Source organism: Heterodontus francisci, chromosome 38 (assembly GCF_036365525.1).
Source record: "Heterodontus francisci isolate sHetFra1 chromosome 38, sHetFra1.hap1, whole genome shotgun sequence".
Lineage (NCBI taxonomy): Eukaryota > Metazoa > Chordata > Chondrichthyes > Heterodontiformes > Heterodontidae > Heterodontus > Heterodontus francisci.
In genome coordinates this window covers 25320361-25608718 of record NC_090408.1, presented here as the reverse complement: position 1 = coordinate 25608718, position 288358 = coordinate 25320361, and the positions used below count along the sequence as shown (strand labels likewise).

At 43.4% G+C, this 288358-nt stretch overlaps 2 protein-coding genes across 9 annotated transcripts; both read right to left on the bottom strand.

Annotated features, from left to right (window-relative positions):
* Window positions 1-12250: 12250 nt before the first annotated feature.
* On the bottom strand, window positions 12251-80084 carry LOC137352443 (myocardial zonula adherens protein-like). The gene is made up of 14 exons (XM_068017891.1): window positions 79551-80084; window positions 79274-79366; window positions 39629-39712; window positions 38914-39060; window positions 37521-37613; window positions 33209-33244; window positions 31484-31636; window positions 27696-27821; window positions 26041-26169; window positions 23066-23160; window positions 18903-19008; window positions 16038-16121; window positions 14117-14217; window positions 12251-12849 (listed from the first exon to the last, which is right to left on the bottom strand). Exons 1-14 carry the CDS (start codon window positions 79611-79613, stop codon window positions 12765-12767), a joined length of 1395 nt encoding a protein of 464 aa, XP_067873992.1. The 5' UTR covers window positions 79614-80084; the 3' UTR covers window positions 12251-12764.
* A 27239-nt stretch (window positions 80085-107323) lies between these two features.
* On the bottom strand, window positions 107324-257532 carry cgnl1 (cingulin-like 1). Of its 8 annotated transcripts, none has more exons than XM_068017885.1 (20): window positions 257355-257532; window positions 256152-256226; window positions 206487-208174; window positions 201875-201954; window positions 190957-191065; window positions 188379-188498; window positions 188148-188296; window positions 186769-186910; window positions 183318-183530; window positions 155516-155722; window positions 150191-150295; window positions 145238-145390; window positions 143719-143889; window positions 139708-139869; window positions 138969-139058; window positions 117695-117778; window positions 115570-115694; window positions 113200-113308; window positions 112551-112714; window positions 107324-109756 (listed from the first exon to the last, which is right to left on the bottom strand). In XM_068017885.1, exons 3-20 carry the CDS (start codon window positions 208140-208142, stop codon window positions 109633-109635), a joined length of 3963 nt encoding a protein of 1320 aa, XP_067873986.1. In that variant the 5' UTR covers window positions 208143-208174; window positions 256152-256226; window positions 257355-257532; the 3' UTR covers window positions 107324-109632. The 8 variants fall into 8 exon arrangements, with proteins under 8 accessions (XP_067873986.1, XP_067873987.1, XP_067873985.1 ...); XM_068017886.1 differs by lacking the exon at window positions 256152-256226 and adding an exon at window positions 241156-241336; XM_068017884.1 differs by lacking the exon at window positions 256152-256226.
* Window positions 257533-288358: the final 30826 nt, after the last annotated feature.

Below are 288358 nucleotides of genomic sequence, written 5' to 3'. Positions count from 1 at the left end.
TGTTTACATTATAAGAGGTTGAGAGGGGATCTTATTGTGGTATTCAAAATCCTTAAGAGTTTCAGTAAATTGAACCCTGTGGGCACGAGATGAGCTCAGGAGGGATGATTTTTTTTTAATTCTTTCATGGGATGTGAGTGTCGCTGGCAAGGCCAACATTTGTTGCCCATCCCCAATTACTCTTGAACCGCTGCAGTCCTTGGGGCGTAGGTACACCCAGAGTGCTGTTAGAAAGGGAATTCCAGAATTCTGACCCAACAACAGTGAAGGAATGGTGTTATAGTTCCAAGTCAGGATGGTGTGTGGCTTGGAGAGGAACTTGCAGGTCGTGGTGTTCGCACGCATCTGCTGCCCTTGTCCTTATGGGTGGTAGAGGTAGCAGGTTTAGAAAGTGCTGTCGAAGGAGCCTTGGTGAGTTGCGGCATGCATCTTGTAGATGGTACACACTGCTGCAACTGTATGCCCGTGGTGGAGGGAGTGAACGTTGAAGGTAGTGGATGGGGTGCTGATCAAACAGGCTGCTATGTCCTGGATGGTGTTGACCTTCTTGAGTGTTGTTGGAGCTGCACTTGTCCAAGTAAGTGGAGAGTATTCCATCACACTCCCTACTTGTGCCTTGTAAATGGTGGACAGGCTTTGGGGAGTCAGCAGGTGAGGTACTCACCACAGAATTCCCAGCTTTTGTCCTGCTTTTATAGCCACAGTATTTATGTGGCTGTTCCAGTTAAGTTTCTGGTCAATGGTAACCCCCAGGATTTTGATAGTGGGGGATTCAGCGATCGTAATGCCACTGAATTTCGAGAGGAGATGGTTAGATTCTCTCTTGTTAGAGATGGTCATTGCTTGACACTTGTGTGGCGCAAATGTTACTTGCCACTTATCAGCCCAAACCTGGATATTGTCCAGGTCTTGCTGCTTCAGTATCTGAGGAGTTGTGACTGGTACTGAACACTGTGGAATCATCAACAAACATCCCCACTTCTGACCTTATGTTGGAGGGAAGGTCATTGATGAAGCAGCTGAAGATGGTTGAGCCTAGGACACTACCCTGAGGAACTCTGCAGCAATGTCCTGCGGCTGAGATGATTGGCCTCCAACAACCACACCCCTTTGTGCTAGGTACGACTCCAACCAGCGGAGAGTTTTCCCCTTGATTCCCATTGACTTCAATTTTGCTAGGGCTCCTTGATGCGACACTTGGTCAAATGCTGCCTTGCTGTCAAGGGCAGTCATGTCACCCTCATCTCTGAAACTCAGCTATTTTGTCCATGTTTGGACCAAGACTGTAATGCGGTCTGGAGCTGAGTGCCTGTGGTGGGACCCAAACTGAGCGTCAGTGAGCTGGTTATTGCTTGTAAATGCCGCTTGATAGCACAGTCAATGACACCTTCCATTACTTTGCTGATGATTGAGAGTAGACTGATGGGGTGGTAATTGGCCGGATCTGATTTATCTTGCTTTTTGTGGACAGGACATACCTGGGCAATTTTCCACATTGCTGAGTAGATGCCAGTGTTGAAGCTGTACTGGAACAGGTTGGCTAGTGGCGCAGCTAGTTTTGGAGCGTAAGTCTTCAGTACTACAGCCAGAATTATGTCAAGGCTGTATCTTTGCTGTATCCAGTGCCTTCAGCCGTTTCTTGATATCACGCGGAGTGAATCAAATTGGCTGAGGTCTGGCATCTGTGATGCTGGGGACCTCAGGAGGAGGCCGAGATGGATCATCCACTCGGCACTTCTGGCTGAGATGGTTGCAAATGCTTCAGCCTTGTCTTTTGCATTGATGTGCTGGGCGCCCCATTATTGAGGATGGGGATGTTTGTGAAGCCTGCTTCTCTGGTTAATTGTTTAATTGTCCACCACCATTCACGACTGGATGTGGCAGGACTGCAGAGCTTTGATCTGATCAGTTGGTTGTGGGAATGCTGATCTTTGTCTATTGCATGCTGCTTCCGCTGTTGTACCTTCACGAGGTTGGCAGCTGATTTTTAGGTATGCCAGTGCTGCTCCTGTCATGCCCTCCTACACTCCTCATTGAACCTCATTGAAATGGACAGATCAGAAATAACTATTTTACAAAGAGGGTGGAAAATGTTTGGAATGGACTGCCCATGGAAGTGATCAAATGTCCCAGCATCAGTTAATTTAAGAGGGAGTTGGATAAGCTTTCATGTGAAAACCTGTTAAGGAATATAGGTTGTAAGAAAGCTGGGTTTTGGTATCCTGACAAATATATGTCGAACCAGATGAATCCTTAATTGCCTCCTTTCGCTCAAGGGACTCTTGGATTTTACCTCCCACAGTAGGTTTGGGGAGGGGAGAGGGAGGGAGATTTAAAATAAAATAAATACTTACATTTATATAGTACTTTTCAGGACCACTGGATGTCTCAAAGCATTTTATAGCCAATCAAGTACTTTTGAGGTGTAGTCACTGTTTCAGGGAGAGGGATGTATGTATGATTCCTGACTCAGCTTACCAAACTGACTTACACAAACCAGTTTGTATCAAAATTAATTTAACTTACTAACCTCTAAATAGATTACTCTTGAAATGCTGAAAGAGTGAATTAACTCTTTCTTGCCGAATCACCAAAAAGAAGCCAGATCACAAGTTGTGAACCAAACACTATTTATTGTTTATAGATAACTTAAAGCTAAAGTTGGGCACCCTGATACTTAACAGACCTGCATAAATGTAATCAGTTACCTAGCAGTTGAACAGCAAATCAATAATGGACAGAGTTACTTAACTAAATGAGTAGCGAATATTGCTGTCGATCAGCGCTAATGGATGCCGAATCTTAACAAGTAACCAGATTTTGAGGTTATAAATAGGTGATATTACTTTAAGAGTGAATCCTTAGACAAGTTAACAGCTTTGAACACCAGTCTATCAAATAGCTCAAGTCTACACATGTAATTAACAATGTTCAGAGCTTACCCAACCTGATCCTCTTAAGTAGCTTAGTTGGGTCAATTTCCTTTCTTGCCTGCAACGTAGGCATTAGCTTCTGGAGTGTTGGGTCGATGAAATGCTTTGCAGTGGGTTATCTGTCTCATTTGGATCTTGGGTTCTGACTGAATCCACCTTGCACACAAGTGACAATATCTGAGCTGGCTTCCTACTCTTTTTCGACCTCAAGACTACTTGTAATTAAGTGACACTCCTAGCTCTGCCTGTAAGGGGCAGGTAAGGCTACACTTTAGTTTCTAATCACTGATGTTCTGTCCTTGTACTGGTAAAGATACCTCTTACACTTGCATATTGAGAGAGCCTGAAACTGGCTTTCAGGATGGCGTTAGCTGGATCAGGAGTGAAAATGGTGCAGCATGGTTTATCCCTGTAATGTTTGGGACCCTACCATTCTGTTTCTGCCTGATGGAGCCAGTAAGAATCTCCCCTCCAGCATCAAAATGATACTGGTTATTAAAAAAATTGCTTGGAAGATTGTTGATTGTGGACTCATTTTTCAACCAAAAACACATCCAGATAAAGTCACGCATCCTCTTAAAGCCTCAAAACACTGCACTAAATCAGAAACATTCCAAAATTCCTAGTCTCATAACATCAAATTCACAGCACAGAAACAGGTCATATGGCCCAACACAACGTTGCACAGATTCTAAATAGCACAAGCTTATCTTGCATCTAAAAACACTCAGGCATCTTTTTGATCAGCATAACATGATTTGAAAATTATCCCTTTCAGTTTTCAAACACATCCGTGAGTCTGCAGCTTTCTGCCCATGACATCATGTTTTGGGAATTTCCAGTCTCCTACATCAATATGTATTTTGCTGGAATTATAGGTTTATTCTTCTTTCTGTTTGCAAAACTAAATAAACTGTATACTTTGACATATTTTGTACAATGAAGCTGCTTAAATCAAGTAATTTTATATGCTTGCACCCGATATTAAATTACAATTAACAAATTCTAATTGCAGCTTTTAGACTGTTACTTTACAGCACTGTTTTGAATTAGTAAAGGTACTCTGGTGTTTGTCATCATTATATTTGTCATGTATAGTAATTATATCTAGCTACTAGGATGATCATTATGTTTTCAATATGCTTTATATCTGCATTCAAATTTTTGTAATTCTTTCTTGATGGTTGACAGATGTAAGGGCTCAATTGCAAAGAAGATATTCGCTCCAGAGCAAATCTCCATGAAACTGCCTGAAACATAAAATATGAGCTCATCCTACATGGCATTGTGTGGTGTTGTTTAATGTCAGCAGCATTTATTTAAAGTTTAGTGCGGTGACAACATTTTTCAGAAAGCTAAACACATGGATTCACTACTCACCGCCTTAGTAACGATGCAGCGGAGATTTACTCGAATGATATCAGAGATGAAAGATTTCAGTTACATGGAGAGACTAGAGTAACTAAGGTGCATTGAGCAGGGGTGACAGTTCAGGGAAAACATCAAAATGCAGCACAGTTGAACTCAATCCATTCCACCAAGAATCTCACAGATCAATAATATATGAAAAGTAATAAAACTTGCCCAATGTAGATTTTTAAATCCTATTTTCCACAGAATGGTCTCCACTTTCTTCAGTGATAGCGATAGTGTGTTTTTTTAAAAAGCAGCAGTTGAGACATTACAGTTGGCCTCAATACCTCCAGCACAGGCACAAAGGGCCGAATGGCCTCCTTCTGTGCTGCATGATTCTATGATTCCATGAAGGAAAGAAAAAAAATTAGCAGCTTACCCACTGCTGATCATAATCTGGTAACCCTGCCGGACATTGGGTGAGAATGAAAATAGGCTCATCTGCAATGCTCTCCATGGTTGAATAGTGCAGCACTCTACAAACTGTTTTGCATGGAGATAGATCTCCCTAATATTGATTGCCAATAATGACACATTTCTGGGGACCACTATCAGAAATTCTGAAAGACACAGTTATCTAAAGGATAATAGTTTTTTTTTAAGAATTAGTATGCAGAAAATATGAATTGGAGAGAGCTATTGATGTTTGATAATAGTCAGAAATATTGTAACCTCAGGAACCCCTGGAATCCAGCTTGACAACCCATGCATAGCCTTTTTTTTTGGTGGTGACAAGTGCTCACTTTATTTGAATGAAGCTATTTAGTACAAGGCAACAGTAAATAATTACATCTGGATGGTTGTTCCCATTACAAAACATCGGCATCAGTAGTTAAATGAAGCAAAGCACTGACATAATAGTCACTGGTACTATGAGCTAGACCTGTCCAAGTGGGTAAGAGTGACAACTCCAAAAAAGTTTGCCATAGCACGAATCGGAATTACATTAAATCAGTTTTCAATTTTTATTTGACAATTAGAATTAGAACATTACAGCACAGTACAGGCCCTTCGGCCCTCGATGTTGCGCCGACCTGTGAAACCATCTTACCTACACTATTCCATTTTCATCCATATGTCTATCCAATGACCACTTAAATGCCCTTAAAGTTGGCGAGTCTACTACTGCTGCAGGCAGGGCGTTCCACGCCCCTACTACTCTCTGAATAAAGAAACTACCTCTGACATCTGTCCTATATCTATCACCCCTCAACTTAAAGCTATGTCCCCTCGTGTTTGCCATCACCATCCGAGGAAAAAGACTCTCACTATCCACCCTATCTAACCCTCTGATTATCTTATATGTCTCTATTAAGTCACCTCTCCTCCTCCTTCTCTCCAACGAAAACAACCTCAAGTCCCTCAGCCTTTCCTCGTAAGACCTTCCCTCCATACCAGGCAACATCCTAGTAAATCTTTGAATTTTGCTATCTTCATGACAACATACAAACATTAAGAGGAAGAGACACTGGTCAATAGTTGGGCACTTGTAGCAGCCTGCTGACATTATCAGGGATGAAGGTTTACAGTTATGAAGAGAGACTGGAGAGATTAGGGCTTTTTCACCACAGCTGAGAAGTGTGATCTGATGGAAATCTTCTGATAAGATGAAGAGTTCTGATAAGATAATGATAGATTGTTCCCACTGGTCGATACGATGGTAATAAGAGGACAAATAGAATTAAAGGGAAGGCTAGAAACATGTCTTTACCAAATTGGATGGTTAGAATGTGAAATTCTCTTTCAAACTTGTGCAAAAAGAGAGAGGAATAGTAAAGGAATTACAGAAGGAGCAAGGAGGCATGTGTTTGGATTAATTGGCTTATGCGGAAACTCGATGGTATAAATGGCTTATCTGTATCCTGGAGCATTCTTTGATTTTCATTGTCTGGCTCACATGAACAGTAAACCAAAGCTAATGTGTGTTCCATATACCCTCGCAAGAGTCATCCCTTCAGTAGAGGTAGGGAGAAAACTCAAAGGAAAATATTTGCAACCAGATTATATTCATTTCTCTTCCAGGTTTCTCAGCTTTACTTGGGGTGCAGTTCCATAGGTGGCAACACCATTCCAAATCTCACTTACACCAGACCATGAGTGTAATCGTGCTATTTAACCACGGAGACATCACAACTGAGCCCTCACCTGATATTCATGCACTTCCACTTTCCAATTAACAGTCATAGGAGTGGAAATCCTAGCAGATGTTCCCCTCATAGTCCAGTGTCACTGAGAAAAAACTGAAGTGTATTAACTCAAATCAGTTCACACAGTATATACCAAGGATAAAACCAGCTTTCTGCTCTTAATGGCTCAGAAAGGGTTTGAGGTGCTTCTAAAGGGTCCTCAACACTAAAACGAATGATTTAGGAGTTACAATCTCTCAGATTTCTGCCCCCATTAGAGAACTCATGCCCATTAGGACTCACACAGATCCTAGTTTGCTAGTGTAATTGGCAGCCTTTGTTCTCTCCTGGACCTACAGAAGATGGGGAAAAAAACAAAGCACCACACTAGCAATAATTTTAGGGATGTAAACTTAATTAAAGAGTTTATGATAATTTTAACAAATAAAAACACATGCAAGAACAGCACAATCTACACTATGACTAGCTACTAATGCCCAGCCCACTGACAACATTCTCTGCTCCTTCACAAGTTATTAGCACATAGTCTTCTGTACCACCAGTCCATCTCACTTCACCACTAACATCATGACAGTTCCTCAAAACATTGTGTTCTTCTTCCTTTTTATCCTGAAAAGGCTGGCATCATTCAGCTGTCCTAATGTTTCTCGGCACAAGACACACTTGTAAGCTTTCACCTTATACAAAGAAACAAAAATATACAATCAATGCTAGCTTTACTCCCACCTAACTGAATACAGTGACTTGAGCACTGAACCTGTCCTAATACTCAGTATCAAATTTCATTACTGTGCCATTAAGGGAACAAGGATACCTACACACAACTGAAATTCAATGACGGAGAAATTTTTCCACTAAACTATCCAGACCTTGATAGGCATTGCGTAACCATTCTGCTTTTAATGGGAAGATTGAGTCTTCCAATAATTGCTAACATGCTATAATCAGCTGAATTAGAAATGGAGACCCAATTTAACATCAAGGAAATGCTTAATTTCCCCCAAGTAAAACAGATTATTTTCGAATTGTGAACAAGTTGGATTTAAAACCTTCCTGCCATTTAGCTAACACCTGAAAGCACTATTTCTCATCATGAATAAGTTCAGTTCAAAATCTCAATCCACCCATTGATAGGATGCAAACGAGTTCCACATCTTACAATAACATTGTAAATAATTGGTTCAAAGTGGCATGCAATTCAAGGTATAACTTAACAGGTCAGAGTGGTTAGTACTGTAACACTGAAGGCATTTACTGGGGGTATTACTTGCATCATCAAACAGTGAAACCCTCTGGTAAGTGTACTGAACTCAGGAATTAATGTCAGATTCGGACTTGAGATCGAACAGATTTTTGGCCAAATTTAAACTGTTAAAAAAAAATCCTTGATTTGTCTTTGGGCTGATTTCGACTAGATGCAGAATGGAACTGTGAGCAAATTAACTTAATTGATGAAAACTGAAGCTCCTCTTGAATGATTAATTGCAATGGTTGGATGACTGATAAATTTAAGATGAATCCTACTGGCATTTTTTAAAAAGCTGAAAATAAGGGATCTGATATTTCAGAGGCTAGTAATCCTGCGGCGAGTAACTCACCTGACTCCCCAAAGCCTGTCCACTATCTACAAGGCACAAATCAGGAGTGTGATGGAATACTCTCCACTTGCCTGGATGGGTGCAGCTCCAAACAACACTCAAGAAGCTCGACACCATCCAGGACAAAGCAGCCCCCTTGACTGGCACCCCATCTACAAACATTCACTCCCTCCACCACCGATGCACAGTGGCAACAGTGTGTACCATCTACAAGATGCACTGCAGCAACGCACCAAGGCTCCTTTGACAGCACCTTCCAAACCCGTGACCTCTACCAACTAGAAGGACAAGGGCAGCAAATGCATGGGAACACCACCACCTGCAAGTTCCCTTCCAAGTCGCACTCCAATCCTGACTTGGAACTATATCGCTGTTCCTTCACTGTCATTGGGTCAAAATCCTGGAACTCCCTTCCTAACAATACTGTTGGTGTACCCACCTCACAAGGACTGCAACGGTTCAAGAAAACAGCTCACCACCATCTTCTCATGGGCAATTAGGGATGGGCAATAGATGCTGCCCTAGCCAGCAACGCCCACATCCCATGAATGAGTAAAAAAAAAATTTGAACATAAATTAATGATAAAAACAAGTATCAAGTCGATGAAACAAAAAACTAAATGAGATTGTTGCAACTTTTAGTTGAATTTTTCTGTTGTTTTTGAATGTATAAATGTCAAATTTAACAAAAAGTGACAACTATATGAAAAGGTATTAGATTGTGCCTATATTTATTATATTACATTTATTATAATACATTAAAGCAACAGTTTTACATTAGAAATAATGAAAAGTAAAACATTATTACTGAAGATACCTTACAAATTCCAATAGATTTTTATTAATCAGGCTGTAACTTTGGTTTGTATATTTTATAAACTGTTGCTAGCTGTTGGATATAAATATTTACAAACTTTAGAAAATATATAAAAAGTATAGATACAAATTCCCTTCATTGAACACTTTATACTGAACCCAGAATATTTGAACTTATAAATGATGTAACTGTCACTTACAAACCAAGCGCCAATAATTGCAGTCTGTTAATATAAAATACACGCATGATTTGAACGATTGCCTAGCAGTTCTGCAAATGAGCCCAACAAGATAGGCCCAAGCTCTAAAATCTCACGGGAAAACTCTGGCCAACTCCTGGCACTGCTTTGAATGAATCTATCCTCACTCTTACTGGATAATTAGTGCAGATTTATTAACAGTTTGGTGGGAAATTTCAATGTGCACCTGCTCTCTCGTTGCCTAATTAGTACAGATTCATCAGGAATTTGGTGGGAAGTTTCTGCATGTATTCATTTATGAAATGGATGCCTACACACATGTAAATGTGTTGAGATTTCCAGTATTCATTAACAGCTAGTCCACCTGTTTTTAGAAAATATAACAATGTGAACGGTGGAAAGATTTCCTTATTTTCATTACCAGCTCTACAGCTGTAGAATTTGCAATCAGAGCAATGAGGCATGCAGTGTGACGTCAGCATTCAAGCTGGAATAACATGCACAGGATTTGGTTTCTTCCAAGAGTGATACTGCACTCAAATAAAAGGAAATAGCTATGTTGTTTTTTTACATGATCCTTAATGAAGAAAACCGCCTGTTTTAATCTGAAATGGGAAATATCCAGTTTAGCCATACCTACCTATTGGTGTTCCTTTCGGGTTATAAATGTAACCTATTCTACTTTTTAAAGATGATGCTTGATGTACTTTTTTTTAAAAGTTGCTCCTCAACTGTTCACTTCTTTCTCGTGATGCATCAAGTTTGCCAATGATAAATTCTAGATGTATGTGGTCAGCACTATATTGGCAGGATATTGTTCTTGAGGCTGCATTTCACCTTTAAGTGCCTTTATTGAAAAAGTTGAGGCTTCAGCATTCGGAAAAGCCCTAGAGACATACTTTAATTACTGATCATTACCCCTTAATTAGTGAGGTGTCAGCCCTGGCTCTCTGGTAGCATGCTTGCTTCTGAATCCAATCGTGGGTTCAAGCCCCACTCCAGAGACTTGAGCACATAATCCAGGCTGACATTAAACCGAAGCCACGTCTTCCCTCTCAGGTGGATGTAAAAGACCCCATGGCACTTTTTGAAGAAGAGCAGGGGATTTCCCCCAATGTCCTGGAAAATACTTATCCGTCTACTAACATCACTAAAAAATCAGACGATCTGATCATTTGTGGGACCTTGCTGTTTGCAAATTGGCTGCCGTGTTTCCTACATGACAACAATGACTGCACTTCAAAAGTATTTCATTGGCTGCCAAGTATTTTAGGATGTCTTGAGGTGAAAGGTGCACCATAAATGCAAGTCCTTTCCTTTGATCAAACAAAATAAAGGTAGTGTGGTTTTAAACTCAAATAAAACTTAACGTTTTAGTGGCATTGTATATGAACCAAGAGGTCAGTGTGAGGATAGCAGATGGAGAGTCAACTCGACATTGTTGGGAGAGGTGTGCACCAGGGATGCCCATTGTCACGCCTATTATTCAACATTTGTGCAGAGGTGATGGTGAAGGAGTCATCCAAAACAGTGGAGGCAGGACTAAATGTTGGCGGTCATCTAGTACAGGCCATCTGATTTGCAGATGACCGGGCAATAATGACTAGACTATGGAAGGCCTTCAACAGATGATGGATTCCTTAAACAGGGTGGTGAAAGAGTATGGGATGAAGATTATCAAAAAGACAAAAGTGATGAAGGTGGGAAAAAAACATATCAGAGATAGACTTTAAAGTAAATGAACAACAACTGGAACAGTTGTCGGAGTTCAAATACCTTGGTACCATACTGAAAGATGGGAGATGCAAGAGAGAGATAAGATCGAGAATTGCAATGGCAAAGTGTGCACTCAACAGACAAAAGGAGTTGTTAATCAAGGGGCTGAGCATCAACCTGACAGTGAGAATCGTCAAAACGGTTATGTGGAATGTGCTCCTATACGGAGCAGAGACATGAACCCTGTGCATTAAGAAGTTAGAAGCGTGCAAGATGTGGTTCTGGAGACAGATGTTGAAGATCAGCTGGTCAGAGAGGGTGACAAACAATGAAGTGCTCAGAAAGGTCAGAGAGTCGTTCCATCATCAAAACCATCAGAAGAAGGAAAACGAACTGGTTTGGTCACGTCACCAAACATGAAAGCCTGCTGAAAACAGTGATTGAAGGTAGAGTGGAGGGTAAAAGACGAGGAAGAGACTAGCACTGCTAGACATGGTGAAGGAAGGACGATACGAGTATCTAAAGAAAAGGGCCATAGACAGGCAGATGCAAGAATGGGCAAGAACCTGTCGAAAGGCAGAATACCAAAGAAGGGAACCTAATGTATTTTTTAAGCATAATGCTGTGTGGTGAGTCAGTATGGGGCACAGTCTTGCTGCACCATATTAATATTTATTTACATCTATTTTGCTTCACCTTAACCTCAGTCTCAGCAGAGTACCTCAAATGCAGCAATATGCCCATCTCAGTTCAGATCTAGCCTAATCAGGTGGCACGGTGACTTGGTCAAGTTAGTGCCACAGTGATGAGTTTGAGGTTAGTTCTGTCTCATGGCAGTTGTACTGAAACTTCTCAAATGCTCTAAACCCAGTATCTTTAATTTCAATCAAAGATTTGTAACCTTGACCTCTCAAGCAGTCAACCTGATACTGTTGGACAGATGATCATGGGTTCAAACCCCATTACAGACAAGAGTCTGTCTCTATTTCCAGTGGAATATTGCACAAACAGAAAAAGGGTTGAAGACCCAGTGTAACCAATCCTGCCCCAAAACAGCCAAATAGAGCAATTCTTCTACCCCAAGAAGGGAGGAATTTCAGGACTCAGTTCTCTCAACCACAGTTACACAAAAGGCAGTGACATGCAACACTTTGGACGACCAAACCTCTCCTCTTGATCCTTCTTTATGTTTCTTTTCTCTCTTTACCCCTTTGCCAGCAAGCATGCAAAGTGATGAGATTTCAGATAAACTGGTTTCCATGGTGCTGTTCAGACCTAATATTGACAGTCTTTACACATAATTCACTTCTATCCTGTTAATGAAGATTTCATTCGAAATTACATTTCATTTTGGATTATAGACTTTATGGTTCTATGCAGAACTTAAATTCACTTCATTTTCAATATAAGGTTATAACAGGAATGAATCAGAACAATTCTGACATTACTTCGATAGTCACATTCAATTCTAGTGTTAAACAGGAGGCAGTAGCACACAGAACAGTAACATACATTATTTGTCAATACACATTTTTAGCACAACAACAGCTTTTAAACCTTGAGAATGATTTTGTGAAACCCACTTCATGGATTGGTGTTATTTTCCAATTATAAACACGCTATATATGCATTTATAGAATCGGCCGCAGTTCCTAAGTCAATGTAAACAGAGCAGTTGTAATATATACAATATATAAAATATATACAATAATAAATACTGTATTGTCTTTTAACTCACTTGCAAAATAGAGATTTCCTGTTGTGAGTTGATTAGTGCAGAGGCAATTTATCCTTCACTTTTAATGATATTGCACTTGAATAATAAAGAAGTGACCTTCACACCAAACTAGTTCTGAGCAGCACCAAAGTGGCTAAAGACTTCTGCTGTCAGGCAGCTCCACACAGTCAGCTGAACATTGATATTGTATAAAGGCAGCATGTTCAGGGTGTCTGTCTCTCTAGACTTAATTCCATCAGCCTCATGTATGGGGTGGTCACATTTTGGTTGCTTCTTACTGGAGTAGTCCTGTATACCAGCAAAAGATAAAGGATAAACTAGTTAGGTTTTAGACATGTGAGGAGCTCTAAAGCAAGAAGCCGTGATTTTAAATCAGGTTGGGCAGCAAACCCTCCCATCGCAGGTTTCATTGACATGCTCCCTGTTGGTTGAGCCTGAAACCATCAGGAAGCAACAGCTGGACATTGGGCAGGAACATAATATTAGGCAGAAAGCACATCATGGGGAGGGGGTTTCATGAAGGTCTTGCAATCGGGGAGGAGCCTGGGGCAGGGCAGACCAAATCTTCCTTGTGGAAGCACTCCAGTTCTTCCTGGCCCTGGGAAAGTTTTTTAAAAAGTTTAAAAACTTACTTGTTTGGGCCTTTTCTGCTCTGGCTCGCCCTGTGAGGAGGCTTAATAGCAGTATTAAAACCCTTTATGATATTGAACAGAGCAAATAAGGAGCAACTGTTTCCACTGTCAGGAGGTTTCGGGAACCAGAGGACACAGATTTAAGGTAATTGGCAAAAGAACTAGAGGGGAGATGAGAATTTTAAGCAATGAGTTATGATCTGCTATGTACTACCCGGAAGGATGGTGAAAGCAGATTCAATAGTAACTTTCAAAATGGAATTGTATATATATATATATATATATATATATATATATAAAATTGAAAAGGAACAATTTGCAGGGCTATGAGAAAAGTATGGGTTAGTGGGACTAACTAAGTAGCTCTTTCAAAGAGCCATCAGAGACCCATGGGCTGAATGGCCTCCTTCTGTGCTGTATGATTCTATGATTTGCTGTGTTTTTCCAGCATTTTCGGTTTCAGAATTTGCGGTTTTTGCTTTGTAATTAAAATATAATTAACTTCTATATACATTTTGTCAAGTTTTGCATGTTTGCAGCATGTTTACATTTGTAACAATATGTGAAAAGCACAATTCCAGAAATACAGAAAGTTTATTCAGCAAGGCCAGCTCCCCAACCGGCCATTCCCAGTAAGGAGCAATGTTTACAGGGGGCTTTAATCTGGATATGACAGGCCCCCAGAACCCAATTTTCCATCCATTTCAAGGTCTGCCAGCCTGTGATTGTTTGACCAATGTTCTCAGTGAATGCTGCTCCTCACTATGGGCATCCAGCCAGAACCTGGTTGTGCTCAAACTTTTATAATTCTCTTTAGATAAGAACAATCTCGCATGTTAATTTTTAGTTACGTATGGTATGTTGCTTTATGCTGAAACTATGTTCTGAAATGACAGGATATAACAGGAAGGGTTATTTATTACCTGACGGGGATATCATAGGACACCACTTGTTCCCTGGTTTCCACAGTTTTCTGTTGACCCAGCAACATCATATAGTCTAGCTTGTCCTGTAGTTCTTTATTCTAGAGATTAAATGCATCATTAATATATCAGGAAATAAAACTAACATTTATTTTGTATGGACATTTATAGAATTCAGGCATGTACCTAATCTACTATTGAAATCTATTAAATTAAGGTTTTGCAGTAACAAGGCTGTAAACTTGCATGACTGTCCACTTATTTATGTAGTCAACTCAATTTTAATTATGACATGGGAGTTCCATTAGCATATTATAATATGTTACTTAATAATCTTACAGTATAGACCTTTTTGTTTCTATGTTCCACGATGCCACAACAGTATTTAAAGTATAACAAACATATTTGGATGCTGAAATCGTCTGATTAATATTGTATAAGGCACAGGAGCTATTTCTTTGATTTCTGCACACAGTTCCACATTTGGGTGCATTGTTATGTTTGTGCCCTGTGTGTGCACCCTCAACTATTGAGGGGAAAAATATCCCTTCAATTCACATGTGCAGCACAATGCAAGCGATGTAAAACCTGGCAATGATCATTAAAACCTGAAAGACTTTTTTTATTTCCTTTTCACCTCCTCACCGATGAACATGTGAGATGATTGACATATTGAGAATGCAATGGCCTATTCGAAGTGAAAATAGACCTATGTCCCTAGGGATAAGAACATGTCCAATCCATTTTACACCAGCCGTTAAAAACTTTTTCTTGGACTGTAGTTTTGTTTACCAAATATTCACAAAATGTTGACAGATTTTCTTTCTCAGTTCTTGAAGGATTTGGTGCAGGTTGGTGTTTTGTACCAGAAGCCCTGGCACCAGCCATTCCCTTGCCTAGGTAACCATTCTGCATGTCTGAGCAGACCAAGTGTCAATGGATTACTTGGCTCGAGAGGAATCACAGCTGTGCCCAATCCTGTTTTCCCATCCTTCACCCTCAAATAACCTTCAGTTCATCCAAACCTCCGCTGCAGATATCCTATCACGCACCAACTCCTGCTCATCCATCACACCTCATTGACCTACAGTGGCTGCCAGGCCCCAAACACCTGAAACTTAAAATTCTCATGCTCGTGTTTAAATCCTGTCATGACCTTGCCTATCTCTGTAACCTCTTCCGGTCCTAAATACCCACAAAACTCTCTGTTCCTCCAACTCTAGCCTCTTGTGCATTTCTCCCTCCCTTTGCCCGACCATTGGCGACCATGCCTCCAGCCAATTAGGCCTCATGCTCTGGAATCCCTCCCTAAAGCCCTCCACCTGTCCCCCTTTAAGTCCCTTTTTCAAACCCACCTCTTTGGCTAAGACTTTGATCAACCCTCCTAATACCTCTTTGCTTGGCTCAACATCCAGCTTTGTTAATTACGTGGAAATGAAACATCTTGGTACGTTTTTCTTTGTTAAAGGCACCATATAAAGGCAAATTGTTGTTGATTGCTTAACATTCAAACATGTGCTGCTTCCAGCAGGGATCACTGCATAGAAATAAGGAGTTAAAACCCTGACCAGCTCTCCTCTTCCTCATCCAAGGACACCAAGTAGGGTTGCCAACCCTCCAAGATTGCCCAGGGGGCTCCAGGAATTAAGGACTAATTTCCAGGACACTGCTGCAAGCAGTCTAGGAGAAACACCGTAGAGGCAATAAAAAAATAGTATTTTAACAAAATTCTTTGAAGACTTTGGTTATCAGTTATATAAAAAAAAATCTGAGATGGGAAAAAAGCCTGTATAACCGAAGGTCAAAAATCATCCAATCAGATAATGAAGAGACTATTTGCTTTCTGGCTGGTGTGGTCTGCCACAAGTATGGTTGAAAAGAGAATTTGTCTTTGAAATGTGCATGAAAATTAAACCGTTACCTCAGCTTCCAAAAATGAAATCCTTTCCAGCAAGTCTTCAATTGTTACATCTTTCTGTTGAATTTTATTCTTCAGAATTTCAATCTGTACAATTCAAGAAGAAAAAAAAGGATCTTAATGTCTATCAGAATTGTGAACCTTAACACAGTGTTAGCATTGATAACATTACCACCAGTTAAGTAAACCATTGTGTAACTTGGGATTTTAATGATGAGTTGAGCTCATTTTTACTATTTAGAGAGAAAGTGACTTAATTCAGCAGAGGGCGCTGTTCTGAAAGTTGGATCAGCAAACCAAACATTCCTATTGACCCATATCATATCTCAGCTAGAAATGCTCAAGAGTTGTTAATGTACACAATTGCAAAAATGCTTTATTCATTAAAATAATTATCCTTGGTCTTAGAGTGAAGCCAATAATTGATTTGGAGCAGTGCCAGAGCCCATGAATACTTGCAGGCTGATGTAAATGCAATAAGCACAGTCAAGCCTTCCATGCCCAATAAGGAGAAAGGAACATTAAGGCACAGAAACATGGCTCCTCCTTGTGGCCAGTTGGCAACAGCTGTAGTCCCAGGCTCACTAAAGCTTGCATTTGCTCTCAATACAGTTGTAAAACAAAATGTAGTTCAGTAATGTTGAATAAAACTGCATTTTTCACAATTAGCTAAAATAATTCATTATTTTGGCTATTGCATGTGATTGAGGCTTTCTCTGAAGATGAATTATTTGTTTTTAAACAAGCAGCACAGAAGCAGCGCGAATCTGTTTAATAAATAAGATATTCCCTCAGCAGCTTGGAGATACAAATGACATTCGAATTAGCAGTAGGAGTAGGCCATTCGGCCCCTCAAGTCTGCTTATGTAAGATCATGATTTGATTGCTGCCTTAACTCTACTTTCCTGTCTATCTGCTATAATCCTCGACTCCCTTACCAATCAAGAATCTATCTAACTCAGCCTTAAAATATTCAATGACCCTGCCTCCACTGCACTCTGGGGAAGAGAATTCCACAGACGAAAAAACCCTCAGAGAAAAAAAAATTCTCCTCATCTCCGTCTTAAATGGGAGACCCCTAATTTTTAAACTGTGTCCCCTAGTTGTAGTCTTTCCCATAAGGGGAAACATCCTTCAGCATCAACCCCTGTCAAAGTCCCTCCAGGATCTTCTGTTTCAATAGGATCACCTCTCATTCTTCTAAACTCCAACAGACCCAACCTAGAAAACCTTTCCTCATAGGATAACCCCTTCATCCCAGGAATCAGTCTAGTGAACCTTTTCTGAACTGCTTCCAATTGCATTATATCCTTTCTTAAGTAAGGAGACCAAAATTGTGCACTATACACTAAATGTGGGGCTGCATTTTACATTTCTGACATTGAAATTGGCAGCGGACGTAAACAATAGCAGTCTGTCCTCGCGGACTGCACGTCGCGAAGCTGCCACGATATTAACGCGGGGGCTCATTTAAATGGCCGCGGCTGACTGCCCCACCTGATGACGTGGAGGGATCGGGCGGTCAGTCCCCGGCAATGGCATTAGCTGCCTTTGCGCAGGCACTGACGCCATTTTTAAAGGGCTTTGAGCCCTACGTTGCAATTTAAATATTTAACGGAATACTAATTTTAAAAAATTAAATAGTAATCCTGACCCACTCCCACGCGAATTAGTCACCTGCCCTCTCCCCCACCCCCCCAAAATACTTACATTGTGCTCCCAACCTTCCCCCCCCCCTAAAGTTCATAAACTTTACCCCTTCCCACCACCTCCTAGACCAGTGAAATTACTCGGTGCTGCTCCCCAACCCCACTGAAAAACTTACCTGCTCCCCCCTCCCACCAGTGTTCCTGGATGGGGATCCGAAGGCATGTGAGTGTCGGCAACTGGCACCAATATTGCTCTAGGATGGACAGCGGGAGCGGGTAAGTAATCAATTTGTTTATGTAAATAAATTTAAATATTTAAATGGGGCTCCCATCGCCGAGTGGTGGGGATGCTGCCATGAGGCCTCGCCGCCATCGGCAACATCGGGTTGGGCCTTCCCAGCGTTGAGGCTTGTGGTGGGCCTCTGCTGGAGGTATTTTCTGGCCTCCCCCACCACAACACCCAACGTCGGGGGGGGGGGGCTGTAAAATTCAGCCCAGGATCTCACCGACGCCCTGTACAACTGTTGAAAAACTTCCCTACTTTTATATTCCCTACTCCTTTTTTGTAATAAAAATAGTGAGGCCCACATTCTGTACAACTCAGCCCCTATCATGAGCACTCAAAGTGGACTGAACCCTCTGCCTTTTATTTTATAGATTAGATTAGATTAGATTAGATTAGATTAGAGATACAGCACTGAAACAGGCCCTTCGGCCCACCGAGTCTGTGCCGAACATCAACCACCCATTTATACTAATCCTACACTAATCCCATATTCCTACCAAACATCCCCACCTGTCCCTATATTTCCCTACCACCTACACTAGTGACAATTTATAATGGCCAATTTACCTATCAACCTGCAAGTCTTTTGGCTTGTGGGAGGAAACCGGAGCACCCGGAGAAAACCCACGCAGACACAGGGAGAACTTGCAAACTCCACACAGGCAGTACCCGGAATCGAACCCAGGTCCCTGGAGCTGTGAGGCTGCGGTGCTAACCACTGCGCCACTGTGCCGCCCAAATTAAATGGCAAGTGTCTTGTAAATAATTTGATGTAAAAGATACAAAGCATTTCACCCCATGTTCAAACTGTTTACAAAGTTTATATATGTGGGAGAGTTATTTATGTATAATATGGTTATATATCAGTGAGAGTTAAAAGATACCTGTGATGCAGCAATTATTCAAACTGATAAACAGTTGTCTTTTTCTCACCTCTTCAATCATTTGCTTGACTTTCCTCTGTTGACAGTGTACCATGTTGTCCAGGTGTTGAATTCTTTCCCGCAGACTGGCAGCTTCCTCCTCCAGTTTCTGGGACCTGACACAGGCAGGGATTAACAGAAACTGTGTCAAATGCTGCAGACGATTCCACGAGCCCATAAATCTGTCTGCTGGTGAAGCTTGCCCCTGCTCTGCCCCCACATTCCTTACCGTTACTGAAGTGCATCATAGTGTGCAATATGATTGATTTGCCAATAGTGAAACTCAATAGGCAAAATTCCAATTAAATAATTGGAGCAAGGTGTAAGAGGCCTGGAGGGACTTGATTCGGTGAGAGAGAGCGAGAGACTGTGTTCCCTCCAGAGAGAGGGACTCTGTTTCCTTGATAGAGACTATAATCCCGAGAGAGAGAGAGAGAATCTCCCCTCAAGATGGACTGAGTTCCTCCGACGGATACTGTGTTCCTTCAAGAGAGATTGCATTCCCGTGGATAGATTTTTATTCCCTCATGAAGGTTTATATTGCTCGTGGAGAGACTAGATTCCCTGGAGTTGATTTGATTCCCTGGAGGTAACTGGATTACTTAAATATCTGACACAGCTAGCATTCCGTGTTCTATCATTCTGTGAGTTCAAACGCTCTGTGCCACCATCATGATACTTTTTTATCTTTTGTATTTATTCAAGTATCAGAGAATGGTACATATCTCAATTCCATGAGCCAGAACCAGCCCATCTGACCAAATAAATCTCTCCTTTCTCTGCCCTATTAACTATCATTTCAACATTGGAAGAGAACATATTGAATTAATTTATTTTTCTGTTTCTCATTGTCTGCCAACTGTTGCCAAATGATGGCCAACTTTATGCTAAAGGCCCATGTTCTCCAGGAATTGGGTTGAAATACACAAGTAATAAATCACAATATGGCCCTCCCACCCCCACCACCCCAATCTGCCTGTTCAAATGGAAGTAAATGATTGATTTTCTTTGTGTAGTGCCAATGTGTTTTCCTAGGGTCCTGGCCAACATTCTCTCCCAATAAATACCAACACAATCGGATAAACTGATCACGCATCACATTGCTGGTTGTGGGCCATTGTTATGCACATTTTGGCTGCCTCATTTATCCACATAACAGTGACTGCACTTCAAAAGTATTTATTGGCTGAGAAGCACTTTGGAAAGTCTTGAGGATGCAACAAGGTCCTTTGTAATGTGACTTCACTCTTTACAGAACCTCTGTGTTGAACATACTTCACGTCTTCACCCAAGAGAACGAGGATGTACATATGGAACTGAGAGAGAGAGAGACTGTGAGGTTCTTGAGCAAATTGTCATAGGGAGTGACAAGGTATTGGAGGTTTTGGCAGACTTAAAAGTGGACAAATCTCCAGGTCCGGACGATTTGTGTCCCAGGATGTTGTGGGAGGCGAGGGTGGAGATTGCAGGGGCTCTGACCCAAATTTTTACTTCCTCTCTGGCCACGGGGGAGGTGCTAGACGACTGGAGAACAGCTAATGTGGTCCCACTATTTAAGAAAGGTTGTAGAGATAAGCCAGGGAACTACAGACCAGTGAGTCTCACGTCAGTGGTAGAGAAACTATTGGAGAAAATTTTGAAGGAGAGAATCTATCTCCACTTGGAGAGGGAAAATTTGATTAGGAATAGTCAGCATGGCTTTGTCAGAGGAAGGTCATGCCTAACAAATTTGATTGAATTTTTTGAGCATGTGACCATGTGTGTAGATGAGGGTAGTGCAGTTGACGTAGTTTACATGGATTTCAGCAAAGGTTTGACAAGGTCCCACATGGGAGACTTATCAAGAAAGGAAATGCACATGGGATACAGGGTAACTTGATAAGGTGGGTGCAAAATTGGCTTAGCTGTAGAAAACAGAGAGTGATAACAGACGGCTGTTTTAGTGACTGGAAGCCAGTGTCCAGTGGCGTACCACAGGGATCTGTGCCGGGTCCCCTATTGTTTGTCATTTATATAAATGACATAGATGACTATGTGGGGGGTAGGATCAGTAAGTTCACGGATGACACAAAGATTGGCCGAGTGGTTAACAGTGAGGTTGAATGTATTGGGTTACAGGAAGATATAGACGGGATGGTCAAATGGGCAGAAAAGTGGCAGATGGAATTTAACCCTGAAAAGTGTGAGGTGATACACTTTGGAAGGAGTAATATGACAGGGAAGTATTCAATGAATGGCCTGACAATGGGAAGTTCCGAGGAACAAAGGGACCTTGGTGTGTTTGTCCATAGATCTCTGAAGGCAGAAGGGCAGCTTAATAGGGTAGTGAAAAAGGCATATGGGACACTTGCCTTTATCAATCGAGGCATAGATTACAAAAGCAGGGAGGTCATGTTGGAGTTGTATAGAACTTTGGTAAGGCCACAGCTGGAGTACTGTGTGCGATTCTGGTCACCACATTATAGGAAGGATGTGATTGCACTGGAGGGGGTGCAGAGGCAATTCACCAGGATGTTGCCTGGGATGGAACATTTAAGCTATGAAGAGAGGTAGGATAGGCTTGGGTTGTTTTTGCTGGAGCAGAGAAGACTGAGGGGTGACCTGATCGAGGTGTACAAGATTATGAGGGGCATGGACAGGGTGGATAGGGAGCAGCTGTTCCCCTTAGTTGAAGGGTCAGTTATGAGGGGTCACAAGTTTAAGGTGAGGGGCAGGAGGTTTAAGGGGGATTTGAGGAAGAACTTTTTTACCCAGAGGGTGGTGATGGTCTGGAATGCACTGCCTGGGAGGGTGGTAGAGATGGGTTGCCTCACATCCTTTAAAAAGTACCTGGATGAGCACTTGGCACGTCATAACATTCAAGGTTATGGGCCAAGTGCTGACAAATGGGATTAGGTAGACTGGTCAGGTATCTTTAATGCATCAGTGCAGACTCAATGGGCCAAAAGGCCTCTTCTGCACAGTATTATTCTGTGATTCTGTTGACAGCAGAAAGAATTCAAACCCATCACCCAGAGGCAAAAGTATTATGGTTAACCCAGTGCCCAAATCTCTATTCCAAAACTTAGCACTGTTCACAACAAAAAAAGATGGATTGGCAAATGGAATTTAACGCAGACAAGTGCGAAGTGATGCATTTTAGGAAGTTAAAGCAGGGCAGGACATATACAGTGAATGGCAGGGCCCTGAGGAGTGTTGTTGAGCAGAGAGACCTTGGGGTGCAAGTACATAGTTCCCTGAAAGTGGCAACACAGGTAGACAGGGTGGTGAAGAAGGCGTATGGCATGCTTGCCTTCATGGGCTGAGGCATTGAGTACAAGAGTTGGGACGTCATGTTAAAGTTGTACATAACGTTGCTTAGGCTGCATTTGGAGTACTGTGTGCAGTTCTGGTCGCCGCACTACAGGAACAATGTGATTAAGCTAGAGAGGGTGCAGAAAATATTCACAAGGATGTTGCCTGGTTTGGAGGGCTTGAGTTATAAAGAGAGATTGGATGGGCTGGGTCTGTTTCCCCTGGAGCGAAGGAGGCTGAGAGGGGACATGATAGAGGTATATAAAATTATGAGAGGCATTGATAGGGTAGATAGGCAGAGTCTGTTTCCCATGGTAGGGGTGACTAAAACTAGAGGGCATAGATTTAAGGTGAGAGGGAGGAGGTTTAAAGGGGATCAAAGGTGTAAATGTTTCACACAAAGAATAGCGGGTATCTGGAATGAGCTGCCAGAGGAGGTGGTGGAGGCAGGAGCAGTAGCAACATTTAAGAGGCAGCTGGACAGGTACTTGAATGAGAAAGGCATAGAGGGATATGGAATTAATGCAGGCAGGTGGGATTAGTATAGATAGGCATTATGGTCAGCATGGATGCGGTGGGCCGAAGGGCCTGTTTCTGTGCTGTACCACTCAATGACTAAGATACGGTCAATGCTATATTAGCGTTCCTTCATTAGAGAACAACAGTAAGTGTGATGTATTAAATATTACTGTTCATTTGGGGTTTTGCCAGGAGTGACAGAACTTTAGTGGTAATGTATTAGGGATTCATTAATACAGAACCAATTTCATGACTAAATGTGCAAATAAGCAGTCTTTCTTTAAATGTAAAAACAGATATAATGTGAGAATGTATTGCTTATCTGTGAACAATGTAACACCAAGTATTATTTAACGGCACCTTAGTCTGTTTCCTGAGTCTGGTTCGTCTCTCTGTTGGAGCTGCCAGAGCTGCTGCTCTTGTTCCTGCAACCTCTGCTGTAAAAGGTGACGCTCCTGCAACAGGACATCAGACACCGATCCAGTAATCAATTACTTCATTACAGCCAACTACATTGAATACAACCAATAGTGTTTCCATCACACCAAATTAGCCACTTTTAATCAAATAGAATGTAATTTAGTTTCTTGAATAGTTCACTGATTTATATTTAAATATTGAAGTCATTAATGCTCCCAATGTCAACTATCAATGGAGAAATGGAAAAACATTCACTTGTCATTTGCTCCAATTTTCCCCCTCTTCTGCTGATGGCACTGACGCACGCTGAGGTGTGGTTGCACAGGCAGCATTCCCACTCGTATACCTGCTGACCATTAAACATACACCCCACATACACTAAACACAATTTTAACTCAGAGCAAGTTTCAAGCAGGCATCAATCTGAGACATGGGCTATTTTAAAGCCTGGGTCTCATTTACATCCTGAACTGTGTACAATGAGGCAATTTGCTGGCTGCCAAACATTGGATGGCCTGGAAGCCACTTAGATAAGTGGTGGGAAAGTTCAGCCAGGTTTTGTAGATGGGTAGAGAGAGTCTGGTGCTGCAGAGGCCAAGATGTTGGGACTTGGAGAAATGCTGCTGTTCCTCCTAGACCCACTAAAGAAAGTCAAACACACGCCTTACACAACCTCTTTCATTCTGCTGAGCAAATTTCAGTGAGTGAGGTGACTGCAGTCTGATCCCCATTCAGTCTGGGGTTACAATGCCTTCAAGATCCTAATGATACCATTGGACTCCTCCATTTGCATAAATTAATGATCCACCCAAGTCAGGCAGCAGCCTCGGCCACCTACAAAATGTGCCCAGTTAAGGTGGCAGTGGATGAGAATGAGGTAGTAAGTTTGCAGAGTCGATATTTATTTCATAGAAACCCCGCTCCCACTGGGCAGGCTGAGCTAAAGTTGCCCCACTCTTTCCAGCAAGGCCATTGGATTGTGATGAGTAGTGGGAACCCTGGCAGACCTTCCCTCCTTAGCCCAGGATGCTGAAGTCAACTAACTCAGTATAGACTGGGAATCAAACCTATGACATTACTGGTCTGGATGGCTCAGTTCCATACTGGGCAGCACATTTAACAACTGAGCCTCTCTAAAAGCTTCCTAATAAAAAGACAACAGTCATTTGCATAATAAAATGCTGTCATTACTGGGTGGTAGAAGTTTGGAATTCTCTTCCGCAAATGATGCTAGATCCAATTATTAATTTTAAATTTGAGATTGATAGATTTTTGCTATGCAAAGGTATTAAGAGATATGGGGGCAAAGGTGAGTTGATGGAGTTAGGTCACAGATCAGCCATGATCTCACTGAATGGTGGAATAGGCTTGAGGGGTGAAATGGCCTCCTCCTGCTCTTAAGCTCTTATTTCTTTCTATTTCTCCATTAAGACTCAGTTGCAGTATTAATGAATAAATGGTCTCAGTTTACAGTATTTTAAATATGTTGTTTTTCCCTTCAGTTAAAAAAAAATTTTCAATGAAAATGGGCAGAATTTCAAAGACAATCCAGTCCCTTTGTTCTAAATAATGTTTACATTAGAACCTCTGATGTCTTTATGGACGAGTGGTCAGAAAAGCTTGCATTCACTGAGAAAATAATTTTTTTTTAAATTCGCTCATGGGATATGTGAGCGTCACTGGCAAGGCCAGCATTTGTTGTCCATCCCTAATTGCCCTTAAGAAAGTGATGGTGCACCACCTTCTTGAACCACTGCAGTCCATGTGGGGTAGGTACACCCACAGTGCTGTTAGGAAGGGAGTTCCAGGATTTTGACCCAACGATAATAAAGGAACGGCGATATAGATCCAAGTCAGGATGGTGTGTGGCTTGGCGGGGACCTTGCAGGTGGCAGTGGTCCCATGCACCTCCTGCCCTTGCCCTTCTTGGTGGTAGAGGTCACGGGTTTGGAAGGTGCTGTCAAAGGAGTCTTGGCAAGCTGCTGCAGTGCATCTTGTAGCTGGTGCACACTGCTGCCCCTGTGCGCCCGTGGTGGAGGGAGTGAATATGTGGTGGATGGGGTGCCATGATCTCATTGAATGATAGGTAAGGATCAAGGGGCTCCTCCTGTTCCTATGTTCCTATGAATTCTGTGTCACTGCTTTTTTTTTAAACCAAGAACCCACTTCCCCAGTGCCAACGATGCTTTGTGACAAAACTAGGGGAATGTCCTCTTACATTGTTTCAAACTGAGGTCCCCAGGCCCTAGGAGATTCTTGACAAATCTGAGGTTATCAGAGTTCTGTCCTTCTGTGATCAGATTTTAATATTTGTTGACTTACGGACATGGTTTATTTCTGTTGCTGGTTAATGACGTACCCACCTGCTGTATTTTCTATCATCATTGCACTGTTTTTCCCTTGGGCAGTTGTGGATTTTTTTCCCCCTGAAATTCAGGTGTGTCGATATTTGCAAGAATTCCTGTGAATTTGTTAATATTTGCAGGGGATTTGTACACACAAAAGTTTGAAAACCACAGCAGGAAACCATCAGTGGGTTTACTGGAGACAAGTAAGGCAGGGGTTTTGCATTTCGGTACACACACAAAGCATTTGTCACTTGTGCACACACTCACCCTATGCCATGTAAGTGTGCCTAATTCAGCCCTGAGCATCCATTTTTCTAGATGTACACTCCTAAGGGCCAAGAGTTCTTATGGGAAATGGAAACTGTTGAACTGACGGAGGATGAGGTTCTCATCTGCATTGGGGTTTAAGGCACCTCATTGCTGCTTTACTTTGCATCTGCTCATGGTATGCCTGAACTATACTGACACTGGGCAATGAACTGGAAAGGCATCCATTCCTCAACACCTACGTGCCTCATAGTGAGCAGAAAACTCAACAGAAATATAATGCAATAATAATAATAATACCTCCACCATTCGAGCATTGAGCTGCTCCAGCTCCTGAATCCTCTGGTCCCTTTCTGCTATTTTCTGCTCTGCTGCCAAGGCTTTCTTGTTGGCTTCTTCCAGTTCTTTGAGGGCCCGGTTTATTCGAGCCTTTATTTTAAAAAAAAATCAAAACATTATCACTTTTCAGGTTTCCGGTACCCAGTCACAGCACTGTAATGGGGTCAACACAAAGAAATAAAGCTACAGCTGCTGCAGCCAGCCGTGAAACTGCTGAACTTCCTTGGCACTTTGCAGCTCACACGAGTTTAGAAGCAGCTTTGCCTCTGTTGTTATCATATTGGTGTTTAATGTACTTGTATCAAATTCCTCTCCTGACTTTCTGGGTTAGAGTCTGTTGTTTAACTTGTTGAATGAATCTACCTTTAACAAGCTGTAGCATTTTACTTTGCTAGCACACATTGAACCTCCTGATGTCCAATTGGAAAACATTCTCCTCTAAGAACACTGCTGGCTGACAGCTAACGAAGCGTTCCCATTGTTACAGGACCTCAAAAAATCTCCGCGCAGCCGCCTGAACTCTCGTCACCCCAACTGGAACACACCCCACGCCCTACAAACTGAGGCAAGCCCCACCTCTCGAAGGTGCACCTCCTGGTAGACTGCTAACATCACCAAACGCAACTTGGTAACTGACCCGAGTGGTGAAGTCCCAGGTTTCAACCTCCCACGGAAAATCTGATCACCATGTACCCTCGTCCTACTGGATGAGGTGAGTTGAATATTGATAACCTACTTCAAAACAGAGAGTGGCAAATATGAAAATCTGGGCTTGAACCAAGACCTCGAGCTGGATTTTACCAGCCCCCCCGACGTTGGGAGTTGTGGCGGGGGAACCCGGAAAATACCTCCAGGAGGGGCCCGCTACAGGCCTCGAAGCAAGGAAGGCCCTGCCTCTTTTTACCGGTGGCGAGGCCTTGTGGCGGCCCCCCCACCCTGCGCCGCTCGGCAACGGGACCTTTATTAAAATATTTTAATCCATTTAAATTACTGAATTAATATTTACCTTGTCGTGACAGCCGTCCTGCTGCAATATTCTGGCCGGTTGCCGAAACCCCCGTCCCTTCGGATCTTCGTTTGGAGATCCGAGGCAGAACGCTGGTTGAGAGGGGGGAGCAGGTAAGTTTTCAGGGCAGTGGGGAGTAAAACGGGGAAAACCATTGCGATTGGTGGAGGGGATGGTGGGAAAGGGTTGACGGTTAAAGTGAAGAAAGTTCGGGGGGTGGGCGTGGGGGAGGTCGGGATCCTGAGTTTACTTTTTTTGGCGAGGGGGCGGGGGGGAAAGAGGGGATTGAAACGTTTAATAAACTTTTCCTTTTGATTTTGCAGAAATATCGAAATTTAAGTGAAGGGCTGGAAGCCCTTTAGAAATGGTGGCGGCACCTGCACAGTGGCGCCGGACGCTGTTGCTGGGGACGGAGAGCCCGCCCCCTCTATGTTATCGGGGACGGGCAGTCCGGCCCAGACTTGTAAATGAGCCGCTGCACTAAATATCCTGTGCGTGTGCCCCCGCTGCTTTTGAAGCTGTAAAATTTCCAGCCAGCCTGTAAGGAAGATAGTGCTCTTCTCCATCACGTGCTGGGAAACAGGAACACTGCAGGAATACCCATACATACCTGAACGGCTTCCATTTCGGTCTGGTGATGCCTCTCAGCCTCCTTCAGCTTAGCTTCATATTGGTCATAGAGCTTCCTGGTCATATCCCGCATTGCACTGGCATTGGCTTCCTGAGAAGATTCTATCTATAATACAGTGACAAGAAATGAATACAGCAAGGAAGTATTTAACTCTATGAATTACCGTTAGATTCCGAAGTAATGTATATTAATAACATTCTATTTTAAAAACAGGATGAGGGATAGGTGCACGAGGTAGCAGAAATAATGAAACAAGCTCATCCGAGTAGAAAGGAGGTTGAATGTGCTCACACTCTAAGACACAAACTATCTAGTGAAGCTGCTCCGGATTATATTGCTGGTTGGATAATTACACTTAGTTGCCTACTAGCGAGTAGTAAATTGTGTATGCCAGTGCAACCAAACCACTTAGAGGATCCACAAGTGTGTCTGGGTCTTTCTGGAAATAGCTATCAGAAGCTGCTCTTCCAGTTTAGGATTGCCCACTAAATCATTCTAGGAAATCCATTATCATTTATAGAATCACCTGAAGACATTTTTGGTTAAAAGACTTGTTGAGTTGTGACGTGTTGAAGTTTAGTTAAATGTAGATCCTGTCAAAGCTGTCTGGTGCTCAGGGGATTCAACCACTTCAACATAAGCGAACGAAAACTGCGTGCAAGTAAATTGTATGGAAGCCAGCAAGAAGGACAGTGCCAACTCTGCTGCTGCACTCAACACAGAGACAGCCGACTAGAACTTCCTTCCAGTGTAATTGGATGGAATATCTCCAGAGCTCTCCAATCCATGCCGTGCAGCTGTAGAGGGAGGCTTGCCCTTAACAGAATCGGTTGTGCAGTGTTCACTTAAAAGGTTACCTTGTAGAGCATTTGCATTGCTAGCAACTACAATTCTGACATCAGCAGCAAAGTGACAACGTATTGAGGCGGGGCCCGTCCTGAGGGAGGAAACACACGCCATCAAAAGAGGTGGTTTCAGTCCACACCTCCGATGACAGCACAAAAGGAAAGGTTTCTCGGTGCAGGTGGACGGAGTGCCTGAAACATTCAGGTCTACCCTCTCCAGGTCATGATAAATGTAGACAGGCATCCTTAAGATGTGTCTACAGTCTAAGCCAATAATTCAGATGTAACGTGGAGTTTCAGTCAAGTTCCAGTGCAATTGTCGAACCCTGTGTTAAATATTTACGAAGCAGTGACACATATTTACGGGTGTTTGGTGTGCAATTATTGAGCAAATATGAGCTTTGATGACTTCACTTTCACTATTTAGCACCTCTTCCTCATCCATTAGTTAAAAAACAGTGTGCAAGTCCCATTAGCTTGGCAATGTTAAGAATAATCAGTGGAGGAACGTCACTTAAAGCCATAAAGTTCTGCTTCACAGTTCTGACTTTACCTAAAAAGTAAATATTAACTTCAGTTATTTCAACTGCTAGTGCTCCTATATTTTTTTTTAGTTTCGGTCTTAATCAAGGAAAGCAATCTAGCCTCAAGCTTCGGTGCACTTTGAAAATGGCTGCATTTATGGTTCAACTAACAATTATGCCAGGCATTAGCCAGAAGCAAACAACAGCTTACAGCACGAATGTAAACTTCAGGAGAAAAATACTTGTGAGCAACAGGTGTTGTTATTTTAAAAGGTGCCATCATCCTTTTTTTAGGAGAGACTTTTTAAACAGTCCTAAGCTACAGAAAAGGTCAGAGTCTAGTTATCATCAGTTTTGTGCCAAAGGAGTCTGCATAAACTTGTTTACGTCTCTGTCTGATATTTTCAGGGTATTTCCACATACAATTACATTAATTCTTTCTGATTCCTAATTGATCCCAAAAGCTTTTGAAATAGACAGATTATCTATTGGCAATACTGAATAAAAGTCATCACAATCACCACATAAATCTCCCAAAATTACTGTTTTATTTTAGACATTAAGTGTCATAATAAAAAAGCCTGATATATTTTGTCAGAACTTCTTTGCTATGTGGCCAAACCAGCTGTTATGCTACTGCTCTCAGGTTTTGGCACGAAATAGGTAGCATGACCTGAGAGTCAGGTGAGTAATCTGACCCTGGACACACAGTGGAACCAGACTCATTCATTGGGCTGCCTGGGAACTTGAATAAACTTTTAACTTTTTAGTTTTAATCAGAAAAGTGATGCCCTCACCCCCACAGTAAGAAGTGAGCAGCTTATCCTGGATCAACCAGCTTCATATCCGCACTACATAGAAATCGGTCTGTTCCATTAACAGCAGCCTAGGTGGTGGTCATTCAGAACGTTATTGTGATGAGTTTACTGTTATTATTAAAGATTTATGCAAATTACTTATTTGGGATTTTGTTTTCCACTTCTCCCCTGAAAATACTGACTCACTCCTGCACACGGTCCCACAGAAGACATGAGGCTGGAGCTCAGACCCCCCCCCCCCCCCACCTGAAGTGAGATGAGCTATCTCCGATTGGGGACCTGAGATTTTGGCTCAGAGTTCCACCTGACAGTATTGAGGCTGGTTTGTGCGCGTTATTTTTAAGTATGTTTCCTTTGGGTTGCAATGGCTTTTTACTGTGGATTCCAAAAGCCTGAAAGAAAATTCTAGCTCCTACTGGAAATGGGAACTTCTTTTTGGATTATTTATTTGAAACTGTCATGGTGCACAATGCACATCAAAGGACAACTTGACACTAACTGACAACTTGCCACATTCTGTTTTAAAGATGTTTTGTAAGTAAACAACTGAACATGGCTTTTGATGTCACATTTTACGCAAAGTTCACTCCAGTTTATGGACACTTAAGATAAATTTTCTGTGCTTTATTAGAGTTATGCCCAGGTAGTTCACTTGCATCACTTCCTGTAATAGATAATACGTAAACATGCTTCACCTCCATTTTATAGTACGCTGCACCAGCTGATCGCCCAGCCCTGGAGCATGGTTCGGATATTTAGGTGCTAAAGTACCGCTGTGCTTAATCTGGCCTGTCCCTTTAAGGTCACGGCTTAACCCCAATGGGGGGGAAATAGTCTAAATAGGAACAGCAAGATAAATTAAGGTCAAATGATAGGGGAAATTTCTGCCAAAAGACAGCTTTTCCATAAATTCCCAGCTCCTACCCTTGAGGAGAGGTCGGTTACCAAGGACAGAAAAAAAAAAACAGCAAGATGTGACTGGCTTATTTTTTCTTTCTTTATATATTTGGGAAAGTTAAAGTATGATGCATGTGCGATAAATGCAAATTTTTATACATAAGTAATTGCAAACAGACATTGCCATTGATAGGGCCAAATCCAAACACGCTAAATCACACAATTAATGGTGATCTGTTGCTGTACCAGGCAGGTGATGTAAAAGAAAGGTTTCGGATATGCTGAGTTCTTTAGATAGAAAGGAAGATCTGAGAAAAATGCTTGGCTATCTCACTTGCAGGATTGCTGGGTGCAGCAGAAACAACTGTAAGAGTAAAGGGTAAATCATATGAATGTGGGATCCAGTGTGTGAGGCCTCGACAACCAGGGGACATATCAAGAAAAGACACTCCCACAATTTTCCATCCGTCAATGTTAAGGCACAGTGATGCATGTGCAACATCTTATGTTGATTACCCAATATTGTGCACAATTGTTCAGTATTTAACATTAGCTCAGTGAAGCATCCAGTCCAATACTCATATTTCAATAAAATGTTAGTTTCTGTACCCAGTCTGTTGTCAGACTATTTGCTTGTTTAATGCTTCACCACATGAGCAACGATATCTGAATGCATTGTTTACCTTAAGTTTCAGCATCTGATTTTCAGTTTGCGCATCCTGTATCTGCTGATTCTTCTCTTTCATTTGCTCCAGTGATTGGTGATATGACTTTTGGAGTTCTTTCATTTCTTCCCTCCTCTTGTTAGCGTCTATTGTTGAATCTAAGAGAGACCGCTGACAAAACAATGCACCCGGTGACACAATTATAGGAACGTACAGTTAGTTTCTTCATTGCTAACTTACAGAATTTACGATGTTTTGAAAGAATGGTACGGGAGTGTGAGGATCATTGACCATCATCAGGGCACTGTGCCATGGGATGTTTGAAATAATGAAGGTGCAGCCCTATCCTAAGCACATAGATTCCTGTTGATTTAGAAGCTGATCATGAATGATAAATGCAGAAATCTATTTTCGATGTCTCAGTCTACTGAGCCATTCTTGTTATCAACATGGTGCAGTAAAAGCATCATGCTAATCCTATCTGTGCAGCAGATGCAGACCTGACTGGATCAGTGCGTAGAAGTTTGATAACTTCTGGGAGTTCTAAGAGAAACTAAAGCTGCAGATTTTTGCTAATACTGTGAAACAATTGGTGAACATTTGATTCTGTTCATAAAATCATAGAATCACAGAAGGAGGCCATTCAGCCCATCGTGTCCATGCCAGCTCTCTGCAAGAGCAACTCACCTGGTCCCACACCCCCACTTTTTCCCTGTAGCCTTGCAAACTTTTTCTCTTCAGATAATTATCCAATTCCCTCTTAAAAGCCATGATTGAATCTGCCTCCACCACACTCTCAGGCAGTGTAATCCAGATCCTAAACACTCGCAGTGTAAAAATGTTTTTCCTCATGTCGCTGTTGCTTCTTTTGCCAATCACCTTAAATCAGTGTCCTCTGGTTCACAATCCTTCTGCCATCGGGTACAGTTTCTCCCTATCTAGTCTGTCCAGACCTCTCATGATTTCGAACGCCTCTATCAAATCTCCTCTTAATCTTCTCTGCTCAATCTATCCACGAAACCGCCGTTCCTCATTCCTGGAACCATTCTCGTGAATCTTTTCTGCATCCTCTCTAATGCCTTCGGATCCTTTGGTTCTTCCAGGATCTCAAAATTGTGAAACCCGCACATCCCAAATCTTTCCTTCTTATTAAAGATCTACAGTCTTTTAAAACCTGGGATCACTCTCATTGCAGGGTGGAAAGGAAGACTTCGAACTGCAGCTCGTCGGTTCCTTGTAACTTTATGCAATAATGTAAAACAAATGAGAACAAACCATTCAGCCTGTTTTACATCTCTTCTCACATTTATTCCCACTGGAAAAATTGGGAGAGATGAAATTGGGCTGCTGGTTCACTATCAATCACAAAGTCAAAAGCTACCCCACTGGGTTTCTACCCCATGATGCCTCCAGTGGTTTCAAATTTATTCTGAAGAACGTGCTTTGATTTTGCGTGTAAAGCTCCGGGTTGCCTCGAGATAGTAGGACATCCCAGGATTCCGGTAGCACAAATAAAATCATAGGGCTTCACCCCTTGTGTTTCGTGAATCCCTTCAACGTACCACAAGCAACTCCAGCCCTGGGTATCTGTTAAACCATGTCTACACGCCCAGTACAGCATGTGACACTCGGCTACAACAATCAAAGTGAGTGATTAATTTCCACCTGCATGTCAATTGTCAGAGTTGTCAGGGAGCTGTTCATCTGGCTATACTGCTCTAGAGCTGAAGAATTATTCCTCACCTTCTTCTGCAGGGACCCGTGCCGAGTCTCAGAGACCTGAAACAGAACAGATGACAGTTACGCTCCGCCAAGCTCCAGCCCTGCCAAAAAGTTGGATAAGGTTTTTGCAGGTCAATATTTTCTGCAGATTCTGTTTGTGAACATGTTTTGTCAAAACATTTTGAATCCCTAGTTATTTAGGGAGGTAAACAAAATCATGATGAAATTTGCATTGGGTTTAGTTAGACATGAAGAGTGCAAAGATGCACTATGAAGGACAGCAGGTCTAGGATAGGAATACAGGCACAGGAGGAGGCCATTCAGCCCATCAAGCCTGCACCACCACCATTAGATCATGCCTGATCTGTACCTCAACTCCATTTACCTGCTATAGCTCCATATCCCTTGATATCTTACCTAACGAATATCTATTGAACTCGGTCTTGAAAGCTCCAATTGTCCCAGCATCCACAGTCTTTTGGGGAAGAGAACTCCAGCTTTCTTCTTTCATGGGATGTGGGCCGCCTTCCTGAACTGCTGCAGTCCATGTAATGTAGGTACTCCCACACAGTGCTGTCAGGTGGGGAGTTCCAGGATTTTGACCCAGTGACAATGAAGGAACGGCGATATAGTTCCAAGTTAGGATTCTGTGGGACTTGGCGGGTAAGTGGAGGTGGTGGTGTTCCCATGCGCCTTCTGCCCTTGTCCTTCTAGGTGATAGAGGTCATGGGGTTGGGAGGTGAAAAAGTGCTTCCTGATTTCCCTCCTAAATGGCCTCACTCTAATCTTAAGATTATAACTCTTCATAGTGAGTAAATGGTAATTCAGCATCATTACTGTGGGTTTTTTTTCCCAATTTGACGCTCAATCATGAATTAGCTGCAATGTATCGGAGTTCCAGGATGAAGGGGTTATTGGATAAATCTTGTGAGGCTGTACTCCTGGTAGGGAGCCTTTCTCAACAAGAGTGTGGATCAGGAACTTGGGTGCTGAGATTGAGACGCTGCATTCACATCACTGCTGATTTGGTGAGCGAGACTTTGGGCTGGGAACAAAATTTACCTTCAGAATCATAGAAAGTTTACAGCACAGAAAGAGGCCACTTGGTCTATCGTGTCTGTGCCAGCTGAAAAGCTTTCTACCCATTCTAATCCCACCTTCCAACATTTGGTCTGTAGCCCTGCAGATTATGGCATTTGAGGTGCATATCCAGACTCCTTTTGAATGAGTTGAAGGTTTCAGCCTCAACTACCCTTTCAGGCAGTGAGTTCCAGACTCCCACCAACCTGTGGGTGAAAAAAAACCTTCCTCATCTCCCCTCTAATCTTTCTACCAATCACTTTAAATCTATGCCCCGTCATCACTGAACTCTCTGCTAAGGTAAATAGGCCCTTCACCTCCACTCTATCCAGGCCCCTCAAAATTTTGTACATTTCAATCAGATCTCCCCTCAGCCTTCTCTGTTCCAAGGAGAACAACCCCAGCCTATCCAATCTTTCCTCATAGCTGCATTTTTCCAGTCCTGGCAACATCCTCATAAATCTTCTCTGTACCCTCTCTAGTGCAATGACATCCTTTCTGTAATGAGGTGACCAGAACTGCACACAGTACTCAAATTGTGGCCGAACCAATGAGTTATACAGTTCCAGCATAACCTCATTGCTCTTATATTCTATATGTTGGCTAATAAAGGAAAGGATTCCATATGCCCTCTTAACCACCTTATCGACCTGTCCTGTTACTTTCAGGGATCTGTGGACATTCACTCCAAGGTCCCTTACTTCCTCTACACCTCTCAGTATTCTCCCATTAATCATGTATTCCTTTGCCTTGTTTGACCTCCCCAAATGCATCACCTCACACTTCTCCAGGTTGAATTCAATTTGCTATTTTCTGCCCATCTGACCAGGCCATCAATATCTTCCTGCAATCTACAGCTATCCTCCTTGCTATTTACCACATGGCCAATCTTTGTGTCATCTGCAAACTTCCTGATCATGCCCCCTGCATTTACATCCAAATCATTAAGATATACCACAAAAAGCAGGGGACCCAGTACTGAGCCCTGTGAAACGCCAGTGGAAACAGCCTTCCAGCTGCAAAAACACCCGCCAACAATTACCCTTTGTTTCCTGCCACTGAGCCAATTTTGTATCCACCTTGCTGCATTTCCCTGGATCTCATAAGATTTTATTTTTTTAACCAGTCTGGCATGTGGAACCTTGTCAAAAGCCTTGCTAAAAAACCATGTAGACCACATCAACTGCACTTCCCTCATCTATCTTCCTTGTTACTTCTTCAAAAAATTCAATCAAGTTGGTCAAACAAGATCTTCCCTTAACAAATCCATGCTGACTATCCTTGATTGATCTGTGCCTTTCTAAGTGGCAGTTTATCCTGTCTCTCAGAATTGATTCCAATAATTTGGGGGAGTAGTGGTATTGTCACTGGACTAGCAACTCAGAGACCCGGGTATTGCTCTAAGAAACATGGGTTCGAATCCCACCACAGCAGAAGGTGGAATTTGAATTCAATTAATAAATCTGGAATTAAAAGCTAGTCTAATGATGGCCATGAAACCATTGTCGATTGTTGTAAAAACCCATCTGGTTCACTAATGTCCTTTAGGGAAGGAAATCTGCTGTCCTTACCTGGTCTGGCCTACAGGTGACTTCAGATCCACAGCAATATGGTTGACTCTTACATGCCCTCGAAATGGCCTAACAAGCAACTCAGTTCAAGGGCAATTAGGGATGGGAAATAAATGCTGGCCTAGCCTGCAACGCCCACATCCCATGAATGAATAAAAAAAAAAATTTGGCCACTACTGAGGTTAGACTGATTGGCCTGTAATTATTTGGTCTATCCCTCGCTCCCTTTTTAAACAGAGGTCTAATGTTAGCAGTCCTCCAATCCTCCGGCACCACCCCTGTATCCAGTGAGGACTGCAAAATGATGGTCGGACCTTCCGCTATTTCCTCTGTTGCTTCTTTTAACAGCCTAGGGTACATTTCATCTGGCCCTGGTGATTTATCAACTTTCAAGGATGCTAATCCCATTAATACGTCCTCTATCCTTACGTTGATCACATCCAATACTTCACACCCCTTGTCCTCTTCCATAATTATGTTAAAACTGATTGAATTATGACAACTACCACCAAAATGCTCTCCCACTGTCACTCCCTCCACCTGCCAATCTTCATTTCCTAAAACTAAGTCTAAAACTTGCGCCTTATGTGCAAGCCTGCACTAAAAAGCCAGGAGAAAGTCCTATCATTTAACACAGTGTGCAAAAAGCTTCAGCAACAGAAATACCAGTCAAATCCAGCAGGTGGCACTTGTTTTCCATTAAGCTGAGGACCATTGCTAACTGAGGTGCAGTCATGTGATTCACCATTGTAGTCAGTAATCATATTAATGAGGTGCTTCAGTGCTGAGGTGTCTATCACGTCTCTTATATCCTGCAGATATATAGTTTGCTGTCGCTTAACTCTGTGATTGAAAAATAGCTGTGGAAGCTAATGTAAAAGGAATCAGCTTCAATACCATAATTTTTAAAGTAGTAATTACTGTAAATCTTCAAGTAAAATGCTCTCCTGTATATATTCTGACTCACCTGTACAGCAATAGAGTCATTGGTTGCAAGTTCCAGTAGAATGAAGCTAAACTGCAAACCTTCTACATTTGCAGCAGTTCAACAAACATGTCTGTCAGTATTCTTTCTAGTATCCATGAAATAATCGCACATTCTCTTCTGTACAATATTTGTAGGAAGGGAAAGTGCATCTTATACTCAAACATTTACAGTATCTTATCAAATACATTAATATCACAAGTATAACAATGGAACAGACAAGAGTGTGCAGTTACGAGGCTATAAATTGAGACTCATTTCATTACTGATGGAGAAGTTTCGGAACAGATCACCGACTTTTTTTAAACATAATCCAATTCTCCTTAACTGCGGAACTGATTAAAAAATCTGAATATAAGTGTAGCAAAAAATCTCACTCTGGATTTTCTGGGATTGGGCATTGAATCAATGGGGTAAGTTCTGACTTTGTGCAATCGTGTGAAATGGGCGATAGTGAGTTGGCAGCTGGCTTTACATCTCTCCCAATTTATATTTCCATTGAAATCAAATGAGCTACTGATTTGCTGTCACCTGTTCCACACTATCTCACAGTCAATAATCAACCCCAATGTCTTTTTTTCGGGATTAAACTGTTTAATACTCTATACGACATACCGCAGAACTATCAGCTGGTACGTAAATAGTAAAATGATCTAGGCATTATGAGCTAGCAGGCAGTGTAGCGATACTGACTTACCTTCATTTCATTTGTGAGCTCTTCTATTCTCTCCTTCATCCCATTAAACTCACCAAACATTCGTTGTCTGACTTTCTCCAGTGAATGTCTCACCTGAATATAAAGCAAACAAATGATACAAAATGTGACAGAATTCGACCTAAGCTGAGCACCGTGCTCCAAGCCAATCATCCATTCTTCACAGTAACCAGTTTATGTCTGTGATTTTCTCTCAGCCTTTTCCCAAATAAATTTAAGCTCTGATTCTGTGCTGAGAGAGAGCCTGGGTCAGAGCATCAGGATGAGGAAGTTCTAGCTGTATCTTCAGCTCGTACACCCTGTGAGTACAACTTCCTGCTGGGATTGTGGAATCACCCCTAAAAAATCCCTATTAACTGGTGTATGGCCATTCTGATTGGATGGTTCCACACCAATTCACAAACATGCTTCAATGACTCTTTAACCCAGATTTCCAGATACATTGCGCACTGAAAAGAATTCCTCTTTGAGTACGCTGATACTGCCATTTAAGGAAACCCAATAGGAAGGTGTCATAGAATCATAGAAAGTTGACGGCACAGAAGGAGGCCACTTGGCCCATCGTGTCTGCAACAGCCAAAAGAAAAGCCACCCAGCCTAATCCCACTTCCTAACATTTAGTCCGTAGCCCTGCAGGTTACTGCACTTCAGGTGCACATCCAGGCACCTTTTAAATGAGATGAGCTTTTCTGCCTCAACCACACTTTCAGCCATTAAACCTCCTGCAATATACAACATATCTGACATCAGGAGTAAGTCCAACACCACCGAGAACAGATTAACTGACCATTCATTTCATTGCTGTGTGCAAAATGGCCATTGTTGTTCACCAACACAACAATAGTGGCTGTTCTTAAAAGTAATTCATTAAATGTGAAAGTCTTCTCGATAGTTTCTGAGAGAGCTGATGAAGTGCTATATAAATATAAGCTCTTTCATTCTTCTGTAATGGTCATTGTGTAGAATATAGCAGGTGTTTGCCATTTCTTCCCTATACACCTAACTTTCAATAGTTCCATCTCTATTTCAGCCCATCACTAAAGAAAGAAGAAAGAGCTTGTATTTCATATCGCACTTTTCATGACCGCAGGTCATCCCAAAGACAAAGAAGTACTTTTGAAGTGTAGTGACTGTTGTGGTGTAGAAAACGTGGCAACCAATTTGCGCACAGCAAGCTCCCACAAATAGCAGTGAGGTTATCAAAGAGCACCAGGATCAGGAGTAGAATATTATTGTAGATTTTATAGAACTTTCCCTTTACAACAAGTGCAATCTCACTTGAGTCCCTTTTGAAATGTTACAGATTTTACAAACTGAAGAAGAAAGTGCCCAGTCAAGCAAATTGAGTGACGCCAGGGAACATTAACTATCTCACCTCCTTAATGTAGTTCATTTCCTCTTTAAGCTGGTTAACTGACCATTCATACACAACCACCTCTGCCTTATTTGCATCAGCTCGCTGCACCACTCCATACACCCGGCTGTGAGGAGATGCCTCTGAACCCAAGCCATTGGAAAGATGCTGCAAAAATAAACATACCATTTCGTTACTTCAGCATTTTAAGTCATGCTGCAAAAGATTTATTCAGTGTGCAATAATACCATAAACTCACTCTTTCTAAATGTGTCAGTGATTTCCCTACCCAAAGGAAACCTCCCCCATGTCTTGTCACTGCTTGATTACCTGTAGGGGTACATGACCCTGGTAGGGTTCCAAGAGCAAAAGAATAGCAGCAGAGACAAAAGACTTTATGACACCTCAATAATTAGCTAGTGTGGCTTCACAATAACTTACATTACCATAGAACCTCCAAATGTAGCAAAACCTAAGGATCAGAGTACAGCTAGTGCAATACACACACAACCACTTCATGCTTGGTGACCGGTAGAAATATAAGTTTTGCAGAGAACCAGTGATCGACAAAGAGTAGCAGGAAGAGATTTATAATGGCGAACAGGCAGAGATGAGAAATTGGAGAGTTACAGCACATCTACCCAATGCAAGGGAGAGGCAGAGCAAACTGGAGGACATGCCAACATTGTTTTGAACAGAAGGACATGATTGCACTTTATTCACAACAGTCACTAACCAATATTTGTGATTCTGTGCCTTTACTTTCAGAATGGAGAAATCCATTGCGTTTCCTACTGCTTCCTGTGTTTGTTTTCTCCTCCTGGAACAAGAAAGCAGTTTGACTGGGATGTTACACAAATTTGAAAACACATTGGTTAACTTTAAATATCATTTGTCCTTTTCTTCTTTCTAAACTAGATATGAAAGATTCCCAACGTAAAATAACAAATTGGAGCAAAACCATCAAATATTATAACACAAAAGCAAAATACTGCAGATGCTGTTCTGATGAAAGGTCACAGACCTGAAACATTAACTCCATTTCTCTCTCCATAGATGCTGCCAGACATGCTGAGTATTTCCAGCATTTTCTGTTTTTACTGTGTCAAATATTCTAAACAGCATAACTGAAAAAATATTGATCTTTATTATATCTTTAATTCCAAAGAAAAATAACAAATGCATACTTGCTGTTATGCACCAAGAGTCTACTCTAAATTCTCATATTGTGTAACAGGAATTGAATATTTTAGCAAAAGTTTACTGCCCAGTGACTGTGCTTACCTGATTATGTAGGTAATGTCTGCAAAAGGTTCCTGTCAGAAGGGTTAACATTACTCACTTGTAACTATCTCATCTTGTGACACCATCAGTTACAACTATGAACTTCTAAAACCTGATATATAGTTATATTGTAGGGGAGACTGGCATTGGGAACCATGGGATACTTGGCATAACTTAAGTCCCCGTAACTTGAGAAAGCTTGCCTGCTGGACACACAGATTATATGAATACCTAATCAGAAGGTAACGAGGCTAGCAGGGAGACACCCGAATCCTATGAACAGCCTAAGAATCCTATGAATAAGGTAATCAAGAGGTTGATGAGGTGAATAGTATAACCAAGGCAGGATGAGATCAGGGAAGGCAATAGATGGGAGATGATGTAATTAAGAAACAGTTTAAGTAAACCTCCTGTAAAACTAGATAAAATGACTACTGGAACAATGTACTAACAGAGCCCCTACAATCATTCATAAGAGTAGGACTTCTCCTTGCATTCTCGTTAATAAAGATCGCTCGTTTGTACAAAACATCTGACTCTCGAGGCGTTTTTGGGTACCAGGGCAAGCCCTCACCCTTACAATATGTTTCAACCAATGCATGCCCTAATGAAGTCTGGTGGTTGTCAGTTTGTCCTCTTGGTAGGTTAAACCTCAATGATTAAACTATTAGCGCTATTTCTTGTAGAACACAAGTTTATTTTTGCCTTTGCCCCTCCCCAATAAGACACTTCTCACCCTACAAGTTCACAAGGCCCTTGTATTTGATTAAAGGTGACTAGGTGGATCAGGGGAACAGTGAGATCTTTTGAAAAACCCTGCAGACCAACAGCTTCTTTTGTGGACTGATCCACTTTACTAAGCACAGTGTGGTGGTGTTTGAAAATTATGATGGAGTTAGGGGCTCGTTAAGAAGTTGCTTAATCCGTTTGTTTGTTTGATCAGTTTGTTTTGTAATTGTTGCAGGTTCCTGACTGGTAACTTTGGGGGGGAAAAGGAACAATTTGATTGTCAAATTTGTCTGATTATTTGTAATGTTTTACATTTCAACAGATTGGTATATTAATTAAATGGTTAATTGTACCAGTCATATACAAGTGTGATAGGAACATTGTGTGTGTAAAGGAGACAATTTTGCACTTTTGAAAAAATATGTAGGCTTATAGCCTGTGAATTTCTGTTTACTAATTTTAATGGGTTGAAAATCATGGTTCAAGGCACATTTTAGTCGCATTGGCTTTGTCAGGAACGTTGAAAGTAAAAGGCTATTCCGACAGTGCAGCATGTTCTGATGTGAGTTGGGAAGTGAGCTAGCTCAGTACTTTCATCTCCTTATGGTTTTCCTCGGCTCCTGGACACATCTACCACAGTTGGTCTACTGTTCCACAGGCACCTCAGCTAACAGGACATCCTTCACATGTGAATCTGCTCAGTATCAGTTGGCTATTAGACTACAGGGTGCATCGTTGTCTTTCCTTTTAAATTTTACAGTAGGGGTCGCTCAACCACAAGCAGGAACCCTATTATAGATTTTTTTCTATATCCAACCCAAAGGCACTGAGGCTAACTGTGGTGCCCGGACCATCACCCGAGCTGTGATCAGCTAACTCAACAGAAGCAGAAGATCAAATCTGTGATCTACCTGTTCTGCATGGCTTAATCCCACGGTGAACAGTGCACTTCCTAACTGAGTCTTTAGCAGCGTTCCGGGTATAGCTAGCTTTAACTTAGAGGTATGCAGCTGGCATATCAGATTGTTTTCCCATGATGTAACCAGCGGTGACAATGGTAGCTACAGAAATATTTGCATTGCAGATTAACAACCTGAATTTAGCATACAAACCACAGTGAGATAGAGTAATGAAATTCAGGTTGTAGTACCTGACAACGTTAACACTTTCAGTGATGTATTTTAAACTTCAACCTGCAGAAAAGCTGAAAATCAGTTTGAAGACATGACAGAAATTTATGAGCAACAGATGAAGATTTTGTACATATGGGGCAGAATTTTATCAGCTCTCTAGTGATGGGCTAGGAGGAGGGCGGGGCTGTAAAATGGCGAGGGAGGAGTGCCCATTGACTTGCCGACGCTATGGAATTTTATTAGCGGCTGGTAAGTTAGAGGATGGCCTTCCCGCCCCGAGGCTAATTGAGGCCCTTAAGTGGCCCTCGGAAGGCCCCCCCCATGGAAACAACCACCTCTCCACCCCCGCCCTCCGGCCCTCACCAACTCTCCCCACACTCCCCCCAACACCTTGCCAGGGTCTGCCTGATTGACCTCAGTGAATCCTGACTCCACTTACCTTTTTTTTTTATTTTTAAAATAACTTTATTAAAACCAGATAAATAAACAAAAAACTCAAATTAAAATGCCATTCTTGGCGTCGACAATGCACTCCAGTCCCTGCGGTGCCCACCGGTCGCGGAAGGCCTCAAGCGTACTGGCAGACACCGCATGCTCCTTTTCCAGGGACACCCGGGCGCGAACGTAACCGCGGAAGAGGGGCAGGCAATCGGGGAGGACGGACCCCCCGATGGCCCGCAACCTGGACCTGTGAATTGCCACCTTGGCCAGGCCCAGGAGCAGACCGACGAGGAGATCCTCCTCCCGGCCCAAGCCCCTCCGCACCGGGTGCCCAAAGATCAGGAGCGTGGGACTGAAGTGCAGCCAGAATTTGAGGAGCAGCCCCTTCAGATACTCAAATAGGGGCTGCAACCTCGCACACTCCGTATAAATGTGGAACACGGACTCGTCCAGGCCGCAGAAAGTACAGGTGGCCTGGGAGTCCGTGAACCTACTTAAAAGCCTATTGCACGGGACTGCTCTGTGCAACACCCTCCACCCCAGGTCCCCGATGTAAAGGGGGAAGACTCCCGCGTAGAGACACCTCCATCGGGGTTTCCCCTCGCCGCCAGATGGCAACGCGGACCGCCAGGGCGTGTCCGGCCGGCTGACGAGGGCGAGGAAGTGGAGAGTGTGCAGGAGCAGCCTGTACAGGAAACCCCTCCGCGCCGATTGGAATGGCACGGAGGGCATTTCCGAGAGGCGGCTCAGGTTGTGTGGGACCGGCTCCCGAGGAGGGTTTCGGGGCCTGGGTCCGATGAGCAGTTCTGGCCGAGCGGGAGTCAGCTCGGCCGGGATCGCTCCGCACTCCCGAGCCCCCTCGGCACCCGCAGTGAGGGGCGTCCCGGGGGTTTCGGCTACTCCTCCGCCCGCCGGACCGTCCCCGGAGTTGGCCGCCCGGACAGCCGAGGCGCTCTCCTCCGCCGGCGGGGGAGCGCCCTGACTGGAGGCGACCATGTTCCAGACTCGGAAAAGATCCCGGTAAAAGACAGGCAACTCCCTCAGAGAGGCGCGGCTAACGGACTCCACCGGGAGCTGCGTGTCGTCTTGAAGGCAGTGACACTGGCGGAAAAAATACGTCGCCAGCGCACACCATCTGGGAGGACGCTCGACGTACAGGTATCTCTGCAGGGTCCGAAGGCGGAGAGTCGCAGCCTGGGTGCGGACGCACACCAGCGGCTGACCGCCCTCCTCGATCGGGAGACTCAGGACCGTGGCAGAGACCCAGTGTTTCCTCTTGCCCCAGAAGAAATCGACAGGGTGGATCACGATTACCTTTTCGGAACTCTGCACGCTTTCGGACTCGGGCCGCAGTTTGTGGCCCGGGTCCGACTTTTATACGCCGCCGCAGAGTGTCTAGTCAAAGTTAACGGGTCCTTGACGGCGCCCCTTCGATTTGGGAGAGGAGTGCGTCAGGGGTGCCCCATGTCCGGCCAATTGTATACCATCTGCGTGGAGCCCTTCCTGTGCCTGCTTCGCAGGAGGTTGATGGGATTGGCTCTGCGCGAGCCGGCCATGCGGGTCGTCCTCTCGGCTTACGCCGACGACGTGCTCCTCGCAATCACAGATCCCGTTGACTTGCGGAGGATGCGTGACTGCCAGCAGACCTTTTCTGCCGCGTCCTCCGCGAGGATCAATTGGGAGAAATGTTCCGAACTCCTGGTTGGTCAGTGGCGGGTGGACTCCCTGCCGGAGGAGATGGCACCTTTTGCGTGGAGCACCACGCACCTCCTCCATCTGGGAGTCCACCTTAGCCCCGCTGAGGAAGCCTGGCCGGCAAACTGGCAGGAGTTGGAGGCGAAAGTCACCGCTCGGCTGGGGCGCTGGACAGGACTGCTCCGAGTGCTTTCCTACAGGGGCCGAGCGTTGGTCATAAACCAACTGGTGGCCTCCATGCTGTGGTACCGGTTGGTCACTTTGGCCCCGCCCCCTGTATTTGCCACCAAGATCCAGAAGAAACTCGTCGATTTCTTCTGGGGCAAGAGGACCCCACTTACCTTGTGGAGAGGTCACAGCAGTGGCCAACACTCCCAGTGGTGCTGCTGAGACTTTCTTTATATATGTTCTTGGGATGTGCGCATCACTGGCTAGGTCAGCATTTATTGCCCATCCCAAACTTCCCTTGAGAAGGTGTTGGGAGCCACCTTCTTGAACCGCTGCAGCCTATGTGGTGTAGGTACATCCACATCCTTTCTGTAGCATGTTGATACAATTGAGTGGCTTTCTATGCTATTTAGAGGGCAGTTAAGAGTCAACCACATTGTTGTGGGTCTGGAGTCACAGACAAAGAGATTAGATTTCCTCCCCTGAAGGACATTAGTGAAGAAGCTGGGTTTTTACGACAATCCTTTAGTTTAATGTTCATTATTAATGATACTAGCATTTTATTCCAGATTTATTAATTAATTGAATTTAAATTTCTCCAGTTGCCATGGTGGGATTTGAACTCAAATCTCTGGAGCCTTAGTCCAGGACTCTGGATTACTAGTTCAGTAACATTACCACTGTTCCCCTTCCAATTTGCCAGCAGCTGTTGGAGACGGGCTCTCCTCTTTTAAAGGGACTGGAGCTCCGGTGACAGGTAGGTAATTGCCTGAGCACTGAAAAATGTGGGGGTCCCCCAAACAAAATCACAAAAAATATAGTGGAGGGCGGCCCTGCCTCTGCAAATATGGGCACCAGTGCAGCTCAGATAGAAAATAACAGGCCATGCACCCACTGCACACCTCTGGGGTAATGATGAGTCCCTCATTTTCTGCCCAGTTTCCCCTCCCCTCCCATTTCTCCCCCACCTCGATGGAAGGTTTCAACTCTGAGTTCACTAGTGGCTCAGGAATTTCGGTATGGTGTGAGGTGTGGTACTGAACAGGGCAGGAAGACTGTAGATGTGGTCACTGGGCTGTGCCACATTAACTCATCTCACTAATGGTAGCACTCAGCAATCCGATACTGGAACAGGAACAAAAAGCAGCCAGGACCCATGCTCCTGAAAACTACCCAGTAACACCTAGTGGAATATTAGTGTGTGGGTATTAGATAAGAGCAGGACTGTGCTCTGCTTTGATGGTCCCATGAACGAATATCTGGTCAACACTCATTAGGTAAACTCCTATGTAGAGAATGTGCATTGAGACTGACCTCAGGATGAGTCAATGCCTTGTGGAGAACTAGGTAGGGAAAAACACATGGTAATATCTATCCTAGCTTTTATTGAATCTTTTTAAAATGTTTCCTCCATTTCACTTCTTGCTCCTCCTCTGTTATTTCTTGACTGCAACCAGCTGACAATCCCATTCTGCATCTGCTCAAGATAATACAGGTTAAAAATGATTCTTTAAATAAATACATCACTTACCTGGAGAAGCTGATTCACTTGGCGAAGAGTATAAATAGAGAAACCAATAAATTAATCACTGTAATCAATAAACAGAAATGCTTCTTTCTATTTCTAATTTTACCAATCATGTATCACGAAAGTTGTTTTAAGAAGAGTCAACCCATGTATTGTAACCAGCTTCAAACTTTACCTCAAAAGTTACCTCAAACCTACCTCAAAGCTTATTCCATAACTTAGAAACTTACCTCAAACCTCAGCTCATCCCTCACCTCAAACCAGAACTCAGTTTCTGAGGGAAGCTATCTCAAGCCTCACTTCATACCTTACATTGAACCTTATTTCCAACCTCATCTCATACCTGACTTACCATCTTACCTCATACCTTACCTCAAAAGCTATCCTTTACCTTACTTTGAAAGTTACCTCAAACCATACTGTGAACACTACCTCAGACTTGCCCTTGAATGTTCCTGCACCAGCTGCCTTACTTCCAACTATAATCTCATTGTCAATACTGCCTGTATTGGCCCCACCTTGCATTCCTGAATGTCACCTTTACTGTTGCACTGTTAGTGATACTAACAAGAGTAGAGGTTTATACGAGCTAAATGTCCCTCCCCTCAGACTGTAGGGAAGAGTTAAAAAGTGAATAGGCCTTTCTATCGTACATGTGTATTCACACTGGAAAATTTCTTTCCCATTTCCCCACATTGCTGTCTTTTCAAAGGTCAAGTTATCCCACAACAGAGGAAGTGGTTGCTGAGTTTTAGTCTGCCCCCATTATAAGTGGAAATATTTCCAGTACAAACACGCAATGACCTTAAAATGAGACTGCCATATAGATGTACAAACACTTTAAAACATTTGTATGACATTCCTCCACCAGCTATTTTAACAGAGCCAATAACCATTTTTTGTGCAGAAAAACACCTTTGACCACCAATCCATCAGGCAGTGGTCTGCACGGAATGTCCTCAAGGCCCTACGGAAAAAGGAGATGGTGGGTCCGGTCAGATGGTTCCCCAAGCAGACTACCAAAGTCATTTGGCAGAATGCCTCATCACCAGAACTTTCAAACAAGCACCAAGACGTAGCTTGGCTGGTGGTGAGAAGGGCCCTCCCCGTCAGATCCTTCATGCACACCCGAAGTCTCGCCCCCTCCGCACAATGCCCCCACGTTGGCTGTGGTGGGGAAGAGACGGTCGCCCACCTCCTCCTGGAATGTGCCTTTGCAAAGCAGGTGTGGAAAGAGATACAGTGGTTTTTGTCAAGGTTCATCCCAAGCAGCTCTGTAACACAGGAGTATGTGCTCTACGGGCTGTTCCCAGGGACGCACACCGAGACAAACATCAACTGCTGCTGGAGGACTATCAATTCGGTGAAAGACGCCCTTTGGTCTGCCCGAAACTTGCTGGTCTTCCAGCGCAAAGAGTTGTCCACCACCGAATGTTGCAGACTGGCACATTCCAAGGTCCAGGACTACGTGCTGAGGGACGCACTAAAGCTTGGGGCAGCCGCAGCAAAGGCTCAATGGGGAAAGACCACAGTGTAAGGTTCCCCCACCAAGCTGGACTGAGGGGCTGGATCCATGGGAAACCCCTCGAACTGTATCGTTAATATTCTCAATTGCTGTAAATGTAAAACTGTAATTGACATGACAATTGTGAAACGGAAGGGTTGGGAAGAAACTCATGACAGTATTGAAGGAAACTGATCTCCCTTGCAATGTTTGTATTTTTTGGTGCTGTTTGGAAACTGTTTGGCAATGTAATTTTTACAGATTTTTATGAATAAAGTATATTTTGGAAATTAAAAAAAAAATAACAATTTTTTGTGCAGAAAAACACCTTTGACCACCAATCCATCAGGCAGTGGTCTGCACGGAATGTCCTCAAGGCCCTACGGAAAAAGGAGATGGTGGGTCCAGTCAGATGGTTCCCCGAGCAGACTGCCAAAGTCATTTGGCAGAATGCCTCATCACCAGAACTTTCAAACAAGCACCAAGATGTAGCTTGGCTGGTGGTGAGAAAGATCCTCCTCGTCAGATCCTCCCTGCAGACCCAGAATCTCACCGCCTCCACCCGCTGCCCTCGAGGTGGCTGTGGTGGGGAAGAGACTGTTGCCCACCTCCTTCTGGAATGTGTCTTTGCAAAGCAGGTGTGGAAAGAGATGCAGTGGTTTTTGTCGAGGTTTATCGCGAGCAGCTCTGTAACACAGGAGTCTGTGCTCTATGGGCTGTTCCCAGGGACGCACACCGAGATAAACATCAACTGCTGCTGGAGGACCATTAATTCAGTGAAAGACGCTCTTTGGTTTGTCCGAAACTTGCTGGTCTTCCAGTGCACAACAGAGTGTTACAGACTGGCACATTCCAAGGTCCAGGACTACATGCTGAGGGATACACTAAAGCTTGGAGCAGACCCTGCAAAAGCTCAATGGGGAAAGTCCACTGTGTAAGGTCCTCCCGCCATAGTGAACTGAGGGGCTGGACACATGGAAAACCCCTCGGGCTGTGTGCACCAAAATATGGTTTTGCTGTAAAATGTACATTGTATGTAAAATGGAATGGAAGAGTTGTGAGGCAACTCACTTTTGTATTGAAGAAAACTGATTTCCTTTGCACTTTCTGAAATGTCAACTTGGAGCTGTTTTGAACTGTTTTGTAATATAATTTTTATAGATTTTTATGGATAAAGTATATTTTTTTGGAAAAAAATCATTTAAAACATCCCTATGAGGATAGTGAACAAGAAAATGTGACACAAACAATTCAGGTTTTGTGTACTAGTATCACAGAGAGAAATTTCAGGTCTGATAGAGTAACAGGAGGTAATGAGATTGTAGATATAGCAGTTCCAAAGCTGACATGAAAATACATTGTAGCTTCTTCAGACTGGGGTAACTGAAAAAGGGGAAATAAGAAGAATAATTTATGATATAAATATTACAAAATACAAGCGGATCTCTCGTGGCTCTGCCCACTGAAAGTCAAGACAAAGGAAAATTCCCTCAGTGTATTAGTGATGCTGTAGGTATAGGAATGGGAATCTACAGCTCCTGGAGGCTTGATTTGATTTATTTGATTTAGAGATACAGCACTGGAACAGGCCCTTCGGCCCACCAAGTCTGTGCCGACCATTAACCACCCATTTATACTAATCCTACACTAATCCCATATTCCTATCACATCCTCATCTGTCCCTATATTCCCCTATCACCTACCTATACTAGGGGCAATTTATAATGGCCAATTTACCTATCAACCTGCAAGTCTTTTGGCTGTGGGAGGAAACCGGAGCACCCGGAGAAAACCCACGCAGACACGGGGAGAACTTGCAAACTCCACACAGGCAGTACCCAGAATTGAACCGGGGTCGCTGGAGCTGTGAGGCTGCGGTGCTAACCACTGTGCCGCCCAATAAATAGGTTATGTACTGTTATCAGGTGGTAGGCGTGTAAAGCTGCAGGAAAGACCGTGGGGAGGGGGGGGCGAATTTTAAACCTCCTCCCGCTCGCCAACTGAACAGTTGGGAGAGGGTCGAGGGGGCTTACAATCAGAAAATTCGTAAAACCCGACCCCAATCTGCCACAAATGTGCTTGTTTCTATTTTAACTGGAGCAAATTTGGGGGCATCTAAGTGATTATAATATGGAAATGAGGCTCTACTCCTGATACTTTGGCAATAATTTGAGTTTAACTCTGGCCTGCTTTGTTTCACAGGGCTCAGGAAATGTGGCAGCTAAAGGGAAGGGGGGAAGCAGCTGAACACAGTAACTAAGTGCTTTTTATAGCACTGCTTGTGGGCCAGGAGAAGTGTTTCCACTGTCCCTCCTCCACTACCCCACCCCTGCTGGCCCCTCAAGGAAATCTGCTGATTGCCACCCTCCAAACTTCCCCAAACTACCCTTTTTTCCCGGTCTTCCCACTCCCCCCCCACCAACCAACCAACCTGCGACATTGCAGGTTGTCGGGAAGCACACCCACCGGTTTCCAGCTGCACCCTCTACCGCAGGCTTTTCCAGTCAGCCTGTCAATCTGGCCAGCTGCTGGGCAGGGAAGAGAGTAGAAAAATGATACCGAGGTCCTGCCGTTAAATTCAGCAGGCCCTCCGCCTTCCCGGCATTTCTGGGTTTCCCTCCCGCAAACACATTCCCTCCCTGCCTCCTGGTAAACATTGGAGCCAGTGTGTCACAGAATGGCGATGCCAAAGTCATGAGTGTGAGACATACATAATTTAATGTATTATACTACAAAACAGATCAGTGAATGAGGATAAAATAAGTTCTAGTAAGTGGAGAGGTTGTGGTGAAAGTGCTGTTTAGCCTCTGATGGTTCAGCTGCTTCAGTCCAGTGACTGATGAGCCAGAAATAATAGGATGGTCCAAGATCCACCCACTGTCTCTGCTCAGTTTAATGACCTCAATGAGTGCTGTGGTCAGGGGATTGCAATTAATCCCAGCAGCCCCAGATTAGGAAGCAGGAGCTCAACAAGACTCCTGCTCAGTTTGCTTTGGAGAAACCCCTGCTGTAAATCCATGCTGTAGACAGCAGAGGAGGACATGATCGTATGGATTGTGATGTCCCACAAATCGAACAGCTTGCCAAGATTTGCTGTTTAGTGCGAAAGCATTTGGAGGCACATGGAAACCTCCATAACTTGAGCTCATCCAAATTTCTGCTGCCTGTATCCTAAGTCACACACAGTCCTGTTTGCCCATCACCCCTAGCTCCCAGTCCGGCAACACCTCATTTTTCAAATCCCTCGATGATCTCACCCCCTCCCTATCTCTGGAACCCGCTCCAGCCCTCCTGAGTCTGACCTCTTGCGCACCCTGATTTTAAGTGCACCACAACTGGTGGCTGTGGTTTCAGCTGCCTGGGCCATAAGTTCTGGAATCCCTCCCTAAACCTCACCCGCCTCTCTCTCCTCCTTTAAGAGACTTCACAAAATCTATTTCAGACAAAGATTTTGGTCATCTGCCCTATTGGTATTCACAGGGGTGACCGCCCCATGGCCCTTGTGGAGACAGAGTTCCATCTTCACACTGAGGACACCCTCCATCATCTTTGGCACTGCCTCTTGATAACTAGGATAGAATCAGAACAGATCTTTTAGCTTCAAACTGGACATCCACAAGGTGCTGTGGGCCATCAGCAGCAGCAGAATTATATTCTGCCGTAATCTGTAAACTCATGGCCTGGCATATTCCTCACTCTACCATTACCATAAAGCCAGGTGACCAACAAGGAGTGTAAGAGACCATGCCAGGAGCAGCAACAGATGCAAAGCTAGTAAGCTGCAACAGGACTACATGCATGCTAAACAGCAGAAGTAGCATCCTATAGACAAGCGATCCTACAAACAATGGATCAGATCAAAGCACTGCACAGTTGTGAATGGTTGTGGATATTTAAACAACTCGTGGGAGGAGGAGGCTCCATGAACATCTCCATCCTCAAAGATGGGGGAGCCCAGCACAGTGCAAAAGACAAGGCTGAAGCATTTGCAACTATCTGCAGCCAGAAGTGCCGAGTGCATGATCCATCTCGGCCTCCTTCTGAGGTCCCCACCATCACAGAAGCCAGGCTCCAGCCAATTTGATTCACCACATGGTATCAAGAAAAGGCTGAGCGCACTGAGAACATCCTACCTGGAGTGCTGAAGACTTGTGCTCCAGAACTAGCCACACCCCTAAACAAGCTATTCCAGTACAGCTGCAACCCTGGCATCTACCCACCAAAGTGAAAAATCGCTCAGGTATGTCCCAAAAAACAGGACAAGCCTAATCCAAGCAACCAATTACCGATCCATTATTCTACTCTGAATTAGCAAAGTGATGGAAGGTATCATCGACTGTGCTATTGAGTGGCACTTATAACCTGCTCACCGATGCTCAATCTAGATTTCGCCAGGACCACACGGCTCCTGACCTCATTACATCCCTGATCCAAACATACACAAAAGAGCTGAAATCCAGAGGTGAGGTAAGAGTGGCTGCCCTTGACATCAAGACAGCTTTTGACCAACTGTGGCATCAAGGAATCCTGGTAAAATTGAAGTCAATGGAAATCGAGGGAAAGGTCTCCACTGTTTGGAGTCTTACCTAGCGCAAAGGAAGATGGTTGCGGCCACTGGAGGTCAAGACCTCCTCAAGACAGTGTCCTAGGCCCAACCATCTTCAGCTGCTTCATCGATGACCTTCCCTCCATCATAAGTCAGAAGTGGGGATGTTTGCTGATGATTCCACAGTGTTCAGTTCCTTTTGCAACTCCTCAGATAATGAAGCAGTCCGTGCTTCCGTGCGGTAAGACCTGGACAGCATTCAGACCTGGGCTGATAAGTAGCAATTAATATTTATGCCACACAAGTGCCAGGCAATGACCAACTCCAACAAAAGAGAATCTAACCATCTCCTCTTGACTTTCAATGGCATTAACATCGTTGAATCACCCTCCATCAAGATTCTGGGATTACCATTGACGAGAAATTTAATTGGACCAGCCACAAATACAGTGGCTACAAGAGCAGGTCAGAGGCTGGGAATTCAGCAGCAAGTGATTCACCTCCTGACTTTTCCAAAGCCTTCCCACCATCGATAAGGCATAAGTCAGGAGTGTGGTGGACTACACTCCACTTGCCTGGATGGGTACAGCTCCAACAACACTCAAGAAGCTCAATACCATCCAGCACAAAGCAGCCCGCTTGATTGGGTCTCCATCCACCACCGCTCATCGTATCTGCAGCGTACATCATCTACAAGATGCACTGCAACAACTTGGCAAGTTCTTCGACATCAGCTCCCAAACTTGCCAACCCCACCACCTAGAAAGACAAGGGGAGCAGGTACATGGGAACACCACCACCTGCAGGTTCCCCTCCAAGTCACACTTACCTGACTTGGAACAATATCGCCATTCCTTTATCGTCACTGAGTCAAATTCTTGGAACACCCTACCTAACAGCACTATGGGAATACCTTCACGACATGAATTCCAGCGGTTCAAGGCAGCTCACCACCACCTTCTCAAGGGTAATTAGGGATGGGCAATAAGTGCTGACCTTGCCAGTGGTACCCACATCCCATGAAGGAACAAAATATCCCCTTATGTGGCTCGTTGTCAAATTTTGCTTGATGACACTGCTGTGAAGCACCTTGGGATGTTGTACGACATTAAAGGTGCAATAAAACATCATCAAATATCCGGTGACCAAAAGCTTGGTCAAAGAGGTAGGTTTTAAGAAGTGTCTTAAAGGAGGAAAATGAGGTAGAGAGGCGTAGGAAGGGAATTCCAGAGCTTAGGGCCTAAGCAACTGAAGGCACGGCCGTCAATGGTGGAAGGATTAAAATTGGGTCCTCAAGAGGCTGAATTACAGGAGCAGATATCTGAGGGCTGTGGGGATGTAGGAGATGAGAGAGACAGGGAGGGGTGCGGCCATAGATGGATTTGTAAACAAGGAAAGAGAATTTAAGAAATCAAGTTGTTGTTGTTGCTATTTACACACTTGGTAATCCATTATTACCAAACACAAGTCCATCGCTAAACATGTGAGGACATACTGTGGGTGAAACTTATGCCTTCACTAACTATAACCAACACTTTAAAAAGAAGTTGACGTGAATATAAAATATAATGGAGTATCATTCATATTTAAAAGGGACAAACAGCAGCAAGAGGAAGTGATGTTGGGAGAGATTGGAGGTTGAATTGACAATCTGAAAGGATTATCAGGTGCTGGGATATTACAATGCTCTGATACCACAGCCCTCAAATAAATAACGTAACCCATGATCGACAGTCTGTTTCTATTGGTTCACAAATGAACTTGCTATCGACACACATCTCCAAATTTACCCTTCCTTCTCGAACCAAAGATGGTTGTTAGTTCATGGCCCAGATGGACTCATGTTTAATTTATAGCTGCCTGGCAGTAATTCCACTCTTGGCACTGAAAATACACAAAGTTAATGAGTACTTCTACCTCAACTCACTGTACATTCTGCTCATTTGGGAAGGCTTAGTTCCCTTTACATACATATTAGTGTTCCTTTAATTATTCAAATATCTGATAAGGCAGAATCCGAGATTAGGTGGAGTCACCAAATAGGTAATAAAAACATTCTAGAAACTGAGGATCTATCATTAGAAGATAAATTATCTGGCTTTGCAAGTTTCTTTTCTCTTTTCACCCTTTGTTTTAGTTATGGTTGGAAAGTAGGATGATTGTCAATGCTCAAGAAATTGAATCTTGCTTTTCTTATATGTGGTTCTGTCCAGTGATGTAACTGTACTGCACTGGCAAAGCCAGACTAACGCCACTTTTGTTCTGGAGCTTGTTTGGCAGGGATGGGTGTCTGAGCTAGCTCTCATTGTCTATGCCATTAAACCTTCCTTATCTCGATAGCAGGCTCATAGATACATGAAATACTGGGTCTATGACTCTTCCATTGGAATACAGAAGGCAGATTTAGTATTGTAACCCATCGAAACCAGCTCCTGGAAGTCCCAGAATCCAAACTAAAACAGCAAAAGGCTTTTTTAGATCAAATGAAACTGAACAGATTTCAAGCAATTTACAAACTGGGAGGAAATGTACAGAAAAGAAATGGACCAGGAAGCATTTGCACTGGTTTTCAAATACCCCAAAGTATCTCTCAATAATGGGCCTTTGAAAGATGTGTTGATAGTGATTTCTTCAATCTTCTAATCCAGGCCTCTTCTGAGCAATTGAAGGGTTTCAATGTGCAGTTTTAATTCATTCCTGACCTTTAGCTGAGTTGCTAGTATCATATTTCAAGCTTAGTTATGCGTTTGCTCCTATTTTTAAACTTGAATGTACAATAGATGAATTTACTCATTGGGGCACATTCTTCCAAAGATGATTTCATCCAACTGCCAGAGGCCCTTCCTGATGTGACACAGAAGAATACATCAGAAATTGAGCTGTAATCATGTCCATCATTAGATCACTGAAGGAAAACAAAGAACTTGAATAGTTACGGCACCTTATCATTCCCTCAGCACATTCCAAGCACTTGACAACCCAAGAGATTTACTTTCAAGGTGTAGTCACTATTGTTAAGCAGACAAGTACGGCAGCCAATTTGCACACAGCTCTGAAAAGCTGGCCTCCATGTAATTTTTAACCAATTAACTATCCTGTTTCAGTGGATGTTCACGATCCTGATTGCTTGAAGAGCAGGAAGTTCCTCTGTTGTCCTGACCAACGCCAAGAGCAGGTTAACCAGACATTGCTGTTTCTAGGAGCTGGTGTGCAAATGAAACTTGCCACATTTGCCTAAGTAACAACAGTAGCCGCACTTTGGACTATTTCTGAAACAGACGCAGTGCCCCAGAGGTGAGAAGGAAGAAGTGTGCTGAATTTTCCTGGCTTGGGCTGGGATGGGGAAGCAGAAGTGACAGTGCTGCTGCAGACCCGCTGAATGGCAACCATAAAGACCCCAAGCTCTGAAGATCATTTGGAAAGAATATTTAAAGTGTGTTCGGTTGTCCCTTGCCCCCTGGTTTCTTCTGAGTACCCTGAAGACTCCAATCTGCAGAGGGTTGTGGCACAAGTCCCACTGCCAGGTGTCTTGAGAAGCTCTTCAATGGTGATAGCAAGAGGAAAGTGCCTGGGAGGATTGAGGACTCCCCCTCCTGCCTCATTAACATGCATACGCTGGGACCACTCCTACTGCAGACTCATGCCCAGTAGCAATGATCCGGGAAATCCAGGAGCGGTGCCATACATAACAGTCTCCAGCCACATTTTCTTTTCGTTACGAGGGAACGGAACATTCCCCAGACACAAAGAGGAAAATGGATCCCATTATTTTCAACCTCTCCAAAACCGCAACATCACCAACTCTTCTCATGACTTCCAAATAATGAGCTCACAAATCTTCAGCAGACACCTATAGCACTGTAACTCAAACACCTCCAATCTTCAAGGTGCAATTTTTTTATACTTGTACAATATGGTTATCACATTTCGCACTTCACTCTCACCATTGAACCAAAGATGTTCACTGCAATTACAGGAGGCCATTCAGTCCATCATGTCTGTGTTAATACTGTACTGGAGCAATCCAAAAGTAATCCCTCTGTCCTGCTCTCTCCACAGACCTGGATTGTCCTTTGCTGCAAAACAATGATCACTTTACCCATAAAAGATGAAATGGTCTTTACCTCAACCACTCCCTGTCACAATGGATTCCAAGCTCCACCTTTTTTTTATTTGTTTCATGGGACGTGAGCATTGCTGGCAAAGGCAGCTTTGTTGCCCATCCCTAATTACCCTTGAGAAGGTGGTGGTGAGCTGCCTTCTTGAACTGCTGCAGTCTATCTGATGTGGGTACACCCACAGTGCTGTTAGGGAGAGAGTTCCAGGTTTTGATCCAGCGACAGTGAAGGAATGGCGATATATTTCCAAGTCAGGATAGTGTGTGGCTTGGAGGGGAACTTGCCGATAGTGGTGTTCCCATGCATCTGCTGCCCTAGTCCTTCTAGGTGGAAGAGGTCACGGGTTTGCAAGGTTCTGTCGAAAGAGGCGTGATGAGTTGCTGCAGTGCATCTTGTATATGGTACATACTGCTGTCATTGTGCATTGGTGGTTGGAGGAGTGAATGTTTAAGTTGGTGGATGGGGGTGCCGATCAAGCAGGCTGCATTGTCCTGGGTGGTGTCGAGCTTCCTGAGTGCTGTAGATGGCGGACAAGCTTTGGGGAGTCAGGAGGTGGGTTTATCACCACAGAATTCCCAGCCTCTGACCTGCTCTTGTAGTCACAGTATTTAGTGGCTGCCCAGTTTCTGGTCAATGGTAGCCCCCAGAACGTTGATAGTTGGGGATTCAGCAATGGTAATGCCATTGAATATCAAGGGGAGATGGTTGGATTCTCTCTTGTTGGAGATGGTCATTGCCTGGCACCTACTTGTGTGCGCAAATATTACTTGCCACTTATCAGTCCAAGCCTGAATGTTGTCCAGGTCTTGATGCATTTGGAAATAGACTGCTTCAGTATCTGAGGAGTTGCAAATGGTGCATCGTACAATCTTACAATCATCAACGAACATCTACACTTCTGACCATCTGACGGATGGTCACTGATAAAGCAGCTGAAGATGGTTGGGCTTAGGACCTACCACCTACCCTCCAAGTAAAGGAATTTCTTCTCACATTTTCATTCACTCTTCTGGTGACAGTTTTAAAGTAATAATACCTCATCACTGACTTCCCAAACAGAAGGAATAGTCTTCCTCTATTCATCCTGTGGAAACACTTCATAATTTTAAAAACCTCTATGAAATCTCCTTTTCAACTTCTCCGCTCCACTCTTACCTGCTTGATTTTGTAGTTGTACAGAAATCCCTCTATATTGCTAAATGTCTCTTAGGCAATTGAAGTCCTCCATTTAACTTCAACCATGTAAACTATCCAGTTAAAATATGTTATCAACATTCCCATATTCTTCACTCTGAGATCAATATTTTGATAGTCCTCTTTTTTGCGAAGGCTCAGTCTTCGTCACAGACACCGGATTGCACGCATCAAATTATTCCTGATTAACTTGTGATATAATAAAAAAATCAGTCCAACAAAAAGAATCCTGTTTAAAATCTATAGAACATATTAATGTAACTGTTGTATTTTACCTTCTTGTGTATCTTAAATGAAAATGAACAGTTTGGTTCAAATAGACCAAAATGTCCTGACGAGTTGTTATGGTGTCCATCTTATGTAGAATAGAGCAAGGGGACTCGGATATTGATCGAAGCTGAATTTTGCCATTGTCTCGCAGCTTTGTACATACTTGCTTGCAGTGCACAGTCCATACATGCTTTGCAAATAGCAGGCTGGTCCTCTCAAATTTGATGATTGATAAAAGTTTTAATAGTCACATGTGTTACTCCTCTCCCATGTGACAGGGGTGATGACCTTATTTTACAGCACAATCTCTCCTATAGCGAGAGAAGAGAATGTTGGGACTCCAGTTAGGAGTTTATTGTTTCGGTCAAAGCAACGTCACTCACCAATCCCCCTCAAGTGTTGTAAATCTGCACTTCCCCCACAAACAAAAGCCATCATTCTTTTTACTACAGACTGTGGCAAACTTCCAAGATTCACCTTGTCCACTGACTTGAAACAAAGGCCTTTCTGTTCATTGGGTTTAGGACGTGTTGTCTCCTTTGTATGAATGTCACGGTTTTGCAAGATCCTGCTGAGAATTTACTTTTCAGAGAAGGTGCATTTCATAGAACAGTTTGAAGGTTCTTTTGTTTTTACGTTTTTAATGTCGCTCAGACAGTAGAATGAAAGAATTGTGCAGGGGGAGAGTATTTATAAAGTCATTTAATAAAGAAAACAGTTACCTTCTTTGAATATGTACACAAATGAGTAAACCCTTGCTAACAATAATGTTACAATTACATAGTGTCAGGATTAAGACACAAAGGGTAGCTCTTGTACCCTTTCTCTTATACCTCCACAGCTCAAGTACACAGGCCCATAAGTCCACACAGTACAGAACAGTGATGGTTTTTCTTCAATTACTATTCTTTATTTCCAATCATCTTTCCCATCTTTTCCTTCCTCTTCGGAAGGCACTGACCCCCTCTCAGGTACCGTTCCACAGATAATGGTTGCTCTCTAGTATTTAGCCCAAGTGTCAACCTAGACAGGTTTATTTGAATGGCCACTTAAGTGAGGAACTTGAGGGCAGCTATAGTCTGGGAGACTCAGTCAGATCTCAGCCCCGACTGGTCAGTCTCAATGCATTCAGGTGACTCCTGGCGGTGAGTCTGCCAATAGTGGCCAGATTATTAGAGAGATCAAGGAAAAGAGACTGGAAACCTACATAAGGACACGGGGCAGAAGAAAATAAAAGGAAAAAATAAGAAAATAAAGCATATAAGACATATGTTGGAGAATATAATGAAACATGGTGTTCAGAAATTAATTCTTAAAACTACTGTTAAGTAGGCAAATGCAGCAGTGATGTGCACATTGGATCCTGCAAACAGCAATGAGGTGAATGCCCTGTTAACTTGTTCTTGGTGGTGTTGAGTGTTCTCTGCTTTTCAAATAATGCCACAGGACCTTTAACATCTACTTAACTGGGCAGACATCAAATTGCTTTAATATCTCATCTTGAGGACAGCACCTCTGGCAACACAGCAGCTCAGGTCTTGTGGTGAAGTCACTAAGTGACTCAAGCTGACAGATGAGAAGTCTTCCCACATCTTAGAACCACAAAGCCACAATCCCGCTCTGCGGCCTTGACTGTGGCACAGTGGGAATTGTGTTCTGCTGTTTACCAGCACAAAAAGCACAAAGAGCAAAAAAAAACAAGGCTGCACTATCCAAGCTTCCTATTCAGTGTGCAAAGGCAAAGCAGCTCTATGCTTAAACAATTGCAGAACCAGTGACTGCCAGTATCACAAGGGTGGGCCCTGGATCACACACTTCCAGTGAAAGTTAACTTAACAATGACACTGACACATTTAAGGGGCAGAAGTGAACTGAGGGATATGGGCATTCGGGGCAGGGACAGAGTGGGAAGAGGAATTTGAGTTAAAATAGTGTACAGCTGCCAAGCTTCAGCACCATGGAAACACCAGCAACAAGGAATGGAAAGGGGCGCTGTCATTGTGGTTAACTCAACCAACCAATCAGGATAACTACTCCAGGCCAGCAGAAAAAAAAAGACTAACCAATAACAACAGGGGGCATCATGGCAAAGGACAAGCAGCATCCAGCCGTACTCTGGATGGAGAGCAAGGGGCAGGTCTGTTGTATCTTATTGTGGAAGTCAGCATTCTCAGCAATCACTCCAATGAAATGAAAGAACCACTGACTGTTGCTGGGACAAACACCCTAGAAGCTGTACTAAGATATGCTGCATCTGATAAATTCTTGCCAGAGTTCCAAACTCTGGTGAAAGAGGAAGAGTGCAGAGTTTCGCACCAAATGGTGGTAGATGTTTGTTAACTAAACATACACATGTCATTCATTGACCTGTACTGAATGCAAGGAATTTTCTAAAATTAGTGCATGAGGCTAAAATGGTGCTGCCATAGCTATGACAGTGGATAGTCAGTGATTTCTATTGGACAACACTGTTCCACTTTAATGCTTTCAACACTGATTGGCAGCTGCCAATCAGATAGCAATGAGTGTGAGGTTTACCTTTCAGATCTGGTGGTCCTGGCTGGGAGGATTTTGTCAGCGTACGGTTTATTCAATGGAGAGTATTAGAATTAGAATTAGAATTAGAACATTACAGCGCAGTACAGGCCCTTTGGCCCTCGATGTTGCGCCGACCTGTGGAACCATCTGACCTACACTATTCCATTTTCATCCATATGTCTATCCAATGACCACTTAAATGCCCTTAAAGTTGGCGAGTCTACTACTGTTGCAGGCAGGGCGTTCCACGCCCCTACTACTCTCTGAGTAAAGAAACTACCTCTAACATCTGTCCTATATCTATCACCCCTCAACTTAAAGCTATGTCCCCTCGTGTTTGCCATCATCATCCGAGGAAAAAGACTCTCACTATCCACCCTATCTAACCCACTGATTATCTTATATGTCTCTATTAAGTCACCTCTCCTCCTCCTTCTCTCCAACGAAAACAACCTCAAGTCCCTCAGCCTTTCCTCGTAAGACCTTCCCTCCATACCAGGCAACATCCTAGTAAATCTCCTCTGCACCCTTTCCAAAGCTTCCACATCCTTCCTATAATGCGGTGACCAGAACTGCACGCAATACTCCAGGTGCGGTCTCACCAGAGTTTTGTACAGCTGCAGCATGACCTCGTGGCTCCGAAACTCGATCCCCCTACTAATAAAAGCTAACACACCATAGGCCTTCTTAACAGCCCTATTAACCTGGGTAGCAACCTTCAGGGATTTATGTACCTGGACACCAAGATCTCTCTGTTCATCTACACTACCAAGAATCTTCCCATTAGCCCAGTACTCTGCATTCCTGTTACTCCTTCCAAAGTGAATCACCTCACACTTTTCCGCATTAAACTCCATTTGCCATCTCTCAGCCCAGCTCTGCAGCCTATCTATATCCCTCTGTAACCTACAACATCCTTCGGCACTATCCACAACTCCACCGACCTTCGTGTCATCCGCAAATTTACTAACCCACCCTCCTACACCCTCTTCCAGCTCATTTATAAAAATGACAAACAGCAGTGGCCCCAAAACAGATCCTTGCGGTACACCACTAGAAACTAAACTCCAGGATGAACATTTGCCATCAACCACCACCCTCTGTCTTCTTTCAGCTAGCCAATTTCTGATCCAAAGCTCTAAATCACCTTCAACCCCATACTTCCGTATTTTCTGCAATAGCCTACCGTGGGGAACCTTATCAAACGCCTTACTGAAATCCATATACACCACATCCACTGCTTTACCCTCATCCACCTGTTTGGTCACCTTCTCGAAAAACTCAATAAGGTTTGTGAGGCACGACCTACCCTTCACAAAACCGTGCTGACTATCGCTAATGAACTTATTCCTTTCAAGATGATTATAAATCCTGTCTCTTATAACCTTTTCCAACATTTTACCCACAACCGAAGTAAGGCTCACAGGTCTATAATTACCAGGGCTGTCTCTACTCCCCTTCTTGAACAAGGGGACAACGTTTGCTATCCTCCAGTCTTCCGGCACTATTCCTGTCGACAATGACGACATAAAGATCAAGGACAAAGGCTCTGCAATCTCCTCCCTAACTTCCCAGAGAATCCTAGGATAAATCCCATCTGGCCCAGGGGACTTATCTATTTTCACACTTTCCAAAATTGCTAACACCTCCTCCTTGTGAACCTCAATCCCATCTAGCCTAGTAGTCTGAATCTCAGTATTCTCCTCGACAACATTTTCTTTCTCTACTGTAAATACTGACGAAAAATATTCATTTAACGCTTCCCCTATCTCCTCTGATTCCACACACAACTTCCCACTACTATCCTTGATTGGCCCTAATCTAACTCTAGTCATTCTTTTATTCCTGATATACCTATAGAAAGCCTTAGGGTTTTCCCTGATCCTATCCGCCAATGACTTCTCGTGTCATCTCCTTGCTCTTCTTAGCTCTCCCTTTAGATCCTTCCTGGCTAGCTTGTAACTCTCAAGCGCCCTAACTGAGCCTTCATGCCTCATCCTAACATAAGCCTTCTTCTTCCTCTTGACAAGCGCATTGGGGAGGGATTCTTTGTTCTCAATGTTTATGGGAATCAGTATAAAGGGTAGAAGCCTGCTCAGGTCGGGAAAAAGGAACCTGACCCGAACCCAACCAAACTGCAGCGGACCTGAGCCCGACCCCCTCTGATTTAGCCCCGGGCCCAAAACGACCCGAACCTGCCCTGACTCGACCCAACCCGACCCGACTCGACTTGACCTGGACTAGGCCCAAACCGACCCGACTCGACCTGGACTCGGCCCAACCCGACCCGACTCGACCTGGACTCGGCCCAACCCGAGCCGACTCGACCTGGACTCGGCCCAACCCGACCCGGACTCGGCCCAATCCGACCCGACTCGACCTGGACTCGGCCCAACCCAACCCAACCCAAGCCGACCCGACTCGACCTGGACTCGGCCCAACCCGACCCGACTCGACCTGGACTCGGCCCAACCCGACCCGACTCGACCTGGACTCGGCCCAACCCGACCCGACTCGACCTGGACTCGGCCCAACCCGACCCGACTCGACCTGGACTCGGCCCAACCCGACCCGACTCGACTAGGCCCAAACCGACCCGACTCGACCTGGACTCGGCCCAACCCGAGCCGACTCGACCTGGACTTGGCCCAACCCGACCCGACTCGACCTGGACTCGGCCCAATCCGACCCGACTCGACCTGGACTCGGCCCAACCCAACCCAACCCAACCCGACCTGACTCGACCTGGACTCGGCCCAACCCGACTTGACCCAACCCGACCCGACCTGGACTCGGCCCAACCCAACCCGACTCGACCTGGACTCGGCCCAACCCGACTCGACCCAACCCGACCCGACTTGACCTGGACTCGGCCCAATCCGACCCGACTCGACCTGGACTCGGCCCAACCCGACCCGACGACCTGGACTCAGCCCAACCCGACCTGACTCGACCTGGACTCGGCCCAACCCGACTCGGCCCGACCTGGACTCGGCACAACCCGACCCGACTCGACCTGGACTCGGCCCAACCCGACCCGACTCGACCTGGACTCGGCCCAACCCGACCCGACTCGACCTGGACTCGGCCCAACCCGACTCGACCCGACCCAACCCGACTCGACCTGGACTCGGCCCAACCCGACCCGACTCGACCTGGACTCGGCCCATCCCGACTCGACCTGGACTCGGCCCAATCCGACACGACTCGACCTGGACTCGGCCCAACCCGACCCGACTCGTCCTGGACTCGGCCCAACCCGACCCGACTCGACCTGGACTCGGCCCATCCCGACTCGACCTGGACTCGGCCCAATCCGACACGACTCGACCTGGACTCGGCCCAACCCGACCCGACTCGACCTGGACTCGGCCCAACCCGACCCGACTCGACCTGGACTCGGCCCAATCCGACCCGACTCGTCTTGGACTCGGCCCAACCCGACCCGACTCGACCTGGACTCGGCCCAACCTGACCCGACTCGACCTGGACTCGGCCCAACCCGACCCGACTCGACCTGGACTCGGCCCAACCCGACCCGACTCGACCTGGACTCAGCCCAACCCGACCCGACTCGACCTGGACTCCGCCCAACCCGACCCGACTTGACCTGGACTCGGCCCAACCCGACCCGACCCGACCTGACTCGACCTGGACTCAGCCCAACCCGACCCGACTCGACCTGGACTCAGCCCAACCCGACCCGACTTGACCTGGACTCGGCCCAACCCGACCCGACCCGACCTGACTCGACCTGGACTCGGCCCAACCCGACTCGAGCTGGACTCGGCCCAACCCGACTCGAGCTGGACTCTGCCCAACCCGACCTGACTCGACCTGGACTCGGCCCAATCCGACCCGACTCGACCTGGACTCGGCCCAACCCGACCCGACTCGACCTGGACTCGGCCCAATCCGACCCGACTCGACCTGGACTCGACCCAACCCGACCCGACTCGACCTGGACTCGGCCCAACCCGACCCGACTCGACCTGGACTCGGCCCATCCCGACTCGACCTGGACTCGGCCCAACCCGACACGACTCGAATCGACCTGGACTCGGCCCAACCCGACCCGACTCGACCTGGACTCGGCCCAACCCGACCCGACTCGACCTGGACTCGGCCCATCCCGACTCGACCTGGACTCGGCCCAACCCGACACGACTCGAATCGGCCTGGACTCGGCCCAACCCGACCCGACTCGACCTGGACTCGGCCCAATCCGACCCGACTCGACCTGGACACGGCCCAACCCGACCCGACTCGACCTGGACTCGGCCCAACCCGACCCGACTCGACCTGGACTCGGCCCAACCCGACCCGACTCGACCTGGACTCGGCCCAACCCAACCCAAACCGACCTGACTCGACCTGGACTCGGCCCAACCCGACTCGAGCTGGACTCGGCCCAACCCGAACTGACTCAACCTGGACTCGGCCCAACCCGACCCGACTCGACCTGGACTCGGCCCAACCCGACCCGACTCGACCTGGACTCGGCCCAACCCGACCCGACCCGACCTGACTCGACCTGGACTCGACCCAACCCGACTCGAGCTGGACTCGGCCCAACCCGACTCGAGCTGGACTCGGCCCAACCCGACTCGAGCTGGACTCGGCCCAACCCGACCTGACTCGACCTGGACTCGGCCCAATCCGACCCGACTCGACCTGGACTCGGCCCAACCCGACCCGACTCGACCTGGACTCGGTCCAATCCGACCCGACTCGACCTGGACTCAGCCCAACCCGACTCGACCCAACCCGACCCGACTCGACCTGGACTCGGCCCAACCCGACCCGACTCGACCTGGACTCGGCCCATCCCGACTCGACCTGGACTCGGCCCAACCCGACACGACTCGAATCGACCTGGACTCGGCCCAACCCGACCCGACTCGACCTGGACTCGGCCCAACCCGACCCGACTCGACCTGGACTCGGCCCATCCCGACTCGACCTGGACTCGGCCCAACCCGACACGACTCGAATCGGCCTGGACTCGGCCCAACCCGACCCGACTCGACCTGGACTCGGCCCAATCCGACCCGACTCGAACTGGACACGGCCCAACCCGACCCGACTCGACCTGGACTCGGCCCAACCCGACCCGACTCGACCTGGACTCGGCCCAACCCGACACGACTCGACCTGGACTCGGCCCAACCCAACCCAACCCGACCTGACTCGACCTGGACTCGGCCCAACCCGACTCGAGCTGGACTTGGCCCAACCCGACCTGACTCGACCTGGACTCGGCCCAACCCGACCCGACTCGACCTGGACTCGGCCCAATCCGACCCGACTCGACCTGGACTCGGCCCAATCCGACCTGACTCGACCTGGACTCGGCCCAACCCAACCAAACCCGACCTGACTCAACCCAACCCGACTCGAGCTGGACTCGGCCCAACCCGACCTGACTCGACCTGGACTCGGCCCAACCCGACCCGACTCGACCTGGACTCGGCCCAAACCGACTCGGCCCAATCCGACCCGACTCGACCTGGACTCGGCCCAACCCAACCCAACCCAACCCGACTCGACCTGGACTCGGCCCAAACCGACTCGACCCAACCCGACCCGACTCAACCTGGACTCGGCCCAACCCGACTCAGCCCGACCTGGACTCGGCCCAACCCGACTCGACCCAACCTGACCCGACCCGGACTCAGCCCAACCCGACGCGACTCGACCCAACCCGACCCGACTCGACCTGGACTCGGCCCAACCCGACTCGACCCAACCCGACCTGGACACGGCCCAACCCAACCCGACTCGACCTGGACTCGGCCCATCCCGACTCGACCTGGACTCGGCCCAACCCGACACGACTCGACTCGACCTGGACTCGGCCCAACCCGACCCGACTCGACCTGGACTCGGCCCAACCCGACCCGACTCGACCTGGACTCGGCCCAATCCGACCCGACTCGACCTGGACTCGGCCCAACCCGACCCGACTCGACCTGGACTCGGCCCAACCCGACCCGACTCGACCTGGACTCGGCCCAACTCGACTCGACCTGGACTCGGCCCATCCCGACTCGACCTGGACTCGGCCCAACCCGACACGACTCGAATCGACCTGGACTCGGCCCAACCCGACCCGACTCGACCTGGACTCGGCCCAATCCGACCCGACTCGACCTGGACACGGCCCAACCCGACCCGACTCGACCTGGACTCGGCCCAATCCGACCCGACTCGACCTGGACACGGCCCAACCCGACCCGACTCGACCTGGACTCGGCCCAACCCGACCCGACTCGACCTGGACTCGGCCCAACCCGACACGACTCGACCTGGACTCGGCCCAACCCAACCCAACCCGACCTGACTCGACCTGGACTCGGCCCAACCCGACTCGAGCTGGACTTGGCCCAACCCGACCTGACTCGACCTGGACTCGGCCCAACCCGACCCGACTCGACCTGGACTCGGCCCAATCCGACCCGACTCGACCTGGACTCGGCCCAATCCGACCTGACTCGACCTGGACTCGGCCCAACCCAACCCAACCCGACCTGACTCAACCCAACCCGACTCGAGCTGGACTCGGCCCAACCCGACCTGACTCGACCTGGACTCGGCCCAACCCGACCCGACTCGACCTGGACTCGGCCCAAACCGACTCGGCCCAATCCGACCCGACTCGACCTGGACTCGGCCCAACCCAACCCGACTCGACCTGGACTCGGCCCAAACCGACTCGACCCAACCCGACCCGACTCAACCTGGACTCGGCACAACCCGACTCAGCCCGACCTGGACTCGGCCCAACCCGACTCGACCCAACCCGACCCGACCCGACCCGGACTCAGCCCAACCCGACGCGACTCGACCCAACCCGACCCGACTCGACCTGGACTCGGCCCAACCCGACTCGACCCAACCCGACCTGGACTCGGCCCAACCCAACCCGACTCGACCTGGACTCGGCCCATCCCGACTCGACCTGGACTCGGCCCAACCCGACACGACTCGACTCGACCTGGACTCGGTCCAACCCGACCCGACTCGACCTGGACTCGGCCCAACCCGACCCGACTCGACCTGGACTCGGCCCAATCCGACCCGACTCGACCTGGACTCGGCCCAACCCGACCCGACTCGACCTGGACTCGGCCCAACCCGACCCGACTCGACCTGGACTCGGCCCAACTCGACCTGGACTCGGCCCAACCCGACCCGACTCGACCTGGACTCGGCCCAACCCAACCCAACCCGACCTGACTCGACCTGGACTCGGCCCAACCCGACTCGAGCTGGACTCGGCCCAACCCGACTCAAGCTGGACTCGGCCCAACCCGACCTGACTCGACCTGGACTCGGCCTGACCCAACCCGACTCGACCTGGACTCGACCAAACCCGACCCGACTCAACCCAACCTGACTCAACCTGGACTCGGCCCGACCCGACCTGACTCGACCTGGACTCGGCCCGACCCGACCCGTCTCGACCTGGACTCGGCCCGACCCGACCCGTCTCGACCTGGACTCGGCCCGACCCGACCCGTCTCGACCTGGACTCGGCCCGACCCAACCCGACTCGACCTGGACTCGGCCCAACCCGACCCGACCAAACCCGACCCGACTCAACCCGACCTGTCTCGACTTGGACTCGGCCCAACCCGACTCGAGCTGGACTCGGCCCGCCCTGACCCAACCTGGACTCGGCCCAACCCGACCCGACTCGACCTGGACTCGGCCCAACCCAACCCAACCCGACCTGACTCGACCTGGACTCGGCCCAACCCGACTCGAGCTGGACTCGGCCCAACCTGACTCGAGCTGGACTCGGCCCAACCCGACCTGACTCGACCCGACCCGACCCGACTCGACTCAACCTGGACTCGGCTCGACCCGACCCGACCCGACTCGACCAAACCCGACCCGACTCAACCTGGACTCGGCCCGACCCGACCCGACTCGACCTGGACTCGGCCTGGACGCGGCCCGACTCGACCTGGACTCGGCCCGACCCGACCCGACTCGACCTGGACTCGGCCCAACCCGACCCGACTCAACCCGAGCTGGACTCGGCCAAACCTTACCCGATCCCGAATGCCAGATCCGAAAAATGGGCCCGCCCCAAACCCGACACATGTCTTCGGGTCCCGTCGGGTTCAGGTCGGGTAGCAAGCCTCTAATTAAGGGCCAATTGTGCAGTTATGGCTAAAATATTGGGTCTACTGAGCACATTCAATACACAACACTACTGGAAAAGGGCAAGTAACCTCTGAACAAGGCCAAGTGCTGCAGTTCATTCCCTGCACATTCCTCTGGAGAGCATGAAATGCAAAAACTGTCAGGGGGTTGGATAATCTGGTGAGCAGCAACAATTAAATGACTATTGCATCCATTTAATACTGCATTGTTTTATCAACCAGATATCTGAAATGAAAGTGGGAACAACTGTTCCCTTTGATGGATAGCTTTGATGTTCCCCTGCCAAGGAGGGGAGCCATATTTGGCACTGAGGGAAATCCTCCTATATGCTACAATGTATAACAAGCACGGCTGCAGGTGGCACAGATGAGCCTGCTCCCTCTCAGAGTAACATGTGCCCACCTCAGTCAGCTTGCGAGGTAGCAATCCTGAGCAATCCATAAGCAATGGCACCAATTGCTGGGCCATCTCATGACCCAACAAAAAGGAGGAACATGGACACAGGAATCCTTTGCCACCTCAGTGAGCAGCAGAACCGGATGGCCATTACAATTACACTTCCTACTAAGGAGGTAATCTGAAGGAACCCTAGAGGAGGAAGTGGCAGACAAAACATACACAATGACCAAAGGGAAGCTTTGGCGAAAGCTAATTACATAAATACAGATCAGGAACAGGAAAGTAAACTAGTTGCAATTTATTCCAATGTAGTTGCAAAAGTTTTGGAGAAAGGGCATATAAAGATAGAAGGGAAGTAAAATAGTTGGTATGTAGGATCGTTGAAGTGGATTTGATTGTAATGGATTAAATTCCATCTATTGGACCATCACCTTATGCTCAATAAGATCAGATGGTTCACACATTGTCATAAAGTCATACAGCACTGAAACAGGCCCTTCGGCCCACCAAATCTGTGCCGACCATCAACCACCCATTTGTACTAATCCTACATTAATCCCAAATTCCCTACCACATCCCCACAATTCTCCTATCACCTACCTACACTAGGGGAAATTTACAATGACCAATTTACCTATCAACCTGCAAGTCTTTAGCTGTGGGAGGAAACCAGAGCACCCGGCGGAAACCCACGCGGTCACAGGGAGAACTTGCAAACTCCACACAGGCAGTCCCCAGAACTGAACCCGGGTCGCTGGAGCTGTGAGGTTGCGGTGCTAACCACTGCGCACTGTACAACACTGGCTGAATTACAGAGTTAGATTTTTTAAAAATCCTGTCAGTAATTAAAGCACAAGGCCCCCTGGATGGGTGTCTCATTCAACCACTTCTTCCTCACTCAATGGGAGTTCAGGTGAGAAAATGTTGTGCATTTCCCTGTTTTTCAGTGATTGATCCCTGGAAAATCGGTGTCTCCGCACCAGATTCCCTGATTCAGCTTCCCGCAGAGTGAAGCCGAATTCCCAGAACACAGCCTTGCAAAATTCACACTCGGACCTCTCCAGAGCAGGACATGAGCCTAGAATAAAGCAGCAGCATTTCCACCCAGCTCTTAGAGACACGGGGCCTAGATATAAATCCCCTGCCCATCCTCTTGATCAGCTCAAGAATGATATATTTCAGATCACAGCAAGGATTTTGTTTGCCATAAAATTAATGGAATTTTAAAAAAGGAAACAGATAATTGTCCCCTAATAAGTGCTTAAAAACGCAGAGAAAGGTAACGGCTGATACTGCCAATAATGGCCGATATCCTCAGAATTTATTACAGTTTAGAAATGTTTTCACAGAACATTTGAGGATTTCCTCTGCTAAAGATGGTGGCCTGGAGTTTCTTCTCAAATGGTGTTGTTTTTTTTCAGTGCAATTCATCTGAAATCAGGAAACCGATGCAAAAGCACAGAGAACTTTAAGCGCAAATTACGTTCAGTGCAAAATCGAGTTTCCGCAATCTTTTGCCTTAGTTTAAAAAACTTGCACTACGAGAAGACCTTGCCCACAAAACTGGTCAGGCCCCAGTTCGAAGTAATCACCATGACAAGTTTCTGCTAACTGCATGGTTTGCAGACTTTCGAGGAGGCTGCAAAAAATTAAGCTGGAACCTTTGGAAGCAAGGACACCAATTGGCACATTTTAAAAGCTTTTGAATATAAGCTTTTTCAATTTACTAAGAAACTAACTATTGTATTCCAATATAGCTAACAAATTATTCTGTATCTTTTGTTAAAAGTCATTTTCATTTATTTAAACTGATTGACTCACAGGTGGATTGACACAGTGATTAAAAATGCTATTATTTTGTGAAAAGCTTTTGAAATGTGCCTATTAGTGCTCTTGCGCCCAAAAGATACCAGCTTAACTTTGCAGACTCTGCAAACCATGCAATTAATGGAAATGTGTCATGGTGATTTTTACTGGATTAATCAAACCACACCAAGTTACCAAGCTTAAATATATTGAGGAATTTTTTTAAAGCAAACTTTTTTTTAAAAAAAAACCTTCTGAAACGCTGCTCAATTGCGCTTGGTCATGGCAGATTTATGTTGTGATACGCAAATGAGATTGAGCGTAAACTTGAGAAAATAAAACACTATTGAAAACGAGTGCATTTTATGCCCAGATTACCGATTGCGTCCAAGGAGGAAACTCTACCCCGGCAGTTGTGTGTCAGAGGACATCGTTTATGATCAACTGAGTACACAAGGGCTGTAATGTGGAGTTTGGAACAGCGCAGCAGTGACGTTCAACTTCGTGTCATCATGTTTGCTAAAGTCCCTCTCACTGCACCTGGCTAGATAGGACTGCAGCAAAGTACAAAAGGCAAACCATGAACAAACCCAGTTATTAAATGGAGCCCTATTCTACTTCAAACATGTCTAAGAAAAATTCTCTATTGCATGTAAATATTGGATTGCAGCTCACTGCCCTTCTCATTCCACAGTACCTATCTGTTTTTAACCCTTTCAGTACTTGAAGCCAGAGACTGGGATATTTCACTGTACTTTGATTATTTGAGTCAGAAGAGTCCACTGTTTTATTTGAGGACTAGAATATATTTTTGTTTTAAAAGATGGGACCCCTTCCCTCTGAATGTATTTACTGATTTATACAGCAACCCCAGCAGAGAGGGTCGTTAACGTGTTACCAGCTCTTTGAAAGTCCATTACTTATGAGTGTATCTGAATGGACTTATTCAGTGCTTTGTTTTTTTTTCTTCCCTTCAGCAAGTTTCCACCCTCCTCTCGGTATCACCCACAGTTACGTGGCTCAGATCAAGAACTTTTGATATAAATTGTGCCAGAAACCCGTGTCCAATTGCTCTACTTGTGATTCTTCTAGAGCCCCAGTGATCTTACACTGTTCTCCCAATTTCAACTCTACTTTCACATGTACAACGTGGTGCACATTAACTGTCTGTTCAGAAATATTGGATTAACACATCCAAAATAATTTTCTGGATTACACTATCCAAAGGAATTCTACCAATTCCACCCCCCCACCCCCGCCCCCTCCCACCGACCTGGGATCTGATTGTTGTCCTCTCCTAGAAGCCTACAGGGCTCCGAGTGGGTGGGGAGTGTCTGTATTGTCATGGGAAAGGCAACACAACTGTCTGGGACAGGCTGGACGGACCATTAGGTCTTGTCTCCGCGTCATTGTTCACATGTTTATATCATTGCCAGTAAGTGACGTTATCTATGTCTCCAATCACTCAATTCACTGATCCTTTTACTGAATGTCCTTCACAGACCAAGAATAATGTGTTTAGGGGATTGCCTCTATTTGCTTCCTGTAGCAAAATCACTACTATTTTCTTTAAACTTCTGTTTATGGTTTCACGGCAAATACTGCACTGAGCAAATCATCTTCTCTAGTATTAAGTAGCCATTACCTTGGATGTGTGAATTAGTGATGTCTCTTTCCTCCATTCTACTACAAATATCAGCCAGTTGGCAGCTAACATAAGGATCAAACAACATCAATAGCGCAATACCACCTTAATCCTTTTTGTGACTATGTTTTCTATATATATATATATATATATATATAGCTGAATATTAAGCAAAAACACTCCCATCAGTTCCAAAATTTCCTTCAATTTTTCTGAAAATCTATATTTTAAATACAAATATACTTGCTGCCGCCTTGCGGATTGAGATGATTTGTGCAGATCAAGATACTTATTGAAAAGTATCTAATTTGTCTAGCTGCAGGAGAGGCTGGGCAGTGGTTAGGAGTTGTGCTGAGAGTTTTGAATGTTCATTCTTCAAGAATATTGTAAAAATTCCCCAAAAACATTACATCAGTCTAGTTATTTAGTTCAGACAAGGAAACGCAGGCCAATCACAAGCTTGACATTACTACACACCAGAGTCTAGCATTAGTTTTTTTAAAAACAGGCAAAATAGGTAAGTATGATGGAGTCTGATAGTGGGTACTGGCTAAATATTATGATCTAATTTAAACTAGGAGTCCCTTATTGTGTTACAGTACAGACTGAGCGAAATGTAAGAAAGCAGAATGGAGAAAAGAACCATTGTATAAGAGTTTAAAAATAAGGAGTCTCCTATTTAAGACAGAGATGAGGAGTAATTTTTTTTTCCTCTCAGAGGGTCATTAGTCTCTGGAATTCTCTTTCTCAGAGATCAGTGGAGGTTGGGTCATTGAATATTTTTAAGGCTGAGTTAGATAGGTTCTTGATTGACAAGGGAGTCAAAGGGTATAGAGGGTAGACAGGAAAGTAGAGTTGAGGCCACAATCAGATCAGCAATGATCTTATCAAATGAAGGAGCAGGTGCCGAATGGCCTACCCCTGCTCCTAATTTGTATGTTCATATGTATGCATGTTTGTATGACCAATTCTTTCACTGACCATGTACAATACACTTTACCACTGATTGCCCAATCCATTTAATCTCCTCAAAAGATGAGGAAAAGCTCACCAAACTGCCCCCTGTCCCTCTGCATGTAAAGCAAACCCTGACTATCTATCTACACTTTACATCCTACATTATCCATCCTTGACTGATTGCATTCCTTGGAAGGAGACTTCCATGGCTGTGCCAGCTCAGGAAACACCAGATGCCACACCACGTTCTGGAATCTCTTTTTTCCATTTACTATTAGTATTCTGCTCCCAACAGATATTCATCCAGCTTTTTTCAAAGTTATAAAGGCGTGGCGAACACACCACTCGCTGCATTGCTCGATAGTACATTATATAGATCCAGTACTCTGGAGGAGCAAGACCCTTCTGGCTTTCTGTGCTCAACCGAAACAGAAGCACTTATTGGCATCAATAGCCCAGCTACGAATCAGGAGAGTTGAGACTTCTCCAAATGACTTTCTTAGGCACAGAAAAGAAAAACAAGGCGGAGCTGTGGAATGCATGAAAAAATTTGAGATATGACGGAAACAAAGTAAGGATCGATTGAAAGACAAAATCAATTTGCATGATGCATTGAGATTGGATGAAATAAACAGATATGAAATTGAGTGAAACTGATCAATGGGGTTTAAACAAAAGCAGGTAGAGCGGCTGAAACAGATAGAGAAATGGGGACAGATTAAACATAGAAAATAGGAGCAGGAGTAGGCCATTCGGCCCTTCAGGCCTGCTCCGCCGTTCAAAAAAGATCATGACTGATCGTCTAATTCAGTACCCTGTTCCTGCTTTCTCCCCATATCCCTTGATCACTTTGGCATTAAGAACTATATTCATCTCCTTCTTGAATATATTTAATGACTTGGCTTCCATTGCCTTCTGCGGTAGAGAATTCCACAGGTTCACCACCCTCTGAGTGAAGAAATTTCTCCGCATCTTGGTTCTAAATGACTTACCCATATCCTGAGGCTGTGATCCCTGGTTATGGACTCCCCACCCATAGGGAACATCCTCCCTGCATCTAGCCTGTCTAGTCCTGTTAGAATTTTATAGGTTTCTATGAGATCTCCTCTCATTCTTCTAAACTCTAGTGAATATAGGCCGTCGACCCAATCTCTCCTCATACGTCAATCCTGCCATCCCAGGAATCTGCCTAGTAAATCTTCTTTGCACTCCCTCCATGGCAAGAACATCCTTCCTCAGATAAGGAGACCAAAACTGCACACAATACTCCAAATGTGGTCTCACTAAGGCCCTGTATAACTGCAGTAAGACATCCTTGCTCCTGTACTCAAATCCTCTTGTAATGAAGGCCAACATACCATTCACCTTCCTAACTGCTTGCTGCACCTGGTGTACAAGGACACCCAGATCTCGTTGCACCTCCCCCTTCCCAATCTATCACCATTCAGATAATAATCTGCCTTTCTGTTTTTACAAGCAAAGTGGATAACCTCACATTTATCCACGTTAAACTGCATCTGCCATGCATTTGCCCACTCACCTAACTTGTCCAAATCACATTGGATCCTCTTTGCATCCTCCTCACAACTCACATTCCCCCCTAGCTTTGTGTCATCTGCAAACTTGGAAATGTTACATTTAGTTCCCTCACCCGAGTCATTAATATATATTGTGAATAGCTGGGGCCCAACCACTGATCTCTGCGGTACCCCACTAGTCACTGCCTGCCACTCAGAAAAAGACCCATTTCTTCCTACTCTCTGTTTCTTGACTGTCAACCAATTCTCAATCCATGCCAGTATATTACCCCCAATCCCATGTGCTTTAATTTTGCACACTAACCTCGTATCAAAAGCTTTCTGAAAATCCAAATACACCACATCCACTGGTTCTCCCTTATCTATTCTACTACTTACATCCTCAAAAAACTCCAGTAGATTTGTTAAGCATGAGTTCCCTTTCGTAAACCCATGCTGACTTTGTCCAATCCCATTTATGCTTTCCAGGTGTTCTGCTATCACATCCTTTATAATAGACTCTAGCATTTTACCCATTACTGATGTTAGGCTAACAGGTCTGTAATTCCCTGTTTTTTCTCTCCCTCCTTTTTTAAATAGTGGGGTCACATTCGCCACCCTCTAGTCTGTAGGAACTGCTCCAGAGTCTATAGAATTTTGGAAGATGACCACCAATGCATCCATTATTTCCAGGGCCACTTCCTTTAGTACTATAGATTATCAGGCCCTGGGGATTTGTCAGCCTTTAACCCCATTAATTTCCCTAGCTCTATTTTTTTTTATTAATACTGATTTCCTTCAGTTCCTCCCTCTCATTAGACCCTTGGTTCCCTAACATTCTGGGAGGTTATTTGTGTCCTCCTTTGTGCAGGCAGAACCAAAGTATGTGTTAAATTGTTCTGCCATTTCTTTGTTCCCCATTATAACTTCCCCCGTTTCTGACTACATTTATCTTCACTAATCTTTCTCTCTTCACATATTTATAGAAGCTTTTACAGTCAGTTTTTATGTTCCCCGCAAGTTTACTCTCATACTCTATTTTCCCCCGCTGAATCAGCCTCTTGGTCCTCCTTTACTGAATTCTAAACTGCTCCCAATCCTCAGACTTGCTGCTTTTTCTGGCAATTTTATATGCCTCCTCTTTGGATCTAATACTATCCCTAATTTCTTTTGTAAGCCACGGTTGAATCACCTTTCCGGTTTTATTTTTGCACCAGACAGGAATGAATGATTGTTGTAATTCATACACACGTTCTTTAAATATTATCCATTGCCTATCCACCATCATCCCTTTTAGTAAAGTTTCCCAATCTACCATAGCCAACTCACGCCTCATACCTTTGTGGTTTCCTTTATTTAGATTCAGGACCCTAGTTTCGGATTCAACTACTTCACTCTCCATCTTAATGAAGAATTCTATCATGTTAAGTTCGCTCCTCCCCAAGGGGCCCCGCACAACAAGATTGTTAATTAATCCTTTCTCATTACACAATACCCAGTCTAGGATAGCCTGTTCTCTAGTTGGTTCCTCAACATATTGGTCTACACACTCCAGGAAATCCTCCTCCACAGTATTATTGCTAATTTGGTTTGACGAGTCTATATGTAGACTAATGTCACCCATGATTACAACTGTACCCTTATTGCATACGTCTCTAATTTCCTGTTTAATGCCATCCCTTACATCTCCACTACTGTTTGGGGGCCTATAGACAACCCCCACCCATGTTTTCTGCCCCTTGGTGTTTCTTAGCTCCACCCATACAGATTCCACATCATGATTTTCTGAGCTAATATCCTTCCTCACTATTGCATTGATTTCCTCCTTTACTAACAACGCTACCCCACCTCCTTTCCCTTTTGGAGGGCCTGTCTTTCCTAAATATTGAATACCCCTGGATGTTCAGTTCCCATCCTTGGTCACCCTGCAGCCATGTCTCCGTAATCGCAACTATATCATAACCGTTTATATCTATTTGCGCTGTTATTTCATCTACCTTAATGTGAATGCTTTAGACTTGTCTTTTTAACATTAAAAGCTTTATTTTGCACTATGGCCCCATCTGTTTCTCGCTCTTGTTTTCTCTGCCTTCCACTTTTGCTTCTTACCTTTCTGTCTTTCATTTCTATCCTTGTTTCCCCCTCATCTGTCTCCCTGCTCAGATTCCCATCCCCCTGCCATTCTAGTTTAAACTCTCCCCGACAGCACTAGTAAACACCTGCTCCACCCCCCCCACCCCCCTCCCACCTGAGTAAATTGGTCCTGGTCCTGCCCAGGTGTAACCCGTCCAGCTTGCACTGGTCCCACCTTCCCCAGAACCAGTCCCAATGTCCCAGGAATATGAATCCCTCCCCCCCACATCATTTCTCCAGCCACGTATACATCTGATATATCCTGCTTTTTCTGCTCTCACTAGCACTTGGCACTGGTAGTAATCCTGAGATTACTACCTTTGAGGTCCTACTTTTTAATTTACGTCCTAACTCCCTATATTCAGCTTGTAGGACCTCATCCTTTTTTTTAACCTATGTTGTTGGTATCGATATGTACCATGACAACTGGCTGCTCGCCCTCCCCCTCAGACTGCCCTGCAGCCGCTCAGTGACATCCTTGACCCTAGCACCAGGGAGGCACCATACCATCCCGGAATGTCTTTTGCGGCCGCAGAAATGCCTGAAAAGCGAGGTGTGGTTACAGAGAGGAAGCTTATAAGAAACCGAGTCACTGGTGCCTGGTAAGGACTAATTTCAGAGGGTAAGAGTAGAGATACTGCACAGAAACTCTGTCACTGCAGTGACTGGGGTAAACTTTCTCAGGTGTTACAGAGTTTGGATCCACTAGATTTAGAATTCTTAATGATCATGTCTCCTCTTAACCATTTTCGGAGGAAAATAAATTTAGTTCTGTGAGGCACTTTATAACTTGGATTTGTAAAATCCAAACTTATACTTCTTAACTTTCTTTGAACATTTGCCAATGCATTTATGTCCTTTCAGAAGTAGAATGTCCAAAACAACACACCACATTCTGAATGTGAATTTATCTGAGCACTATGCAAGGTTAGAGTAATTTGTTCATAGTCCAACCAGTTGGGCCAACAAAGGTGTCAGGCAAGATCCCCATGGCATTCCACCATGGGGAAGTTTTCTTGTTGTCTACTATTAGAATAGATAAAAATCAGTGATTTAGTGATTGCAAAAACTATTGCTGAATTTAGCCCTCCCACTCCCTGGCCAAATATTCAGTGAATGGTTTGAGCCTCATCTCAGGTTGTTCTGTTGAAATTAAGGTTATGAAGTAAACACTGCCTCAGTCTAGTAACCTCTAATGGGAAACGATTTATAGTAAACATTAATATTATTACAATGACAGCCCTGAACTTCTAATTAAAACATTGACTCACAGCTCAAACAAAGAGGACAGGAAGAATGCTGTTGGAGCGGGTTTAACACCAAAAGATTCTGACTGAGTTCTACCATAGATCAAGGGAATCACACTACACTAAAGACAACACCATGATAACTCTTTTAAAATTCATATTAACCCACTCACTGATCTGTTGAGAGTTACTGCTAGTATTTTTGTTAGTGAAGGTACTTTTCACGCTGTATTTATTCACTTGAAAACTGGAGTGTATTTTCGATCAGTGTTATACATTGAATGGGTCTGTGTCAATGAAGGACTTTACAGGACACTGAGCTCACAGCCTTGCGAATTAAGTTGTTAACACATATGGACAGAAGTTGAAATAACCTATCCCTAAAAATAATGGGTGTTCCCCACATTACTTGTTTGTAAATGATTCAATCACTTGCAGCAAAGAGAGAGATAGCAGTGTGTATTTATGTCACACCTTTGTCTCAGAGTTTCTGTCAAGTAAAGGTTGGAGGTGAGCAAACAAACTACACACTCCTGAAATCTCAGCTGCAAAATCTTATCTTTCCATCGGGTGATACTAGGAACACTGGTTTTACAAAAGGAAGCTTCTTCAACTCCCACCTAACCCGAGAGAAAAGGCGATTTACAAATTCAGCTATTTTTATCTGTGTTCTATATAAAGTTATTAAAGGACGTGTGCGGTTAAATCTGAGATAATTAATCAGTGGCAAATTACAAAGAGATGTTAAAAATTAGCTAGTCACAGGCATTGCCTGTGGGGTCCTGTCACTTTAAACCAGGATGTAAAATACATTTACAAAGAAGACCTAACAATAAGTTGCGAATTGATGGGCTCTTAAATCTTAACATTTTATTTGCATTAGCTAAATGATAAATAGAAATCCAAACTTCTGACTTAAAGCTGAGGACTCATGACATAGGAATTACCTGTATTTAAGGCTGCCAACTCTGATCGGGCGTAGTCCAGGAGGTTACATACCAATGCGTCCTGCCTCCCATGACCCACCCCCACCATTGATTGCCTGACAGGTCCATCCCATGCCAATTTGTACACGAACAGCCTTCCCAATTGCATGTATCCTGACTGCCTGTCAAACAGCCTTTTTCTCTTTCTCCAATATGTTTATAACAAATAAACAAATTAATTCAGTGAAATTTTAAAAATCAATTTTGTTAATGGCCCTATGACTTTTCTCCCTGGGGTTCTTGAAGCACTGCCCAAGAGATTTTTTTTTAAAATTCCTGGAGACTTGGCAACCCCACCTGTACCATTAGCACTGCTATAAACACTTGTAGAGGTAACAGGAGCAGTGACACTGCTGGACATTACTGACCGCTTCTGTTTTGCCTCTTCTTTTGGTTTCCTCTCTTGCCGAGGTGGAGTTCCCATCGCCGTGGAGAGTCAGCCGGAGCCTTCGGATGTTACCCTAAGCAATGGAACAACCAGGTGTTTATCCTGTTGCACTATTTAAGTGGAAGCAAAACAAAAGCACATTTCCCCAAGCAGTCGTACAGTTTAAACTGAAACGTTCAATATGCTGAGCAGCCTAGATGCAATATAAAACACATTTTGTCACATCAAATTAACAGCAATAAAATAAAGTGACTTACCCTTCTCACAGGCTCCTGTGATTCAGCAATTGTGCATGTTGTCGCTGTCTTGAAGTGTAGCATTGTCCTTACAAATGTCGCTTATCCAAAAGATCCACAACGTCGACTTTGCCAGCTACTCCCAAAAAGTGGCAGAAACTCTCCTTACCATATGTTACCCTTCTTAAATTTTATTCAGGCAACCATTCCAGTCCCGGTTTAGTCTGTGCCTTTTAACCACTCTTCCTTAATTTTAGGCGTGACCTTTGATAAGAAATTTGAGGAGCTGGAGTTTGTTAAAAACGGAGAGGACAAACCAGCAGCAGGTTACTAAAGGACGCTGTAATCAGCTTGTCATTTGCAGTGCACCACCACATCAAAAGCAAATGTCTTCTCAAACAGCCATCTGTTTTCACCCTCCGTCCGGAAAGATGATGAATATGTTTGTTACTTAGCAGCTCATCTATTATCACACATCTGGGACTATGTCCTTACCCAACTTGTCAAACTACATTTTACCTGTTCTAGCCCTTCCTCATTAGAATACTTTACATGGGTGTTGTCCCATTCCACCTTTATCACGGTTGGCTCAATATATTTCAGTTGTTTTTCACAAGGGCGTGAGTAGAAACCATTTGCTTCTATTTGCCTAACGTTGTCTCAAAAGTTCTACCCCCATTGTACCTGAATCTAAGCACTATTACTTATACCACTCATTTTTCTTCTCTCTTTCCCAAAAAACACAAAGTAGACAAACTTTAAAACAAGATCAGCCTCAAGGGCGCTACTGTTTATTTGGTTATCTGAGGTCTATTGTGATACGCAGCACCTGGACTGGAGGTCTGAGTGTTCACTAACCCTTTCAGAACTGGAGTCAGATTTTGCACAAATAAAGGAAAGATGTTGATAAATTTGCAGTTTACCTGAAGAATTTTTTGAATGGATAAAAATATTATGCTGCCTTTTTATATCCTTAATTTCAGTTTGTAATATTCTCTCTTTTTTTAAATTAAAATGCCTCTATCCAAAACTCAGTCACTCATATTCTGTCCCTCACTGGCCCAATACCCCAATGTGTTAAACTTAAATCATCATCTGAAAATCTGTCTGCAATCTCCTCCATCTGTACATCTCCTCCTGTCATCTTCATCTTAGGCAGTCGCTCAGGATGGAGTATGACTTCCTTCCACTCTAGTTCAGTGTGTTTTAGCATGACTAATGAGTCTGGTGCATGAACTGCAGACTCTATCGCGTATGGGGCAAGTGGTGCTTGAAGAGTTGGATGGGTTGTTGGGGGGGGGGGGGGGGGGGTCGCTGTGCACTCCTTCCGCTGCCTGGACCTGACCTCTACTTGCTCCCATCAAAATCTCACGAGGTTCTCAGGACCTTCCTGAATGCAGTTTCTCCACTCTGAGCGGTCGAGGGACAGGGATTCCCATGGGTCGGTAGGGTATTCTGCATGGTGGATTTCTTCAGGGATGCTATGAGAACGTCCCTAAAGCTTTTCCTCTGTGCTGCTGGCAGTCCTTTGCTGCGGTGAAGCTCAGAGTAGAGCAGTTGCTTCGGGAGCCTGGTGTCAGGCGTGCGGCTGATGTGGCCTGCCCAGCGAAGCTGGTTTTGGGTGATTAGCACCTCAATGCTGGGAATGTAAGCTTGGGAGAGGATACAGACATTATGCTGCCTTTCCTGCCAACAAATGTGAAGGTTTTAGTGGAGACATTGTTGGTGGCATTTCTCCAGGATCTGTAATATTACCTGTCCCTTTGGTGTGTGATCTGTTGTGAGACTCACAGGACTGCAAGTAATATCCCAATAAAACATGGGTTTTATTACAACTGAACTAGAACATATATATACAAATAGTTACTGCATGAGCTAGATTTGAACAGCTCTCACTCTTCCGGCCTCCACCCACAACTGCCTGGTTATGTGTGACACAATATCACTTCCTCTGATGACATTCACTTACAGCTCTTAAGGTGGTCCATTGTTAAGGTTGTTCCTTCTTAAGGTCATCCCACAACATCCTCCTTTTCTCCAAAGATAAAAACATATGTACAATATACAGTGACATTGTGGTTTGGACTAACTATACATTATTAAACGGAATGTTATTTGCAACTAAGAAAATTTAACACTCTTTAAAATGTAGAGGAGGTTTGCTTATTCGTCCCGATCTGGTTATCTTGAATCTCTTCCTAGAGTTGAGCTCGTCTTGATGACTCCCCTGAGATTCTGGTGACTCAGAACTCTGGTTAGCATGTTCTTCTTCTGTGCTTGTAGCCTCTGTACATTCATCTCCAGACTTTGTCTTTGCGCGGGCCCTCGATGCCACAGGGTTGTCACATGTAGCGTTGTCATACATATCTCTGAGCTGACTGTGGTTTCATCTGAAAATCACACCATTGGGTGTCTGGCCCCGTATAATCTGGGCTGGTCACATATCCTAGTGACCTCTGCAGGATACCAAGTTCCTGACGCGTGATTGAGGACTCCGACCTTCTGTCCTACTTGCAAACGTGCTAATTCTGGTCCTGCGTGTCTGTCATACGATGCCTTCATCTTCCCTTGTTTAGACAGAAGTATATCTTTACTGTAGAAAACATAGAGAGATGTTGACTGGGCAGGGAGATTCTTACCTGCCTTCCAAACATCAACTCTGCAGGCGACGGTAAGCCCATGTCCAACGGAGTAGCTTGGAGGAGCAGCATTGCAACCTTGAGATCTTGACCCATCTGCCTACACTTTAAAAGAAACACTTTGATGGCGAGCACCATGCGTTCAGCCACGCCGTTGGACTTTGGATAATGCGGCGTTGATGACTCCCTGCCACATGTCTCGGAATGGTTTTCCTGCATACCGCGGTCCATTATCGGAGATGAGTTTGTCCGGCTTGCCAAATAGGCTGAACAGGGCACTGACCCGTATCACTGACCACTGCACTTGACATATCTCTCAGCTGCCTGATGATCGGAAAGTTGGTGAAGTAATCCATGACAAGGAGGAAATCATCACCTTGAATGTGAAATAAATCTGTGCCAATCTTCACCCATGGATCTGAAGTTGGTTCATGTGGGATCAAGGGTTCCTTCTGTTGATTCAGCTGACAAGTTTTACATGTCTCACAGAATTTCACCACTGTCTCAGCATCACTGTTGATTCCTGACCACTAGACCATCTCTCCGGCAAGGCGTCTGGTACATTCTATTCCCAAATGCCCGTGATGCAGTTGGGTTCGAATATCAGATCACAGAGCTTCGGGTATCAGGACTTGTTTCCCTTTGAAAATCACCCCTTGTGATACACCGAGCTCGTCTCGATATGGCCAGAAACAGCGTAGACGTTTGGTGTATGGTGTCAGGCCATCCTTCCACAATTACCTTCACAATAACAAGAGGGTAGGGTCACGTGCCATCTCGTCTCTGAGTTGCTTGCATTTGTGGGGTCAAAAACTCATGAGGTCGATCTTCAGGGCATCCTCAATCTCAGTATCCACATCGTGGACATGCAAATCTAGCGAGACATCTGCATCTTTATTCAGGTTAGGCACCTTCTCAGGGTGTCTGATGTGACCATTGTGCTTCCCAGTTTATATTGGATGTCACAGTCGTAGCCCTGGACCTTCTCCAAAAGTCTCTGCAACCATGGAGGAGCACTCGTGAGTGGTTTGTGCCATATGGTTTCAAGTGGCTTATGGTCAGTCTCCACAGTAAAATGTTTTCCGAACAAGTAGGTGTGAAACCTAACGATACCAAAAACCAGAGCTAATGTTTCACATTCGATGTTAGAGTAATTGGATTGGGTTTGAGACAAAGTCTTCAACGTGAAAGTGACTGACTTCCCTTCCTGCATGATGCAGGTGCCTGATCCTTCCTGGAACACGCCGACCTCGAGGATGGTCTCCTTAGTCGGGTCATAATACTGTAGCACACTGTCTTGACTTGACTGAACTAAGGACTCAAACACCTGCTGGTGGTCTTCCTGCCTCAAGTAAGGGGCATCTTTACACAGCAGTTCACAAAGTGGTTCTGCTCACTCAATGAAATTGGGGATGTACGGGGCCAAAAGGTTGAATAGCCCTAGACAACATTGTAGGTCTTCCTGTTCCTGAGGGATTGGCATTGGCTCAGACATCTTCGATCTTATCTGGGTCTGGACGTATTACTGTGAAGGAATATATTAACCTAAAGAAGTTGATGTGCCCAACCTTCATAAAATCCTAGAATGGTTACAGCACGGAAGGAGACCAGTCAGCCCATTGTGACTGTTCCAGCTCTCTGCAACAGCAACTCACCTAGTCCCACCCGCACACCTTATTCCCACAGCCATGCTAATTCTCTCTCGTCAGGTCCTGATCCAATTCCCTTAACATGACCTGTCACCTCTTGCTATGAAACGCAAGGCCTTCATGACGAGCAGTCGGCATTAGCAAATGCAAGTTTCTGTCATGCTCTGCCTTGGTCTGCCCCATCACTGTAATTGTTTTTATTGCAGATTTCCAGCATCCGCAGTATTTTGCTTTTATTTTTCCATTTTCTAGATAGTCGGTTTATTCACAGAATGCAACATTACATATCTCTGCCTCCTGCCTCTCCTCCCCCCACCCCCCCCCACACCCCGTGTCCCAGTAGGCTCCCTTTCTGTCTGCTCTAACTCCTTAATTAAACAATGCCCTTCACCTGCGTATCTTTAACAACATAATTAACCTATGACTAACATTGATAAGAGGAACTGCAACCTCCCTCACATATGGCATCACCCTTGAAATTATCGATCGCCTCAAACCTGTCTGGGTAAAATAGTTTCAGGTCTCTAACTATAACTCTAACACAAATAGAAATAAATGAATATGATTTGATAGCTATCACAAAGACGTGGTTGCAGGACGACCAGGACTGGAAACTTGATGTTCAAGGATATTCGATGTTCCGGAAGAATAGGCAGAAAGGAAAAGGAGGTGGGGTAGCTTTGTTAATAAAGGAAGGGATCAGTGCAGTTGTGAGTAATGATATAGGTGTAATAGATCGTGATGTAGAATCAGTTTGGGTGGAAATAGGAATAGCTAGGGAAAGAAATCACAGGTGGGAGTGGTCTATAGGCCTCCGAGGAGTTGACTCTGTAGGACAAAGTATTAATCAGGAAATAATGGAGGCGTGTAAGAAGGGCACTGCAATTATCATGGGTGATTTTAATCTGCATATAGACTGGACAAATCAAATTGGCAAGGTAACATGGAAGACAAATTTTTAGAGTGCATCAGGGATCGTTTCTTAGAACAATACGTTGCAGAACCTACCCGGCGACAGGCTATTTTAGATTTGGTATTGTGTAATGAGGTAGAATTAATAAGAGATCTCGTAGTTAAGAACCTTTAGGGGGAAGCGATCATAACATGGTAGAATTTCAAATTCAGTTTGAGGGTGAGCAACTTGGGTCTCAAACCAGTGTCTTCAACTTAAACAAGGGCAATTACAGATGTATGAGGAAAGAGTTGTCTAAAGTGGGCTGGGAAAATAGACTAAAGGGAAAGTCAGTAGATAATCAGTGGCAGACCTTTAAGCAGATATTATATAACACTCAGCAAACATTTATTCCGGTCAGAAGGAAGGACTCAATGAGAACGATGAACCACCCGTGGATAACAAAGGAAGTTGAGGAGAGTATCAATCAAAAACAAAGGTGTACAATGCGGCAAAAGCTAGTGGTAGGCCAGAGGATTGGGAATTTTTTAGAAACCATCAGTGGATGACTAAAAAACTAATAAAGAGGGAGAAAATTGATTATGAGTGTAAATTGGCAAGAAATATAAAAACAAACAGTAAGAGCATCTTCAGGTATATAAAAAGGAAGAGAGTAGCTAAAGTAAGTGTGGGACCCTCAGAGGATGAGACTGGGGAATTAATAACAGGAAACAGGGAAATGGCAGATAATTTAAACCAATATTTTGCATCGGCCTTCACAGTGGAGGACACCATAAACATCCCAACAATAATAGATGAGCAAGGTCTAAATGGGAGGGAGGAACTTGTAACAATCTCTATCGCGAGGGAAAAGGTGCTCAACAAGCTGAAGGGTCTAAAGGCAGACAAGTCGCCAGGACCGGATGGCCTGCATCCAAGGGTTTTAAACAAAATGGCTGCAGAGATAGTGGAGGCATTGGTCGTAATATACCAAAACTCACTGGATTCCGGTAGGGTACCAGCAGATTGGAAAACCGCTAATGTGACACCCCTATTCAAGAAAGGAGGGAGACAGAAAGCAGGAAACTATAGACCAGTTAGCTTAACATCAATCATTGGGAAAATGCTAGAGTCCACAATTAAGGAAGAAATAGCAGGATATTTAGAAAAACATAATGCAATCAAACAGAGTCAACGTGGTTTTATGAAAGGGAAATCATGTTTGACAAATTTGTTAGAGTTCTTTGAGGATATAACAAGCAGAGTGGATAAAGGGGAACCTGTAGATGTAATGTATTTGGATTTTCAGAAGGCGTTCAATCAGGTGCCACATAAAAGGTTATTGCACAGAATAAGAGCTCAGGGTATTGGGGGCAATGCGTTGGCATGGATTGAGGATTGGCTAACACACAGAAGGCAGAGAGTTGGGATTAATGGGTCTTTTTCAGGTTGGAAAGCTGTGACTAGTGAGGTGCAGATTATTATTTAGATGGAGAAAGACTATAAAATACTGCAGTACAGAGGGATCTGAGTGTTCTTGTACATGAAACACAAAAAGTTAGCATGCAGGTGCAGCCAGTAATTAGGAAGGTAAATGGAATTTTGGCCTTTATTGCTAGGGGGTTAGAGTTTAAAATAGGGAAGTCTTGTTACAACTGTACAGGGTGTTGGTAAGGTCACACCTGGAGTATTGCGTACAGTTTTGGTCCCCATGTTTAAGGAAGGATATACTAGCATTGGAGGCAGTTCAGAAAAAGTTCACTAGGCTGATTCCTGGGATGAAGGGGTTGTCTTATCAAGAACGGCTAAACAGGTTAGGCCTTTATTCATTGGAGTTTAGAAGAATGAGAGCTGATCTTATTGAAACATATAAGATTCTAAGGGGGCTTGACAGGGTAGATGTTGAGAAGATGTTTCCACTGGTGGGCGAATCTCAAACAAGGGGACATAGTTACAGAATAAGGGGGTCACACATTTAAAACCACCCTTCTCTCAGAGGGTGGTGAATCTCTGGAATTCTCTACCTCAGAGAGTTGTGGAGGCTAGATCACTAAATGTATTTAAGGAGGAGGTAGATAGATTTTTGAAATCTTGGGGAGTTGAGGGTTATGCGGAGCAGGCCCAAAAGAGGAATTGAGGCCTGGGACAGATCAGCCATGATCTTATTGAATGGTGGGGCAGGCTTGAGGTGCTGAGTGGCCTACTCCTGCTCCTATTTCCTATGTTCTAACTGACTCAATGCACTCCATGTTGCAACCTTCCATACCTTTTGGTGCAGTGCTGACCCCTAGTATAGTGACGATTCATAAATCTTGGCAGACTGGAGGTCCTACAGAGCCGGTCCAGTTGTGTCTGAAATATAAAACATTTGTAGGAGCCATTCGGAGCTCCCATAGCTACACTTCAAGGTTATCGTTCTAATGCACTTGATTGAAGACCCATTGTAGGCAGTCAGCCTAGCTGTGGTTGGTTGCACCATAGATTTCCATTTCTTTAAGTACATATCCTTCAATGTGTGGATGGACAGAATATTTGCACTTGCTCTGGTGTTGGTTTTTACCCGAGCTTATGCTTGCCACTCTTCTGCGGACATATAATCCCAATCAGATTGCATAATAGCATTGACATGTTGATCCAAAATAACTCTGTGAAATGCTTGCTCGCTGTTTGTACGTTCATCCATGTCCTCCTGGCAATATGTCTCTGCTGACCTGATGAACCTGCTTGGGCATTTGTTGTGTTTGCCATCCTGTCTTGCAGACATTCTCTCTGCATGTGATCTGCTACCATTCCTTTGGCAGTACCTGAGCTTGGCCTTCTGCACTGCCTTGCCCAGTGTCCTCACATACCACAAGCTTTGCACTGGTCCTGGTTTGCCGGACCTCTCTGAATTGGGCCTAGCAGACTTCTGAGCCTTGGTTAACGTATCAATTGTCGTAGCCGCCCCCAATGCTTGTAACTGTTGGCACCCAGCCATGATGGCTTCAGATTTCCTTTCATCATTGAGTAGTGTACCTATGGTGTGCCCTTTCTTCTTTTCTAGCAGGACTTTTTGAAAAGTCTGTAGTGAGGTAGATGTGATTACTAGCTCTATAACCCATTCTGACAATTCGATATCTGCAAAGTAACAATATTGAGCTTTGTCTTGGCACCTTGCAACAAACTGATCAATGGACTAATCTTGCCTTTGCTGGTAGGTCATAAGCTCAAGCCGATGTGCTTGGGAATTTAGTTTCACCTTCAGTTGCTGCTCCAGGAATGTCCAGCTCTTGCTAGGGTACTTCAGATCGTCAGCTGACAATCCTAAGGTTACAAGGCCTGTTCCCCAGTGCAAGCTTAATTTTGGTAGCTTGTTTCTCTGGTTCACTCACTTCATGGTCCAGGAAACACAGCTCCATTTGCTGTCAGAATAGTTTAAATGCAAAGGATATGTCCAACACCTTCCAGTTCATAACTGAATATCTAAACGCCACTGTCTTAATGATCCTGCTGTTTTTTTTATAAATACAGATTGTATGTTTCACATGCACACTTATTTTTGTTTCCCTTTCAAGACAGATTCTTTATTTTTTAGTTCTGCCCTTTTTAAGAGTGAGAGAGACTGCAGGCTTAGTTGTTTGCACAGTTAGTTTTTTTTAAAACTGAGAGACAGGCTCTTTGTTGACACAGCTGTTCAATTTTTTTTGAACACAATGAGCTGCCTTTTTTAAAACTGAGTGAGTTTTTTTTCTTAGGAGCTAGTTTCAGCTTGAAGTTCTTGCAGCTGCCACAGCCAGCCTTTTACATTGCGCTGGATGTTCCAGGCGCTGCTGGGCCCTTACTGCTTTTTTCTGCTTAGGCTGTGCCCACAAAGCAAAAAAACTGGGAAAGCTAAAACAGTAATGGCTTCAGTTACTGCTTTTAAAATTCTTCAACCCACTGCCAGATAGGTGAAAACTCTGATCGCCTGGCAAATTGCCAGCTGTACGCAGAGTTTCAACACCACCCAGGGTCCTCTCTGTAGCCTGCCTCACTGCACTGCTGTGGGGTCTCTAGCTGGATCTTCAGCCATTTAGGTAAACACCCTGCTGTTCTTTGTTCTCCCACTTGATGTGCTCTTCAGGAAAAATCAAACGTGGTCATGATGTGATATTTGATAGTTTTCAGAAAAAGTAAGTCCTTGATGCTGCCACCATATAATATTACTTGTCCCTTTGGTGTGTGGTCTGTTGTAAGACTCACAGGACTGCAAGTAATATCCCAATATTATATTGTTATAACTGATCTAGAAAACATATACATACTAATAGTTACTGCATTGGCTAGATTTGAACATCTGTCACTCTGCCAGGCTCCACCCACAACTGCCTGGCCATGTGTGACACGACATCAGTTCCTCTGATGATGTTCACTTGCAGCTCTTAAGGTGCTCCGTTCTTAAGGTCATCCCACAACAGTGCCTACTATACATTGTCCAAGTCTCTGAAGCATATAAACAGCACAGGGAACACTGCTGCCTGGTACACCATGACTCTAATCCCAGGTTTGAGGTCCTGGTCCCCGACTACTCTCTGCCAAAGGCAGCGCTGGCACATTGAAGGCAGTGGTAGATTTCGTCATCTATGTCTGCCTTCATTAAGAGGAGACTCCCGAGAAATGACAAATGGTTCACATTTTCCAGGGTCTTGCCGTGAATCCTGATCAATTTAAGATGACGTTGTGCTATGGGATTGGGTTGGAAGAGGACTTTACTTTTCCGGATGTTTAAAGTAAGGCCAATCCTCTCATATGCTTCAGTGAAGGAGTCAATGAGATGGCTTGGAGCTCAGTCTTCAACTGAGCACATACACAAGTGTCATATGTATACTGAAGTTCAATGATTGAGGTTGGAGTGATCTTTGTTTTGGAGCGGAGGCGACGGAGGTTGTATAATTTTCCGTCTGCCCTGTAGGTTATCTCCACTCCTGTGGGGAGCTTGCTGGAGGTGAGGTGCAAAATTGCAGTGAGGAAGATGGAGAAGAGGGTTGGTGCGATGACATAGCCTTGTTTGAACCGAGCCTTCACTGAGATAGGGTCTGTGGTGGTCACGATGGTAAGGATTGCGGCTTGCATGTCATCATGCAGTAGGCAAAGGATGGTGAAAAATTTCTGAGGGCAGCCAAACTTGGGGAAGAGTTTCCATAAACTCTCCTGTACCTTTCAGGCTGCTAACTCCAGCCTTTCATACACCCCTCACACCACCTTTAGAGGCAAAACCTTCAACCACCCCAGCCCCACTCTCTGCAACTTCCACCTTCCCCCCCCCCCCACCCCACCCCCACCCCCACTGACTTCTATGCCTCTCCACTTCAAAAATCTTATCAAAATCAATCTTTTGGACCAAACTTTCAGTCACCCCTTCTAAAGTCTCCCTCAAAATTGGCTGTTGGGACCATAGGAGCAGATATGGGCCATTAAGCCCAATCTTTCAGTGATTTCTGTATATGGACCCCTAAATCTCTGCTCCTCCACAGTTCCTAGCTTTCTACCATTTAAAATATACCTGAATATTACTTGGGTCCAAAGTGGATGACCTCATACTTCTGCACATTGAGCTCCATCTGAGACATTTTTGCCACTCACTTAATCTCTCAATGTTGCTTTGCAACTTTCTGCTTTCATTTACACTACTTATTGTGCCATGTAACTTGTTATCAGTAAACTTGGATATATGGTTCTCTCTATTCCTTCATCTAAGTCATTGTTAGTGAAAAGGTGAGGCCCCAATAGAGATAAAAACAGAAAGTGGTGGAAATACTCAGCAGGTCTGGCAGCATCTGTGGAGAGAGAAAGAGTTAACGTTTCAAGTTGATGACTTTAGTCACATCCTGCCAATTGGAATACATACCCATTATCCTTACTCTGTCTCCTGCCTCCGAACCAATTCCCTACCTATTTCAATACATTGTCTCCAATTCCACGTGCTTTTAATTCTGTTAACAGTTTCCTGTGTGGAGTCTTATTTAATGCTGTTTAGAAGTCCATATAAATAACAGATACTCTATTATTCACCACGTAACCTCTTCAAAAAGCTCAACTAGGTGAGTAAGACATGACATACCCTTTACATCCATGCTGGCTCTCTCTCTCTGTGATCAGTTGACATGTGTCCAAGTGTTCAGTCACTCTGTCCCTAATAACAGATTCTTTTTTTTTATTTGTTTCATGGGATGTGGGTGTTGCTGGCCAGGCCAGCATTTATTGCCCATTCCTAATTGCCCTTGAGAAGGTGGTGGTGAGCTGCCTTCTTGAGCCGCTGCAGTCCATGTGGGGTAGGTCCACCCACAGTGCTGTTAGGAAGAGAGTTCCAGAATCTTGACCCAGCGACAGTGAAGAAACGGCGATATAGTTCCAAGTCAGAATGGTGTGTGGCTTGGAGGGGAACTTGCAGGTGGTGATGTTCCCACACATCTGCTGCCTTTGTCCTTCGAGGTGGCAGAAGTCGTGGGTTTGGAAGGTGCTGTCTAAGGAGCCTTGGTGCATTGCTGCAGTGCATCTTGTAGATGGTACACACTGCTGCCACTGTGCGTCGGTGGTGGAGGGAGTGAATGTTTGTGGATGGTGTGCCAATCAAGAGGGCTGCTTTGTCCTGGATGGTGTCAAGCTTCTTGTGTATTGTTGGAGCTGCACTCATCCAGGCAAGTGGAGAGTATTCCATCACACTCCTGACTTGTGCCTTGTAGATGGTGGACAGGCTTTGGGGAGTCAGGAGGTGAGTTACTTACCGCAGGATTCCCAGCCTCTGACCTGCTTTTGTAGCCATAGCATTTATATGGCTACTCCAGTTCAGTTTCTGGTCAATGGTAACCTGCAGGATGTTGAAAGTGGGAGATTCAGCGATCGGAATGCCGAGGGGAGATGGTTAGATTCTCTCTTGTTGGAGATGGTCATTGCCTGGCACTTGTGTGGCTCGAATGTTACTTGCCACTTATCAACCCAAGCCTGGATATTGTCCAGGTCTTGCTGCAATTATACAAGGACTGCTTCAGTATCTGAGGAGTCACGAATGGTGCTGAACATTGTGCAATCCTCAGTGAACATTCCCACTTCTGACCTTCTGATTGAAGGAAGGTTATTGATAAAGCAGCCGAAGATGGTTGGGCCTAAGACACTACCCTGAGGAACTCCTGCAGTGATGTCCTGGAGCTGAGATGATTGACCTCCAACAACCACAACCATCTTCCTTTGCGCTATGTATGATTCTAACCAGCGGAGAGTTTTCCTCCCGATTCCCATGGACTCCAGTTTTGCTGGGGCTCCTTGATGCCATACTCGGTCAAATGCTGCCTTGATGTCAAGGGCAAGCACTCTCACCTCACGAGTTCAGCTCTTTTGTCCATATTTGAACCAAGCTCTAATGAGGTCAGGAGTTGAGTGGCCCTGGCGGAACCCAAACTGAGTGTCACCAAGCAGGTTAAGCAAGTGCTGCTTGATAGCACTGTCAATGACACCTTCCATCACTTTACTGATGATTGAGAGTAGTCTGATGGGCCCGTTATTGGCCTGGTTGGATTTGTCCTGCCTTTTGTGGATAGGACATACCTGGGCAATTTTCTATATTGCTGGGTAGATGCTAGTGTTGTACTGTACTGGAACAGCTTGGCTAGGGACGCGGCAAGTTCTGGAGCACAGGTCTTCAGTACTGTTGCTGGAATGTTGTCAGGACCCATAGCCTTTGCAGTATCCAGTGCCTTCAGTCGTTTCTTGATATCACGCGGAGTGAATCAAATTGGCTGAAGTCTGGCATCTGTGACCCTGGGGACATCAGAAGGAGACTGGGATGGATCATCAACTTGGCACTTCTGGCTGAAGATTGTTGCAAATGTTTCAGCCTTATCTTTTGCACTGATGTGCTGGGCTCCCCCATCATTGAGGATGGGGATATTTGTGGAGCCACCTCTTCCTGTTAGTTGTTTAATTGTCCACCATCTATCACGACTGGATGCGTCAGGACTGCAGAGCTTAGATCTGATCCGTTGGATATGGGATTGCTTAGCTCTATCGCATGCTGCTTACGCAGTTTGACACGCAAGTAGTCCTGGATTGTAGCTCCACCAGGTTGACACCTCATTTTGAGATATGCCTGGTGCTGCTCCTGGCATGCCCTCCTGCACTCTTCATTGAACCAGCGTTGATCCCCTGGCTTGATGGTAATAGTAGAGTGGGGAATATGCCGGGCCATGAGGTTATAGATTGTGGCTGAGTACAATTCTGCTGCTGCTGATGGTCCACAGTGCCTCATGGATGCCCAGTTTTGCATTGCTAGATCTGTTCGAAATCTATCCCATTTAGCACGGTGATAGTGTCACACAACACGATAGAGGGTATCCTCACTGTGAAGACGTGACTTCGTCTCCACCAGGGCTGTGCGGTGGTCACTCCTACCAATACTGTCATGGACAGATGCATCTGCAGCAGGCAGATTGGTGAGGATGAGGTCAAGTATGTTTTTCCCTCACCATCTGCCCCAAACACAGTCTAGCAATTATGTCCTTTAGGACTCGGCCAGCTCGGTCAGTAGTGGTGCGACCGAGCCACTCTTGGTGATGGACATTAAAGTCCCCCACCCTGAGTACATTCTGTGCCCTCGCCACCCTCAGTGCTTCCTCCAAGTGGTGTTCAACATGGAGGAGTACTGATTCATCAGCTGAGGGGAGGGCGGTAGGTGATAATCAGCAGGAGGTTTCCTTGGCCATGTTTGACCTGATGCCATGAGACTTCATGGGGTGTGGAGTCGATGTTGAGGACTCCCAGGGCAACTCCCTCCCGACTGTAGGCAACTGTGCTGCCACCTCTACTGGGTCTGATCTACCGGTGGGACAGGACGTAGCCGGGGATGGTGATAGCAGTGTCTGGGACATTGTCTGTAAGGTATGATTCCGTGAATATGACTATGTCAGGCTGTTGCTTGACTAGTCTGTGGGACAGCTCTCCCAACTTTGGCACAAGCCCCCAGATGTTAGTGAGGAGGACTTTGCAGGGTCGACCATGCTGGGTTTGCCATTGTTGTTTCCGGTGCCTAGGTTGATGCCGGGTGGTCCTCCCTGTTTCATTCCTTCTTGACTTTGTCGCGGTAACTAGTAATTTCCTCACAATAAATCTAAAGTTTCCTTCTTTCTCTCTCTAACCTTTAAGAAAATAATTTCTATCTATCCATCAGAATCCTTTAATCATCTTGAACAGTTCAACTAGCTCACCCCTTAATCTTCTACACTTAAAGGAATATAGACATAGTCTATGTAGTAAGCCTGAGAATTGGGAGGGTTTTAAAAAGCAGCAAAGGATGGAAAGAAATTGATCAAGAGGAATAAAATAGAATGAGAGTGAACCAGCAAGAAATATAAAAACAGATTGTAAGAGCTTTGACAAGTATGTAAAAAGGAATAGATTGGTTAAAGTAAATGTGGGTCCCTTAGAGGCAGAGACAGGAGAAATTATAAGGGGGATTAAGAAAATGTCAGAGATGGTAAACTAATATTCCGTATTTGTCTTCACAGTAGAAAACAGAAAAAAGGTACCAGAAATAGTGGGGAACCAAGGGGTTACTGAAAGTGCGGAACTTAAAGTAATTAATAACAGAGAAAGTACTGGAGAAATTAATGAGACTAAAAGCCAACAAATCTCCTGGACCTGATGTTCTACATGCTAGGGTTTTAATAGAGGTACCTACAGAGATAATGACTGCATTGGTTTTGATCTTCCAGAATTCCCTAGATTTTATAACAGACCCCATGGATTGGAAGGTAGCAAATGTATACATGTTATTCAAGAAATGGGTGGGGGGGGGGGGGGGGTGGTGAGAGAAAACAGGACCAGTTAACAGTAGACCAGTTAGCCTGACATCAGTAGTAGGGAAATGCTAGAATCTATCATTAGGGATGTGATAACAGGGCACTTAGAAAATCATATGATGGGACAGCATGAACACGGTTTTATGAAAGGGAAATTTTATTTGGCAAATCTAGTAAGAGTTTTTTGAGAGTGTAACTAGCAGGATAGATAAGGGGGAACTGAAGGATGTAGTACATCTGGATTTTCAAAAAACATTCGATGAGGTGCTACACAAGAGGTTGTTACATAAGATAAGGGCTCATGGGATTGGGGTAATATATTAGCCTGGATTGAGGACTACTTAACAGACAGAAAACAGAGAGCAGAAATACATGGGTCATTTTTGGGTTGGCATGTTGTAACTTGTTGGGTGCTGCAAGGGTTAGTGTTTGGTCTCAGTTATTTACAATCTATCTCAATCACTTAAATGAGGGAACCGAGTGTAAGGTACACAAGTTTGCAGATGGTACAGATCTAGGTGGGACAGTAAGCTGTTAGATGGATGCAAAGACACTGCAAACCGATTTAGACAAGAAGGCAGCAGACGGAGTATAATGTGAGGCAATGTGAAATTACCCACTTTGGCAGAAACAAGAGAAAAGCAGAATATTTTTTTTAAAAGGTGAAAGACTAGTAAATGTGGTGTAGTGCATTCTTGTACATGAATCACAGAGAGTTAACATGCAGGTACAGCAAGGAATGAGGAAAGCAGATATGTCGGTCTTTTCTGCAAGGGGGCTGCAATATAAAAGTAAGGAAGTCTTGCTGCAATTTTATAGGGCTTTGGTGAGACCACACTGAGTGTACTTTGTACAGTTTTGGTTTCCTTACCTGAGGAAGGTTATACTCGCCTCAGAGAGGGTGCAACGGATGTTCACTGGACTGATTCCTAAGAGCAGAGGGCTGTACTATGAGGAGAGATTGAGTAGGATATATTCTCTGGAGTTTAGAAAAATAAGAGATAATCTTATTGAAACATATAAAATTCTTAGAAGGTTTAACAGAGGAGATCCTGAGAGGTTGTTTTCCTTGGCTGGAATGTCTTTTAAAGCCCATTTTGCAATGGAGAAGCAGTACTTTATCTCTATGAGAATTCCAGTTGTACATAACACCTACTCACTTTCATAGTCGTAAATAAGGGATGAGGATGTGGTCAGTTGGTGCTGGGTGTTGGTTATGCTATAAGTTGTGAATTGTGAAAGGTATGTGTGGTGCTGTTTATTCAAATTTAGAAATTTGTGCACAAGCATAAAGAAAATGGATTGTTCATTAGTTTAATTTACATTTGAAAGGTGGCCTTTAGAACTAGCTACTTCCCTATCCAGCTCGAATCAGAACTTCATCCCGAGGAGCTTGAGCAGGGCCTCCTCCATTGGTATCAAGCACTGTTGGAGCTCAAACCTGCTCATAGCCTGGAGGCACCCATATCTCTACATTGCTCCCGAGATTTCTTCATTTGGAGGTCTTAGTTAACAATATGTTTGCTTCAGGTCCAAAATGTATCAATGATTCATGTAACAGACAATTAAACATCTTGATTAGTAGAAAAAACAAGCCACTTATGCGCAGACTTGGCTCATTTTTATAATCTTCAACCACTCCTTTCCATATCATTCTTATAGTATATTTTGCACCTAAATTTTGATTGCGTGCAATTTCAATGCACAAAAGCAGACTTCCGTTTACGTTAACACCTCATGTCTCTCAGAAAAATACCATAACACTTCCCATGAATTACTTGGAAGCTTTAATCAATGTTGTTACATGGGGAAAGGTGTCTACCAGCAAGATCCCATAAACAGCAATGAGATGAAGGATCGGATAATCAGTTTACACATCTTTGAAATATTATTCAGCAAAACAAAAAGGTGAGAAGGGGCAATCAGACACAAGATGGCACAATCTTAAAATTAGGCAATTCAGGAGGGAAATCAGGAAGCACTTTTTCACACAAAGGATAGAGGAAATTTGGAATTCTCTTTCCCAAAAAGGCTATGGATGCTGGGACAATTAAAACTTTCAAGACGTAAGTCAACAGATTGAAGACATGGCGTGATCTTAATAAATTCCAGCAAATAAGGGGGATAAGCTGGTAATGCTGTGAAGAAGGGAGCAGGTGGTCTTGGTGATGGACAAGAGATGTGGGATTGACAGAACAATATAACTGTGTAATTGTGGAGTCAGGAATGCTGGTAGAGTGAGAGTTGGGAGGCATTCACATACTTATGAAAGTTAACCTGGTGCTTATGAATGATGTCATCAAGGGATAGCATGTAAATTAGCAACAGGAAGAGGTGAAGGGTGGAACCTTGGGGCACTGTGGAGATGACCACACAGGCGTGGCTAAAACCTTTGGAGAAGATGTAATGACATGTTGAGTCAAGTAAGAGTGGAAGAATAATAGGACCTAAGGCAAGACATGGAGAGGCAAGTGTGCTGAATATAGCAATGCATGATATGACTATGTTTAACTTTAAGTATTGCACAATCCTTAAAGCAAGAGGATATTTTAATGTACCAAACCTTGATTCTGCTGCCCTCTACTGGAGAAGCCAGCAGAGGGCAGCAAATGCAAGTTCACGTGGAAGAGACAAATAACAAGATTAGGTTTCACATGCAAGAAAATACCCAGAGCTCATTGCTCTTACAAAAATGGACAACCAAAGTGGGATCTTACAATAAAGATGGAAAAAGTAACTACTGCACTTATTATTTCACTGGACCGTTAAAGTCCCACTTAACGAGAATCTAAGCCCACAATATCTCTCAATGGAGGAAAACCTTTCATACCTCCCTGATCTGGACAAACCAAGGGATGCCTCCAAGGAACCTTGGCCCTTGTAAGCTTCTGTCTGATAACAGGTGTTTATACGAACAACCCAATGTGCTGATGAATCCTTTTGCAAGTATTGCATAGCAGTGACTTTACAAGATGTTATGTATTTATATCTCTGATTTAAAACATATATTTTAGAAACTGCTATGAAATAGAATCCCAGCTGGATACTCTGCATTGGACAAAAGCAATGAAACAGAATCTGGTCTGCTGTGTTTGACACCAGTAACCAGTCAACAATGATCAATAGTACTTGTGGCTTTCTACTTGGAAGATAGTTTATAATCCATGTTACATAAAGCTCTCACAAGATAGGGACAAATGAGGAGGGTTTTTTTTTTTGGATAGCTTAATTGAGGTATCAATCAGTAAGTTTATGCGTGGTTGGTGCATTTATGATAAATAATGAATTTTCATTATGCCTGGTCAATTGGAAAACTTAACATTTAAAGTGGGACGCATTTTATTCAAACTACTTCCAAATGGCCTCAACTTAACAAATGACTTGTGATAAATTTACTTAAACTGTTTCTTCAAAGAAAAATACCTTTGGTGAAGAAGTTTAAAAAAAGACCTCCATTGGAAGAACAAAACTATTTCAGCTATGCAATGTGTTCAAAAGCAAAAATATACATTGGGGGAATCTCCATCTATGCTGACTAACTTTGTGATAATTTGCCCTATCTGCCAACACTTCATTTGGTATTATAAAATTAAATTGCTGAATGTTAATACACACCTCTTTTATAAAATAAAAGACAAAAACTGGCTTTAGCATCTAATGCTGCAGAAAGTCAAAACTCAGAAGTTGAGATGCAATAAAACCCACTCTTTATCAACAGTTTTTTTTAAATGCAGAAACTAATCAGACTGCAACCAATTTTTAAATAGTTCATATCCCTTGGAGTGTTAAAATGCTGTAACTTGGCCCAAACATTTTTTTTTACATTTACCTTTTAAAGAACGAGCGCGAGCCTGAGGGAAAATAGTGCTGAAGACCCGCTGTCAAAAGCAGCAGTGAGGAGTCAGTGAGAGACAGAACGAACGAGTTTGAAAAAAAGAGGAATAAAAACAGTATGGCATCACAGGAAAGCAGGTAAGAATTGGTGGGTGAGTATTTCTTTTCCTCTCTCTAAACTATAGCATTCATTTAATCTCGGAGCTGGGAAATTAAAAAATTCAATCGGGCTAAGTATGATAGTATGCAAATTAGCATTTAGAGTATTAGCACAGCGAAAATTTAGAGGCATTAATTAAAATTAATAGTTTAGGTACTAAAAGAGGGAATACAGATCATTTTTAAATCATGGATGAGCAGCTGAGACCTGTAGCTTGCAATTCCTGAGCAGTGTAGGAACTTCAGAACACTACACGTGTAGGAAGTGTCTCCAACTGCTTCGGCTCGAGCTCAGGATCTCCGAACTTGAGGGGCAGTTGGAGTCACTGCGCAGCAACACGGAGGATGAGAGCTTCCTGGATCACACGCTCCAGCAGGTGGTCACCCCAGAGGCAGAGAGATTTCAGGATAGCTGATGGGTGACCATCCAAAAGAGGAGATAGGCAGGAAGTGCAGGAGGCTTTGGGGTGTGTGCTTACTCTCAAACCTGTACTCAGCATTGGAGACACCTTGAAGGAGTGCAATCAAGACCATGACACCAATGGGCAAGGGACTGCAAAGAGGGAACAGCAAAGAGTAGAAGCGCAGTCATTATAGCAGATTCTGTTATTAAGGGGACAGACAGTCATTTCTGTAACTGTCATTATGAGTCCTGCATGGTGTGTTGCCTCCCTGGTACCAGGGTAAAGGACATCATGGACAAGGTGCAGAATATTCTGCTAGGGGAAGGGAGTGAGCCAGAGGTTGTGGTACACATCAGTACCAACGACATAGAGAGGGCAGGTAATAAAAACAAGAAATGCTGGAACCACTCAGCAGGTGTGGCAACATCTGTGGAAAGAGAAGCAGAGTTAATGTTTCAGGTCAGTGACCCTTCATCGGAGCAGGTATTGAGCTCCTGTGGTCGTATTTTCAGGAGCTAAGGAGCAAGTTAAAAAGTAGGACCTCGAAGGTGGCAACCTCTGGACTACTCCCACTAGCGACAGTAGAAATAGCAAGAGAGGCAGGATCAATGCATGGCTTGAGGCATGGTGCAGGAGGGAGGGCTTCAGATTCTTGGGACATTGGGACCAATTCTGGGGCGGGAGGCACCTATTCAAAAGGGGTGAATTGCACTTCAACAGGACTGGGATCAATGTCCCCGCGGGACTTTTTAAAATTTGTTTGTGGGATATTGGTGTCGCTGACTAGGCCAGCAGTCATTGCCCATCCCTAACTGCCCTTGAACTGAGTGGCTTGCTAGGCCATTTCAGCGGGCATTTTAAGAGTCAACCACATTGCTGTGGGTCTGGAGTCACATGTAGGCCAGACCAGGTAAGGATGGCAGATTTCCTTCCCTAAAGGACGTTAATGAACCAGATGGATTTTTACAACAATCGACAATGGTTACATGGTCACCATTAGACTAGCTTTTAATTCCAGTATCACAACCTCTGCATCACCAACTCGTTCTTCATACTAAACCCTGTCACCAGGTTTCTTGGAGGCACCCAAGATCACGTCGTTGGCACCAGCTGGACCTCATCATCACAAGGCGAGCCTCTTTAAACAGCGTTCAAATCACACGCAGCTTCCACAGTGTGGACTGCGACACCAACCACTCCCTGGTGTGCAGCAAGGTTAGACTCAAACCAAAGAAGTTGCATCATTCCAAGCAGAAGAGCCAACCATGTATCAACACTAACAGAATTTCTCACCCACAGCTGTTACATAAGTTTCTAAATTCACTTGAAAAAGCCCTTCAAAACACTCCTACAGGGGATGCAGAGACCAAGTGGGCCCACATCAGAGACACCATCTATGACTCAGCAATGACCACCTATGGCAAACGTGTGAAGCAGAATGCAGACTGGTTTCAATCTCACTTCGAAGAGCTGGAACCTGTCATAGCTGCTAAGCGCATTGCACTGTTGAACTACAAGAAAGCCCCCAGCGAGTTAACATCCGTAGCACTTAAAGTAGCCAGAAGCGCTGCACAAAGAACAGCCAGGCGCTGCGCAAATGACTACTGGCAACACCTATGCAGTCATATTCAGCTGGCCTCTGACACCGGAAACATCAGAGGAATGTATGATGGCATTAAGAGAGCTTTTGGGACAACCATCAAGAAGATCGCCCCCCTCAAGTCTAAATCAGGGGACACAATCACTGACCAATGCAAGCAAATGGACCGCTGGGTGGAGCACTACCTAGAACTGTACTCCAGGGAAATTGTTGTCACTGAGACTGCCCTCAATGCAGTCCAGTCTCTGCCAGTCATGGATGAGCTGGACGAACAGCCAACAAAATCAGAACTCAGTGATGCTATTGATTTGCTAGCCAGTGGAAAAGCCCCTGGGAAGGAGGGCATTACCCCTGAAATAATCAAGAGTGCCAAGCCTGCTATACTCTTAGTACTCCATGAACTGCTTTGTCTGTGCTGGGATGAGGGAGCAGTACCACAGGACATTCGCGATGCCAATATTATCCCCTCTATAAGAACAAGGGTGACCGCGGTGACTGCAACAACGACCGTGGAATCTCCCTGCTCAGCATAGTGGGGAAGGTCTTCGCGCGAATCGTTTTAAACAGGCTCCAGAAGCTGGCTGAGCGTGTCTATCCTGAGGCACAGTGTGGCTTTCGAGCAGAGAGATCCACCATTGACATGCTGTTCTCCCTTCACCAGCTACAGGAGAAATGCCGCGAACAACAGATGCCCCTCTACGTTGCTTTCATTGATCTCACCAAAGGTTTTGACCTAGTCAGCAGACGTGGTCCCTTCAGACTACTAGAAAAGATCGGATGTCCACCAAAGCTACTAAGTATCATCACCTCATTCCATGACAATATGAACAGCACAATTCAGCATAGCGGCGCCTCATCAGACCCCTTTCCTATCCTGAGTGGCGTGAAACAGGGCTGTGTTCTCACACCTACACTGTTTGGGATCTTCTTCTCCCTGCTGCTCTCACATGCGTTCAAGTCTTCAGAAGAAGGAATTTTCCTCCACACAAGATCAGATGGCAGGTTGTTCAACCTTGCCTGTCTTAGAGTGAAGACCAAAGTACGGAAAGTCCTCATCAGGGAACTCCTCTTTGCTGGCGATGCTGCATTAACATCCCACACAGAAGAGTGTCTGCAGAGACTCATCGACAGGATTGCGGCTGCCTGCAACGAATTTGGCCTAACCATCAGCCTCAAGAAAACGATCATGGGGCAGGACGTCAGAAATGCTCCATCCATCAATATCGGCGACCACGCTGGGGAAGTGGTTCAAGAGTTCACCTACCTGGGCTCAACTATCACCAGTAACCTGTCTCTCGTTGCAGAAATCAACAAGCTCATGGGAAAGGCTTCCCATGCCTTTGTCTCTGCTATGTCCAGACTGGCCAAGAGAGTGTGGGAAAATGGCGCACTGACACGGAACACAAAAGTCCGAGTGTATCAAGCCTGTGTCCTCAGTAACTTGTTCTACGGCAGCAAAGCCTGGACAACGTGTGTCAGCCAAATGTGACGTCTCAATTCATTCCATCTTTGCTGCCTCCGGAGAACCCTTGGCATCAGGTGGCAGGACCATATCTCCAACGCAGAAGTCCTCGAGGCGGTCAACATCCCCAGCATATACACCTTACTGAGCCAGCGGCGCTTGAGATGGCTTGGCCATGTGAGCCGCATGGAAGATGGCAGGATCCCCAAGGACACATTGTACAGCGAGCTCACCACTGGTATCAGACCCACCGGCCATCCACCTCTCCGCTTTAAAGACACCTGCAAATGCGACATGAAGTCCTGTGACATTGATCACAAGTCGTGGGAGTCAGTTGCCAGTTGCCAGTGATCGCCAGAGCTGGCGGGCAGCCATAAAGACGGGGCTAAAGAGTGGCGAGTCAAAGAGACTTAGCTGTTGGCAGGAAAAAAGACAGAAGTGCAAGGAGAGAGCCAACTGTGTAACAGCCCCGACAACCAATTTTATCTGCAGCACCTGTGGAAGAGTCTGTCACTCTAGAATTGGCCTTTATAGCCACTCCAGGCACTGCTGCACAAACCACTGACCACCTCCAGGCACTTAACAATTGTCTCTCGAGACAAGGAGGCCAAAGAAGAAGATTGGGAAGGGTTTAAATTAATTTAGTAGGGGGAGGGCACCAGCATATAGAAGTAGAAAAGAGGAATAAGGTGCATAAAGGAGCGAGAGTATTGGAGAGTACTAGAGGAGCGAGTAGTACCATATTATATAGCAGCAGACTAAGAAGGAAATTGAGGAATACAAAGACAGGTTTACAATGAATGTCTATAAACGCACAAAGTGTGGTCAATAACATTGGAATTACAAGCACAAATAACCGTCTGGGATAATGATGTAGTGGCACTAACTGAAACATGGCTTAAAAATAGTGAGGACTGTGGGCATAATATTCATAGATAGAAAGTGTTCAGAAAAGATAGGGAAGAAAAAAGGGAAGTGGGGTGGCAGTAATGATCAGGGAAGCTTTTGTGGTGTTGGAAGGTGAGGATCACCTTAAGGGGGGCAAAGACAGAATCCAGTTACTTAGAGTTGAGAAGCAAAAGGGGTATGATCAAGTTACTGGGGTATTGTATAGGCCTCCAAATAGAGAGAGATAGAGGAGCAAATCTGCAGGGAAATCGCAGAGATGTGAAAGAACTATGGAGTGGTGATATTGGGGACTTTAATTACCTAAATATCATTTGGGATAATGTTAAATTAAAGAAGAACTTCCTTGACCAGTATATTCTTGGTCCAACTATGAAGGAGGCATTGCTGGATCTGGTGCTACGAAATGAGGTGTGCCAAGTGAACCGAGAGCTGGATTATGTCAGGCAGCAGTGGCTCCAATGATGGGTTGGAACGCCAGAGGAAACCCTGCCTCGGCCATCTGGGGCAGCCCAGGCTCGAATTGAAGCCCATCGTGCAGCTAATCAGCTGCTGTTGGGGCTCCCGCCCCTTTAAGGGACGAGAGCCCGCCTTCAAGAACTGCCAGCCAATCAGAGGTCCGGCAGCTCTTCAGTCCCAGCAGTGGCATGGGGGCAGTAGCCATTACTGGGACTACAACCAGCCGAGAGATGCAATGATGGAAGCTGCTCTCACAGCAAGGTAAATGGGGTCACCGAGGCCAGTTGGGCAAGCCCCAGTGATGGGGGCGGTGGAGGACGTCGGTTGGTTGTTGAGGGTGGGGGAGGGGCGGAGGAGGGTGTTGCCACGCGGGCGGCCATTGCTGCCCCAGAGTACCCGATTAGGAGGGCCCTACCCCGCCCGGAGCCCGCAGAAGACAGCCAAGGTTCACCAGGTGGTCTCCTGACGTGGTGAAGGGCCCCATCCACCGCTGATAAATGGCAGTGGCTGCGGGTAGAGGTCCTTAATTGGCCACTTAAGTGGCACAATTGGACTCCTGCCATGGCAGGGGGAAGGCGATGGGCACTCCATTCCCTGCATTCCTTCCCCATTTTCCAGCCCCTCCCACCCGCCTCCTATCCCGCTCTTACAGGCCTCATAAAATCCAGCCCCAAGTCTCTGTGGGGGAACACTTGGGTAAGAGTGATCATTGTATCATAAGGTTTAGATTAGTAATGGAGAAGAGCAAGGTACAATCTCAAGTAGAACTTCTAAATTAGAAGAGGACTAACCTCAATGGGATGAGTGGGGATTTAGCCAGGGTAAAATGCAGTGGTTCAAGAAGGTGGCTCACCACCACCTTCTCATGAGCAATTAGGGATGAGCAACAAATGCTGGTCTTGCCAGCGACGCTCATATCCCATGAAAGAATTAAAAGAAAAGACTGACAGGAAAAACTAATGGAACAATGGGTGATCGTCAAGGATATGTTTCAGGTACTGGCTAGGTACATTCCAACAAGGGGGAAAAGGTAGGAGAATCAAGTCAGGGCTCCTTGGATGACGAGGGAAATAGAGAATACGATGAAACAAAATAGAGAGTGTATGATGCAAATGCGATAACTTGAGAGGGGAAGTGAAGAGGAAATTAAGATCAGCAAAGAGAGAATTTGAGAATAGAATGGCAGTCAACATTAAAGGGAATCCAAAAAATCTTCTACCGGCATGTAGATAGTAAGAGGTGGGGTGAGGCGTATTAAGGCTAATGTTGGCATCCTTCCATCTATGAAAGATGATGGACACATAGCAAACAAAAATTCAGGTGAGGTGTCTTCACTTGGTGCACCCTTGCCGATGACTGTGAAGGCCAATCCTTAAGAGACACAAGTGCTGCACGTGCAGCTGCCAAGTGACACTGTGAGTTTTTGTTTTCGACGTTGGCACCTGTTGCCAAGTTGCAGTACCCGCTGGTTGTTGTGATATGCATGCCAGTCCACGGGATGTGTCGCCATTTCCCTCTTTCGCCAGCTAGTGACTCCCAGGTGTGGTCGTAGATGTTTCGGGCCTTCATGTCATTTCACATCATGTAGTAGGGACAATGAAAGGTGGTATATGTTTAGAGGCGCAGTACAAGGCTATGCTTAATACCCAGAATTTTATACTGGGTTGGAACCACCGCCCACTGGCTTAAAAGATGCGGATAAGCCCACCTCTGCCAAGCCTGGGAGCCCCGCAGAGATTTTACATGGCCCAGGCCCTTAACTGGCCTCAGGTGGGACTTCCGCCCTTCTGAGGCAGGAGGTCCCGCCTCCAGGAGCTGCCAGCCAATCAGGGGGCCGGCAGCTCACTGCTGGGATTGCACCCAGCTTCAGGAGGATTGTGAAAGCCAGTGCTGAAAATGGTAAGTGGGGTTTGGGCCTCGCCGGGGACAATCAGCTGGGCCCGGTGAGGGGGGTGGGGTCAATCAGGAGGGCGGTGGGAGAATCACAAGCGGGGGTGGCAGGAGCTGCTGGGGGTGGGGGGGGGGGGGGGCGTCCCTCTGTGGGGCACAGAATGCCCGATCAGGAGGGCCCTCCCAGGCCCGCAAGGAGGCCGTCTGGTATTACTGGGTGACCTCCACAGCTAACAAAAGTGCCCGCCCACCACTGGTAATATACCAAGGGCAGCAGGGGTAGGCCCTTAAGTAGCAATTAATTGGTCTTAAGGGCCTCAATTGGCCTAGGGCGGGCGGGCCTTTTGTCACCTCTCCTGGCGCTCGTAAAATAGCAGTGGGGTGGGATGGCGACAGGAACAGTACCCCTCTGCCTCCCACTCAATTTTACTCCCCACCCCGCGGGGGGCATAAAATTCCGGCCAATGAGTACATTATATCGGTGTTTACTAAGGAAGAGGATGCTGACAAAATATCAGTAGAAGTGCAGACAGCAGAGGTAATGGATGGGGTGAAAATTGAGGGGCAGGATATACTGGAGAGGCTGGCTATGCTTAGAGTGGATAAGTTGCCTGGTCCGGTTGGCTGGCATCCCAAGTTGCTGAAGCAAAGTGGGAGTAGAGACAGCGGCCGGGCTTGCTATAATCTTTGGGCACTTGGAGAGGTTGGAGTTAATTGAGGAGAACCAGCACAGATTTGTCAAAGGCAGAGCGTGCTTGATTAATCTAATTGAATTTTTTGAAGAAGTGACAGAGAAGGTTGAGGAAGGGAAAACAATGGGCCTTTCTATATAGATTTTTAAAAAGTGTTTGACAAAGTACCACTTAAAAGGCTGGTTAACAAAATTGAGCCTCATGGAATAGGAGGGTCAGTGTCAGCTTTGATAATATACTGACATAAGGACAGAAAACAGCAAGTCGTGGTAAATGATTGTTTTTTCAGACTGGAGGATGGTAGACAGCAGTGCTGCCCAAGGGTCCACTACTTTTCTGATTATATATATATATAAAAAAATGACTTCGATATTGGAATATGGAGTAAAATTCCAAAATTTGCTGATGATCCCAAACTTGGAGGTGTAGCAAACAGTGAGGATGATACCAATCAACTGCAACTAGGTTAGAAGAATGTACAGACAAGAGGCAAATGGAATTTAATACTGAGAAGTGTAAGATGATACATTTTGGTAAAAGGGATATAGGGAGAAGCAAAACAGACTTAATGGCACAGTTCTAAAGAATGCACAGGCACAGAGAGACCTTGGGATTCATGTGCATATATCCGTCAAGGCAGCAGGACATATTGAGTAGTTAGCAAAGCAAGTGAAATCTTGGGCTTCATAAATAGTGGTATTGAGTACAAAAGCAGGGAAGTTATGTTGAACCTTTATAAAGCTCTGGTTAGGCCCCTACTGGAGTATTGTGTCCAGTTCTGGTCACCACACTTTAGGAAGGATGAGAGGGTGCAGAGGAGATTTACCAGAATGGTTCCAGGGATGGGGGATTTTAGCTACAAGGTTAGGTTGGAGAAGCTGGGGTTGTTCGCCTTGGAGCAAAGGAGGCTGAAGGGAGATTTGATCGAGCTGTACAATATTATGACATGTTTAGATAAGGTGGACAAAGAAAAGCTGTTCCTATTAACTGATGGTACAAGTACTAGTGAACACAGATATAAGGGTTTGGGCAGGAGATGCGGGGGCGGATGTGAAGAACAACTTTTTTTATGCAGCGAGTGGAAAGGACATGGAACTTGCTGCTTACGAGGATAGTAGAAGCAGAGACAATTAATGATTTCAAAAGGAAGTTGGATGGGCTTGAGGGAAATAAACTTGGGGATAGAGCAGGGAAATGGGACTGACTGGATTGCTGTACAGAGAGGCAGCATGTACTCGATGGGCTGAATGGCCTCCTTCTGTGCCATTATGACTGAAAAAAAAGACTCTAAAGACAGTAAACTGTTTTCAGGAAAGGTAATGTTCAGTGTTTATCATACAATAAATACTGAAGTTTTATCTTCACTTATGAGCAGAAACGAGTAACAACTACAAATAAATATGTTTGTAAAAACTTTATTTGTTGAAATGGGTGTCTTACAGCTTTGTATGAATGGAGGTAGCTTCAGTGTTTAAAAACACTTAAATATTGTCCAATTCTAGCGCCCTGAACAGAAACTAGTAAATGCAGATTCAGAGTAAGACATTCAGCAGTGAAGTATATGACATCCAAAAACGACTATTCACCTCACAGCTTCCTGGTATAATAAATCACGTTAAAATGTTTGCAGATATATTGCACTTTATTGATTGTCACTCAACAGTGTGCATTTATTTTAGCTTCCATTATACGATACTGGAATAATAAAATTCAGTTTAGCAAAATATTTTTATACAATATATATATATATGGTCTTTCTCTTATCCAGACTAAGATGGCAAATATTAAAATATTATTGGATAACTTTCATACTGAACCAAACACAGAAAGTGGAACTGGTTTTGAGTAACTGATACATAATTAAGGCAAGAGTAAAACAGAGCATGAGCTCCAGGTCACACTTCAGAAAATATTTAACCATGACATTTCAGATATTGCAATATTATTTAGGTTATATCAAAAGTAAGAAATACTCAATGGTAGATGTACTGTTGTAAAATAGACACAATTTATAGGACCTGCACTAGCAAGACCATTGTTGAAAATTGTTCTAACTTTCTTCTAATTTTTGAATGGCATGCATTTTAAATACACCTAATGTTTAAGGAACTGCATAATCTATTGAACTGTTTAGCTTTAGGATACAGAACTTCCTTCTTTCCAATTCCTTTCCCCTTTTCTCATGAAGGTAAGGACATGCTGGGGTACCATTCCACAACACAGGGCCCCTCTCGTCATCCTTCATGTGTGAACCCAGATGGTAAGGCCCCAACAATAACATAGAGGCGGGAAGGGAGTGGTGGAGAGTTTAGCAGCCAGGAACTCCAGATTGACAGGCTGCCTGGAGGGAATGCTTGCAGCACCCAGCCACAGCCGGGGGTCAGACAATGGTGGGGGAGGGTTGGGATCCAAGCACGTGCAAGGGGTCAGAATGCGGGAATGGAAGCAGGTAAACCTGGCGGGCCAGGGTATGGGAGGATCCCTCTTGGCCCACAAGCAATGCTGGAAAGGCACTTACCTGTTCGTCCAGCTGGTCTCGTCTCCCTTCAGCTGCTGGGATTTTCCAACTGACCAGCGTTCAATCTAGATCAGAGATAAAGGCCCCAATATTCAGTGGAGTGACGGGGGTTGTGGGGGGCGGGGGTTGCCGGGGGTGGGGGCGTGAAGAAGATCAGTTATAGACAGGAAATCTGGATGGGTGGGTTTTCGCAGACAATGTGAAGTTTTAACTCCATGGCATACATTTAAAAAAAAAGATTCCCCGTGTGAAAGCCAGTGTGGTTGACGGGATGTTCCCCAGAAAAGGCAGTGGAGGATCGGTTAAGTTCCGTGATTGTCGGGGTAAAGATGGTGGGTTGGGAGAGTTGTGGGTGTCGGCAGAATTGGAGGTGTCGGGGAGAAGTCAGGAAAAACAAAAATCTGTGGTAGGTGATCACGCGGAGGAGGGGTGATGATATGGGTGGGTGTCAGGAGGAGACTGTGGAAGTGGGGGAGGAGGGAGGTTGGTATTTACAGGTTTGCTTGTTGGGACTGCAAGAAACACTCCTGCTTCTTCTAGCCCACAAGCAGTGCTGTAAAGGCACTTACCTGATGACCCAGCCTTTCTCACCTCCTTTTGCCTGCCAGGAAGCTTGATTATGGTCAAATAGCACTGGCTAGACTCACACATGAAAATCCAGTGCCTACGCAAAACAGCAAAGTGCCAGTGGTGGGGAACTTTACCCCAGTAAAAAGTCAGTGCCTTTAGGTGCAAAGTGGAAAATGAAAAATTGGCCGAAAAAGCACAAGGTTAATATACAGCCATTGAAGATATTGAGCAAAGTATTGTTGGCATTATAGCCGTTTAAATAATAAAGGAAAATAAAATGTTGTTTAAATTTATTTACAACCTGTACACAATTTAACATCTGACTGCTAATCATTGTGTCTTTTTTTATTAAAAGTTGAAGCATTTATAAATTCCTTTCAAATTAAATGAGCAGTACAATATGGCCTTCCTTTAACTGTCCAAACGACTCCAAATATAAAAAACCAGCATGGCATTCGATGAGGCAGTAGAGAACAGGTGTTTAAAACATTTCATGTATCAAACAGCATCCATATAATTAAGGAATTCAATACAAAAACCTAGGATGGGATATGATACCTGGTAGAGTTAATTATGCCATTGTATTGCTTCTTCCCTTTAACTAATGTTTAGGTTTGAGTCTACAAGTTACCTTCCTTTGACAATTTAAATCCTGTGTCATAGATACTATCTTCATCTGTACTGTAATCATTTTCAAAAACATTTAGAACTGAGGATGAAACCTTTGCCGATGAATTCTTTCGTCTGTTAACAAAACAGATAACATAAGAGGTATTTCAGTGGCTTTTAACAAAGCTCTTAATACAGCATACTGAACAGTTATATAAAAAAGCACAAGCACCTATTTCCCATGGAATTCAAAGGAAATTATATTTAGTAAAAAGTAATTAATTATAAGGTTGCATACTTTTGTGACAATTTTGCCAATAAGCAATAGCTGCTGATTGGAATCAGAATGAAACAAGTCTCATAAGAGCAGGATCAGAAGTCCCATTGGAGGATTAACATATGGTCATGCGTGTAACCATTCTCGGAAGGGCAGGCAGTGTTGTCATTTCCCCCCATCCTAGGTCATGCTTCCCTGCAAGAATATTTCACTCCCTCAACACACAGCTTGTGTGTGACCACAGGCAGCACATCATGTAGGTCAATGCCTAGTATCCTGACAGCAGTCACTCTGCGGCAGTCCATTGTATCAGCTGCATTTCAATGGCTAGAGGGTGGCTACTGGGCGACAAGGGCTATCCGCTGACAACATGACTCTTGACCCTGGTTCGCAATCCATGCACATATGCACAGCAGAGATATAACGAGAATCATGCTGTCACAAGAAATCTGATAAATACAACCACTGGCATCCTGAAGCAACAATTCTGCTACCCGGACCGCTCTGAAGCAGCCCTGCAGTACTTGGTCGAGTGGATCTGCTGTATGCTGCACAACCTTGACATCGTGAGGGATCAGCCCTTGCTGTATCAGGCGAGGGGAAGTCCGGCAGCATGAGGAGGTAGTGAAGATGAAGAGACGGAAGAGAAAGTGGAGGCTGCAACCTAGACCGCCCCCTTTCTGTCCGGACTGTAAGCGAACAACTAATTTAACAGTGAGATCAGTAACCTCAACCACAATTCTCCATTCAACAACAGCTCCACACTCCTTACCTTCCCTCTGTAATTGATCATCACATCGTCTTCTTGGCTACAATGGAAAAATAAAAGCCAAGACAAAACACTCATTCCAATCAATGGTCCATCAAAGCTGAGCGGCTGAGCAACCGCACAGCATTCCAGAATGTACCGGGCAGGGATTAAACAGGCTGCGCACGACCAACATTCTCTTTAAGATGCAAGTACATGTGGCCGGGTAGCAATCTTAAAGCCACTGTGCAGTGCAACAAACAGATGCGCAAACAAAGAAAAGTCACCGAGGGAAATCGATTCTAGTGTGCCATGTTGCGTACAAAAATAAACAAGTCACCCTTGTGCACTCTCTTAGCATCTTTGCCTGTCCTGGTGCTCCTACGAGGTGCTATCCCAGTGGCTGCAGCATTGCTGGTGAAAGGATGCGGACTTTCAGTGGAGGAGACTGCAGCTGGCCTTGTAGGACGATAATCTCGAGCAGGTTTGGGCCTAGAAGGCTCAGCTTCAGACCACCTCGGCCTGGGCTGCAGCAGTCTCTAACAGCACTGTTGGTGTACCAACATCCCAGGAACTGCAGTGGTTCAAGAAGGCAGTTCAACACCACCTTCTCAAGGGCAATTAGGGATGGGTAATACATCTCCCGACATAATTAAAAAAAAGTCTGGGCCAACTGGCTGAGGCAACAGCAAGGGCAAAGATGGAATGGCATGGATGGGAGTCCAAAAGCTGTCATTTGGGGAGAGGACAGCAGGTTTGTGTGACATCCTAGAAGTCCCTTTAAACACTGGTATCTAGAGTCATGATGACAGTAGTCTGAGCTTCCACTGCAGCACTCAGACACTGGGTAGCTGCTGTTTGTGCTGCATTGGAAGTGGAGATATCCGTTATTAGACGGTGCATCATGGTTGGATCCACAAACGTGATGATAGAGTTGGCCACCCATTCAGTTATGGAAAGGATAGGACTTTGCTCAAAGCGTGCAGCCTGTGTCAAGTTGGTGCTGGACTCTTCCATGCTCCTTGACATTGCATGCAGGCTTCCCAAAGCACTAAACATTTCGGGGCATACACCCATCAGCCTTTTTCTGCAGCCTAGCCCAACCAAGTCCTCATCTGGGACCTCTACAGCAGAACTAATGTGCAACTTTGCCCTCCAGCCAGCTGGCATCTGCACTCTCCTTTCCCTCTGCCCTGGCTGCAGTGCAGTTGTGCCCAGTGTCTCACCACGTGCAGCTCCCACCTCTATGCTATCCCCTAAATTATATGGGCTGTCATTATCTGAGCTCAGGCTGCAACTCTGAAATTGAGTGACTGTGTCCATGGCCTGGCCAGGTTTCAGTTCTTGGATGTCACAAATGAAAAACAGACAAGGGTAGGGTTGTAGTGAGAGGATGGGGTGGGGAGTGTGCAGTCATTAAACTTCTTCTGGCACGACATCCAGGTCCTTGAGGTTACACCCCTGGCCATAACCACCCCCCGCCAACCCCCCCACGGCTATCTGCTCCCACTGCTTTCTCATTGTGTGTCCGAGGGTACAGGACATCTCTGCCCCTTTCCACCTCCTCTGCCAAAACCTCAAGTGCAATATTAAAAGGTGAGTGCTCGCGCTCTTTCCCAAATTCAGTTACAGAATGACTCCCAGCACCTACTCCGGTCACAATGCACCTCCCCTTTCAAAGCTGTAGGCTAGCTTTAAGTAATGCAGGCTGGCTTTAAATAGTGCAAGTTTTTCATGATATTGGGTCCCATGTTAATCCGTGCAGCCAATTAACATAAATAACGAATCATCATAATTAGTAGGCATGAAGTTGGCATCGCATCAGTTTTTGGGGGCAAACCAATTAATAGCTTCAAATCTGCCAACTGCACCTGGTTTGCATTTCAGAAGCTGAATAAACCTACCTGAGATCTTTTCTTAAAGTATTCATTTGTCCTTGAAGTTCTTCATTGGCTTCCATTTGTTCCTCCAGTTCTCTCTGTAGCTTTCTCTTTGCATTTTCCAAGCGATCTATTTCTTCCTCTGCTTCATCTACTTGCCTTTTGAGTGCTTTCAATCGTAGGTTCAACTAGAAAATTTTGGAAAGATTGATCACAACAAGCACATTTCATACAAACCTGTAGAACACATTTTAAAGAAAATGAATACTGGTTGATAAATATTTATCTGAAAACTAGATTAAGCAATCTTCATTCAGTTTAACAATTTAAAGAATCGGTCTTTATTCTCGCTTGAAGCTACTTTATTTAAACTTGCGCATGCCCCAATTCACTGGTTGCATTTGAAACTAAAAGTCTTTAAAAGCTTTAGTAACTTTATTGTTTCAAATTTAATCTAAGACGATATTGTTTAGTAGTTCCTTATCTAGAATCACAGTACAGTTAAATATAAAGACTAATTCTCATTTTGCTTTTCAGCAAAAGTTTCAAACTGGACCTGACATAGATTCTTGGGCTTACAATAAGAAGTTATAGTACTAATGTTCTCCCAACCTACCAGCCTCCCGCAGGTTACTGCTACAAAATGGATGCTCCTCCATTTTGTGCCACATACCTGACCATTTTGGTCTGTCAGATGGAGATGTTCATCATCTACTTGCAGCATTAACTCCTTAGTCTTTCTTTCAAGTTTGCGATTGCTCAATTGCAGAGTTGATCTTTCTCTGAAAAGGGATGTTAAACACATATTTTAATTGTACTATCACAAGAGATCTCTACTGAAAGGGTCAATATTGCGCTGGTATGTATCAGCCTTCCTTGTACCGTTTTACTTTAATATACGAACATACGAATTAGGAGCATACGATGTAGGCCATTCGGCCTCTCTAGCCTGCTCCGCCATTCAATAAGATCATGCCTGATCCGTTTGTGTCTCAAACTCCACACTCCCATCGACCCCCGATAATCTGTGATTCCCTTGCCTAACAAGAATCTATCTACCTCCGCCTTAAAAATATTCAATGACCCCCCCCTCCAGCGCCTTCTGAGGCAGAGAGTTCCAAAGTCGCACAACGCTGAGAGAGAAACATTTCACCTCATCTCTGTCCTAAAAGGGCAATCCCTAATTTTAAAAGTGCCCCCTAGTTCTGGACTCACCCACAATAGGAAACATCTTGGCATTATGTACACTTGCAACCTAAACAACAGTAACTTGCATTTATGTAGTACCTTTAACAAAGTTAAAACCATCCTAAGATACTTCAAAGCAGTATTAGCACTCAAAATTCAACACAGAGCTACATAAAGCAATATTAAGAGAAGTGACCAAAAGCTTCGTCAAAGAGACAGACTTTTATGATACAATGAGGAGCATTTTGAGTCCCTTATGTTTATTCAATGGTGAAGAATAGTTGCTGGCTGCAGGCTATGCAAATAGCTACTAATACTGATAATTACTTAGCCAAAACAGCTAATTAATGGCAAAACAAATACCATTGCAATAACAAACTAATGTCAAGGTTCAATGCTCTAATCCCAGAACACTGTATAAATTTGTCCCCGTGGATTTAGCTACAGCTATAGAAGCAAACTTATGCTGATACAGATAAACTGTTATTCCCTGGTTTTATTGCATTTTGTCTGAATTGTCCAATTTGGAGCAGGCATGAATGCTGACGCTTAAGATGAGTCTCATTTAATCGGATACATATCTAGTGCATGCAAACTGGTTCCTTTATGCTCACGACTACAGATTAAACTTCAAGTCTTGATCCATTCTCCACATGCACTATATATAGCCTATAAGTTACTTTATTTCCCTGTTTACTGTCAACATTACAATAATGGTCAAATATTTCCATCCGTTGGGCTGCGGATGTTGCTGATGAGTTTATCAGTTAGGAGCAAGCACTTCCTGGGATTGATATAAATTTCACATTTAAGGTTGACCTAGTTGCATCAACAATGTGATGTTGATCTCAGCTTTTCATTGGCTGGAAAGTCAATTTTTAAAGTAGATTTTCATGCAATAAAGTGTTGCTAATTATTTAAAAGAAAACATTCTTCTGCTCTGTAATGAGATTGATCAGGTGAGGTTAAGTAGGAAAAAAGGATATAGAAGTAAAAATAGAACAGACACAGAATGGAAAATTTAGAGAGACTTGAGGTAAAAGAGTGGGACAAAGCGAGTAGATTTAAGGTACTTAGGTGACTGGTTGATGCAATGGGATAGGCACTGGATCTTCCTCTGGATCCTGGCTTCAAATCCAGCACTGACTGATCAGATGAAAGTCCTACTTGAAACAAGTTTGAAACTCAATTTAATTCTTTGCAGCCATGATCTGAAGGTCAAAGTTACCCCTACTTCAGAATCAGGCCACAGGATGGTAACAAGAAAGTCTTCTTCTGATCTTTAGGCTGGAGCATGTTGTTAATTGACAGCGCTAAGTTCAGTTGTCTCTTGATTATTCCACTTTAAGGGAGTTTTACTCTGCATCGACCAATTCTACAACTGATCTGGGATAGTGTTCTATTCATCAGTACTGACATCCCTCTACTTAACACCAAATTTCACACAGAAAATAAGTAATATTATGTTTCGTATGTTTTTGTATTTTTTGGCTAATATTACAGTAATAAAGCCATTTCTCAAATTTGAGAAACATTATTTCTATAATATTAGTACTTGTTTTAGTCTTTTACAATGTGCAAGCTGAAAATAGTCTCCAGACCTGCCAGCTTTCAGAATTAAATGATATATTTCAGTTACCGACTGAGTAGTCTCCATCTATTCTTGCTCATAAACATCTGGCTAACATTTGTTATATATAGTGGTTTCTTAATCCAGTTTTGTTAAAACAATCGAGTCCTCTACAAATATCTTTGAACATACATCCTTTCACTGAAATGACATTTCAATAAAAGATGTAACATGCAGTATACAAAGTTGGACTGATCCTATTTTTGAGGAAAAATAAAATCTTACCTTTCTCCAGCTTCAAGACGTTCTTCTAGTTCTTGGATTCTTGCCTCCAGCTGAGTAACAATTCCTTCCTTATTCTGTTTCTGAGATCCTTCCAGATATGCAATTCTGCTCTTTAGATCCTTGTGCTATGATTAAATATCATTTTATTTCTATTAAAATTGTTGGGAAGTACTTATTTCTTCAACTGAATATATTGTGTTTATACATCCAGTAATTCCTTACATGCAACTTGGAATTGGGGTTTCAAAATTTGAAAGAACTGTATTTTAATGTTAAATGTTTCAATTTGATTTACTTAGTGCAATCTAAATTCCATTAGAGATCTCAACAATCTTTTTGCGTTTCACTAGTTTTTGTGCTGCCTGCCCAATTTCTCTTTTTAAGATCAGACAATTCCACAAACTTTGGACAACTGTTTATATTTTATTATTCATTCATGGGATGGGGGAAACACTGGCAAGTCCAGTATTTACTGCCCATCCCTAATTGCCCTAGAGAAGGTGGTGGTGATCCAATTTCTTGAACCACTGCAGTCCATGTGGTGTAGGTACACCCACAGTGCTGTCAGGAAGGGAGTTCCAGGATTTTGATCCAGCGACAGTGAAGGAACGGTGACATTTTTCTGAGTCAGGATGATGTGTGACTTGGTGGGGAACTTGCAGACGGTAATGTTCCCTTGTTGCCCTTGTCCTTCTAGGGGGTAAAGGCTGGGGGTTTGGGAGGTGCTGCCAAGCAGCCGTAGCAAGTTGCTGCAGTGCAGCTTTCAAATGGTACACATTGCTGCCACTCACTGTGCGCTGATAGTGGATGGAGCGCATGGTTAAAGTTGCAATTTTGTCTTTTCATATAGGATAAAACTTGGATATTTCACAAAGATAAATTTACTAGCTAGCATTTCAACAGTTCTTGTGGAGTGATTTCTGGACATCTTTAGCCAATAATTTCATCAATATTAATTACCAGAGCTGTTTGGATGATGAATAGAATCTTGGACAATACCAGTACACATTACGATCTGTACTAATGGACAATAGGAACATATAGTAGAAGCTGGATCGTACCGGCACACTAAGTTCTGTACTGATGGACAATTCCAGCACGATTTTAATGCAGTGAGTTTTAATGCCAGGGACACAATCGATGTACTGGATTTCAAATCTGTCACCACTTGCAAGGTCTGCACCAAATGTGTGTGCTTTTTGATCTTTAAAGCTCTCAACTGGCAGCAAGAAACTTCGATGAAGGGAGTGTAGTGTTTTTTTTTTGAAAAAAAAGAAACCGCTCAGGAAATAATGCACCAGTTGAGGCAAGCTAGTAGAGCTAATCGAGCATCGAGAATATTGTAAAGACTTGCTTTTTGATTGCAAAGTGGATACAACCAGTTTCCTGTAGAAAGTTAATGTGAATTCAATACTAGGACATAAAAAGTATCAAAAGAACCAACAATGCAATACCCTTTTCTCTATTATCCTCTCTTTCCCATCCACACAATTTCTACTGTTTCACAAATGTGAAGAAATCTCTGCTTATTCATCTTTTCTCTCCAAAATAATCAGCTGCCTACAAATTTGTAACCATCCATCTAGTATACCACTCCATGATCACTATTTAATTACATAAGATCATAAAAAAACAGCTATTCTCCTGTTTTCAGTTCTTCCTTCAGTACCATGCTACTGTCTCCACATTATCACCATTTCCCCTGCTTAGTTAGTCAATTTCAACTGGAACGACAATCAGATTGCTACAAGGCTTGAAGCAAAACAGGGGCCAAATAAAAAAGAAATCAGCAAGGGTTGCCCCTCCTGACTGCTATCCCGTGACACCTGGAGCACTGCTGAACAAGAATGCAAGTCATATGTTAAGCCAGCAAGAGGAACTGAAATAAGAATGCAAACTTAGTGATGCCAATGCATCACCAATAACCATCCTAGTGCTGTATTACCTCTGTTAATTATTGACTTATAAACTAATTTCTAAATTTCAGTATGAACCTTTCCTGACATGATTGCAATCCTGTTAGAGTGCCACTATAAGTGTTTGTTTCTTTAGTTAGTTGCTGCACTATTGAACTTCCAATACACAATTCAAGAAGGTTGCTCAAATTCACATAACTATAAGCTACCTGTCTCTCTAATGAAATCTTGTCACATTCCAGATCTTGTCTTGCAGCTCTTTCCTGGAAAAGTTCATTTCGCATCTGTTCAATCTGTCAGTGAAAGAGTGAAATTGTTATGCTGTTATATCAAAATATCTTGAAAGTTCAATCAAACCATTGAAAGGTCTAACATTGCAAATTGCTTAATAAAGTCATAATCCATTTCTTTTTGCCCATCTAATTGGGGTTACTTTATGTTGAAGATTGTTCTTTCTTTTACCTGCTGGAATTTTCCCCTTGGCGGATGGGAGCCATCCACCGACTGAAAAGTTGGTGGCGAACCCACCTCTGCCTGGCCTGGGGATCTGATCCGCATTTTGCGGTTCCCAAGCCTTTAATTGGTCTGAGGCGGGACTTCCACCTCAATGAGGCAGGAGGTCCCTCCTAATAGAGCGGCAGGCCAATCAGAGGGCCAGCAGCACTCTGCCCCAACAGCGCCACTGGGAGCAGTGGCCACTGCTGGGACTGCAACCCAGCTGAAGACAGAAGATGTTGGGGAGCCCCAGAACCAAGGTAAGTTTTCGGAGCCTCGGCCGGGGGTGATCGGTCAGGCCCTGGTGAGGCAAGGGTGGTAGATTGGGGGGACAGGGAGGTGTTGGGTGCTGGGGGTGGTTGGGGCAGCGGCGATGGCCCTCTGTCAGGCACAGGGTGCCTGATCATGAGAGCACCACCCCCCACCAGGCCGTCAGAGAGCCGCCTGCTTTTGTCAGATGGCTTCTCTCGGGCTTGGGCCTCCCGACTGGCCACGGGTAAAATCCCCGTGGGAGCGGGCGGAGGCTCTTAAGTGGCCATTTAAGGGCCTTGATTGGCCTGGTGCGGGCGGGCTGTTTTTCACTGCCTCCGCCCTGCATAAAGTGGTGGCGGAGGTGGTAGTGGGTTGGGGAGGGCCCCTCGAGCCTCCCACTCCATTTTACACACACCCCGCCCCCCCCCCCGCCACCTTCCCGCTCTTTGCGGGGGCAAAATTCCAGCCAGTATCTTTTCCCCATATCTGGCCAGTGCTTTTTTTAATTTGTGACCGTGTTTTTCATTAATTATTTGCTCAGCATTATTTCTGTAAATGAATGTAATACAGTGGCAGTCAAAATATCATCTAGCTGCACATGAACTAACCAGAGAGTGATCAAAAAACCTTTTCCCTTCACCTTTGCAATTTCAGGTGAAATCTACATTATTATTGGTTGGTTGCTACAACTACAAGTTCTGGCAGTTATCAATCCCAATTGCTCAGAATACAGTGCATAGCTGTACCTCCCAACTCTTCTTTAAAGCAAAGCAACATTAGACAGGGATATCCAATATCCTAATCTGACTCGAAACATCAATCAAATGCAGAACTCAAATGTATTCACTCTTTAGCACTACATCCTGCATAAAAGTTTAAATTTAAAAGTCAACTTTTCATGAGTAATATATACTCAGTTATATTCCAGAATCAAATACTAACAAATTAAACCAGTATCTGAATACACACAAATAGTAAAAGCTATCCCCAATATACTTCTGCTGAGCTTCTGGTACTGTCAAGATGCCACTTGCATCTCTATTTTAAGTAGGTGTACCACATTTTGAAATACACCAAGCTCAATCTCTGCACTGGCGAGTTGAACAATTTCAACTGGGGCAGTGCTAAGTCACAGCAACTTGCCTCACAGCACTCAAGGGAAAAGAAGGGGTGTGGTGTGATAAATGGTTAAATAGTTTCTATTGATTACTCCCCAATGACCCTTGCTGGAACTGCAAATGTGAAAACTGGGAGAGAGCAAAGCCAGCTTAGTTGTTATGTTCTTCACAGCTGAGACTATCAAGATTCACAAAGATCAGACATGTAGGCAAGGAACTAGAGGATACCACTGTCTATGGAGCAATATCCCAGCATAAGTTACCATCTTCAGGAGAGAAGAGGCTAGGTGGGAAAACAATAACCCTCTTATGATTCTCTCTGTGGTGATCACAATTGCCACTCATCGAGAACGTTGGCTGGCCATTGCGTTTTGCTGAAGTAGAGGAGCGAGAAAGTTAACAACATGTACTGTGTCACACATGAGCTTAAAGATCGAGTTCTATGACCAAGAATGAAAGGCATTCTCAGGATAAGAAGCTGTACTGCTTTGTTTTTTGTTGGTTGCAGCTTTCATTTTAAGGCAAAACTGAGTTTTAAAAAAAAGTCCTTTTCTTAATTGCCTAAAATGCATGGAAAAGCAGAGCAGGACTGGGGCATTATCATTTTTTATGTTAAATGCTAATCCCCCACCTCCTCTCCCCCATCAAATAGAAACAGGTTGTATGAAATCTTTTATGTTTTAAATAAACAACATATTTAACAGCAAGTTGTAAACATTCTGCTCTGTTCTTTAACCATACCAGTAACAGCTTTACGCAAAATTTACAGCACAGAATCAGACCATTTGGCTCAACTGCCGGTGTTTGTCATACAAATGAGCCTCTTCCTACCTTACTTCATTTAAACCTACCTGCAAATTCTTTTATTCCATTTTCCGTCGTGTGCTTATCTAACTTCCCTTTAAAAGCATCTATGATACTCGACTTTATTACTCCAAGTGGTAGAAAGTTCCACATTCTAACCTGGTAAAAAAAGTTTCTCCTGAATTCTTTATTGGATTTATTTGGAACCATCTTATATTTGTCACCTCTGGTTTTGGACACCCTCTGAGATGAAGATGGAAACACTTTCTTTATGTCTACCCTATCAAACCCTTTAGTAATTTTAAAGACCTCTATTAGATCACCCCTCAGCCTACTCTTTTCTAGAAAAAAAAGAGTCCTAGCTTGTTCAGTGTTTCCTGATACACATAACCTCTCAATTATGGTATTATTCTTCTAAAGCAATTTTACACTGCAGGACTGTACTTTGTACTCTACATGTGGTCTAACCAAGGTTTGATACAAGCTTAACATCACTGCTTTTTGATTCAGTTCCTCTAGAAATAAATTCCAGTGCTTTATTTGCATTTTTGATGGCCTTATTAATTTGCGATGGTTCTTCAAATGATCTGTGAACATGTACCCCTAGGTCCCTTTTCTCCTCTACCCCATTTAGACTCCTATTTTCCAAGGAGTATGTTCCTCCAACCAAAATGCAGCACTTCACTCTTATCTACTGAAATTAATTTTCCATTTACACATCCAATCTGCAAGTTTATTAACATCTTTACGTTATCACAGTCTTCCTCAGCCCCTAATTTGGTGTCATCTGCAAAATTTAAAGTTATACTTCATAATAAATGTAGAGTCTTTCAATTGTGTTTTTGTACAGATGAAATCATAATTATAAGCACTGAATATGCTTTAAAACTCACCATTCCAGCAATATATGACATGTTTTTCACCTCTGTCCACGTGAGAACTAAGTGTGAATTTAGTTTAGAAAATACGATCAGAATAACCACTTGTCCCTCCCAAAAATGATTTATCCAGCTCCATTAAAGGCTGGGAGCATAAATATTTAACAAGATGGAACCAAAGAAACGTGCTTATCTGTTATTGATAAGATTGGAAAGCTAAAGATTCATTTCTGCAAAATTCAACAACTCAAGGAATTGAACGTTTGGCATTTAAACCACACCAATCAAAATTTGTGTTCTAAAAGCAGATAGAGACACTACCTGATAGAAAAATAATCCTGGTCCTCTGTACTCAATTCATTAAGTCAGAATGATTTGTATCCTACATGTTACAATATAAACAGAGGCTCACTTCAACCACTGAACTCAGCTACTGACTAAATAGAGGTGACTGACAATAAATTGAATCAATGAAAATTAGTGTATACATGACACATTGATTTCACTCCTTCTGGGATGTATGGTGGTCTGACTTATGGAGTTGGTTTGGCGTTTTGGATGAAACCGATAATTCACAATACATTCCCACAAATTAATTTCCATATATTGAGACCAAAATATCAGCTTGCCAAACTCACATTTTCTGCAGTGAAATACACCCTTTTTAAATGGGACAAATTAACATATTTCGATAAATTTGAATTGAAACTAATGCTTAGCTTCAGATTTGTGTGTGAATATAATTAAACCTGTACAGCAAAAGAACACAAACAATTATGAATACAATATCTCAAAGGCAGAAGTGCCTTTTGACAAAGACACTCAGAACACAGATACAGTTCTGGAATAATTTCAGTGGATTTCCTATCTCCTGCTCCACAGATCCAAAATAAACAATAAATCTTCTGGTGCTCTACTTTGTTCATCCTGGAACTTTTAAAAATAAAACTTTTACATCAAATTTTAGGCATTTGCTATTAAATTGAATTCAGTTTATGGTCATAACCTGCACTGTTACAAATATACTGCAGACTATAAAGACAGTTAGGATGCATTCAATATGTAATAACACTATCAGAGGTGCCATCATTAGGATGAGATGTTGAACCAAGGGTTTGTCTGCCCTCTCAGGTAGGAAAAAAAAGACCCCATGGTATGGTTTGAAGAGCGGCGTCCTGGTCAACGTTTGTCCCTCAACCAACATCATTAAAATATAGTGTTATAGTGGTGGAACAGGAGAAGACTTGAACAGATTCCTGATGTTTAGTCTCAATGGCCCAATTTTTGTGGTCACGATGTCGCTCACTGCTGACCTTGAGGAAAGCTGTCCACAAAGATATAGCGATCTCTGTGGTGTGGAGTTCCCCTTTTCCAATGCTAGTGTGAATCTGGCGCCAAGTTAAGGGGATTTCCAAATGTCCAGCAACAGTGATGTCATCAAGCAGGGTAAGCAGCCAATCACAATGACATATTCTCACAGACAGCAAACAAGGAAGTTAAAAACACTGATTATTCTTCTCATCTCTTTTTAAATATAATTTTACAGAAAACAAAATAAAGATTGGGACTTACACATGGGATTAAAGCAGAAGCTGAAATATCATAAATAAACTTTAGAAAGAATTAAAATGTGCAATTTATCGTAGTGGAGAAATTTGACTTTCCACTAACATAAAAATCATTTTTCAGGGTCAGAGAGGTTTTCAGCAGTAATTATGAACTTAGTGCACCGTTAAAAACCCAGTTACACCTCATTCAACAAAGTGTAACTTTTTCAAGTGTTTTTATAGTGAGACTAATAGCGTAAGAGGAGAAGTTCTCATCAGTTCAGTGATTTCTAATTGATTGCATTCTGGGGGGAGGGGGGGGGGGGGGGGGACTCCAACAGTGCATCCCATGGAACAGCATAGCGTCAATGACTGCAGTTCCCGCATTTAACTGCACTTGCGGACTCGAGATGTTGTTATCAGTTTCAGAAGAGCAATGACAGCAAACGCTGACAGTTTTGGTGTCATTACCAATGCAAAAATCCAGGCCAATGTCTTTTCCTCCTTTCTAATGAGTTATCTTCTACTTTTATTATTCAAAATGTTTGTCTCTGATCACTTTCTACTCAATTATATTTTAGCAAACAATACAATTTAACATACAGCCCCATGACAGGTCCTCAGCACTCCACTCTTTGGGTTGTTATTGATGTGAGTTTCAAATTCTGGCTGACGCAGGATTGCGTGTTTCTGCATGGGACCAAAATTGCAGAACGAAAACCATATCAGCGGGCATTGGAAATTTTCCATGGCAAGCAAAGGAATAACTTGGGTATGATTAAAAACGAATGTGCCACAAGTAAAATCATCAGGCCAAAAGGAACATTTCAACAAAAAACTCTCAATGATGATTGTATATAGAGAATGAAAGCCAAAAATGAAGAACTAAAATATTCATCCTCCACAAGAAACAGTTGTTTGGTGTTAGGACTAATGGGAAACAGCCTGTAAACGTCCAAAATTTATCCTGAGTTATAATATTGGACCTGAAAGGCCAGGGAGTTGATTTTAGAAGTGAATTAACATCTGGAACAAATGATTGCAGATGTAATTTAAAGTCTTGTTCTGAAGTTGATAGAAACTTATATTTAGGCCTGGACGGGAATTGTTCTACAAAACATGCCTAGTATTGTAAGCATACATAAATGTTTCTCTCACTAGATTTGATACCATAAACTCAAGTTACATTCCTTCTTTTTTGTTGTAATGGCACATACAATATTAGTAACAATAGCATTTATTTTAAATTCCAGCACAGCCCATGATTTTCTGCCATTCAAATTATCGATGGAAAATCATAGGCTATGTGCTTCCTGTGAGCAGTGCTCCCTGCAAAGAGCTCAGAATTTGCCCTCAAGTCTTTTTCCTTTTCTTCTTTAAGAGGGAAATTTTAATTAACCAGGCATCTATAATTTTCAACAACAAATTTCCTCACATACTATGAGCTTACTTGCTGTTAGCTCTGCATAAGTGCATTTAAGAAAGAATGGAACTGCTTGCCACGCTCAATGTTTCCTTCTTCAAACAATCTACTAGCTTTTAAAACCCAATCTTGCCATCTCATAGCCATTTCTTAACTTCCCTCACCTTTCTCCTGACTGTTTACTAACTTCGCAACATCTATGATGGCAACTGCAAATTCATTTCCTCCTTACCATCCTGCCACCCTCCCCTTCAAAAACATTACTACATCACTTCTCTTCAACCATATCTTCAGCATCTACTAGATAAAAGGGCAGATTGTTAGACCTGAGCCACACTGCAAGTATAGGTTTCAGTTTCAATTTCCAAGATGCATGGATATGCTTACGAAGGCTGTCTTTTGCAGTCAGTGCAAGTATTTCAATAGAATTCGATTAAATTGCAATACTGGAATTGGAAGGGACCTGCCTGCTTTGTGAAGTCCAGTGCCACACTGAACAGTACACTTATTAAATGAGCCACTGGAACTGCTTCAGAATGACAGGATAAATAGAATTCCACAAGCTTGTGATCAATAGATTATGATAACTGATATACATCATCAAATCAAATTAGTCTCCTCAAATAGTGGGTGATATAGACACTTTGGAAAAGGTTCAGAGGAGAACCACGAGATTATTGCCCAGCTTAAACAACCTGGTTATTCGCATCGGCTTAAAAAGATGGGCTGATTACTTTACAAAAACAACTTGCATTTATTTAGCACCTTTAGCGAAGTGAAACATCCCAAGGTGTTTCACAGGAGCATTATCAGACGAAGTTTGTCTGCCAAGAATTCCGGGGATTAGGGCCCAGGCATCTGAAGGCACGGCCGCAGATAGTGGGGGCGAAAGAAATCGGGAATGCACAAGAGGCCAGGATTGGAGGAACGTAGATTTCTCGGAGGGTTGGAGAGCTGGAAGAGGGTACAGTGATAGAGAGGGGTGAGGCCATGGAAGGATTTGAACACAATGATAAGAATTTTAAAATCAAGGTGTTTCTGGAAGCCAATGTAGGTCAGCGAGCACCGGAGTGATGGGTGGACAGGATAGTGTGTTAGATATATGCAGAAGAATTTTGGATGTGCTCAAGTTTATGGAGGGGACGATGGGAGGTCAACTAGGCGAACATGGGAATAGTAAAGTCTTGAGGTAATGAAAGCAAGAATGAGGGTTTCAGATATGTAGACTTCAGGTGCTTTGATAAATGTGTATAATATAGGTAAAAGATAGTGTTCCCACTGGTAGGTTGGGAAGACCAGTGGTTATGTGTATCAGTTATGCATAAGTAGGGGCTAGGTTAAATGTTAGACAGTTACGCCTCTGGAACAAGTTGCCAGATCATGCAGTGAGTGCTGACTCTTTGTATACCTTCAAATGACAACCAGATTAGTTCCTGGCTGGGATAGAGCTCACATCTTATACAGATTAGGTGAAGTGACAGGTAATATAAGAATTGTCAATGTAGCCTCCTTGACTAGTTTTGCTCACCCACGGACAGTTGGAGAGGAATTTTCCATCTAATTGGGCTTGTCTTTTTATCTGCTTTCTTGCCTCTCCCAAGAGATAACATAGATTGTCAGTAGGATGTGTCTAGTTATGATAATTCAGGCATCACAACCGTATAGGGTAGGATTGATGAATTAAGACAATCCTTGCCCACCCATGGTTTCCAAATGCTTACATCATACTGTAACAAATCTACAAATAGTTGCTAGGTAAATTTTGCATGTGCTGAAGATGAAAGCACATTATATTTAAACTTAGATGGCCATAGTGTACTGCCAAATGGAGCACAAAGTACTCAGTATTTTGTAATTGGAGGCCGTTACTTTTTAAAATGTGTCCTGTTAAGCAATTTTGCTACATATCAGTTCTCAACATGGTCATACACTTTGCAAACAAAACTTAGCAAATAACAATGTGTCATTTCTTAAGTGCTATTCAAGGCATTCTTGGAAACTTGAACACGGAAAAACATGATAGACACATGCAGAATGTCCATAATTTTGCTTCAATATGAATTATTTGGGTGCAAACAGGCTTTGCTTACATCCAGTCTGCTATCATAGTACTCAATAAAGTTTTCTTTTACTTAGGACGTGTGTGTTCAGTGGTTAATATCAACAATAATCAATCATTCAACTAAAAAGTGACTTTAAGGTAAAAAAAAAATCTCTTTTTAAAAAGAATTGCGCTTTCGCTAGTTGGGAGGATGGCCTGAAAATCTGCTCTTAGTTCCCTTACACATAGTCAGTTGTAACAAAGCAAGAATGGGCTGGACTGGTTGACTCTTAGAGACACTTAGAAAACCGTGGTAGAATCGGACAGAGTCAGCATGGATTTACGAAAGGGAAATCATGCTCGACAAATCTACTAGAATTCTTCGAGGATGTAACTAGTAGAGTTGATAAGGGGCAGCCAGTGGATGTGGTTTATTTGGACTTTCAGAAGGCATTCGAAAAAGTCCCACATAAGAGATTAGCGTGTCAAATTAAAACGCATGGGATTGGGGGTAGTGTATTGCGATGGATAGAAAATTGGTTGGCAGACAGGAAACAAAGAGTAGGGATAAATAGGTCTTTTTCCGAATGGCAGGCAGTGACTAGTGGGGTACCGCAGGGATCGGTGCTAGGACCCCAGCTATTCACAATATACATTAATGATTTAGATGGGGGAACTAAATGTAATATCTCCAAATTTGCAGATGACACGAAACTGGGTGGGAATGTGAGTTGCGAGGAAGATGCAGAGAGGCTTCAGGGTGATTTGGACAAGTTGAGTGAGTGGGCAAATGCATGGCAGATGCAGTATAATGTGGATAAATGTGAGGTAACACTTTGGTAACAAAAACAGGAAGGCAGATTATTATCTGAATGGCTATAAACTGAGAGAGGGGAATATGCAGCGAGACCTGGGTGTTCTCATACACCAGTCACTGAAGGTAAGCAGGTCCAACAGGCGGTAAAAAAGGCAATTGTTATGTTGGCCTTCATTGAGAGAGGATTCGAGTATAGGAGCAGGGATGTCTTGCTGCAATTATACAGGGCCTTGGTGAGGCCACACCTGGAATATTGTGTGCAGTTTTGGTCTCATCTGAGGAAGGATGTTCTTGCTATAGCGGGAGAGCAGAGAAGGTTTACCAGACACATTCCTGGGATGGCGGGACTGACGTATGAGGAGAGATTGAGTCGGTTAGGATTATATTCGCTGGAGTTCAGAAGAGTGAGGGGGGATCTCATAGAAACCTATAAAATTCTAACAGGACTTGACAGGGTAGATGCAGGAAGGATGTTTCCGATGGTGTGTGGGGTCCAGAACCAGGGGTCATAGTCTAAGGATATGGGGTAATCCTTTCAGGACTGAGGAGAAATTTCTTCATCCAGAGAGTGGTGAGCCTGTGGAATTCGCTACCACAGAAAGCAGTTGAGGCCAAAACATTGTATGTTTTCAAGAAGGAATTAGATATAGCTCTTGGGTCTAAAGGGATCAAAGGGTATGGGGCGAAAGCAGGAACAGGTTATTGAGTTGGATGATCAGCCATGATCATAATGAATGGTGGAGCAGGCTCGAAGGGCCGAATGGCCTACTCCTGCTCCTATTTTCTATGTTTCTATGACTCTCTACAGAAAAACAGGACTGCAAACCTGTCTAATACGAAAGCTTATGATTTAGATTTTAAAAATTAAAAGTCCCTTGTAAAATAAATACACTTACCTGTGCCTTGTCGCTGAATCACAACAGTCATTTCATTTAATATTTTAACTCACACTAGAAAGTTGACTAGTTGTTGACTTAAAACATTCAATTACTGCATACTTTTAACACTATTATATTTGCTTTTATATAAATATTTATTAAATCATTTTAAGTTTTATTTTTCAAGGCTGAATTTTAAATTTTGCAGCTGTAGCTTTGGAAACACAATTGTGAGAACAGTGTGAACCAGTTACTAACAGGAGTGTAAGATCACTTTGCAACAAGCAATATTTGTCCCAAGCATCTCTATCCCTGAAATATTTATTCTTATAGATCGCAAAGTTTACTTACCTTTGTACCGTAATAAAAGCAATTTATTATTCCCACATTTACTTCAAATCAAAATGATTGACAATCTATCTGTTGCTGTAACGGTTCTTTGTTTTAATACCATGCACTGCTGAATTCCTTTCTTCTTATTCTGTTCCATTTCATTTATTACTTTGTAATGTTTAATGGATTTTTTTTTTATTATTTGGCATCCAACTTCCTCCTGCTCTACGTCTGGAATGTATTATCCCCTTCAATAGATCCAGAAATGCATCTCTCAAGTAATCAAAACCTTTTATAGCTCAAATACTGATTAGGATCTATTTCAGCTGTGGTTTTCATGTATGACAACACCCCCCACCAATTAACGTGAACCAGAACCCAACATTAACCCACAACCTACCAATTCATCACAATACAACACAAAATGGCTGTTCCAACTGGCACTCGTATTTTTGGTTTCCAAAATTATATGGCAAGATATTCCAAGGTGAAAGTCATGCAGAGATCTAGGATAATTGCAGCCAGAACTGATTTCGGAGAGATGTTATGAATGCTGGCCTTTGCAACATGATCACGTTTTAAAAACTGTGAACTTAAAAAGTTTAAGACAGAGCCCGAAAAGTCAGGTGACTTCACATCCACTCTGCCCAAGGACAAGACAGAAATCTTGACTACCAGGACAAGAGAGAACACAGATCGAAGACTTTTTTTTGAAAAACAGAGACTGCAGGGGTAACACCTGAAGAACTATGGGTTTCACCCTCCCAGACTTTCAGGTCACGAACAAGGAGTCAGTGATTCTGAAGATGCAAATGTACCAGGCAGCTGTTAACACCAGGAATCACCTTATTCACAAACATCCAGGTCGAAACTATTGCCTTAAGAGTGATGTCCCTTTAAGATCTCCATATGCTGATGAGCTAAGTACCAAGATGTAGTCATGTGACTACAAGCCAGAGTCACCCTGCAACTGTAACACCTAGAGGAAGGTTCTGTAAATAGTTCGCTCTGTACTATATATTCTTGATTAGCTGTTAATAAACCTGTTGGAGATCTTCAGCATAACTGGACCTCATGCATCTCATTTATGTTGCATAAGACAACGTAAAGAACTCATTATAGAAAGTGCTCGGAGAAGTGAGCGAAGAGGGCGCATATTTTGATAAGGTCTGGGAGATCCAACCCATTGCTACTGGGAGGAGTTTGGGACTTTTAACTGCAAAGATTGCATCATCAAAGAGGACTGTGTAATGTATCTGTGGTGTGAGGTTTTCAAGTATTTTAATAAGTAAATACCTTTCTTTGTAATTTGGGGTATCAGTTACTTACAAAGTACTATTTAGACAATGGGGATTTATTTTAGTTTAGTTATAATAAAAGTCTTATAATGTGAAATCGCAAGTAATTCGTTAAGTAGGTCTGGGAGTTCATATCTCATATTTTAACATCAACGGTCTCACTGAGGTCACAACAGTGAGAAAACTAAAATGTGTTAATTATTTGTAGGCTTCTGTTCTGGAGGTTGCACTCCAAAGCCCTTGTTGCAATGGATGAAATGTTAACTTGTCTTGTTAACTTGGTTCTAAACACTGTTGAGAAAGTCAGGTAAATGATAGAAATCGATTCTTCAAGTGCAAAGCATCCTGTACATACCAGTACAATAAGCTCTGTCTATTGATTCTGGTTCCCATGGTGATTAGCCTTCCTTATAGCTACTTTTTGTAGATTAACAATGAATTATATGATATGGATAATCTTCAGGCTGAAAGGGGCCAAAAGTATGTCAAGGACGTTTTCCCATTTTAGGAATGAAGATTCCATTCCATCTTTCTCTTTTTTATTCAGTCATGGGATGTGGGCATCACTGGCTAGGCCAGCATTTATTGCCCATCCCTAATTGTCCGTGAGAAGGTGGTGGTGAGCTGCCTTCTTGAACTGCTGCAGTCCATGTGGTAGGTACACCCACAGTGCTGTTAGGAAGGGAGTTCCAGGATTTTGACCCAGTGACAGTGAAGGAACGGTGATATAGTTCCAAGTCAGGATGGTGTGTGACTTGGAGGAGAATTTGCAGGTGGTGGTGTTCCCATGCAACTGCTGCCCTTGTCCTTCTAGTTGGTAGAGGTCGCAGGTTTGGAAGGTGCTGTCTAAGGAGCCTTGGTGCGTTGCTGCAGTGCATCGTGTAGATGGTACACACTGCTGCCACTGTGCGTCAGTGCTGGAGAGAGTGAATGTTCGTGGATGGGGTGCCGATCAAGCGGGCTGCTTTGTCCTGGATGGTGTCGAACTTCTTGAGTGTTGTTGGAGCTGCACCCATCCAGGCAAGTGGAGAGTATTCCATCACACTCCTGACTTGTGGCTTGTAGATGGTGGACAGGCTTTGGGGAGTCAGGAGGTGAGTTGCTCGCCGCAGGATTCCTAGCCTCTGACCTGCTCTTCTGGCCACTGTATTTATATGGCTACTCCAGTTCAGTTTCTGGTCAACAGTAGCCCCCAGGATCTTGATGTTGGGGGATTCAGCAATCGTAATGTCATTGAATGTCAAGGGGAGATGATTAGATTCTCTCTTGTTGGAGATGGTCATTGCCTGGCACTTGTGTGGCGCAAATACAACATGTGCAAAGGATACTTTTCTTCCTGTCAACTGGTAGCAATGGCGAACACACTCCATCAGCCATTTTGCAAGCTTTTGTTTGCAGGCAGCCAAACAAGGTCCATAGAAACAAATAATTCTCTAGTTTTGCAGAAGTGTTCAATTCTCTGAACGTAGGCGGCTACGATCTATAGAAAATTCTTGTTCCACTTCAAAATATGAACTGAAGCAGAAGAGGGAACAACTATTCCAAGGTAAGAAGATGAGAGAAATCAAGTACAAAAAGACCATTTGGTCTGCCGAAGCTCATCCCTCTATAACTCTTGTTATGAACGCTGGACTTTGTCGTATGATTGTGTGTTAAAAACTGAGATTCTCAATGCAGTATAAAATGGAGTAGGAGGAGACATGTGACCTCACACCAAGTCTGCCCAGAAACAAGCCACAGTCTTGGTTACCATGCAAACAAGGAACCCAGATCAAAGACCCTTTTGAAAGTAGAGTACAAGGTTGTAACACCTGACGAACAATCGGTTTCGCTCTCAAAGACTCTTAGATCATAAACAGGAAGCCAGGGGCTCTCAAATACAAATTCAATTTGCAATTGCTAACATCTGGAAATAAAAGGCGGCCCAGGTGGTTTTGATATGGCCAGACTTCTGGACTCTGAACATTGTAAAAGGAAAAGAACTATTAACTTTTGGTTCTGGATGAATGCAACAGGCTCTCTTAGGGCTGGAGGCTGTAAGGAAGACAGGAAGACACAAAGAAATGAGCAGGAGCTGCACAGCCTTAGAAGAGAGTGAAAGATAAAAGTGCTCTCAGAATACTGATACAGCGAAAGGCTGCTAAGATTTGAACCCGGTTTGAAAGTTGTGGTTTGCAGAGGAGAAAAGACCAGCAGGCTCACTAGAGATTGCCTTATTAAGGGGAGTCCAGATTGAGTGTGCCTGGAAGAAGTGAGTGAAGAGGACATTGGCTTTGTTAAGAACTGGGAGATCCAACTCATTACAACTGGGAGGAATTTGGGACTTTTAACTGCAAAGCTACCGAATCGATGAGAACACTAACTTATAAATGTGGTGTGAAGTTTTCAAGTGTTTAATAAGTTAATGAGAAGTATCTTACTCTGTAATTTAGTGTATTAGCTACCTACGAAGTACTATTTAGTTAATGTTGATTTTTAGTTTAGTTGTTATAGTAAAAATCTTAAAACGTGAAATCTTCTCGTGTAATTTTTTAAATCGATCTGGGGAGTTCCTATCCCTTATTTTAAAGTTAATGGTGTCAATTGAGGTCGTAACACTCTCCCAAGACAGCAATCAATTGTGCTGTGAATACCTAATCTTGACAGATTTAGAACCTTGCATGATTGTTCAAAATGTATCACCTTTTGCATGAAAATTCCGAGATGTGATCTTTGCTCCCAATTAATATTTCACAAGTTTAAATTATAACTCGCGAAAATAAGGAGATAAAAGATTTGTATTTATATAGCACCTTTCATGATGTCCCAAAGCACTTTACAGCCAATTAAATATAGTCACTGAAGTAAGGAACATTGCAGTGAATTTGCACAGAACAAGTCCCACAGTATGATAAAGACCAGATAATCTGTTTGTGATGTTGATTGAGGGTTAAAATATCGACTATGACACCAAGGATAACTCCTCAGCTCTTCTTCGAAATAGTACCATGGGATCATTTACAGCTGAGAGGGTAGGCAGTACCTTGGTTTAACATCTCATCAGAAAGACGACACCTTCAAAAGTGCAGCACTCCCTAGTTCCTCAGTGTCTTCATCCAAATCTTCAACAGAGGCAGCATCAGGGGAAGGAAGATTTGTTAAAACTTGGTGGTTGGAACACAGCTTGTTCAAGAGGAGTATCTTCCTGTTCCTGCCAACCAGGTTTGAAGAATGGAGAGTGAGAAGCAGTAGGCATCTAGGATATTCATGAGCTTTTCAGAACAGATGCATACAGGTTGCAAGCTATATCGTTCCAATGTTATAAAAGCAAGTCTGCCATCTATGCCATGCATTGCAAACGGAACACCAGCAACTGTGAAATGCTGACTCAAATGGGCAGAAAAGTGGCAGATGGAATTTAACACTGAAAAGTGTGAGGTGATACACTTTGGAAGAGTACTGTGACACGGAAGTATTCAATGAATGGCCTGACACTGAGAAGTTCTGAGGAACAAAGGGACCTTGGTGTGTTTGTCCATAGATCTCCGAAGGCAGAAGGGCAGGTTAATAGGGTGGTGAAAAAGGCATATGGGATACTTGCCTTTATCAATCGAGGCATAGATTACAAAAGCAGGGAGGTCATGTTGGAGTTGTATAGAACTTTGGTAAGGCCACGGCTGTGTGCAACTCTGGTCGCCACATTATAGGAAGGATGTGATTGCATTGGAGGGGGTGCAGAGGCGACTCACCAGGATGTTGCCTGGGATGGAACATTTAAGCTATGAAGAGAGGTTGGATAGGCTTGGGTTGTTTTCACTGGAGCAGAGAAGACTGAGGGGTGACCTGATCAAGGTGTAGAAGATTATAAGGGGCATGGACAGGGTGGATAGGGAGCAGCTGTTCCCCTTAGTTGAAGGGTCAGTTACGAGGGGTCACAAGTTTAAGGTGAGGGGCGGGAGGTTTAAGGGGGACTTGAGGAAGAACTTTTTTACCCAGAGGGTGGTGACTGTCTGGAATGCCCTGCCTGGGAGGGTGGTAGATGCAGGTTGCCTCATATCCTTTAAAAAGTACCTGGATGAGCACTTGGCACGTCATAACATTCAAGGCTATGGGCCAAGTGCTGGCAAATGGGATTAGGTAGACAGGTCAGGTGTTTTAATGCATCAGTGTAGACTCGATGGGCTGAACGGCCTCTTCTGCACTATATTATTCTGTGATTCTGCGATTCTGTGAGTATTAAAGTAACATGAGAAAGAACTCCAGCAATCAAAGCAGTTGCTGATATACATTATATAGTGAGTGGGTCCTTAAGCCTGGAGAGCAAGATAGTGAGTATTAAAGCACTATGGAATATATTTGCATTAACATTTACTACTTCAACTGATCAGGCACATGATTTTGCTTCAGAAAGACAATAGAGGGATTCTTTTTTTAAATAAATAAAATGCTTAAATGCATTCACTTCCCACCATGGGAAGCTCAATTAATCTAGTAGAGGAAAAAGGAGTAACTGTATCTAGAAACAGCGTAATCTTAACTATAAGGAATGTCATGGGACTTGTGTTTTGAACTCACATTTTCTTAGGGAGGGTGGATAGTATCTCTGAAGAATATCCTGATGTGATAATCCTCACAGCATGTGAAGGTTGCAGATGAAGCAAGTGTATTCAACAATAATGATCAATGCCCAGTAGTAAAAAGGTTAAAGACAGAACAGTTTCAATGCAGTGGCTGAGAGTCCACAGAGCAAAAACTGTGCATAAACCAGTCAATGGACATGAGGGACATTTAGGCATTACAAAACTGCTCTCCTACTGTGGCAAGGAAACTTAAACAGTTGATGTAAAGCATAGGCATTTTAGGAGCACATTATATCCATTGTGTACTGGTCCTGTCAGAACATAAAGAAAGGCTAGAACATTTCATCCTTCACCTCAATCAGTACAAAATTCAAACAGGCACATACACAGTTAAAAGCATGCTGGGACAACAGCTCGAACTGGTATATTATGATCAGTACACCCTGTTACCAGGGTAATATTTTTCTCTGATGAAAACTTGATGTTTATGGACATTATTGAAATGAATTTTGGATGACCGCCTACTCTGGTGTCCTGCCAGAAATTTTGCACTGCTGTTAACCTTTCCTGTATCTATGTATATAATTTAGTCTTGAGCTGCCTCTTGTGATGTGTAACAATGTACCTGAATGTTCGCCTTCGAAGGACAAAAAATATAAACCATTTCTTGTTAAAAAGACAAGCTTTAAACATAAATACGTATCAATTACCGAGACATGTTGATATCAACGAGGTAAATATACCGTAGCCTAATCACACCATACAGTGACAAGGTCAATTGAAATGTCAATTATTAAGAATCCAGTGAAAGCAATCCAAACACATAATGTGCCCAGAGGCCATGTTTATCCAAAATTAAAAAATGATTAAGTGTCAGAATACAATAAAAATTGCATACCAAGCAAATGGGCATGGTAATTATGCTTTTACATTTGGAATATAAAGAAAATAAAATACAGTCCTTAAATATTAGGCAGCATGAATTGGAGCCACTTCATCTTGCAAGAACAAGAACACGTTCCACAATCTGAAGGTCATGCAGTTGTTAGGATTTGAATGTTAGCATTTATTTTCTTTCTTGCACAAACTGATTAGCTCTCCTCTGAGTTTACTTATTCTGCTCTGCTTCTGTATAACCACAGTGCCGATAAATGCTACAGGGACCTGAGTCAGCACAACGGAACAAGCTTAAACCAGGCAAAGCTAATGACATTTTATTTTCTGTTCGGGCTAGTGGGACCTCATTTCCACACTTTAATTTAGCTGCCTCCAACACCTGGTATCACTGGTGTAGCAGGTGCACAGTAATCAGCAGGGATCTCATCAGCGGGCACTGGTGATGGTGACTGTAAGGCAAGCTTATCATCCCTTTACTTCACCATTGCCGTGGTAACGGCCTTACATCTCACAGCAACAAGAACACACAGAGTGTGATGCTGGATCTTTTTCATATTAATGAGTGATACTAGGTTGGCACAAGATGCCAAGTATGGGGGAGGGGTTAGGAGAAAAGAAGAATATACCCCCAGTTCTCTAAACTGTAAGCGGTGAGAATGACTATATGAAGGAACTACAGTGTTGTTGAGATAGCACGTATGGGTGGAGAGGGAGAGAACGAAAACATGGGTGTGAAAATGTATGTGTTAAAGAAAGAGTGATGGCAGTGGACAATGATGGGAACAAAGACTTGTCCAGTAAGAGTAACTTATACTCGTAATGTACTATAATAAAAGGTACATGGTTTTGTAAGCAAAGTAGGATTGAAATGTTGTACCCTAATTTGAACAAACAAATTCATCAATGATTTCTGAAGGCAATTCACAAAGTCAAATGTTGCTTCACCAGATTTGAAGCTGAGACATTCGGCCAAATACACTGTTTAGACAAATACTGAAAGGGAATCAATCCCACTTAACATAAAATAGTATGCAACCAAAAAACCAGAAACCTTCTTGTCAAGTATTCTGGACCATCACTTAATGTCTTGTGCAAAGACTGCTTGTGTTTCTACGACATTGTATGCGAATTGGCTCCCGATTTTGCCTACAAAATAACAGTGGTCACACTTCAATAGTAATTCATAGGCAGTGAACCACCTTTTTAGCATTTTAGCATTATATGTGTTTTCTTTCTTTAACCTTCTATGCATTCTGGGCAGGAGGATATTACAATGCAGTCTATGAATTATAAGCCCTTTAGTACTATGCCTATTAAGTTTCATGCATTTATTGTGTACTTTACATACCTTGTTACACCAGTAATTTCCTTATAGCAGCACTGTTAAAACTACTGAAAGTTATTCTCACCAGCAGAAACATACTGACAGTACAGCTAAAATTGAGATGCACTACAATCGAAAAAAATAACGGTTGTTTTACAAGGCGCTTATGAGCATGGAGGTTCAGCTACGAGATGGAGATTCTGAGCTATAATTTAACAGCTCCATCTCCAACACATGTTTGTTTCCAGTGAGATTCTGGTAACAGGACTTCAAAAAAAATTACCCTATTTCTCCTTAATTCCATCAATTTTGTGTCACGTATAAACAATAATTTCATGAATGTCAAACCATACACTTTTTGCATGCTTTGGTAACATTTTGGGATATTTTACATCTACACAAGCAGGCACAGACTCAGCTTAATGTCTCATTTTAAAGATGGCACCTCTAACAATGCAGAAAGCGAAACCCACTACCACATGGAGTGATTGAGGCAAATAGCATAGATGCATTTAAGGAAAAGCTCAATAAGGACACGAGGGAGAAAAGAATAGACTTAAATGTCGATCGGGTAAGATGAAGTAAGCTGGGAGGAGGCTCATCGACCTGTTTGGCTAAATGGCCTATTTCTGTGCTGTAGAATTCTCAGTAAATTATATGACAGTTGGTAAGCTAATGCCTAATATATATTAACTGCTGGGTACTATGATACAGATAATACTCAGAAAGTGTACTAGTGGGACATCAACATCAGTTTCAATGGGCACCATCTAGACAAGCCAGCACCGAGCTGGCAGGTTACTTTCCAATGAAGGTGCAACTTCCAATTTAAAACTAATTTAGCTTGAGGCAAAGTAAAGCCAAATATAAATCATAAACATCCACTCATGTCAAACAAGGCAGAAAGAAGAGCTCCATAAATGTTGCCGTAAGAAGAAAATGTTGAGAAACCATCTAATTTCAACATATAAAGTATATTTAGCTTATGAATATAAGTAAGCAATCATTTTGAGTAGAATGGTAGCATTCGGAAAAAATACATGAGAAATAGAATCTTCATACAAGGCAAGATGTAAAATACCATTCAATTTACAATCTAATGGAAATTAAGTATAATCCAATTTAAAAGGAATTGTTATTTTCATGAAGCAAAAACATCAACTCAACACTGAAGTCAGAAGAAATAAAAAGCCCTTCCAATAATCTCCCAATTTAAAATCGAGTGGTGGTGGAGGTTAAAAGGACTCTTTTAATCACATGCCAGAAAGATCAAATGACAGAAACATGATGTAAAATTCTGTAGCTCGTGAATAGTTTTTTCCCTAAGATTTGGCGACTAATCAAGGGAAAGAACAGTTCTTAAATGATGCATGAAATCAGTTGGATAGATGCTGGCTTCACTTTATAAAAAAAAAACAACCAATTTGATCATTCTGTCTGAGTGAATAAATTGTTTTGTCTTTGATATATAGTATTTCAGAACAATATTATATAGGAACAAAAAGCTCTAAAGTTGAAGTCTTAAGACAGATTATATGGGTGCAATTAGTTAGTATTTTTGGCTTTGAGACTTCTATCTATAGAAACGTACCACACAATAGCAGTCAGTGAAAATGGAGATTGCTAGCAGAATGTAATGGAGCTAAATGTTCAGCTTTCAAACTCTCTGTTATATCACTTGTAGATTGTACACACTGAAACTGATACGGCATCGATGACAGCTATCTTCTTTAGCAATTCACACTGTTTTACACCAACTTTATTCAAACTTATATATTACCTATTATTACTGGAGGACTTAAAACAACACCCAAGGGAGCTTGGCTAAATACGCAAGTGATACGATCCGAGATGGCACTTAAAAACCCAAAAGACTATTAAACCTGAAACTGAGGAGTTTGATCCCACTGTCATACTATTTTACTTTGCTGTAAATAATAAGCTGGATTCAGGATAATGCAATACCAAGCAGCCTTCACAGCACTCCAAATCTATTCGGCCTTATACAATGCTGCTTTCTCAAGAACACAGAACAGATTGAGAATACAGAGACCCATTTTTCTCCACATGCTTGCAGCTTAACAGGGGCTATTTAAAATTGCCATTCTAAGGTTATTAAGGGCTACAGAACTAAGGCAGGCAGATGGAGTTAAGCTACAGTTTAGTCATGATCTAATTAAATGGCAGAACACGCTCGAAAGGCTGAATGGCCTACTCCTGTTTCCATGTGAGTATTTTAATCAAGCAGCTTTTGATGGCGACGTGAATTTATTAGGGGACAAGCAGAGCTGGTGAATCTGGTAACACCTTACAAAGCCGCAAACAAACAGGGTAGGTGCAGTCATTTATATTTACGAGTGAGGCCAGAGGTAGCAGATCTGTGTTTTTTTCTACCTGCTATGGTAGTAAATGTTTATTGAAGTCACACACTGCCTGTTGCAAAATATAACATGAAACATAAACAATGATTTGTACATTTTTATGGTTGGCAAGCCTACACATTATCCCAAATACAATGCAACTTAAATATGCAACAGTAAGCTGTGCTGCATAGTTCACAAGAGGGAAATCAATCTAATGGCTGGCATTCTAGACCTCTAACGCAACAGTAAATGCCCTGAAATTTTATCAGTTATTGGAGGAAATGCTAGCCTGCTGATTTAATTTTGTCCATATTTTATTTTTTGCTGGATTAGCTTTACAATTATACCTTTTGTGAAACAAATTTTTATGCTGTAGATTGGGCAGCAATTTCAACAGACCAATCTATTGCAACAATGCCCAATCTACTATTTGTTTAGTGCAACTGGCTTAGTTACCTGTTCTCTGTCTCTACTGATGCGATCTGTCAGAAGGTCTGAATTGCTTCTCTCCTCATCCAGTTCCATCACCATCTCTGCCAATTTATCCTGCAAACATAAATCAAGTAGAAGTGGACAGTGGCTCGGAAAGAACAACCACAGTTCTCATAAAACCGCTTCCACCTATTATACAGGTATAATGCATTATGCCTCAATAGCTCTTACTGTACAAATATGCTAGGTTTAAAATTCTTTAGAATAGAGGTACGGAATAACAGAACCAATACTCCATCAGAGACTTCTAGTTTTTGAAAGAACATATAAAGGTTTTTAATCAATTAATGGAAGTCTATTTGCATAACATGCTGCTAAAGATATAAAAGTCACATTACATTAACATTTATGACGTTAACGCTTTACTTGTTCATGTCTTCAATAGTGTTAGAACCATTTTATTTTACGTTTGATCATAAGCAGTTTTGTAGGATTTATACCTCAGTGGTTTTACTTTTTCAACTGCCATTAACAAACCCAAAAATAAATAAATGAAAAAATACTTAATTATCCTTTGAACGCAAAACCTTTTTAAGGAAGATCAATTAAACTTTTGATTCTAGTGACCTTTTGGACCATTTTTAAATTAGCTGCACAGTCAGGTAAGCCACTGCAACCCCGTGCTGCGTTCAGATTTTCTCGATATGGAATCTCAGCAAAATGTTTTTTAAAAAAGTAAATTTGATCACTAATTTTTATTCACCTCCATTTGCTTGATCTGCCGCATTCGATCATCTTTGAAATGCATTTTACTTTCAAGGTCGAGCTCTAGGTCACTGACTTTCTGCTTTAGTTGTTGGCTCTTCAGAACTGCTTCATTTCGCTCATGACAACAATCTTCCAACTCCTCTTGCAATTGCCGTATCTGATCAAAAATATCCCAGACCACATTAACAGGTTATTAAAAAAAACTGTAAATGCTGAAAATCTAAAAGGAGAAATATCTGGACATGTACAACAGGGCTAACGTTTCTCTAATCCGATCTGGTGCGTGTTTACAGCATTTTATGCTTTGAAAATAGATCATTTTAACTTGTTATTTTGGTGATTATTGAAATATTAGTAATTTTAGTGTAAAGGAAGTAATTTCACAAATTACCTATGACAATAAAGTTTTGTAAAGCAAATAAGTTTGTGTAAGTGTTAGCCTTGGCTTTGAGCCAGCAGGTTGTGGGTTCAAGCCCCATTGCAGAGACCCAAGCACATAATCTAGACTGGCACTTCAATGTAGCAATGAGGGAGTGCTGCACTATCAGAGGTGCTGTCTTTTGATGAGATAATAAGTCAAGCCCCTTCTACTCTCCCAGATGGGCAGAAAAATCCCATGGAATTATTCAAAGGAGAGCAAGGGAATTCCCCCTGTGTCCTGACCAACACTTAAACCTCAAATGACACTATTAAACAGAGTAACTGATCATTTATCTAATCATTGTCTGTGGGACATTTCTGTGCTCAGATTGGTCACTTTTCCCTGCTATTACCCTGGTGTAGCAGCCTCAATGGCATTTCCAGCAAGATTCCCATCTTTCCCAGTGTTCCTGCAGCCAGTGAAATGACAGATTACAGCTGCAGCCAAAAGTCAACTCTCTCAACAACTATTTAATATTAAAGATTTTCCAAACTCAGCTAAAGAGCCAAAAAAATGGCTTCAAAAACCTCAAGCAGCTACAAACAATTATCCAGAGACTTACCTTAATGGAGTTGGGTATCCCTGTAAAAGCTGCTGCTGCAGCCTGCATCCCGAGTGTTCATGCCACATCCAGCCGTGAATGGTGGTGGACAATTAAACAACTATCCCCATCCTCAATGATGGGGGAGTCCAGCACATCAGTGCAAAAGATAAGGCTGAAGCATTTGCAATAATCTTCAGCCAGAAGTGCCGAGTGGATGATCCATCTCGGCCTCCTCCTGCAGACCCCTGTATCACAGATGCCAGACTTCAGCCAATTCGATTCACTCCGCGTGATATCAAGAAACGACTGAAGACACTGGATACTGCAAAGGCTATGGGCCCTGACAATATTCCGGCAATAGTACTGGAGGTCTGTGCTCCAGAACTTGCCGCGCCCCTAGCCAAGCTGTTCCAGTACAGCTACAACACTGGCAATTACCCGGCAATGTAGAAAATTGCCCAGGTATGTCCTGTACACAAAAAGCAGAACAGGTCCAACCTGGCCAATTACCGCCCCATCAGTCTACTCTCAATCATCAGTAAAGTGATGGAAGGTGTCATCGACAGTGCTATCAAACGACACTTGCTTACCAATAACCTGCTCAGTGATGCTCAGTTTGGGTTCCCCAAGGGCCACTCAGCTTCTGACCTCATTACAGCCTTGGTTCAAACATGGACAAAAGAGCTGAACTCAAGAGGTGAGGTGAGAGTGACTGCCCTTGACATCAAAGCAGCATTTGACCGAGTATGGCATCAAGGAGCCCTAGAAAAACTGAAGTCAATGGGAATCAGGGGGAAATTTCTGCTGGTTGGAGTCATACCTAGCACAAATGAAGATGGTTGTGGTTGTTGGAGGTCAATCATCTGAGCTCCAGGACATCACTGCAGGAGTTCCTCAGGGTAATGTCCTAGGCCCAACCATCTTCAGCTACTTCATCAATGACCTTCCTTCAATCATAAGGTCAGAAGTGGGGATGTTCGCTGATGGTCACACAATGTTCAGCACCATTCGTGACTCCTCAGATACTGAAGCAGTCCATGTAGAAATGCAGCAAAACCTGGACAATATCCAGGCTTGGGCTGATAAGTGGCAAGTAACATTCGCACCACACAAGTGCCAGGCAATGACCATCTCCAACAAGAGAGAATCTAACCATCTCCCCTTGATATTCAATGGCAGTACGATCGCTGAATCCCCCACTATCAACATCCTAGGGGCTACCATTGACCAGAAACTGAACTGGAGTAGCCAAATAAATACCATGGTTACAAGTGCAGGTCAGAGGCTAGGAATTCTGCAGCGAGTAATTCACCTCCTGACTCCCCAAAGCCTGTCCATCATCTACAAGGCACAAGTCAGGAGTGTGATGGAATACTCTGCAGTTGCCTGGATGGGTGCAGCTCCAACAACACTCAAGAAGCTCGACACCATCCAGTACAAAGCAGCCCGCTTGATTGGCACCCCATCCACAAACATTCACTCCCTTCACCACCGACGCACAGTGGCGGCAGTGTGTACCATCTACAAGATGCACTGCAGCAATGCACCAAGGCTCCTTCGACAGCACCTTCCAAACCCGCGACCTCTACCAACTAGAAGGTCAAGGACAGCAGATGCATGGGAACACCACCATCTGCAAGTTCCCCTCCAAGTCACACACCATCCTGACTTGGAACTATATCGCCGTTCCTTCACTGTTGCTGAGTCAAAATCCTGAAATTCCCTTCCTAACAGCACTGTGGGTGTGCCTATCTCACATGGACTGCAAAGGTTCAAGAAGGCAGCTCACCATCACCTTCTCAAGGGCAATTAGGGATGGGCAAGCCAGCGACGCCCACATCCCATGAAAGAATTTTAAAAATTCCTGAGGGGCTTAAGAATCATTGAATTAATCCCTCCTAGATACCAATTTCCCCAAAAGGATTCTAATTTTACCATAGACCCCTATTTATATATTTTAATTAGCCTAACACTGATTTCAGATGGTCGCCAGAGACAGCTGAGGATGCTTTTACCAACATAGCGGTCACCGCATGTCACACATACTTCTTGTGCAGGAAGTACAACTGCAAAGTTGCTAGGTGGAATGTCAATTTAGCACTCGAAAGCTGGGCAAAAGGCAAACGAATTTCCACCTCAAGAAGTCTTCGCAATCTTATGTTGTAAAATAAAATACTCTTGTTCTATTCAAAAGTACTGGGGCCTAATTTCAAAACAGTTGCCCCATTTTACAGTTTTCATACATATGGAAAACCGCTAAACAGGCAACCTTGGGCTACTCTCAGGTATCCCCCAGTAATAGGCACAGAGCAGCAATGGCTGAGAAGTGGGGCGGACAAACTGGTTATCAACCCATTTTCTTTAATGGCATGGGCGTGAAGAAAGAAGAAAATGGAATTTTAAAAAGGGGAAATGGAGATCCCACCTTTAACCAAAAGATGGCAGTAACATGACAAGCCTTCACTGGAACCTTATCAATATTAACCAGCAAAATAAACAATTTTATTCAACATTACAGCTTCATCATCCCCATCAATTATTCCTGAATAAATCGATAGTACTCATTAGAATATACTAGAATACAGAAATTTACTTTAAAAATTGAACATTTGTATGAAATAAGTATGACAAATGGAAGAGCTTTTTAATGTGGAAAAAGATCTGAGGATTAGGTAAAAAAAGCAACTAATTGTTTCTTTGTAATTAATTATATTGAAAGCTCATGTCATAAACATAACTATGAATGTGCAAATGCTTTCTGTAGAAAGATATTTAGCAAGTCCAAGGTTTCACTATTTCACAACAATTTTCTACAAGGTTTAGAACGATGCAAATAGCAAATATACTTGTCTGCTGATGTTATTCTACAAAATGAACTTTGGGTCCAAATAGACATTTCTAAAAGCTTATTTTACTAATGCAATTAGTTTTCTGTGCTAAGTTAAAGAATTTGATCAACTTTCCACTGAATTGAACTTTTAGAAGTCTTTGGTCAAAGGTTATCGGTCAAAGGTTAAATAAACACAGTTATCTTGTATTACCTCATCCTGCAGTTTCTTGGTTATTAGTTGAGATTTCTCAGTCTCCAGGGCTTTAGTTTTCAGTTGCTGCTGCAGGACATTCAGTTGACTGCGATTCTTTTCCTTGTACTCATCAAGTTCCTTCCGCAGATCAAGGTTTGACCTCTGAGAATCCATATTCATCTCAGCCATCTGCAAAAGGTAACAGCAGTAAAATGAAATTGGGGGAAGGGGGAAAAAAAGAGATAAAGAAGCATTTCTTTAGAAGGTTCAAGAAAAAAAGTTTGAATCAGAATCAGTTTGACTTACAATACAGAAGGAGGCCATTTGACCTATTGTACGTATGCCTGCTCATTGAAAGAGATAGACCATTAATTCCACTTGCCCACTCTTTCCCTATAGCCCTGCAAATGTTTCCTTTTTTTTAAGTATTTATCCAATTCCCTTTTGAAAGTTACTACTGAATCTGGTTACACCGCCCTTTCAAGCAGTGCATTCCAGATCATAACAACTCACTATTTATCCTGATCTCCCCTCTGGTTTTTATGCCAGTGTGCTTTAGTTACCAACCTTCCTGCCAGCAGTAACAGTTTCTCCATATTTACTCTACTGAAACCCCTCATAATTTTAAACACCTTTCTTACATCCTGCCTTAACATTCCCCGCTCTAAGGAGAACAATCCCAGCTTCCCTAGTCTTTCCATATAACTGAAGTAGCTTATCCCTGCAATTTGAAATTAAAGATAAATTCCAATATGCATAATCAGCAAGAATCACAGGATGTTACTTCTTTCCACAGAATGGCACAGCACAAGCACACTTTCAGACCACAAGCAAACTGGCTCTTTGCCAACTCTCTCCTCTCAATTATTTGCTTTCCAGGCTAGAGGGCAGGCAGGTGACTTTGGTGGCATACTGGCCTTTGCTAGTGCTGCAGTACTGCTACGAGTAGCTGAAAAAAGCAGCCTGTGGGACTGATTTTCCCTCCTTCCCAAGAAAAAACCATATCATTTACTTTACAAAGAAGTTCCAATTCCTTGGGACATTATCCAAAGCACCATAATTGTTCCAGCCTGGTTAAACTGGCTGCACACACTGGGCAGTCAGGTTTCCTATAAAATCTGGAACACTATTGTAAAAGCTCAGGCATTTGGACGATACATGATACGTCACCTTCCCATCCTCTAAGCAAGGAAGTAATATGTGAACACCCAAAAAGAGTGTACAATTGTAATAAAAATGTACTTCCATTACTTACTCTTGTATTCAGTATTTGATAACCTTTGCATTAAACAGAACATGTAATTTAATTTCACTTGTCATTTTATTCTTTTAACATTTCTTTTGAAGAGTTGAAGTTAACTTGAGGAAAAGTTTATAGCAATGTCACACTTAAGTTAACTCTCTATTAACTGACTATTTTAGCAGGGTTACAAATTGGGATGGTATCCTCCCACCATGAAGTATTGAAGAGTGACATTCATTGGATACTCGCTAAATGGTCTGCACCGAGTTGAAATGTTGACATAAAGGATCCAACCTCTTTCTGAAGCTTTTCAACAGTCTTCTCCAATTGTCTTCTCTCATCCTCCATTTCATTCTTTGTTTTCGTTAAAAGATCTTTCTGAACTGTTTCTGTTTTAAGTCTTTCATTTAATTCCTGGTACTCCTGCGATCGCTTGTTGAGGTTTCTCTGTAGGATGAGAAAGATATTAAATGCCTAAAACTATTCATTGTGTTAAGGGTTATTACATGCGCAAATTAAGTGCTAATGCGGAATAATTGTTTATGCTTGAACTAAGGCTGGGTTATGGGCTACCTATAAACCACAAAGAAATTACTTGTAGGTGTTGCTGTTTTTTCCACACATTACCACAAGTTGTGTGTTATAGCAGACTGTAGCCAATTAAACTTACATCATGCAATATTGTGCACGCAGCAAACAAAAGTGGATATAACACACCTCATTAAAACCTGGCATTGAAGCTGCAGAGAAAGACAGCATCATGCAGAAAGGCAAATGAGATGAAAAATTGTACAAGGAGCCCTTGTTCACTCTGGTCAACGTAGGATTCAGTATTCTTTGCTGCAAGGAGCAGTAAGAAACAGGAGAGGTGGGGCAAGGAGCAATAAGAAGCTGAAGAGGGTGAACAGGGAGATCTGAATACATCAGGGTGCATCAGAAGAAGTTATCTATATTCCACAAAATGGTTGTATTAGCTAAAACAGAACAGTACATGGACCTCACACAGGAGGTCTGTGTATGGAGGCTATGCCTCAGCAGAGAGGATTTCTCACAGACGTGTGACATAATTGGACCAGACCCAGGTGCGCATTTGCCCATTAGCACTGCACTTCCTGCAGTGACCACAGTCCTGAACTGTTTCATCACACCGTCATTGCCAAGCAACTGCAGCATCAGCCAATTTACGGTACTCCAAGCAGGTAATGGATGCCTTATCCTAAGTTTACTGACTAGTGAAGTGGCAGGCAAGATGAATGAGCCTGGGTTTGGCAATGTGGTGGCCAGCTAGTTCACAGTGTCGTCAGTCCAGGGGGCTCTGCATCTGCAATAAGATTGAACTGCTATACTCCGTGGAAGGCAGATTAGAAGATTTGGGAACATTTGCGTCTCAATTGATGTTGGCTGACTGAAGGCCAATGGCACTGCAAAAACACCTTAAAATTTATTTAAGCTAGCCTGAAACTTCTCTGATTTTATCCCAAAGTAACTTTGTTCATTGACCCTCACTATTATCTCCTCCCACACTATCTCTAAGTTGGTTATCTCCAGAAGCTAATTCATTACACCTTCATTATATCTATAAGGACACTGTTGTTGAATCCAGCCTTCCTTTGACAAATCCTTTGCTCCACTGCTAACACTTATCTGTCACGATAGATGAATTACCAGAAAACATGTATATTAAACTGCTTTTACACTGGAAGATCAATATTAGTGCCTATCTCAAAGTATAACTCTTATTCGTTTGTGCCACCTGCAACCTCTGATTCACGTTCCAAAGGCAAAATTTCCTGTTTAGGCTGGCAGCCCATTGAATGATATAAAATTTATTTGAATACTGAACCAACATATCCTACTCCAAATCCCTGGAGAGTTGATGTGGTCAGCCGCTGAACGTCATCACTCGCTTTTTAGAAATGTAAATGTTACTCAAGTATCAGGAGCGTCCTGTACGTCCACAGCATTCTCCTTCCTCCTCACCAGCATCAGCAATTTAGAGTCCAATCTCCTGACTTTCTCACCCAGTCCCAAAACCAGAGTCTCTATTTTGTGTTCCAACAACAACAACTTGCATTTATATAGTGCCTTTGACGTAGTAAACATCCAAAGGCGCTTCACAGGAGCATAATCAAACACAATCTGACACCGAGCCACATAAGGAGATATTAGAACAGGTGATCAAAAAGGTTGGTTTTAAGGAGTGTATTAAAGGAGACGAGATAGAGAGGCAGAAAGGTTTAGGGAGGGAATCTCAGAGCTTAGGGCCTAGATAGCTGAAGGCATGGCCGTCAATGGAGGAGCAATTAAAATCAGGGATATGAAAGAGACCAGAATTGGAGTGGCACAGAGATCTTGGAGGATTGTAGAGCTGGGGGAGATTACAGAGGTAGGGTGGGGCAAGACCATAGAGGGATTTGAAAATAAAGGCTTTGCCAGACTGGGACCCTATGTAGGTCAGTGAGCATAGGGGTGAAGGGTATTTGGTGTGAGTTAGGATATGGGCAGCAGAGTTTTGGATGAGCTCAAGTTTACCAAGGGTACAAGGTGAGAGGCTGGCCAGGAGAACATTGGAATAGTCCAATCTGGAGGTAACAAAGGCTTGGATGAGGGTTTTAGCAGCAGATGAGCTGAAGCAGGAACATTGTCACAGAGGTGTAAGAAGGTGGTCTTGGCGATGGAGAGGGCATAAGGTCGGAACCTCAGCTCAGGGCCAAGAGGGCACTAAGGTTACTAACAGTCTGTTTCAGTCTCAGGCAGCGGACAGGGAGAAGGATGGAGGTGGTGGCTGGGGAACAGAGTTTGTGGTGGGGATCGAAGACAATGGCTTTGATTTTTCCAATGCTCCACCAAGAGAAGTAGTTAGGGACTTTGTCACTCAAGGTTGCAATATCAACATAAAGCAGGCTTCTCACAAATAATAATCCATGTCCTTTGGCCACATAGCAACTGAACTGCTCACGCCTACTCTGTATAATAAAGTTGTTTTGGGGTTACCAGGGGGCATTTTAACCCCAAAAATGGGCAGGATTGAGTTAGGTATGTTAAAAATCTGAATCCCAACTCCAACCTACCCCCTTTCAGTTTTAACAGAGGCAGGACAGGGGCTGGGCAACCTTCACTCCCAGGAATCGAGTTGCCTGTTTAAATATTATAATGAGGTCGCACACTTCATATTTAACCATTTCAAATTTAACCCTGGCCAGCTGAGTTTCCCAGGACTCGGGAAATGTGGTAGCTAAAGGGAGGCTAGGATTGCTGGATCCAGGAGGTAAGTGCCGTTCCACTTATTGCTGGATCCAGGTTACCTGCTTCAGCAGCCTCCTGCAGTCGGTCACCGTCCCCCAAACCCCAACGACTCCTGATCTACCCCCATCCCCAACCTTTCCGATCTCCTCCGATCTCCCTCCAGCCCTAGCCTCCAAAATCCCCCCTCCGCCCCCCCAAACTCCAGACCGCAATCTTCCCTCTGGCCTTCAATTTCCATCTCACCCCACCTCCCAGCCTCTCCACTCCCTGGCTGCAGCCTGGTGCCAAAGGCCAACCTGCCCGATAACCAGCCACCCAGCCTCTCAGTCTGGCTGGCTGCGGCCAAGGAGCAGATAAAAATGCAAATCAGGTTCTACTGTTAAATTCAGGAGTCCTGCAGGAAAGTCCTTCCAGGTTTCCTGGCCTCAAAGCAGCAACCACCACCCCCCTCGGCCTCCATGTTACTAGACAGCCTACTGTCTTACATGGACATTTCCCAGCTAAATATTCACAAACAGCAACTTTAAACTATACACAAGCTCAGTTGTTCTAAGACAAATGCAGTTCCCACATCGCTCAGAGCTGGTTTTCCTGAACCACTTCAGGGAGAAGTTCCATCAGACAAGTATGCTATAAACCAGTCATTAATTAACCAGTAGCTTTACAAATACAATTACTGTATTTAAATAAGTAGCAATACTGTGGCAAGACATAATTATAGTCCTAAGTATTTCCCATACACATTGCGCAATAAGTCTATGTCAATATTTCTATTTGAGAGGAAAAATTCCAAATTTTGGAATCAGAAGGGGGCCTGCCAGTCAGTCTCGCTACTAGAAAAGGCCATTGAATTATATTATTCATTAGGTAGGTTTTGTTATGATCAGCATGTTTCTCAGTCATTGATGCTGATCCCAGTGTCAGCGCAACTAATGATTCGGTAGTGGTCAAGTAATTGGCACAGGGATCCACACCTGGAGCAGAAAGGATACGTGTCCCTAATCAACAAAATCACCTTAATAATTCTTTTCTGTCCAAAATATTGAATATGGCAGATCTTCAATCGGCTTCTTCCAGACTCGGAAAATTAGAATTTCTCTTCTCAGATAGAGGAATTACATTTCTTTTTAAGTGACTGGAAATTTCATAGTGAAATAATGGGCTGCATTTTAAATTACCGCCGCCGGACGTAAACAATGGCGGCCCGCGTTTGCAGAGCCGTCGCGATATTAAACGCAGCGGCTCATTTAAATGGCTGGGGTGGACCCCCCGCCCCCCCCCCCCCGCCAATGACATGGAGGTGTCGGGTGGACCACCCCGGCACTGGTATCAACAGCCTTTGCGCAGACACTGACACCATTTTTAAAAAGCTTCAAGCCCTTCCATTCCATTTAAATATTTAAAGATATAGTGATTTAAAATTGATTCAAAAACATTAAATAAATGTTTCTAGCCCTTCTCCCCCCCCCCCCCAATAACCATATAATTCATTCTAGCCCACCTCCTTCTCCAAAATACTTACCTTGTGCACCTGACCTATCCCCCCAAACAGTTCATAAACTGTAAACTTTACCCCTTCCCACCATCCCCTACACCAATCAGATGAGTTTGATCTCGCTCCCACTTCCAGCACTGAAAAACTTACCTGCTCTCCCCTCCCAACCAGTGTTCTGCCTCGGATACCGGGACCTGGGGTTCTAAAGGCGCAGGATCGCCAGCCACCGGCAGCATTATCACTCCGGAACGGACAGTGGGAGTGGGTAGGTCATCAATTCATTTATTTAAATACAGGGGTTTGGGGGGGAGGCCCAATGGGTCTGAATGCCTCCGTCTGCTATTTTAGTGTCCGTACCTATTACCCCACAGCATAGTATCAAGGCCAAGGTTTATAGGGGTGGGAGGGTAACTTTACACTGAAAGCAGTTCACTCCCAGGAACTGTCCTCCTTTAATTTGGTTTTCTTTTATTTAATGGAGCAGTGCTTGGAGCTCAACTAAATACCTGGACTTCTTCCAACCGGCTCTCCAAAGCTCTTTTTGCAAGTGAAGTGGCCTGTTCTTGGTCTCCAATTTCTCTCAAGGCAGCTTCCAGCTGCTTCTTCTCGTGCTGCAAAAGTTATAGTGGAACAATTTTTAAGTTTATTTCTGAATCAAAATTTAATGAGATACAATGTTGCTTTATTGCCGGTTTACTGAGTAGCAATATTGGAATGCTGACATTCTGAACACACAAGTTTGAATCTGTTTCAGATGGCACTTATACTTGTGTTACTCCAAATAATAAGATTGCCAGGAAAGGAACAGTGACTAACGAAAAATCTTTTCCAAAAGGAAAAGGAAAAGGACAAGGAACAATCCAAAGTAAGAATAATTAACTGGGGGAAAGCCAACTTCAATGGGGCAAGAATGGACCCGGCCTAGATAAATTGGAATCAAAGGTTGGCAGGCAAAACTGAACAATGGGTTTTAAAGAAGAGCTAGTGCAGGCACAGTCAAGATATATTCCCATGAAGGGGACAGGTAGGGCAAACAAATCCAGAGCACCCTGGATGACGAAATAGATAGAGAGTAAGATGAAGCAGAAAAAGTGTCCTTATGACAGATGTCAGGTGGATAAAACAACCAAGAACCAGGCTGAATATAGAAGGGGAACTGAAAAAGCAAATGAGAGAAGCAAAGAGAGAGTATGAAAAGGGACTGGCAGCTAACGTAAAAAGGAATCCAAAAGTCTTCAAAAGGCACATAAACAGTAAAAGGGTGGTAAAAGAAAGAGTGGGGCCGATTAGGTACCAAAAAGGGGATTAATGTATGAGAGCAGGGGGCGTGGCTGAGGCAGTAAATGAATACTTTGCATCTGTCTCTACCAAGGAAGAAGATGTGGCACAGGTCATGGTGAAAGAGGAGGTAATTTACACATTGAAGGGTTTAAAATTGATAAGGAGGTGGTATTGGATAGGTTGTCTGTATTTAAAGTTGCTAAAGCACTAAGACCAGATGTGTTGCATCCAAGGATACTGAATGTGAAAATTTCGGAATGAAAGTGAGAGTGGAAATTGCGGAGGCAGGGGCCATAATTTTCCAGTCTTCCTTAGACTCAGGTGCTGCCAGAGGACTGGAGAATTGCAAATGTTACATCCTTGTTCAAAAAAGGGTGCAAAGATAAGCCCAGCAACTACAAGCCAGTCAGTTTAACTTCTGTGGTGGGGAAGCCTCTAGAAATGATAATTTGGGACAAAATTAATAGTCACTTAGGCAAATTCAGGTTAATTAAGGAAAGTCAGCACAGATTTGTTAAGGGTAAATTATATTTAACTAACTTGCCAGCGTTTAAGAGAGGGTTGATGAGGGTAGTGTAGTTGATGTGGTGTACATGGACTTCCAAAAGGTATTTGATACAGTGCCACTCAACAGACTTGTGAGCAAAGTTATAACTCGAGGAATAAAAGGGACAGTAGCAACCTTGGTACGAAATTGGCTAAATGACAGGAAACAGAGAGTAGTGGTTAACGGATGTTTTTCAGATTGCAGGAAGGTAGTGGAGTTCCCCAACGATCGGTGTTAGGACCCTGTTCTTCCTGATGTATATTAATAACCTAGACTTGGGTGTACTGGGCACAATTTCAAAATCTGCAGATGATACAAAACTTGGAAGCATCGTGAACTGTGAGGAGGATAGCGTAGAACTTCAGAACGACAGGTTGGTGGAATGGGCGGACAAGTGGCAGATGAAATTTAGTGCAGAGAAGTGTGAAGTGATTCAGTTTGGTAGAAAAAATGAGGAGAGACAATATAAAATAAAGGGTGCAATTCTAAAAGGGGTGTAGGAGCAGAGGGATCTGCGTGTATATGTGCACAAGTCATTGAAGGTGGCAGGTCAGGTTGAGAGAGTGGTTAATAAAGCATACAGCATCCTAGACTTTATTAAGGAGGGACATAATACAAAAGCAAGGAAGTTATGTTAAACTGTAGCACACTGGTTTGGCCTCAATTGGAGTATTGCATCCAGTTCAGGGCGCCACACCTTAGGAAAGATGTTTAGGCATTATAGAAAGTGCAGAAAAGATTCATGAGAATGGTTCCAGGTATGAGGAACTTTAGCTATAAAGAGCAAAAAAGCACCTTCACACACCAGCTCTACACAATTCATCTACACGACAGAAGATTACAGCAGGATTCCCAAGCTGCTTTGATACTGTTGCTCATTTAGTTACAATTTCAGGAACTGGCTCCCCACGTTCACAATACTAAATCTGGGTCTATTATCCTGGTTGCAGAATTTCAGACCTAGTTTCTTGAAGGTTTGCAATTCAAGGGGTTCAGAGTAAACATGTTCCCACAAAGAAAAAGGGTGAGATGGCCAGATCTAGAGCCCCATGGATGTCAAGGAGCTTACAGGGTAAGATATGGCAGAAAAGGAAAGTTTATGTCAGACACCGATATCTCAATACTACAGAAAGCCTAGAGTATAGAAAGTGGAGGGGTGAAATCAAAAAGGAAATTAGGAAAGCAAAGAGAGGACATGGAAAGAATATTGGCAAGCAAAATCAAGGTGAACCCAAAGATGTTTTATCAATACATTAAGAGTAAGAGGATAAATAAGGAGAGAGTAGGACCCATAAAAGACCAAAAAGGTAACCTATGTGTAGGGACGGAATGGTTCTCAATGAATACTTTGCGTCTGTCTTCACAAATGGGGGGACAATGCAGATATTGTAGTTAAGGAGGAGGAGTGTGAAGTATTGGATGTGATAAACATAGGGAGAGAGAAAGTATTAATGGGATTAACATCCTTGAAAGTTGATAAATCACCAGGGCCGGATGAAATGGATCAAGGATAGTCAGCATGGATTTGTTAAAGGAAGATATTGTTTGACCAACTTGATTGAATTTTTTGAAGAAGTAACAAGGAAGATAGATGAGGGTAGTACAGTTGATGTGGTCTACATGGTTTTTAGCAAGGCTTTTGACAAGGTTCCACATGTCAGACTGGTTAAAAAAACAAAATCCCATGGGATCCAGTGAAATGCATCAAGGTGGATACAAAATTGGCTCAGTGGAAGGAATCAAAGGGTGATTGTTGATGGATGTTTCAGCAACTGGAGGGTTGTTTCCAGTGGTGTTCCACAGGGCTCAGTACTGGGTCCCCTGCTGTTTGTGGTATATATTAACGAATTGGACATAAATGTAGGGGGCATGATCAAGAAGGTTGCTGATGACACAAAGATTGGCCGTGTGGTAGACAGCGAGGAGGATAGCTGTAGGCTGCAGGAAGATATTGATGGTCTGGTCAGATGGGCAGGAAAGTGGCAAATGGAATTCAACCTGGAGAAGTGTGAGGTGATGCATTTGGGGAGGTCAAACAAGGCAAAGGAATACACGATCAATGGGAAAATACTGAGAAGTGTAGAGGAAGTGAGGGACCTTGGAGTGAATGCCCACAGATCTCGGAAGGTAGCAGGAGAGGTCGATAAGGTGGTTAAGAAGGCATATGGAATCCTTTCGTTTATTAGCCAAGGTATAGAATATAAGAGCAAGGAGGTTATGCGGGAACTGTATAATTCATTGGTTAGGCCACAACCTGAGTACTGTGTGCAGTTCTGGTCACCTCATCACAGAAAGGATGTAATTGCACTAGAGAGGGTACACAGTAGATTTACGAGGATGTTGCCAGGACCGGAAAAAATGCAGCAATGAGGAAAGACTGGATAGGCTGGGGTTGTTCTCCTTGGAACAGAGAAGGCTGATGGGAGATCTGATTGAAATGTACAAAATGTTGAGGGGCCTGGATAGAGTGGAGGTGAAGGGCCTATTTACCTTAGCAAAGAGATCAGAGACTGGGAGGCATAGATTTAAAGTGATTGGTTTATGCAGTATAGTGTTTCAGTTGCTTTGGTGTGGCAGTAGTTCTTTGTCATGGAGTCTGCATCATGGTCCTGAAATTCCAATGGGATAGAAGGGCAAAATTAGAGGGAAGATGAGGAAAAAAACGTTTTCACCCAGAGGGTGGTGGGGGTCTGGAACTCACTGCCTGAAAGGGTAGTTGAGACAGAAACCCTCAACTCATTCAAAAGGAGTCTGGATATGCACCTCAAGTGCCGTAACCTGCAGGACGACGGACCAAATGCTGGAAGGTGGGATTAGAATAGGTGGATCGTTTTTCAGCCGGCACAGACATGATGGACCAAGTGGTCTCTTTCTGTGCCTTAAACTTTCTATGATTCTATGATACTGCTACTGGATAAAGGAGTCAGGTTTTGAGTAATCTCAGGGCACTGACCTGAATAAAGGCTGGTATAAAAATATATAATGCACAATGAATCACTGCAGATATATATGTGCATTGTCCAGTAGCAGGTTTTAACAGGCATTTTTATTAATATACTTTCTTGCATAACATTAAGTGTTTATCTCTAATCTTCACCCGTTTTTTTAACACCAAAAAGTGAAAATGAGGAAAGCACGACTGGTGTAACTCATTTACATGAAGTCATGTTTAATTTGTTTTCTAACCTTTTAACATTTAAGCAAAAACAAAATATTCTAATCAAGGTAGTAGAAATCTGAAATAAAAACATGAAAATACTAGAGCTGCCCAAAGACATCACAAATATACAATTCTTCATATAAAGCACTTTATACTACCTTCTAGTACCACATGTTCTTGTCCTTCAGGAGGCATAGCGAATGGTCAATGACCATCAATTAAGCTTTCTAAGTAGTTATAAGGTTTATGGATCCAAACAAAAATGGGCCCAGTGTGTGGCCCAGATCACTGACCAGACTACTTCCAGGGTCTTGGTTATCCTTGATTGGGAAAAAATGCTCTTTAGCCCATGGTTTGAGTTATCACTGTAAGCTTCTCAGAAGCTATTTGGTGCTAATCGTGGGGAAGCTTTCATGACAGTAGGTATGTCTCTGAATGGTGTGATTTATTAGTTTTCCGACAGCTTACCATCCTTATGGGCAATGGAATGCGTCAGACCTGGAGCTTCAAATTTTTCCAGCAGCAATTGTCTCTATTTCTGAGGAGCACCAATGGTATCGGTCAGGCTTCATATGACACGATGCTGGTGAATAGCTTGTACATCTTTTGCTTTCTCACTGCATTGTTTGACAGCATTGGCAAACTTTGAACTACTGGTTCCTTACCTTCTTCATCCAGACGGCACTTCTTAACTGTCTTCTGCAAGATGCAGACTTCATGACAAAGAACTACTGCCACACCAAAGCGACTGAAACACTATACTGCGTAAACCTAATACACTGAATCTTCAGATAAAGGAGCTGAGCAAATAGATTATAAACAGTGTCTTTGTGGCTGTATTACCTCCAGACGTGTGAGTTTATCCTTCAACCTGTTCTCTTCTATCTTCATGTTGGAAATTATTTGATTGAGTTCAGCAATTTCAGCCTGTAATTCTACAACTTTTCTCTTCAGGGTCTCATTTTCATCCGTGAGATGCTTCACATGATCCTCTGCAGTGTTCTTTGCTTGTTTGGCTATAATTTTTTCTTGCTCCAGTGCACTTTTGCTCTGTTAGAATAATTTAGTAATAAAAGCTGTGAAATTTTAATATTCCAGTAAGATTTCTACAGTAATATAGGTGCTTCTTGTTTAAGTCAAAATATACATACAATAACTCCCATTGAGTGCAGTAAACCAACACAAGGTATCTCCTCTAATTGGTTAGTAAGTGAATGCACCACTAACATATAGATCAAGGTAGTCTCATTTAATCTCAGCAATCCTGAGCTAAACAAGAGGAAAAACAAAGGTGCTGAGTTTTTAAAAGGAATATATTAGTAAAGGAATAGAAACCATGGTCCTGAAATTCCAATGGGCTAGTAGGGCATAACTGGGATAGGAGGGCAGAAATGGCTCGTCCACAGTAGGCCAGAATTTGGGATAGCACCTAAATCCACTGGATTTCTGTTCCTTACATGCAGTGGCCCAATTTCCAATCAGGATAGTGGGAGAGTTTTCCCAAGTCTGTTGAAAGCACTGGGATAATTTGCAGGAATCCCAGCCTGTAGACCACCCGAAAGAGCCAATGGAAACCACACCTGCTGAGAGTAAATGTGGGTTCCATTGTGGGCCTAATAAAGGCCCCAAATAGTTGAAGAAGGAATGCTAATCGATCTCAGAGCTAATATGCCACAACTTTTAATCTCCGAACAGTAAGGTCTTTTCTTTGAAATCTCTATGATTCAGTATTGTTAAGAGAGAATTTTTAGAAAAATACATTCATGGGGCAGAAAATAACCAGTGGCCAAGTTATGCCTAGTCTGGCAGGGCTGGTTCCTGAAAATGCGGCCAGTTCCTCACCAACATTTCTTACATTGAGTACCAAAATACAATTCACTCCACTACCTCCCCCCAAAAATTAAAATATTTCTCTCTTCCCCATTTTAGAAGTTTTACCTCCACTTTTTGAGTTCAGCTAGGAAGGGGGATTCTATGTTTATAGGAAGAGGTTGAGAACACAGAAAATATGGGAAATGTAGAAAATAAACAAAAAGAGATCATGCATCTTCACACTTGTAATTACATAATGTATACATACAAACTAGTGATGTGTTTATATTTATGCCTTGCCAGCGACACCCACGTTCCGTGAACGAATTAAAAAAAAAATATGGACCCTAAAAGGTAAAAGTCCTTCACTTTGTGACTACTGCCATTTTGCCTTCCCCAATGCAAGAACCACCACATGACCATTGGCCTCTATGTAGCCAAAGGCTCTAGCACTGCCTCACTGCAGAGCTTCCACCCCACCTGTGATTATTCATTGGTACAAATGTGGCATTATCTGAACACATAGGTCAATGGAAATAGGGCTTATGTCTTGATTCAGTTGCAACAGATATATTTCAAGGAAGACCAAAGGCACTTTCACATTTAGCGCTTATTGTGGGAGAGTGTTGTCCATACACATGAAAGTGTAGATCTATGATTCGTTTCTTTGGTATAAGGGGCTTTTAAAAACTTTACAAACGAGGAGTTGACAAAAATGCATTCCTCAAAAGAAAGACTGAATTGTAGAAATGCCTTAAGTCTTTGTTTGTTTGAAGTCCATGTAAGATCAAAATAAAAACACTTACCGCTGGAACAAATGGGACACATAGCTCCCAACACAATGCAGACAGGCACACAATAGGAACATTCTTGCCATTCAGAACAATAAAGGGGAAGTTAGCCATGGGGGTACTTGTGCTGTAAGAACGCCACCATGGTTCCTACTTTCAAAGAAGCTAAGGACTATCTGCAGACAGTATCAGTAACAAGCAATGGCATATTGTCATCTGTTTACTTGTACGATCAAGATATCATGTGTACTTCTGGCCTGGCCAATAGCACAGTTTACAATAATAATCTCATTTGGAAGAACAGGAATTCCTTTGATGTTGCTGTCTGAGTCCTGTGAAGCCAGCACTCATATGAAGTACCACTATGGCCAGATGATGCTCTCCCCAGTTGACTCTTCTGCACACTATAATTGTTGTTAAGGCCGATTTCTAAATGGAAACCCATGCAATGTGCATTTTTACAACTGTGCTGTGTAATTTAAGGGATTCACAATCATGCTAGGCAAATAGGTACAAGAGGCATCGAATTCAATAGAAAACCACCCTACCACAAAACCTCCATCTATGGAAATCAGGAGGACACATTCTTTACATTAAAGTGTGCCGTGAAGCTGGAGAGAAAAAGGAAAGAGGGAAAAACAGGGGTTAAGGACGGGAAGTGAAAGCACAGTTATAAAGGCTTTTAAGGAAACTTTTGAAAACAGTTAAGGGCCTCAATTGGCGGTGGGACAGGAAGGCCATTCACAGGACTCCCACCACCATCCCAACTGATTTTATGCTCTTCCTGTCTCCAAGCCCACTGCGGGGGAGAGCATAAAATCCCCCATAAGTCATTCCAGAGCTTTATGTAAGACAGTCAGTGAAAAAAAATGGCAACAGCCAGAGAATCAAAGGCCGAGATGGAGAGGTAAAACAGAGTGCCTTGGGAATACTTGCGGAAGTTGACTCCAAGCATTCGGAGGAGCAGCATGTAAGCGAAGAGGAATTCCTGGAGTATACTAAAACTGACCAGGTGAATATGGGTGGAGAAAATACTGGAGATGTAATGGTTTCATTAGGATGGCTGGGACTGGACCTGGAAGAGACAAATCAGAAGGGGGGAAAATTGTGGAAGGGAGATGTTGAATGTTAATGAATGGTCAAAGAAGAGGATAAAGGGATACAGTGAGACATGGTTAAAGTCTCACAGGGCAATATTTGTGGCTAAGACTAGGACAATCTTAGCGCGGTGATGAGTGCAACAAAGATCTGAAGATCGTGAAATGAGGATTTTAGGAGAGATGCGAGTTCTGCAGCAAGAATGCAATTTAGAGAAAAATTGGAGATGAGTTGTAAAGAATGGAAGGATTGGGAGGGTCTTAAAGAGTGGGCGGATAATGGTAGTTTTGAAGAAGGAAGGCAAAGAGCCAGGAAATAGGAACAGATTGATGAGGTCAGCCAGTAGGAAGCTGAGGAAGGGAACTGGATGGACAGTGCCTAGATTGGGAAGGATTCAAGCAAGCAATTCATGCATTTCGAGGGGGATTTACAGGGAAAACAGTGCAGTGTGCAGAGGGTTGGGTTTTACCGGGAGGACCTTCTTTAAAGGAATGCAACCATTTTATAGGGTGCTGCGTTATTGGAAGCTTTGGGCAAGCCATGAAATGTAGTTGGCAAAAGTTACTCCCACGAGCACAACAGGTGAGGGAAGCCCCAAGACAGAAGAACAAGACAGCTTGGTAATGGCTGGAATAGTATAAATATGGCAAGGAAAACCTGTCTCTACATTCATATTACTGTAAAATTTGTTTTTTTTAATGTTTTAGTTGGATTGAGAGAAAAAAAATCTGAATGAATGACTTGGACCTCACTTGCAGATGGGTTAGATGGAGTTCAGGGTGACTAAAAAAAAACTCATAGGATATTTGGTTTCTTCCCATTGCAACTCACTCTCTCAAATCAGCTAATTAATCAGCTGATAGCAAAACGAATGATGCATAGGCACTGGTAAACCAATGGTTAAAAAAGTGGCTTGAAGCTGCTTAAGCAAATAACAATAGATGAGTTCATATTCCTTTCCTGGAGGGAGGGGCTTGGTTTAAAACCAGTATCTGGAGGATTGAAGATTTTTACTCCATACTAAGATTAGTTTATCAGTTGCAATTCATTCTGACCTTTTAGGCTTAGCATATCAGGAACATTAGAGTTCAGTATAAGCAGGCTTTCACAGAGATGGCCTCTTCGGTGAATATTCCTTGCCAAGATTCCACATTTTATCACTTTCACACCCACAGTTCTCTACCTCTTCTACAACATGTAGTCTCCACCCAAAGCTGTTGCCAAAAGTAATGTTTTGAATTCTAACAAAATCCACAAGAGAATATTTCACCAGTGATAGTGAGCTATGTCAGGCCTTCAAAGAGAATGCAGGATCCATCCAACTTATAATAGCCTTCTGTACTGATGGAAGAATGCCTGGAACTCCCAATCACCAGCAAAGTATTCTGTTTATTAAACAAAAGAGATGGTAACTGAATCTCAAGTGTGTCCTTAAAATTGATTCCAAGGCTCACAATCAACTGTCATTCCACACGTCAATCATTTTGAATCAAGGTGATGATATATTGGTCTGTTATTAAGACATTTAGCTGAAGGTTAACAGCTCCAAAGAAAGGGTGAAACGCAAAATGTCGACGGGTTGTTCTCTCAGATGCTGAATGATCTGCTTGTATCTCTAGCTTTTCCTTTTTTTGTTTCAGACTTCCAACAATTACAATACTTTATGCTTTAAAGATCCAAAGATAAATGGGGAACATTTGTGCTAATATTTCAATGCAAACCTAGGGAATATTCTTGGCAAGTGAACATTTTTTGTGGTTAACAGACTGAATTCAGATAGCACTATCTGAAGAGATTTGAAATGGTGTCAGAAATGGTTAACAAACATCAGTTATTAGACCTGAATTATACAATGTACATATTTGATAAGTTTGAATAAGTGTGGAGGCTTCTTTTTCTTTTGGACCTCCTTATCTCGAGAGACAATGGATACGCGCCTGGAGGTGGTCAGTGGTTTGTGAAGCAGCGCCTGGAGTGGCTATAAAGGCCAATTCTGGAGTGACAGGCTCTTCCACAGGTGCTGCAGAGAAATTTGTTTGTTGGGGCTGTTGCACAGTTGGCTCTCCCCTTGCGCCTCTGTCTTTTTTCCTGCCAACTACTAAGTCTCTTCGACTCGCCACAATTTAGCCCTGTCTTTATGGCTGCCCGCCAGCTCTGGCGAATGCTGGCAACTGACTCCCACGACTTGTGATCAATGTCACACGATTTCATGTCACGTTTGCAGACGTCTTTATAACGGAGACATGGACGGCCGGTGGGTCTGATACCAGTGGCGAGCTCGCTGTACAATGTGTCTTTGGGGATCCTGCCATCTTCCATGCGGCTCACATGGCCAAGCCATCTCAAGCGCCGCTGACTCAGTAGTGTGTATAAGCTGGGGGTGTTGGCCGCTTCAAGGACTTCTGTGTTGGAGATATAGTCCTGCCACCTGATGCCAAGTATTCTCCGAAGGCAGCGAAGATGGAATGAATTGAGACGTCGCTCTTGGCTGGCATACGTTGTCCAGGCCTCGCTGCCGTAGAGCAAGGTACTGAGGACACAGGCCTGATACACTCGGACTTTTGTGTTCCGTGTCAGTGCGCCATTTTCCCACACTCTCTTGGCCAGTCTGGACATAGCATACTTCCAGCATAAGCCAGGCAGTATAAAAAAGGAAAGAAATCTCCACTTCAACGGCAAGTTGCCTGGGGACACGCAAAGGGGGTATTTAGCTGAACAGTATAATTTAAATAAGACCCAAGGCCCAATTTTGATCAAGCCTCGGACTAATCCATTCAATTTCCCATTTCTCCTCTGGTGGGACTAGGGTGGTGGAGGCAATGGAGAGGGTGGGGGACAATGAGGTGGAAGTGATCGGGATGGACGCGAGCAGAAGTCTGACAATGGTCTTTAGGACTGCTGTGGAGCGGCAAGGACCCTATGGGAGGGTAGCCCAATAATAAACGTGATACAAATAGTGAGACAAAGGCCTGTTTCAGGTGTGGGGCCTAGGTGCTACACTTTAGCCAATATGGTGGGTGACGCACTTCTGATGTGTCAATGAATATCCAGGCCATTGCGTTTTGATTTGTTTTTCTGCTCGATGCAAGCAACTTCCATTTTAACTCAAGGCACAGCTTGGGAACCAATCCATTGATGTCAGAGATGAGGCCAGTTGTGGAATACTACGCTAGATATCCCAACAACTGCCAACAGGCCAATTCTGCATGTTGATCACAATGCAAAGGTCAGGAAAATTTGGTACTAGCAAAGCATGTGTAATAAATACATAAAACACATTAAAAAACCACAAAAATTAAACCAACGGGATTGAAATGTAGCTGCTTTAAAATGTTCACTAAGGGTTAGAGAACTGGATTGCCTCGTGAGAATCCGAAGTAAATTGCTGTCACAACTGTTTGATAAGTTCAAGCAGCTTTAGAAAAGAGGAGAAAGCACAGTTTTGTTCCCTCAACTTCTCTGTCAGACTCTGGGCAAGACACCAAATCTCTTTCATGCAGTTTCCCGGTGTTAATTTAATATATTTGGTGCTATATTCTTACAAAGCAGTTATCGGCCATTATTATGTTTTATTTATTTATTTATTTATTAATGTTGCAAACCCAAGCTACCAATTCGTAACAAAAAGAATGTGGAATAATGTATCATCACCAACCCCCGTCTTTGGCTTCACTCTCGAGATGTTAAACCTGAGGTCCCGTCTGCTGTTGTATGTGGATGTTAAACGATCCCACGCTGTTATTTGAAGAAGAGCAGGGGACTCTACTTGGTGACCTGGTCAAGATTTACTCCTCAACTGATACCATTAAAACAGATTAAGTTTCATTTAATTCACTGTTATTTGTAGCACCTTGCTGTGCACAAATTGCTGCCACATTTGCCACATATACACTTCAAATGTACTTATTTGGCTAGCAAGCGCTTTGGCATATCTATAGAATGTGAAAGGTGATATATAAATGCAAATTCGTTCATTCTTTTCTTCCTGAAAGGATCTCCACTTCACCAGGGACAGTAATCAATGCAATGCTGCTACTTACAAATCTCTTCCATACTTTCACAAGCAAAATTCCACCCCTGTGCCTTTATCTCAACAGGAGTAATCCCAGTTTTGAAAAGTAAGCATGCAGTGATAGCTTTACTAGAATGAAATCAAGCCGGCACTCCAGGAATGCATGACAGACTGGTTTAGCAGGCTTTACAGAGTGCAGTTCTTCTTAAGAAAATGCTGCACCTTACACGTGAGCTTTAACTTCTCCAGTGAAATTTGTAAATTGAGTATATAACACAAAGTTACCGTACCATTTTGGAAAAACAGACTTGCATTTATTTTCAATGTACACACAGCAAGCTCCCACAAACAGCAATGTGATGATGACCAGATAATCTGTTTTTGTGATGTTGATTGAGGAATAAATATTGGCCAGGACGCCAGGGATAACTTCCCTGTTCTTAAGTATTGCTGACAAAAAGAGACATGCTGTTGAAGCTTTTCATCTTGCATTCATCAGGACTGATGCAAGAATGCCAAATTTCAAAGGGAGCAACAATTTATACTGCATGAGAAAAGGGTGCTGATTGATTGGCAAGTCGACTCTGATTGGTCAAGGCATTGCCATGGAAAATGCACCAGGGAATTACTGTCCTCCACACTTTGTTTAATTAAAGGCACAACGCCTGGACATGTTCCTTTTGCCTGCAGAGGACAGGTCCCTGCTTTATGTATATATGTAGCTTCTAGCAAACATAAGTGAGCCATATTGCAAGCCCGATTCTTAAATGATAATCTTAAATTGGTTGTTAGTATAATTCTTAGCATACTCGGGATTGTTCAGTAAGTGTTGTCCAATCACAGAATCACATCTAACATTAAACATTGTGTTCTGAGTTTTGCAAGTATGAGCTGGCTGAGTACGGTCAGTACTCTGTCTATTGTGAGCAGCCGAAGAGATGTGCTGTTTGATACAATCCGCCAGTTATTGGGACGTACAGCCTATGTACCTGGCATGGCATTGGCACTGGAATTCATATACCATAATACTCATTTGTGTGGGAGGCAGAACGTCTTTTTGGCTTGACGGGCAGCATCCTGTTAGTGGAAAATACCACTTCTATTGCTACTACATAGTAGCAGTGTGAAACAGCTAGCTTCACCTGTTGCCCAAATTTTTGAGATACCTTACCCTGCCAGGGTAATTTGAGGCAGATTGGGCACTTTTCAGGTCCAAAACAGTCTGGTTCAACCAGAGATGGTGCGTGGTATTACTGGCACTCGTATGGAGTTGTGGCGGAGGCTGTAGACAACAACTTCAGGTCTGCCCAATGTTCAATGGCTGAACAAAGACTCAATGTTTGACAATACAGAGGCAGTGGAGGAGGTCGAGAGAGGACGTAGGGAGTTAGAGCTAAGAAACGTAACTCCATGTCTGTAGATGGAGGGGAAAGGTGAAGGTGAAGGAATAATTAAGCATGTCAACAGCTGCAAAAGGCAACTATAAAAAGCATTGCCTCCAAAGGCACCACCCACTTTTTTTGAATGGTTATGGCTGAGCAGAACACTCAGTTCAAGCCAGTGATGCAGTTTCTGTGTTACTTGCCGATACAGACAAGGTTGGTCCACTGAGCAGAAAACAAATTGCAGCTTTTAAACAACTCTATATATGCAAAATTGTGCAGGTAGAATCATCAGCCTGTTTCTTCTGTGTTTAGGGATACTTCCCACATTATTAATTTGGTGAGTTCACATGCATCGGGTTAATATAGAACGACTACGAATCGAAGCAGTTCCGAAATGTACGCTACATTTACTATTGTAAAAAATACTACTTGGCCTGTTCTAAGCATTGTATAACCACTAGTCCATAACATCTTCAGAATGACTTCAGGTATTTACAACAGATTGTGAGGAATTTTTTCCTTGCTGACCAAATAGTGAACTTTCCAAACATACTGATATTGAGATCAACCAGAATTCCCTTTCGAGCAATGTAACCCTATTGTTTGGTATATTTGTAAAGCACAGTATTACTTATTATCCTACAATTCCAATAGTTCTGCAGTGAATGTTTTCTTTGAATCTTTAGTGGACTGAAAAATTAAAGCCCTTCAATCTTCTTTGGTCTATACTTAGTTAGCAATGAGGCACTACAATACAAATGGCTGCAATACTCTCAGACTAAAGAAAGTGAAAAAGAAAATCACAACTGGTCTTTTCCTCTCCCTGATCACTCTCTAATGATTGTTACTGGAATACGTGTTAGTGGATGTGGGCTGGTGTTAGAATGATGGTTGACTTCAAACAGCCACAATGGCATGATACTCGAGAACTTCCACTGCTCAGTGAACTATACCTCAGCAAGAGCTGCCACTTTAAGGAGACGAGGGGAGATGACTGGGAGGAAAGCAAAAACATCCTAACTGAGTGTGCTCAATGCTTCAGTTGGTTAAGTCACTGAGAGGCAGAGTCATAGAAACCAGAGGAAGGCTTCAATTTGAACCCCAATATGCACTGGAGTAGCTATTTTACAGTACAACCTACAAGTGGATCCTATAACTGAGTTCAGCATCTCTAGGTTAGGGAGAGCACAATTGACCAAGGTTTCTAATACTGATCAATGTCCAGCAATCCTTGATGGAAGTGTGCATAGTTGGGTATCAGAAAAATGCTTAGTAGTGAAGTTCTCCAGTGAAATAATCTTTGCAGATTGGGAGAAAAGAGAAAAAAGGGGGAAAACAATCAAGTCTTCAGTTATGCCAGACCATTAACTGATTACCAAAAGGAAAAGAAAAATGGGTCTGGAACTATTCCAAGCAATAAAATCTTTTACTGATTTGGTCATGTGTCATTGTTGTTTGTATAGCCTACTAACACTCAGTCTATATTTACATAGGCAAAGTATCAGTGAATGGCCAGCGCCCATGGAACACTAACCTGCAGGGCACCAAAGGAAAGGAAACTTGAATTAAAAAAACTCAACTTGCAGCAAGATTTGAAGTATTTAAGGGAGGAAAAAAAGATATGAATAAACTGGTGTGTAAAGTGTATAAAATAGCTTGCATCCCACCCAAAGCTGCTTTTACTTTGCAAGCTGGGTCTAGGAAGCACAGGGTAATTGCATTGCTCTCCCGCAGTTACCTTTGTAATGTGCAGTTGGTCTTCCTATAAAGTGGGCACGCTGTTACCGTGTGATGGGGGTATTCCACACCTACGCTGTTTGGCCAGAATATTCTGGCAAATGTGCACAATGGCATAGTAGTGGCGTCACACTGTGTCGCAACGTCACTACAGGATTAACACTGGTGCGCCGTCAGAGATGGTGTGCCATGAAAGAACATCGCTGTCACCACAGGAAAACTGTCAGCTGTCAGGAGGACCCAGTAAGAGCAGGTATTCCTGGTACTCTGTCTTAGAAAAATCCAGTAACTTTAATTTTATGTAGCAGCTGGCTGAGCAAGACCCATACTATGATGCCAGTGGTTAAAGAGCAACATAAAAACATTTCAACTTTGCACCACTTAAGGTAATATGGGTTTCTATTGTTATTTATTATTTAACCAGGAAAGCAGTGAAAGGGAGTGCGGCTATGGAGGAAAGTATTGCAATCTGGACTAATCAGAGTCAGCTGTACTTTCACTTTGAAACAGGCTTACTAACCAATGCTCAAATGCAGTTACTGCTTCTCACATTTACCAACCAAAGTCTAGTCATGAAGACACACAGAAAGCATAGTGAAATCCAGCACAGTACCAAGTTATTAAAACAATTCAATGTTTATGTTCGCAATTCCAAATTCAATACTAAATGGAACAGTTGCAACACAGCAGTAATGGGACACAGATGCAAAGCCCCTTCATTGGCAAATTCCCATTCTCGACTGCATTGTTCTGTGAAGGTGGGGATGCTGAATAGAGGCCTAAAGGGAGACAGATATGATCATTGGCAGTTTTGTTTCCAAGCAAACTAACCACTGGCCATGGGCCATGGAAAAAAGAACAGATTTTAATTTCTGTTTTGAAGTTTCCTCAGTTTTGAAAGGACTGATGAGTCATTGTTTTTCCATTCTGGTGAAAATTGATTACATTTTAATGGTGCTGATTAAATATTTTATGAATAATTCCCAGCACATCTATTTTTTAAAGAAGGATTTCTGAGACTGATGACAGATATCAGTAAAAGGAATACCAGCATTGCGAAGGACTAGAACAGTAAATTGCTAATTTCAAAGCAACCAAGCATTTGATGGGAGAAAAGTAGTTTTAAAAATTTATTTAAGGTTAAGGAATTAAACTTATTGAGATGAAAAGTTAGCATTCAAACAGAATGAGTTAGCATAGATTTCTCAGATTTCTTGCATTTATTTTGGAAGGGGTAAAAGTGAAGCTTTTAAAAGACAAAATACTAAACAAGCTGCCTCAACCCTTTGGCACACAAGCAGTCATGCCGAGAAACCTATATTCGTACGTACATGCAAAAGTACAACGGCTTCATAAAATATAGATGTGTACGTACTTTTGTTGAAAATTTTATTAAATAAGGAGGAGACACATGTGTACAAATTAGCTCAACCTTCAAACTAAATGCAAGGAAAGCCAAATTATCTCTACGGTTCTTGCTGAAGCCCTACAGGTCAGCAGCAAGCATAATTTAGGCAATTTGGCATTGGTAGGGCAAATGCAAGGCTGTATTTTTCCATGTTTATAAGAAAATTTATAAATAAAGATATGATGAGTGATCCATACAGTTATCAGAAGTAGCTTCATAAAGCATTAAGTGTTGAGATCCAATTAGTGAACACAAATTGTGAATTCCACTATATTACACACTCAAATTAAAACTTCTTAGACTGTCACCTTAATTATAAATTCAGGTCGAGAACGTTTAATTGTAAAAACTTGTTCTTCTGTCCAGTCAAGGTCATGACTTCTATTTATCATCAACAGCCACAGAGTAAATCATTAATAAAAGCAATCTTTGTTTGAACAGCCTGTTTAACAGGTTCTTTCCCCTTCTGCAATGTAGGAATTCCATCGGGATCACTGGTATCCATCCTGGCATTATGCATTCACTAAAATGTGCACAAACACGTGGGTGTAACCCACTTGAAAGCTGCTGGTTCTCATGTGAAATGAATCATGAGACAACAATGAAAATTGCAAAACCATCAGAGGCACCTGAAGGTCGTCACAGCCACCAGCAGTACACAGATATTTACACAGTTTTGAGGTTAACAATATACTTCATATTAATTGCCGATTAATGTACATCGATTTCACAGCAGCAGCTGTCTCCAATTCCCTATCGCTATCTGTTGGTATAAGAGCTCAACAGTACAAATACAGACCTTTAAAATAAAACCACTGATGTCCCATTGTTTTTTCAGACAACAAACTACACAGATAGCTTGATAACGTATGTCATTGAAAAGTCACCCCTTCTCTCCTGCTCATTTAATTTGGATTTGAGATTAGTGCCTACAAGTTGGATTCCTGTGTTTATATAATGGTGAATCTAGCTACTTTGTACCAGTGACAGAAGTGTACCCAATTCTGCTTCCAGCATGTGAATGGACATAGTAGAGTAAATGAAGGTAGCCGGTTAATTGCCATAGGTCTCCCATAATCTAATGAGCACAAATACAAAGGTGCTTCGAAAATGGCCCATATAACCTGCCTATGTATTCGATATATCTACCTACTGCTGCAAGTCACACCGATACCAGCAGGCAGATGAACAGTAGTTTCAATGTGGGTCATGATAGTAACGTACATGTTAGATTCTAGGGCACTGTACTGCCTCTAGCTGTTAGAGCAGAGCTAAGACAAGGGTGCTTTTATCCTACTGCTGAGCTTTTACCTGGTTTTGCAAAGGCAATGCTATTCTGACCACCGTGTACAAGTTTAAGTGAGCAGACTGAAGAATGAAGTCTGGCACCCTAAAAAGGCTCCACACATTTAATGACCAAAAGTGGAATCAGCAAATGTGGCAGCAATTTGCAAGACCCAGAAAATAGAGTAGGTCTCCACTGTTAATCTGTGAATTGTGTATCAATTGTTTGATTATTTACAGGTGAAGGGTGTTAATTGGGGTCTTACTTGTGCACTAAGAAGCAGACACTTATTGAGACTGGTGGAAGGTTTTGAGTGAGGAACTACATGTTTGTAATCCTTTTACTCTGCACAGTAAATGTGAAACTGAGTAAATATAGGCTCCAGCATTATCCTTCCATAACGAGCTTTCTGGAGTTTAACATCTGCTGCTATCAGAACAATGAAGTGAGCTTCATTCAACAATGAGCTTAGCTTCTGACCCTATATGCTGTCTACCTCCATAACATCACTGGTTTCTGCCTCAGCTCATCTTCCACTGAAACCCTCATCCATGCCTTCATTACTTCTAGACTGGTCTCCTGGCTGGTTTCCCACCTTGTACCATCCGGAAATTTGAACTCATTCAAACTCTGCTTCCCCTTTCCTAACCTAACCAAGTCCCAATCACCAATCACCTTTGTGCTCACTGACTTACATTGGCTACTGGTGTGACAGCACTTCACCGGAATTTTATGCCCCCCCCAAACGAGCGGGCTCATGGCGGGCATGGTGGGGGGGAGAGCATAAAATTGAGCGGGAGGCAGGGTGGCCTTTCCATCCCCCTCCCGCCCCAGTTGCAAATTTCAGCGGGGCGACGGCAGCACAAAAAAGCGCGCCTGCCCCAGGCCAATCAAGGGCCTTAAGTGGCCAATTAACTGGCACTTAAGGGCCGCCGCGGGTATCTTCCCCTTGGCTGGCAGGCGGCCGAGGCCTCAAGAAGCTCGCCAGGTGAAACCAGGAAGCTTTCATGCAGGCTGGGGGAGGCTGTCCTGACGGGGAGACTGTGCCCCACCGATTGTCCCTGGTGAGGCCCTAAAAACTTACCTTTTTTCAGGAGTATCCTTCATCTGCTTCTGATGGCTGGGTGTGCCTGGGACTAAGAGCTGCCAGCCCGCTGACTGGCCGGCAGCTCCATTAGGCAGGACATCCTGCCTCGAGGAGGAAGTCCTGCCCAAAACTGATTAAAGGCCTAGGGAGCGAGAAATCCCAGTCTGACTCCACAGACTCAGCGGAGGCAGGCTCGTCACTGACTTTTTGGCCGGTGCACGGGGCCTCCCACACAATGAAAAATTCCAGCCTTCGATTTTAATTCTTATCCTTGTTCTCTAACCCCTCTATGGCCTTGTTCCTCCCTATCTCTGTAACCTCCTTCAGCCCTACAACCCTCAGATCTCTGCACTCCTCCAATTCTGTCTTCCTTCGCATCCCTGATTTACATTGCTCCACCATTGATGGCCATGCTTTCAGCTGGCGAGACCCTAAGTTTTGCAATTCCATTCCTCTCTCCACCTCTCCTCCATTTGTTAAAATCTACCTCTTTGACCAAGCTTTTGGTCACCAGCCCTATTATCTCCTTATGAGGCTCCATGTCGAAATTTGTTTGATAATGTTCCAGTGAAATGCCTGGGCAGGTTTTACTACATCAAAGGCATTATATAAATGCCAGATGTTGTTTTTGTTTAGGTTGTTTACATTTACAAGTACTAACAACAGTGGGACAATCACACACTGCACTCAGCTGCAATGTAATATAGAAGGGTCCAAAGTGTTACAGCAATGCCAACCACTTCTTTGGCCGTGTCTCGGAAAAGGCATTGAAGCCAAAGTAGCACAAAATTCAATAACAATATATTTGTGTTAAAATATTCAATTATGGACATAAAATCAGTGAGAAAAAAAAATTATCCTCAAAAAAGGTTCAAATGTGGATGTAAATACAAGGTTCAAACAATAAATTCACTCTAAACTATTCTGATGTCACTGGTATAATAACCTATACAAAGTAGTCCAACTCAAGACTTGTCACAATTCACAAAGAAGCATCTGATAATGGCATTGTAAATTCTGTGCTTTCTCATTACCTTTTTTGTCAAACCTGTTTCTTTTGTTTGACTTATTTACATCCACTATTAGAATACTTGTTATTAACCATTATCCTAATAGGAGCAGGGGAAGTGAAACAGGAACACTGACAACAATTGAATACAACAGAAGCAAATAAAATCTTCTGAGTGTTTCATATATTCCTGTTCTGAGTGTCCAAAATCATAGCCAGTCGAGTCAAGTCTGCTCTGGAGTTGGTGATTCACCCCGATCAGACCTGTACTGTACCTGGCAGGAAGATCTCTGATAGTCTCGCGCTACTCAGGGATACGATCGCCTACGTACGGGACAGGAGGGTGGACACCTGCCTCATCAGCCTGGACCAGGAGAAGGCTTTTGACAGGATATCGCACACCTACATGATGGACGTGCTTTCCAAAATGGGGTTTGGGGAGGGAATCTGCAATTGGATCCAACTGCTCTACACAAACATCAGTAGCGCAGTCTCAATCAACGGGTGGGAATTGGAAAGTTTCCCGATCAAATCTGGAGTCAGACAGGGCTGTCCTCTGTCCCCGGTCTTGTTTGTTTGCTGTATTGAACCCTTTGCTGAGTCTATTAGGAAGGATGCTAGCATAGGAGGGGTGACAATCCCAGGCAGCGGAGGCACTCAGGTCAAACCCTCCCTGTACATGGATGACGTCGCCGTTTTCTGCTCGGATCCGCTGTCCGTGCGCAGACTGATGAGCATCTGCGACCAGTTCGAACTGGCCTCGGGAGCCAAAGTTAACCACGGCAAGAGCGAGGCCATGTTCTTTGGCAACTGGGCTGACCGATCCTTTGTCCCCTTCACCGTCAGGTCAGATTACCTGAAGGTGCTGGGGATATGGTTCGGAAGGGCCGGAGCGTGCACCAAAACATGGGAGGAGCGAGTAGCCAAGGTACGACAAAAGTTGGGCATGTGGGGGCAGCGATCTCTCTCCATTGTGGGTAAGAACCTGGTCATCAGGTGCGAGGCGCTCACGTTGTTGCTCTACGTGGCGCAGGACTGGCCCATACCCCACTCCTGCGCCGTGGCAGTCACCCGAGCCATTTTCCGCTTCATCTGGGGATCTAAAATGGACCGGGTCCGGAGGGACACTATGTTCAAATCTCTGGACAAGGGCGGGAAAAATGTACCCAACGTGGCCCTCATCCTGATGACCACCTTCGTGTGCGGCTGCATCAAGCTGTGCGTAGATCCCCAGTACACAAACTCCAAGTGTCACTACGTGCTGAGGTTCTATCTGTCCCCGGTGTTGCGAAGGATGGGCCTGGTCACTTTGCCACGGAACGCTCCATGCAGTTGGGCGGTGCCGTACCACCTATCCGTCGTGGAGCAGTTTCTGCGGGAAAACACCTTTGACCACCGGTCCATCAGGCAGTGGTCTGCACGGAATGTCCTCAAGGCCCTACGGGAAAAGGAAACGGTGGATCCTGTCGGATGGTTCCCCGAGCAGACCGTCAAAGTCATTTGGCGGAATGCCTCATCACCAGAACTTTCAAACAAGCACCAAGACGTAGCTTGGCTGGTGGTGAGAAGGGCCCTCCCCGTCAGATCCTTCATGCACACCCGAAGTCTCGCCCCCTCCGCACAGTGCCCCCGCGTTGGCTGTGGTGGGGAAGAGACGGTCGCTCACCTCCTCCTGGAATGTGCCTTTGCAAAGCAGGTGTGGAAAGAGATGCAGTGGTTTTTGTCAAGGTTCATCCCAAGCAGCTCTGTAACACAGGAGTCTGTGCTCTACGGGCTGTTCCCAGTGACGCACACCGAGACAAACATCAACTGCTGCTGGAGGACTATCAATTCGGTGAAAGACGCCCTTTGGTCTGCCCGAAACTTGCTGGTCTTCCAGCGCAAAGAGTTGTCCACCACCGAATGTTGCAGACTGGCACATTCCAAGGTCCAGGACTACGTGCTGAGGGACGCACTAAAGCTTGGGGCAGCCGCAGCAAAGGCTCAATGGGGAAAGACCACAGTGTAAGGTCCCCCCACCAAGCTGGACTGAGGGGCTGGATCCATGGGAAACCCCTCAAACTGTATCGTTAATATTCTCAATTGTTGTAAATGTAAAACTGTAATTGACATGACAATTGTGAAACGGAAGGGTTGGGAAGAAACTCATGACAGTATTGAAGGAAACTGATCTCCCTTGCAATGTTTGTATTTTTTGGTGCTGTTTGGAAACTGTTTGGCAATGTAATTTTTACAGATTTTTATGAATAAAGTATATTTTGGAAATTAAAAAAATATATATATTCCTGTTCTGAGTGTGAAAAACATCGCACTGGTTGTCATTTCTGACATCTGTTCTCCATTCTCGGGGGTAATGCCAAATGTTATCTTAACTAGTTCACTTTGCTTCGGAAAAAGCTATTGCATTACATTTTCATTTAGTACATAAAATCCAGTTTACACAGCCTGGAGTGTAGCCTTCCTAAACAAGTTGAGTTGCTTGAAGGTCATTCCAATTTGAGGCATTTTACTGAATAGTTTCTCTCTCTCAACTATTTCCCAGCATTTCCTGTAAGTGAACCTTGTTCTCTGTAATCCAGAAACTGTACTTACTATTAGACAATCAGCAATTGGGCTGGCTGTCCACTCCCTCCGATGGTAGGCAGAGTTCATTTCTTTTTTTTTATTCATTCATGGGATGCGGGCGTCACTGGCCAGGCCAGCATTTATTGCCCATCCCTAATTGCCCTTGAGAAGGTGGTGGTGAGCTGCCTTCTTGAACCGCTGCAGCCCATGTGGGGTAGGTACACCCACAGTGCTGTTAGGAAGGGAGTTCCAGGATTTTGACCCAGCGACAGTGAAGGAACGGCGATATAGTTCCAAGTCAGGATGGTGTGTGACTTGGAGGGGAACTTGCAGGTGGTGCTGTTCCCATGTATTTGCTGCCCTTATCCTTCGAGTTGGTAGAGGTCGCGGGTTTGGAAGGTGCTGTCGAAGGAGCCTTGGTGCGTTGCTGCAGTGCATCTTGTAGATGGTACACACCGTTGCCACTGTGCTTCGGTGGTGGAGGGAGTGAATGTTTGTAGATGGGGTGCCAATCAAGCGGGCTGCTTTGTCCTGGATGGTGTCTCGCTTCTTGAGTGTTGTTGGAGCTGAACCCATCCAGGCAAGTGGAGAGTATTCCATCACACTCCTGACTTGTGCCTTGTAGATAGTGGACAGGCTTTGGGGAGTCAGGAGGTGAATTACTCGCCGCAGGATTCCTCACCTCTGACCTGCTCTTGTAGTCATGATATTTATATGGCTACTCCAGTTCAGTTTCTGGTCAATGGTAACCCCTAGGATGTTGATAGTGGGGGATTCAGCGATGGTAATTCCATTGAATGTCAAGGGGAGATGGTTAGATTCTCTCTTGTTGGAGATGGTCACTGCCTGCCACTTGTGTGGTGCACATGTCACTTGCCACTTATCAGCCCAAGCCTGGATATTGTCCAGGTCTTGCTGCATTTCTACACAGACTGCTTCAGTATTTGAGGAGTCACGAATGGTGCTGAACATTGTGCAATCATCAGCGAACATCCCCACTTCTGGCCTTATGATTGAAGGAAGATCATTGATGAAGCAGCTGAAGATGGTTGGGCCTAGGACACTACCCTGAGGAACTCCTGCAGTGATGTCCTGGAGCTCAGATGATTGACCTCCAACAACCACAACCATCTTCCTTTGCGCTAGGTATGACTCGAGCCAGCGGAGGGTTTCTCCCCTGATTCCCATTGACCTTAGTTTAGCAGGGCTCCTTGATGCCACACTCGGTCAAATGCTGCCTTGATATCAAGGGCAGTCACTCTCACCTCACCTGTCCATGTTTGAACCAAGGCTGTAATGAGGTCAGGAGCTGAGTGGCCCTGGCGGAACCCAAACCGAGTGTCACCGAGTAGCTAATTGCTGAGTAAGAGCCGCTTGATGGCACTGCTGCTGACACCTTCCATCACTTTGCTGATGATTGAGAGGAGGCTGATGTGGTGGTAATTGGCCAGGTTGGACTTGTCCTGCTTTTTGTGTACAGGACATACCTGGACAATTTTCCACATTGCAGGGTAGATGCCAGTTTTGTAGCTATACTGGAACAGCTTGGCTAGGGGCGCGGCAAGTGCTAGAGCACAGGTCCTCAGTACTATTGCCGGAATATTGTCAGGACTCCTAGCCTTTGCAGTATCCAGTGCCTTCAGTCGTTTTTTGATATCACGCGGAGTGAATCGAATTGGCTGAGGTCTGGCATCTGTGATGCTGGGGACTTCAGGAGGAGGCCGAGATGGATCATCAACTCGGCACTTTTGGCTGAAGATTGTTGCAAATGTTTCAGCCTTATCTTTCGCACTGATGTGCTGGGCTCCCCCATCATTGAGGATGGGGATATTTGTGGAGCCACCTCCTCCAGTTAGTTGTTTAATTGTCCACCACCATTCACGGCTGGATGTGGCAGGACTGCAGAGCTTAGATCTGATCCGTTGGTTATGGGATCGCTTAGCTCTGTCTGTCGCATGCTGCGTACGCAGTTTGGCACGCAGATAGTCCTGTGTTGTAGCTTCAGCAGCTTGACACCTCATTTTGAGGTATGCCTGGTGCTGCTCCTGGCATGCCCTCCTGCACTCTTCATTGAACCAGGGTTGGTTGCCTGGCTTGATGGTAATGGTAGAGTGCGGAATATACCGGGCCATGAGGTTACAGATTGTGGTTGAGTACAATTCTGCTGCTGCTGATGGCCCACAGCGCCTCATGGATGCCCAGTTTTGCATTGCTAGATCTGTTCAAAATCTATCCCATTTAGCACATCGGTAGTGCCATAACATCATTAGCAGCATCCCCAACACCGAACACCTGTTCCTGCTGGGGGACCTTAATGCCAGGGTTGGGGCCGACCATGACTCATGGCCCTCCTGCCTTGGGCGCTATGGCATTGGAAGGATAAATGAGAACGGGCAGAGACTGCTTGAGTTGTGTACCTATCATAACCTCTGTATCACCAACTCGTTCTTTCACACTAAACCCTGTCACCAGGTTTCATGGAGGCACCCAAGATCGCGTTGTTGGCACCAGCTAGACCTCATCGTCACAAGGCAAGCCTCCTTAAACAGTGTTCAAATCACACGCAGCTTCCACTGTGCGGACTGCGACACCGACCACTCCCTGGTGTGCAGCAAGGTTAGACTCAGACCAAAGAAGTTGCATCATTCCAAGCAGAAGGGCCACCTGCGCATCAACACGAGCAGAATTTCTCATCCACAGCTGTTACAAAAATTTCTAAATTCACTTGTAACAGCCCTTCAAAACACTCCCACAGGGGATGCTGAGACCAAGTGGGCCCACATCAGAGACGCCATCTATGAGTCAGCTTTGACCACCTACGGCAAAAGTGCGAAGAGAAATGCAGCCTGGTTTCAATCTCATAATGAAGAGCTGGAACCTGTCATAGCCGCTAAGCGAATTGCACTGTTGAACTACAAGAAAGCCCCCAGCGAGTTAACATCCGTAGCACTTAAAGCAGCCAGAAGCGCTGCACAAAGAACAGCCAGGAGCTGCGCAAATGACTACTGGCAACACCTATGCAGTCATATTCAGCTGGCCTCAGACACCGGAAACATCAGAGGAATGTATGATGGCATTAAGAGAGCTTTTGGGCCAACCATCAAGAAGATCGCCCCCCCCAAATCTAAACTAGGGGACATAATCACTGACCAACGCAAACAAATGGACTGCTGGGTTGAGCACTACCTAGAACTGTACTCCAGGGAGAATGTTGTCACTGAGACTGCCCTCAATGCAGCCCAGCCTCTACCAGTCATGGATGAGCTGGACATACAGCCAACCAAATCGGAACTCAGTGATGCCATTGATTCTCTAATCAGCGGAAAAGCCTCTGGGAAGGACAGCATTACCCCTGAAATAATCAAGAGTGTCAAGCCTGCTATACTCTCAGCACTACATGAACTGCTATGCCTGTGCTGGGACGAGGGAGCAGTATCTCAGGACATGCGTGATGCCAATATCATCACCCTCTATAAAAACAAAGGTGACCGCGGTGACTGCAACAACTACTGTGGAATCTCCCTGCTCAGCATAGTGGGGAAAGTCTTTGCTTGAGTCGCTCTAAACAGGCTTCGGAAGCTGGCCGAGCGCATCTACCCTGAGGCACAGTGTGGCTTTCGTGCAGAGAGATTTTGACCGTTGACAGGCTGTTCTCCCTTCGTCAGATACAGGAGAAATGCCGCAAACAACAGATGCCCCTCGACATTGCTTGCATTGATCTCACCAAAGCCTTTGACCTCGTCAGCAGACATGGTCTCTTCAGACTACTAGAAAAGATTGGATGTCCACCAAAGCTACTAAGTATCACCTCATTCCATGACAATATGAAAGGCACAATTCAACATGGTGGCTCCTCATCAGACCCCTTTCCTATCCTGAGTGGCGTGAAACAGGGCTGTGTTCTCGCACCCAGACTTTTTGGGATTTTCTTCTCCCTGCTGCTTTCACATGCGTTCAAGTCTTCTGAAGAAGGAATTTTCCTCCACACAAGATCAGGTGGCAGGTTCTTCAACCTTGCTCGTCTAAGAGCGAAGTCCAAAGTACGGAAAGTCGTCATCAGGGAACTCCTCTTTGCTGACGATGCTGCTTTAACAGAGTGCCTGCAGAGTCTCATCGACAGGTTTGCGGCTGCCTGCAATGAATTTGGCCTAACCATCAGCCTCAAGAAAATGAATATCATGGGGCAGGACGTCAGAAATGCTCCATCCATCAACATTGACGACCACGCTCTGGAAGTGGTTCAAGAGTTCGCCTACCTAGGCTCAACTATCACCAGTAACCTGTCTCTAGATGCAGAAATCAACAAGCGCATGGGAAAGGCTTCCACTGCTATGTCCAGACTGGCCAAGAGAGTGTGGGAAAATGGCGCACTGACACGGAACACAAAATTCCAAGTGTATCAAGCCTGTGTCCTCAGTACCTTGTTCTATGGCAGCGAGGCCTGGACAACGTATGTCAGCCAAGAGCGTCGTCTCAATTCATTCCATCTTCGCTGCCTCCGGAGAATCCTTGGCATCAGGTGGCAGGACCGTATCTCCAATACAGAAGTCCTCGAGGTGGTCAACATCCCCAGCTTATACACACTACTGAGCCAGTGGCACTTGAGATGGCCTGGCCATGTGAGCCGCATGGAAGATGGCAGGATCCCCAAAGACACATTGTACAGCGAGCTCACCACTGGTATCTGACCCACCGGCCGTCCATGTCTCTGCTTTAAAGATGTCTGCAAACGCGACATGAAGTCCTGTGTCATTGATCACAAGTCGTGGCAGTCAGTTGCCAGCGTTCACCAGAGCTGGCGGGCAGCCATAAAGGCGGGGCTAAAGTGTGGTGAGTCGAAGAGATTTAGCAGTTGGCAGGAAAAAAGACAAAAGCGCAAGGGGAGAGCCAACTGTGTAACAGCCCCGACAAACAAATTTTTCTGCAGCACCTGTGGAAGAGCCTGTCACTCTAGAATTGGCCTTTATAGCCACTCCAGGCGCTGCTCCACACACCACTGACCACCTCCAGGCACTTACCCATCGTCTCTCAAGATAAGGAGGCCAAACAAGAGTGCCACACAAAACAATGGAGGGTATCCTCAATGTGAAGGCGGGACTTCGTCTCCACAACGACTGTGCGGTGGTCACTCCTACCAATACTGTCATGGACAGATGCATCTGCGGCAGGCCGATTGTTGAGGACGAGGTCAAGTATGTTTTCCCTCTTGTTGATTCCCTCACCACCTGCCACATACCCAGTCTAGCAGATATGTCCTTTCGGACTCGGTCAGCTCAGTCAGTAGTGATGTAACTGAGCCACTCTTGGTGATGGATATTGAAGTCCCCCACTCAGAGTATATTCTGTGCCCTTGCCACCCTCAGTGCTTCCTCCAAGTGCTGTTCAACATGGAGGAGTACTGACTCATCAGCTGAGGGAGGGCGGTAGGTGGTAATCAGCAGGAGGTTTCCTTGTCCATGTTTGATCTGATGCCATGAGACTTCATGGGGTCCAGAGTCGATGTTGAGGACTACCAGGGCAACTCCCTCCCTACTGTATACCAGTGTGCTGCCACCTCTGCTGGGTCTGTCCTGCCAGTGGGACAGGACATACCCAGGGATGGTGATAGCAGTGTCTGGGACATTGTCTGTCAGGTATGATTCCGTGAGTATGACTATGTCAGGCTGTTGCTTGACTAGTCTGTGGTACAACTCTCCCAACTTTGGCACAAGTTCCCAGATGTTAGTAAGGAGGACTTTGCAGGGTCGACAGGGTTTGCCATTGTCGTTTCCGGTGCCGAGGTCGATGCCGGGTGGTCCGTCCAGTTTCATTCCTTTTTATTGACTTCGTAGCGGTTAGATACAACTGAGCGGCTTGCTAGGCCATTTCAGAGGGCATGTAAGAGTCAACCACATTGCTGTGGGTCTGGAGTCACATGTAGGCCAGACCAGGTAAGGACATCAGTGAACCAGATGGGTTTTTACAACAATCGACAATGTTTAATTCCAGATTTATTAATTGAATTCAAATTCCACCTTCTGCTGTGGTGGGATTTGAACCCATGTCCCCAGAGCAATACCCTGGGTCTCTGGGTTACTAGTCCAGTGACAATACCACTATGCCACCGCATCCCCTAGGGCTCAGACTTATTAACGTCGCTGACGAGCTACATGACTCAAATATGAGCCCTGCTGATATGTGCTGGTTCTGGGCTAACACAGTATTGACCTGACCAGAGGTTAACCTGACTGCCTGAAAGGTAGCAGGGGAAGGAAGGAGCCAAAGCCCTAGAGTAATAGCGGTCTACATTATTCTTGTGGAGCCCAGAAAAGCACTGCTGCTCCTCCTGGCCCCCAAAAATATTTAAACATTTACCTTTCCAGGCCTCTTTCTCTTGCCCACTACGTGGAGCATCCACAATGCATGCTCCACCCAAAAGGGGCCAGAGTCCTATTCATGTCATAGCTCCCTAATTTGCACAGAAGATTTAGGTGGGCACCTGGGCTAACCAAGGGAAGGCCATGGGAAAAATGGAAGCGCAGTAAGGACAGTAAGTTAACCACCTCAATTTTAACTCTGTTACCACACCATTTCCAGGATTTGGGAAAATTATTCTATCTATATAAAATCTCATTGCACTTCCTTTTTTCCAAGTTTTTTTTAAAATTGTGCGAACATATACTTCTATTCTTCAAAATCTTGACAAAGAAAATTAATACATCATGAAATCCTATTATTTCAGGGACAAGAGTATATTATTTTATGGTCAGCAGGGTCAGATTCATTGTCCCAGGACATTACATGATGCAAAAGATCTTTATTCTAACATAACACTGTTGTGCAAAAAATAGGAAATCATGCATTTGCATTTCTACCCATTCTTCAAAGCTATCTTTAGGTAACTAATTAGTGTGGGGTAATGTTGTAACCTTCCAAGGTTTATTTTAAATAAATTGATACTTTCAGCAGTTCACAACACCATATGAAAACGAAAAGCAGTAACAAAATCTCCAGTCATTTAACACAAACTCAGTCCGTCGGAATGTAATTGACTATTAAATGTTTGGTGAGTCCAAATCGCACCTAATCAATACATGTGAGCAAACACAATTGCGACATTGATGAGTAAACATGAAAAGTCCATATTATCAAGCAAATTCTCATCTTGGAACAAAACTATTTTTGTCAATTCAGTAAATTTCAAGTACTGCAACAGACAATCTGCCTCCCTTCCATAAGGAGCAATCTTTTCAAACATACAACACAGGGAATTTTGCAAAACCCAATGTGGGGTTTCATTTAATTGACTGCAAATCACAGGCCAGTGAGTGCAGCAGCAGCAAATCCCAACCACAGTCAATATACAATAAATGTTGGATAAAATTTGTTACCAAATTAAGCCAGTTGTGTGCTACAGTACTGTTCCACCAACTTGTCACAGTTTATCTATTTGTGCTGCCATCTTTGTTGTCTACCCTCTAGTTCTAAATTTTAACAAAAGAAACCTGTGATAATTTGATTTCTACCATGATACTGTTCAAACTGATCTAAAATGAACACTTTTTTTTTTAACAATGCTTGACACCCTGATAACTGCACCACATGCTTCAATTTATATCAACGGGTTATTGAAGTTAATTTCATGAATGCAGCAGAATTGGTGAGAGGGACAATCTCACTATAACACTGACACACACATTACCAAAAACAGCATGAATACATTGGAGAGATGACATGGGACCAGTGTTGTAGCTTGTATTAAAAATGAACAAATATGTCAGAAATGCATAAAATAATTAAAGATAGTGCTAAATTAATAGAAGTTACAAGTTTACAGATTTAGTTCCTTAAAGGCAACATGAAAGTGACATAATTTGACATAGCAGTGACATAGCAGCACAGTGGTTAGCACCGCAGCCTCGCAGCTCCAGCGACCCGGGTTCAGTTCTGGGTACTGCCTGTGCGGAGTTTGCAAGTTCTCCCTGTGACCGCGTGGGTTTTCTCCGGGTGCTCCGGTTTCCTCCCACATGCCATAGACTTGCGGGTTGATAGGTAAATTGGCCATTGTAAAAATTGCCCCTTGTGTAGGTAGGTAGGTGGTAGGAGAATTGAGGGAAGGTGGGGATGTGAGCGGGTAAATGGGATTAATGTAGAATTAGTATAAATGGGTGGTTGATGGTCGGCGTGGACTTGTTGGGCCGAAGGGCCTGTTTCGGTGCTATATCTCTCTAATTTTACCAAGTGCTTGTAGACAGACATATATGGTAAAGTGATTGGTAACACTCCAAAAACAATTGCCTCGGCTAAAAAAAAAAACTTTAAAATAAAACACAATAATCTGTAGTACAGGAGATAAGCTATCTGCTGTAGCTAGCTTTCGCAAGAAAACAGAATCTGTTTGAACATTCCCAAAACAGGGCAGTGATCTTCCTTTAGCATTGCAAATATTACCTCAGCAGTTTGATTAGATACACACTGCTGTCAGATAATATTGTCTTTGTATTTATCAAAACTTTGTACCATGCACACTACAGATACAAAAAAATTATTCCGTTGTAAACACCAAAAGAAAACTGCAATCACAAAGACAGATTAATATCTAGTCTATTATAAATTGACATGTATTGTGCTTAAACTCTACATTGCAACTTCTGCTTACAAGGGTGAGTGTTTCAGATCATAATACTTTCAGGGAATGTGGCCCAGAGACATTACAAGTGAATAGAATACAAAACGACAGAGAAAGGGGCCATAAAATGAAAAGAATACAGTGCATTTTATTTCATATATGTTTTGGAACAGGAGTTGTGGCATAATATTTGTTCTCAGTACTGGAATTGCAAACAAGCTTACAATTATTGCCCGACCCGGTCTGTAAAGGCATTTGCAGGCTTTTCTCTCCGTACTGATTGTTTTAAGACTGACTTGATCATTAGGGCACTTTAGAGGGCAAACAGTTAACCATGTAATTTGTGATTGGAACCACTCATAGGGATGATAGTTTCCCTTCTACTAAGTAAGTTAGTGAACGTTTTGAAAATTTAGCAACTTTCAATGGACATTTTTTCTGCTCCTAGCCCACAATTACCAGATTTATTGAATTGAGCTCCACAATTTGTCATGTGGGGATTTGAATCCTGGGTTACTAGTCCAATAGCAAAGCCACTGCACTATTGTACCCAATGTGGAACACAATCAAATTTTATTGACCTATTGTTTAAATTGATAGCATGCTATCTGCAGCATGCAGTAATGCCACCACTGATAACATAATGTCCTGATCTCTACGATCCCAACGCCACTGCAGCCAAACCTTTTCAGGGTTTGCAAAAAGAGAAGGAGCAGAACACAAATGCTTTTAGCCCACTGGCCTTCTAATAGGCCCCAAAATCACCAGCAGCGGAAGTTTAAAATGGGAAAATGCTACATGAAAATCCTGCATCTCCATTTGCTCGGAACAATTTACTGTAATTAAATCCAGAATTTACTTGGCATTCAGCAGTGTGATCATTTTGAAACTGTAACACCAAAGTAAAATACTTTCAAATGACGCAGCCAAGAGGGTGGCTTAGCAATTAGTTTTAAACTTGAAATTTACTCTACTGTGGATTAAAGAAAATGTCTCTTTACTTGTAAAATAATTTAAGTAATTAACCTTGAAACTTAATTGTGCAAACACAGGAACGTTAAAATGCCACTGAGAGAAAATAACTACTCTATTTATAGCTCCATCCTTCAGCACATTGACCTACTTATAAGGCATTTTTCAGGCAATTGTAGCATATAACAAACATATCTTTCACCTTGTCACTTACAATTACAGTTTTTTCTTAGAAAGTGAAATGCTTCGGAGCATCACTTATTAAGAGAATGGTCTTTCTGCACAATTAATTGCATATCAGGAAGATTTCACTGCACTCATTTCCGCCATTAAGATGTGCCAAACATTTTATCATGTGAATAAGAGGTAAAATGAAAGAACTAACAGTGCCAAAATGGACTTGAATCACAGCATGAGATATTATCTACACCAATACCAATGCAGCATCTAAAATATGACAAATCGCAGACGCTCGCAAACAAATGACAAGTGGCCCGACAATGAGCATCATTCCACAACATGGTAAACTTGATCTTACAAAGAACAAAAAGTGTTATTTCTGGCATTTACTTTAAAAGCCACACCTGCTCACCGTTAAAATATTAAATACTAACTAGGACAAAAAATTTATGCCTTGCAAGCTGACATTTTTGTTTACAAAAGGTTGTGAGCTTCTTTTATTTCAGGTAGCCACATACAGGCACAGGTTGTGGAGTTTGTAGCTTACAGGGGTATTGTAGGATATACGGCTTTGTATTCGTGCAGCACATTCTGAAAATAGGAAGAAAATTGAAAGATATTTTTCCCCCATCAGCTCCACTACCATGTCCAAAATATCTCCAAAAGATAACGTTGTAAGCCAATTCCTTAACTCACCTGAACGAGATCTTCAATGTTGTTCTTTAGTTTCTGTTTCTCCTTTTCATGCTGCTCTTTAAGATCTTCAGTTTCCTGGTCATGGTTTGACACCTCCTCCTTCAAGACACCTCGAAGTGCTGTCAGCTCTCTTTCCCTTCGCCTCAATAACTCCTGCTGATCTTCTTTAGCCAACAGCACCTCTTCCAACTGCTGTTTTGCCTGAATCATTTCCTGGAACCAAGCACAGCATTCAAGCGCATTCCTAATAACATCACCGATATAAACACCCTTAAACAGTTTTATGTTTAGAGAAGTTATTTAAAATATGCATTGTACACACAACAGAAGTGACTTTATTAGCCTTCTTAATCTTCATTTGCAACAGTACCCCTAAATGTTTCTCCTGTCCGGAGGTGCTGACTTCTGCTGGGGTTTGGCTCCACAGGCACTTGAAGCCCTCTCACACCTAACCCAGATGGCCACTTTTATGCAAGTGTCAGCGGTCTATTTTAATATAGGGATCATCAACGTTGGGGCTACAACAAGACCTTTCCAGCAGGATCCCTGGGTGATAATCAGGCATCCCCCCTTGCTGAGCAGCATTTTGTCCAATTGTTGTGCCCCAGTTGAAAATAACTAATTCAACATAGTCCATAAACAAAACATGAGTCATTCTGATCTGTATGGTTTAGTAACATACTTATTTCACCTAAAAAAACTAGTACCTTCATAGCAATTTAATTATTTTTATGCACCAAATAGCATTTGTGGCCAAACAGATTTGATTTTTAATGACCAGCAGGGTAACAACATGTATGGTCCTATATCATTCATCTACCCAATTTGCAATGAAGCTAGCTAAAACAATATTATGCAGTACCACCCCAAATCTCATTACATCCACATCAGGGATAGAATAGTATTTACACAAACTCCATTTTGCAGCTCCTTCAGTGGATTCTACCCAAGAGTGCAGTTAATCTACGCTTTCTGATTAAAATAATAGATCACCCAAAGGCTCAACGAGTTTATACAGTGAGGAGCTGAGACATACAGACAGAAAGTCCTAAAGTTTCAGTCCTTGGTTTGTGCTGTGCTATAAAATCTCAACCATGTTGACTGTAGAGATACAACTGGTCTCAGTGTATCCGGGTTAAAGATGTGATAAATGGCCAGAGCTCCCACTTCTAATTGCTTCTGCTGTAAGCACATGTGTTTGCATGTTGGATGAGGAATGTTGGGAAGTGCAACAGGGGAGGGAAGCATAATCACTTTCCATCTCCTGTTACAATAACGTAAAGCATTGTAGAATTCAGCCCATTAAACTGTTCCTTCCTCAGACTATGTATAATTTATTGTCTTGGTCTTTTCTCAAGACATTGAATTTCAGAAGCAGGACAAATTAATACAGCAAAGAAAATACTGTAGAATGTAAGATTCCTGAAAGTCATTGTGTAAAATTCCAGAATAATGTTCACACTTAAATTCTGGCTAGCTGGATTCCACAGGTGATATACTTCAAGGTCCCAGAAACCATCATGCATCATGGAGTACTCAACTTATCTTAATCCTTGTATGTTCCACGCCCATGTTTTTCTGATTAATTATTGCTCCACCATCTCTATTGCTGGTGTTACAATATGGTTTCACCAGTTTCAGTTTAGACAGTGAATTCAACTACATGGGATATTATGGTCAACTCTAATCCTCTCCTTACTAGACATCCGTACACACAAATTCCCAACAAAGGTTGCTTGATTGGATCAGGAAAGGGAACCCAAGGATGCCAGCATCAATTCTAGCACCCTGGCTGAGATCAGCTTACACAGCTGGAAGTGAATCTGGGATTTTCTCGGTCTGTATACAATCCCATTCTTTAAAAAAAAAAACTTTTAAAAAAATCAACCTAGTATTTTGCTTTTGCTGGGACATATCCAATATCTTATGGTGGGGTGGGGATCTAATGACAGGAAGGAACTTATCTCCAGCTTCAGCTGACCTCAGAATAAATTAAGCTTACTTAGGTTGCCCCCCTAACCCCTAGCTCTTTGATCACAGTCCATGTTTAATAACCTGCTTACATCAATCAGTTCCCCATCAGGCTGTATAATTCACTGAGTCATCAGCAAAAAATATTTTCTTTTTTTTTTGGAGCCACAGAAATTGAGAAGTCTGTGATCTGGGCTGTCCCACCTTTCAAGCTAAAGACATTTTGCAGTGAGATAAATGGAGAACACTAGATATGAAGAAAATTAAAACAAAAGACAGCGCTTGGAAATATTGAAATTAATCTCAAATCTGACTTGATAACTACGTCAGGAAGGAAGTTAGAAACGTTTATGTTGGGCACATCTGGCAGTGTAGCTGGTCTTTCTATTCATTACGCATTAAGGTACTGAACAATAAAATGGAAAATGTGAAAATGTTACAAAAAGCAAATAGAACATTTTTGTTCCAGCTCATCACAGACAGTTCCTAATCCATCAGCATATAAATTTAGATGTAATTTCAGCTGTTTAAATGCAGAATATTGTGGAACATTTCTTTGTAATTCTTCCTAAAACAAAAAGATTTCATCCTTACGGTCGTGCAGTGATTGCTTCATGAGCATGATGTCCAACTCTCAGAACAACTGCCAATCATATCTATGTGCCTCTACTGCCTAAGGAGACTCATCAGTTCTATCATGCCACTGAACCATTACATAGCATCTAAAATCTGATGATCCAGAATGATTCTGGCTGCATCCTGTATTACCCAGGACTACATGCACAATTTGCACCAGTTTCATCGCCCGTGAGAGGAAGCGCTCTGGTTTGCAGGGGACTCTATAACTGGTGCATTTCATGTTGAAGGATAGATAAAAGGATACCACTTAAACTGAAGATCCAATTTACTAACAATTTGGATCAGAGTATAACAAATAGGCTGTTTGGATAGTAGTGCAACATACTTAAAGGGTAAGGAGAGTTTAGGGGAGTACTTTTGTTCAGAGTTTTCCCTTCTGTACAGAGGCCAAGTGTTAACCATCTCTATGCACATTGGAGAGGATCTATTTCAAAATTTGTGAGGTGGGGGAAACATCAACTATGACTGTGGTTTTGCAGCTGCCTAATCCTGTAAAACCATTCTCCCAGCTAAGAAATCTGCATTGCCAGCTTGTAGAGTGGTCTCATTGTTTAGGCAGCTCCCAGTTACTGAAGTGTCCAAACAGAGAGGAAGACCCAATTCAAGGATCTCCATGTTGGCAAGAAAAGTGAAGTTATTTGAAGTATCACGATTATTTTCCTCTATAAAAGGAAAGGAGCTTGGTGGGGTGGGGGGGGGGGGGGGGGGGAGGATGGAATGTCTAAGCTTCCCTTCCCCTTTAAAATTAGAGCATTTCAGTAAAATGAAAAGGCAGCTTGGTAAACAACTGATTAGAGAGAGTGAGAAAAAGACTGATTACTGATTTTTTTTATCTACTTACCATGATCAAGGTCTCTTTTTCCTCTTCATTGTCAACACTGTTTTTTGCATGATCAAGCTCATCGTGCATTTCTGAGAGCTGGTCCTGCAAGTCTCTAATTTCACTCTGGTACTGTTCTCTTTCCATCTTCACTTGCACCAACCTTACAAAAAGAGAAATCCATCATTATCTTTTCCCTTTCTCATATCCATGTCCCCTTTAGTACCATATGCAATTGTGACTTTTCAGTATCTTGTCCAAGTATCCTTTCTTCATGCGTGAAAGAACAGTGTTAGTTGGTAAATTATTTAATAATGGTTGCCACTGCAGCTGAGTCCTCACAGGCACCTGTACAATTCCTGTACAACTCAGTGGTTAAACATTCATTGGGAAACGTAACCAATATTTCATCTCCCTAACAAGGAGGCTTGTTGGGAGCCACTGTAGCACTACCATTCCTGCCTTGGTTAGTCTGACTGTAGCGGCAACAAAGGAAACACCTACAAGCATTCCACCGCATGAGACACTTATAATCCGAACAGATGGAAGGGGGGTGGGGCACAAAAATCGCCTTTTCACCAACAGCCATATAAGTCACATCATTTTGTAAGTCCAACTCTGTGATCACATGACATTGATAAATTGCACGATGATATGTCCGATTCTATAGGTGTTCATGAAAAATAAATCCAAGGAACTAACATGGACACTTTGTACCCAGAAAATGAGATAAAGAACATTGACTAGACTGGATTCAAAGCTTCAGTGATTGAACTCAGAGAAAGAGCAAATGGAGATTAGTTAGGTTTTCATTGGAAAAAGGAAGATGAAGAATAGAGATGACCATATTAAAAATTGGAAAGGGATTAATGAGAAAGGAGCCAATAATATCTTTGTACAGACCCAGAAACAAAGAACTGAAGTTGGTGACAAGCTCAGGAAACTGCAAGCTAAATGCATTTAGATTTCAACATTTTATATTAGAATTGTAAAACGTATAAAATAAAATGTAACAGAGCATGGTGAAAAAAATGTTTTAAGTGGAAGGCTTGACAGACGGGCATGATGTAGATGGAGCTCCCCACCTCAAACATAATCCAAAGAAAGAGCTGAAGGTGTTGATCCAGTCTGTACTTATTCCTGTCCTCTCTACATTCTCAGGCTCTACAAAAGTATATTAAATTCTGAGACAATGCCAAGTGCAAAGTTAATATTTTAAACATTAGTTTGACAATTAACATTTTTTGTTTCATTCTAAAATACAAATATTTTGTTTCACTGTGATTTTTTAAAAGAGGCTGAATAATTACTTTTATAATTGCTGTATGAAAATATATTTCTTCTGCTGGAAAAATGTTTAAGTTGCAAAATATTTCAAGAAACCAAACCTGTCTACTTACTCTTCAAGTTGGTTTCGAAGCTCTTTATCAGATTTTGCTAGTTGCTCCCTTAAACAATTGTTTTCTTCTAAAATGTTTTCCATTTCTTGCTGCAGATTTTTGAGATCAGCTTTGGTCCTGTCTTTTTGTTCTATGGTACTCTGCTGTTTCTGAAATATAAATGCCAGTTGTCAGTTAATGCCTTTGACATTTTAAACAATGCAACAAAAATCCCTAAGTTATTGATCGTACCAGAGTTTCTTCATCCAGTTTTTTTTGCAGTTGATCTGCTTTCTTTCCCATTTCAACTGCCTTCTTTTCAAGCTCATTATTCTGTTCCAAGAGTGCTTTGTATTCGGAAGAAATGTTACCCTGAAAGTCAAGTATTAATGAACATAAGTACATTTGTTCAGTTTTAAAATTAGAAATTCCTCTAATCACACTCTCTTTAGAATATCATATGAGCCACTCTGATCCTATCTGTCAATTAGTAACAAAGGGAAAGAAACTCAACAAACACAAAAAAATGCTTTGAAAAAAACTGGAACAACCCACAAATATCAGCACGAATCCAAAAGTGCACTCTTTACCAGTTAGGGATGTCCTCCCCCATCACAGCAAAGTCCAGGTGCAAATAAAAGCCTGTGTGTAAATACACATGTGTGCTTCATGCTAGAAACCCCTAGGCATGCAATGCAAGGGTTTCCTCCAGGAAGATCCAAGATCAAAGAGCGAGGTGGATTTGTGGCAAAAAAAGAGGAACGCTGCAGGGAAGGAGGTGCTGGCCGACAATAACCTGTAACGGAATACTCTGAAGGGGGAGCCAGCCCCAGTGTAGCCATGCCTCTTTGCCAAACCCCTCATATACAGAGCTTGATTAACCAGTTGGTGATGAGCAAGCCTGGTGTGTGACACTGCATGTAAACAACAAGAACATAAAAGACGTTGGCAAGCTGCCTTAGATAAGTCTTTCTTCCACACTGAAACCAAATGTACAATTGATGAGGAAACTTCTGACAAAAGGTCATTGACCTGAAAAGTTAACTCTTGTTTCCCTTTCCTTTACCAGACCTGTTGAGTATTACCAGCATTTTCTATTTTCATTTCAGCATACTGACTTGTTTTAGTTTTGCATAAGTCCAGCTACAGTACAAGCTGGTTCTGTGAATGGACTACCAAATCTTTAATGTAATTAATGAAGGCAAACTGCATTTCCATTGTAGGTTATTTCTAAGTTGCCAACAGGAAATTTATATGATGTATTTATGTATTGTGCAGGTAAACAGTAATACAGTCCCTTTAATTCTGTATCATATTGTGATGGAAATACCTTAACTTTGTTTACACACTGCTTCTTTCAGATTCAATTTCCAGTCTATGCTGAGTTAGCTACCCTTAACTGGGTGGCAGTACAGGAGAGATAACTGGCCTCGGTAACCTGCGCTGGATGGATCACTATTCCATGACCCATGCTGCAAAATGCCCCTTATGGATTTTGGGTGGGGACAGAATCAGACTTGTCTCTGATACTCACCCCCCTGCCGATACTTATTGTCTCGGCCCCATATGAAAAATATCCTTTTGGGCAAGGTACTAGAGGACACCTGGCATGCATGGTGTCAATACCTTCAGGGAAGAAGAAGAAAAAAGGAGATAAAATTAGAAAACAAAAACAGTACGCGCGATAAAATGTTAACACCAAGAAAAGTTATTTTAATCCTTCAGAAATATAACACTGGGCCTGAACAGGTGTATGCTATTTGATGTTTTCAGCTCGAGCAGTTTGGATTGGAACTGAATTTTAAGAGGCATCCGTGACCTAGAATCATAGAATCAAATCAATTGTGCAGCGCAGAAGGAGGCCATTTGGCCCATCGAGTCTACACCAGCTTCTTTAAAGAGCAATCTAGTTAGACCCACCACCTCAGTCTTTCCCCATATCTCTACAACTTTTCTCCTTCAAGTATTTATCCAATTCCCTTTTGAGGGCTATGATTGAATCTGAATCCATCACCTCATCAAGCAGTGTATTTTAAATCCTAATGCAAGTTATTGAATGGAGCCAAATTTATTACAGCTAGCATAACTGACCTGAAGTGTAAATTCTGCTTCTAATGCAAGTAAGAAGAAACTTGCAACATTAAAAATTCTGATTTATTTTTCAAACTGGCCTGTCTTTTTAAGTACAGAGTATTTGGGAATTTTTGCTGGTTTTGTACTATGGTTGATGTCCCATTTTGTGTTACAAAACATGGCATAATTGTGCATCAAACATCAGTAAATTTATAAAGGCAACACGATACAGGTAATGCTGTTTCTCAAAAGTTCATTATAAGGTTCATCAGTTAATCAACTGTAGAAGCTTGGTTTTCTGACAAGTGTGACTTTTTAACTCTTCTGGAACTCCAAGTGAGCAGGAATTCCAAGCAGTTGCAGGTTTGAGTATTGGTATGTGTTTAACATCACCTACTGCTATGCATGAACATTTATTCATTTGTACGCAGACTGTTACATTGAGCAAAAACTGGGGAAATGTAATATTGTCTACCTAAGATGCATAGCCATGATAAGCACATTTCATCTGCAAATTTAGCCATGTTTGTACAATAGTATGTGTCAAGAATTCCTCCCTCAACCAACTCAAATTAACCAGCCATTTATCACAACTGACTGCTACACTTCAGAAACAATATGCCCATAGTCTACATAAATGCAAATTCTTCAACTTGTGCAAGGAAATGTTAATATTACAGACAAATTCCAGACAGATTGGATCAACTGTAAAAAATTAAGGAGGTAACTACTTAACATGTTACAAAAATAAACTCACATTTTTGTCCTTCTGCCCTTCCACACTGGCTGCATTCTTTGATTTCAAGGTCTGGATTTTTTCAAATACCAAATTGACTTTCTTTTTTGTGGCATCATCATCGTGACTCCTGAAGAAAAGATAAAGCTTATTTAATATTTCACAACAATAGTCTTTTAATTGCTTTGGACAACAGCCCAAACTATCAATGTAGTGCTTCATAGTAATTCATCAGGGTAGGCAGACATAAGAGTGAGTGAAGTTGGGAAGAGCAAATTATTCAAATGTCTAATGATTATTACATTATTTTGTCAGATTTCAATGTCTTGAGTTACCTTTATGGCTACCTACTGTCTCAGCACAACAAACCAATCTAAATTATAAGGTTTATTTGATGAAGTAGTCATGTAGTTCAACCAAAAGATTGGAAATTAAAAATAAATGTCTTGTGTGACAAAGTTAATTAATCAAATAAGGCCAGCTATAGAGAGTTTTAGAAGTACAAAGAACAGTACAGCACAGGAACAGGCCATTTGGCCCTCCAAGCCTGCGCCAATCTTGATGCCTGCCTAAACTAAAACCTTCTGCACTTCCGGGGTCCGTATCCCTCTATTCCCATCCTATTCATGTATTTGTCAAGATGCCTCTTAAACGTCTCTATGGTACCTGCTTCCACCACCTCCCCCGGCAACAGATTCCAGGCACTCACCACCCTCTGTGTAAAGAACTTGCCGCGCACATCCCCTCTAAACTTTGCCCCTCTCACCTTAAACCTATGTCCCCTAGTAACTGACTTCTTCCACCCTGAGAAAAAGCTTCTGACTATCCACTCTGTCCATGCCGCTTATAACTCTGTAAACCTCTATCATGTCGCCCCTCCACCTCCGTAGTTCCAGTGAAAACAATACGAGTTTATCCAACCTCTCCTCATAGCTAATGCCCTCCAGACCAGGCAACATCCTGCTAAACCTCTTCTGTACCCTCTCCAAAACGTCCACATCCTTTTGGTAGTGTGGCGAACAGAATTGTATGCAATATTCCAAATGTGGCCTGAGGTTCTGTACAGCTGCAGCATGACTTGCCAATTTTTATACCCTATGCCCCGACCGATGAAGGCAAGCATGCCGTATGCCTTCTTGACTACCTTATCCACCTGCGTTGCCAATTTCAGTGACCTGTGGACCTGTACGCCCAGATCTCTCTGCCTGTCAATACTCCTAAGGGTTCTGCCATTTACTGTATACTTCCCACCTGCATTAGACCTTCCAAAATGCATTACCTCACATTTGTCCGGATTAAACTCCATCTGCCATTTCTCCACCCAAGTCTCCAACCGATCTATATCCTGCTGTATCCTCTGACAATCCTCATCACTGTCCGCAACTCCACCAATCTTTGTGTTGTCCGCAAACTTACTAATTAGACCAGCTACATTTTCCTCCAAATCATTTATATATACTACAAACAGCAAAGGTCCCAGCACTGATCCCTGCGGAACACCACTAGTCACATCCCTCCATTCAGAAAAGCATCCTTCCAATGCTACCCTCTGTCTTCTATGACCAAGTCAGTTCTGTATCCATCTTGCCAGCTCACCTCTGATCCCGTGTGACTTCACCTTTTGTACCAGTCTGCCATGAGGGACCTTGTCAAAGGCTTTACTGAAGTCCATATAGATAACATCCACTGCCCTTCCTTCATCAATCATCTTCGTCACTTCCTCAAAAAACTCAATCAAATTAGTGAGACACGACCTCCCCTTCATAAAACTATGCTGCCTCTCGCTAATACGTCCATTTGTTTCCAAATGGGAGTAAATCCTGTCCCGAAGAATACTCTCTAATAATTTCCCTACCACTGACGTAAGGCTCACCGGCCTATAATTTCCTGGATTATCCTTGCTACCCTTCTTCAACAAAGGAACATTGGCTATTCTCCAGTCCTCTGGGACCTTACCTGTAGACAATGAAGATACAAAGATTTCTGTCAAGGCCCCAGCAATTTCCTCCCTTGCCTCCCTCAGTATTCTGGGATAGATCCCATCAGGCCCTGGGGACTTATCTACCTTAATGCTTTGCAAGACGTCCAACACCTCCTCCTTTTTGATAATGAGATGACTGAGACTATCTACACTCCCTTCCCTAGGCTCATCATCCACCAAGTCCTTCTCCTTGGTGAATACTGATGCAAAGTACTCATTTAGTACCTCGCCCATTTCCTCTGGCTCCACACATAGATTCCCTTCTCTGTCCTTGAGTGGGCCAACCCTTTCCCTAGTTACCCTCTTGCTCTTTATATACGTATAAAAAGCCTTGGGATTTTCCTTAATCCTGTTTGCCAATGACTTCTCATAACCCCTTTTAGCCCTCCTGACTCCTTGCTTAAGTTCCTTCCTACTGTCTTTATATTCCTCAAGGGATTCGTCTGTTCCTAGCCTTCCAGCCCTTACGAATGCTTCCTTTTTCTTTTTGATGAGGCTCACAATATCCCGCGTTATCCAAGGTTCCCGAAACTTGCCAAACTTATCCTTCTTCCTCACAGGAACATGCTGGTCCTGGATTCTAATCAACTAACGTTTGAAAGACTCCCACATGTCAGATGTTGATTTAGTACTGGCAAATAATTGTAATATTTACAATCAAAAGTCAATATTGAAGGGCTATTTTAGTACTGCTGAAAAAAAAGAGACAAGCTGTGGTAGCTTTTCATCGTGCACTCATCAGGGCAGACGCAAGAATGCCAAATTTCAAAGGGAGCAACAATTTATACTGCATGAGAAAAGGATGCTGATTGGTTGGGAAGTCAATTCTGATAGGTTGAGGTGTTGCCTTGGAGAATGACGAGAGAACTACTGTCCCCCACACTTTTGTTTAATTCAAATAAGGCGCGTGCCTGGAAACGTTCCTCTTGCCCGCAGACGACAGCTCCCTGTGTATGAATATATGTAGCTTCGAGTGTGCGTGAGAGTCATATTGCAAGCCTGACTGATAATCTTAAATTCTTAGCACAATCAGAATTGTTCAGTAAGTGCTGTCCAATCACAGATTTACATCTAACGGTAGACATTGTGCTCTGAATTTTGCGAGCACGGGCTGGTTGAGTAAGGTCATTACTCTGCCTATTGAGAATTGCTGTTTGAACGATTCACCAGTCATTGGGACTTATGGTCTACGTACCTGGCATCAGACTAGCACTGGAATTCATATACCACATTACTCACATGTGTGGTAAAATACTGTTATTGAAGACAGTGTAAATGCACGATCTACAGAGCACAGCTTTCCCTGCAGAATTGAGAGATTAAAATATGCATTTAAAGAAAACTCAACATTCTCATAAGGTGTTTGTTTTCTAATCTGTATGTAATGGAATCATTTTATAAGGCTTAGGTTATTTACTGTGTTCAGAGTGAATGTTTTGATAAATCTTAATGACAATTTTCTCAGTGACAATTTCTTTAACAGCACCTGCTCCAAAGCTCTCCTGGCCAGCCTCGCATTTCCACTCTTCATAAACGTGAACTCATCCAAAACTCTACTGCCCATGTCCTTACTCGCAGCATGTTCCATTCACCCATCACCCCTGCGCTCACCAATCTACCGTGGCTCCCTGCTCGCCAACACCTCAAAATAAATATCCTGATCTTTGTGTTCAAATCCCTCCATGGCCTCGCCCCTCCCTAATTCTGTAACCTCCTACAGCCCTGAAACCCTCAGAGAGCTCGCCGTTCCTCCAATTTTGGGTATTTGTGCATCCCAAACTTCCTTTGCCCCACCACTGGCACCTGTGCCTTAGGGTGTCTGGTCTCTCAAATTCACTCCGCTAACCTTTTTGCTTCTCCATCTTTAAGATGCTCAAAATCTACCTCTGACCAAGCTTTTGGTCACTTGTTCTAATTGCTCCTTCTTCAGCTCAGTATCAATTTCTTTGTCTGATTATGCTCCTGTGAAGTGTCTCTGGATATTTCACTAGGCTAATGGGGCTATATAAATGCAAGTTGTTGTTGTTCCTGTAACACCTTTGGACTTTCAATTTTTGCTCACAGTTCAAGTACTTATTATTCCATCCTCCCTTCCAAAACTTTCCACCTTTCTTTCAGTTATTAGCATGATGATAAAAACCTTCCTTTTCTGCTTCCTAGATATCGAGCAGAATTTTGGTCCTTGTTGAAGCAATCATTTGCACAGTGCTGTTTCAAGGCTTTCCCACTGTGTAGGGAAAATTATTGCACAATATTGGGTAACTGTTTAGCAGGTCTGGTGTTCGACAATGTACAACTACTAAAATAAAAGCAAAATACTGCGGATGCTGGAAATTTGAAATAAAAACAAGAAATGCTGGAAATACTCAGCAGGTCTGGCAGCATCTGTGGAGAGAGAAGCAACGTTAACGTTTCGGGTCAGTGAGCCTTCTTCGGAACTGGCAAATATTAGAAATGTAAAAGGTTATAAGCAAGTAAAGCGGGGGTGGGGCAAGAGATAACAAAGGAGGTGTAGATTGGACAAGGCCACAGAATAGCTGACCAGGAGGTGACCTTCTGAAAAGCTGTCCTGCTCCTGCATAAGCTTCGCTACACAAGTACCTGAGCAGCAGACTCAACATGAGGGGTATGAAGTCGCGTTACTTACCCACTACACACACCAGAAAATGTTCAGAATTACCCATTCAAGTGAAACTGAATTTTTAACGGTATGTTAAGTCTTAATTACTACCAAACAACCTCATTTTGGCTCTTTCCCCATTATTGCCTCTCTGTGATTGAAGTCAGCATTCCTGATCTTTGCCTGTTTCCTTCTCCCTGCCTGTTTTGTTTCATTTTGATTATTATTATTTTATTAGGCTTGCTTTTCTTTTGAGTTTCCAGTTCTGGCAAACAGTCCACACCCAAAACGTTGACCTGCACTTTTTCTCTTTACAGATACTGTAAGACCAGCTGTTCATTTCTGGCTTTTATTTCACATTTTCAGCAATTGCAGTTTTCTCCTTTAATTTATGAGTCTCTTAGATGTACAAGGGTATGTGATCAGTTCGAATTATGGTCATACCAAATGTGGCTATAAATCTCACACAAGCATTATTGAGGTGACAAGTTAAATGTTCACAGATTTTCAAATTTATAGCATAATCTGGGATTTCTAGATGAGTGAGTTGCAAACAAGTGATCTAAGTAGGATTCTTTACTGGAAAACTTGTATGCAATTAAATTGGGTCGCAGTGGAACAGATACAGAACATAACAGAATGGTTACAGCTTAGAAGGAGGCCATTCAGCCAGTCACGTCTGTGCCGGCTCTCTGAAAGAGCGACTCAGCTAGTCTCACTCCCCCGCCCTCTCCTCGTAGCCATGCAATTTTTTTTTCTTTTCAGGTGCTTATCCAATTCCCTTTTGAAAGCTGCATTTCAATCTACCTCCACCACACTCTCAGGCTGTGCATTCCAGATCCTACCATAAGCTGAGTACAAAGGTTTTCCTCATGTCACCGTTAGTTTTTCACCTTAAATCGGTGTCCTCTGGTTCTCGGCCCTTCCGCCAATGAACACTTGTATCAAGTGTCCTCACACCAACTTCTCGTCTTTATGGAGAACAATCTCAGTTTCTCCCATCTATCCACAGAACTGAAGTCCCTCATCCCTGGAACCATTTTCATAGTTTTTTTCTGCACTAAAGCTTTCAACATCCTTCCTAAAGCACAGTGCCCAGAATGGGAAACAATACTCCAGTTGAGGTCAAACCATTATAACGTCCTCGTTTTTGTACTCTGTGTCTCTATTTATAAGGACCAGGATCCCATATGCCTTTTTAAACCACTTTCTCAACCTGTCCTGCCACTGTCAACAATCTGTGCACATATACCTCTAGGTCCCTCTGTTCCTGCACCCCCTTTAGAATTGTACCCTTTACTTTATATTGCCTCTCCTCGTTCTTCCTATTGTTATGAAAGTGCTTCCATTTTAAAAAATATTTTTTGAGGACTCGTATTTAAAAATTGTGGAAATTGATTCATTTGAAAGACTGAAGAGATTCCATAGATGTTGGACTTTGTTTCTTTTTAAGAAAGGTTACAAGAAGGACTTTCGGACTTTGTTTAAAAACACACTTACTGGAAGTCACATGTCTTCAGCTAAGTAAACAGCAGGAGCCTTCTGAGTAGGGGAGTTGCTTACAGAGAAGTGACATGTCAAGATTTATGGTGGTCAAGAGTTTGTTTCGCTTGGATATTGTTTTGGTTCAGTTGGGGGTAAGCCTGCTAAGAGAGAAGCCATCAGCTCATCCTTTTCCCACCTCTGAGAAACCCTGAAAATCCAGTGTGATAGCTGAAATCCCTGATGCAATGATTCTACTGGAGAACCTGCCAGACCAATCCTCTACATTGCCTGAAAAGAACTGCTCCAAAAAGATCCCAGTGACAGCTGTCTACACGTACTTGGGACACCAGAATAAAGGGACAACTGAACTCATTCCATATCTTATCCTTTTCCTTCAAGAATTAACAAGTATTTGGCCAAATTTCTTTTGTCTTTTTTGTAAAGAGAACTCTGCAGAGAAAACGTCTTTATTTTTTTCTTTAACCAGCATAGGTGCGTGCATGCTGGGTTAATTTAGAAGGGAACTTTCATATTTCAACCTGTGTGTTAATAGGCTTTGCATCTTTATTGAATAAGTCTTGTTTTATAATAAATTAATAATTTTGTCATTTATTAAAGAAACCCAATTGGTGGATTTTATTCTGAAATAAAAATAGAGTATATAATTGGCTGTATTGGTAACTGGGTAAAACATTTAAATATATGTTGTGACCCATCGAGAAGTGGAACTAGAGAAAGACAGTGCACTCCGCCAGCCTCAGTCGTAACACTATCAAAATGTATCACTTCACACTTCTCTGCATTTAATTTAATCTGCTACGTGTCTGCCCATTCCACCAGCCAGTCTACGTCCTCTTGAGGTCCATCACCATCCTCCTCACAGTTCACAACACTTCCAAGTTTTATCTCATCTGTAAATTTTGAAATTGTGCCCTGTACACCCAAGTCAACATCATTAATGTATATAGAAAAGCAGTGGTCTGAGTACCGAACCCTGGAGAAAACCACTGTATACCTTCCTCCAGTCTGAAAAATAACAGCTCATCACTACTCTCTGTTTCCTATCACTCAGCCAACTTAGCATCCATGTTGCCACGGTCCTTTTTATTCCATGGGCTTCAACTTTTCTGGCAAGCCTATTATGTGACACTTTAACAAACGCCTTTTGGAAGTCCACATACACCACATCAGCAGCCAAACATTACTTATTCAATTTTTTTTTTAAAAGAAGAGGGTTACACCAATGGCTTAACATATTAATGTGCTAGTTGGAGTGGGTCAGAGCCAAACACAATGGGCAAGAAATTCGGCTTGGTAGCACCCGTATTGTCCTTGGGGTTCCAAAATGGCATCCATGAAGCACATGCACACTTCTGACACAAAGTGCGTTGGACACCCTCTTGGTAAAAGTATTAGCATGCACGCAGTTAACATCTGCCAGAAGTACGCATGGCAGGCAGATGATGAATCAATCAGCATCCAACACTGATTTCAGTGCCACTTTGGACCTCAACAATCCAGCCGACATCCTCGCTTAAGCTCACACAACTGAGCACTGGTTATGTAGCGGGAAGGAGTCCCTCACCAGCGCTATTTAAAGGGATCATCCACTACTTACACATTAGTTACTGGTTGATTATTTTCTGGCTGCTTCTCATCATTGTTTCAAGTTTCATAGTGGTGTAAGAGGTCTTTAAGTATTTTTGCTGACTTCAAGACTTCTGCACAAACTAGCTGCTCTCAGACATGGGTGTACTAGTAGGCCTTCCTCTTGGAATAGGACTTCAGTCTGAACTTCCACTGCAGCACTCAGACTTCTGATGGAAGAGCTTGTGCTGCAATGGAAGCTGAGAGCACACGCTGCATCATGGAAAAAATTTGCAAGCTGGAGGGCTCAACAACACAGTTCAGAACATTCAGCAGTGAATTTGGTTTGTGAGTTGGATATATCAGCATTTCTCTTTTATACTGGATTGAACTTCCATTTAAATAAAATTTGTTAATTATATTTTAAAGTCATCAAAAAATATTTAAAAATTAAATATAAATGTATATATCAATAAAAACTGCAGATGTACTACAAGTTTGCAAGAGGTGTACAGTCTACTCTTAACTGAAAGTTGCTTAATTCAGATCATCTGATCATTTAATTTGAGATTCTAATTATTTATTTAATAATTCTGAATTACTGAATTCCAATTTTGCTATATTCTTAACAAGAATAACTTGCATTTATGTAACACTCTTAACGTGCAAAAAGTACCAAGGCATTTCACAAGATCGTTATCGAACAAATTTTGACACTGAGCTACATAAGGAAACAACAGGACAGGTTGGTGCAAGGGATCGTTTTAGTCCGCATCTTAGAGAGAGAGGGAGACACGTGGCTAGGTTTAGGGAGTGAATTCCAGAGCTTAAGGCCTAGATATCTGATGACACTAATGGCAGCAAAACAATTAAAATCAGGAATGGGCAAGAGGCCAGAATTGGAGGAGTTCAGAGATCACAAAGGCTTGTAGGGTTGGAGAAGAACACAGAGCTAGGGAGAGGCGAGGCCATGGAGGATTTGAAAACAAGGATGAGAATTTTGAAATTGAGGCATTGTGGACCAGGAGCCAATGTAGCTCAGCTTGCTCAGGGGGTAACGGGGGAACGGGAATTGGTGTGAGTTAGGACACCCTTTGCGTGTAGAAGTTTCACCTAACTTTACTCCTAAATGGCCTGACTCTAATTTTTAGGGAATGTCCCCTAGTCCTATATTCCATAACCAACAGAAATTGTTTCTTCTCTATCTACCCCAGCAGATTCTCTTAATACTTTGAAAATTTTGATCAAATCACCTCTTAATCTTCTAAATTCTACTTTGTGTAATCTCGCCTTGCAATTTAACCCTTGGAGCCCAAGTATTATTTGAGTAAACCGTCACTGCACTCCCTCCAAGGCCAACAGGCCTAACCAATAATTTGCCTTCAATTCCAGGAGCTTCAACTTTAGCTAACAGTCTCCTATGAGGGACTTTTTCGAATACCTTCTGAAATTCCACATAAATAATATCCACGGACCTTCCTGTCTGCTACTTTAGTCACCTCTTCAAAAAAAATTCTACCAGGTTTGCCAGGCATGACCTAATCGTTACAAATCCATGCTGGTTCTTTCTGATCTGCTGAAAATTTTACAAGGTGTTCAGTCACCTTAGTCTCAATTATAGACTGGTAATTTCCTGACAACAGATGTTAGGCCAGCTGGTCTACAATTCACTCGTTTCCCTCTCTTACCTTTCTTAAATAGGTGGTGACGCTTGCAATTTTCAAATTTAAAAGGCATGGTTCCTGAATTGAGAGAACTTTTGAAGGTCATAGTTAGAACTTATGCAATGTTCTCACTTACTTCCTTTAAACCCCCAGATGAAAACCAAGTGGTCCTGAGGATTTGTCACTCTTTAGTGCCACTATTTTCTTCAATACTATTAATTTGTTTATGTTAATTTATGGTGAGGGAAGTTGGGTCATCAGTAGCCGGGTGAGAATAGGGTCTATGGAGCAGATGGGTCTCATGGACAAGGCGAGTTTGGAGAGCATATGATGGAAGATAGGAGAGAAACTGGAGAAATATATGAGTTCAGAGCTAGGGCCAAGGGTGGGGGTTAACTTGAGGGGAAATTTTACCCAGTGTGCAAGAGGAAGGGAGAGAAACAGCAGAGGAAGCTGAACAAATGGTCTCAATCTTAGTAACAAAGAAGTCCATGATTCTTCCCACTTGTTGGAGGTAAGAATGAAGAAGGCAGGGGAGAGGGTTTAAGAAGACAGTTTGTAGGGAAGAGGAGAAGCCAGGGGTTATCTTTGCATTTCAGGATGATCCTGGAACAGTGAGCAATTTTGGCACAGGAATGCAGGACCCAGTAGTGCTTTATGTAGTCCAGCCAGATCTGGCAATGAATGTTTGAGCCGGTTGTCCACCATTGGACTTGAGGGGACTGAGATAAGGAGCATACTAGGGAGAGCAACCAAGGTGAGAGAGAGTATTGGTTTTAATAGGGTCAAGGGCAAAGATGGGGGGTGAATGTACCTGAGCAGATTGTTAGCTGCAGAAATGTTATGAAGAATGGAGGACTAAAGGCTAGACAGTTGGGAATTTGGAACTGCAGTTATAAATGACTTGCATTGCATAGTGCAAATTGTTGGACAAATCACTTTTCTTCAAGTATACAGAAATGACTGAATTATTGAGAAATTTCATTTCACAGAAATTCAAACTTGCGCAATTTAATTATTAAACTACTAAATATACAGCTACAGCCTTTGGGATAGAATGTGCAAATGGAATGGGTTTAGCTGTAAGCTAATTAAATAATGCACACTGGATTCAATGGATACAAAACTAAATTCTGGTCCCTCATTAAGCATTCACATTTACGTCAACCTGTGTGCTGAATCTCCCTTGACACTTGTAAGATAAGTGCTTCGGTGTTATTGAATAATTATGTAATCACAGAAAGCTCACAGGCACAATATACATATAAATCGAAAAACAATTCCACACAAACAAAAGACACATTCATAACGGTGATTAGGAGTTTCCAAACGGTTAAATGTTTCTTCAGTCCCCAGTTTGTTTTACTTGCATAGCACAAAGCACTCAAAGGATTAAACAGTATAGCATACAATCTCCCTAGATCTGGGGGAAAATAACCAGAGGATGCTTAATGTCAACACCTATTGAGTTCTATTTCTAAAATAATTCCTCTTGAGCTTTAATAATTTCAGCATAATGTAGATTTAATGAGCCTTTAAACATCAATTTCAAGCTTATGCAGCACACAAATAGCAAATATTTGCACTGTTTTGGATACCAACCCCACTTTAAGATAGTTGTAAAGGATCTGTTTTGCTGTCTCCTCATTCATTTGTTGGTCTTTCAAAAGGTCAGGAGTTACCTAAAAATGTTTTAAAAAGAATTAATATGTAAGTTGGTATGCTATTGAAACACAAACTTCAGTTTTAAATTCAGTTGGTGAACTAAATAACCTTTAGGTGATATCACTGTGCTTATATTTTATCTATTTCAAGATCGTAATTACTGTTTCAGTTCAAGTGATCAGAGAAAGCTTAGTAAATTATGTATTACAGTAAATAATAGGCCAACTTTCCTATACAACCCAACTATTCCTGCCATCCCACAAAATAATTTTTGCCTTTTACCTATTGCCTAAATAAAAATCAAGCATGCTAAAAGTATTTTAACAATAGCCTAGAAATCCCTGCCAATGAAAATGCTTTCACCTTTTGAGAGAAACCAAGTGAGGAGAGACCCAGAAAATCACACGTTTGGGAACTCGGCATTTCTGGACTATTAATCCAGAGGCTGGGACGAATGATCCTGATAATAAGTGCCACTATGGCCACCAGTTTGAGAATCAGAATTCATTTTTTTTTTAATGTAGAAATAAAAAGCTGATGCCAGTGACAGTGACCATGATGCTTCACATAGTTGATGAACCAGCAATCCACCAGGTTGAACACCACTGGGAGAAAACACTGAAGATAGCAAAGGTATCCAGTGTATTCTCAGTGGGACACTTAGAAGCCTATTACCATGAGTGGCTCGGTAGTACCACCACTGACCGAGTGTGCCGAGTCCCAATAGGCATAGATTGGGCTTGTGGCAGGCGATGAGCGAATCAACGTGAGGGAATAACCTACTTGACCTCAATCTCAATAATATACCTGTTGCAGATGTGTCACCATGACTACGTTGGCAGGAGCAACCAATGCACAGACCCTGTGGAGACCAAGTTCCATCTTCACACTGAGGATGCTTTCCATTGTGTCATACGACACTACCACCACGCTAAGTGGGATAGGTTAACAACACGAGCTGAAGGTTCAAAACTGGGCATCTATAAGGTGCTGTGTGCCATTACCATGGCAGAATTGTATTCAACCACAATCTATCACCTCATGGCCTGGAAGATCCCTCACCCCTGCACCACCATAAAGCCAGACGATTGATTATTCCTGGCTCAATGAGGAAAAATGAATGCATGTCCACAGGTCCTTGAAGATGGCAGGTCAGGTGGATAGAGTGGTAAAGAGGTATATGGAATGCTTTTCTTTATTGGCTGAGGTATAGAATACAAAAGCAGGGATATAATGCTGGAACTGTATAAAATGCTGGTTAGGCCACAGCTGGAGTATTGTGTACAGTTCTGGTCACCACATTACAGAAAGGACATAATTGAACTGGAGAGAGTACAGAGGGGATTTACAAGAATGTTGCCAGGACTTGAAAGTTGCAGCCATGAGGAAGGATTGGATTGGCTAGGATTGTTTTCCTTAGAACAGAGGAGGCTGAGGGGTGACTTAATTGAGGTGTACAAAATTATGAGGGGCCTAGATAGCGTAGACAGGAAGGACCTGTTTCCCCGAGGGGAGAGGTCAATTACCAGGGGGCACAGATTTAAGATGATTGGTAGAAGGATTAGAGTGGACACGAGGAAAAAAGTTTTTTCACCCAGAGGGTGGTGGGTGTCTGGAATTCACTGCCAGGAACGGTGGTGGAGGCAGAAACCCTCAATTCTTTCAAAAGGTACCTGGACCTGCACCTGAAGTGCTGTAACCTGCAAGGCTATGGACCAGGTGCTGGAAGGTGGGATTAGATTGGGCGGCTAGTTTTTTCGGCCAGCACGGACATGACGAGCTGAATGGCCTCCTTCTGTGCCATAATTTTCCTATGGTTCTATGTAGGAGAGCATAGACTGTTTGTACAAGTCTTATACCTGGGGAGCCCAGACGGACGCATGGATGGCATTAGTAACTTCCTTTGGGGAATCCTGCAGTATGGGGAAATCAGGCAGACTGTCATGCTACTATCGCCATTCAGTAGGAAAAGAGATGGAAAAAGTTGCTTTGTTAAACGATGCACAGTCAGTCACTTATATGATTCATCTGTGCACAGCAAAATGGTTGATTTGGCTGCTGTCCTGTAGTAGCCTGGAAATGGGAGGAAAGAAGGTGGCATCGAGGGCTACTAGCAATGCAGTCCCAATGCTGGATGTTGGCTGCAAGTGTCTTTGCAATCGATGGCTGGCCATCAGTCTACTGAGGCAGTTCTCTTCTGGCATTACCAGAGAGCAGTTGGGGACAGACTGGCCACACTCAGCATTATATTTCTCGTTTCCCATGTTTGTTCTTCTTTGACCTCTTCCATAAAGTTCTTTGAGAAAGGCACTGAAAACAATCCTTATTAGAGTAACAATTGAATGGTAGCAAAATAAATGCGTGGCGGAGCTTTTAGGGATCACTTCAAACTCCTTAAATGGGAGAGTGTGGTGAGCTGCAGAAACGGGATGAGAAACTGGAACCTTACAAGACCAATACAAAAGCAAAATACTGCGGATGCTGGAAATCTGAAACAAAAACAGAAAATGCTGGAAATATTCAATAAGTCAGGCAGCATCTGCGGAGGGAAAAGCAGAGTTAACGTTTCAGGTCTATGACCTTTCATCAGAACTGGCAAAAGTGAGAAATGCAATAGGTTTTGAGCAAGTGAAAGGGAGGGGGGAGCAGGGGGAATGAAGAACAGAAGGGAATGTCTGAGTGTTCTGGAAGGGTCACAGATTAGATTAGATTAGATTAGAGATACAGCACTGAAACAGGCCCTTCGGCCCACCGAGTCTGTGCCGACCATCAACCACCCAGTTATATAATCCTACACTAATCCCATATTCCTACCAAACATCCCCACCTGACCCTAATTTCCCTACCACCTACCTATACTAGTGACAATTTATAAAGGCCAATTTACCTACCAACCTGCAAGTCTTTTGGCTTGTGGGAGGAAACCGGAGCACCCGGAGAAAACCCACGCAGACACAGGGAGAACTTGCAAACTCCACACAGGCAGTACCCAGAACCGAACCGGGGTCCCTGGAGCTGTGAGGCTGCGGTGCTAACCACTGCGCCACTGTGCCGCCCTGAAACGTTACCTCTGTTTCTCTCCACACTGATGCTGCCAGACCTGTTGAGTATTTCCAGCACTTGCTGGGGGGGGGGGGGAAGGGGTGTTATGGGGGGAGAAATCTCTCCTACCCTCAGACCTTTCTTTTGGTTCTTCCACCCCCCCCGCCCCCCCACCCTTTTACTCATTTCAAGATCTGTGATAGGGTGGAGGGCAGGAGAGATTAAATGGCAAAAGGTTTCATGGTACAAAGCCAAAGGGAGTGCTGATGTGACAAGTAAAGAAACAAAAGATGTGTCTGGATGAGGTGTAAATAGCAGGATAGCAGCTGTCCGAATACAAAGTATAGGGATTAGGAAAGAAATTGTGGGGGGGGGGGAAGGGGTGTTATGGGGGGAGAAATCTCTCCTACCCTCAGACCTTTCTTTTGGTTCTTCCACCCCCCCCCCGCCCCCCCACCCTTTTACTCGCTCAAAATCTATTACATTTCTAACTTTTACCACCTCTGGTGAAAGGTCACAGGCCTGAAACGTTAACTCTGTTTTTCTCTTCCCAGATCCTGCCTGACCTGCTGAATATTTCCAACATTTTCTGTTTTTGTGCCTTACAAGATCAACCCTGCACCCCCACCCCACCATCCAGTATCTGGATATTTGCATGTAATTAGCCTTGTAAACCAGTGCACCACTGACAAAGAACCAGATCAGCAAATTAGCATGGAGCAGGTAATCTCAGTAGGTTCCACCGTTGAGGGTCCTAACAGTCACAAACTGGGCAGGGTGAGGGTTGGGAAGGGAGGAATGCATATTTACCAAGATTCACACCCACTACTCATCACTACCCACTGACTGGAAGATCCCATGGACATCACAGGTTGATAATCAGCTGCAATATCTCTCAGAGTTAATAGCCAGACCAGACTGGTACTTAAAAGAATAACCATTTCGGCAAGGAAAAGTAGGCTCACCTGTGCCCATGAAACTACTGGGAGTAAGGAGAGAAAAACCAATTGGAGGGAGGAAATTGGAAATTATTGAGAATGCAGTGTTTGTAAATTCAAGCAAACCCAAATAAATATTATTCCTCAAGATGAAGTTGCTTGTTACTCATATCTAGAATATTTAGGCACTACATGAATCACTCAGATCTAACCACTTTTTGTGAAACCCTAATCATTTCTGACTAGTCTTCAGCAGCACAGGACAGTTTTTACTTAAAGGTTTTAAGAAGGAAATACTAAATTGATGCTTAACGACACTCCATTCTATAAAGTATTGGGGCATTGTTTAAGATCCCACATTCTGGTTTAATTTATTTCAAAAATTTACCAGCAAACCCATTATAATATATATCTTACATTTGCTACACCAATGCAATGACTCATCAGTTCCCAGTGACTCTTTCGACAGAATCCCAGCGTGTGTCAAGAAATTATTCAGATGACAATTGGGAAATAAATCATTCCTGAATTGACAAACTGGCTATTTTATTTGCAATTCTAATGCTTACCTGCACATCATGTTCACAGGAGATTTGGCTCATAGGAGCAGTACGCTGCTGAGGATCTGAACTCTTTGTAATGATCCCAAAGGAGGAAGGAGTTGTTTTACAAGTCTTTATTTGTGTAACAGAAGTTATTTCCTCCTTTTTGGCCTCAGGCTTATTGATTGTACCTGCAGGGAGTGTGGAAGATTTAACAGAAATTTTCTCACTACGTTCACGAGTAGCTCCTCCATTCACTTCAGTCTGATCTGGACTCTTCATAAAACCATAACTCAGGTTGCCCTGGTTTTCTGTAGGTTGTGTTTGATCTGTGCCAAAACTACCAGTAGCAGTAACATAATTGGCAGTGTTTTTTAAACTTTGTGAGGCAGCATTCTTACGGCACAACTGCGATGGTCTCAACAAATGCTCATTTGATTTTCCAAGCTTTTTATTGTATTGGTCCATGTAAGCAGAATTACCTTGCAATCTAAGTGGAAAAGCGCTATCTACACTTCGGGATCGTTTTCGATCTTCCGGATCGATTCGGTTTCTCCTTGCAGACCTACCTCGCCGGTGCTGCCCATCTTTTCCATCAAATTTATCAATCAATTCAACCACCCCAGGAATAGGGCCTGAGTCAATATCACGACCAGTGCCTGGAAAGAAGGGAATGTATCTCCTGTTCTCATGCCGGTTTACATTTTCAGCAGAAAGCTCTTCATCCGGATCATCCATCCAGAACTTGTATGAAGGATTTAGCTTGTCCGAACTTGCTGACGTTGGAGTTGAAGATGACGACTGCCGTGATCTAGATGCATCAAAAACTCTACCAGCTGAATCTTGCCGGCGCAAAGGTAGCAAATCTGGTCGTGTTTTCTGAGAAATTTCTGCATCAGGACTGGTATTGTTTCGACATCTTCTGTTGGTGTTCAGTGTATCCCCTTTTCTACTGGTAGACCCAGCAGCTTTTTTGATTGAACCTTCCATTTCTGTGGACTTAGTGAAATTATTTTTCTCAACATTGGACTTTACTGAACTCAATGACCTCATATCTAACTTATCCGAAAATTCAGATTTGGGTAACTGAAGAAAAGGCGTGTCTTTGCTCCTATCTGAAGACTTGCTACTAGTCAGATTTTGTTGACTACTGCATTTCAAGAGGTTCTTCTCAGGGTCATATGGCTTCAGAATTTCAGGATGTTTTTGGAAATTCAGTAAACCACTTGCCTTTGTGCCTTTTTTATCAACCTCATCCTTTGAGGTCTCTGCTACTGGCACAGGCAGCTGTGGATAAGAAGATGGCTTAAGTGGGTTGAAGTATGGACTTTCCGAATAGGAATGATGGCCATTATTGGAGAATTTGCTTTCTTGTTCTCTTGCACAGGGACCAGAATATGCTTTAAAACCAGCCTGAGACAAAGTTTGATCAAAGCAACCATTTTCAGGTGGAGGCTCAAACATTTGCAAATGTCCTTCCTGGTTGCTGTTTAGCACTACATACGGCTGTCCATCGATGCCCTGTACCCTAATGCTGACTCCGTATGACCCCGATTTGTTAAGACCAATCTGAGATTTTTGTGCCCTAATTGCTTCTTCTTGTGCATCTTGAATAAACCTGATTTGAATTCCATAATCTCGCTGCATTTGTTTATCTTGAATAGCACCAATATAAGGCTCCATTGAAAATACTTTGCAATTCACAGGTCGATCTACTGCAATTTGGAAAATAATCTCATTAATAGTCAGAAAAACAAAGAGAATACTAACTGATTAAACAACAATTGTCAATTACATAGCAAAACATCCCAAGGCATTTTATGGAAGGGGAAGGTGGAAATGGACAGAAGTTGGGGAGTGAACTTAAGGTTTTGTCTAAAAGTCAGGTTTTTTGGAGGCTTTTGAAGAACAACAACATGGTGGATTGGTTGAGAAAGAGAATTACAGGGTTCAGGGTGTGATTGCTAAAGGCTCAGCCACCCAAAGTCAAGGGACAGACAGTAAAGCAGAGATGAAAAAGCAGTGGGTGCTAGCTGGGGCACGGGTTTGAAAAAATAATCGCAGAAATAGGGTGGTGCAGACTATGGAAGGATCTGGAAACAAGGACCAAGATTTTTAAAGTGATATGGCAAGACATCAGGAGACTAGTGGCGATCTGAAAAACACCGGCAATAGTTGAGCAGAACGTAGAACGGAACAGGCGGAATTTCAGATGAAATCAAATGCAACGCTGAAAGGTAGACAATTGGAAAAGTTGAGACTGGAGATGAGAAAGGCACAGATAACATTTTCAGCATGAGAGGTAGGCTGTGCAACAAAAGCAGAAGCAGGCCTCCTTAGCTATTGAGTGGATATATGACTTTAAGCTTTGGGTCAAACAAAACACAAGGTGGTTCATTCTAAGTTTTAGCATGAGTCTGTTGCTGAGAAGAGGGCTGAAATTAAAGTGAGGAATGTCTGGATTGAGCCAAGCGGGTGACTTGGTCTTGCCACTGTTAAGCTGGAGAAACATCTGGACTCTCCAACTTGGTACCAGAAAAGCGGTCTGACAACACAGAGCCAATCATGAAGCTGAGGATATTGACAGGGTGGTGGCAGGGTGTGTCATCAAAATAGCACAGAAGCTGACTCTATGTCTACGGATAATGTCGTTAATAAGGAATGGGGAAGGGTCATGTGGGCGAATGAGAGGTTAGGTCATTGGTTCCATTCTTATCTGTCCCAATGTAACCAATGAGTTTCATCAGAGGTTCTGATGTAAGATCATTAACCCGAAACGTTAACTCTGTTCTGTCTCCACAGATGCTGACAGATATGCTGAGTATTTCCAGCATTTTCTGTTTTTATTTCATATTTCCAGCATCTGCAATATTTTGTTTTCACATAGAATTTTATTGGTGCTGTTAACGCTGTGGGAAGTGCACAGCACAAGCTGAAGGGATTTGAACAGGGAGTGATGGGTGATGACACATTAAAGCAATTTAAAGGGGAGGGGAAGGTTAGAGTTAGGGTTGTAGTTGGAGAGGAAAAAGGGTGAAAGGGTGGGCTTTGTAAGGAGGGGGTGATGACTGCAGTCACAAAATGGAGAACAACATCTACAGAAAGACAGCAGTTGATACTGTCAGCAAGCACTGGACCAAGGTGGGGTTCAGCAAAATATGATCACTGTGATCAATTTTGCCAGTAATCCAAATGGTCACTATAACTGGCTCAGTCTTATCACCAATTCTCACATGCTGCACTGTTCAGTCCTGCTGATCACAGCTTAATAGTTAGTTCCTTTCCCTCCTCTTTGAAACCATTGATTTAATCACCAAACAGCACTCTGAGTGGAACACTGCTCAGCACTAAGTGATAATTTAAACAGTTGAACGGTGAATGCAAAGGCAATCAAGCAGATGGAGGGGGTAGAGGAGTGAAGTCAAAGAAGCTGCTAGTGCAACAGCGATTTCCATATGAAAGGTCAATTTATTTATTACAGAATTTAAATTATGTCGTATTAGGAAACACTGCTAAAAAATGAATTGACAGTGGCAGAATTTTTTACTGAATAAATAAATGAATCACTAGAGTATTACTTCCAATATAGCAACTCATTCTGACTAGAGGCATTCTCAGTACAATTATTCAGGCTCATTGAAGCATCTCATTCAGGTGAAGTGAACAGAGCTGAGGTCAAATTTCTAAACCACCGACTTCAAAATGGTTGAGGCGACATCGGTATTTCTGGCTAAATACTAAAGGAGCTATGGCACTCCCTCAGTCAAAAAATTGTAATGATGACTCTGTGCCAGGGCATCTAACCTGCAGCCGTAACAATCCATCCACTGAAAGCCCGACAACTCAGCCCTTATATTTCTTCCTAGTCAATCTCCCATGGAATTGCACATGGGGAATTGGAAGCAAATGTTCCAGTGAAGTGAGGGTATAGGGCGGGGGGACATCTAGACCAAGGCTTGCAGACAAAATTCAGTCCCTATTTTAAATGTCATACATTCTGTCCATATTTTTACATAACATGTTGATATTATATATTTGTAAGTAAAGCGGTAAACTTACGGCAATGTGGGAAGCAGAGAAGTGAAATTAGTTGGAGTACAGGAGTTTCTCTGCAAGACAGACCAAGGACCTGGGAGATGTAAAGCTGAAGGGTTACGGTGCCACAATAGGTGCAGCGTGGCAAATCTATATCAGCAGTTTCCATTATTAAGGTGGACATAGAAATTTATAACCAAAAAAAATGTTGATACAAAATTGCAATAAAAATGTGACAACTGTAAGTCAGGTTTCATAGACTGGAAGTGAGCACAGGAACAAGTTTTTAAAATTTTATATAGAGATAGATTTATCCTGTTTCAATTCTGCATCCCTGAAGGTTTGGAAAGGGATATTCTCTGCACTGTTGTTTCACTAGTGGATAAACAAACAAAATGTTGGACCCCTCTATGGTAAGGTACATTACCAGTTTTCAAGCCTTTGTCTGCCTTTTCTACTTTATAGGTTCTTTAGTTGCCAACTTGGGGAAATGTTCAGTAAAACTAACAACAGACACTGAGAATTGCGGGATATATATTCCAACCAAGCACAACTATCTTGAAGCTGCATTACGAAAGTGCTTCCATTTTAAAAAAGTTTTTGAGGACTTGTGTTTTAAAACTGAAAAGATTCCATGGATGTGTTTTTTTTTACAAAGTTCACTGAAAGGACACTTGAGATGTTGTTTGAAAACAGCCTTTGCTGAAAATCATGTGCTTTAAGCTCAATAAACAACAGAAACCTCAGTGACGAAGGGGAGATGTTTACGGAGAAGCCACATGTCAAGGTTTATGGAGGTCAGGAGGTTGACTTTCTGTTTGGGGTTTGAATATTGTTTTCAGTTCAGTTGTGGTGTGAACTGTTTTGAAGATCAACCTGCCAAGGAAAAAACACTCAGCTCATTTCTTTCTCTACCTCTTAGATTAAACCTGAAATGTGCGGATTTTCTTATGAGGGAAGGTTGGATAGGCTAGGCTTGTATCTGCTGGAGTTTAAAAGGGTAATGTAAGAAGTGACTTAATTGAAACATACAAGATCCTGAGGGGTCTTGACAGGGTGGATGTGGAAAGGATGTTTCCTCTTGTGGTAGAATCTGGATCTAGAGGTCACCATTTTAAAATTTTAAGACTGAGATGAGGAGAATTTTTTTCTCTCAGAGGGTCGAGTGTCTTTGGAACTCTCTTCCTCAAAATGCAGCGGAAGCAGAGTCATTGAATATTTTTAAGGCAGAGGTAGATAGATAAGCAAGGGGATGAAAGGTTATCGGGGATAGGCGGGAATGTGCAGATGAGGTTATAATCAGATCAGCCATGATCTTGTTGAATGGTGGAGCAGGCTCGAGGGGCCCAGTGGCCTACGCCCATTCCTAATTTTTATGTTCGTATGTCTTCTACCCTTGGTAAGAGAAGCAAAAGCGACATGAGGAAAAATGTTTTCACATAGTGAGTGGTTATGTTCTGGAATGCACTGCCTGAGAGTGTGGTGGAGGCAGGTTCAATTGAAGTATTTAGAAGGAAATTAGACATTTATATGAAAAGGAAGAATGTGCAAGGTTACGGGGAGAAGGCGGGAGAATGGCACTAAATGAATTGCTCTTTCAGAGAGCCGGTGCAGACACGATGGACCAAATGGTCTCCTTCTGCATTAACAATTGTGTGATTTCTGTGATTTCTTTGAAAAAAGCCCTGTGTATTCAGTGGGACAGCCGAAACCCCACATTTCTCCTGGAAAGCCTACCAGATTAATTCTTGACATCTCCAAAACGAACTGCTCCAGAAAAGATCCCAGTGACCCGGATGCAAGTATTTGGCCAAAGTATTTTTTTTTTGTCTTTTCTTTTTGTAATAGAGCTCTGCAGAGAAAATCTCTTTATTTTTGGTTAACTGGTGTGCGTAAGTGTGTGTCAGAGGGGCTAAGGAAACTTTTATATTTCAATCTGTGTGTTAATGCTTTGCTTCATTACTGGATATGTTTTGTTTTATAATAAACTGATAATTTTGTTGTTTATTAAAGAAACCTGGTTGATGTATTTTATTCTCGGATAAAGAGTAGAGTATATGATTGACCGCATCGGTAACTAGGTAAACATTTAAATATATGTTGATGACCTGTGAAGTGGAACCAGAAAAGACAGTGTACTCCACCTGCCTTGGTCATAACAGCTGTTACACACATGACAAAGACTTTGGCTTTATTGTGCTCCCTAAACATACTCCATAAACTCTTTGAAATGGTTTCAGTCACACAGCAAAACAAAAATTCATACTTTTTGCTTCAGTTCAGATCGGGGTAGCAAAGACAAAGATTCCTGAATTTCAAGCTACCTTTAGGAAAACCATTAGCGCATGCAGGGAATTTATAAGATTACATGGCATTCACCAAACAGGGAACAGACCTCTGTGTAAATCCTGTGGGATCACATTTAACTCAAATCATTCTATTCAAAGCTGACTGCATAAAGTAAAAGGTTATAGTTATCCTATATATATATATATATATATATATATATATATATATATATATATATATATATATATATATATCAATAAAATAGAGTGACTTCATACAGCTTTAATCCAAGGAGAGTTGAACTGCTTGTGGTAAAATTCTTAATATATTTTCGATAATGAACTAATAATTGTGCACTAATGATACTTCCACATGTTCTTTTAATTTGGATTCTGGTATCCCGTGTTATTGAGCCAGTTTGCACTATTTATGCTGTTAAATATGATTTCCAAATAGCCAGTCAACAGGCTCTCAGACAAAGTTTTACCTGGAACTACGAGTCTGTCACTTAGCGTTAGCATAAACTCTAAGCACTGGTTCCCAAGCATCAGGCTCCTCGGATTAAAATATAAAATTGTTTAAAAATTTGGGAATTCTGTGAATGGAGAAAAGTTTTTTTTTTAAATTGAAGGCAAAGTATTTTTAACTCCACATCCCTCTGCAGTTTACAGCCACCCAACCCCTTCATATTTTTCTACCTGATTCCACTTAACCTCAATGACTTCCTCTTTCCTTTCCTTATATATATTTTAAAGTCAAAATTCAACTACTAAAGGTTGGCGGATTCGAGGCAGATGTCAATGCACAATGACTGCACATCATATTTTTACAGTTCAACATTTGCTGAACTTTCATTACCACTGAAACAACAAAATCAGGATCCAGAACAGGGAAAGCTGCTGGTCGCTGTTCAATATCACGAGAGCTGTCCCTTGATAAATCCACAACAGAATGGCTTTCTTCCGTCTGGGAGGCCACACAATTTCCTTGCATATATACTTAGTTGGCAAACTATGATAATGCTGAATATTGTCTGCTGTAAACTGCAGACCATCTTAGTCCTCTTTCCCTCTATTTTCTGACCTGAAGTACATTGACAACAGCACTGAGAATGCATTTATTTACAGATGTCTAACCTGTCAGCATCCATCCCCCCACCTCCCATTAAAGGACTAGTACTGTTCTGTATGCTAGTAACCAAACACTGTTTACAGGAATCCCACATTCATCTGCTAATCTTTAACAGAGCATGACCCAAACCCTGCTTGAAGTGGGAATAGATAACTGAAGCCAAATACATTGGGTCTTTTGACGTGTAGTAAAGATTTATAAAGATAAAGAGGGAGCAAAATAAACTGCTTAAATGCTCAGAGGAAAAACATACTTTCACCCAAGAGTAATTTAACTAGAATTAATCCAAAAAAATACAAACAGACCACAACAGGAATTGGTTACATTTTCTCCTCCTGCTAACAACTCTCCGTTACCTTGTCTAAATGGCCAACCTTCAAGTGTCAATCTAGGCAGCAGGAATCGGCAGGGAGCAAGTGTGAGGTGATACATTTTTGATGGGAAGAATAAGGTGGCCACATACTCCTTGGAAAGTAAGTGTCCTAAAGGGACACAGGAGCAGAGGGATCTGGGGACGTAGATACAAACATCACTAAAAGTAGTAATGCAGGTTAATATGGCCAACAAAAAAATAAGAAAACAAAGCACTGGGGTTCATCTCTAGAAGGATAGAATTGAAAAGCAGAGAAGTATCTGGAGCATTGTGAACAGTTCGAGCAAGTCCCCACATTGTTAAAAAAAAAGGATACAGAAGCAGTGGAGAAGGTGCAAAAATAATTTACTAGAATGATACCAAATTGAGACTTACACCTATCAGGAAATATTGAACAGGTTGGAGCTCTTTTCTCTAGAAAAGGGAAGCCTGGGGTTGGTGGGGGGGGGGAGAGGGAAGGAGGGAGGGCCGGGGCAGTGGAAAGGGTGGGGGGGGGGGGTGGGGTTGGTGAGGTGTGGTGGTGGTGACCAGATAAAGGTTTTTAAGATTATGAAAGGTTTGATAGGGTAGACATAGAGAAGGTGTTGCCACTTACAGGGCAGACCAGAACTAGGGGCCATAAATATAAGATAGTCACTAAGAAATCTAATAGGCATTCAGGAGAAACTACTTCACTCAGAGTGGTTGGAATGTGGAAGGTGCTACCACAAGGAGTAGCTGAGGTGACTAGCCTAAATGTGTTTACGAGTAAGCTGGACAACACGAGGGAGAAAGGAGCAGGACATGTTGATGGGGTTTGGTGAAGAAATGAGAGAGGAGAGTCATGTGGGGCATAAACACTGGCATGGTAATACTATCTACCCCATCAATCCCTTGCAAAATCCTAAAAACATCAATCAAATCACCCCTTAACTTCCACATTCCAAGGAATAGTTTATGTCCTCTCTTTTCATAACTCTTGGGGCCCTGGTTACATTCTGTAGCAAAAAAAGCTCTCCCCTTTACATTCTTGCACTCTCAATATAATGGCTAACATTCCATTAGCCTTTTTGAATATTTCTTGTGCCTGACCACAAACCCACAATCTCAAGACTTCCCAAATGCTTCACAACCAACAAAGTACTTTTTGAAATGCAGTCACTGTTATACTGTAGGAAGTGCCACAATTTGCACACAGCAAGGTTCCACAGACAGCAATGTAATTACAAGAAGTAATGTTAATTGAGCGATAACTATTGACCAAGACACCAGGGAGAACTGCCCTGCTCTTCTTTGAAACAGAGCCATGGCTATTTTATATCCACTCAACGGGGAAGATGAGGGCTCGGTTTAACACCCCCTCAGTGGTGTACTGGACTGTCAGCCTAGAATTTGGGTGTTCAATTCTCTGTAGTGGGATGTGCACCCACAATCTTGACTCAGGGGCATGAAATACCACCATTGACACTTATAGCTTTACAAAGGTTCTTCACCAGCTTGACAAAAATATGCTTAAATGTTCTATTGTAATTTTACATAAACTTTAAATAAAGCAGATACCATGCCTTTAACACGGTTTGACAAATAAGATTCTTTAAAAAAAAAATCATAAATGCGCACATTTTTAACCAAATATTTCAGAAGCATGACAGCATTTCCTAAGGGCACAGGATATTACATAGAGCTGTTTAATAAAAGTACGAGGAAGCCTGCTTCAAACATGCTTAATAAAGCCAAAAACATTGCCTGTAATCGAAGCATCCTGTTTTTTAAGCTGAGACCGTAGGAAAGACAGGACATACGGCAGTACAGTCCTCTGTCTGATTAATGCCCCTTGCTTTCCCAACGAGCCAGATTTGCTTGCAACTTCTAAAAAATTATAATGCATTTGCTCCAATGTAAATATTGGCTATGTCAGTTAAAGGCACAGTATTTGGAAATATTTCTTATGTCAAGGTGAAACTGTAGAAGACACTGAACATGATATAATTCCCAAAATTAATGCATGCAGTTCGCAAGATTAAAATGGCTCAATATTCATCATTAGTAACAAGGAGTTGCAAAAACACACAGCTTTATGTTTGGGAGTGAAAAGAGTGTGCCAATTCAGGTCAAAATAGACACAGTTTTGGTCTGTAGAATTGTATCCAGGAGGATCTACACTTAAGGCTCCTCAAACTAATTTCACTTTGATCCTTGCAGCAGCACGAAGGGGACATTATCATCCCATCAGTTTGATTTGATCCCAGAGGATACAGTATATCACCCAGTCCTGTGAACACATAATGGCTAAAACTAGTTATAGTTATTTTCAACAATTGATAATTGTACAGAAGCAAAAGGATGAAACCAGTAGCTGGCAATGCAATGTTCTACTATACAGCGCTTAAAACAGTCCTGAAAATAATACAGTCCAAAACCTTAGTGTCCTTTTCCAAATCTTTTTGATAAATGTAACATGTTTCTGTTCCAAAGAGGCTTTCTCACTGTTGCAGAATGGAAACCAGCATTCAGACAATGAACCAGCATTCAAACAAAGCCAAACAAGAAGCTACTATCATTTAAGACAAAATAAAACCAAAGTGCCTTTTGCACCTTCTCAACACAATCCTGGAGAGCTGTATATAACAATTAATTACATTTATATAGTGCCTTTAACATGGTAAAACTTCACATGATGGTTAAACAAAATCTGATATTTAGTCAAGTTAGGAGATATTAGGGCAAATGACCAAAAGCTTGGTCAAAGAGATATGTTTTAAGGAGCATGTTAAAGGAGGAAATGGAGGTAGAGAGGCAGAAAGGTTTAGGGAGGGAATTCCAGAGCTTAGGGCCTATCTACAAAGGACCAGCATCACTGTCTTCAAAAAAGCACAGCAACTTAAAAACCCTATCAAAACCAAAACACTATATGTCAAAATGCCAACTGTAGAAAAGGAAAAAGGAATTCATAGGCAGGTGCAAAGTATTCTTGATCTTGCTACACAAGAATTCATAACAGCATATGCCAAGTAACAAACATAAAAATCACAAGTCATTTCTGCAAAAGAATTTTGTTACCTCTAGACTTGACTGTTCCAAAGCACTCCTGGCTACTTTCCCACATTCTACTCTCCGTAAAGTTGAGGTCATCTAAAACTCTGCTGCCCATGTCTTAACTCGAACCAAGTCCCATTCCCCTATCACCCCAGCGCTCGCTGAGCTACACTGGTTAAGCGACGTCCTGATTTTAAAATTCTCATTCATGTTTTAAAATCCCTCTATGGCCCTGCCCCTCCCTATCTCTGTAATTTCCTCCAGCCGCACAACCCTCCGAGATAACTGCACTCCTCTAATTCTGGCCTCCTGTGCATTCCTGACTTTAAATCGCTCCACCTTAATTGCCGTGTCTTCAGTTGCCTATGGCCCAAACTCTGGAATACCCTCCCCTACAACACTCCCCCTTGCTTTCCGCCTTTAAGACACTCCTCAAAACCTTTGACCAAGTTTTTGGTCAGCTGACCCAATAGCTCCTTTTGTGGCTGGGTGTCATACTTTGTTTTATAATGCTTCTGTGAAGCGCCTTGGGATGTTAAAGATGCTATATAAATGTAAGCTGTTGTTGAAGATGATGAGAACAGCAAAATCCCAAGCTCTGAAAGCTTTGGGTCTACCAATTTATACACTACATATGAATATGCACTGTACATAAATATACCACTATAGAGTTTGTGTGTAAGTGCAGCAGACACAGTTGCATGGCACTGACACTAGATGCCCAGCTTGACCACTGATTTCCAAAAATATTAGGAAGTAACTTTCCTCTCCGGACAGCTCAGCAATACAAATACAAGAAGTTTTATCTTCAGTCTGTGCTGAGATAACCAGTCTCAGCCATGGATGTACAACAGCCCTTAGCACCACTGGGTTAGGAAACAGAAAAAAAAGGAATGGTCAGAGAGTCTAGGTCCTGATCATTTTCCAGCAACTCCCACCAAAAATGCACGTATGTACACTTGGGTGAGGTCTGGATCAAGCTGAAGGTGATCCCCCTGTGAGCAGTCCGCTGATACTTGATATAATTGCTACTTGGATGTAAGAGGACAATTGGACAAAAGGGAAGTAGCATTAGGCTGAAGGGAAGTTGATTCGCTTCCATGCATCCCCCAACCCCATCTTCCTCCGCTAACCCCTACCAACCTAAAACTTGTTACACATGCTGAGTTACAGTTCTATGGGCACCAGTGACAATGCAATACCTTCCAAGTGGTCATTCTCTGTGCAAGCAGCTGACATCGAGGGTCCATGGGTGACAAAAAAAGAACAAAGAAAATTACAGCACAGGAACAGGCCCTTCCTTCGGCCCTCCAAGCCAGCGCCGATCCAGATCCTCTACCTAAACATGTCGCCTATTTTCTCAGGGTCTGTATCTCTTTGCTTCCTGCCCATTCATGTATCTGTCTAGATACATGTTAAAAGACGCTATCGTGTTCGCATCTACCACCTCCGCTGGCAACGCGTTCCAGGCACCCACCACCCTCTGCGGAAAGAACTTTCCACGCATATCCCCCCAAAACTTTTCCCCTCTCACTTTGAACTCGTGATCCCTAGTATTTGAATCCCCCACTCTGGGAAAAAGCTTCTTGCTATCCACCCTGTCTATACCTCTCATGATTTTGTACACCTCAATCAGGTCCCCCCTCAACCTCCGCCTTTTCAATGAAAATAATCCTAATCTACTCGACCTCTCTTCATAGCTAGCGCCCTCCATACCAGGCAACATCCTGGTGAACCTCCTCTGCACCCTCTCCAAAGCATCCACATCCTTTTGGTAATGTGGCGACCAGAACTGCACGCAGTATTCCAAATGTGGCCGAACCAAAGTCCTAGACAATGGTAACATGACCTGCCAACTCTTGTACTCAATACCCCGTCCGATGAAGGAAAGCATGTCGTATGCCTTCTTGACCACTCTATTTACCTGCATTGCCACCTTCAGGGAACAATGGACCTGAACACCCAAATCTCTCTGTACATCAATTTTCCCCAGGACTTTTCCATTTACTGTATAGTTCACTCTTGAATTGGATCTTCCAAAATGCATCACCTCGCATTTACCCTGATTGAACTCCATCTGCCATTTCTCTGCCCAACTCTCCAATCTATCTATATTCTGCTGTATTCTCTGACAGTCCCCTTCACTATCTGCTACTCCACCAATCTTAGTGTCGTCTGCAAACTTGCTAATCAGACCACCTATACTTTCCTCCAAATCATTTATGTATATCACAAACAACAGTGGTCCCAGCACGGATCCCTGTGGAACACCACTGGTCACACGTCTCCATTTTGAGAAACTCCCTTCCACTGCTACTCTCTGTCTCCTGTTGCCCAGCCAGTTCTTTATCCATCTAGCTAGTACACCCTGGATCCCATGCGACTTCACTTTCTCCATCAGCCTACCATGGGGAACCTTATCAAACGCCTTACTGAAGTCCATGTATATGACATCTACAGCCCTTCCCTCATCAATCAACTTTGTCACTTCCTCAAAGAAATCTATTAAGTTGGTAAGACATGACCTTCCCTGCACAAAACCATGTTGCCTATCACTGATAAGCCCATTTTCTTCCAAATGGGAATAGATCCTATCCCTCAGTATCTTCTCCAGCAGCTTCCCTACCACTGACGTCAGGCTCACCAGTCTATAATTACCTGGATTATCCCTGCTACCCTTCTTAACCAAGGGGACAACATTAGCAATTCTCCAGTCCTCCGGGACCTCACCCGTGTTTAAGGATGCTGCAAAGATATCTGTTAAGGCCCCAGCTATTTCCTCTCTCGCTTCCCTCAGTAACCTGGGATAGATCCCATCCGGACCTGGGGACTTGTCCACCTTAATGCCTTTTAGAATACCCAACACTTCCTCCCTCCTTATGCCGACTCGACCTAGAGTAATCAAACATCTGTCCCTAACCTCAACATCCGTCATGTCCCTCTCCTCAGTGAATACCGATGCAAAGTACTCGTTTAGAATCTCACCCATTTTCTCTGACTCCACGCATAACTTTCCTCCTTTGTCCTTGAGTGGGCCAATCCTTTCTCTAGTTACCCTCTTGCTCCTTATATATGAATAAAAGGCTTTGGGATTTTCCTTAACCCTGTTTGCTAAAGATATTTCATGACCCCTTTTAGCCCTCTTAATTCCTTGTTTCAGATTGGTCCTACATTCCCGATATTCTTCCAAAGCTTCGTCTTTGTTCAGCCGCCTAGACCTTATGTATGCTTCCTTTTTCCTCTTAGCTAGTCTCACAATTTTACCTGTCATCCATGGTTCCCTAATCTTGCCATTTCTATCCCTCATTTTCACAGGAACATGTCTCTCCTGCACGCTAATCAACCTCTCCTTAAAAGCCTCCCACATATCAAATGTGGATTTATCTTCAAACAGCTGCTCCCAATCTACATTCCCCAGCTCCTGCCGAATTTTGGTATAGTTGGCCTTCCCCCAATTTAGCACTCTTCCTTTAGGACCACTCTCGTCTTTGTCCATGAGTATTCTAAAACTTACGGAATTGTGATCACTATTCCCAAAGTAGTCCCCTACTGAAACTTCAACCACCTGGCCGGGCTCATTCCCCAACACCAGGTCCAGTATGGCCCCTTCCCGAGTTGGACTATTTACATACTGCTCTAGAAAACCCTCCTGGATGCTCCTTACAAATTCTGCTCCATCTAGACCTCTAACACTAAGTGAATCCCAGTCAATGTTGGGAAAATTAAAATCTCCTATCACCACCACCCTGTTGCTCCTACATCTTTCCATAATCTGTTTACATATTTGTACCTCTATCTCACGCTCGCTGTTGGGAGGCCTGTAGTACAGCCCCAACATTGTTACAGCACCCTTCCTATTTCTGAGTTCTGCCCATATTGCCTCACAGCTCGAGTCCTCCATAGTGCCTTCCTTCAGCACAGCTGTGATATCCTCTTTGACCAGTTATGCAACTCCTCCACCCCTTTTACCTCCCTCTCTATCCCGCCTGAAGCATCGATATCCTGGGATATTTAGTTGCCAATCATGCCCTTCCCTTAACCAAGTCTCAGTAATAGCAATATCATACTCCCAGGTACTAATCCAAGCCCTAAGTTCATCTGCCTTACCTACTACACTTCTTGCATTAAAACAAATGCACCTCAGACCACCAGTCCCTTTGCATTCATCATCTGCTCCCTGCCTACTCTTTCCCTTAGTCACGCTGACTTCATTATCTAGTTCCTTCCATTATCTAGTGACCTGACTACCCGTCCGACATAGCCAAGCCTGAATTCATTCCCATTCATTCTTCACACATGCTCCACTTCCAGCAGGCATCTTAAGAGGCAGAAATGGAAATCATGGAGGAATTTCCATGATCCCTCTCCAAGTTTGCTGAAACTTGCTGTGTGTCAATCTGGCTTGGATCAACTAACTCAGGAACCAGGCTTGGCTGCTTCCCAGTCTTAGTGGCTCAATAATAGTCATAGAGTTATACAGCACAGAAACAGGGCCTTCGGCCCATCATGTCTGTGCCGGCCATCAAGCACCTATCTATTCTAATCCCATTTTCCAGCACTTGGCCCGTAGCCTTGTATGCTATGGCGTTTCAAGTGCTCATCTAAATACTTTTTAAAAATTATTTTTAGAGATACAGCACTGAAACAGGCCCTTCGGCCCACCGAGTCTGTGCCGACCAACAACCACCCATTTATACTAACCCTACAGTAATCCCATATTCCCTACCACCTACCTACACTAGGGGCAATTTACAATGGCCAATTTACCTATCACTTGCAAGTCTTTGGCGGTGGGAGGAAACCGGAGCACCCGACGAAAACCCACGCGGTCACAGGGAGAACTTGCAAACTCCGCACAGGCAGTGCCCAGAATTGAACCCAGGTCGCTGGAGCTGTGAGGCTGCAGTGCTAACCACTGTGCCGCCCCTTCTTAAATGTTGTGAGGGTTCCTGCCTCTACCAGCTCTTCAGGCAGTGCATTCCAGATTCCAACCACCCTCTGGGTGAAAACGTTTTTCCTCAAATCCCCTCTAAACCTCCTGCCCCTTACCTTAAATCTATGCCCCCTGGTTACTGACCCCCTCCGCTAAGGGAAAAAGTTTCTTTCTAGCTATCCTATCAATGCCCCTCATAATTTTGTATACCTCAATCAGGTCCACCCTCAGCCTTCTCTGTTCTAAGGAAAACAACCCTAGCCTATCCAGTCTCTCTTCATAGCTGAAATGCTCCAGCCCAGGCAACATCCTGGTGAATCTCCTCTGCACTCACTCCTGTGCAATCACACCCTTCCTATAATGTGGTGCTTAGAACTGTACACAGTACTCCAGCTGTGACCTAACTAGCGTTTTATACAGCTCCATCATAACCTCCATGCTCTTATATTCTTTGCCTCAGCTAATAAAGGCAAGTATCCCATATGCCTTCCTAACCACCTTATCGAACTGTGCTGCTGCCGTCAGTGATCTATGGACAAGTACAACAAGGTCCCTCTGACCCTCTGTACTTCCTAGGGTCCTACCATCCATTGTATATTCCCTTGCCTTGTTAGTCCTCCTAAAATGCATCACCTCACACCTCTCAGGATTGAATTCCATTTGCCACTGCTCCACCCATCTTACCAGCCCATCTATATCGTCCTGCAACCTAAGGTTTTCCTCCTCACTATTTACGACACCACCAATTTTCGTGTCATCTGCAAACTTACTGACCATACCTCCTATATTCACGTTTAAGTCATTAATGTACACTACAAACAGCAAGGGCCCCAGCACCGATCCCTACAGTACACCACTGATCACAGGCTACCACTCGCAAAAACAACCCTCGACCATCACCCTCTGCCTCCTGCCATTAAGCCAATTTTGGATCCAATTTGACAAACTGCCCTGGATCCCATGGGCTCCTACTTTCTTAACCAATCTCCCATGCTGACCTTATCAAAAGCCTTACTGACGTCCGTGTAGACTACATCAACTGCTTTACCCTTATCTACACATCTTGTCACCGCCTCGAAAAATTCAACCAAGTTAGACAGACACAATCTCCCCCTGACAAAGCCATGCTGATTATCCCTGATTAATCCCTGCCTCTCCCAGTGGAGAGTAATCCTGTTCCTCAGAATTTTTTCCAATAGTTTCCCTGCCACTGATGTTCAACTCACCGGCCTGTAATTACCTGGTTTATCCCTGCTATCCTTCTTGAATAATGGTACCACATTCACTGTCCTCCAGTCCTCTGGTATCGCTCCTGTGGCCAGAGAGGATTTGAAAATTTGTGTCAGAGCCCCTGCTATCTCCTCCCTTGCCTCACATAACAGCCTGGGATACAGTTCATCTGGGCCTGGGGTTTTATCCACTTTTAAGCCCACTAAAACAGGAAGATGGCAGGATCCCCAAAGACACATTGTACAGCGAGCTCGCCACTGATATCAGACCCACCGGCCATCCACGTCTCCGCTTTAAAGACGTCTGCAAATGCGACATGAAATCCTGTGACATTGATCACAAGTCGTGGGAGTCAGTTGCCAGAGTTCGCCAGAGCTGGCGGGCAGCCATAAAGACAGGGCTAAAATGTGGCGAGTCGAAGGGACTTAGTAGTTGGCAGGAAAAAAGACAGAGGCGCAAGGGGAGAGCCAACTGTGCAACAGCCCCGACAAACAAATTTCTCTGCAGCACCTGTGGAAGAGCCTGTCACTCTAGAATTGGCCTTTATAGCCACTCCAGGCGCTGCTTCACAAACCACTGACCACCTCCAGGCGCGTATCCATTGTCTCTCGAGATAAGGAGGCCCAAAAGAAAAAAAAAGAAGAAAAAACAGCTAATACTTCCTCCCTTTCAATGCTAATATGTTCAAGGATATCACAATCCTCCTCCCTGATTCCTACACCTACATCATCCTTCTCCATAGTGAACACAGATGAAAAGTAATCATTTAAAACCTCACCTGTGTACTCCAGCTCCACACACAGATTGCCACTTTGGTCCTTAATGGGGCCCTACTCTTTCCCTGGTTATCCTCTTGTCCTTAATATACTTATAAAACACCTTGGGATTTTCCTTTATCTTGTCCGACAGTGTTTTTCATGCCCCCTCTTTGCTCTCCTAATTACTTTTTGAAGCACCCCCCTACACTTTCTATACTCCTCTAGTGCCTCTGCTGTTTTCAGTAGTCTGAATCTGCCATAAGCCTCCTTTTTTTTCCCTTATCCAATCCTCTATATCCCTTGACATCAGGGTTCGCTGGACTTGTTGATCCTACCCTTCACCTTAACGGGAACATGTTGGCTCTGAACTCTCTATTTCCTCTTTGAATGACTCCCACTGGGCTGATGTAGACTTTCCTACAAGTAGCTGCTCATTGAGTGTTAATAATATGTGATAATAATATATCACGCAGCACATCTACTGTGTTGTGGGATGTTTCTTCCCCTTAGAAATAGAAGCAGCAAAAATCAGGTATTATGCATTTTGGGTGGCACACCAACCTAGAAAACTAACAAAAGTTGGCCAACGGCTCCCAAAGCTGACAATCAGAAAGCTCTGACACTGAAAGCAAGTAATTACAATGCAAATGTGTACCTTTGATTGACCCAATGTTCTTTCAGTTTATGAAAATTTGAAAGGGATGCAAATCTTGAAGACACAAGATTTACTTTCATGGGGAGTTTGGAGACCGCGACCCCTCTATCCCCAAAACATTTTGACTTTTTTTTTCTTTCTTACAGCGCAGTACAGGCCCTTCGGCCCTCGATGTTGCGCCGACCTGTGAAACCATCTGACCTACACTATTCCATTTTCATCCATATGTCTATCCAATGACCATTTAAATGCCCTTAAAGTTGGCGAGTCTACTACTGTTGCAGGCAGGGCGTTCCACGCCCCTACTACTCTCTGAGTAAAGAAACTACCTCTGACATCTGTCCTATATCTATCACCCCTCAACTTAAAGCTATGTCCCCTCGTGTTTGCCATCACCATCCGAGGAAAAAGACTCTCACTATCCACCCTATCTAACCCTCTGATTATCTTATATGTCTCTATTAAGTCACCTCTCCTCCTTCTCCTTCTCTCCAACGAAAACAACCTCAAGTCCCTCAGCCTTTCCTCGTAAGACCTTCCCTCCATACCAGGCAACATCCTAGTAAATCTCCTCTGCACCCTTTCCAAAGCTTCCACATCCTTCCTATAATGCGGTGACCAGAACTGCACGCAATACTCCAGGTGCGGTCTCACCAGAGTTTTGTACAGCTGCAGCATGACCTCGTGGCTCTGAAACTCGATCCCCCTACTAATAAAAGCTAACACACCATATGCCTTCTTAACAGCCCTATTAACCTGGGTAGCAACCTTCAGGGATTTATGTACCTCGACACCAAGATCTCTCTGTTCATCTACACTACCAAGAATCTTCCCATTAGCCCAATACTCTGCATTCCTGTTACTCCTTCCAAAGTGAATCACCTCACACTTTTCCGCATTAAACTCCATTTGCCATCTCTCAGCCCAGCTCTGCAGCCTATCTATATCCCTCTGTAACCTACAACATCCTTCGGCACTATCCACAACTCCACCGACCTTAGTGTCATCCGCAAATTTACTAACCCACCCTTCTACACCCTCTTCCAGGTCATTTATAAAAATGACAAACAGCAGTGGCCCCAAAACAGATCCTTGCGGTACACCACTAGTAACTAAACTCCAGGATGAACATTTGCCATCAACCACCACCCTCTGTCTTCTTTCAGCTAGCCAATTTCTGATCCAAAGCTCTAAATCACCTTCAACCCCATACTTCCGTATTTTCTGCAATAGCCTACCGTGGGGAACCTTATCAAACGCCTGACTGAAATCCATATACACCACATCCACGGCTTTACCCTCATCCACCTGTTTGGTCACCTTCTCGAAAAACTCAATAAGGTTTGTGAGGCACGACCTACCCTTCACAAAACCGTGCTGACTATCGCTAATGAACTTATTCTTTTCAAGATGATTATAAATCCTGTCTCTTATAACCTTTTCCAACATTTTACCCACAACCGAAGTAAGGCTCACAGGTCTATAATTACCAGGGCTGTCTCTACACCCCTTCTTGAACAAAGGGACAACATTTGCTATCCTCCAGTCTTCCGGCACTATTCCTGTCGACAATGACGACATAAAGATCAAGGACAAAGGCTCTGCAATCTCCTCCCTGGCTTCCCAGAGAATCCTAGGATAAATCCCATCTGGCCCAGGGGACTTATCTATTTTCACACTTTCCAAAATTGCTAACACCTCCTCCTTGTGAACCTCAATCCCATCTAGCCCAGTAGTCTGAATCTCAGTATTCTCCTCGACAACATTTTCTTTCTCTACTGTAAATACTGACGAAAAATATTAATTTAACGCTTCCCCTATCTCCTCTGATTCCACACACAACGTCCCACTACTATCCTTGATTGGCCCTAATCTAACTCGTCATTCTTTTATTCCTGATATACCTATAGAAAGCCTTAGGGTTTTCCTTGATCCTATCCGCCAATGACTTCTCGTGTCCTCTCCTTGCTCTTCTTAGCTTGATACATTTCAAAAATTCACACTGCTGCAGGACACTGAACTTAAAGGCACAATAGTAACTTTCAAAAGGAAATTTGATACATCCTTAAAAGAAGGAAATCTGCAGGGCTATTGGGCAAGAATAGGCGAGTGGGACTAATTGGTAGCTCTTTCAGAAAGCCAGCACAGGCTCAATGAGCTGAATAACCGCAGTGACTTCAACTGCATCATCAATGCAGCTGGACAATCCAGCAGAGACGTCAGCAAACTGGACACCATGTCCATATTCCTGATGGAAACAGTAAAAGATGCCAACCTTCACGACGTCATCAGCAACCCTGCAGATGGTGCGCAGTGTAGTGTCCAGCAAACCCCCCACCTGCCAAGATTGAGGCACACAGTATTTCGATAAATGAACAAAAACTTAAAAATTGCAAGCCCTGACTGGAAGGACATTTGCATAGTACCAGATAATGTTGAAACAATGGGGACACAGCAGTTGCTTCCCCAATACAAGGAAGTGGTCAGACCAGTTTCAGTCACATGACTAACTGGCTGTTGCAGAGAACTTGAACTTCCAACAAAGGATTTTGAAGACAGAGAACGCCGTGTGCTCATGGACTGAGAACATCCCCTCTCCGGTCTGCCTGCCTCCATCTCTTTCCCACAGAACTGAATCTTGTGAAAACAGTAAAACGCAAAGAGAGAAAGGTTTCCCAAATAAACAAGGTTTAAGACGAATACTGGGCCCCAACGAAACGCAAGACCATATCTTCAATCAAGGACTACAGCGAGCTCGAGAAAGATATTGCCTCAAACTGTTTTACTTATCTTTTCTTCTGCTCTTTTCTGTCCCTATTTGCATGTGTATATCGCATGAGCATGCTAGCGTGGACACGTCATATATCCGTAGGAGTGAACCGTATTAGAGTTTAAGTTTAAGTTTAATAAATTTCATCTTGACAGTACATGGGACAATCTGGACAAACAGCTAACTCTCAACAGGATATCGCACACCTACATGATGGACGTGCTCTCCAAAATGGGGTTTGAGGAGAGAATCCGCAATTGGATCGAACTGCTCTACACAAACAAGAGTAGCACAGTTTCAATTAATGGGTGGGAATCAGAAAGCTTCCCAACCAAATCTCGAGTCATACAGGGCTGTCCTCTCTCCCCTGGCTTGTTCAATACAGCAAACAAACCTTTTGCTGAGTCCATTAGGAAGGCTGTGGGCATAAGAGGGGTGACAATCCCAGGCAGTGGAGGCACTCAGGTTAAAACCTCCCTGTACATGGACAACGTCGCCGTCTTCTGCTCGGATCCGCTGTCCGTTCGCAAGCTGATGAGCACCTGCGACCAGTTCGAACTGGCCTTGGGAGCCAAAGTAAATCACGGAAAGAGCGAAGCCGTGTTCTTTGGGAACAGCACTGACCAATCCTTTGTCCCCTTCACCGTCAGGTCAGACTACCTGAAGGTACTGATGATATGGTTCAGAGGGGCCGGGGCATGTGCCAAAAACTGGAAGGTGTGTGTAGGGAGACTGGCATACGGAACCATGGGATACTTGGTGTAACTTAGGTCCCTGTAACTTGAGAAAGCTTGCCTGCTAGATACATGAATTATATGAATACCTAATCAGAAGGTAACGAGCTCAGGAGGGAGACACCCGAATCCTATGAAGCGCCTAATAATCCTATGAATAGCGTAATCAAGAGGTTGACAAGGTGAATAATATAACCAAGGCAGCATGAGATCAGGGAAGGCTATAGATGGGAGATGATGTAATCAAGAAACAGTTCATCAAGTAAACCTCCTGTAAACTGTATAAAATGACTACTGGAACAATGTAGTAGCAGAATCCCTACAATCATTCGTGAGAGTAGGGTTTCTCCTTGCATTCTCAGAAATAAAGATCACTCATTTGTACAAGACAGCCGACTCTCGAGGTATTTTTGGGTACTGGGGAAAACCCAAGTCATTAATATATATTGTGAATAGCTGGGGCCCAAGCACTGATCCCTGCGGTACCCCACTAGTCACTGCCTGCCACCCGGAAAAAGACCCATTTATTCCTACTCTCCGTTTCCTGTCTTTCAACCAATTCTCAATCCCATGTGCTTTAATTTTGCACACTAACCTCTTATCAAAAGCCTTCTGAAAATCCAAATACACCACATCCACTGGTTCTCCCTTATCAATTCTACTAGTTACATCCTCAAATAAACTCCAGTAGATTTGTTAAGCATGAGTTCCCTTTCGTAAACCCATGCTGACTTTGTCCAATCCCATTTATGCTTTACAGGTGTTCTGCTATCACATCCTTTATAATAGACTCTAGCATTTTCCCCATTACTGATGTTAGGCTAACTGGTCAGTAATTCCCTGTTTTTTCTCTCCCTCCTTTTTTTAAATAGTGGGGTCACATTTGCCACCCTCCAATCTATAGGAACTGCTCCAGAGTCTATAGAATTTTGGAAGATGACCACCAATGCATCCATTATTTCCAGAGCCACTTCCTTTAGTACTCTGGGATGTAGATTATCAGGCCCTGGGGATTTGTCAGCCTTTAACCCCATTAATTTCCCTCGCTCTATTTTTTTATTAATACTGATTTCCCTCAGTTCCTCCCTCTCATTAGAGTCTTGATTCCCTAACCTTTCTGGGAGGTTATTTGTGTCCTCCTTTGTGCAGACAGAACCGAAATATTTGTTAATTGTTCTGCCATTTCTTTGTTCCCCATTATAATTTCCCCCGTTTCTGACTGTAAGGGACCTACATTTATCTTCACTAATCTTTTTCTCTTCACATATTTATAGAAGCTTTTCTTCCTCTTTTGGGCCTCCTTATCTCGAGAGACAATGGATACGCGCCTGGAGGTGGTCAGTGGTTTGTGAAGCAGCGCCTGGAGTGGCTATAAAGGCCAATTCTGGAGTGACAGGCTCTTCCACAGGTGCTGCAGAGAAATTTGTTTGTTGGGGCTGTTGCACAGTTGGCTCTCCCCTTGCGCCTCTGTCTTTTTTCCTGCCAACTACTAAGTCTCTTCGACTCGCCACAATTTAGCCCTGTCTTTATGGCTGCCCGCCAGCTCTGGCGAATGCTGGCAACTGACTCCCACGACTTGTGATCAATGTCACAGGATTTCATGTCGCGTTTGCAGACGTCTTTATAACGGAGACATGGACGGCCGGTGGGTCTGATACCAGTGGCGAGCTCGCTGTACAATGTGTCTTTGGGGATCCTGCCATCTTCCATGCGGCTCACATGGCCAAGCCATCTCAAGCGCCGCTGACTCAGTAGTGTGTATAAGCTGGGGATGTTGGCCGCTTCAAGGACTTCTGTGTTGGAGATATAGTCCTGCCACCTGATGCCAAGTATTCTCCGAAGGCAGCGAAGATGGAATGAATTGAGACGTCGCTCTTGGCTGGCATACGTTGTCCAGGCCTCGCTGCCGTAGAGCAAGGTACTGAGGACACAGGCCTGATACACTCGGACTTTTGTGTTCCGTGTCAGTGCGCCATTTTCCCACACTCTCTTGGCCAGTCTGAACATAGCAGTGGAAGCCTTACCCATGCGCTTGTTGATTTCTGCATCTAGAGACAGGTTACTGGTGATAGTTGAGCCTAGGTAGGTGAACTCTTGAACCACTTCCAGAGCGTGGTCGCCAATATTGATGGATGGAGCATTTCTGACATCCTGCCCCATGATGTTCGTTTTCTTGAGGCTGATGGTTAGGCCAAATTCATTGCAGGCAGACGCAAACCTGTCGATGAGACTCTGCAGGCATTCTTCAGTGTGAGATGTTAAAGCAGCATCGTCAGCAAAGAGGAGTTCTCTGATGAGGACTTTCCGTACTTTGGACTTCGCTCTTAGACGGGCAAGGTTGAACAACCTGCCCCCTGATCTTGTGTGGAGGAAAATTCCTTCTTCAGAGGATTTGAACGCATGTGAAAGCAGCAGGGAGAAGAAAATCCCAAAAAGTGTGGGTGCGAGAACACAGCCCTGTTTCACACCACTCAGGATAGGAAAGGGCTCTGATGAGGAGCCACCATGTTGAATTGTGCCTTTCATATTGTCATGGAATGAGGTGATGATACTTAGTAGCTTTGGTGGACATCCGATCTTTTCTAGTAGTCTGAAGAGACCACGTCTGCTGACGAGGTCAAAGGCTTTGGTGAGATCAATGAAAGCAATGTAGAGGGGCATCTGTTGTTCACGGCATTTCTCCTGTATCTGACGAAGGGAGAACAGCATGTCAATAGTCGATCTCTCTGCACGAAAGCCACACTGTGCCTCAGGGTAGACGCGCTCGGCCAGCTTCTGGAGCCTATTCAGAGCGACTCGAGCAAAGACTTTCCCCACTATGCTGAGCAGGGAGATTCCACGGTAGTTGTTGCAGTCACCGCGGTCACCTTTGTTTTTATAGAGGGTGATGATGTTGGCATCGCGCATGTCCTGGGGTACTGCTCCCTCGTCCCAGCACAGGCATAGCAGTTCATGTAGTGCTGAGAGTATAGCAGGCTTGGCACTCTTGATTATTTCAGGGGTAATGCTGTCCTTCCCAGGGGCTTTTCCGCTGGCTAGGGAATCAATGGCATCACTGAGTTCCGATTTGGTTGGCTGTATGTCCAGCTCATCCATGACTGGTAGAGGCTGGGCTGCATTGAGGGCAGTCTCAGTGACAGCATTCTCCCTGGAGTACAGTTCTAGGTAGTGCTCAACCCAGCGGTCCATCTGTTTGCGTTGGTCAGTGATTATGTCCCCCGATTTAGATTTGAGGGGGGTGATCTTTTACAGTCAGTTTTTATGCTCTCCGCAAGTTTACTCTCGTACTCTATTTTCCCCTGCTTAATCAACCTCTTTGTCCTCCTTTGCTGAATTCTAAACTGCTCCCAATCCTCAGACTTGCTGCTTTTTCTGGCAATTTTATAGGCCTCCTCTTTGGATCGAATACTATCCCTAATTTATTTTGTCTGCCACAGTTCAGCCACTTTTCCAGTTTTATTTTTGCGCCAGACAAGAATGAATAATTGTTTTAATTCATGCACACGCTCCTTAAATATTATCCATCCAGTTGTACTGTGCCGTACCCACTATCCTTCGTGGAAAAGTTTGTGCAGAAAAACACCTTTGATCACCAATCCATCGGGCAGTGGTCTGCACGGAATGTCCTCAAGGCCCTATGGGAAAAGGAGATGGTGGATCCTGTCAGATGGCTCCCCAATGTCACTTGGCAGAATGCCTCATCACCAGAACTTTCAATCAAGCACCAAAACTTGGCTGGTGGTGAGAAGGGCCCTCCCTGTCAGATCCTTCCTGCACGCCTGGAGTCTCACTACCGCCGCACACCGCCCTCGAGGTGGTTGTGGTGGGAAGAGACCGTCGTCCACCTCCTTCTGGAATGTGCCTTTGCAAAGCAGATCTGGAAAGAGATGCAGTGGTTTTTGTCGAGGTTCATCCCAAGCAGCTCGGTAACACAGGAGTCTGTGCTCTACGGTCTGTTCCCAGGGATGCACACTGAGATAAACATCAACTGCTGCTGGAGGACTAACAACTCGGTGAAAGATGCTCTTTGGTCTGCCTGAAACTTGCTGGTCTTCCAGCGCAAAGAGTTGACCACAACCGAGTGTTGCAGACTGGCACATTCGAAGGTCCAGGACTACATGCTGAGGGACACATTAAAGCTTGGGGCAGACGCCACAAAGGCTGAATGCACTGTGCAAGTTCCTCCCACCATAGTATATTGAGGGCCAGGAACCCGTGCAAAACCCCTCGGGCTGTCTGCACCAAAATATGTTACTGCTGTGTAATGCAAATGTACATTGCATATAAAATGGAATGGTAAGAGTTGTGGGGCACCTCATGTTCTGTATCGAAGGAATCGGATCTCTACTGCATTTTCTGAAATGTCAAATTTGAACTGTTTTGTTATGCATTTTTTTTTGCAAATTTTATGAATAAAGTATATTTTTGGAAAAAAGAGCCTTCTGTGCTATATGATTCTACATTTTTTTTGAAGCCAGATAAAACAACATTTACCCTGCAAACAGCCTGCGCTACGTCTGATTTAACAGTTCTGTATACTGACACCAGGGGTGAAAAGCAGGAGCATTATCTCCCCAAAAGACTGTCTTTGCTTCAAACACCAAAATTCACTGCCCATCCCCCCACCCTGCAAAAAAATGTGTCTCTGAATACAAAACAGACAATCTTAAAATCAAGCAATTCAACTGGTGAGCAACAGTAGAACAAAGTTTGAGCTATTTATAAATTATCTGGCTATCTAATCAGATTAGATTACTGCCTCAAAATCACTCCAGGGTGCCTTATATTTACAGGACCTGTGGGATTCATTTTACTGTACTGCTTTAATCCATTTGGGGTCCACTTATGTGCCAGTGGCAGTTGGCTAACCTACTGCTGACTTCCAGTGTACCCTGGGTCATTGATGCGTGACAAAGTTCACGCTGAAGAGCAAACTACAAGTTTAGGGAAGCAATTTATCAATTGGAATTTCTGTGGCCAGTGTGTTTAACTGCATTTTCAAAATTACAAATTTTGAGCACTGCTTTACATGCTATGTATTTTTTTCATATTGAGTAAAAGTGTACAAACTATGTCTGTCACCAGGCATGAGGGGCCGGTCTCCGAAGAAAAGAAATGAAGTTGGGGCCAGATTATTCAAGTCCAGGCATGACAAGCTGGTTTCGGCTTTGAGGAGCTGCCAGCGAGTGCACTGCATGACAAATGTCTCGTTTGTCTTGTGCTGCAACAATGGACAGAGAAAGAGGGCTGAATTCTCTGGCTGCACCAACCACCAACAACCCCACACCCCCAACCCGCGAAGTTGGGAACAGGGGGGGGGGGCCCGAAAATACCAGCACCAGGCGGTATGTCAATTTCAAGACATCTATCCCGTCACCAGTAATAATCACAGGAATGCCGCTCTCCTCCCAAATGAGGGCAGTTAAACTAGTTAAAAAGCTCATTAAGAGCTTGTTGAAGGTTGAGGGGGGGGGGCGGGGGAGGGTGAAATATTTAAATGGGCGAACGGGTTTTAGAAGCTGTCAGTAGCTGAACAGCTGAAGGGGGAGGGGGGGTGCAGGCACACAGTAGGGGAGCCAGTCAAGGTTGCCCAAGGGCATCACCCTGGTCCCATAAGAGGGTCAGTGCAGCAAAGGGGAACTCAGCACTGCTAAGTGGGTGCCCTTGGTGCTGCACAGGTGGCAGGGAGAGTGGTTACTTAACCCCCAGTCATCAAATGGGATGGTCACCCCTGGCATCATGGGGCAGAAGAGCAGGGGGCAAGGTTGCCAATCACAATAGGACTGCCGCTTGCCCAAAAGGAAGGATACAGCTGGCACTGGGGGCACGAATTTCAGATTTTGAGCCCAGTGGCAATGAGGTTCAACACCCTTCACAGAAAGGGGAGAAACCCCAGGCATGGGAGAAGAGGGGCAGGAAGGCAACAGAGACCATTCTCTCAACAAAGGATTGACCGCCGAAGATAAAGCTACCTGGAGATGACAGAGAACCAGTGCCACAGATGACTGCGACTCTCCAGGCAGATGGTCATGGATGTCTGTGCCCTCATCGCCAAAAAACTCACACCTCGCAGCACTGGCTGCCATGCCCTGCCAGTAGCTGTCAAAATCACAATGACCTTGAACATCTTCGCTTCTAGCTTCCCAAGGATCAGCTGCAGACCTTGCAGGCATCTCACAAACAGCTGCACACCATTGCATCTCACTGGTCAATGACACCCTTTTTCCTTGAGCTGGACAGCACATTCATTTGACAATGGGCACAGCCTTGCAGGAACAGAGGGCATTGAGTTCCACCTCCATTGCTGGATTCCCCCAGGTGCAGGACATCATCAATTGCACCCGTGGCTATCAAGGCACCCAGTGACTGGCCTTTGAGATTCATCAACAGGAAGTGCTTCCCCTCCCTCAATATCCAACTGCTCTGAGACCATAACAAGAGATTCCACCATGTGTGTACTCGCTTTCCTGTAAGCTGCCATGACTCCTTCATCCTCCGCCAGTCCAGTCTGCCTCAGATCTTCACTCCAACACTCAAAGTGCGTAGATGGATCCTAGGAGACAAGGGATATCCCTTGAAGACATGGATACTGACCCCTCTACAGGAACTCCAGATGGAGGCACAGAGGCAATACAAGCAATGTCACGTGCTCAATAGGAAAGCTATTGAGCGGGCCATTGGGCTTCTGAAGATGCAATTCTGGTACCCAGACCGATCAGGTGGTGCCCTTCAATACCCTTCTGCAAGGGTCTCAAGGCATTTTGGTGGTCTGCTGTTCTCTCCATAACATGGCCCTCAAGAGAGGTGTAGACCTTGAGGACAATGAGGTCCTGGAAGGAGACAGCTCATCGGAGGAAGTTCAGGAGGTGAGAGAGGAGGAGGAAGAGGTGGAGGGTGATGATGCTGAACAGAGAGGTGTCGTTGCTGCATGATGAGGTGGCCTCCTCCTGCCACCCTCCAGGAAGAGGACCTCCCTCTTCTCCCTCGAGGTCTCCAGCATTCCAGCATTAGATCCAGGTCGGCATCAAGGAGGCAAGGGCCTGCCTAGGTGCCAGGCCTCCAACTCCCCTGTGACATTGCTTCCCTCTGGTGCAATCGCAGGTCTCTCCCACAGGACAACCAACAACCTCAGTAATGGCTGCCTTGAGAGTCTAAATGAGTCCCAAACTTCATCTGAGTCGCCTCTGTGCCTGCCCCCACTGGCTCTTAGTGGGCAGGAATCCTGTCTCCAGATCAATTGAAGGTTCACCCCTCCAGAGGTGGGTTTCTGACCCGAAAACAAACCCAGCTCCTATTTCTCATCTCCATGGTGAAAATTTAGTCCAGAGAAACAGCACTGGAGAACAGCACATGCATGTTTATTTTCCCAACTTGCTTTGCACATTATTTGAGAGCAAAATCATTTTATAAATTTTATGTGGCACATTTCAAGCTTGTGTGGGCATGAACAGAAAAGTAATAAAATACACGTTATTCTCTTAAGAGACTGTTTCCTTAAAAAAAATTCCCTCACAGTAAAAACTTTTATTTAATAACTGACAGTGCTTCTTTGTAATTATTTAGTATATATTACAAAGGGAATGAGCACTCATTTGGTTGATAAACATATTTATTTTGAACTACAGGGCATTATGATTCATTTCATCACAAAGCAGCTTAAATACCCACACAGCAACTTTGAATGTCATTATCTTTCCAAGTTCCATTTTTATTGTGTAGAAACAAACCATTTATCTGCAGTGTACCCTTATAGTGAAACGCTGGTCATTAATCCATGTAGGTCTATATTTTTTTTTTAAAAGCTATTTGTGGCCAAGAAATATTACACAATATTTGCATATTTAATCACGCACAAATCTCAGCATCATGCACGGGTGCAATACATAAAAACCTGATAGCTAAAGATTAATACTTATTGGAGAAAATAAGTATCAACATAAACAAAAATTATAAGCACATGAAAACTTTTATTACACCAGGAGGATATCCACAGTATAGTGCACTCCCTCTACACCAGATGACAATCCCAACTTCAACAGTAACAACTTATATTGAAAATATAATATATACAAATATTGCACTTTTAATATAATAGCAGTTGGCAGGAAAAAAGACAGAAGCGCAAGGGGAGAGCCAACTGTGTAACAGCCCTGACAACCAATTTTATCTGCAGCACCTGTGGAAGAGTCTGTCACTCTAGTAGTGGTTTATAGCCACTCCAGGCGCTGCTCCACACACCACTGACCACCTCCAGGCGCTTACCCATTGATTCCTGAGACAAGAATGAAGAATGACGAGAATGAGAAGAATGAGAAGAATGAAGAGAATGAGAAGAATGAAGAGAATGAGAAGAATGAAGAGAATGAGAAGAATGAGAAGAATGAGAAGAATGAAGAGAATGAAGAGAATGAAGAGAATGAGAAGAATGAGAAGAAGGAGAAGAAGGAGACTGTGTCTTTGTCTGTGTCCTCAGTACCTTGCTCTACGGCAGCGAGGCCTGGACAACATACATCAGCCAAGAGCGACGTCTCAATTCATTCCATCTTCGCTGCCTCCGGAGAATCCTTGGCATCAGGTGGCAGGAACGTATCTCCAACACAGAAGTCCTCGAGGCGACCAACATCTCCAGCATATACACGCTACTAAGCCAGCGGCGCTTGAGATGGCTTGGCCATGTGAGCCACATGGAAGATGGCAGGACCCCCAAGGACACATTGTACAGCGAGCTCGTCACTGGTATCAGACCCACCGGCCGTCCATGTCTCCACTTTAAAGACGTCTGCAAATGCGACGTGAAGTCCTGTGACATTGATCACAAGTCGTGGGAGTCAGTTGCCTGCGATCGCCAGAGCTGGCGGGCAACCATAAAGGCGGGGCTAAAGCGTGGTGAGTCGAAGAGACTTAGCAGTTGGCAGGAAAAAAGACAGAAGCGCAGGGAGAGAGCCAACTGTGTAACAGCCCCAACAACCAATTTTATCTGCAGCACCTGTGGAAAAGTCTGTCACTCTAGAATTGGCTTTTATAGCCACTCCAGGCGCTGCTTCACAAAACACTGACCACCTCCAGACGCTTACCCTTTGTCTCTCGAGACAAGGAGGCCAAAGAAGGAATATAATAAAACATCACAAGGTGCTTCACAGGGACTGTTATAAGGCAAAATTTAACACAAAGCCACATAAGGTGGTATTAGGGCAGATGGCCAAATGCTTGGTAAAAGAGGTAGGTTTTAAGGAGCTTTATAAAGGAGCAATGAGAGATAGAGAGGTTAAGAACTTCAAAGAAAGACTTGCCTTTCATGATCACCAGACGTCTCAAACTGCTTGACAGCCAACAAAGTACTTTTTGAAGTGTAGTCACTGTGGTAATGCAGGAAACGCGGCAAACTTCAGAAGAAAATTCCCCTCAACAGCAGTATGACTTATTTCAATTCCTATTTCTTATGGTCTGAATGAGATTCACAATTAATGTTGCATTATTTGCATGCCAATTAGCTTTTCACATTTTGTAAAGGCTTATCCTCCACTGTTCACTTGCGCATACTCGGAGTTGAGTTGAGACTCGCCCCAAACTCATGCTGTTAGAACTGAGTCAGGAGATGGTGACGTAGCAGTAATTTCACTGAACTAGTAATCCAGAGTATCAGGCTAATGTCCTGGGGACATGGTGGAATTTAAATTCAATTCATTAATAAAAATCTGAAATTGAAAGCTAGTCTTAGTAATGGTGCCATTAAACTACCATTGATTGTTGTTAAAAAACCCATCTGGTTCACTAATGTCCTTTAGGGAAGGAAATCTGCCATCTTTATCTGGTCTGGCCTACATGTGACTCCAGACCCACAACCATGCGGCTGACTCTTAGCTGCCCTCTGAAATGGCCTAGCAAGCCACTCAGTTGTCAAGGGCAATTAGGGAAGGGCAACAAATGCGGGCCTTGTCAGCAACACCCACATCTCATGAAGGAATTAAAAAAAAGTGGCTTTCATCCTATCAAGGTGGGCTAGATTCAAAGCCAGACTCAACATTGCGAAACCATTGTGCTATTCTGTGGCATGGCTGTGCTAATTAGTGAAAAATGTTATTTAATAACGATACCTGTAGCAGATTAACCTAGGAATACATCAGATAGTTTTATTTCATAGTCCAAATCTTCACTGCAGTGTTAACATGAGTATCGATGAACTCATATCTGTGTTTGATTAATGCATTGATGGGTGGTGAACAGGAATAGCAGGTACAGTAGGACTTTACACAAAGGGAAGTGGCAAACTGACTACTGGTTTAACCTATTTATAGTATGCAATCCACATTGGACAAACTGAAAATTAATAAAGTTGTAGGCAATAAACACAATTCTTCCTTTTCTTCAAATGTTTGTTATATCTTAAATTTGCTTTTTAAGTCATGCATTCTTTATTTGGTAATTATTATTCGATGATACACAGTCATGCCTGCAGCTGCACACTTATACCATGAGATGCAGTTTGATAAACTCCAGAATCTGTACTCATTTCAATCACCTAAGGGGGGGTCAGAGAGGAATTTTCCAGATTCTTTTCCCTAATTGGCCTGGGTTTTAACATCTGTTTTCTGCCCTTCCCAGGAGAGGACATTGTTTCCCGGTGAAGTGGGCAGTGTATGCATAGTGATGCACAAGGCATCATATTTGCATGGGGCAGATTGAATGGACCAGTAGGTCTTTTCCTATCCATTATTTCTCGTACGCTTGCATGTTTTGTAGATCCCCATACCTATAACTACAGCAGCACTAATGCATCAAGAATAATTGTCTTTGTCCTGACATTCCATAGGCAAAGCCACAGCAGATCCCATAGTAAATAACTAAAAAAGGTTAAGTTCACCTGATGCCTCAGCTAGCTTATTGAGGAACTGAGCACGACAGGATAGCAGAGTTCAAGAAATAAGTGTCTGATCTGTGTTTAGCTACCTGATCTTAGCCAAAGCAGTAATTACGGCACATTCAACCACCACGTCCTTTGCTAAGGAGAGGTAAATCCTGTTCCTGATCAATATCCAATGCCCACTTCTGTGAGAGTGACACGGATAGGGACCAAAAACATTTGAAGAAACATTCACAAGGCTGTTAAGACAGGCTGCACCAAAGACATTAGCTAATATTAGCAAGAAACAATTAAGAAGGCACTGAGGCTCCACAATGCGTGCATCGAACTATAGTGTGATCACAGTCTTATGATCAGCTTACAACAGTAAGCATGCATGAATCATCTCACAGGATAATAAAAATTGTTCGTTGAAATGAAAAATTTCCCTCCCTCCCAGAACTGCAACAGGGTTCCCCTTGTCCTCACTTTCCACCTCACCAGCCTCCACATCCTCTGCCATTTCCACCACCTCCAGCGTGATGCCACCACCAAACGCATCTTCCCCTCCCCACCCATCAGCATTCCGAAGGGATCATTCCCTCTGTGACATCCTGGTCCACTCCTCCACTACCCCCGACACCTTGTCCCCTTCCCACGGCACCTACCCATGCAATTGCAGGAGGTGTAATACCTGCCCTTTTACCTCCTCTCTCCTCAGTATCCATGGCCCCAAAAACTCCTTTCAGGTGAAGCAGCGATTTACTTTTACTTCTTTCAATTCAGTATACGGTATTCGCTGTTGACAATGTGGTCTCCTCTACAATGGGGAGACCAAACGCAGATTGGGTGACCGCTTTGCTGAACACCTCCGCTCAGTCCGAAAACACGGCCCCGAGCATCCAGTTGCTTGTCATTTCAACACACCCCCTGCTCTCATGCCCACATTTGTGTCTTTGGCCTGATCAAGTGTTCCAGTGAACATCAATACAAGCTCGAGGAGCAACACCTGATCTTTTGATTAGGCACTCTACAGCCTTGCAGACTGAACATTGAGTTCAGTAACTTCAGAGCATGACTGGTCTGTTCTTTATATTTTGTTTTTTAACCGTGTGCCTGCTTTTCATGTAGTCAGAGCTGCTCATTATTCTGCTATTAACACTCTCTGCACTAATGCTTTGTCTTTCACCACAAGCATTAACACACTTTTTGCCTTTGTCCCAGGACAGCTTTGTTATTTAATCTCTCCTGTCCTATCAAACACTTTCCCCTTTGTTCTCTCTCCCACCCCCCCTCCCCTTCACTTGCTTAAAACCTAATTCGTTTCTAACCTTTCCCAATTCCGATGAAAGGTCACAGACCTGAAACATTAACTGTTTCTCTCTCCACAGATGCTGCCAGACCTGCTGTGTATTTCCAGCTCTTTTTGTTTTTGTTCCCTCCCTCTTAACCAGGTGCCTTCACATGTGATAAAGTCACCATTACCAAAATTTACATTCAGGGGAAAAAAAATATCAAAACTGTGATGAATTTCCTAGGTGAGTTTTAAACAAGAACATTAAGATAGTCACAGAAAATACAAAATGTAAAAAGAGACTCTATTATACTCCAAAAAGTCATGAAGCCAGTTTTGACGTTTGAAAAAGAAAACATTTTAAGTCAATAAATCTTTCAGAATCCTTACTATGGCTGCCACAGCTAAATTAATATCAGACAATACTTATTAACGCCTAAACTGGAAATCTCTCTGTTCCCTCAGTTCAATTTGCCCTCCACTCAGAAATGGCTGCTACTTGCCAAATCTACTTCAAGTTCACTCACTCAACATTACAGCTAATGTCAAGATTCTTTCTTATGCTGAAAATACAAAGCACTTCGCTAAATGCAGAAAACTGCTAAAATGAAAATTAGTCTAGTGTTTCCTATGATTTACCTGTGTACACTTCTCAAACAGCGGTGAAGGTACTGCATTCACTGTTTATTATGCTTTTCATGGGCTTTTGCACACAGATCTATTTCAGTGCCGTGCCCTCTCCAGGGGATCTGGTAACTGTGCAAGCAGCATGTCTCTTCAACCAATCAGATTGAAGAATCCTTACGGAGCCACGCAGAATCTAAACCATGAAGTGTAAGTGAATTAAATATTTTAAATGTAAAATCAGATACAGGAAGCAAAATATAGAGGGAAAGAAGGATGGCTTTGAACAAGGTAAAAGAGACAGAAAAAAAACTAACAACTTTTTAAAAAAATCTCCAATAACTGAAATCTGAAGGAATGATACTCCACATTTGCAAAATACATTTTCTGTGTCAAAGGGGCTGTTCAGTAGTAATTAAGACTTAACACATCATTTGCAGTTTAATATACAAGCTTTTTTGGCATGTTTATTGGGTATCTAATGGGTAACTTCATTTCCTACCTGTGCTTGAATGTTGAGTCTCGCAGGTACCAGGGTAGCAAAGTTTGTGAGGTGCAGGGAAAATTGAACAGCAACTTTCTAAATTTGGCGTTTTCCTGTACATGTGTGGACGCTAGACATTGCATTCTGATTTACTCCATATTGGTGAGCACTGATAGCCTCACCATTATTCCTGCCACAAAATGCAGGCCATAATGTATTTGTATCCTTAAATTTCAGTGCAGAAGCCTCCTGCTTAAGTTTTTGACAATAGTCACCTCTTTACTATGCAAGTCACCCATTATACTATAATTTGTGTCACTTATTAAGCCAATATCCATTAGGGATGATTAAAAAAACAAATTCAAAGAAACACAGCATCCCTAACAAAGAGACATACAGATGGGAAAATGATCCATTTTTCATGGTTAAAACATTGTGAATATGCAGGAGAATCCCAAACAATTAGGTTAATGGCATGTTTATGTAGCACAATATTTTGAGACTTTGTAGGTTGTATAAACTCAAATGCTTCCTTCTAATACAATGTGGTTAGAATTTGAATAGGCAGTTAACTGAGACAACCATCACAAAATACAAAATGATTCATATCATTCTTGTTGTGGATTTCGATGAAGGTGGAACGCAGGTGTTGTCAATTAATTTTCTTATTAAAACTTGGTCCCTAATAATTAATAACTATTATATACAGTTACAAAAGATACAGTAGTCTATTTTAGTCTAACTAATTGGTATGCTCAAACACATTGCAAGAGAATGGCAGCTAAAAAAGGCCTTCTGCCAAGTCCATTAGAAAAGCATGCACTCGCTTCCTTAGACTTGAAAAGGAAACTTGAACAATATGGATGAGTAATGCACAAGCTTTAATCTTTGCAGAAACAATATCCACTGCAATACAATAGCTATTTTCAATCCAAGTATACTTGACTTTCGACCCTGTCAAATTTTCCTTTAATTGTGTTGCAAGACTCTTTTGGTCATGTTGTATATTTTCATGCCAGACCTGAAGAAAACATCTGCCATCTACATAATGGCCATGAAGCAAATTTGCACTATAAACATTGGAAAGAAGCCATTAGGCAGATCTAAAATTAACTCCCCATTAAAGGTAAAGGGAGAATGATTTTCAGAGCATTTGAACCAATTAGCACTTGTGGAAATAACAGTATTGGTATTTGGTCATTTCAGACTCATCAGATTGCAATCCATTTTACATATAATACAAACCTGGAATATCGTTTAAAAATAAGCACTGATAGTGTTAATTACATTTCAATGCAGAAAGAGCTCTGCAATGTATGTCACTTAAAATTACATACACTTTACAATTTACACAAATTAGTTAGAAATGTATTAAATCTACATTTTACGGTTATATAGGACAGTAAGTTCTTTACAATTCAACATCTGGAAGAGCTGGTCTGTGATCATCTTTATCATTTTGCATTGTTACCCAATAGCAAAGAAGTGACAGAGGTTTAAAAGAGTCTGTGCAATATAAAAATAAACTGGATGGGTGACAGAGAATCACAGACAGTAATTCAGTCTCAGGTATCATCTGGGAAACAAACTAAGCTTCATCCTGAATTCCTCAGACTGCCATTTCACTCTTACCTATCCAGTATGCTCTGAACTAGCTTACAAGTCCTTGTGTTCTCTTCCTGATATATATGACAACATTCAGATATTAAATTAAACAATTCAAAATTTTAAATGCTTATTTCCTTCTTAAAAAGATTTAGGAAATATATTTTCCTCACTAAAGACATAGTTTGAGCGAGTACTGACATTTTGTTAAATTCTGATACTATCTTTTTGAATTTAAAAAAACAAATGTGTACAATGAGTAAATAGTAACTGCAGTTACTAAATCTGGACAGCTATAATCCATTGTTTTGCGAGGCCAGTGGGGGAGTGTGTGCAAGCTGTCTGAACAAATGACTTGTCGAATGTTCTGATAGGTGACCCTGGTTTCAAAGCTTGTTTTTTTTTTAGACAGACCCGAATTGAAAGGGAAACTAGAACTTCAAGTTTCTGGGGAAACAGAAACTGGTTGGAACCAGATTTAAAAAAACAGAGCCATCCAGTCTCAGATCAAACATGGGTGGAATGCAGGCAAGCTGAAGGGAGTGAAGGCTGGATCTAGAAGCTGGCAGTAGGCAGCTTCGAGTTGCTGCAGCTGTTTCCGTTACTTAAGATCATACTGATTGTTAAAGTAAAGGTTATAAAAGTGAAATCCTGACCTTTTCTTTTTAAAATTGTGGGTTGTTTGGTAAATTCTGTTCTTTTTGTTTGTTGAGCTCCATGGTGATCATAACACCAGCAATTACTAATTGATGAGGTCCAGCAATGGATATAATAATGAATGACATTTATCCACACATATTAAAAAAAATTGTGTGCTCACTTCCATTATAAATTCCTATATCCCATTTATAATGGAAACTAACCACATAAACTTGTCACACAGTCACTACAACATTCTACCAGTAATGGCACTGTAACCTCTTGGTTTTACATCTTCCAACCTGTACTGCAGACAAACGCTTGCGCTCCAACCAACTCTCCTTGTCTGCTTGCCAAATTGCTGTAAGGATTGCTAAACTCAAAAGCTCACATAAAAAGGATAGAATGTATGACTTTAAAATGCGGACTAAAAATCTGCATGCATTGATTTAATTAGACCCTTACCCTCCTCTAACCCTAACCCACCAGAAAACTAAACATAGGGCTGAATTTTATAAGCCAACCGCCATTTTTGGCAGTGGACGAAAAAAATGGCAACCCGGCTTTGCGGGCGCATGCCAAAGCGATTCCAAACACGGCGGCTCATTTAAATAGGCGGGGCGGGCCCCCCGTCCTCTCCCTGATCACATGGAGGGGGTGGGCTGTGCGTCCCCGGCAATGGTGTCAGCTGCCTGTGCGCAGACGCTGACTTCATTTTTAAAGGGCTGTTAGCCCCACCGGCATATTTAAATATTTAAAGAAAGATTTAATGAAATTAAATAAATACATCTCTTTTGCCCCTCTCCCACCCCCCCCCATCCAGTAACAATTAAATTATTTGCCCTTCCCCCCCCCCAGAAAAACTTACCTTTACCATCTGACCTTCCCCCAACAAACTGCATAAGCTTTAAACTCTTCCCGTCATCACCTACACCCATGACGTTAATTGGACCCCGTACCCGCACCCCCCAGCTCCCCGCAATGAGAAACTTTCCTCCTCCTCCCCCCCCACCCCACCAGTGTTGTGCCTCGTTTTCTTTGGATGAATGGGGATCGGAAGATGCAGGATTACCGGCCGCCAGCCGAAGATCGCAGTGGGACAAGATTAATGGTAAGTACATGCAAATCTATTAATTTACTTTATTTACCAATGGCGATTGTGCTCCCGTCGAGCAGCGGGGAGGGGGGGCCGCGACGGTGCCTCGCTGCTGTCAGGAGTATTGGGCCAGGCCCTGCCAGCGCAAGGTCTGTGGTAGGCCTCATCCAGGGCAATCTTCAGATCCCCCCCACCAGATCCCGACGTCAAGGGCTCCTTAAAATCCAGCCGGTAGTCTCAACTCCCCTTGTGCAACACCACAGAGTTTTAGAAAGATAAATAAAGAATTTAGGTGAGGCTAACCAAGTTCAAAACATTTACATTGATAGGCATATGATGAGGCTTTAGGTATTTCTTTTTTTTTTATCATATTGGTTAAGATTACAGTTTTAATTGCCATGCAATGTGATTGGTCAATTATTAATTGCACACAAACAGTGAAGACCAATTGTAGTCCACAGATGAAAGGGTGAGTGAGTGTGGGACAGGGGATGCGATGATGGCAGAGGACAATTGAACCAGGGCACATGGATATAATTCAAAGCCCATTTTAGTCATACCCACTATCCTCTTTTATTTTTACATATTTTGACAGAACTTACATCCATGTAGGGAACAGAGAAACAGAGTTGGTTGCGGCACAAATGTTGTTCTGTAGTGCAGGCACAGGAGCTGGTAAATGCAAAACTGAGGTGCTTACAGCATCAACCATGGTGGAAGGTTGCAATTACAGCGTGACAACTTTCATAGCCAGTTTCCATTATAAATGTCAACTTATGAATTAATAATTGGAAAACATTGACACAGAAAGTGAGCACAGATGTAAGATATGTACTATATGTACTATAGTACGACTGCATATATTAATCCACAGTTACATATTTCAGAGAAAACACCGAGCCAGAACTAAAGATCCTTGACGGAATGGAAAACTGTGTGTGCTCTCTGAATTCCCGGCTGGTTCTGAATATTTCTGGAAGCATCATGCATGATCTAATCGCAGTGTTAACACAAATAGGATGGCTCACTACTCATTCAGCAGTCTTCCTCCCCTCTTAGGATGTCAAGTACTACCCATCATCCGAAGTCTGCTAGCCCAGATGGAGCGTTTGACACTATATATGTATATATGCATTCAACAGGGGAAGCCTAACCCATGGTGATACTATCATTCAGTTGGTAGATTCCTGATACAATGTAAAGAGTCCAATAGTTAAAACTTGCCTGCTGAAAATAGATCTCAATGGGAATAAAGATAGAGACAATGATCTCATAAACGGAACTGTTTCTCTTCAGATTCAACAGAATAAAACTAAGTTTGATTGATTCAATCCTGCACATCTCATTCCATGTTGTCGTCTTCGCAAATGCACTTCCAACTCACTTTAAGCCTGCAACATTAGCCAGTTCTTTTTTCAACCAATTTTCAACCAATTTGTTGCCGAATATTCTAATAAGGTGTAACCTGATTATTTTCCTACAGTCAGAAAAATCTATCCTTTCAAATCAACAATGGCTGCCAACTGGAGCTTACCACAAAGTGTGGGACTTCCTTTATAATGAAATATGATTATCCTTTGAGGCAACAAGCAATGGAGAATTGTCATTCGTTAAATGGATTAAAAATGATTTGCTAGAGGATTGCTCAAAATCAGATGGACTAGTCAAGGAAGTATGAATATGCATGTTGAAAATTTTACTACACAAAGAGCCACATCAGATGGGGTTCACTGATATTTTCAAAGTTGGCTTCCACTTGGTTCATGACTAGTTAACAGTCAGTGCATGTATCAAAGTACAGCTTAAGGGACCCAGCACAGTGCCGTGATAGAATTCCATGCCCCTACAACATCTAATATACAATGAAGTGGTGAAATTCCAAAGGTTTCAGGAAGCAATGGGGGAATAAAATCAAAATGTTATGACAGAACGGAGATAATGAGGTAACTTCTTTCATAAGTCAGTATGTTTTAACATTTCGCTTATCAGCATTGCAGACACTTCATAATTGTTGCTGCAACTGCATCCTGGGGGAATTTCTGCTGTTTTTGTGTTTTGCATAAGTTGGTGACAACATCCTGCAAAATCCTGTCTGGACAGAAGTATGCATCTGGGTAAACAGATGCCAACTTCACTCAGGTAACTGATCTATGCTAATTGCATCTATGAGCTATCAATAGTTATATGTTTGCCCATGGGTAAAGCAATAGCCTTAAAAGGATCTTGTGAGTAAGGCTCTTATTTTGACGATACTTTGAAGGTGTGTGGATTATTTGGCTGTCCTCTGACAGGCAGTCTCTGTGACTTTGAAACCTATTTATTATTGATAGCTATATTTAGATGTAAACAGTACCTTTTTGATTTTTCATTGTATCAACATGGTCTTCAAAGTATAGACAGAGATATAGTTGCATCCAGCAACAATGACTTTAGTGTATTTATAACAAGTCTAGTATTGCAAAGCATCCAGTCTCACATAAAACCTCTTAATTACAAATGCTTAGTCAAAACTAAGTGCTAATTTGGAAATCCACTAGAGTTTAAAGATGTTTCATTTGAAACAGGAACTGTAAGTTAAGCACTGTAATCTAGCAAAATGTGCTGTGTATGTGCTTTTGTTTAATTCTAACTAATAAACTTCATCTGCAGTTTGTAGCCTGAGAGATACTGTCTGTCAGAGTGTTTCTTGTCAGAGAGATCAAGAGTGTAAATTGTTGACCTACATTACGTCTAGTGCATACCTCATCAGTGCATGGGTTCACCCTGTAGCCTGTTATCCCAGATTACTTTGTGCAAAAAGTCATGTTCCAGGTTCATAATAAGCAGCTTAGGTTTGTCTGTGGAAATGAACTGTTGAGCTCAGCGTGAGAAAAGGTATCTGCAGTATATCCAAATCATGAACACCCATCACTCAAATGATAAAATCACAAAATAATCTGGTGGAAAATTCTTATTCTTCTGCCTGTCAAGTAAGCTCAGCACCTCGAATGAATTCTTTCAGCACAAGAGTTCTACGGAACCACATAATTTTGATCTTGCGTTGCAAAACAAATTTTGTAAATTAGCACCAAAACAAAGTTTCCTTCTCCACACCAAGACCTTTCCTGGTATTAAGGTAGACTCAGGCCACAATATATAATGGCCCAGATATTCCTGTCAAATAACAGTGAGGCTAATGGGGCTCGTTGTCATTTATGCATAAATGGTACAGCAATTTCAGGCAAGGGACGGATGCTTGGTTAAACTCAAAAACCCAAAAGTTGCAATCCAACTTGCACTATTCCATTGGCAACTTCGTAAAAAGGGCATTGTACTGTCTGGCTCACCACTGAAATCGCTCTACTTGCATGCTAGATACAAACTAAACTTGCCAGAGAAAATTAAGTCTTGTTCATTCCAGTCCAAGCACTTTTTTAACGACATGGTAAGTGTTAATCACAACCAAACAACTTTTCTCTCTCTGAAAATGAACTATGTCAATTGTGGTGTCTGATTCCTACAGGGTTTTGGATTTTAAATGTTAAAAATGTTAAATTTAATATTGAAGGTTTTTTTGCTTTTCCTCATCTCTTTTTCTCTCTCAATCCAATCTTTCTTTTCCTCTATTTATATCTTTACCCACCTGATTTGGCATTCAATTCACCCATTCTCATTTACACTTGCTTCCCATTCCTTGTGTTGTTAATTTCACAATCTTTCAATCTAATTGGTTAAGGATATACAGAGTTGCTTGCCCCGATTCCCTTGCTGTGCCTTTATTGGCTTGCACTTTCAGCAACTTGCCATGCAAAAGACGTAAAAACCTAAGTGTGCAAGGGCAAATCTAATTTGTCCTTGACGCGCTGCTACAGCAAATGAGGGACTAATGTCATCACCTCATATCTACAGAGGTAGTGAAAAAAAAACATTTCAGCTACAAAAGGTTACAAAAACCAATAGCAAATGAATACAAACTGGTAGTACGAAGTATTTTCTGTATTTACACAAGACTGTCACAGATATTGCCCATATTAGGAATGGACACAAGGATGAAATATTAGAGAGGAGAAACAAGGTGCAGAGAGGACTGGGAGAGGCAAATAGCATGAGATTAAAGAAAAGTTCAGAAATAGGAGGCATCAGACAGAGGGCACATGCAAAGCAATCTAAGATGGTTTAGAGGGCATGGAGTCCATAGCGATATCAGATAGAATAAGAAATAAACTGGATATACTTAAAAAGTTGACAGTCCTCAAAGAAGAAAAGTCACCTACTCTGGCTGGGCTGCATTAATCAAAAGTTAGGTGGAACATTTTCACACAAAGGTTTAAAAGAAATCACCTACTAGGGAAGGCCACTGAAGTACAATGGTCTAAGAAGGTTCAATAGGCTAAAAGAGCTCTGGAGTGTGATGGAATACTCTCCACTTGTCTGGATGGGTGCAGCTCCAACAACACTCAAAAAGCTTGACACCATCCAGGACAAAGCAGCCCGCTTGATTGGCACCCCATCTACAAACATTCACTCCCTCCACCACTGATGCACAGTGACAGAAAGGGTTTGAGAAAAACAGTGGAAAGACCTGTAGGCGGCGTTGTTTAAAAATAGAAAAATAGGCTTCTTCTTGCCTAATGGAATGTTCCTAGTTCTGAAAAGAAGTTCTAATTTACCTTCGGTGAGACACAATAAAAAAGACAGAAGGAAAGTTCTTTTTTTTAATTCATTCATGGGATGTGGGTGACGCTGGCCAGGACAGCATTTATTGCCCATCCCTAATTGCCCTTGAGAAGGTGGTGGTGAGCTGCCTTCTTGAACCGCTGCAGTCCATGTGGGGTAGGTACACCCACAGTGCTGTTAGGAAGGGAGTTCCAGGATTTTGACCAAGTGACAGTGAAGGAACAGTGATATAGTTCCAAGTCAGGATGGTGTGTGAATTGGAGGGGAACTTGCAGGTGGTGGTGTTCCCATGTATTTGCTGCCCTTGTCCTTCTAGGTGGTAGAGGTCGCGGGTTTGGAAGGTGTTGTCGAAGGAGCCTTGGTGCATTGCTGCAGTGCATCTTGTGAATGGTGCACACTACTGACACTGCGTTGGTGGTGAAGGGGGTGAATGCTGAATGTGGTGGATGGGGTGCCAATCAGGTGGGCTGCTTTGTCCTGGATGGTGTCGAGCTTCTTGAGTGTTGTTGGAGCTGCACCCATCCAGGCAAGTGGAGAGTATTCCATCACACTCCTGACTTGTGCCTTGTAGATGGTGGACAGGCTTTGGGGAGTCAGGAGGTGAGTTACTCGCCTCAGGATTCCTAGCCTCTGACCTGCTCTTGTAGCCACGGTATTTATATTGCTACTCCAGTTCAGTTTCTGATCAATGGTAGCCCCTAGGATGTTGATAGTGGGGGATTCAGCGATGGTAATGCTGTTGGATGTCAAGGGGAGATGGTTAGATTCTCTCTTGTTGGAGATGGTCATTGCCTGGCACTTGTGTGGCGCGAATGTTACTTGCCACTTACCAGCCCAAGCCTGGATATTGTCCAGGTCTTGCTGCATTTCTACACTGACTGATGATTTGTGATATATGAGAATGGTGGGAAAGTACTGGAGTAAGTTATTAAACCATAAAATAGATGTCAGTAAAGATTTATTGTACAAACCATGGAATACTCAAGAAACAAACAGCAACAGATACCAACAAGGCTTATCCAATATAGCGATTATAAACTGAAAAACCTGCTGGATTTGACAAAAAAAACTGTGTGGGTGACTCTGTCGATGCAGCATTTATTGCTGCTGCCCCTGGTTGCTCGAAGGGCATCAAGAATCAACCCCAGTGTGGACTGGAGTCACGGATAAGCCAGATCAGGTAGGGGAAGCAGATCCCCTTCTGTACAGAACATGAGGGCACCAATTGGATTCACATCCAGCAGCTTTTTCTGGTGCCAGCCCATTGATAATCAGATTTATATAATTCAGTTTCACATTTTTCATGATGGGATTATGAACTCAACTTCTAGGTTAGTGGTTTAGCACCATAACCACTACTTTGCCATACCCTTAAATAAGCAAATTCAAAAGACTTCAGAAGAAAGTTGTACAGTTTTCTGTAAGCTCCTATATAGGCTCAGGACAGAATATTAGGTTAATAAGCTGAAGGAATATATAGTTTTAGTCCTACTCTGCTGAGAAAACTGCAAGCTCCAACCAAGTACAGTTTGAGAAACATGGTGAGAATAAGACAGGCTTCCCCAATCCCTAGTAATAGTTCCAATATACATACTCAAGCCATAAAAGAAAAATTGGGAAACTGGCAACTGCCCCTGCTTCCAACAGGACATAGCTTATGTTACTACATAGTTCCAATAACCTGAAGAAGGAAACCTTGCCTTAAAAATTTATAAATGCTTTTTTAAAAGGCAGAAAAAGGGTAGGTATACAGTCAATTTGATCCCTCATTTCCTCCAAGATAGCCAATTACAGCCAGGTACCAAAAATAGCTTCAAGATTCTCAGACTATGGAAGAGGAAAAAGCACCACAGCCAGGGTTCCTATTCTTTAGCATCTATCTATTCATTCATATTTTTTATTTAGAGATACAGCACTGAAACAGGCCCTTCGGCCCACCGAGTCTGTGCCGACCATCAACCACCCATTTATACTAATCCTGCACTAATCCCATATTCCTACCACATCCCCACCTGTCCTTATATTCCCCTACCACCTACCTATACTAGGGGCAATTTATAATGACCAATTTACCTATCAACCTGCAAGTCTTTGGTGGTGGGAGGAAACCGGAGCACCCGGCGAAAACCCACGCAGACACAGGGAGAACTTGCAAACTCCACACAGGCAGTACCCAGAATTGAACCGGGGTCGCTGGAGCTGTGAGGCTGCGGTGCTAACCACTGCGCCGCCCATATTGTGGTACAAGACTAGGTCAGGTACAGTTCTACAGTGATATTTGCCACAATCCTATAGCCCACTGACAATGACAGTCCAGGCTCACGCATCAAGAATGAAGGAGATACTAAAAAGCAGTTTGCAACCAAATCCCTGTAACAAGTTGCCACTTTCGAAAAAGGGTTTGTTAAAAGGAGAAAGCCACAATTCCACAAAAGCTATCAATGTTTTCTTTTTCAAAAAGTTATTTGAATCAAAGAATCTGTTGAATTTTAATATTGCTCGAAAACATCAATCAGGAAAAACAAATGCAAATTCTTTACTGAAGTGTCAGCTACAAAATTCAGACCCTTGACTAATTGGGAACTTATGTTTTGCTTTACAATAATATCCAGTCTTAACTGAAGTAAACTGATTTTAGTTAACAGCCAAGATGATGGATTAGAATTAGGATTAGAATTTCCATTTTTAACTTCAAACACTAGTAAACTTTTCCAACAGTTATGTCAGGAAATCTAGCAGCCACCAATTGAAGTGACATCTATACTTGAACCCTGCCCTCACTCAGATACATTTTCCTTGGCTTCACATAAGAACATCAGCCAAATGTTGAGCATCAAGGTTTTTAACCTAAATTCAGTTTTTAATACATATTCATACTATGCACTTGTAACCACAACAACAGACATAAAAGATTTTTCTGTTGGGCTGGTTAATTGTATTGACTTTTGCCTGTTGCCTTAACTTTACACGCGATGTTCTGCCCTTGTTTAAGGTCAGTAAGCTAGTTTAAACATGCATTGCGTAAATGAGCAATGTAATGTTGTGTACAAGTCTGAAGCTTGATACTAATGGTCTGAACTCAGCACCATGGACTCTTTGTTAGTGCTTTGAGTGTATTTAGTGTGTACTATATTAAAATAGTTATACAACACCTTTCATGTCAATACATCCCAAAATGTTTCATGTCCAATTACTTAATTTGAAAATGTAGTTATTATTGTTATGTAGGCAAACAAACCAGCCAGTTTGTGCACAGTAATGTGATGGATATACAAAACAAGCCATATAATTACCATTAAAATGGGTTTGATTGATTAAGGTCAGGAGCCGCACGAGTCCTTAATAAACCACATGTGACTCCAGAGCTGCAGGTTGCAGACCCCTGCTTTAGGGCAACACTGACGCAATGCTGCATTGTTAAAGATGCCGTCTATTAGCAGAGATAAATTTCAGCGAGCGTGGCATCAAGCAGCTCCATCAAAATTGAAGTCAATGGGAATCAGGGAGAAAGCTCTCTCTCTCCATTGTTTGGAGTCTTACCTAGCACAAAGAAAGATAGCTATGGGTTGTTGGAGGCCAAATATCTCAGCCCTAGAATATCGCTGCAGGAGTTCCTCAGGGTGTTGTCCTAGGCCCAGCCACCTTCAATTGTTTCATCAATGACCTTCTCTCTGTCATAAAGTGAGGATCTTCGCTGATGATTGCACAGTGTTCAGTCCCATTCGTAACTCCTCAAATAATGAAGCAGTCCATACCCACATGCAGCAAGACCTGGACAACCTTCAGGCTTGGCTGATAAGTGGGAAATAGCATTTGTGCCACCCAAGTGCTGGGCAAAGACCATCTCCGACAAGAGAGAATCTAACCAACTCCCCTTGACGTTCAATGGCAGTACCATCAATGTGTCTCTTACCATCAACATCCTGTGGGTTACCATTGACTAAAAACTGAGCTGGATCAGCCACATAAATAAAGTAACTGTAAGAGAAGGTCAGAGATTCATAATTCTGCAGCAGGTAACTCACCTCCTGACTCTCCAAAGCCCGTCGACCATCTACAAGGCACAAGTCAGGAGTGTAACAGAACACATTCCACTTGTCTGGATGAGTGCAGCTCCAATAACACTCAAGAAGCTCGACATCATCCAGGACAAAGCAGCCCACTTGCTAGGCCACCACCTTAAACATTCACTCCCTCCACCATCAATGCACAGTGGCAGCAGTATGTACTATTTATAACATGCACTGCAGCAACTCACCAAGGCTCCTTTGACAGTACGTCCACCACATTGAAGGACAAGGGCAGCAGGCACATGGGAACACAACCACCTGCAAGTTCCCCTCCAAACCACACACCATCCTGACTTGGATCTATATCGCCGTTCCTTCACTATTGCTGGGTCAAAATCCTGGAACTCCCTTCCTTACAGCACCGTAGGTGTACCTACATCACACGGACTGCAGTGGCTGAAGACAGCTGTTCACCAGCACCTTCTCAACAGCAATTAGTGATGGGCAATAAATGCTGGCTTGCCAGCGATGCCCACATTCCACGAACAAATAAAAAAAAGTCCAACGTCACTTGACAGAAACATAATTAGATATAAACAGACTCAGAGCCAGAGATATTAAGAAGGGTGACCAAAAGTTTGGAGTGGATTTTAAGAAGGATTTAAAAAAGGAGGGGGTGGCTCAGATCACAGACAGAGGGAAAGTGCTCCTGTTATTAACAAGAGGCTGATCACCAACTTCACCTCTCCCTACAACTTTCGCACATGATGCAAAGAAACCAGAGTAACAGCGCACCCAGTTGGATTAAAAGGAACCTCCTTCACACATTCCCCACTGTGCCAAGGCTGGGTTCTCCTCCTGTCAGTGTGATTGGCAATTTTTTTAAATTGCGGTGAAAATAAAACAAACTATTTACAGTAGGCAGCTGCAAAATTAAAAAAACACGTTTAAGCCTCTGCTGTACAGTCCCGGGTCAGACTGGACCTGGGTCCGCTGTTAGTTACGGGGGAGAAATTCAAACCCTGGAAGCGGAACAGAGAAGAACCACCACACAATGATCTCTAACTTTAAGGTCCCGACTATGAGGAGTATTGGGAGGGAATTACAGCGCATGGGGCCTAGGGAGCTGACGACATGACTGCAGGTGGTGCAGAAAGAAAAGGGAGGGATATACGACTCATCAGATTTGTATGAATAAAGAGCTCTGGTCAAGGGGAATTGTAGGGCATCGGGGATTAGAGAGATGGGATGGGAAAGGCCATTAAAGAATTTAACCACAGTGGATAAGAATATTAAATTGGCATCATTGGAGACTGGACGTCATGTTGGTGTAGGTCAGCAAGGACAGGACTGAAGGGTGAACAAGACTTAATGCAACTAGGGTACTGACAGAAATCAGAGCTTTAAATGAGGTAAATGTAGGAAACGGGCAGTCAATGTGTGCACAGCATGATCCCACAAACAGCAATGTGATAATGACCAGATTATTTGTTTTTTATGATGTTGATTGAGGGATAAAGATTGGAAAGGACATCGGGGCATAACTCCGCTGCTCTTCTTCAAAGTAGTGCTATGGGATCATTTACATCCACCAGAGAGCGCAGACATGGCCTTGGTTTAACATCTCATCCGAAAGACGATGCCTGCAACAGTGCAGCACTCCCTCAGTACTGTACTGTCAGCCCAGAGTTTTGTGCTCAAGTCTCTCACGTGGGTCTTGAACTCACAATCATTTGACTTGGTGAGAGTGTCACCAACTGAGCCACAGCTGAACGACACAAGTCAGATACAGAATGGTGCAGATTCAACTGAAAGATCCTTTTACACTGAGCCAACAATGTGCTTCAAACACCGAGCTTGTTAGAACAGCCCCTACAATAAAAGGCTGCTGTTATAATTCAACAGCAGTATTGGCCTGGGAACAAGCCAGCTGCATAATACACTAGAAAGCAGACAAACAAAAAAACTCCACCATACATGGGAGTTCACATGACATTCATGAACTACTCAATTTTTGTTCTAGTGAGCTATCTTCTGAGCTAGTACATTGTGTTACAGCCTTGCAACTCCCCTTTAGGTATGCACTCCTCTACACAAATCCAAGGTCAAGGTAGCGAATTAGATGACCTATTTTTTTCCCCCTCCTTGCTCCACAATTTTCACCATTCCTATTCTCTCTTCAACAAGATGACTTTTTGGTGAGCTGCAAAGCTACAGTCACCAACTGTATTCTAGTCCCTTGTCCAAGAAACCATTGTTTCCCATGCAAACCCTGATATTCAGTTATCAGTGTGCTATAATTGTGTGGGACATCACAACAAAGCTCAATCCTCACTTCACCTGACATATACCCACAGGCACTCCATCAAGAGAGTCATGGTATAGCCACCAGCAGCAGGAAAGCTACTCAATTTACCCTCCCTTACCCAGCAGTAGTGCCAAAAGTCAGCTGGGATCAGTTAACATAGCACAAATCAGGGATCAATCGGGAGATCTTGGAACATACGGCTCAGCTACTCACCTGCTGAGATCCCATCTTTTGACACTGCTCTTCCCTGGATAGAGAATGGACCTCTCCCACCAGCTCCACTTAGATCTAGGATGACAGACCTGTCAGTTTAACCTAAATCTATTAACAATTAAGGCACCACTCTAATTTTGATCATTCCTTACTATTTGGCATTTCCTTGAAATAATTTCAGACATTGAAAAGTTCAAGAATGTGGAGGGTTTTTGTTTTTTCCCAGAAGCAAACTTAGCCCATGCTGGTTTCAGTAGGTACTATTCCCAGCACTGTTTCACTCAATCTTACAGCCACAGTACAACACTGCAAACTACAACATGTCCATTTTTTGAAGTGAACTTTTCCTCCAGATGCATCATATTGTACGAAACATCAATCACATCTAAAAATAGGATTGCTTATGCAGTTGCTTTGAATATCTTGTTTCCTCCAAGCATTAACATTTTAGATTAAAACATTTCACATTTTAATAACACTGTGTTTAAGTCAAATTATGCATTTCACATTTAAATTGGGCAAAGTGCATACTTCATAAAATCAATTTTAAAAGGCCAATCAGCCGGTGAAGTTGGGGAAAATAAGTCAAGATTTTCTCAATAAAATGATTCTGGATTTCAAAACATAAAAATAATTAGAGTTCCTCCAAAAAACAAAGTATAAAAATCAAAAGCAGACCTTGAAAGAATGGGGGGGAAAGGGCTCCAGGAAGGAGGAGAAAATCTTGGGCTACAACAAACAAAGATTATTTTTTAAAGCTGAACATATTTACCAAAAGAATATTCCAGCACGTTTGCGAGCTGGCAGCACCACCTTCTATAATGTCTGGTCAGCAGTGAGTGACTTTGGTAATATTCTTCATTGCAAGTCTTTTAATGTTCAAACTATCTTAAAGCAAGAGAGGCAGCTCCACTTACCAAAAAGTTGGAACCCAATCCAATGCTGTCAGCAAACCCCGAGCACCCTGTTTACTGAGTTACTGAGCTGCTCACAGTGGCGGGGACTGAGAGTCGGCAGCTCCTAATTTAATCGCAACAAGTTGCATTGAAATGGGAGAAAATAAACAACTTCAAGCTTTCCCCTGGTCTCCGCGGGCGTAAAGCAGACAATTACCTCCAGTCAGCTTCACTCAGATTTAAAGCAAAGTCTTTTTTATGTGGTGTGTGTGTGTGAGAGAGACTCTTGTTCCACTCACTCACTCACCTCCTGCTGCTGGAGAAGTTGTCCGCCCCCCTCCGCCTCAGCGCTCTTTCTGTGGGCTCCCTACTGTCAGAATGGCTGCGGAGCGCCTTCCATATCGCGCAGCAGTGACAGCTCAGCTCAGCTCAGCTCAGCTCAGCCCGGCCCGGCCCGGCCCGGCCGGCGAAGGAAAGGGCAGAGGGAGTGCGCACGCGCCTCCGCTGATTGACAGGCCGCCCGGCGCCCCCGGGAGAATCCCGTCCAGAAAATGCGGCGGGTTTCACCCTGCGAACACAAAGGTGGGCGGAACAAAAAGAAATAACACACACACAACACACTTGCTTTTGGAGGGGAAGCCGAGTTTGCTCACTACCTTAAAGGCGAAATAGGAATGCGGGTTGATGTTGGTGAGTTTGCAGTGAGCTGATTGCTTGCGGCTCGGTGTGCAGCGAGAGGCTGATCACCAACTTCACCTTCTCCACAAGATGCCAAGAAACCAGAGTAACAGCGCACCCAGTTGCATTGAAGGGAATCTCCTTCACACATTCCCCTCTCTCCCGTCACTGTAATTGCAGACAAGAACCACCACACGCTGATCTCTAACTTCAAGGGAAGGCCACTGAAAAGGGAGCTCACAGACACATCTCATAATAAATAGTCTGAAACCTGACATTTAAATTGTGACAGTAGAATGGAACTCTAGTTAGGATAGTGGAGCTAAAAAAAATGGGAATCATTTAGGAAACAAGTGCATATCCTGGAAGGAGATGGAGGGCAAGAATAGGGACTGGATAGATGAGCACAAAGATCATTTTCATTCATGTGACTGCCCTACAGTGAAGAAGACAAAAATATCAACTAAGATTTATCTCTACAGCTTTGAATGCCATCCAGTTATCTCCCAGTATCAATAAAAGTCCAATCTCACCTTTAGTGACCTTGCCCTCTTCTGAGCAAAGGCCTCAAGTTCATCCCCTTCTGCCTCCACTCAATAAATTGTGTGTGACCTCATACTGAGCTTTTGCCTCCAGATCCATTTATTTGCTCAGGAAGCTTCCCCCCTGCAGAGCAAACTCTTTCAGAGTTCCCTTACGGCCTACACCCCTCCCGCTGGCTTTTTACCCTCTCTTATTGAGAACTGCCAGCATAACATTGACCATGTCAGTCGGTCCACTCCCCTCACTCAAATCTATCTCCCTCCGTACTTGCAGCACTCCATTCTCTCAGGTCTAGTCCTGAGATCAAGAGAAGTGTCACTGTCGTTTAGGAAAAAGAGTGGCCCGAGTTCAAATTTACCATATGTTGAATTTTAGTTTAAAGTGACTAATTCACATTTTATTTCCTGGTGACATTGATAGGCCGAGCCTAATTTTAGCATGGGTTATCTGTAAATATATATGCTATATATATTTAAAACCTATTCCATAATGGGATGAATTTCTTTCAGGTTCTGTGCTTCACTGTTATTACATTAACAAGTTACCTGTTCAATAAACCTCATAGATTGCGACACTTTGAAGGTTACACTGCATCAGAAGCAACAACAACTTACATTTCTATAGCACCTTTAACATTGTAAGCAAACTCATGTCCCCATACAAAAGCAAGTCTATGTTTCGAAAATAAAGATGAGAATTTAAAAATTGAGGTGTTGCAAGACGCAGAGCCAAAAGTAGTTCTGCGAGCACAGGGATGATGGGCGAACGGGACTTCGTACGAGTTAGATTGCAAGCAGCAGAGTTTTGGATGAGCTCAAATTTATGGAGGCTGGTAGGTGGGAGGCCAGCCAGGGAAGCATTGGAATAGTCGAGTCTGGAGGTAGCAAAAGCCTGGATGAGGGTTTCAGCAGCAGAGGGGCTGAGGCAGAGGCAAATTTTGGCAGTATTACAGAGGTGGAAGTAGGTGGTCTTGGTGATGGAGAGGATATGGGGTTGGAAGTTCAACTCAGTGTCAACTGGGACAATGAGACACCAAGATTGCGAAAAGCCTGGTTCTGTTGACATCAAGACTATGCTTCTGCACTGGATTACACCATTAGACTCAGCTACTGTGTCTCTGATCTGCTGCTGTTATTTAAATTTTAAAGTAATTTTGATCAGCTTATAACCTAACCATGGCGGTTCCCTGCTGAGCCTGTGACTGGCCTACTGGTTTTTCAGCTTCAGCTGCAGTCTGATTCCTGGCCAGAGATTCACTCTCCCAAGTTGAAGTACAGTTCTCTGCTGCCTCTGGATCTTATGGTGACCTCCAACTGTTTTTTTTTTCCTGCTCCGCAGGATTCTGCACACCTCCTGGTTCTTCATTCCCATGGGAATACCTCCATCAGTGTGTCCTCCAGTATCCGATCTTCAAAAACTTCTGGACTTCACTCTCCTGCCACACGTTTCTGAACTTGGATAACAGTTCGTCAATACTTAGGCCAACTTTATCCCACAATGGGATCTCTGACTTTAACTTTGGACTCGCTCCATTTGTCTCCTCTCCATTCCCTGTTTACTACATAGAACATAGAACATAGAAAATACAGCACAGAACAGGCCCTTCGGCCCACGATGTTGTGCCGATACTTGGATATATGTATCCCAATCATTGCTACACAACAACTCGAGTTTTCCCTCTGTCATTCGCCTGCATGTTTCGGTTTCTGCTCAGGACCCAAGCCCATTGGTCTATTTCCACTTTTTTCCTGCCACAATTTTACTTCTTTTCTCTTTACCCATCCTGGACTCCTCTCTACTGTCATCATGTCTCCTTTCATTTCTCCCCTCTCAGGTACTTTGTCCTTCCAAATACTTACCCCTACACTCCTCGACCGTCCTACTCTCCTGCCACCATCCCAGGCTTGACTCCTTCTTAAAAAAGCCTGCAGCTTCCCTCTGTGCCTTTCGGCTTCCTCCAAATGGACCCTCAAGGCACTCGTCATTACCACCTTATAAGCAGCAACCCCAACAGCCCAATCCTACTCTCTCACTGACCTTCTGTGTTCAGTGGGGACTAATCTGAACAATCTCCACTGCATCTTTCACCGCTCCCAGTACTGACCCTGTGGACTCTGCTAGCAGATCAACTATCACAGACCGTCTCTGCATCTCCTTCCACAATGTCCGTTCACTGGTGAACGACGCCCTTATCTTCCATGAGTTTGTTGTGAATGATTGCACTGACATCATGTCCTTGACAGAAACCTACCTGAAGAGTGATGACACCTTCTCCCTAAATAAAACCTCCCCATCTGGTGATAACTTCCAGCAATGGCTCCAGCCAGACCTTTGTGTTGGCAGTGTGGGTCTTATCACCAAATCACACCTTGGTCTGACCCCCTACTCCTCTAGCATTTACTCCCCCTTTGAGCATGTCACCTTTGTCCAGCCCTCTCACCTCTCATTTAAAATGCTCATTATCTACTGCCCTCACAAATGCCATAGATATTTTCTCACTGAGATATCTTCACTGCTTTCTCAGACAGCCTCTGCACTGAGAAAGTTCACCTCCTTGGTGATTTCAGCCTCCATTTCAACTCATCATGCTCTCTCACCTGAGTTCATTGTCCTCCAACTTTCCCTCCATAAAACACCCCAATCCATATTCAAGACCACCCTCTCATCCTCGCCATCTCACTACTCTGACCTCACTACTCCCATTGTATCAATCACAGATAAGACTACCTCTAACCACTTCCGTGTATCATTATCCATTCACATCCCCCTTTTCCCATTCCAACCCTACTTTCTTCTGTATTCCCTCCTGAACAAAACTCTCCCAATTCGACTTACAGCTGCACTTACAAAATCCCAACTGTTTAGCCTTTCAGCCTCCATTCACCACAATATTTTTGCAGCTACCAATCTGCTCAATGGCATCCTCACCTCTTCCTTGCCCTAGTCCCCATAAAAACCATTACTATCTGTCACCCAGGCCATTTCCCCCGTTCGGCCCTCATCTCTGCTCCCTTAAGTCCAATGCACGCAGACTTGAATGGATATGGCCGACCACTGGTTTAGCCATTCATCGCCAGATTTGGCTGAACCACGTAAAGCACAGTTGGTCTTGTCTGTGAAAACTGCTTGCTGTTCCATGATAGATAATTCTCAGTTTCTTCTCTTTGCTATGAACTGTCTTCTAAAATCCCGTTTCCATGTCTCCTCCACCTTAATGTCCAACAAGTGTGAGGAACTCATGGTCTTGTTTATCATTAAGATTAAGAACATTCATTAGCTGCTCTGCCACTTCTCTCCCTTCCACAGCCCACCGAGCCAAATTCCCTCCAAGGTTCCCCCTGTCCTAGCCCTGAACTCTCAACTTTCTTCAGTTTCTTTTCTATCTCCCCTCATGCCCTCTTTGAGCTCATCTTGTCCACAACACCCACCTCCTACTCCCTCAATCCTATTCCTACTAAAATGTTGACCATCCAACTTCTCTTCCTGGCTCCTATGTTAGCTGATGTTAGTTTTCTCTTCTCAAGTACTATTCCCCACTCTCCTGCAAATCTGCCATCATCATCACACTCCTCAAAAAATCTAACACTTGACCCTCCATCCTTGCAAGCTACTACCCCATCTCTAACCTCCCTTTCCTCTCCAAAATTCTATAAAATACTATAAAGGTCTGTGACCTTTCATCAGAACTCCTCCTCCAATGCCTCACCACCGTCAGCCAGCTGAGTGGGCCTGCACTCAGCTGGTTACATTCCTATCTATGCAGTCACTGGCAGTAAATCATATGCGATGGCTTCTGTTCCCATGCCCACACTGTTACCTCTGCTATCGCCCAAGGATCTATCCCTGGCCACCCCGTTTCTCATCTACATGCTGCCACTTGATGACATAATCCGAAAGCACATCATCAGTTTTCCACGTGAACACTGATGACACCCAGCTCGACCTCACCACCACCTCTCTCAGCCCCTCCACTGTCGCAAAATTGTCAGACTGCATGTCTTACATTCAGTACTGGATGAGCAGAAATTTCCTCTCACTAATATTGGGAAGACTAAAGCCATTGTCTTTTGTCCCCGCCACAAACTCCGTCTGTTCCCTAATCACCGACTCCATCTCTCCCTGGCAACTGTCTGAGGCTGCACCAAACTGTTTGCAGTCTTGGGTGTCATATTTGACCACAAGATGAGCTTCCGATCACATATCCCCACCCATCACTAAGACTGCCTGTTTCCACCTCCGTAACATTGCCCGACTCTGCCCCTGCCTCAGCTCATCTGCTGAAACCCTCATCCATGCCTTTATTACCTCCAAACTTGACTATTCCAACACACTGCTGGCTGGTCTCCCACATTCTACCTTCCATAAACTTGAGCTCATGTAAAACTCTGCTGCCCATGTCCTAAGTCACACCAATTCCATTCAACCCTGTGCTTGCTGACCTGTACTGGCTCTTGGTTAAGTATCACCTCGATTTTAAAATATTCATCCTTGTTTTCAAATCCCGCCATGGCTTCGCCCTTCCCTATCTCTAATTTTCTCCAGCCCTACAACCTCTGAGATATCTCTGCACCTCCAATTCTGGCCTCCTGAACATTCCCAATTTTCATCACTCCACCACTGAAGCCTTCAGCTTCCAAGGCCCTGAGCTCTGGAATTCCCTCCTTAAGCCTCAGTGCCACTCCTCCTCTTTTTTCTCTTTTAAGACCCTCCTTCAAACCTACCTCGTTGACCAAGCTTTTGATCATTTGCCCCAATATCTTCTGATTTGGCTCAGTGTCAGAATTTTGTTTGGTAACGCTCCTGTGAAGCTCCTTGAGATGTTTTACTACATCAAAGCTGCCAAATAAATATGTTGTTGTCATTTGTTTTGAAATATCTTACTATTCAAAGTTGCAGCTATACAGTATTGCTGGATATATTCAACGCCATAGCACTTGTAGGTTTTACATTTATTTAATTGAAGCTGTAGTAGGTTCTAGCATCAGTACAGCTCTGATACATTCAATATATGCGAAGTAGTCACAGAAACAACTTTATCTACTCTTCAGTCTTTTAACAGGAGTTATGTGCTGTACAAAGATGTGGACGTGTTCCATCAATGATCTGATCAGCCAGCTATCACAATGTATATATTACCAATCAGGAGGCCCGTGTGGGTGAAGAATTACCAGCCTTTTATTACATTGGCACAGATAATTAAATACAGCTTTAAATATCTTGTACAAATCCAAGAATAATCAATTAGAATGTCATTTCAATTATGTACTCTTAATTAAGATCGCAACAGGATGTCCCAAAGCATTGTTCTTCAGAGCTTCAAAACCCTGTCCTGGTCTATTTCCTGTTCCTGATGTTCCTTCCCTTGACAGATGCAACTTTGATTGAAAATGGTGCCTGGAGCTTTGAGATTTTTCTGTTCTCAGACAATGGAACCTCCAGGGCTAAAATACTCACATTGAGGGTGGCTCAGCAGTTATATTGCATGACCTTTGGGTTCTAAACCAGAAGCCTGCTTATTTAACATACTTTCAAATCTGTAAACTTAAAATATATTGTAGCAAAGTTATTATAAGAGAAGAAAAACGTATCTTTCTGAAGCAGTTTGCTTAGCATTTCTGGTACAATATCTGCAGCAAATACAAGATACGAAATCTGCAGCACCCTCTTGTGTTTGAAATTGAACAATTAGCCAATTCTGAAAAGATTTTTTCTGTTATTTAATTATTTATGTAATTAATATTTTGCATTGAATTTCTATACTCATTAAGGTGGAGATGTCAGCCCTGGGTAATAAATTGTCTACCCAATTCATACCAATTATTTTTGCATCAGGTAAAACACAGGCCAGAGTCAGAGCAAAGCTCCCTGTACTAAATCCCAATATTGTCCCTTAGCTCCAATATATGAGCATCTACTGGTGGATTACTATAATTTTTCTGTTTTTCATACAGGTCAGCCTTATTGTACTTCTGGATGAGATTATCCATTTTATATTTACTGGTGTGAAATTATGGGCAAATTCAGTTGTGGCACTACAGTCAATAGAAGCTGAATTTGTATATATAGGCCTACCATCTTGCCACATTAGGCAGCAGGTTCATAGAAACATAGAAAATAGGAGCAGGAGTAGGCCATTCGGCCCTTCGAGTCTGCTCTACCATTCATTATGATCATGGCTGATCATCCAACTCAGTAGCCTGTTCCCGCTTTCGCCCCATACCCTTTGATCCCTCTCGCCCCAAGAGCTATATCTAACTCCTTCTTGAAAACATACAATGTTTTGGCCTCAACTGCTTTCTATGGTAGCGAATTCCACAGGCTCACCACTCTCTGGGTGAAGAAATTTCTCCTCATCTCAGTCGTGAAAGGTTTACCCCAAATCCTTAGACTATGGCCCCCTTGTTCTGGACTCCCCCACCATCGGGAACATCCTTCCTGCATCTACCCTGTCAAGTCCTGCTCAAATGGCAGATCACAGGTTCTTACATGTAACCATTTGGTTCTAATAACTGATTCAGTATTTCAGTATTGCAAGAGATAATGGGATAACCGTGTCCGTGTGAATGTCTCTCCCGAAAGCATGAACTAAAGAAAGAATGAGGAAACACTTGCAAATCCTAACTGCAGGCAGGCAGTTAAGAGAGAGAAGAAAGACAAGGGGAGGAGAATATTTTAATGAAGAGAGGTATGTATTAATGGCATCTGGCCAGACAGATTTGTGTTTTTGAATCAAAGTAGGTGGCACCCCATTGAAAAACCCACACCTAGCATTTGTCTGTCGCTTCCAACTCTGGATAGTAATGCTATATGGAAGATAAAAAGACTTCAATTTCATTAGTTTGGGCTGGAATGAGATTAAACTCAAAATGTCTGATATATCATTGTATAAAGTACTGAGGCATTTCAATTTAAAAGGTGCTATATAAATGCAAATATTATAAAAACTGTATTTCTGTCTGTACAGAACAGCACCAACAATTTGTACTGATTACAAAATTTAAGTCAATCTCAAAATTTTACATCACTTGCCTGAAGGCTAACATTAATTCCATTATGACTTGTGTTCTTTTATCATTCTGTACAAACCTAGTAGAGATTTGGTCTTCAGAAAGAGACACCTCAGGAGCGTTAAAGCCTTACATGGTGTATTGACAAGGTATATGATCATGTTAGTTGTCAGGGCGAATGTACTGTTGATTGAGAAGTCCAAGCATTATTACCCCCTGTAGCAAAATGAGCTACAGAGTCATAGTCAGTGACTTCTACAATCTGATGTTAATACAAAGAATGTTTGGAATGTCATGGTAAGTAGAAAGACGAGCATGCTTAAACTACCATACATAAACCTTTCCATGAAGTGCTGCAGTTAGGTTTCAGTGCAGCTGCACACTCAGTCAAATCTGAGGAGTGGGTTTAGGCCTACACTTTGTTCCTCTTCAGGCTCATTCTTGGAACTGACCATTGTCTACTCTTGGTCATTCAAAGCCATTTTTGTGTTATTTTGAATCAACAGATAATATAAAATCATTTAATTCAAAGTATAGGCATTGTATATGTTCGAGACTATATTCATTTGCCAAAAAACTTACACTGAAGGAAGACAATGACAGCTCGGTTCCAAGATTATCAGAGTCAATATGGAGAGGTGTCAACATGGCATTGCATAACATAATGTGAACTTTCCATAACTGTCTCAGTCACTTGCAATGTGGTCTAGAGATCAATCTCAGCTAATATCAAAATGATGCTTCACAGACTTCAAGAAAAAGTGGATCAGTGTGTATGCACAGTTAGCAGAGCTCCTGATGACTTAACAGACTTAAAGTATATGTGTACTGAAGGCAATGGCTAAATGTGGAGATTAGACACGGTGCATTCACCACCATATCCAAGGTGTCTTTAGTATTATTTATGCCTATCCAAGTTGAGCAATGGGCTTAAGAACATTGATTTAGCTTTTAAAAGTAGTCACACTGAATAAGTACTGATACATAGAGCAAGAATTGGCATTGAGTAAATGTTCCTAGGCTCATCATCAGCCATCCACACCAGATATTGATGCTTCAGCATCATCATCTTTAAGGCATTAGTAGAAATAAGAAACTATTCAAAATCATTGTTCAGGTCTACCTCTGAAATCCAGAGATCATGTTCTTGCACTGTTGCTGAGCTTACAGGCTCTATTTGAGAAACAATTTCTCTTTTTGGAAGCTTTAAGCAAATATTTGTTCACAATGTTAGCTAGCAAGGTATTACATGTCCAATTATGAAGACTTGTTATGTTTTATGCTCAATTTCCTGAATTTATCATGTCCTTCAGTTCCTTACTATTTCCACACAAACCACTTCCACAATCAACTAATGTCCTTGATTTTAAAAAATTGTCTCATGCATACCCTTAGTTTAATTTTCAGTAACAATGGCTTCCCCTTGTAGCTCATTAATTTGGCACAGTGCTTACTGTCCTTTTTAAAAAGTCCTTTCCAATTTCCATGTCATTTGACAAGTGCCATGACAAAAATTGAATATAAAACAGTTTACTCTTGGTAATTCAAAGTTGAATTATCTAGCAATTTAATTCAATGTAAACAAAGTGGAAATTTAGTGCTAAAAAATTAAATTATTGGATAATTTGAATTAAGTGCAGACTGTATCCTATCTCAGCTGTAGTTAATCTCTATTGATTTACAGAACGAGTGTTAGAGTTATACTCTGTGCATGTATTTATCACTATTAGAGTCATAGAGTTATACAGCACAGAAACAGGCCCTTCAGCCCATCGTGTCCGTTCCAGCCATCAAGCACCTATCTATTCTAATCCCATTTTCCAGCACTTGGCCCATAGGCTTGTATGCTATAGTGTTTCAAGTGCTCATCTAAATACTTCTTAAATGTTATGAGGGTTCTTGCCTCTACCACCCCTTCAGGCAGTGCGTGCCAGATTCCAACCACCCTCTGGGTGAAAACTTTTTTCCTCAAATCCCCTCTAAACCTCCTGCCCCTTATCTTAAATCTATACCCCCTGGTTATTGACACCTCTGCTAAGGGAAAAAGTTTCTTCCTATCTATCCTATCAATGCCCCTCATAATTTTGTATACCTCAATCAGGTCCCCCCTCAGCCTTCACTGTTCTAAGGAAAACAGCCCTAGCCTATCCAGTCTCTCTTCATAGCTGAAATGCTCCATCCCAGGCAACATCCTGGTGAATCTCCTCTGCACCCTCTCCAGTGCAATCACATCCTTCCTATAGTGTGGCGCCCAGAACTGTACACAGAACTCCATCTGTGGTCTAACTAGCGTTTTATACAGCTCCATCATGACTTCCCTGCTCTTATATTCTATGCCTTAGCGAATAAAGGCAAGTATCCCATATGCCTTCCTAACCACCTTATCTTTATTGCATCTGACTTTGACAATTACCGTCTAGCAATAGGACTTAACATTCAATGTTTGGTTCCTTGAATAACTTTTTTTTCTGAGGGACTTTAACAATATACTCTTCACTATATAATTACATTTGCCAATCTTAAGCATTATTTTCAGGCGCGCAGTCAGTTTCCATCTGCTTGCTGCCTATACCCAACGATGCCGCTCTGGTATAATCATTTACTGCCTGACATCAGATAGCACCAACTTAATAGAAAGAAATAACTTGAACTCATAACACCTTTCACAACTTCATCAAGTCCCAAAGTACTTTACAGTCAGTTAAGTGCAGTAGCCAATTTGCACACAGCAAGGTCCCACAAAACCGCAATGCAATAAATGACCAGAGAAGCTATTATAGTGATGCTGCTTAAGGGATGAATATTAGTGAGAACAGTATTCTTTGAATAGTTCTGTGCAATCCTTTACATCCACCTGAGAGCGAAGACAGTTCAACATCTTACCCAAAAGACAAAATCTCTGTCAATGCAGCACTCCTTCAGTACTGTAATGAAGTGTTAGTCTAGATTATGTGCTCAAGTCTCTGGAGTGGGGCTCAGACCTAAAACTTTGCGACTCAGAGGTGAGTCTGCCATCACTAAGCCAAGACTAACAACATTGTCAAGACTGAAGCCATCTAGCCCTGCTCCCATCAAAACTCTCAGGCTGGATTTTACGGTGGGTGGGGGGTACCAGTCCCCTGGCTGAAAAGTCGTTGGTGTTCCCGCCTCTGCCGGGCCTGGGGATCCAGACCAGATTTTACGGTCCCCAGACTCTTAATTGGTTTTGGGCAGGACTTCCACTTCATTAAGGCAGGAGGTCCCACCTAATGGAGCTGCCGGCCAATCAGCAGGCGGCAGCTCTTTGTCTCGGCAGCGCCACCAGGAGCAGTGGCCATTGCTGGGACTACACCCAGCTGCAGTAGGAAGATGACTGCCGGCCCCGGAAAAGTTTTTGGGGTCCTGCCAGGTGCAATCGGTTGGGTCCCGGCGAGAAAAGGGGGTCGGTTAGGGGGGGCAGGGGTCGTGTTGTGCGTTGCGGGCGGTTGGGGCTTCGGGCCCTCCATGGGGCACAGGGTACCCAATCAGTAGGGCACCCCCAGGTCCCCACCTAGTTTTATCAGGCGGGTTTTCTGATGCCTCAGCCGCCTGCCAGCCAAACATAAAATACCCTTGGCAGTGGGCAGAGGCCCTTAAGTGGAAGAAAATTAGCCACTTAAGGGCCTTGATTGGCCCGGGACGGGCAGGCAGTTTCTCACCACTGCCACCCCGCGTAAATTGGCAGCAGAGGCGGGAGCAGGGCGGGAAGGGCTCCCATCTCCCACTCCATTTTACGGCCCCCAACCCCTGCCACCAGCCCACTCTTTTAGGGCCATAGAATTCCGTCTCTCTTCTCCCAAGTCCATGAGTCCATCCCCATTCTAGACTTCTTGCCCTGACGCAGTTTCTCCAATACTCTCTTTGTCTGACTCCCATCTAACATGAACTCCAGTTCTTCCAACATTCCACAACCTGCACCAACATCTGCTCATTTATCAACCCTCTGTATCTACGTCAAGAAAACATGTTATGCTGAATGAGGATTTTTAATTCATCGGTTGGAAACCTACATTTACCTTTTAAAAAGGAAAGCGGGAATCCTACATTTAACTTAAAAATCTAGCAGCCAAGATGGCCACCACAATTTGCATTGAAATACCTCACATTCCAATACATCGAATTGGCATAGGACAAATAAGATTAGAGAAATGAATGTGTGGCTCAGAGACTGGTGTGGTAGAAATGGGTTCTGGTTCATGAGGCACTGGCACCAGTACTGGGGACTGTACCGTTGGGACAGTCCACCTGAAATGTGCAGGGACCAGTGTTCTAGTGAGCTGTAAAACTAGGAAAGTAGAGAGGATTTTAAACTAAATAGTGGGGCAAGAGATCAAATTTGGGAAGATGTGGTAATTCAAAGAGTAGAGACAAGGCAAGAGAGAAAGGTATTAATATGGGAAATTACAAACAGAACATGACAGGAAGGGACAGAGAGTACAAATCTAAGACTAAGTCAGCAGATAAGGCTAGACATTACAAAAATAATAAAAGGACAAAACTGAAGGCTCTATATCTGAATGCACGTAGCATTCGAAACAAAACAGATGAACTGATAGCGCAAATAGAACTAAATAAGTACGATCTGATAGCCAGAGACATGGCTGCAGGATGATATAGAATGGGACCTGAATATTGAAGGGTACATGACATTTAGGAAGGACAGGAAGCTAGGAAAAGGTGGAGGGGTGGCTCTGTTAATTCATGATGGTATTAGTGGAATAGAGAGGGATGACCTAAGTTCAGGAAACCAGGATGTAGAAGTGGTTTGGGTAGAGTTGAGAAATGATAAAGGCAAGAAGTCACTTGTGGGAGTGATGTACAGGCTACCTAACAGTAATCACATGGTAGAATGGGGTATAAAGGAAGAAATAATGGAAGCTTGTCAGAAAGGTACGGCGATATTCATGGGTGATGTTAACCTACATATAGACTGGAAAAATCAGGAGGGCAAAGGTAGCCTAGATGAGTTCATAGAATGTTTTTGGCATAGTTTCTTAGAACAGCACATTCTGGAGCCAACCAGAGAGCAGGCTATACTAGACCTGGTATTGTGCAACAAGATAGGATTAATTAATGACCTCATAGTGAAGGTGCCCCTATACAGCAGCAATCATAATATGATTGAATTTTACATTCAGTTTGAGGGAGAGAAGAGTGCGTATAAGACTAGTATTTTAAACTCAAACAAGGGCAATTATGTGGCCATGAAAGTAAAACTAGCTAAAGTGAACTGGCAAATCAGGTTAAGGTATAGGTCAATAGAGATGCAGTGGCAGATATTTAAAGGGATATTTCAGAATACACAGAATAGTTACATTCCAACGAGAAAGAAAAATTACAAGGGGAGGACCGACCATCCATGGTTAACTAAAAAAGTTAAAGATAGTATCAGAAGAATGGGCGGCACAGTGGTTAGCACCACAGCCTCACAGCTCCAGCGACCCGGGTTCAATTCTGGGTACTGCCTGTGTGGAGTTTGCAAGTTCTCCCTGTGTCTGCGTGGGTTTCCTCCGGGTGCTCCGGTTTCATCCCACAACCAAAAGACTTGCAGGTTGATAGGTAAATTGGACATTATAAATTGTCACTAGTATAGGTAGGTGGTAGGGAAATATAGGGACAGATGAGGATGTGATAGGAATATGGGATTAGTGTAGGATTAGTATAAATGGGTGGTTAATGGTCGGCACAGACTCGGTGGGCCGAAGGGCCTGTTTCAGTGCTGTATCTCTAAATCTAAATCTAAAAGAAAAAGCATATAATTGCACAAAGATGGGAGGCAGGTCAGAAGATTGGACAGAATATTAAAAAACGCAAAGAACAACTAAAAGATTAATATGGTGGGAAAAATTAGAGTAAGAGAGAAAGTTAGCTAGAAATATAAAAACATAGTAAGAGTTTCTATCAATATTTAAAAAAAAAGAGTTAACAAAGTGAGTATTGGTCCTATAAAAAGTGAGTCTGGGGAATCAATGATGGAAAATAAGATTATGGTAGATGAAGTGAACAGGTATTTTGCATTGGTCTCCACTATAGAGGATACAAGTAACATCCCAGAAATAGCTGTAACTCAGAAAATGAAAGGGAGGGATGAGCTCACGAAAATTACAATCACCAGGGAAATGGTACTGAGTAAATTGTTGGAGCTGCAGGCTGACAAGTCCCTGGGTCCTGATGGGCTTCCTCCTAGAGTCCCAAAAGAAGTGCTAAAGAGATAGTTAATGCATCATTTTTTAATTTTCAAAAATTCCCTAGATTCGGGGAAGGTTCCATTAGATTGGAAAATAGTGAATGTAACTCCTTTATTCAAAAAGGGAGGGAGACAGAAAGCAGGAAACTACAGGCCAGTTAGTTGAACATCTGTCTTAGGGAAAATGCTAGAAGCTATTATTAAAGACATTCTAACAGGGCACTTAGAAAAATTCAAGATAATCAGGCAGAGTCAACATGGATGTGGTGTATATGGATTTCAGTCAGGCGTTTGATAAGGTTCCCCACGGTAGGCTATTGCAGAAAATACGGAAGTATGGGGTTGAAGGTGATTTAGAGCTTTGGATCAGAAATTGGCTAGCTGAAAGAAGACAGAGGGTGGTGGTTGATGGCAAATGTTCATCCTGGAGTTTAGTTACTAGTGGTGTACCACAAGGATCTGTTTTGGGGCCACTGCTGTTTGTCATTTTTATAAATGACCTGGAAGAGGGTGTAGAAGGGTGGGTTAGTAAATTTGCGGATGACACTAAGGTCGGTGGAGTTGTGGATAGTGCCGAAGGATGTTGTAGGGTACAGAGGGACATAGATAGGCTGCAGAGCTGGGCTGAGAGATGGCAAATGGAGTTTAATGTGGAAAAGTGCGAGGTGATTCACTTTGGAAGGAGTAACAGGAATGCAGAGTACTGGGCTAATGGGAAGATTCTTGGTAGTGTAGATGAACAGAGAGATCTTGGTGTCTAGGTACATAAATCCCTGAAGGTTGCTACCCAGGTTAATAGGGCTGTTAAGAAGGCATATGGTGTGTTAGCTTTTATTAGTAGGGGGATCGAGTTTCGGAGCCACGAGGTCATGCTGCAGCTGTACAAAACTCTGGTGAGACCGCACCTGGAGTATTGCGTGCAGTTCTGGTCACCGCATTATAGGAAGGATGTGGAAGCTTTGGAAAGGGTGCAGAGGAGATTTACTAGGATGTTGCCTGGTATGGAGGGAAGGTCTTACGAGGAAAGGCTGAGGGACTTGAGGTTGTTTTCGTTGGAGAGGAGGAGGAGGAGAGGTGACTTAATAGAGACATATAAGATAATCAGAGGGTTAGATAGGGTGGATAGTGAGAGTCTTTTTCCTCGGATGGTGATGGCAAACACGAGGGGACATAGCTTTAAGTTGAGGGGTGATAGATATAGGACAGATGTCAGAGGTAGTTTCTTTACTCAGAGAGTAGTAGGGGCGTGGAACGCCCTGCCTGCAGCAGTAGTAGACTCGCCAACTTTAAGGGCATTTAAGTGGTCATTGGATAGACATATGGATGAAAATGGAATAGTGTAGGTCAGATGGTTTCACAGGTCGGCGCAACATTGAGGGCCGAAGGGCCTGTACTGCGCTGTAATGTTCTAATTCTAATGGTTTTGTGAAAGGGAAATCATGTTTAACCAATGTACTGGAGTTCTTTGAAGAAGTTACATGTGCTGTGGATAAAGAGGAACTGGTGGATGTTCTGTGCTTAGATTTCCAGAAGGCATTTGATAAGGTGCCACGTCAAAGCTTATTGCGGAAAATAAAAGCTCATGGTTTGGGAAGTTAACATATTGGAAAGGATAGAAGATTAGCTAGCTAACAGGAAACTGAATAGGCATAAATGGGTCATTTTCTGGTTGGCAAGATGTAATGAGTGGTGTGCCACAGGGGATAGTGCTGGGGCCTCAACTTTTTACAATTTATATAAATGACTTAGATGAAGGGACCGAAGGCATGATTGCTAAATTTGCTAGTGACACAAAGATAGGTAGGAAAGTAAGTTGTGAAGAGGACATAAGGAGGGTACAAAGGGAGAAAGGTTAAGTGAGTGAGCAAAAATCTGGCAAATGGAGTATAATGTGGGAAAGTGGGAAATTGTCCACATTTGGCAGGAAGAATAAAAAAGCAGCATATTATCTAAATGGTGAGAGACTGCAGAGCAGAGATGCAGAGGGTTCTGGGTGCCCCTAGTGCACGAATTGCAAAAGGTTCATACAGCAAGTAATTAGGAAAGCTGATAGAATGTTAAGTGCTTATTGTGAGGGGAATTGAATACAGAAGTAGGGAGGTTATGCTTCAGTTATACAGACCATGTCTGGAGTACTCATGTACAGTATTGGTCTCCTTATTTAAGGAAGGATGTAAATACATTGGAAGCAGATCAGAGGTGGTTTACTGGACTGAAAGCTGGAATGGGCGGGTTGTCTTATGAGGAGAGGTTGGACAGGCTAGGCTTGTATCCGCTGGAGTTTAGAAGAGTAAGAGGCGACTTGATTGAAATATATAAGATCCTGAGGGGTCTTGACAGGGTGGATGTGGAAAGGATGTTTCCTCTTGTGGGAGAATCTAGAACTAGGGGTCACTGTTTAAAAATAAGGGGTCGCCCATTTCGGACAGAGATGAGGAGAATTTTTTTCTCTGAGGGTCGTGAGTCTTTGGAACTCTCTTCCTCAAAAGGTGATGGAGGCAGAGTCTTTGAATATTTTTAAGGATGAGGTAGATAGATTCTTGATAAACAAGGGGGTGAAAGGTTAGTGGGGATAGGCAGGAATGTGGAGTTGAGGTTACAATCAGATCAACCATGATCTTATTGAATGGCAGAGCAGCCTCAAGGGGCCAAGTGGCCTACTCCTGCTCCTAATTTGTATGTATTTACATACATATGTATGTATGTATGTATGAGATGCATGTCTAACAAGGCTCCCATCCAGGACAATGGCTTGGATAGCTGAGTAGATTGTTCAGTACCACCCACGTTAGCAGGACACTCAAGCCATCTTGGAGCATTCACTAGTGGAGACATATCTCTGGGGTTAAACATTGACAAAATACAACCTGGGAGAAATTTGGATTTTAGACTTTGGACCTCATTTTTAAAAAAGGGACTGAGAGAACCATGTGACAGTCTCCCCACTCTGTGGAAAATTTTGAGTTTTTGTTATGCACAGCAGACAAGCTTTTGGGAGTAAACCTGTGCAAGATCCCAGTGGGGCTATGTGTCGCTCTCTCCCTTTCTCCCCAGGTAACATCACAAGATTCCAAACCTATCTACAACTGCGGAACAGTCACGTCTACCATTGCTAAGACAGAGACCCCGGTGGTGGTGGCGGTGGTGGGTGGGGGGGGGGGGGGGGGGGAGGGGAGAAAGCCACTGACATCACTGTCTCCAAGAAAACCCTGAACCAGGTGGACCAGCGACCAAGTTCACTTCTACCAGCCAGAGACTTTGGAACCACAAATTCAGCCAGAAGACAACTGAATTACCAGACTCTGCAGACTGTATATTTTTTTTTTTTAAAACTTGTTCTGGACTCTAATCCAACCCAAACTATTCTTCATCACCCTGTAACCTATTTGTGTGTGTGAGTTTGTGTGTATGTGTGCGTGTGCATGTGAAAGTTGGAGCACAGTTTTATTATTTTACTTAGATCAGGTTTAGATTTTAAGTACAATGAACTAACCTCTTGTTTAAACTCAAGAAAACCTGTCAGATTGATTCTTTGATGATCATAGCACATAAAGGATTAAACACTGAATTGGTAAGCACATTGACTGTTTAAAAGAAATAAACCCTTTTGCGGTCAAACAAGGAAAGGGACAAGAGGGGAGCTTTGCTATCCCTTCTCACCTGATGGTAACAACAAACACATTAAGTTCAAACAACTCCATCTATAGCTTCTTCCCTCCTTTGATGTGCAATATCCTCCAAACTGTGTGTGCCAGCTTGCACCCTCGACTCCGGTCTTTTGTACAGCTGCCCTTCCCTCCAGCCAACCTTTGGCAGCAGAGCTTTCAAGTAACCCAAGCTCTAGATTCTGAAAGACTCTCCCTAGACCCCTCAGCCTTGCTACACATTTCCCCACTTTCAAATGCCTCATCAAACCCATCTCTTTGACTATGCCTGTGATCACCTCCCCCAACTACTAGTAATGGTCAGCAGCCATTTTATTCACCAGTGTTAAATGCCTTGGGGCATTTATTATACTAAAAGTGTTTTATAAATGCAAGACGTTGCTGTTATACCACCAATTTTCTGCATCTTCAAATATTTTAAGCTGGTTTATCTTGGACATTTCTGGAATTTATTTCAGAATTTTAATAAGATGCAGGAAACATCAATCAGCTCAAAATCAAAAACTGCAGATACTGGAAACAGAAAATGCTGGGAATACGTGTGTCAGCCAGCGCCTGCAGAGCAAATGGAGCAATTAACATTTCAAATGGGTCTACATTCGAAACTCACATTCCTCTGTTCTCGCGACAGCTGCTGGGCTGGGGTGGGGGGGGGTGGGAGTGGTTCCAGAATTTTCTGCCTGTGACTCAGCTGCTGTAATGGTCTTCCTGCATCCCATGCAAATTTTCAAACTACTGTTAACCTATAAATCTAAGAAGTAGATTGAGATGAAACAGCACTGTAAATGTATAGTTGATGCTAAATGAGGGAAAAGGAGCCGAGAGACCTGAAGGCTCACTATAAGATGTGCAGGAAGGAGAAGGCATGTAGAACCACTGAGGACTACAGCCCAAAAGGAGGCCATTGTATCTGTGAATGCTCTTTTCTGAAGCAACTGAAAGTAAATCTCACTGTCCCACTCTGCCTATACCCCCCACCTCCCTCTGCTTTAAATGTTCAGCTGCTGCTGGAAAACGGGAGCAGCAATGCAACCAGCGCAAAACTCCACCTCAGCACAAGGAAACCTTTCCCAGGTTCACGACCCCATGTCATCACCCAAACGGTACAACGCTCCTGTTGCAGAGCAGGACTCTTTTCTCAGCCCAAGGACTGTGGAACAGTTTAAACGCACCACAGTTGTGCAGCAGCACGCCCAGGAGCTGAAACTTGTATAGACATTTGGATGTATAACCTAAAATCTTTAAAATGGGTTTAAAAATTGCCTCTGTTAACATGCGTAGCGTTAAGTCCACTATGCGATGTATTTCGACCTTAGGTTACAAGGTCAATGTCAAGGCTGACCTGCTATTTCTGCAGGAGTGTGCAATACCACACTTCAGCACTTACAGGCAATGGTCGCAATAGTGGTCCCAGGGGCCATCGATCTGGTCAGGGGGAAATGATTCCCGTTTCTCTGGCCTGGGCATTCTGCTACAGGGTGGCAACTTCACCATCTCTGAAGTCAAGGAGGTGGTGAGTGCTCGCCTCCTCATAGTAGACGCAACGTACAACAATGCTGTTCTCCGGTTAATCAACACGTACGCCCCGGTCCAATACAGCAAGCGGCTGACTGTTCTTCAGCAGCTCCCACTGCTGCTGGCGACGTCCAGGCCGGTCATTCTAGGCAGTGATTTCAATTGCATCATTGATGCAGCTGGGCGGTCCAGCAGTGATGACAGCAAACTGGACACTATGTCCAGATTCCTAATGAAAACAGCAAGAGATGCCAAGATGCTCAACGTCTTCAGCAACCTTGCAGACGGAGCGCAATGTAGATACACCTGGTCAAGAACGGACGGGTCTGCCCGTTCCAGGATTGACTTCCTGTTTGTGTCCCATGCTGTCACGGTCAGATCCACTGACGTCAAGCCGGTGTTCTTCTCCAACCACTGCCTCCTACTGGCCGACTGTCACTTACAGGCCGAGCAGCGGGTTGGCAGGGGGACATGGAAACTGAAAGTAAAACTGCTGACCCCAGAGAACATCGAGGAACTGAAGACTACAAAGGTCGGAGAACCATGAAACCCCTGTGTCTCCGCTGCACTGGTGGGAAGTGATAAAGGCCAACATCAAGAAGTTACTTTCCACCCCACCAGCCTCCACATCCAAAGAATCATCCTCCGCCATTTCCACCACCTCCAGCGTCTACCAAACGCATCTTCCCCTCCCCTCCCGTCAGCATCCCGAAGGGGTCATTCCCTCCGCGACACCCTGGTCCACTCTTCCATTACCCCCGACACCTCGTCCCCTTCCCACAGCACCTTCCACTGCAATCGCAGGAGGTGTAATACCTGCCCATTTACCTCCTCTCTCCTCACTATCCAAGGCCCCAAACACTCCTTTCAGGTGAAGCAGTGATTTACTTGTACTCCTTTCAATTTAGTATACTGTATTCGCTGCTCACAATGTGGTCTCCTCTACATTGGGGAGACCAAACGCAGACTGGGTGACCGCTTTGCGGAACACCTCTGCTCAGTCCGAAATCATGACCCCGAGCTTCCGGTTGCTTGCCATTTCAACACTCCCTCATGCTCTCATGCTCACATCTCTATCCTCGGATTGCTGCAGTGTTCCAGTGAACATCAATGCAAGCTCGAAGAACATCATCTCATTTACCAATTATGCCTGCCGGACTGAACATTGAGTTCAAAAATTTCAGAGTATGACAGGCCCTCCTTTTTATTTTTATTTTTAGTTATTTTTTATTTTTTATGTGTTCATTTTATTTTAGTTTAATTTGTTTCTACTGTGCCTACCCACTGTTTTTTTCATGTTTGTGCTTGGTGCCAGGCTGTTCATTTTACAGTCAATTAACACCCTCTCTGTATTAACACTTTGTCTTTCACCACACCATTAACATACCATTTGCCCTTGCTTCATGACCTTCTGGTCATTTATTCTCTGTGACCTTGTCCTATCAACACCTCTTTTGTTATCTCTTGCCCCACCCCCACTTTACATGCTTAAAACCTTTTACATTTCTAGACTCTGTCAGTTCTGAAGGGTCACTGACCCAGAACGTTAACTCTGCTTCGCTCTCCACAGATGCTGCCAGACCTGCTGAGTATTTCCAGCACTTTTTGTTCTTATATCAAGAGGTTCTTCATCCTCAAAAGTGTTCAGAGGGCGAGACAGAGACAGAGGGAAATGTCCCAACTCCAGAAAAGAATGCAGAATCTGCTCCTGTTGCACTTGATGGGGTCGAGGCCAAGCAGGATCTCCAAGAGGTGAAGAGCCAGCAGGCCTCGCTCTTTGCCACGGAGGCTTCCAAGATCATCTTCCGGTCCAGAGTCTGCTCCGTTGAGGAGGATGAGACATGCTCGCGTTTCTTCTTCCAAAAGGTACACAGAGAGAGCTCTGTGATCAGCAGCTTGAAGGAAGAGGACGGCTCGGTAACATCATCACAGTCTGACATACTAAGGATCAGCAAATCCTTTTATGCTGGGCTGTACGACATGAAGCCCATGGACAGCACGGTCGCCCAGTCCTTCCTGTTGTCTATCACGGAGGTCTGAGGTGACAGTACGCAGGAGAGTCTGGACAAACCGCTAACTCTGGACGAGCTGACGAAGGACCTGATGGCCTTTGAGATGAGTAAAACTCCCGGAAGCGACGGCTTACCAGTTGAGTTGTATTGGACTCTGTGGGACTGGGTCAGCCCAGACCTGCTGGAAGTGTATGAGAGTATGCTTCTGGCCGGCAGCATATCAGAATCCATGAGGAAAGGCATCATCACCCTCATCTACAAGCGGAAGGATTGAGGGCGGAAATCAGGAATTGGCGGCCCATCTCACTGTTTAATATAGACTACAAGATTCTGTCCAAAGTCATCACCAATCGGGTCAAATCTGCTCTGGAGTTGGTGATTCACACCAATGAGACCCGGACTGTACCCGGCAGGAAGATCTCTGATAGCCTCGCACTACAGGGATACGATCGCCGATGTATGGGACAGGAGGGTAGATACCTGTCTCATCAGCTTAGACCAGGAGAAAGCTTTGGACAGGATATCACACACCTACATGATGGACGTGCTCTCCAAAATGGGGTTTGGGGAGGGAATCTGCAATTGGATCCAACTGCTCTACACAAACATCAGTAGCACAGTCTCAATGGGTGGGAATCAGAAAGTTTTCTGATCAAATTTGAAGTCAGACAGGGCTGTCCTCTCTCCCCTGTCTTGTTTGCTTGCTGCATCAAACCTTTTGCTGAGTCCATTAGGAAAGATGCAGGCATAAGAGGGGTGACAATCCCACGCAGTGGAGGCACTCAGGTCAAAGCCTCCCTGTACATGGATGATGTCGCCGTCTTCCGATTGGATCCACTGTCCATTCGCAGACTGAGGAGCATCTGCGACCAGTTCGAACTGGCCTCGGACGCCAAAGTAAATCACATCAAGAGCGAGGCCATGTTCTTTGGGAACTGGGCTGACCGAAACTTTGTCCTCTTCACCGTAAGGTCATATTACCTGAAGGTGCTGGGGATATGGTTCAGAGGGGTCGGGGCGTGCGCCAAAAACTGGAAGGACATGTAGCCATGGTAAAACATAAACTGGGCATGTGGGGGCAGCGATCTCTCTCCATTGCAGGTAAGAACCTGGTCATCAGATGTGAGGCGCTCACGTTGTTACTGTACATGGGGCAGGTCTGGCCCATACCCCACTCCTGCGCCATGGCGGTCACCTGATTCATCTTCCACTTTATCTGGAGATGCAAAATGGACCATTACTGGAGGGACACGATATTCAACCCTCTGGATAAGGGGGAAAAACATACCCAATGTCACCCTCATCCTGATGGCCACCTTTGTGTGCAGCTGCATCAAGCTGTGCGTAGAACCCCAGTATGCAAACGTCAAGTGTCACTACGTGCTGAGGTTCTATCTGTCTCTGGTATTGCGAAAGATGGGTCTGGCCAATTTGCCATGGAATGCTCCATCCAATTGGACCGTGCTGTGCCACCTAGCCTTCGTGGAAAAGTTTATGCAGAAATATACCTTTGACCCCCAAGTCCATCAGGCAGTGGTCTGCACGGAATGTCCTCCAGGCCCTGCAGGAAAAGGAGATGGTGGATCCTGTCGGATGGTTCCCCGAGCAGACCGTCAAAGTCATTTGGCGGAACGCCTCATGGCCAGAACTTTCAAACAAGCACCAAGACTTAGCTTGGCTGGTGGTGAGAAGGGCCCTCCCAGTCAGATCCTTCATACACGCCCGGAGTGTCATCCCCTCCACACGCTGCCCGCAAAGTGGCTATGGTGGGGAAGAGACCATCGTCCACCTCCTTCTGGAATGTGCCTTTACAAAGGAGGTCTAGAAAGAGATGTAGTGGTTTTTGTCGAGGTTCATCCCAAGCAGCTCTGTAACACAGGAGTCTGTGCTCTACGGGCTGTTCCCAGGGACGCACACCGAGATAAACAATCAACTGCTGCTGGAGGACCATCAACTCGGTGAAAGATGCTCTTTGGTCTGCCCGAAACTTGCTGGTCTTCCAGTGCAAAGAGTTGTCCATGACCGAGTGTTGCAGACTGGCATATTCCAAGGTCCAGGACTACATGCTGAGGGACGCACTAAAGCTTGGGGCAGCCGCTGCAAAGACTCAATGGGGAAAGACCACTGTGTAAGGCCCTCCCGCCATAATGAACCGAGGGGTTGGAACCCGTGTAAAACCCCTCGGGCTATACACACCAACAATTTTTTTGCTGTGTAATTCAAATGTATATTGCATATAAAATGGAATGGTAAGAGTTGAGGAACCTCATGTTCTGTATCGAAGGAATTTGATCTCTATTGTACTTTCCGAAATATCAAATTTGAACTGTTTTATGTATTCTTTGCAAATTTTATGAATAAAGTATATTTTTTGGTAAAAAACCCAAACACTGAAGATACAATAGTCTTTGCCTCACGCACTCCCTGCAGCAAAGCATCCCATGCTCAATAATTCCTAACATCATTCTTCACTGTCTCAGTAACCATTTTACATTGGTGTCTTATCACTGATTCCCCAACCAGAGGAAATAGCTTCCCCTTATTCATCTCATCAAAATTCTTCACCATTTAAATGTCTCCTCAGCCTTTTCTTCTGCAGTGATGATAATCCCAGGATCCAAGTGTCCCCTATTCTTCATTCTTAAACATCTCTATTCCAATGCTCTCCAGGCCAACCTTCCATCTTTGTACCCTCTGTAAGCTTGAGGTCATCCAAAACTCTATTGTCTGTATCCTAACTCACAAAATAACTTGCCAGGTACAATGCCCACATTAAGTGAGATGCGTCTAGCATATGAAGAGCAAATTACTGAAGCTGCAGCTGGATACACTTTCTTTTGGAGGAGTTGCAGTAGCGAAGAGCATTGTGAAGCAGAAGTAGGGCTTGCTATCAAGTCCAATCTGTTCCCAAACCTGCCATCATCCCAAAAGGCACAACCGACTGACTCATGACATCGCGACTTTCCCTCAAACGGAAAAATCTCGCTACCATTGTCACTGCTTATGCACCAACAATGACAAATCCTGAAGAGGTGAAAGATAAATTTTATCAAGAGCTAGAATCCTCTGATTGCAGCAGTGCCAAGATCAGACAAACTCATCATCCTTGGTGATTTCACTGCCATACTTGGCACAGACCTGGTCGGGAGTTATAGGGAGAAAGGGAGTTGGTAACAGCAACAGCCGCCTTTTGCTGAAGACGTGTACAGAGCGTGACCTCCTTATTACCAACACTCTTTCATCTGCCAAACTGAAGACATCCTGGATGCACCTTTCCTTTAAGTGCTGGCATCTAATTGACTAAGTTGTCAGAAGGAAGAAGAGGTAGGATGTCAGAGTGGCCAAAGCTATGTGTGGGACAGTTTGTTGGACTGACCACAAACTCAATGTCTCAAAGCTCAACATCCATATTCAGCCTAAGAGGGGAAAACTGTCAATAAGAGACACAACATCTCAAAATGGATACTGAGGGGCAAAACTTCTCAGAAGATTTGGACTGCCAGCGAGATGGTCTTAAACTTGTCTCTCTCAATATGGTGGATGGCTGGATAGCCTTCAGAGACCTAGTGCATTCTACTGCCCTAGACCATCTGGGACCCACCACCCATAAGCATCAGGACTGGTTTGATGAAAACAATGAGGAGATTCAGACTCTGTTGGATAAGAAACACAGTCTCCTTTGAGCCGACCAAAACAACTGTTCATCTGCTTCAAAGAAAGCCACCTTCACCAACATCTGTAAAATCATCCAATCAAAGCTTAGAGAGATGCAGGATCACTGGCGTAGCAAAAAGGCAGAAGAAATACAATTACGTACAGATAGAAACGCTTCTATGATGCTCTGAAGACTATCTACGGTCTGCAGGCTTCCAGAAATTCTCTCCTTGGTGCTGATGGAACCAAACTGATTACAGACAAGACCAGAACCCTGGAGAGATGGGTAGAACATTTTAACAACATTCTGAATCAGCCCTCAACAGTCAGTCTTGAGGCACTTGCCTGCTTGCCCCAAATAAACAATATGTCACTTACTAACACCCCCAGAAAGATAAGATCATGAAAGCAATCAGTCTCCTGTCAAGCGGGAAGGCACCAGGGTCAGATGCAATACCAGGAGGCACAATATTCACTGACAAACTCACCAAACTATTCCAGATAACGTGGATCCGTGAAGCCATTCCTCAGGAAATTGACCACCTTTACAAAAGGAAGGGAAATTGTTGAGCTTGCAACAACTATCGAGGAATCTCCCTACTGGGAAAATACTGGAAGAGTTCTGCGAGACTGCTTGACACTGCATCTCGAACAGGACCTTCCACCAGAGAGTTAATGCAGCTTCAGAAATGGTTGTGCTACAGTTGACTTGGTGTTTGCTGCATGTCAGCTCCAGGAGAAATGCCAAGAGTAGGACTGCAACTTGTGTTCAACATTTGTTGACCTGACTAAAGCCTTCGACACAGTTAGTCATAAGGACCTATGGAAAGTAATGGCAAAATTTGGCTGTCCAGAAAAATTCATCATTACGGTACGGCAATTCTGTGGCGACATGCTTGCTTGTTCCTGAATGGCGGAGATTCTTCTGATGCCTTCCAGACACAAATGGAGTGAAGCAGGTCTGTGTGTTGGCTCCTACCCTGTTCAGCATGATGGTTCTCTGTCATGCTTTCTGAAGCAATCTGTGTTAGCAAAGGTGGCGACCACATTAGATATCACACAGACAACAAAGTCTTCAATATGAGGAGACTACAAGCCAAAACCCAAGTGCATGAAGCTGTGGTCCATGACTTTCTTTTCCCTGATGACAGTGCCCTAAATGCCTGTTCAGAACAAGGTGCAACATAGCTTGGACAGTTTCTCATCTGTATGTTATAACTTTGGTCACACCATCAGCACTAAAAAGACTGAAGTCATGTACCAACCTGTCTCACAAAAGTTGAATGTGAAGCCAACTGTTAGAGTCAATGGTCAAAGGCTTGAAGAAGTCGAAAGATTTACCTACACGAAAGCAATATACCGCGTATGCTGGAAATCCTCAGCACGTCAGGCAGCAGTGGAGAGAAAAAGAGTTAACGTTTCAGGTCTGGGTGACTTTTCATCAGAACGGCAAAAAATAAACCTATCTCAGCGGCACCCTCTCCCGAGCAGTTCACATTGATGACAAAGTCAATGCCAGAATAGCTAAGGCCAATGTTGCCTTTGGCGAGCTATGAAAAACTGTTTGGGAGCGAACATTAGTCTCTCAACAGAAGTGAAGGTATACAGTACAGTAATCCTTCCCACTCTCTTATATGCTTGAGATGTGGACAGTTTTGTTTTTATTATTCATTCATGGGATGTGGGCGTCACTGGCTAGGCCAGCATTTATTGCCCATCCCTAATTGCCCTTGAGAAGGTGGTGAGTGAGCTGCCTTCTTGAACTGCTGCAGTCCATATGAGGTAGGTACACCCACAGTGCTGTTAGGAAGGGAGTTCCAGGATTTTGACCCAGCAACAGTGAAGGAACGGTGATATAGTTCCAAGTCAGGACAGTGTGTGACTTGGATGGGAACTTGCAGGTGGTGATGTTCCCATGCATCTGCTGCTCTTGTCCTTCGAGGTGGTAGAGGTCGCGGGTTTGGAAGGTGCTGTCTAAGGATCCTTGGTGCGTTGCTGCAGTGCATCTTGTAGATGGTACACACTGCTGCCACTGTGCGTTGGTGGTGGAGGGAGTGAATGTTTGTTGTCGTTAAGGTATGATTCCGTGAGTATGACTATGTCAGGCTGTTGCTTGACTAATCTGTGGGACAGCTCTCCCAACTTTGGCACAAGCCCCCAGATGTTAGTAAGGAGGACTTTGCAGGGTCGACAGGGTTTGCCATTGTCGTTTCCGGTGCCGAGGTCGATGCCGGGTGGTCCGTCCAGTTTCATTCCTTTTTATTGACTTCGTAGTGGTTAGCTACAACTGAGTGGCTTGCTAGGCCATTTCAGAGGGCATTGATGACAAAGTCAATGCCAGAATAGCTAAGGCCAATGTCGCCTTAGAGGGTAAGAGTTAACCACATTGCTGTGTGTCTGGAGGCACATGTAGGCCGGACCAGGTAAGGACAGCAGATTTCCTTCCCTAAAGGACATTAGTGAACCAGATGGGCTTTTACAACAATCGACAATGGTTTCATGGCCATCATTAGACTAGCTTTTAATTCCAGATTTATTAATTAAATTCAAATTCCACCTTCTGCTGTGGTGGGATTCGAACCCATGTCTCCAGATCAATACCCTGGGTCTCTGGGTTACTAGTCCAGTGATAATACCACTACGTCACCGCCTCCCCGATAAGTTTACTCCAGGCAAGCAAACAAATGACACCACTTTCACAAGACCTGCTTGCAGAGACTACTCAAGATCAGATGGCAAGACAAGGCTCCTGATACTGAGATTCTCTCCCTGACTGACATACCTAGCATCCACACTCTCCTGAAGAAAATTCAGATAAAATTAAAGCAAAAGACTGCAGATGCTGGAAATCTGAAATAAAAAAAGAAAGTGCTGGAAATACATGACAGGACTGGCAGCATCTGCAGAGAGAGAAACAGAGTTAACGTTTCAGGTCTGTGACCTTTCATCAGATTAAGTGGGCAGGACATGTTGCCAGAATACCTGATGTGCACTTGCCAAAAAAATCTCTTCTATGACGAGATAACTGAAGGGAAATATTCACATGGAGGTCAGAAGAGCGCTTCAAAGACTCCCTGAATGTCTCACTGAAGTGTTTCAACATCGCCCGAGACATGGGAGAACCTTGCACAGGATTGCTTTATATGGTGCAGTCCCATCAGCAAAGGCCTGTGAACAGACAGAGTTGCACTGGAAACATATGCCTTGCACGTCCAGAACAGCAAGCACCTCTCTTCCACACCAATACATGTGCGTCCAATATGCAACAGATCTTTTCATACTCAAATTGGACTGTTTAGGCATCTTCAAACACATTGCACCTGAAAATTATCTCAATGAATTGTAGCTGTCATGGTCATCTTTGACTACGAAGGATGAACACTACTACTACGCCTCAATCAATATCACAAAAGCAGATTGTCTGGTCATTATCACATTTCTACTTGCTGTGCGCAAATTGGCTGCTGCGTTTCCTACATTACAACAATGAAGACACTTCAAAAGTACTTCCTTGGCTGTAAAATGCTTTGAGATGTCCAGTGGGCGTGAAAGACGCTATATAAATGCTTATAAAGTCTTTATCTTTTTTCAACCTGTCGACTGTGTAACAAAGCAGAAATCCAATTGAGGAACTTTATACGAACATATGAATTAGGAACAGGAGTAGGCCAAATCGGTCTTTCAAGCCTGTTCTGCCATTCAATAGAGCTCATGGCTGAACTGATTACTCCACATTTCCACCTACCCCCGATAACCTTTCACCCCCTTGCTTATCAAGAATCTATCTACCTCTGCCTTAAAAATATTCAAAGACTCTGCTTCCACCGCCTTTTGAGGAAGAGAATTCCAAAAGACACACGACCCTCAGAGACAAAAATTTCTTCTCATCTCTGTCTTAAATGGGCGACCCCTTATTTTTAAACAGTGACCCCTAGTTCAAGATTCTCCCACAAGGGGAAACATTCTTTCCACATCCACCCTCTCAAGACCCCTCAGGATCTTATATCTTTCAATCATGTCACCTCTTATTCTTCTAAATCCCAGCAGATACAACCTAGCCTGTCCAATCTTTCCTCATAAGACAGCCCGCCCATTCCAGGTATTAGTCTAGTCAACCTTCTCTGTACTGCCTCCAATGCATTCACATCCTTCCTTAAATAAGGAGACCAGTACTGTACACAGTACTCCAGATGTGGTCTCACCAATGCCCTGTATAGCTGAAGCATAACCTCCCTACTTTTGTATTCAATTCCCCTCGCAATAAACGATAACATTCTATTAGCTTTCCTAATTACGTGCTGTACCTGCATATTAACCTTTTGCGATTCTTGCAGTAGGACACCCAGATCCCTCTGCATCTCAGAGCTCTGCAGTCTCTCACCATTTAGGTAATATGCTTCTTTTTTATTCTTCCTGCCCAAGTGGACAATTTCACACTTTCCCACATTATACTCCATTTGTCAGGTCTTTGCCCACTCACTTAACCTATCTATATCCCTTTGTAGTCCCCTTATGTTCTCTTCACAGGTTACTTTCCTACCTATGTTTGTGTCATCAGCAAATTTAGTAACCATACCTTGGGTCCCTTCATCGAAGTCATTTATATAAATTGTAAAAAGTTGAGGCCCCAGCACTGATCCTTGTGGCACATCACTCGTTACATCTTGCCAACCAGAAAATGACCCATTTATGCCTAATCTCTGTTTCCTGTTAGCTAGCCAATCCTCTATCCATGGCAGCATGTTACCACCTACCACATGAGCTTTTATTTTCTGTAATAACCTTTGATGTGGCACCTTATCAAACGCTTTCTAGAACTCCCTCAAAGAACTCCAATAAATTGGTTAAACATGATTTCCCTTTCACAAAACCATGTTGACTCTGCCCAATTACCTTGAATTTTTCTAAATGCCCTGCTATACCATCTTTAATAATAGCTTCTAACATTTTCCCCAAGACAGATGTTAAGCTAACTGGCCTGTAGTTTCCTGCTTTCTGTCTCCCTCCCTTTTTGAATAAAGGAGTTACATTTGATATTTTCCAATCTAACGGAACCTTCCCCGAATCTAGGAAAGTTTTGAAAATTAAAAATAACGCATCAACTATCTCACTAGCCACTTCTTTTAACACCCTAGGATGAAGTCCATCAGGACCCGGGGACTTTCCAGCCCGCAGCTCCAACAATTTGTTCAGTACTACCTCCCTGGTGGTTGTAATTTTCATGAGTTCCTCCCTCCACTCCATTTCCTAATTTAGAGCTAATTCCAGGATGTTACTTGTATCCTCTATAGTGAAGACCCATGCAAAATATCTGTTTAATTCATCTGCCATTTCCTTATTATCCATTAATTCCCCAGACTCACTTTCTCTTGGACCAACGCTCACTTTGTTAACTCTTTTAAATATCCATCGAAACTCTTACCATCTGTCTTTATATTTCTAGCTAGCTTTCTCACGTACTCAAATTTTACCTTCCTTATCAATCTTTTAGTCATTCTTTGCTGTGTTTTATATTCTGTCCAATTGGTACAGAACCAGCAGTCAAATACCTGCATAGTCCTAATGGCTGAATTGGGACAAGGTGAAGGTGAAACAAAGGTGAAAAGAAAGGCTGCATTTGCTGACAATACAACCACTAGGTGGCGCTGTTCTGGCACATGCGCAAATGCAGTCTGTTCCACTAAAATGTCACAGTCTGCGACGTTAAGGCAACTGCCAGGACTAAAGATGGCACTGCTCAAATAATTACAGAATGACAAAGTAAACCTATGGCAGCACGCAATAGAAATCTAAAGTTCCGCACCTCTGACAGTGCTGTACAATTCTAATTGTTTTCAGTGCCATTCCACTCTGGCTGCTCGCTCCCTGCCCCGTTTCTTTCCCGCACCGTGCCGCCTGAAGAAGCAAGGCGATGTTGGAGCACATGGCAGAGAGGAAGGAAGCGGCGCTGCCTCGAGTTAGCGTCTGGAGGGATCGGGGAGAGAGCGGGTGGCGGGAGTGCGGGGGGGGGGAGACAGCGGGTGGCGGGAGTG

Bases quoted from the DNA above. Each gene is read 5' to 3' on its own strand.
- cgnl1 (XM_068017883.1), bottom strand. From the start codon at position 217,372: ATGTGGGAAAGTAGCCAGGAGTGCTTTGGAACAGTCAAGTCTAGAG. The intron at 155,723-183,317 runs GTGAGTTAAGGA...TTATTCTAACAG, and splicing joins ACATTGAAGATCTCGTTCAG to AGCAAAAGTGCACTGGAGCA. The intron at 143,890-145,237 runs GTTGGATCCTTT...TACCTTTTGCAG, and splicing joins TTGAAAAGCTTCAGAAAGAG to ATGGCTGAGATGAATATGGA.
- LOC137352443 (XM_068017891.1), bottom strand. From the start codon at position 79,613: ATGCTACACTTCAAGACAGCGACAACATGCACAATTGCTGAATCACAG. The intron at 79,367-79,550 runs GTAAGTCACTTT...TCCATTGCTTAG, and splicing joins CACAGGAGCCTGTGAGAAGG to GGTAACATCCGAAGGCTCCG. The intron at 39,713-79,273 runs GTCAGTAATGTC...TTCTTGTTCCAG, and splicing joins GAAGAGGCAAAACAGAAGCG to GAGGAGAAAACAAACACAGG.